At 37.5% G+C, this 258,275-nt stretch overlaps 2 protein-coding genes across 12 annotated transcripts in view; one reads left to right on the top strand and one right to left on the bottom strand.

Annotated features, from left to right (window-relative positions):
- Positions 1-16,218, top strand: part of ALCAM (activated leukocyte cell adhesion molecule) — a 122,712-nt gene extending 106,494 nt beyond the window's left edge. For all 4 annotated transcript variants that reach the window (XM_026063840.1, XM_026063837.1, XM_026063839.1 and 1 more), the window contains exons 9-16: positions 1,182-1,294; positions 2,213-2,348; positions 2,435-2,568; positions 4,146-4,278; positions 5,009-5,047; positions 5,340-5,457; positions 12,543-12,659; positions 14,624-16,218. In XM_026063840.1, the coding sequence (XP_025919625.1) occupies positions 1,182-1,294; positions 2,213-2,348; positions 2,435-2,568; positions 4,146-4,278; positions 5,009-5,047; positions 5,340-5,457; positions 12,543-12,630 (761 nt within the window). In that variant the 3' untranslated portion in view covers positions 12,631-12,659; positions 14,624-16,218. The remainder of the gene's footprint in view (positions 1-1,181; positions 1,295-2,212; positions 2,349-2,434; positions 2,569-4,145; positions 4,279-5,008; positions 5,048-5,339; positions 5,458-12,542; positions 12,660-14,623) is intronic.
- A 24,097-nt stretch (positions 16,219-40,315) lies between these two features.
- Positions 40,316-181,989, bottom strand: CBLB (Cbl proto-oncogene B). Of its 8 annotated transcripts, none has more exons than XM_026063831.1 (20): positions 181,926-181,943; positions 180,635-180,793; positions 171,595-171,845; positions 110,547-110,693; positions 100,003-100,159; positions 95,896-96,017; positions 93,387-93,524; positions 91,829-91,916; positions 88,955-89,086; positions 85,938-86,141; positions 77,207-77,392; positions 74,239-74,604; positions 67,924-68,018; positions 60,105-60,248; positions 55,277-55,365; positions 55,032-55,163; positions 53,607-53,747; positions 52,738-52,797; positions 49,690-49,809; positions 40,316-44,194 (listed from the first exon to the last, which is right to left on the bottom strand). In XM_026063831.1, exons 2-20 carry the CDS (start codon positions 180,779-180,781, stop codon positions 43,932-43,934), a joined length of 2,982 nt encoding a protein of 993 aa, XP_025919616.1. In that variant the 5' UTR covers positions 180,782-180,793; positions 181,926-181,943; the 3' UTR covers positions 40,316-43,931. The 8 variants fall into 8 exon arrangements, with proteins under 8 accessions (XP_025919616.1, XP_025919614.1, XP_025919615.1 ...); XM_026063829.1 differs by lacking the exon at positions 181,926-181,943 and adding an exon at positions 181,848-181,925; XM_026063830.1 differs by lacking the exon at positions 181,926-181,943 and adding an exon at positions 181,306-181,354.
- Positions 181,990-258,275: the final 76,286 nt, after the last annotated feature.

Genomic DNA, 258,275 nt, shown 5'->3' with positions numbered 1-258,275 from the left:
TTTAAAGGAAAACTCACTGTTTTCCCTTTCCTCTACCAATTGTGGTTTTGCCTCAGGCTTTTTGTAGCTCTGCTTAAAAGCTAGAAGAATGTTTTGCAGTCCATTTCCAGCAAGTACTATGCTCATGATGAAATTCTGTGTGCTTGTCACTTCAGCTATTATTTCCTTGTGTGTGTGTGTGTATCTGTAAAAGTAAGTTGACCAGGCAACTTGGCTTTCAAGTCAAGGCACTGTGCGAGGGGAAGCAAAATAGACATTTAACTTGGCAAACTCTGCTCTTCTTTCAGTGTAGGATTTTTGTGAAAAAGCAAGCATAAGCCAGCCAAATTCATATACTAGGAAGATCTAAAACAGTGTTTCCTGACCTTTCCATTATTGTGTCTCACCCTGCCTAGTGCTAAACACAGCTATCACTGACTCCTTACAATTTCCCTGGAGCCAAAATAGGTCAGGCAAAGCTTGGACTCTGAGTTGCACAGGGATAATGGAAAAAAAACTGTTTTTTAAGGTTAGGAATGAGAAGAAAGGAAGCCAATGGCCTCATGTGTGGCCTCCCAACCATGTATTTCAGTCTGGCTTGCCCATTCAGTCAGTAGCGTGTCTTATCCACCCTCATCCTCTTCAAAAGCTTCTCCATATGCTCAGCATAAAAATGAACTTGCTTTATCAGATTCCAAAACTTCACCTTTTGTCCTCTCACCCTCTTTTTCACACTTTTATAAGTAACTGTTTGAATTAATCTGGGCCCCACCTGCATGAGTCCTCCCCTGAAACTACATTCCTGCCTGGCTCTTAACAACCTATGCTCAGAGCAATCTGTGCTTCCCCTTTCAAGAAGCACGTACTGCTATTTGAAGAACTCCTGCAGCTTCCTGTATCTCCTGTATCATTCTTTCAGTAGTACAAAGTGGAAAAAATCTATCCATTTGTCTAGTGATTAGTGAGGTTTCTCTTTTACTTTTAGCCTGTAATTGCACCAAAAAGGTTAATGTTCTACAAGGCCTATTTTAGAATAATCTCTGTCTTCTTCCTGACTTCTAAAATTGATTTAGATTGTATTGAAAAAAATGAAATTGTGAATTTAATGAGTGCAATTAGTCACATTTTCTTTCCTTGTTAAGCCTTTGAAATGAGCCAGCATTCTGAGATTAGCCTTTTGATAAATGTTCTTTCTGTCTCAGATTTGGATTTGCAGCTTACTCCTAGTGGAGAAGTCACAAAACAGATCGGAGAGGCCCTGCCTGTGTCATGCACGATTTCTTCTAGTAGAAATGCAACTGTGTTTTGGATAAAGGTCAGTAATTCATATACTTTATCTAAGTATTCATCTCTTCAGATTACTGCTGTTACTTCAGTGTTTTGGAAGAGGAAGCCATTTTCATTGGACTTGATGTAAAGGATATGTTAAAATGAGTGTTATTGCTAAAATAAGAGATACTGACTCAAGTTGATGATTAAAAATTAGTTACTGTAATTTTTGCATCGATTTTTCAAATGCAGAGAAATGATTTTGGATGCCTACTGTAACACTTACAAAGATCTAGGTTTTTTTAAATGGTCTATACAAGGCCCTTGAGAATCAATTTCTGCTTAGAAGGGTAGCCCCATTGGAGGAATTTGGATTTATTAATCACTCTCTCAGATACAGACTTCTGTTTTTGTCTTGCTTCCAGTAAACGTGATAAAAGGAAAGGCAGGCTGAGAGATTGGATGTTGGCAACTGGCTGTTTAGTGGCTGGTGAAAAAGATCACTTACCATAGATCGTGAGTTTAAATCAAACCTGTATTGATAGAAACCAAAAGAAGTGATATCTAATAGTTGTTTAGTAGCATATGTTGATCTCATAAGCCTGGTCCCTAGGGGAGAGTTGTTTTTTTCTATCACAGTTTGTACCACTAGTATTTTTGGCCATTGTACTAGAGAGGCCTGGAATAAACAGTTGATCCCATCTATGCCCCTTTTTTTGAAAGTGAAGTTGTTCCAGAAGAAGGGTCATGGCTTAAATAACCTTCAATGGTTTCTACTTTTCATGCTGTTATGTTGCTGTCAGCTGAAATGTAATTATTAATGGGGCAAGACTTTAGCATTAAGGGTCTAATACAATCTCCAGCAAAGCACATGAAGAATTCTGCTGAAACTCATCATACTTTAAATTTAGAGATAATGTTTTCTGAGTTAGAATTCATGGAGACTAACTCCTCGCTTTATCAGGACAATACCAGAATGCAAACAAGTCCATCATTTTCAAGTCTTCAGTATCAAGATGCTGGAAATTACATCTGTGAAACTACTCTACAGGAGGTCGAAGGGTTAAAGAAAAGCAAGACACTTAAACTTATTGTAGAAGGTAAGGGAGCAACATAGCTACGATTATTAATTGTCTTGTTCAGTGTTACATTAACAAAATGGTTAACTATAACATTGTTCTTTTAGGAAAACCTCAAATCAAAATGACAAAGAAAACCAACACAAATAAAATGTCTAAAACAATTGTCTGCCATGTGGAAGGTTTCCCCAAACCAGCAGTACAATGGACAGTTACTGGTAGTGGAAGCATCATAAATAAAGCAAGTATCTTTCCTATTAACCTATTCACAAAAAGATAGGTGCATAGGAGGTGTGACCTAAAGTCAAAGAAAATTTTCCAGGTAGTGAGATTAACGAAACTTAGTGTATTTCATTTATCTAAGAGAAGGCTGTGATCACTGTACCTACATGGATGATTTCTGATGAAAAAGGGCTTTTGAATGTAGCAGGTGAAGGCACAGAAGATCCACTGGCTACAAGCTGGAGCTGTAGGGGAAAAGAAAAGATTGGAAATTAAATGTACATTTTAAATGAGGGTACTTATCCATTTTATCTGGCTAATGTGGTGATTTTGCCATTGCATAAAGACTTACAAATAATGATGGAACTATACAACTTATTTTAGAAAACAGGTACTTGATATAGGCATTGACTGGGGGAAATGCTATGGACTGTGGTAAGTACAAGTCAGAAAATATGGTCAATATAGTCACTCTAGACCTTGCAATTTTCATCCTGATTTTTGTAATTGTTTTTCTATGGTTATACCCATTGTTTTTCATTGGTAAGAGAACCATAATGCAGTCATCCTTGGGGAGAAAAAAGGAATGCCCAAATGCAGCAGGAAAAATACCTGGAAAATAAGCAGTCTAAAGCATTTTCATATTGATTACCAAATCACATACGAAGCACTGCCACATTTTGCCTTAACAGAAGAAATAAATTAGGCATCTATACAAGCAATCAGAGACTGGAAGTGCAATGCATAGTCCTGTAGATTTCATTAATCCCATTAGGTTTTGCTTTAGCCCTGTGAAAATTATGTGTGGCTGTAGTGAGCAAGTATGCAAGGTCAAAATTTTTCCATTCACTGCAGCTATAGGGCAGGAATTGTCTTGAAGCTATATAAATAATTGACAGTATTTTTTCTGGAGATTGTATTAAACTAAGAACGATGTACAGCAAATTTAAGGAACAGCTCCATGTCACTATTACAGCCCATACTGCAGGTACTACTGAATACATACAGCCTGGCAAAACAATACTTAAAGTAGAAACAACTGAGGACTCTGAATGCCAGAAAGTGGAAAATTTACAGTGATTATTCTCATTATAAGGGCATAAATGAAAAATAGTGAGATTGAGAGAAGTGAAAACTTAGAAGCTTACTTCTGAATCTTTCCAGAAGAATTTTATCTCTTAGAATATTTTAAAAATAGTGCAAAGAAACAAAAGCAAATACTGAATGTGCTTAACTTTCTTAAAAAAAAAGCCTCTTTATCAATAGTCTTGCAGTACACAGTATACAAAATGCAGATATAACTGGATATCTTAGCCAAAGTATTTTCTTGTAAATACTCATGTCACCATTTAATAAAATCACACACACTTTCAATTGTATGTGTAGTGCTGCATGCAGTATTTTCCTTTACTTGATATTTTAAAAATGAGTTACTCTCTTTATTTTTTTAAAAAGTAAAATATTAGTTGATAGCAAATTCCTTCCAAACATCTCCAGTGTGTAATACAGGTAGTACATCTGTTGTTCTTTGCATTTTCAAGGATACTAATCCTTTTTCTTTTTTTCTTTTCTTTTTTTTTTTTTTAACCTTTTCAGACAGAGGAGACCAAATATGTTAATGGAAGATTTTCCAGTAAAATTGTAATTGCACCTGAAGAGAATGTGACTTTAACTTGCATTGCAGAAAATCAATTAGAAAGGACTGTAACCTCCCTGAATGTCTCTGCTAGTGAGTGTCTTCTAAAGATCATTTACTTAAAGTTGTAGTTTCAAATAAAGTATCCACCTTCATACCCATGTGAAGAGTAGGTCTGCATAGTACTGATGGTGTTAAGGTGTTCAATCTTTATGCTTGTAAAGTCAAGCGCTTTCTGCTTATAAAGTCAAGCAATTGGAAAACCAGCCTGGATTAGTAGTACATAGACTTTATTGGTCTGGACTGGATGAAGGGATTTAGTCGTCTTCACTGTGGCTAGCTGTCTCACATGCGCAGTACGTTATTTATAAGAATTGTTTTTCATTTCTTACTAAATGATCGTCATCTTGTAGTCTCCCAATTTCCAGTTTATCATCACTGGTATGACTTGATTCAGAACAGAATTCAGCCATGCTGAATTTTAATTAAATGTCTGTTTTCAGTGATGAAAGGTAGTGAGAAGCTACTGTTTGTGAAAGGGTAATATGGAAATGCATAGTCAGAAGTATTTATGAGATTAATATTAAAGTTTTTGAATAAAATTCTTCAATATGATATATTACAGCTATAAAGCAAAGATTCCTGCTTAAAGATGAGATTAATTACCTTGTTTTTTGGCAAACGTTGCATTAAGTTTCAGTATTTCTGTCACTGCTGTAAATAGACAACTATTTTGATAAATACTGCAGCATATGAAAAGAAGGTGACTTTCTGGTATCAACACTTTTTTTTTATTATTTCATTTTAACTTTTTTCATTTCAGTAAGTATTCCAGAATATGATGAGCCAGAGGATAGAAATGGTATGTATGTCTTTCCATCTCCCTAACCCTTTCTTTCGATTGCCTTAGTTCAAGACATATGTAGAGTCACTGAACAATTTACACAGTGCCTCACAGCTGGACTTGATTTAAAATAGCTAATGCAATGATTGGCTAAGAATGTGACAGATTTGAAGCTTTAAATATTTTTAAGAACCATGCTTATACTTTTTTCACTTTCTGACCCCCTTTCCTGTTTTGGAAGATGATTCTGTAGAAATTGTGTAATGCTTTACTTTATGCTCACCTCATTAACTTTTCTTCTTTGCTTCAGATGACAACAGAGAAAAGGTTAATGACCAAGCAAAGCTAATAGTGGGAATTGTAGTCGGTCTTCTGTTGGCTGCTCTGGTTGCAGGTGTTGTCTACTGGCTCTATGTGAAGAAATCAAAGTAAGAATTTATGGAAAATTTGATACTAAATTTTATAAAATAATCATAAAAGGAACATATATTACCTGTTTTACTTCCTGCAGCATTTCAGTAATCTGAGTGGGGAAAAGTTGTTACTGTCAATTAATTGAATATAGGAAGGAAACTTGCTACCTCTATGTGGCATGTCCTAATGTTTAACRTGACACATCTCTTGGAGGTGGGACTCCTAGACTTTTCATATCTCTTTCCCTGTCCAGTCACATATAATGAGGCTTTGTTTCCAGACAACCAAGTGTGTGCCAATTCCTGCATGTAAATATTATATCTGCTACTTAGCTGTGGGATAGCACCTCTGTGTGGTTTCATTGATGCTAGAAACTGTCTTCACTTACAAGTTTGGTAGTTCGTATGCTTTAAAAATGGAATAAATGCCAGAATAAGCCTAAATTGTCTCAGGGAGGAGAGAGATGCTTAATTCAGTTGTTCACATATGCTTTGAGATCTTTGAAGTAAAATTGGTAATGGTAAACCTTGTGTTGCTGAAAAACTAGAAGCCACCATCCAAATCAGTATGTTTTCGCCATCCTCAGCATAATATAGGATTTGYCAGTGAGACCTGCTTGCTTTCAAGTTTACTGTCACACATGCTCACTTCAGAAAATAAACTATATGATCTCAAAGAGAAACCATGTCTCTCCATCCTTTTAAAGGTGGCCATCACTGTATGCCTTTTGGCCTTATCCCCAGTGAGAACTTCAGGCAGGCTTGCTCTCTAAGGGTTCCTTAGAGCTACCTTTTAAAAGGGGGAGTAAGGCAGTTATGCATAATGTATACAAGTTAGTACATGCATACAAGCAATGTTAAACTTCAGTTGCCTTTTCATATGGTTTTTTAATTAAAATTTGTGATGAAWCTATATCTAAAATACACCACTAGAATACTTGTACTAGCAACAAATGTGTTTAATTGATGTGAAAGTACAACAAGGAATTCTCCATCTGCTTGTAGCAGAGAATGCTCATTTTTGGATATTGCATAAGGATTTTACTCCAGCCACAACTTCTTAGCAGATTTTGGAAGTTTTTCAAATAAAGAATTCCTATAAATGACCAAGTACAGAACCACATTCGGATATTATACGGGGAGAAAAAAAAAAAAGTTACTTTATGCAAAGCATATGATTCTTTTGTTAAAAATTGAAAAGTAGTAATAATGTTGAATTCCTCCTCCCACACTTTGTTACTCATAATAATGTCCAGAATCATTTTCTTTTGTCTCTCCTTTTTGAATATGAGAAAGTGGAATCATGAAACTGAGTGTTGTGGTGTTTTTTGGGTTTTTTTTTGTTTTTTTTGTTTTTTTTCCCCCCCAAGAGGTGGTTAGGGTAAAAGGAGGGCAGAGAAGGTAAAGTATCTTTTCATGTAGCGTTGGGAGAGCTGACAAGAAACTTGGAAACTTGTTGAGAGCAGCTTATAATTTAAGATAGCTTTTTCAGATTTAAAGATAGGATACAGCATATTCTAAAATGAACAACACTTCCTTTCCTCATGCTCAACTTCTTTTCTACAAGCTTACAGTAGAAATCAGAGCTAGGATTGATTACACAGTTTCACTGGGAACAAAATAAAAATCCTTTATAGTTAAATAATAGACTTCCTATTTGATACACTGTGGCTGGCCTCTAAAACACTTAATTGATGCATCGTGGCTGACAATCTCCTGTTCTCAGCATATATTTGAGTTGCTCTGCTATCCTCCCTACTTTCTGCATGCCATACTTGCAAGAACAAGCAGTGTGTCAGTACCTATTCTGACAAAGTTTTCAGCACAAATTATAGCCTAGAAATAAGTTGTCCTTGCAAAAAGCACCTTATACCTTCAGGCACAACCTGTGTCTAATCACAGCCCTCCATCTCCACACAGGCCAAGAGTTAGTAGTTATTTTTTAACCTACCCTTGAACAGTAACTCACCTAATCTCTATCCCCAAAGTGACGCCAAAGGAAAGTCTGAGAAGGCAGCAGCACAGAACTTTCCAAGTCTGCCGAGGCAAGAAAAAAGTTTTTTTTTTTCATTATTGGTGTTGTGGTTTGTATAATCTTCTATTGTCTTGTCATCCGCACTAAGTAGGAATTATACTTGTACCCTTGGAATATATTCACAATAACTCACTTGCATAGTTACTCACCGCCTCAGCTCCACTTGATGCAAAAGCTGATTATTGCCACATTCTTTTCACTGTGAGTATTATCCCATAAATCAGGGACTCATCTGTATTCCACATGCTGCAGCCAGCCCCCTCTTGAATAAAGAGTTGAAGCTACCTATGCCAGCATGCTATGTTTCTCCTTCATCTGAGCAGAAGGCCAAAGACGGAGGATTTCTTCTCTGTTTCCAAAAGGATAGTTTAAACTAATTTGCATTAAACAGTATATAATTTAGCATTGCAGGTTCTTACTTAAGTTTCTATGGCATACCTCAGCTGAGTGATTCTGGTACACTCCTCTTCAGTACATCCTTTATTTACAAAGTTTTCACTTCGCCAGAAACAGTTGAGAGTACTGAAAAAATTAAAGGTTTAGAAAGAAAATCATGTATCTCGTGCCCTATAGCCCTGTTCTCTAGATGTGTAAGTAAGTTTTGCATTAGGTGGGACCTTTGTCCCATTTTTGCAGGTTGGGTTTGGAGATGCACAAATCTCAAGCCACATGAGGCTAGATCAAGGTTAAGCTGATTTAAAATGGAGTGAAGGAAAATTCAGCTGGAAAAATTGAAGTTTTAGCAGCAGCAGTCTTAAGATTGTTCATGCTGAAGAGCACATCATACTGTCAAAATTCTTCCTAGGTCCCAGTAACCAAGAATGTTACTTGCTAGTAGTCTCATTGTAGCTGAAACTAGACACTTGAAGCATAGCAATTATGTTTTTCTGATACTTTATAGGAAATTAGCATATGAAACCAAATGTGGCAGGTCAAGTATGTAGGAAACTTGCTGTATGTTCTGTACAAAACCCAGTACTTGCATTGGTTCTCATGCAATTGCCATCTAGAGAGAAGACCAAGTTACAAACATATCTGAAAGTGTCGGTTAATGCCACAAATCTTGTATAAAAATGGCACAGACTTAATTCAAAAACAGTTAGTCCTTGATTACTGGAATATTTTTCTAATCTCTGTGCCCTTTTTCTGCTAATGATTTGAAAATGATTGGAAGAGGTGGAAGTCAAGATGGGGGAAATGGAAAGAGTTTGCAAATAATCCAGGTTTGGATGTATAAGACTCCTATAAAAGCTGACAAAACAGTTTAGCTGAGTGCCTAACATGCCTTTCAAAAGTAATGCAAACATTAATGAAATTCATGGCTCTTGCTTCAGCACCCAGAACTATACATAAGTGTATTTTCTTACCTGTCATTATTACAAGCTCAGGTAACAAGGACAAAGAGCACTACAAATTCTCTTCTGTAAACAGAACTGAGGGTGAGACCTGTGAGATTAAAAGAAATCAGGAATTAAATCACAAAGACAATTTTTAAGTGAACTATATGCAGTCTGTCTTTAATCTAAAGAAGGCAAAACAATAGGGATACAAAATGTTCTTTATTAACAGTAACATTTTGAACAATATCTAAAATGCATGAAAATAACCGCCCCTCAACACACACACATGCGTGCACACACACACACACACACACACACACACACACACACACTTCAAAGGAAATAAATTAAAAACTTCCTTTTAGTACTACTTACAGAGAGATTTTGATTACAATTCCCTGAGGATAGTTTTTTCCTGAAGAGCAAGCATAGGGAAACGTAAAATATCAGCCATAATTATAGCAAGAGCTCAGAATGATCTGTGTTTTACAAATGAATTAAAAAGAACAGTTGAGAGACGTAATAAATAAACCTATATTGATATAACCAAATTCTCACTCTTCACAAAACTATGGCCAAAGCATGCTAAGGGGTGGGCTTTGTTTCTTGAAGTATAGGTAATTTTAATGGGTGTGAGATAACTTGGCCAAACTAGGTTGTTCTGCCCTTTTCAGAAAATCCTCTGGAATATTTAAGTGTATTCACGCTGAATTGCCCAACTGAACAGATACCATCAGGAAGTCTCTCTTGAGTTGCAAATGCAGCAAGTCTACAGTAGTGAGTGCACTAACCAAAAAGTGGGGAAAGACCATTGTCAAAGGTTAAGCTGCTTAAGGACCATTTTCAGTGCCTCAAAGACACCTGAAGTGATAGAAACAATGTTTTGAGCCATTCCTGTGTTACAAACCCAGGCCACATCTACTGAGCTCTGAGGACTGGTGCTATGCCAGGGTTGCCTGTGCCTCTTGCTGGTGCAGCACTGCCTGTGGCTCACACTGCTGCAGCTCTCAGTGGAAAGAACTCGTCTGTCTCTTAATAATGCCRTTTAGCTAGCACAAAAAAGGGCAGGAGTGTTGCTTGGGCTGAGGTGGTGAGTCTGCCTAGGTATCAGTAATGGGGGAACAAAATAAAAAAAGGTCAGCCAGATCACTAAACCAGCAGAATTAAACTGCTGCATCTCAGTCTCAGGCACTGAGGATCTACAGCTGTCTGATTTTTGGACATGCAAAGCTTCTGTGGCACTCATTTCACGCAAGTGGCATATACCAGCCTCCATAAGAGTTCTGAATATCCTATCCTCTCTCCTTCCAAGTCAGAGCACTGCCTTTTAAATCTCCATTTTTATCCATTTTGGTTTAAGGAAAATATAGGTAATACTTAGTGAGGGGAATACCAGTTTCATTGAAGGAAGAACTAAAATAGTTTAAAAATAAAACCTGATATGATTACAAGACCTCCCCTTTTTAATCATTGAACAATTTTAACTTAATCAAAAAACAGTAATGCTAGTTACAATTCCTTCAGTTATTAAATATCAGCTCACRTAAGATTCAGTTTACTTCAGTCACTGTAAAACTCCTGCTATAAGAGGTAAAAAAGTAAAGGGGTCATACTGAGCCATACCAATAGTCTAGCCCACTCCCTTCTCTCCAGGGGCCGACATAAGTGGATACATAAGGCAGTGTAAGAATAGGGCAGGCACATATGACACAGCTTTCTAACCTCCAGCTTATTGCAACTCAGGGAATTTCCCGAGTCCAGATCCTTTGAGAATATCATCTCTTTCCCTGCTGTCTCCAATTTTGTAAGGCTTGTTTATAGAAGAGACTCGTCATTCAAATGGCAGGCCAAATTCTTTGCACTATCTATCTAAAGCAAACACATTTGGTTTTTAATTTTTAATGTTTGTTTTTTTAAAACTAGGAATTAAAGAACTTTGTAAAAGGTTATTTAGGATCACAGAAGAAACTCAGGCTCCACCAAAGCACTGGATTTTCTTCTTTGTTGTATCTTGCATCCTTTTCTTCTGTGCAGATTCAGTCTTTCAGGTTTTGAGATAGCAGAAGAAAGTAGAAAGTTACTGCACAATAGAAATTTACCACTGTAGGACAAGTTACTTTGTGACCTAATTGCAGTATTTTTAAAATTACTTTTGTCAGATAAGCAGAAGCTTGGGTCTTTGTAGTAACTGGGTTTTCAACAGAATTGGTTCTTCACAGAAGCCTTCTTATCAGCTACACAAGTGTAACGGAGGCAGTCTAGAAACAGCAGGGAAAGTCATATGCAACTTTGAAGCATTAAAACATCGAACCACTTAGGAAGTAACCTGCTCTAAAACCAGAATGTTTTTTAACGTGGTCTTGCTCTGTATAGTCCATGGTCTCTCAGTCCCAGAACGCCATGCTCTCCTCGCACGCCCTGTCACACGCTGCTGCCCATGCTGGAGAGCTGGCACTGCAGTAGCACCCCCAGCACTGTTGAGAATGAGGTGCATTTGCATCCACTCAAGCTGCTCCGAGTTGAGGACTGAACTGTACTCTCTTAACAGTACTTTTCAAGGCTACTTGAACTCAGGCCACACATAGTGCTTTTAGCCACTGCTTAGCAGCCTTTGCTCAGATGGAGGACGCACAGAGAAACACTCCACTAGCAGAAATTCAAATCAGTGGTTTTGTACATACCTGCATGGTGTCAGTGTGACATGTCACACGATCTTGCTAACCTGTGTCTTCATTGTATTTTGCAAGTCAGTGTCACTATGGACCTTTACCCTGAAGCAAGGGTGAGCATATGCATTAATCGGTCACAACAGACATTACTGTTTCTGTAGGGGAAGCAAATTATATACAGAGAAAATGCATATAGGATAAGCTGCTTTGACACAAGGGATTTACTTTGTCCCACTCAAACACATTTGTTCATTTACATTTTAAAAATTGTGGCCTTTAAAATGTTATCACCACGCTGCAGGAATCTTTCACCTTGGCAGACAGTGAGTCTTCTCACACATTAAAGGAACAGCTTATTGGTTTTATTGTGCTAAGCTAAACTAAGCGCTTAACTCATTAATTCATCTCCACTATTCGTATTAAAGACAACCTGCTATTTTGAATAAGGCATACTTCTTTTCTCCCCCTCAGACATTTACACAATTTCTTCTTTACCCAAAGATTGTCAGTCATAGTAGCACAGATCTAGAAGACAGTGTTTTTTTCAGTGTTGCCTGAATTTTCATTAATTTCTTCACAGTTAAAAGAGCTTCTCTTTGGCACGGGCTCTGAAAGTCAGTTACTACAAGTACACAAAAGATCGCTGTGTTGATAAAGATCTCTTAGCCACATTTCTACATTTTAGTATGCCTTAAAGCAAACTCTTGTTTATTGAAACAAGCTACACAATTAATTTGTCAAGAAACATGGATCTGCACAACTGGTTTAACCTTACTAAATGTTCGCTACCAGCTAGGTCAGAATAATTTTGAATTCTTCAGTAAGGCAAATGATGCATATACACAGGCCTGCTGCAATACTTCTTGCAGTACTAACTSCAGTGGGGAAATTGGTGCTTTTGGTCTATTTACAGACATATGCAAGCCTATTGCTCTGCTCAGAAGAGAAATGTAACAATTTTCTGTTTTACTGAGAGGGGAAGAGACACTGTCATTAATGTGAATATAGAACAAAATGCTGTAGACATGCAAAAATGACCTTAACTTTTCATTATAGGACAGCATCAAAACATGTAGACAAAGATCTTGGAAATATAGAAGAAAATAAAAAACTAGAAGAAAACAATCATAAATCTGAAGCTTAAGAGAGAAAATGTGTCAGTCATCATTCCAGGTAGGTGTCGCATACTGCAGCATTTAACATCTGTTTGTCAACCATTTCTCTCTGTGGAAGAGAACTGGATCTGGTTTTCTCTGTCCTGTTCTGTCCATGCACTCTGCCCTGCAAAAGGACATTTCAGGGAGTAAAAGAGCCACACTCCTCAAGCAAGATGATGCCAGATTCGCCGCATGCCTTCCCAGCACCGGAGTCCTACCTGGTTGCCACCTAGTCCAGCAATCACAGCAGTAGCTTGGAGTCTGTTACTTCCTCCAGAGTGCTGGGCAATGGGGCGGATTTTGAGTCTTCTAGTATTAGGACAGGCAGACTAAAGTCCCTGGCCAGCTAAGAATTTATATCAGCCTATGGACATATTAAAGAAGCCTGACATTTAGATATAAGTTAGTATTTGGCTTTCTTTTAATTCAAGCACTCATGAAAATGAAAATACCAACTTGTATATTATACCTTTTGTAGTATGCGTGTGTGCATGTGTGTAAAAAGTATGCTTAGGTATTGTTTAGAAGCTCTTAAGGTATGACTTCAAATTGTTCACAAGAGCCTCCCTTATTGAAAACAATAGTTTCTAAGTCTTTGGCCAGCTTTATTCATCATCACTGCAAGAGGCATGAAACTTTTCTTAGAACAAAACTTTTCTTTTATTCAAGATTTCAAATGCTGATAGTATTATCCATTTTATCCTGGAAATAGACATTGTATATTAAGTTAGCAACAATGCAGCAGGTGTGAAAATCTCCCAAACTGGGATCTGTATAAATTAAACTCGACAGGCAGACCCAGAAGTTCCCTATGGGACAGAGGGGCACTACGAAACGCCAACAGCACCACCCAGTGTTTGCAGATCTCTACGCCACTGCTGCATCTCTCCCCTTCGTAACCAAAGGAGGGCCTTACACCCTCCTTCTGAACAGTGGAGCCCATTTGAAACTAGCACTGTGGTAGCACAAGACTGTGGAATCCAGTTAACAACCCACAGTGAGCTTTCTTGAGTTAAACTTTTTTTTTTTTTAATTAAAGGACTGGTTAGTGTTCTGCAGTACTGCGTTGAGAGTTCCTCAACAGGAAAACCATAAATGATCCTGATTTTCAGTGTCCCATTAATAACTAATGATCTTAAGCTAATAGCATTGGATACCTACTTTGGGTCTCAAAGTTTCCAAGTATATAGTGGAATAAACACAGGTTTCATATTTCAATTAAAATGTTTCAAATTTAAATAAAACACCTGACAGCACTGCTTGTTGATAATTTAAACATGTAAATATTGTCTGTAGTTTTAAACTACAAATGGTTATTTTTACACTAATTATTCAGAACTCACTAGGTAGAATGATTACTTACTATGTAAAGAGATGTAACATTGCTGTATGGACTTTGCTAACAAAAGTTTTGCTAGTTGGAGAGAGGAAATTGGGAGACCAAAATTATGCCCTGTGAATAATGTAAAGCRGGACATAGGTGAATTTTGAAAAAGTTGCAATGCACAAATCCAGGGTTTTCACTGCAGTTCTATGGGAAATTTCTGTACTATCTTTGGTAGGGGCTCTTTTGTATCTTTTTTTCCTGGACCTCATACCTTCTACAACATCGCAGTACTGAGGTGAAATTAACTTGAGGGTATTTATTGAACATATTTATTGAACATAGCAGTTCAAATAGCATCCTCGGCCTTCAGCACAGTCCTTTGTTAGAAATTTTTGATTTTTTTCAGCTCAGTAGTTCTACATAAATGAAAGGTTATCCATAAATGCATTACTTACCTGATGAACTTCCTTGATTTACCAGTAACAATGTTGCAGCAGCTATTCTCATCATGTAAGACAGTGTTCTCATCATTAAATGGCAGATGAAAATACTATTAATGTGGCTGTTTATTTAGGGATTAGATAGTTAGCAGTTATGTTAGTTAACATTTAAAACTAAAGATGATTAACTGGCTTTATCTTTCATATTTTCAGAGAATACGTATAGACCAATTGAAGCATGAACGTGGATTGTATTTAAACCTATACAAAGAAGTGACAGCTATTCATGGTTCAAGTATTAAACAGACCATACTATCAAGTTTTCAAAGGATTTTAGACACAATTATCTCAAGTTAAAAAAAATACAACTAATTTTGGCAACAGCCATGATAATAGGTCACCATGTTGTGTTCTGTTTGAAATATTTTTTTGTAAATGTCTGCACTGAAGATTTCTTTTTGTTTGCCTTTATGTAAATTTTTTACGTAGCTATTTTTATACACTGTAAGGCTTTGTTCTGGGAGTTGCTGTTAATCTGATGTATAGTGTAATGTTTTTATTTCAATTGTTTTTATGACACCCTTTGAGCAGGTACATGTCTAATTCTGATTGTTATCAGTGAAGCCTCTGCTTTGTAGCAAGTACCTAAAGTGTAAGATTGTCTTAAAGGAAAATATCAAGCTCTTTTCTTATTCTTTGAAATCTCAGTAAAGAGAAAGGGTGACAGCTGTGACAAAAATAAATTGTTAATGAAAGTGAAAATTAAAAAAAAAAAAAAAAACAAGCAAGGCTTAACAGCCAGAAAGGGAATAAAGAGTTTCCGCAGAGAAGGCTGGGTATTGAACGAGGAATGTAACGAAAAATTCCTAGCCTACATACAGATGGTGGCTAATAATCCTTTTCTTCTAGAGGAAGACACACATTTTATTGATATGTTATCAGTTCTCTTTTGTGTTAGAATTAAGATAAGAAACTGGAATTCTGGATTGGTTTTGATTCCTTTGTTATCTGCTGCCTTAAAGTACTGTACCTTCTCTTCCTTTCAAAAAGATATCAGTCAGAATTGGAGACCTTTTAAAAAAAGTGGTCATATCAAAGCTGCATTTTTTTCCCCAGAAATAGAATATATATATTTTTTGTGTGTTTTTGTTAACTACGCTACAGATACTGAATGCACCTTGAGATAATTTTAGTGTTTTTAACTGGTACCTAATTTATCAAACAGTACATATAATTGTAACTATGAAATGTCTATGTATCTTTAGTTACATTCAAGTTTGTAACTTTATAAACATGTTTTATGCTTGAGGAAATTTTTAGAATGGTACTGATAAGAAAACATTTTAGGGTAAATGGCCGATAGAAAATCGTACTTGGGAGGGAAAAGTTTCATGTTACACAGAAGGTTAGTTTCTGGAAGAAAGTAGCAAGCAGTTTTGATGGAGAGAAACAGTAGAGTAAGCAGAACATCAGGTTTCCATTTACAGATATCCAGGGAAAAAGTAAGTTTTTATAGACTGGTAGACAGAAATAAATAAATAAATAAAAGACAAAGATGATGGACGTTAGGAAATGTATTTTGCCACTTTTGCATTATTTAGGGAGAAGAAAACACTGTTACTTGTAAATTTGTAAAATGTTAAATGTCTGGGCAGTAGTGACTGATGTCTTAATAAAAGCTTCCTGTAGTGCATTGGCATGGATTAAATACATAAGATGTCCTATAAACTCTATGCTGTATAAAATATTAGAGGGGAAATCCTGTTATATTGCCTCTAAACTTTGATTTGTTACTGTTTTATTTGGCATAAAAATTATAATCTTGGCCAATATTTAAACCAAAGTAAAATGGGGGAAAAAACCAAAGTAATTTGTTTTGCATGGCTAAGCCATTATGTTATCTCTGTAAATATTGTGATTTTTTTTAGAATTTTGTTAAAAAAATTCTAAAATTTTTAAACACCTGTTTTTCCAAAATAAAACGTGAACACACAAAAGTTACTTTATATACAAATATATCTTTCTTTTGGTGCGAGAACACTGCCAAGTGATACACATTTTTAAAAAATGCAGTGGGAATTACTCTAAAAAGGAAAAGTTGTGGTAGAATTGGTAGAATGCTGTGATGGAGTATACGAAAATCAACTGTCTTTGTTTATAACACTACAAACAATTCTCAAATACAGAGAAGAAACTTCCAATGATCATAAGGAAAAGCATAGGAAAGGGTTGAAAATTTATGTACCACTGTCTGGGGAATGTGGGGGGAGAGGAGAAGAAGAAAATTCCTTCAACTTCCACAACTATGAAAAAGGAATAAAACCACCTCACCTTAATGGGATTCTACTAGATGTCCCATGCACTTTAAATTGTCAGTCCTAGGAGCCAGGTTTTTCACTGCTCAAAGTTCACTACAGGCACGTTTCAAGAACCAAGAGTGCAAAAGAATTAATGTTTCTATCCATGCCTAAACAACAATAAAACTGAAGTATGTCTTCACTTGCTTGTCTGAAATCTCAGTTTAAAAGAACATGCATGAGCATGAAGGAGGGCACTTACTTAGCGCTCTTGCTGTCGCTGACTCTAATCCGACCAATGTGCGTATGCAGGGTCTGGCTGACATCAGCAGTCCCGTAGGTCTAGGAGGGCTCCATGGGGTTGTCCGGGCCTTCTCTCCAACCGGAGGGGCAGGACCTGGAAAGCATCAGCAGCCAGTCGGAGAAAAGTATGACAACATTGTGCTGCCTGCCTGCTTAGCATGAGAAACCTTCCAAAAGTTCATTTCACACCTGGGGCCTGGTAGGAAACCTGTAGCAATCAATGAATCTTAGGGGTCCTGTTCAACTCTGGTATAGGACACAACTCTAGAGTTCAAGCTCAGTTTATTGCACACGGGAAGGAAAAGTCCCTGCTCACAAACTGATGAAGAACAAGACAACAGGGAGGGTGAGAACACCTGGACTTCTGGCTTAGAGCTGAGGAATTAGGACAGTTGCTGGTGTCTGTTCATAGTTTTACAGGAAACTGGCCACTGAGCTTGGAACAAACCAACAGGTTTGTCTACATGGTGCAAATGCAGCGTTGTGCAAGACTATCTATCTCACAGGCTTGCCAAGCAGACAACTGCATAAGCCCCCAGAAGCAGCAATCTCAAAACCATAGGTACACTATAATGGCTATGAGCCACTACTAAAACACCAGCACAGAAATGTGGTAATGGTGGCAATAGGTGAGGCCTCCTGAAGTGGTTAGGGTCAATGCAAGAAAAGGCAAAGCATCAGGATAATTTTGAGGTCTCCAGGATGGCCTGCATTCTAGGATTTTAACACAACTATGTCTACTACACTTCAATTACTAGCAGATGTTCAGTTCCTTAACTGGTGATTAAGTTCTTAACAGATTGGCTATCAGTAAAGCAACTATCCACCCCTGATCCTCTGTATATTAGCCATGACTTGCCAACAGAAACCCAGCAATACTGATATTCAGGCAATATCTTGCATCTTTTCCTGGACAGAGAATTTTCATTCTGTCATGTTTTGAAATATATATAAAAACAAACAAGTAACTCTAAATTATATTTGGATTATTAGTTGAACATTATGAGATATTAACACAGGTTCTACCCATATTTGTATCAGCCATAGAGACAGACAAAGAATGAATATATGTAAATTTGTTGTTTTCCTTTTTTTTTGGGGGGGGGGGATAAATTTCTTCAGGGAACATTTAATACCTAATATCCTCAGCTGCTGGCTGTTGCAGCTAAATCTGATTTACTTGAACTACCACATGTAGCTGGATACTTTCCTGTTGACTTCACATTTAAAACAGCCATATGTACTTAATTATCTCGGCTAAGATTAGCAGTGGACATATGAAATGAGATCATGACCTCCTGTGTCAGCCACATCTGTGCAAATGTTTTCTGGCTTTTCTTTTGACAAAAATGCGTCTCCATCCAGGTGTCCGTGTTTCCAAGAATTGCCCAATACAGCTTTGCAAACAGACTTCTGCTCCAGGCAGAATAGCCCAACCTGTGAAGGCAGAGGGAACACAGGAGGTGCGTAACTTTTTCTAGTTTATAGAACTAGATCCCCTGAAGGTCTCCCTCTCCCTTCTAGGAAAGGGAAAGATCCTCAAGCTGGCATAAATCAATTTAGTCCAGTGCTGAACAAGGCTGACTTCAGCCTTCCCTCACTCTGGCACTTACTCTGCCAGACAATAAGCGCACTAACTTACTTACTACAGAGGGAGAGTAGGAAAGGAGATTTTTGCCTGGCTAGTATACCTGAGGTGGGTGAGAGCATCGCTTTGCCTGTGTCTTCAGATTTGGCTGGGGAGAGCAGAAGGGAGGATATAGGTAGGGTCTCACTGGCCAAAGCATCACCAAAAACTGGTGTTTAGTAAGCCTGGAGAAATGAGGAGCATACTAAAAAAAATCTGAACAGAAAGAAAGTCCCAAGGTCCTTCTCAGCACACAGCGAGGCAAGTTGCCAAAAAACAAAAAACCAAACCAAACCAAAAACCCTCTAAACCTTAACTGTGTCTATGCAGCGTGCATGCACACACACACATGCACACACACACACTTAGTAAGAGTCATTTCTTTTCAAATAATCAGAGAATCAGAAACTAAGCTTGTTACTCATTATTGAATTATTTCAAAGTCTATTTTTAAATGGTTAGACTAAACGCATCCTCCTAGCCACTCACAACCCTTTCTTTAGATATGCTGAAATTCACACATTTTTCTCATTTACATGTTAAAAGAGACATGTCATGTGTTAGAAGCAAGGCACTCACTTTGATCTAGTGATGAATTTCAGCATGAAAAGGTAGAAGACTGATGAAGTGTTATGAAATTTTGCTCCTTAGTCAAAAAAGTCATATCCCTCTCTCATTGACCCCCAGATATTTTTCCTGTTCTCATGTTTCACCTAGTGATACAGATAGATAAGGCTTGCATAGTTCTATGTCCCCTATATTAGTGCCCACGTTCCCATCTCCTGTTCTCTATAGAGCCCCAGCTGCCCTCACCATCCTTTGTTGTTTTTATAGAACATGTAGTTCAGAAATGCCAAGACACCTTGAGAAAAATACCAAGACACCTTGAGAAAAATACCAGCAATCTTAACACAGATATAAACATAAAAGGGCTGGGAAATGGGAAAAAAAGTAGAAACATACTGAACTTCTCCTGCTTGCTCTTCTACATGTTCATATCCATTGTTCTGGAAACTCATTTTGTAAAAGTTACCCTAAGTCTAATCTACAAAGGCTACAATGGCTCAACTACAACACCATAACATATAAACTATACCTGTACCACCAGTGCCCCTCTAAGCCTTTTACTCTTTTTAGCTAATCCTTCTCCCGTCACCTGTACAACCAAACACAAATAAATAAATAACATGCAAGAATCTTTGTACTGGAATGCCAGCACAAGTATTTCATTTAAGGAGGTGATGTTTTTCACATATTTTAGCCCATATAGATGCGTTGCAGTTTATTGTGTATTACCCATCCATGTCCTTGGAGTGAGCTGAGGGAAGAAAGTAACATCTTATTGCTGCAAGTAACAACAAACAGACTATATTAATTCACAGTCACATTATTTCCACTCATTTCCTAATACATTCAACTTCACCCAGAAAAAAATGTATATACTACAGCTTATGTTAAAAGAGAACAGCTCCAAATCTAGAACAGGAGTAAACTCCCCTCAGCTCAAATTTGCACCATCCTAATACTTCCCCCGCCATGAGATTCTCATTGGATCAATCAAGTAATCAATCATCACCCGCATAGGTAGAACGTTGATGACAATGTCCAGCTCTGAAGGAAGCAAATACAAATACAGATTGCAAGTGGTTCAATGATGTCTACACAACACATCTGAGGTTTCATTTGCATCTGTCACAAGAACAGCAAGTCTAGCATGGACCACAGAATACATTTAAAAGGCCGAACCCAATTCATTTCATTTCCTGAATTTAGATTCAATTAAAGAATCAAATAAAACCTCATATAGATAAAATATTCCACAAATTCAATTCCAGTGATGTTGATATACAAGCTCTCTCTGTTGTTATTCATCCAAATAAAGAAAAATCACACTCATTTCCAAGAATTAAAAAAATAAACAAAATAAACAGAATGGACCAAAGTGATTGCATTTACTAAACAGAAAGAAACAGGATATGGAAATCAGATCAGACAGAAGACTTTCTGATAAAATTAGAGTTAACAATTTAAAAGATTACCAGTGTGTGCTATGAGGTAGTTTCAATTTTCCTATGTGCAGTGCCTTTCTAATCCCCAGTCGCTGTACCTTGAAGTGATCCATTTTACAGCGCAATCACAGCTACAAATGGCTGGGTTTGCTGCACACCTGCCGCACAGTGCTAGGTCCCTAATTCAAAATGCATCAGCAACAGCACCAAGAAAACAATTTTTTTCACTGAAGTTTTATATATATCGTAGGCCAGGAAAAGAAGTTTAGTAACCAAAGCCAGCAGTGGTTAGAAACTCTATAGAAGGCAATATACCTGGACCACATCCTTTCACCCTGCTCTGAGCATTCAATCATTTGGACCTTCCAAAAAGGGGCAAGGGAGTGAAGGGAGGAGTGATATTGCAAGTAAATAAGAGCATAACTCACTAAAAGTACAAAATCTTGGAGCCAGAAGCTGAGATGGGAACATGCTGTGACCACACTCTTCAAAGGAGTCCTTAGACATGTACAAGGCTCCATCCATGTGCTATTCCTGCTGCTATCTCAGGAGTGTTTATTCAAACACTTGCTCTCTCTAGATACTAGCTTAAAAGGTGCTAATGGCTACCACCAAGAATGGATCTGGATCCCAAAGACAGTCAAAGCTATCCTTTACTGGCCTTAGTGGCAGTCTTTAGCTCCAACAGAGGAAGCAATCAAAGCTCATATAGCTTCAGAGAGGGGATACCCCTGTCGGCAGTACTGAGCAGAGCTAAATTCAATAAATTAACACAGATCCATCTAGTTCCTACCTGTGTTGCAGCACAGCAGGTATTTAAACGGTAAAAAGCAGCTTTACCATTACACAAAATGTGCAGAGAACTGGCATTTACACGCACAGTTTAAATCTAAATGTATTAAGCAGGATATGTTTGCTTCCAAAATTATATGGAAAGTCTAATGGCTGAACCAGCAGAAGCACCTGGAGCAGAGCTTGTTGAAGCAGTAACCCAGCCTCAACATAGCAGTAGGTACTGAGAGAACATTTTAAACATTTGCATTTACCCAATGAATACAATTCAACTCAAAGTTCAGAGACCAACTGAGAGAAAAAAGTTTTTTTCTTGAGATTTGTGAATAAAAATCAGGCCAGACAGGACAAGCCTGCTCAACTCTAGGAGGATACGGTGACCAAAACCACACAGTTCAAATTCCTTACTATACACAGCACTACCTTTGTTGTAATAACTTGGCTCTAAGTGCAAAACATATATACATGAACTTACATGAGGAGAAGTATCCAAATGCATTTAAAGGTATTATTAACTAACAAACACTTCTCAAATGATATTTCAGTACACTCACTTCTTACATCCAACTAGATCTTGACAGAAGTAATGAGCAAAATAATAAGTAATCCAGCATAAAAATGCATTATTCACCATTCCCAATAAAGCAGATCCACTTGGAATATGAGGCACGGTTATTTGTTGCTGGCTGTGTATTTGGAAGAGACAAGGCCAAAGAAACAGCAATTGTGGCACCATAAAACAGAAAAGACACCAGTATTTTTAAGTGGGAAAACAGCCTCTCTGTTTCCACCATCTTAAAGTAAAATTTTTGTGTGAAGATGTCATGAAAAGCACACCCAGTTTGTATTACTAATGTTCATCCAAACAGGAAAGAAACTGAATTTTGGCTAATTCATTTGGGCCCAAAAGCCAACACAGCAGGACAGAGATGGTAAGAGAAAGCATCAGCTATATTCTTGTGGAACCAAGATGGAACCAATAAGGAAATTATTCCGAAGTCACTAATGCTGATCCAGCTTAAGAAAGAACCAAAGGAAATTGCATCATAAGTGAAGATTTTCTGAAAAAGAAACTAAAGCAACATCTGGAGATTTCACGGGGGGAGGGGGGAGGGGAACTGTCCAGAAAAGAACTTGCCTACAACGGCAGTTATAAAGTATACAAACAGACTTGGAAAGCTGATTATAAAGTTCCCAGTACAAATTTGCAAGAAAAACATAAGAACAGGTACAGCAATCTGCATCTAACTGGAACAAAACTTGACGCGTTCTTTAGACAATCTGTGGGTTTCCTGCAGAGGCCTTAGCTACGAGCTTGGTATTCCAGCAGGACCTCTTGCTCACCTAGGTTCACTCACAGCAATCTGAGTGAGGACATCATCTGCCAGGGGCACAGTCAAATGAGCTGTTCGTGAAATACACAAAAAGAGGCATCCCAGCTCTCATGCTGGAGCAGAGCTTATCAGAGAAAGTGAATTGAGTTAAACTGAAAAAGCTGAAATTCAAAGATTTTTTTTGTCCATTGTCCCCCCGCCCCATAATGTTGTCAGAGCGTTTTTAACCACTGTGGGTAYGTGTTTGGGGCGAAGCAAAGCACTGTGCAGAAGCAGCATCAGAAGCCAATTGCACCAGTGCCTGAAGTAAACAGAAGACGCAGAGCTAACCACATTGAGCAGAGAGCTATGCTTGCCTTGATGCACTTCTTCCAGGGCCTGAGCTAGTGTGAGTGAGCGTGCTTGATGAGGGAATTGTCCCACATAAACATATCTGGGGGAGGGAAAACTCTAGGTATAAGGTAAAACATTGCAGTTAGCATTAACAGGATTTTGACTGTGGAAAGTTAAATTTATTAGCCACAAAGATCAAGCAATTATCACAAACATACCCTTCTGATCTGTAATCATTCTTGACAGCAGGTGGAATGGTGGTGTTTGAATTAACAGTCCATCTTCCCTCACTTCAGAGATCATTTCCTTCCTGTACAGTCTCAGCATCTGGAGAGCAATGCAGCATTAATAGGTTTCTGTTCCCCCTACTGATGCTGAACAGCCTGTGATTAATCACACTGTCACCGGATCCTATTCTGACGAGAAAAGTAAGCTAAGTATTATTTATATTCCTAAATATGTTAGGCATTTACAACATGGCTTTAACAGCTATCCAGTTGATACACTGAATTTGTGTGACACTGGTCTGTGTTAAGGCAAGGTAAAATGACAATTGTTTAATATGTAGAGACCTGATAGCCATTTCTAAGCCCCTGCTGAAAGTATCCAGCTCAACAAAAAAATTACAAGAATGATTTTTTCCTTTTTCTCTAAAATTTGTTCTCAGTAAAAGCCTGACCTCCATTATCATTCCAAATAAGATTACTTTGGAAGTTGTTTCTTGCATGTAATTACCCTGTTTATAACATGCTGTTGACTTTTTTTTTGTAACATTTTCTAATAAAAAGGTTCAACTTTCAGAAATGTTTGGATTTTTTTCAGCATTGAGCTAGGCTGCAACCCATGCCCATTTGGCCATTTTTTACATTTCTTTGTTCTGCAAAACACAGCCTTGTATGACAGTGAGCTCAGGGCCCATTGACTGGGACATCTGTCTCCTGAGTAATGACCTCAAGCAACAACAACAACAACCTAACAGATTTTTCCAACATAGAAGTTTTACCTCATTCATTTAAGTCAAAGATTCCTCCCCCCTTATCACTATTTTTTGTTGTAATTAAACAATTTGATACTCTTCTGGCTGTTTGTTGACCAAGTTCCAGTGTATTATCCCATGGTATTTAGTAATCATCTAAAAGCACTGTATCATGTTCAGAACCTCACAAGGAATTCAGTGGCTATAATTTTATTACCAATTTTTATTACTGAAAGCAGAACATCAGACTGAAGCTAATGTATTCTGTTGACACAACAAGCTTCAAACTCCTGGCTTGCTCTTTCCTAATCAGAAGCCTAATCAAATTTTACTTGTTAATATGATTTGATTATTAACCTGCCCAGGAAAGAACCATCTTCTCTTGAGTTATTAAAGCCAAGACCCTCCTCAGTCCACCACATAAATCCAGATACTGGCAGATGGTACAGACCTGCCCTCATGTCTTGCTGGGGTGTGCTTTTGTCAGCTCTTAAAAAATGGGCAAAACCAGCCATGAATGAGTGGAAAAAACAAGCAAATGCGATGTTTGTGGAAATGCAAGGGTGCTTTCCTAGATGACACTCCGTGCTCTCAGGCAGGGCTGGGCTGGGCTATACTTAGCATCTCCCACATCAGTCCACTGTCTGATGGAGCTCCGGGTCTGCCTCACACATATCTGCCAGAAAGAGGCATATGTTGGATTAAACCCCTGCTCCTCCAACCTCCCTCCCCCATGAGGCAGGGTTACTGCAGGTTCCTCTGTTGTTGGCAGCTATTACTTTATTGCCAGCTGCACTGATCTTTGCTTTCCTGCCTCTCCCTGCACTAYCACAACGATAAAGCTGAGATGCACTTGAGGGCAAGCAGCCTGTTGCTTTGCACAACAGCACGAGAGTGTCCTGCCCATGGGTACTTCATCTGGCTGAGATGAGGTGGCTGGGGGCCAGGGACTGGGAGGGAACCTTGCAAAGAGACAGCCTCTGCAAGGAAGATGGGAGAAAATGCTACAGACACATCAGAGAGAGAAGGGGTGCAGGTGACAAGAAGAGAGGGTAGGGAAAAATACGTTCCAGAGAGAAAACCAAGAGAAAAGCTGAGGAGGAAGGAAGGGAGAGGGGAGAGCAGAGTTCCAACAAAGCAGATGAATACATGCACATTCATGGGCTGGAATGAAAAATAAGCATGGTGAAAGAGAACAACACAGGACAGGGAAGGAGACTGAGCAAACAGTAGCAACCATGGGAAAGATGGTGAAGTAATATTAAGAAAGGAGATACTGGTCTCCAAGGGAAAGACAAGAAATGACACAGTGAATACAAAAAAATATATATATAGACATAGTTTAGTCCCAATAGGAGACACACATCCTCAATGCTTTCTTGTTTTGTACAACCACTTTCATTAATTTTTTGACACTGAAGAGATGCACTAGATTTGTGTGTGCAGAAAAGCATTAGAATAAAAAGAAAAGGAGAGAGATATATGGAATAGGGAAAAAAATTACTTGGTGAATTTTAACTTGTGCTCCTTATTTCTATTGGCAGGCATTCAGAATGGATGAGGTGACTTTTTAGCACTCATACTGGGACACTGCTACTACTTGGATATTGAGGGGAAAAGGGCTCTGAATACTTGTGAAACGTGCATTTCTTCAGAGCACAATCCCTCAAAAAGAGGGAGCAGAGACTAAAGTGAGATAAATTATAACAGGCTCCCTCCCCCATGTAGCAACAAAGATAAGCTTTCAATACAAATTACTTGTTTTTTGATTTTTTTGAAAAGGGAATGAGTAAACAAATCCATCTGATGATAGATGGATGTCACCATAGATAGTTCAGGAAACAAAGTATTACAAAATCATTCTAATTACTGCAGATCTTAGTGGATTTAAAGGATTTGAGGGTCATCTATCAAAATTAAAGCATGCTGTGATTACAGAACCGCATTAGGACAGGATACATCTTGCATTACAACAGAGGTTTCCAAAATTAAAAACAACATACAGGGAAAATGTCATTCCTTTGGGCTTCTGCTGAAATCTTAGACAACTTGTAATTAATATGCATGCACAATGACTTGCAGCTTAGTGGGTAATATCACTGTCATGTCCCGTTCTTTAAAACTTGGTAATTTTAATGCCATTTTTATTAATATGATTAACGCAAGCCACTTTGTTTAGATGGGAAGGAACAGAAGCAAATCAAAGTTAGCAGTCTGCTTCATTTAAATTCAGATTGGTAGGAAAGTATATTGCTCTCTGGCCTGAGATATCAAATGGAAAAAAAAAACCCTCAGAGAAATTGAACAGTTACTTACTGAAGAGGACTGGATGCTGTCACCCATTTATTGGAGTTTGTTCAACCGTACTTTGGGACATAATTGTACCTTCTGCAAAATGCCAAGATAATGGATAAGGATTTCAAAGGAATATTAATAAAAGACAATATTGTGCAGGCTGTAAATGAGTTTAAGATTGACAAATACCATCCAAGAGTGAGCTGGAAAAGTCAGAGGGGCAGCTTAATCCACATTACCTTGATTTAAGCTTAGCAGACTCACAAAATATCAACTAAACTGTGGGGCCACCATTTATGAAAAACAAACTTTTTTCAATATTTTGAGATCCTGCTTTTGAAAAACACGTGAGGCTGCAATTCAAGCTTAAGAAGAAAAAGAGATGGAAGTTGCTGGCATCTCTGAGAGTCAAGCCCATGGTGTCTCGAATCAAAATCTTGTAGATCTTTTCTGCTTGGCCAGAATATTGAACAGCACTAGAACAAGGGCAATTTGAATATGGGCTGCAAGTCCACATGCAGATTGCTGTGATAATTAAAATTCACCCTGCACTCCTGCTCCAAGTAGCCTCTCTTTCTGTGGACATCTTGGGAATGCAGAGAGGAGTCAGTTGTGTTGTTCTGCCCCAGCAGCCTCTCTCAAGACCCCCCAACTCCTCTCCCTTCCGCTGCCTGCCATGGCACAGGGTTGGTGTAGATGTCTTGTGCATTCAAGCAATCCTGCAGAAAGTCCCATTTGTCTTGCATTTACTGCACATTTGCAGAACYACTGCTATGCATGCAGAGCCACCCATATATTTCCAGAATAGTTTTATTTCAGGGTTTGCTAGATACATGCAGTAAATTCTCCACACTCAAGATATTTCATGTGCACACAGAAAGAACAGGTGGACTGAATGTGCAGAGGAATTTTTCAGAGGGTTTTTCAGAGAAGCACTGGACAGACAGTATACACACAAGTGTCTGGCCTGTGCAGACACGTTCAGCTCAGCATATCAGGAAGCTCCTTCAGTGAAGGACACAGTTGGGCCTGTTATTTTATAGGACACAGGCTTTTAGTAAGACGTCTGGTCAAACAACCCTGAAATCAAGGTGGAAAATCACTATCCACATATTCAAGCAATTCTGAACTCTGATGGAAGGATCTTCACAGACAGAAAGCTGAAAAAACAGGATGATACCACTGCTGAAATGATAGTCCAATCTGGGTGCTGGGGGGCATTAGAGCTCCTGCACCAGTAGAGTCTAATGAACCCAGACGGTCAAGGTCTGGAAAGAGCAGGCCTTTTGATAGGACTAACTGCACTAGACTATTTTGGTGCTAAAACGCCTTCAAAATATCTGTGCTGTTCATCCACCTATGAACCAGTTCTTAGCCTCTTTTTCAGTTGTTGTTTCTTCTTTTATTAATGAAAACAACAACAAGTAGGAAGACCCTTCTGCCTGCCTTCCCCCTTCTTCTTCCTCCTACTTGGTTATCTTTTGTCTGATCGCCATCCTGGAAAGCCTCCTTCTGGCTAGTTTTTCTTTCTTTTCCTGATATAAAGTGAAGCAAAAAGAATCAGTCTTCCAGCAAAAGCAGTTTCTGCCTGTCATTAAATTCCCTTCAAAGCACTTCAATAGCCTATAAATCTCTCCCACCAACTTTATATATTTGCCATAATTTTATCCTTTATCTTCACTGCTGCTGCAATTCTCCCTCCTTTCCATCTTCAATCTTGCTTTAACCGGTTATTGTCTCCCATTTGTTTTTGGCCTCATGGCCACAGATTTGGATAGTAACAAGACTTCCAGTCTTCCTCAAGCATGTGATTGGCACAGTCAACTAGGCAGAAGGGGTAGGAAAGTTTCTGAATTCTTGCATGGTGGGGAGCCACACACTGCTGAAAAAAAGATCCCAATTGCTGAGGGCGCAGATAACACAAATGCTGTCAGGAATGACAGCATTCAGGGTGCATACAGCAACTTCTGCAGCAGAGAGGCAGAAACAAAGGCAGCTATAGAGTCAATCTCCCACCAGAGAATATTTAAAAAAAACTGGACTGTCAACTCTTCGTTCCCAGGGTGAAGTGAAAACACCAAACCCCCTGCAGCCAAGCAATGCACAAGATTATTTTTAAAAATAAGCTTAAATAGTGCAGATGTCTCCGGAAAAAGTTGGCATTCCATTAGACAAACTTTTCACATAGCAGTAAAGCAGTTGCAATTTTATCCTGTTGAATACCAACCAAGACGACATTACCAGGCAGAAACTGGGTCATTTGAAAGCATACAAGCATACCACCTTCCATTATAAGATTTAAGACTTGATAAGAGGTGGATGAAAAAAATATATATAAAAAGAACTCTCTTACTTTCCCAGTCTATAAAATGAGTCTCTCCTCTTTAACATCGCTTCTTTGTATTGTTGCAACCTGCTAGGTCTCACACTGTGGGGCTGTTTTTCATACATCTAGTACGGTGAGCACCCATCTGCAGTGAGACTACATGTCACTAATACAGTCGCAGTGGAGAAAATCACCAAGCCAGTAGATGAGTTTCTGTCATTTGTATCCCCATCTGATCTCAAGAAAACGGTTAGCCCTTTAGCCTTCCTGGTTATCACATTTCATTACAACCCACAGGACACGCTAGTATCTGTATTCTCACTTAAAAAACAGCATTGCCACTTTAATGACAAGGGGCCAAGATCACAAGCTAAAATCTGCTCCTCAATATGGCACACCACAGTGCCCCTCTACCCATTTTGCTGCAACTTTGGTTCACACTAGGGAACAGTGGGGTAAGCACAGGATCTGGAGCAAGGAATAAAATGGGAATCCTTGCATGGCCAGCAATTGTGCTTCCCTCAACTTTGTAGCCTCCCTTCATGTAACAGAGAAACAGAACATCTTAGGCTGATACAAGCAGTCATATTGGTGATGCCTCAAACATCAATCTTCATCTGGAGTCAACACAGGACAGCGATTGCCTCATCCACTGCAGTTGTACAGCCCACACTCTCAGTGGGTATACCACTGCTCAGATCTCACCCCAAACCACAGCATGCCTGCTTCCTTCTTCCTGAGGCTCCCCTAAGAGTCTGTTGAACTCGATTTGGGAGATCCCACACGATCACAACCTGAAATGTCTGCAATCAAGACATTTTGCCAATTGATAAGTACTTGTTCAGCATCAATGAGAACACTGAAAAGGTGACAGTACTATACATGTATACACACACATATTTACAGGTATACATGTCAGTGGCCTCAGTATGAGACAAGTATGATGCTATCTGCCAAACATTAAAAAAGATACAAGCCACTGACACATTTAAAAGCTTAAGGTTCTCTACTTTACATAGATATTTGACAATCCAGACAAGAAATGATTATCAATTCTTCTCCTGAGAAAACTAAGAGCCTGAGAAACAGCAGCACTTAGATAGCTGGGCAGCCAGCTAAAGGAAGACAGGTACTTTAGGGTGGCACAAACATCTGAGGAACAGATAATGAACTGCTTCTAATGAGATGACAGTTACTCATTGTGGAAGGAAGAAGAAGCAATAAGGAAGCAAAGCATTATTGTCACTGAACGTTCCCAAGCAATGGAAATTATGTAAAGGAGGAGGAAGATCATATTGTGACATGACAGGATCTTGAAGAGACAGACACAAGATCTCATCAGCTCTGGTACTTCGGTTACAATAACCAGCAAGGATGGAAACAGAAGATTTCGATATTTACTGAGGAAAGTTGTAACAACAGAGGAACAGTTGCTTAATGAGCAAAGAAAAATCATGAGGGAAACTCAGAGAACATATAAGATGAACCAAGAGGAAAATGTAAAGCACAGCACTGAAGAAGCTGAGGGGAGACAACTAACAGAACACTAGCCTAGGCAGTGAAGAGAGCTGTAAGAGTGTAGTTCAAAAATGTGTACCTGCTATTATGGAGGAGGATGGGACTGGAAGAGACACTAAGAAAGATTCTAAAGGTTTGTAAAGGTAAGAAGAGTTTCTCCACTAATGCATTTCAGGTGCCTGCAAATTAAATTTAGTTGCATTCCACAAACATCTGCAAAAATATCTCAACACTCTACAAATTTTTCCTGTACTGAAATTCCCATGTTACTTTTCACAGTTGCTGATATGCAGGAAACAGCACCCATCAAGCTATCCATTTGCATGTACTCCCCAATCTGTCTGTTTTCTCATCTTTTCCTTTGTCTCATTCTTGTCTTACACTAATAATATATTAAGATAGGTCTCTGCCTTACACTAGAGAGAAAATTACTGGGAGAGGACCCGGCTTTTTATTCTGTATTCTCCATTTGTCCAATGTCTAGTTCAGTGGAATCTTGCCTCGTCGCTGTAATAACAGCCTTTGTCATGGATCAGATAAAAAGCAAGAATGGTACCAATGTATCTTTCATTTCTGTGTTTTCTCTAACCTCTCCAAGATGAGAAAAAACAAGCTAAAAACACTACTTGGAAGTGTCAGCATCCTGATAGCTCCTTCCTCATACAGCTTCATGTTTTCTAGAAAAAAAAGAAAAAATCTCTGCAGTTAGACTCCCAATATTGAGGCAGTAGAAATTTGGTTGAGGAAAGGCCAAAGAGGAATGAGAACCACAAGTTTGTTCCACTGTAGACAGGAGAAAGCTTAACATAAACAAGATATATAGGTTAAATAAATAGAACATAAGGCCCTTCTAAAGGCTTTGGCCCAGATCATTAGCCTTTCATTATTTTTCATTGTAAGTCATGGGGTCTTTGGCATATGCACCTTAATTCTATATGATTTTTAAATCAATAGAAGTGAGGCACATGTATACCTTCATGGACTTTAGTATTTTGATAGAAACCTAAGAAACAGAAATTTACAATGAGAGCTGGAGTCCTAAGTGCCTAACAAGGTGTATTTAGAAAAAACTAAATCTTCTCAACCACAGCACAGATTGGTTTGGATCTGCTTTTATAAGAATTTTTCCTCCAGTTATATGGCCTTTTTTCATTGTGGAGTCTCAAAGTGCTGGTACTTGAAAGTGAATAAACAAACCGTCACCAAAATATATAGATACAGGTATAGAATCAATTTGCACAATCATACATACAGTGATAAAATGACAATGACCATATAAAGCCATGGGCATAAATATTACAATCACAGGAAAGGTGATTTTGGTTTCTAATAAAAAGTATAAATTGATGGTTGGAAGTGCTAAGACAAAGATATTTAGCTGCTTATGACTGCACAGAAAGTCAGGCAGATTCATTTTTCTTCCTTTTAACATAGGTTATTGGGGTAGTGTCTAGGAGGGAACACTTGCCTCTGATCCACGTGCAAAACTGTATGCTTGTACTGAACAGATACTGACAATTATTTCTCTTTTCTTTCAGCTACCATTTAATACCTTATCAAGCAATGTTTTTTTTTTTTTTTACCTCCTCTCCCTCTGAGTAGTCTCTCTTTCTCCTTATATTTTGCCAACATTAATATGCAGAAGTCATGCTTGTCCCATTCAGCTCTAGTCTCCTGTTCCTCCTTACGCCACAACAAATGCTTCACAAGAAACTTTTTATGCACACCACTGACTTTTTTTTTCCAGGACAATGGGAGTGTAGACAAGACTGCAGCTTGCATTACATACAGAAAATCTGGATAAAAGGGAAGAGAATCTCTTAACAACAACAACAAAATCCCTAGAAAACAAAGAAAGAAAAGAGAATAGTTAAGGGAGAAAAGAAACAAACTGTAGACAGCCACATGATAAGAAGCCATGTCCCTCAGCCCACATGAAGTATGGTTTCCCAGTATAAGGAGGAAAATATCATTACTTTCACCTGCCTTTTGAACTCTTCATCACTTCTCCTACTGAACCTGTGGTGATGGTTTGACTCTTCCTTTAAATTTAATTCATCAAATTTTTGTCATGCAAAATGATCCAAAATCGCCAGCAAGAGAGCTTGGACAAACAGTACAGCTGATCCTGTAATGCCTTGTTCCGTCATTTCTAGTCTGGCCTATCTCCCACTGATCACAGCACAACTGCAGAAAGGTCAAATTTCAAATTCTTTAGACAGAACACGGAATAGGCGTTTTGTAGCTTTCAGTAGGCCTTCTGCAGCATCATGTACGAAACAAACCTCCATTTTCAGAAGTGCAAATAAATGAGTTACATTTATGTTGTGTATTTAAATTCCAATCATCATATAATTAAACTACAACTATGTTTCTCAATAAATAATCTGATCTTACAGTATAAACAGAAGATCAGCAAATAGCTTACCATCTTTTTGGAGTTTTTAATGACTGCAACTGTTTCTCACAGTCATAAACCATCTTCACATGCCTCTTATTGCTTGCTGCAGGGACACCACTTTACACCCAAAGGATGCTTCCCTCCACATATGTGACTCCTAATAATACAACTCCCTACAACAGCCTTCAAAGCTTTTTGAAAACTGAACGCCACCACCTCTTGAGGACTCACTGCCCCCAGTCTTCCATGAAAAAACACGTCCTCCTTCCTACTGGGGAAGGGAATAGTCAGACCCCTCAGAAACCATTAATTTTACTCAGCAGAGTTTAAGAATGAAGAAATTCAAGGTAAACAATTGAAAATAATTATCAACAGCCCCCCCCCCAACCTGCATAAACAAATATCCCATCTTTATCTTTATCTGATATTTTTTAGTTTCTGTCTCAAATTCCATTTTCTCTCTAAGCTCAAAGGCAAGTCCTATCAAGATTTCCTCCTGTCAGAAGATGGCTTTGTAAAACTGATCCCTTGCTTTCAATATAGCCCAATTCATTGGTGCAAATACAGAATGCAAAGAAGTGCCAAAGTCTTGAGGACTTTCCCCTTCTTTCTTATTCTCTAATCAAAAAAGCCCACTGTCATTGCAGCTTTAAATTAGCTGATATGCAGCCCAGAGACCAGGCAAGCATTTCTAAGCTTATTATAAGCTGTTTTCTCCTGGAGTCTCTCTCTCTCTCTCTCCATTTTATTCAGTGGACGTGTAAATGAAGCATTGTCCAATTTGTTCCCTACTTTCTTACACAAATACAGAAGGAGTGCTCTCCTTCGCACATTCTTAAATGAGCCTGCTGGCCTAGCTCACAAATTTCTGCAGTCTCTGTGTGTATTTAAACTGACTGAAATATACATAAATCATGTTTATTGAGCGATAATACTCACACAGGCTTTACTAGTACCACAGAAAATTGCTTGTCCTCAACAGTTCAGAGAGATTAAATATTATAGACAGACATAACAAACAACAGAACTAGAAACAGGGCATCTCCCTTCCCTCTCTCTCTCCTTCTGCCTTGCACACACTTGCTCCTCTTCYAAGGGCACCATTACAGTGTTACTCTGGAAATAAATATGTGTAAGTCCTAATAACAAAACAACCAAAAGCAGCTGCTGCACAAATAATTTTTCAAATAATTTTAGGTGCTCAAACTGAGACATCTTAAAACATGCTGGATGATTAGGAAGTCACTTTTGAACTGCATCACCCAAAACTGAGGTGTCACAATTGCCTCCAAGATAACTGCATTGTATTTGTGCAATAATAATTTTCATCATGCAGTTGGCCTTCTGGCTGTATGAATTAACAGCAATGATGGGTACAAAGCATAACCGCAGCACGACTACTCTGTAATTGAAAAATAATTGCCACCACTGCATTGAAAAGTGAAACCCAGATTTCAATTCTGAGAAAAAAAATAACTTCCATTTGAGAGAATAACCTCTTCCAAGTTCGGCATGGAGGAAGAATGAATGTGTAACTGCACTGCAGTGCTGGCACTCAATACAGTATAAAGAATAACCCTTAATATTGTGGGAATTATATGCCTGGATAAGGCTTAAATTGATATTCTTGTAATGCACAATTTCAGCCCCAGATGAAACACATCCGCTGTGACTTGCATATATTATAAGCCTTCCAGAGTCTTAAGAGAAGGTCCTGTGCTGTAGTAAGGGCTCAACATTTTCTAGATTTAATAGGTTCTCCACAGTGGGCTGTGATACAAAATCGCCAAATGACAAATGAGGGCTTTTTTGCTTAATCATTCATTTGCAAGATTTGGTGAACTGCAGTAGGCCTTTCTCACTATCAATTTAGAACCCACTTAATTTTATGAATATTTTCTAATCTTAAAAGATGTTATCTAAACATACTTAGTTATCATATCAAGAACAAATAAAAGGCCTATTCTTTCTGTCTGAGACTTGGTGTTAATTTAAAGCAGCATTAAATAGGATTATTAAGCCAAAACATCTACAACTTGCATTTTTAGCTAATGATGTTATTTACATTTCTCATTTACTTCTGGCAAAAGAATGTTCATAGAACAGACCATTTTCTTTCTTTTTTTTCCTCCTTAAGATTATTTACTTCATCTGTCTTCATTTTCTTCCTTTGCAGGTGCCTGTCACATCCTTCCTTCCCCATTTCCTCTAATAAGCTTTTTTACCCTGTTGTCACTGACTAACCACCAAGAGATAGATAACAATGTCTTGTTCAAACACCATATCTGTCAAACAAGCCCCAGTAAGTTGGCATCATTTCAGCAACCGCATAAAGAGCAGAAGTTTTCTTAGTTGTTGATTAACCAAGAAGGAAAAATAGTTGGATAACATACGGATCCCTCAAAGCCATGGTTCAATATATACTTTGAAAAATAAAAAAATAGAACATCAGCCTCTTCCTTACTTTAAAAGTGTGTGCAATAGCTTCCAAAAACTGAAAACTGATTGATAAAAGCCCTTCCATCCTAAGAACAATTTTCTGAAAGTCAGTGCTTCCCCTGAAATCCCATTTTATCCCACAAAAACATGCTACTACAAATCAGCCAGTCCCCCTTCACATGTCTCATACAGCTATCTTGGTAGACTTCACTACAGTCTAAAAAGGGAGAAGACCAGGCAGTCTCAAGAGGCATAGGTATTACTGTAATGCAGGGAGCTCAGATACAGTGATGATACACAACAACACAAGGTTCCAAAAAGGACAGATCATTGAAAAATAGATTTCAACTCAACCACCTCAGAAAATCAATCCACATTGCTAAGACAGTTTGCACATCAACAGAAACCTCTACATATTAGCTGTTAGTCCACACTGCTGTAATCATCATTTGCAAGAAGAAATTGAACAAAGTCCTTACCAAGAACAAGCTATAGCTCACCAAGGACATACAAACAGCTGTACTGAGTCAGAGCAAAGGTCTGTCTAGCCTAGTATCCCAAATGACAAAAGGTTAGGGAAAAACATATGAAAACATGACACAAAAATAGAGATGCTTCCATAGCACACTGTCTCAGCACTCTGCAGGGTTTCCCTGAATTACCCCATGCACTGTAAACTTTTTTTTTTTTTTTTTACTGTGAAACAATACCTCCCCTTTCCTGAGAAGTCCCTTTTCTGTAGTCCTTGAAGTAGTATTTCCCTGTAGCAGACTGTTGCAGACTCTTTCTCCTTTACAGCTTACTCTCCACAGCTGTGGGGCCCTCCCTATCCGGCAGGCTTGTTTGCTCCAGCAGGTGTGTTTAGATGACCTGAATCAACTACCTCTTTGTTTCTAGAGCAGAAAATGAACCTTTTCATGCCCTATGCACCCCATCACAGGAACCCTGTTTCCTTCACAAAGCAAATTATATCACCACTAAATAAGCATGGGAATGACTTGGGTTTCAGGATATGTTGAATTTCATAGCTTCCAGAGTGCATTATGCCCCAACAGTAGTGCCACAGGTGAATGCAGCAAGTTCCACAACCACAAAAAAGAGAAAAGCATATCCATATAATCTTTGAATGAAGCCACAGACAAATTCAATTTGATCTCAGTCAGGCCCTTAGGAATTGTTATGGGATGTGGTTTAAAAGGAACTAAGAGTCAACTTGATGGCAGATTCACAGCCTGCAGTGGTGCCCTGGTTGGCCAGTACCTCACATCATAGAAGCAAAGCATAGATACAATGAAGATTCTGCCTTTCCTAATAATCTCAGAAACTGTTTGGTTAGCAACACCAACACATCAAATGAAAGGATGCCAATGCCTGAGGACAAATCTGTAACTCCCAAGCCAGCTTTGTTTATTGCTAATAGTCTTCTTGCTATAACTAAACCAGAAAAAACAGAAAAGCCTTGAAGGGCCTGGAAAACACCACATGTTAAATCACTGGCAAAAGCTGTTCTGAAGAGTACCGACCGAGCAGTTTGCCACAGCTGTGCCAGAGACCACAGTGAGGTGGATGTGAAGAAAAGTATTGTGAGAGTAAGCCTTAATATAGTGAGATGATTAACTGTGGTGCGGATCACATAGGAAAGACACATATGAGCAGATAATGCCCTTTCCAGATGACTATGCTGAGCCCCAAGCAGGGCGAGTCAGATTTCCCCCACTTCAGTGCACTGTAGCACACTCCAACTCAGAGATTCCTTCCTCCACTCTCACTCTGAAACCTCTGAAGTGGATTTAATGCAAACATTCCCATTTCTGTTAGATTATGTTAGATTATAGTCAGTAATGTACATGAAAACATGGAATATCTCTCACAACTGCTCAGGTAGCAGGATGCATAAACAGGAACCTTCTATCTACAGTAATGCTTGCAAACATTGGTTCATCCAAGTGATACAAAAGTATAACCATTGCAAAAAAACTATGTGTAAGGTTACCTGACAAATGAAAAATAAAGGTCTCTTGGGTGCCATTGGTAGAATTATCCAGTTTGCACCTTTTCTGCAGGAGAATTTTCAAGCTCATTTCTTTGAAATCAGAGGCACAGAGTCGATCTTTTATCCTGGCAATTTACAGTAAGCACTCATCTTAATCTGCATGTGACTCCCCAACTTCATTGACACGTCTTATAAATGTATTTCAGTGGTCTCCCCTCACCCTGCGCCTCATTCCCAATAACAGTAGTAACCAAATATAATTGTGACTATCCAGGCTACAAACCACATTTGTTGGGAAAACTTCTTAACTCTCTTTTTGAGACACAAGCCACCTCAAACACAAGGACTGTTGTTGGGAGAGGACGTCTTTATTGGTTTCTTTTCACATCTCAGAAACATACTAGGGGTCTGCTGAAATAAGCAGTGGATTTCATATCTTTCCCTGACAAACTTACAACCTAAATTCATCATGAAACACAAGAGCATATTTCCAGGCAGAGAAAGAAACAGAAAAAAATGTCAGTGATAACAATAAAAAAAGGTAATAGGCTTTGTTGCGGAACTCTAAACCCATTTTGGATGACTGTGTTCACAGGAACACTTTAGATATAGCACAGAAAATCCCAAAAGACAAGACTAGCAGAACACTGTAAGCATATGAGGGATTATGAAAGAAAATAGAGGTGTGGTTGCAAGCAGAGATGGAGACTGTAAAGCGTGTCGTTACTAAGATGAAGGATGTGCTTGCTGGTTGATGTCAGTGTTGAAGAGAACTGGGGTAGGGGAAAGGGAAGAAAAACAGTCTTAGAAGGAGAAGATGCAGATGCAAACAAGTGATGTCTGTCATGAGAGGAAGGCAGGGCTGAACCTGGCCCAAGATGGGATGTGGGTGAACAGAATAATTTGAATTTCAGTGGATAATAAAGAACATATTAGTGATAACAGCCACAGTGAAGAACACAGAGAATTAAAAAATTGAAAGAAGGGTTCGAGAATTGTACTTTGACCATATTGAATTGATAATGAAGATGTAAACTTCAAGAGGAAACAGCTGAAAGTCATGATGTTCATGCAAGCTAATAGCTCCAGAGAACTATGCCAGCTGCTAGCTCAAGGTATTCCTGAAGAGCTGATGATGTAGACTTACTTACCTTTGTATGGATTTTGAAATTCAGTGATATTCAATCAGTAAATTATATATTAAAAAAAAAGGAGCTCTCTTTACTGCACCTATTGTATTGTGGCCTTATGGAAACCAACATTATTGGGGAACATTTATTTTTTGCAGTGCCCTTCTCTTCATTATACGGATAAAGAGAAAAAAGTGAGCTATTCTGGGGTAAGCACATCCATCTCCCCAGCTATCTAGGGAGAAAACCTGGCCCTTTGAAATTAATGCAGATGACTATTGTAGCCTGGTTATTCTGCACATTCAGTTCAGCTATTCAAAAGAAACAGGTGTTTTCCAAAGGTAAGTGCATGGCCTAGTTCTAAACTCCACAGGCTGGCATCCGTTGGCACACTCCCTCCTCCATGCTTCACCAGATTAGCATGTGCATATATCCTTCACAAATCAGGAAGATGAGCTTCAAAATGGAGTGTTTCCACATTAATCCTTATGACACATTTGGCTCTTTTGCTAGCAACAAAAAAACATTCTGAGCAGAGGGCTACCTCACACTTCCCTCTGCTGCTAAGGTCCTGGCGTCCTGCTGCATAATAACTTGTATTTAAAAGAAGTTCTTGGAGGAGGACACAATAATCCAAGACTGGTGTAATCCTACCAAATACTGTTTCATTTGAAATACACATCCAGGCAGTTCAGACCAGCTCACAGTCAAGCACTTGAACACATCACAGCACTGAAACAACTAAATCTTGTATGCCCACAGGAGAGAGGGGCTTGGACTGTTAGGAGAGAATTACCTTCTTCTATGTAGTTATCTGCTCCACTCCCATCTTGCTGCCTATCATGACAGTTATTGCATTGCAAAAAAGGAAGCTGTTTTTTTCAAACGAGTATTAATGTAGTTAGATTGGCTGGTTCCTACATGCATCAAGACAGATGTGGGCAGCTTTACAGCCAGAAGATCAATATTCATTGAGCTTGTGCTTTTGTTTCTAGAAAGCCTAAGCAGCAACAGTCTTATCACAGTGCATATCACTCTGAGGCCTTTAAATTCCTTCTGCCATTTGAGAAGGTTATGGAATTAAGTTTTACTAATTTAAGATTTATTTTGAGATTTAAGATTAAGAGATTTGGGATTTAAGATTTATTTTGAACTAGAATTCTCCCTGCTAGGTACCAGGATAACACACAGTGTTTTATTATGTAAATTTATAATTCTCCAGATGGAAACGCATTGCAACTGATAAGTGGAGGCAGGTGCCTTGTTCAGAATTAGGTGACTAGATTTATCAACCTAAACTTCTTGAAACATTCCAAGAGCAGCTGGCTGATAAGACCTGTGACACAATCAAGTGACAGCTGACTTCCACAACAGAGGGGAAAAATGAAAGAAACAGGCAACCAGAGGACAAAGGACAAGTATACCAAACAGTTAACTTCTGTACTTTGTAATATGCTAGTGAACCATATAATGGGCAAAGATTTAAACAAGGACTAAACAAGGTACCGTCAAAATCTCACCCTTCAAGGTCTGAGCCTACCTGCAAGGGAATGATGTTGGGCTTTAAATAGTAATAGCTATATGGTCTCGCAAAGCAGTGGGCTTAGCTTTTCTAAACATTTTCAGAATGTTGGAATACAAAGGAAAGAAAAAATGTTTTACACTCCTAAAATACTTTTTACTTTAAGACTTGCAATGCTTGAGAATGTAAAGGAACAAGATTTAAAGCAACATCACTGCAAGTTTGTCATCATTTTCTTCAGGAAAAATCTGGTTCAATTGGTTGTAAATTAATCTGCATTTGGACATATAGTTCATTCACTTTGGATTCTAAATAGTGATTATTATCTTTCTGCTATGCAACTGTTATCTGTGCCTTCTGAAGTTACTGTCAACTTATAAGTTTTTACTACTGAAATTTAGAAAGTGAAATAATGGGGATGTAAAGAGGATGTCTAAACGCAGTGATTCACCTTATTTTACAGCAAGGTCTCATTTTTCTGGTTTACAAGACAATGCTCAACTTTTGCACAAGGTAGGCTATGATTCTACAGCAGTATATGAAAAGTGATAATATTCAGCATCAGAGAGAGAGAGAGAGGCTTGAAAAATCACAGACCAACCCAACATTCTGTTAACATTAATTTTATAAAATACCTTACAAGAACAGATAAAGAACTTGAGCTTACATAATAACCAGAATTGAAAAAGAATGTGGAATAAAATATAAATTAATTGAACACATCACTAAGTCTGCCACGTTAGACAAGTTTATAAAAGGCATTTTCAGATAAAATAGTTATGTGGAAGAAAATCCTTCAAAATGGAAACTACTGAAGTCCTTTTTCAAGAAGTCATTCCTAAAGCGCTAAATTCCAGGTCAACAGGCAGTACCTGAATCTGCTTAAAATACTCTGTTTATACGCTTCCAAATTTGTCAAGCTTTAAGACACAAATTTAAATGATTTCAGGTCAGTGCAAAGTATTCAAGCTGAAAATTTGAGAAATGTAACTGAAAAAAATGATCCTGGTACAAAACTTCCTAAATTCACATTATGAAAAAAGTCTATGCCAGATGCACTGTTGAGATATGAAATGTTAACAAATTTTACCAGCGGCCATTTTAGGGTTCCAGCCAAGCCATTAACATGGCTAATCATATTCAATTCATTTATTTTAGCACAATTTCATTTTTTTCCTACTTAGAGTCTTTGGAAAGGATCCATGCTACTGATGTTCACTTATTTTGCTCAACTTATTCAGTCAATTTGCTTAAAATGCAGTAATTTAGCCAGGATGAGATAAAAGGTGAGGCCCCCACACATCAGAATGATGGTCTAAAGCCTGTAATGACATTCAACTGGAGGAAATATGCCTGTAGCCTTCATCATCATAGCAAATGTGTTTCTGAGTTTAACCAACTTTGTTCATCCAAGAACTCTCACTGAAGTCATTCTTGCTTTAAGTTGTATATGTGCATGACACATTGACAGGCTCAAACCTTTAATCTTTAGAAAGTTAAAATATTTTTCAGAGAACTAAACTATGGCCAGATTAATTTATTTTAAGCCCATTAATTCCTGCATAGTAAACATCAACACTCTAGCAAAGCAATTTCACTCTGTTTGACTTTAAATCTATTAACCCAAACAGGTTTGAAATAGCCTTTACATTCCACTATTGAAAAGTGTGATGATTACATTCATTTGAAGATTAATGCAACTCTTAAAGTTACCACTTAGGATACTGTTCATCAAGTTTTTTAAGCAGATACGAAAAAAAAAAAAAGTATGTTGCTGGTGGTCACAACCAGAAAGGAGAAGCAAATAATTTAAATTCTTTATCCCCTATCCTTTAAAATCCTCTTTCAGGCAAAAGTTCCAGCTTCTAATTGAAACATAGAGGTGTCATTTATACTAAGCTGCAGCATAAAATTGAGAAAATGAGAGATGATAGGGCAGTGTTATCCATTAAAATACAAAAGTTCAAAACTCAGTCTGCAGATGGTTTGCTTGTCCTTGTATAGAGTTCTTTTTTTACTGTCATCACTGCTATGCTGCCAGTTAGGCTAGAACCACACTTAAGCAATTCCAGTACAACCTCAGCGTTTAACAGCATGCATCATTCTGAATTTATAGTTAGCTAAAATGCTAGAGTGTTATCAATATGATGCAGTAAACAAACCAAATGAACACGAGAGCTCAAGACGGCATAATATTTTCCCTCAAAACAGAAGAGAAAGATTTACTCAAACTAAAAGCACAGAATATGACTTCAATCAAAACTTTTTGTAAACTGAACTCAAGGAATGAACATTTAAAGGAAGTTGCAAATGCCCTTTTCTAGAACAAACTCAGAATCATTTGCTTAAATCAAAACAGAACAGAAACTCCTTCCTATAGCCTGAATTCTCCTAGTCATCTTTTATCACTGGACCAAAGCAGATTAATGATAGACATACTATGCTTTGCATTGCTGTGAAATAATTTATTTAATTATTTTTAAGAATAAGCTCTTTGTTGAAGTGACGGACTTTGACATATAACAGCAATTTCCACTGGGTGTTCTCAGTTCCTTTGAATTCAGTACTTCAAATATTTGCTGTTTTTAAATCTTTAAAACAAATGCATTGGCTACTGAGATCTTACCCTGCAAGTGGTGTAACTTTAACCACTTGCTATGAGTGAAGGAAAAAACTGACAGCTAAAAGGGAACAATAAATATGTATCTCATACCCGGTTTTGCACAATGTAAAGTTCTCAGATACTGGTCACATTTCAAAATGTGGAAACTATTCTAGCTACCACTTGGTTTATCTTTTGAAGAGTAATAAGGGAAAAGATGATTTCAAAGTTTCCTATAAAAACAGGAAAGCAACAATCATAATTATTCTGGAAATATTTGGACTCTTAACTTTTGAGTGTACTAAAAACAGACTTAAAATTAGAAAAATTTTTAATTTGGCTTGCATTAATGTGGGCTTTAAAATAAAACCTCAGAGCCTCACTAGCCATCTACAGCAAAGAAATATATTTCCAATAAGCAGCTGGAAAGTGAATGAGTGAATCTGGGTATTAAACACATACTCAAGTGTAATAATGCGTACAGAGGAGATTACTAAAGAGCTTTGCAAAAAATTATTGCTACAGTAGCATCAGGACTTAACAGTGCATCAAAGATTTAAAGTTTCCATGTTAATACAAACTGATCCAAGCCACGATGAACCACAGGATAATCACTCAAACAAAAAAATAACCAAATTCCTCTTCGCAAAAGCTAGAACTGGAATTTACCTGAATACCATTAAAAAGATTCAAAAAGATTCCTTCTAGTCTGGTGTGCCTCAGAATACATAAGGCATTGAGAACCGGTGCCCTTGGTGTGCAACTGGAACACAGTACTATCACATGCATTTGACATTTTTGAACATTTGCAATCAAATAATCAAAATTTAAAGAGCTTTTACATGTCATGACATTGTATCACAGCTGCATAAACTGTTTTATTGTAGGTTGGGATTTCTCGTTTGTTCTTAATTGTGGAAACTGTGGATGAAAGACCTTGAGGATTATAGGTCACAGAATTCATGTTAAACAGAAAGCTGCCCAACATTACTGTCAAAATACCTTTAAAAAGGCAGTTTGTAGACAGAATAATGCATTTTACATTCAGATTTTTCCTCTCTTAGAAGCAAAGGAATCTCAGAAGAAAAAAAAAAATCAGTAGTGAAGGCCACATACTTTTTGCATTTGTTGATGAGCTGAAATGCAAAAACAATTAAAGCATCTTTTAAGAGACAAAAACAAATACAGAGCTTCTAGAAAGTGATGATTTAGTTGATAGGGTGGTCAGCATGGAAATTGTTGTGAATGCTACAGCAGAAGTGACTACAAGTACAAGGGAGTATGAACAGAAACACAGTACAGGCATCATCTAGAAAACTGTAACTTGCCAACTTGTAAACAAGAAAAAGCATTTCACAGATTAAAAGTTCTAGGGAAGTAAACTTCTTTAAATTATTTTGTCAGTTCAACCCTGATTTAAAAAAGTATGGCTAGCAAAAATACATAAGCCTCAGCATATTTATAAGTCTTGATCAGAGCAGCCATGATCCTTGATAAACTGCTGGAAACAGACACCCTCCTGTTAATGATGAGAGAAAAACATTCCTTCTCTCTTCTTTCTCTCATTCCCCAATCTGCACATGTATATGTAGAATTCACACGCTTCAAGAAAATCTTCATGCTGCTATAGATTGAGACGTGGGGAGACTGGTGGAGGAAAGCAGACAAACTCTCTTAAAATACTACGGGCCACGTCAACATTATTCTGGGCTATTTCAAGTGCCCTCTTGACTTCTTCAAAGGAATAGCCCTCTCCCATAAGTTTTGCAATTTTTGCATCCACATTTTCCGTGGAATTGTCAGAGCTGTACGCTTTCCTGTGGTGTATTTCTGGTGCAGTCCTCCGAGGAAGTGGTTTAGGTGGCCTGGCTGGTGCTTGTGAACCATCTGTTTCAAATAGAGGAGACAGAAATCATTATGAATTGGCTTAAATATTGTATTACAGGTAGGTCCAGCCTCAAGTTAGTTAGCCTCAAGAAGCAGCTTAAAAAGTGACCTTCTAAAGAAACATGAAGACTTATCTTAATTCGCTGATTTATCTCATTTTAAAATTCTGATAGAAGCTGGAATCCTCAAGAAAACCCAAACTGGAAATAATGTAGTGAAATGCTAGGTTAAGTAATATGATAACAACATGCAAGTACAAGTTACAATCTGAAGTATCTGAAGTTGGAAGGAAAAGAAAGTATGATGAAACAGCAAAGGTGGAAGTAATTGGAGAGGATTTCCACTCTCAATCTACAGTTTGAGGACTTCTTGTTCCTAGCCTGTTTTAAAACCCCCAAATTTGGTCACAGTTTTATTCAGAAAATTATATAGGTCTGTAAGTTGCGCAGATGAGGAATCCAACCAAATATGCCTGAAGGAGAAAAATCCTTTGCTTATTCATACATCATGCAGATTCTGTTCAGTCAGTTGTAGCTCATTTCATGCATACCAAGTATGCAGAAGTACAGAAATAACTGGTTTCTCCAGAAAACCTTCTAGTCCAAGTAAATTCCATGGTGAGACCAGAACATGATCCTTTCCCTTTGCCACCTATCTCTGGAAATATCTCTTTTTGCTCTCTTCTAGGAAATATTACCTTCACAGTTAAGGCTGGTGCTGACAATCATGATGTGCTGATGCAGAGACCTAACATTCAGACTCGTTAATCTTCTCAGAGCCAAGAGAGGTTAGTACTCAAGTTAACTTGGTACTTTCCCGAAACCTCTTTATCCTCACTGATTCCACAATAAGAAGCTTAAATACAACCTGTCATACAGCAGAAAACACTTTCAAGAGCAAAGTATTCTTTAAAGAAGTCTTTAATCCTTTTAAAAGGGTCTAAAAAGTTCTATTGACAAACAGTGACATTGATAGATAAATTATGGAATCTCTGGCTGTGATGCTTCCTGTTTACTTATACTGTCAGCAATGGCATTTGGCAGTGTTAAGTACTTCAGAGATAGTTTTTTAGAAATGCAAAAAAATTTTGTATTTCTTGTATTACTGTTAAAATTTGCTACTTATCATAATACTGCATAGAGAGAACATTCAGACTGTAATCCAACAGAGAGCATTAAACACTTAAGATGACTCAAAAGAGACCACAATATTGCACGTCTATTCAATGTTCATTTTTCCCTCAACCTGGTTGCTATGCATTCAGATGAAAATGTTGTTATAAATTTAATTCAATTTCTTAATTCAGAGAAGATGAGCGAACAGCACTTTTAGAAGGATGGTGGTATTCATGTAACAAATGAATAAGAGTAATTTGATTAAGAATTTACATTAAGGGGCTAAGGTTAATTTTGTTTGATTTCATTGCCTATTTTCTCTGCAATATAGTTATGAGACAACCTGCAGATAGTAGGGACTATTTCATATTTGTAAAAGTCTCTGAAGATGAAAAGCATTATATAAATGCTAATCATTCTAGTAAACACAACTCAAGACACATCTGAGCCTATGATGAAGCTACGGAAGATTTGTGGAACACACTGGATTCAGAAATTAACAACAGTTCTGGAAATGTGATTAATAATTAAAAATTAAACCAAACCATAAGCAAGTTCAAATTTCTAATTTCACTTATTTTAGAAAACTCAAATTAGACTATTAGAGAAGAATACTCTTTATATTTCAAATAATGTATCATGTTAAAAATGGTCAGCTCTTTCATGAATATTTAAAACTATTTAATATCCCATTATTATGGACTTATCTATAGAAGATGAACAAAACTAATTTGTAACCTTACATTTTCCCCTGGGCTTGAAGTACAGCAGAAATTTTTTATGTATAGTCCATACCCGTGTGTGTGTGTGTGTGTGTGTGTGTGTGTGTGTGTGTGTTTTACATGAAATAATTCTTGCTCTAGCCAGCCTAATACAGATTTGAAACTCAAATTACTCCTTGAATAACACCTTCACTTTGCTGAAGCTTCCTAAGAAACTTTCTTAAACAATCATGTCATTTAGAGAGGTCATTTTTAATTCTCTAGGAAGATTTGCAATATATGCATTTTCTTCTCATTGTCTCTCTATAGCACAGATATTTAAAGATTTCCAGCCCTCTCTCTCTAACTGAATTTCAATTATTATTTTTAAGTGCTGACATCTCTTCCAATATCTTCACATCCATATAAAACTATAGCTGAAGCTGGGTATCACATTGGATCCTGAGCTTACAGATACTAAGCCTAAGCTGCACATCCATCTGGACACAGAGATAGAGGCATTTGAGCAGGACTTTCCTTCCCAACCCCCGTTCTCTCTGACATGTCAGCCACCATGGACGCCTAAATAAGAATTCAAACAGATTTTCTAATTGCCTAATTCATTTAACAGCTTCCACAGCAAGGAGTCTCCTCTATCACTCACACTTCTGTAATCGAGCACTAGATTTAACCCTTAGGAAACTGATTAGCATAAAGACAGTGACAGGCTTATTTAATAAATGCTTAAAACATGTGGAAAAACTTGTAAGTGAAGTGCAAGAGCTCTGTGGCACAGTGGGAGGAGATTATTTGCAACGATGCCAACCGTCTCTGTTTCTGCTGTGAAACAGATCTCTCTCTCTCTCGTCCCTCGTTTCTGCAGTATGCCCCATGGTCTTCCACTGACATACTAAGAAGCATCAGGGAAACAGGCAAGGAGACGAGCTGCTGGGTGATGTGGGGTTGTTGTGCAACGCTCGCTGCGGAGCAGCAGCAAGCAGCTATGTCTAACTGGAGCAGAGAAACAAAGCATACCTAGGGGACATCTGTACTAAGGCATTGACAGAGCAGGGAGAAAGTGGGAAAAGGAGCTACTGGAGCTATTGATCCCTCAAGCTGCTAGGTATGCTCTTCTATCACGTGCGACATTTCTAAGGCAGATGAGGTAAATTGAAATCCACCCTCAAATAACATGTGAATTGCCACTGCCTGCCTGCCTGTGCCTGGAAAACCCATTTCAGCGTAAGCACTTAAATTTGCATGCCAGTGCATTAATAAGCCAGATGAGTGAGGAGACAGCAGACAAATATACTTAACTAGTCATTTGAATCCATTTCTTTCAGAATAGCTAAATTCAGTAAAACACAGCAGACATCTACATTAGAGGCCTAATTGCCTTCTACCTTTCCCGTATGTCATTGGCTGTGCTTTATAAAAGACACTAACTCTCTCAGTAATCTCCTCCTCTTTCCATTTAATGTAATAATTTAAAAACTATGTATTTAAGTCTGAAAAAACCTGCCTTGGGAAGAGCCAGGTGCATAGCTGAGAACTATTTCTTAACTTTTCAATACTAAATACTTGCTACATTAGAATAAATTTGCCATGACTTGTTAAGAGTCCGGTAAAACATCACAACAGTAAGGCAGGTGTTCCAATCTTATAAACAACCAAAATGAAAAACAGAGGCCAAGGGACTTCCCACACCACTCTAGTGAAACAATGGCTAAATTATAATTAGGTTTTAGAGTGGACTACAGTGCCTTTCCAGCTAGTTCAAAGAAGAACTATATTAAAGGGCTGAAATGAAGATGGATTTCCTAAGTGAACTGATTAATTCCAATTAAATTAAAAAATAAAAGTTCTGAGTAGAGTTACACTCTTTACATTGTCTTTTTAAATCGTAGAGCAAGGTGTATCAATTCATCTTGAAGCTCATCAGTTCCATTCTGTGGAACTACTACCACTGTAAAAAACAACTTCTCAATTAATAGTATGACATGATCTATCACACAGTTTTCATTTAATTGAAATTAAACTGAATGTCTTGCAGTACATCATGCTGATTTAGCACAATATTTATAGCAAAGGTTGACACATATGGCTATTTTAGAAGATGGCTGTGGGAAACAAAGATAAAAGAGGATTTATTAAGTGACATCTAAAAGCTCTTAAATAGCAAACATCTTGCAGTAATTCAGGAAAATTTTAAAAATGCTCTACCACAGAATTGAGGGAAAGCTCCTTAGTTTTAAAAGGTGGTCATACCATTCTTATAATTTGTATTACAAAAGCATTTAAAACTCCCTGAACAGGTCAGGATAACATTGTAGGAAGAATAGATCCCTCCCAGTGTATAAAAAATATGTGTTGTAAAACAAGCTTTTTCAAACAGTGGAAAAAAACGAGCAACAATGTAATATTAACAGAAGTGTGTTCCTGTAAAGCGCTACCTTTTACCAAAGGCATCACACAGACTCTCAGCTGTAGCAACCATTAAAGATTCCATAGCAGTCTTTAGGCTTACTTAATCTCTCCTGCACTTCAAGTTGGAAAAAGATATTCTTTCTTTCCTATACCCCCTGAGTGGAGTTGCAGATTACTGTGGAAGAGATTTATCATTACTCTTAAAAAGGATATCATTTTTCCACTTGTTATTTTTGCAATTAAACACCAGTGACTAACAATATTGAAAAATTAGAGAAATAAATCCTTTCTTTCCTTTATGCGTTAGAAAAGAGTCTGTATACACAGTTCCACTCTTCTCTGGAGAGTACATTACAGAGCAAGTTTTCAAACTGTGAGTGTACAGAGAAGTTCACAGGAGTGGAGGTATACATATGAATAGTTTAATGGTTCAAGTCATCACTTGGCTATTTCTCTTTGTGGTCTCTACATACAGCAAAATAATGCAGGTGGGACAATCCTCTCCCTTCTCCATACACTCATTCATACCATGCACATCTATAAAGAAGAGAAAATTTGTCTACAAATTGGCAGAAGTACTTTGGGATACAGGTAATACTGATATTATTTTAATTATTTAATGTCAGTAGCTTTCCTTTAAATAGTATTTTCATTGCCTGAAATAATGAGTGAAACTTCAATGCCAGAGAAATTGATTCTACTGTACCTGTTCTGTTACAAATGGAAGATRGAGTTTTAATTGGCTTTGGTTCTTGCCTTTTCGTGAAAAAATATTCTTAAAATTTCTTAGAACCTCAGACAGATACATTAGTACAAAGGACAAGCAAATACTACTACTAGGGAGATTCAAGCTACACTTTTTTGAGGAACAATAGAAAAAACCCTGGAATTGAGAGGTAGGCAGTCCCTGCAGGGCTTCTGACCTCTTGTAAACTTCAAAGGTAGCAGAAAAATCCCTGCCTTTCTCAAAAAATAACACTAGAACTCACGCAAGCACTCAGTTTGGCAGTTAGTGAAATTGAAGGCAATAACAATTTTTTGCCAGAACATCTACATGACCCTACGGACAACAGGAAGCCACTTTTACTTCAGTGCAGAATTTTCACGTCTATTGTCCTTTGATGATTTCCTATCATCATACTACCATTGCCGGTTGTTGTCCTGAATGACAAAGACCTCATTGGACTTAATGGATGAAAATGACTTGCTTTGTTAAGCTGCAATCCTCTCCAAGCACAGTTTTCTACCTTACCTGAAGAGGAAGGAAGTTGATCATAGTCTTGAGATGTCCTATTTGTTTTGACATTTTCTCCAGTTACTCTACGAGCAGGTGGCAAAGGGACGGGACCAGTTATTGGATCAAAATGGGGATCTGTAAAAACAAAACAAAAAAGATGTCTTAGAATTTTTATATTTATTATTTGGCTAGGGCTGATGCATAGAACCTAAGCTTAAGATAGCCTCCCTCCCAAAAGAGGGGCCATGAATCCAAACAGAAACATTCCCCCCATAGGACGTCCGCACTCATGCACACACCCAAACTCAACACTTGCATACTAGACATGTAACTATGTCTTGAAGTGACCGAAACAGCATCACAGCTCAAAGCTAGTCTACCCTGTACTGACTGTTGCTCCTCTGTTGACCTCCATGAGGTACCTTTTAATTAGCCCTGACACTGCTAGGAGAGTATCTGACAAAGCATGAAACAGATTGCAAAGCCTGCAGCAGCACAGTTAGAAGTATTCCTGCTAGTCAGTGTGGTCAGAGCTTGGTCACACTCCTATTAGTTGCAGTCCACAAAGACGACAGGGCAGATTTGCTATTCATGCAGTCCCAGCTACCAAGTAAATGTTGAAGGGACTGGTAAAGGCTGTTTAAATAGGCTTTTCAGTTCYCTCTGCTGATTACAGGAACAAAATAAAAAAAGAAAGGGGAAACAGAAAGTTCTGGCATATTCTGTCCTCCTTTACGATTTTTTTTAGGCTATTTTGGATGCAGCTCAGCAAGTGTTTAACATCATTGTGGACCTGGTTTCTGTTCTGGACTTATAATAGTCTAGGGGAACATGTGTATCGCTGTGTATGTGTGTTTGCATTTTTGCTATTGATGATGTGATCATTACTCTAATCTCACAGACTCTGATGGATAGCCGAGAAACCACCTCAGACTTGTACAGAAACCAATCATAATAAACTCATCATAAATTATCTGCTATATAAATGCAGTGGTTTATTTGACAAGATGCAAAGTGAGTAATATGGCTTTAGAAATGCAATTTGAATAAAAAAAAAGACCAATACAAGCATGTATCCCTCAGTAGGTGTGTACACTTATAAGATTAATGAAGAGTGCTGTTGTAAGATTGAATTAATTGTGCAAGTCACCATAAATACACTCTCCAGATTTTTATTTAAAAGCTATGAAATGTTTTGTTAACACTATCAATGATGTTTCTCAGATTATTTGGAAATAATGCTTAATAACTTAAAACTTCACATGTTTCTTGGAATTGCATGCAGATCTACAGATATTGTGGGAGAGGTTTTCATTTTCTCTCTCTGTTCCCGTTAGGACTCAACAGTGCAGTGTGTGCTTCTGCATCAGATGATACAATTGTGGTACCCATTTAGACTGGACTTCTGAATATTACAGTATTTTTATTTTGAAGTGTAGAAGATAAGCTAATTCCTGGCCCTACATTTATGAAGATCAACCTTTACATCCTGTAATGTGCCAAGTCATTACTAGGATTCATGCAGAGGCTTATCTGACAAGATATGCACTGAGCTGAGCTCTGCATTATAAAATACACACAGTTTTGGCAAATTACTCAATGTTCAGGTCTTGACTGATAGCAAAAAATACATAATAAAACATTTCAAAAAAGGTCACTCAGGTTCAACCTAATTATTTATACATACTTGTATTGGGGCAAATTTATTCAGAGCTTTAAAGTCAGTGTTGATTTTTAATGAAGTTTCACTATCAGAACACAAGCTATAAAAAAATTTCCTTTTTTTGTGATTTGTTACAGCGAAGCAAAACTGTCATGTTTCACTATGTCATTGACGCAATTCCTTGTGATAGCCTGATTCAAACTGAAAAATATATACAAGATTTCTAAACTTTGTAGATAATTCTCATGTCCATGACTGAGTGTCTCTGTCACTATAACAGTAAAAACAAAACAAATGTGCATGCACCTAGCAAAGATTACGAAGATAAAAAAATGCAGCTGAACTTACGTAGCACTTGAACATTTTGATACTTAATGCAATACAATAAACTGAAAAAACTGCACTTCTTGACACTGACAAGGTCACTTGCATGCCCGAACTTGTGATTTTGGCCTCTACCTTTGAAAATACTGTTAGTTCAGACTATTTTACTTTCCAGCCAAGAAGAGTGGCAACACTTTATCACATTATTATAACAAGTGCTTCGCATGACAGGACTGCTCCAAAAATCTAGCATCTAATGCCTGGAAAGGAAATGAGTAGGTACAGATACAGGAATCAGTTGTTTATTACGTGAATATCGGAAGGCAATTCACATTTCATCACAACACAGTCATCTGTTTTCTGATATATGGATTCTTTTTTATATATTTTATCTTAAATTTTGGAATGCAATTGTTTCCAAACGTAATTACTTTCTTTTAAGAGCTGTAGTTAAATGAGATGTACATTTATTAAATGTACCAATAGATAGGAAGAACATTTTAGTATTATGTGACTATTGTTCCTAGAGAACAATACAGTACCTGTGACACAGCACAACAGGAAAGAATGCTGGAGTAAAACTTGCACATTTCTGAGGACACATAAGTCAGATTACTCAATATTAATGTGGGTATAGAACACCTGAAAGTTTAATTTTTAGATGAATTTTGTGTGGTCTTTATATTTTGAGATTTGGGGTAAGAAGATCAGAGCTGCTGAATCAGATTTTGGTGGGTGTAAGCATCCAGGCACATGTGAGCAACTTCATTAACTTGTAAGCAGATGGGGTGCAGGAATAGCCCTGTTTCTTAAAGTCTTACAAATAACTTTTGGAATAATCACCTCTACTAATTTTTCCAAAACTTCACTAGCTCACTGTTAACCCATAGCTTTTCATCCACAAAGGACAGGCAAACACTCTACAAATTCTTAGGCTATTATGAAGTTGCACATAATTCCTTGTCATCTATGTTCCTGCATTCCTGTGATACCATCCATCAAAACATTTCAGTACTTTCCATACTGCTTCTCATACTCATATAAAGAGATGGGAGGGGGAAGAGTTCTAATCATACCACAAGGCAGATAATCACTGGGAATAATCTTGGGACAGGTAAACTTGCCATCAACGTCCTCTGGAAGTTTCCAAAGACAGGAGAGGGGGGAAGGAAAAAAAAAAGAAAAAAAGACACACTTCATAGACATGGACTATAACCCATAAAAATCTTGTTGTAATCTGTATCATTATCAGAAAATGTATTTAAATTAATTAGCCCTGCCAATCAAACACTGTTCAACTCAAAGACAAAATACATAAATTGTGAGCATAGCTTTTATGTCTTTTAAAAGCCAAATACTGGACTGAAAAAGTATGACAGTGATTTGGGGGAAAGAGGTGAAAATCTGACTTTTATTATCAAAAAAAATCTTATGAATCAGAGAACCCTGCAATTGTGCTGTTCACAATTAATACAGTTCTGCAGCAAAATTTTACAATAACAGTGCTAACAAAATAGGATGTTACTTTCCCTTCTTTTCTCATCTTTCCCACTTAAAAATAAGACAAAAGGCATGTATTATATTGAACTATAAAAGACAATGGATTTGACAAAATGATACATACTAGTATCACAGAGCACAATAGAAAACCTGGCACTTCAAAAGTAACGATCCTTACTAGAAAAGCACTATTTACCAAAATGTGAGGCCTCGTATAAAAATATTGACTTTATCTCATTACTTCATGATAATGAAAACCTGAGTCTTTTTATATTCTGAATTGTTTCATCTCCACCATTTTAAAAACCTATTTTTCTGGTTTTTATATACTGAGCTACAGGCAAAACAGACTTCTGAGGCTTGATGACAACTTTATCACAGAACAGATAAGCTTCTGGAGTAAATGAAAATTAAATAAAATACACTGTTCCTTTTGCATTCCTACCAGGAGGATGAAGGAACAGTTCATGTCCTGAAGGAGGTCGGCTTCCTGAACCAGCAGGTTTTGTGTGCTCARTGATGCTGTGACGAGCAGGTGGTGGTGGTGGAGGAAGCAAAGGTAGCGAGCTATCAAAGGTATCTTCACCTGCATTTAGGAAAGACTTATTAGATAAGTAAGACTTCAATAAGAATAGTACAGTAAAGAGCGAAGCCTAAAATTTATTTTTCTCTGGCTGCTAACAGAGGCCCTCACTCCTAGGGTTCACCTAGCAGTTCAGTGACTCCAGTAACAAAAGTGTAAACCTGACTCTTACTATGCACAACACACTTCTAAAACATGCTCTGAACCACCTTTGGCAGCACTCAAGTTTCTTTTCTGGGATAGGGGAAGAGATTTTGTTTAGTGGCTCAACTGCAAAGAATGTACTGTAATGAAGACCTTGCTGAATATCACTGTAGAACAACAGCTATGCTTCAGTGGCTAAGAAAATACATGTATTTATAAACATCAACACTGACTACATCAGATCTGCTACTTTTATACTGTGTATCATCTTACTGGAAGATCTGCTGATTTAAAGCTCTGACCCAAGAGATCGACGTGAATTTCTCAAGCCTTGGCAAAAAAGTTTACCCCTATACAAAGATGGTGCAGGTAGGACTAGGTTTACCAAGCAATGTGATTTTTATCTGCTCTTCTCCTTTCAATTCTATGCACTCTTGCAAATCTGAACACTCAGGGACCTCAGAAAGTATAGTGGCAGAAACATGGCAAATGTTCAGAGGTTTTATGGAACCAGAAAATTGGATGGTGACACACACAGCATAGCCTAGCAATCATACAGCTGAGTTTGTCAATCAAGGTATAGGAGATGGCCTCAAAAAGCTCACTGACTTTTGGATACGAGAGCACAAATCAGGGTTGGGAAAGACTGTTTTTGATGACTGTAGGCAGCAGTGAGTTTTGGACTATTTCTTGATAATGGGAAAAGAAACAAAAACATTTTTAAATTTAATTTTCTTTAACGCAGATGCTACCTCTTAGGCCTTGTTCTTTGCATGTGATAAAATAGACATAAACATTCAAGCTACAATATAAAAAACTCTCCACAATTGCGTTAAATCGCAATAGTCAAACTTCACATTAAGTGACAAAAATTCATAATTTATTTTATGGAAAACATTTTTGCCTTTCTTTGTAGTCTGAATACAGATTTAGTCTGCCTTTTTGTCTGTGTCTTCCATAAGGGCTTACAGACAGATGCCAAGCACAGATTTTCATGAAAATATTGAAGCACAGCTGTGCGATTTAGTCCATAGCTTGTTCAGTACTCTTAACATACACATTGGTTGTTTTTTCAATAAGCATGGCATTTGGTTAATCTATGCTATATTAACCATTAAATGTAATCAGCAAAAAGTCTGCAACCTAAAGGGGGCACCAGAAGATCATAATCGGAGGGTGTCCTGTTGAGCAAAGAGCTGTGTTTTGGGTTGTCTCTGGTAGGAGGTCGTGCAGGTGGCAAAGGTACTGGAACAGTAGGTGCATCATAGAGATCTCCTGAATGACACAATCACAAGAAGTGAATGCTTTCTCGCTGTACCCCTAGAATGGCACAGAGTAAATTTTCTTGTTAAAGAATGAAAAATTAAACAAAAAGGAAAAAAATATACCTAACTCTGGATGTTTTGATTTCTTCATCTCAGAAGCAGCACTGTGTGTTCCATTCGTTATTCCAGTGCATTGACCGTTCTCACACACCCTGAAGACAGACATTAAAGAAAAAAGAAATCTACCAGTTATCTGAGTATTAATTCCCAGAATGACAAAGTACCTGAGTTGGCACAATCCATTATATTGAAACAAATGAAAGAATATTAACTGTACCAATTTTAAAATTTGTTTTTCATATTGAGAGCGGGTACTAGCTAACTCCCAACAAAATCCCTGGGCGGAATTATACTGCTTTCTTGGTGAGATACTGACACTGCTTAAAAAAGTTACTCAAGGCTTAAATACCAGATAGAGGAAGAGCTAACATTAAATATAGTCCTCACTTCAGAGCTATGTTTATTCACCCAGTTAAGTCACAGACTCAATCCTATTTCACCTTCCCAACTGTTAAAATTCCCCTTGCAGAAATATAAAGAAGGGAAATGTGGGTTTTGGTAATTACCCACACTGAAGTACCCAGAAAGAAAAGGTACTAAAAAAACCCCCAAAAAACAAAAAACAGAACACACTGCTGGCAGTAATGTATTTCAACTAAATTCTTAGCCAAACATTTAAAATGTAAAATAAACAATCTCTGCCAAAGTAGTTTTACATGCATCTATTAATTTATTTATAGAAAAGCTGAGTCTTGCTGATTCTTCTACTACAATTTTTTAATATTTTAAAATTAGAAGTACATTACTCCCCCAAAATTAAACAACAGTATCAAATTTAATATTAAAACCACCTACAAACTTAAGAGTTTCAGGCAATAAAGTAGAAAGATACCAATAATTATCTACTGGAGATCATTTTTATATGATGACTCAGTTGAAAGATTGAGGGACAATAACAGAGAATGAAAGCCTTTTAATAATATTAAATATTACTCGAATAAATGTCAAAGAACTGGGAAATGACTCCTGTCATTAGAGCTGTGGACCCTGCATGTTCAGAAAGAACCAGAGAGTTTCTCTGGAAAGGGGGCACCATGCTAGACAGTTGGGGGGGGGGGAAGGTGAAAGAAAGGGAGAGAGAAAGAAAGGGAGAGACAGAGAGAGAGAGAAAGGGGGGAGAGAGAAAGGGGGGGAGAGGGAGATATTACACACACCATTATTACTAATTGCTGGCAAACCTGCTAGAGGTTGATACAGCTAGAATTTCAGATTTGGGGTTTCACCAAGAGTGTGAACACTAATTGTATCTACTTGGGCCATATGGAAAGGAGGGATGAATACAGGTCTGGAATCATTTAGAGTATATAAACAGGAAAGAGCAAGTGAAATTGTGTTTGTGGTCCCCAGAGTTATAACTAGAGGTAATGAAATAAACATAAGAAATAATTACAAGACTGAAAAAAAAAAGCAAAACAAACTCTAATGGTAAGAGCTATTTAGTTGTGTATTGGCTTCCCCAGGGGAGTGCCAGGGGAAGCGTTTCTTCCATCTTTGAAATCAGATTGGTTCAATCTCTCAAATGCAGTGGCTACAACACTCTTCTTTTGACTCCTCAGCAGAGGCACTAAATAACTAAGAATCTTTTCAGCTTTAATTTGAATTTATTCTTCATTTTCAATAATTTAACCAGCCACAGGCAACAAGACAACCTATCATGGCAGCACTGAAGAAAYTTCCAGGCCACAGTGAGCCCAGTTAAGTGATCAGTTTAGAAATCATGCTGAAATAGCTGTTTACATTGGCAGTAGACAACACCAGGAAGAATGGCAGCAAATTAGTGCTAACAACCAAACCTTTTGTCCTTTTCTTTTCGGAAACAGCTTTACTAGGAAAAGACAGTGAATGTAATAATATATCATTCCTCTAATAGTAGCTACATTAGACTAAAGCTGAAACTCTTCTCTTCCATTTCTTATTGCTAAACTTGCTCGTATGTGGGAGGAGGAGATCAGCTGTAACAAACCAGAAAACTAACTTATCTGCTAGAAAACAAGATTGTGAATCATTTTATGTGTTATTTTTGTACTATTTTTAGAAGTGTCATATCTACTGGCAAAAAGGCAAAAAATCTTAGAATAAATACAAATTTGGGGGTAGGATGGAGGAATTATGTAGTTCATAAATTACAAATCACCCACAAGAAGTTCACAAGAAGTTCTGTGGGTTCTTTATTTTACTGAACTCTGTAAGTACTATCCAAGAGCTAAGGATGCAAAACCTAGGAAAAAAAGGTAAAAGAAGGTGACACTGCGAGACAGAACTGAGAAGTGCTAAAAGTTTATGACAAAAAAAATTATGAAAATAAAAAATATCAATTGGTGTCAACAGTTTTGCTAAGCAATACTGAAAAATTTAACCATTTAGAGCCCCCCATGAGAGAAAAAGTTTCTTTTCACAAAAATTTCACTTCCTGGGGGATGGGAAGGAGCTTTTTATTTCTCTTTTTTTTTGCCCAGGTCCAACATGTAAGCATAGAGCATCAACTAGAATCAAGATTGTTTTTGAAAGGTTCACTTCAGCTTTTACAAACCAGCACTGATAAAAGGAGACATTTTAAATATATGGAACATTATATATATGCATACACAAATATTCAAAACAAGTTTTGTTTTTTTTCTAATGCTTAGGAGAGTGGTTTGTTTCAAGATAACATTCTTGTATAAAATAATTGCTGTTTTTAATCATCAGAGCGACCTGAATGGCAAGCTGAGGATATTTTCTCTACATCAAGTCATAGATTAACGCCAAAACGACAACATAAGGGCAAGACCCAGCATGCTAAAAAGTAAACTAAAAACTAGAAGAAAGTGGGAAAATCTTCTTTCCATGTATGGCCTCTGAATAATTCTTGTGGTCTGGTGAAACCCTGGCCCAGCCAATTGGCATCACTCAACTCTTTTTCTACAAACCCAGTACACCAGAAATTGAGAAGTTCTTAGTTCTCCAGCTGGGGATTTTCCCAATAATCTTTCAGGGTACACCTAGATTAGCGTTTTAGTTCAGATCAGGAGAATGATTTTCAAACAAATCTCCTGGTCATCCCTACTAAAACACTTTGGTCCACATTTCAGAGAGATATCAGAGCATGCAGACTGGATTGCTTCTGGATGACATCAACCTAAAAGATGCCCTGCAGGAGCTGATCTGGTGTGCTATAATTAGTAAGGTTACTCTACCCACAGGACCATATTAGGGCTAGTCTGAGTTTAAAACTTCCCAAAACATACAGTTTGGATGTCAGGTTCTTGGCATCAATCGTTTCACTCTACAGACCCACTCCTATTACACCTCACTATTTACTAGTGTAGATACAGCCCTCAGGAGCTGCTAAACCAAGGTAATCTGTTCATATACTGCTCTCTTCTTCTATCTAAGAAAGGTAACATCCTGTGTAACTCTAGTCACGTAAGCAACTCAGCCCTCTCTTAGATGCTTGACATGGCAGAGAAAGACATTCCCACACAGAAGTAGTTCAACAAACCCAGATAAAAAATGGCAGATGTAAAAAGGATTAGGACCTTGGATTTTTTTTTTATTTTTTGCTTGGCCAACATATAATTCGGTTCATCATCAATTCTTTTTTTAACACAACAACAAAAAAATTGCTAGTAGGATATAAGAATTTAAGTATGCAAGACCATAAAGTTCAAACAACTTTGTAACGTTCACTTATAAGCAATCAGCATTTCTGGTAATGACAGCCTCTGCTTCTCAGAATTTGTAACCTGCTTGCAAGGAGTGGTCAGAATATGACCTTTTCTTCACTTGTACAAAATCTCTGATTAAAGAGGCTTAAAGAGGCCTAGAATTTGTAACTGGCTAATTTTGGAATGAGAGATAAGTTGAGCTTTATAGATGGCGGTTCCTTTCAATTCTGAAAGAGAAAGCAAAAAAAAAAAAAAAGTGGCAATATGTCACTACAGTTTTTAATAACAGAAGAGTTTGAACTTTGCAGATCAATAACTGATTTTAATATCATACCTTTGACCTACAAGACCAATAGGGGATTGGCCCTTTTTTTTCAGACTTATTCTTTTCATTCCAGACATTTTGATTTTCTTTATGAGTCAAGGACTAAGAAATTCCCCATGAGTGACACAGCCTTCTGTTGCCATGTCCCTTGGCTCCAAATCTCCTTGCCACAATCCATTAGTAATTCAAAAACTGTGACAGTTTGGGGATATGATTTTAGAACATATTTAAAGCAAAAGAGAGAGATTCCATCTGAATAAAAAAAAGGTTTTCTTCCTGAGAAGCACAAAGAAAATCTGCTGTGAAACAGGCTTGAAAAGCAAAAAGGCATTGTACAAGTGGGACAAAAAGAGAATAAAAGTATGTATGTACAGCTGCTAGACACAGCATGCTGATTCACATATTTTTTAGTACTCTGTTGCTTCTTAAAATGCATTAAATAAAATGTGAAAGTTGAAGATTTTCAAAGCTGACTTTGGTGTTCTTAGTCACACAATTCTCCTAAAAATGAAATCTGCAAGAGTTGTGAGGTTGAATCTCCCTGTCAGGTCTGAAAACCTCAACCTAAGGGAGAAAAGCATCAACTGCAGGAATGGTATTGAAAAGCTAAAGCACTGAGTTCTGACACCATAGAGATACAATACAGTGAACTTCACAGGTTTATGACTGTGGTGATGTTCAAATGAAACAGAGGCATAAATAATCCAAGCTTGAAAATATAAGACATTTTAGAAAGCAGGCAGCTTAACCACGAGTATAGATGTTGAACCCAATTAAATTCTGCAGAGGAAGAAAAAAGCTTATTTTTTTCTTTTGTTTTTGTAAATAAGTTGCCTTCCAATCTGATAAATGACCTTACCGAGCAAGAGGTTTTATATTATGACAATGAGGTGGTTGTGAGCTCAGTGTTACAGGATGGGAAGAAGGAACTTTGTATTCATCATCATCATCTGTATGGTCTCTCGATTTATCAGAGAGCGAATTTGCTAGAGGAACAGGGCACCTATGGAGATGTGAAAAAGATCAGCTTTAGTTTAATTATTACAAAATCTCCTTTAGCCTAAATGTCCTAATACACATCTCTACATACAAGAAAAACAAAAAATGCCATGTCAAACTAAAAATTGTATGGTTACTGGCTTTTCTGTCATTTTAAGAAAGCACAACATAGCAGAGAATTGCAAAGAATTAGACTACAAAACAAGCACTTAAATAGCTTTAACCTGTTTGCGCTTATCAAAAGAACAAAATAAAAATTAATTCAGAGCAACGAATATTTAGCAAGGCTCAGGGAGGGAGCGGACACTCATCCTTTCAGTGAAGCCTTGTTCCAGCCATACCATTATCGAACTTCAAGAATTTGCCTATAATTTAAAAGTATTTGTACTTTGAACTGGAATTGTCATCTTAAACAGTGCCTCATAATACTTCCTGGAAGCAGTGGAAGCCCAGGAAAGAGAGAGACTATACAATTTCCATTTACAGGTAACAAGTTCGAACACTGCTGGATGTGAGATTTTTTTTTTTAAACTAAAAACCCTACTGTCTGATTTTCTGCTCCAGGAGCTTAAACAAAATGATAGGCAGAAAATTCATTTTAGGTAGCACCGTCCGGTGAAAGTGATTCTGTTAGATATTAACAAGTCCAGCATCTTATCTTTTGCCCTTTGTAAGACATAACTAGCTAGATTATAGGTCTAGCAATCAACATGTGCTCTTTTATACATATAGCTCCTCTGTCTATAATGATTGCAATGATACATTCAAATAAATAAGCTCACAAAAAATTCAAAATAGAAAAGGTTACATTAAGGGCTTAATTCACTTCACTTCAATCATACATGAAAACCACAGACGTCTGAATCTTAAATGAGCTGTACACCAACAGCAGTGAGTGTATGACTTCAGAAATTACGTGGATAAAGTATGCAGTAAATAGTACATTTATTCTTTGACACAAAAAGAGCCAACAGCTTAAGGACCTATAAAGAAAGATATGCAATGCATTCATGACCGTTTTGATGTATGGCTTGATGGTATGGCAAATGGCCCCTGCACTGAACTACATACCACATTACAAGACACATCTACTTAATATGTCATTTAGGGAAGTTGTTAAGGACGATAGGGAAACCTGAGAAGGGAGTGGACATAACTTCTCTTCTGGTGATCTGATTAGTTTGATTTTATCATAAGGCAAGAGCTGAACTGACAGGCTAGGCCTATCTCCTCTTTTTTTCCAACATAAACAGCACCTGACATATAGCACGTTTCTTAAAGGAAAAATGTATATTTTTCACCATTTACACTAGATGATGCCACACGACTTCAGAATGTCCAGGTACTGTGTGAACAGAAATGAATAACTGCAGCCACCATGAGTACTAGGGGTCACTAAATTAAAAAAAAAAAAAAAAAAAAGATAAAAAAGATGACAGAGAAAGAAAAAAATATATAGAAGGCAGAGGGGCGGATGCGCTGCTTTTGTTTGAACATGATTGAAATCTAGAGCTCCCTAGGTATTTTTAACTTCTCGGACACTCTTTCCTGCAATCAGTAACATACTTCTGACTTAAAGGAACAAGCTTCTGAAAGGTGGGAATCCAATTTCTTTTGTAAAGACCTACTAACTGAAGACAAGRTTGAAAGACAGAAGATTTACGTCACTGAACTGTAAACTGTATTGCAGTTTTGAGCCACCTTCTGTAGAGGGAGCAAAAGGCCTTTTGTAAATGCAGCAAATCAGCTTGAAATTCCTTTTTCCATCTTTGATTTCCATTCCTATTTTAACAGACAAGAGGTTTGTGTCACTGCTGTATGGCCATTTAAAGAAAGGAAGGTAAAAATGCAGCAGGACAATAAGAATTCTGTAGAACGTGAGATTTCTTTTAAAAACGACAAACCCTACTGTGCCATAGAATTCTCAGGTAAAAAGTTCAAAGGCCTGCATAGAATAACTGTTCCCATTTTTATGGATGTGTAGGCATCTGTACATGGCAATCTAGGACGTTTTGAACATGTTATATATAAAATATATAAATCTGTTCTTTTTTTGAACATGAATTTAATTACTGGCTTTTGCAAATAGCAATGTTTGAGATATAAATCTTTAGATCAGAAATGCCCAATATTGACCAATATGGAGGCCAATCTTGTAATCTCATTTGAAGCCCTCTCCAGAGGCCACAACTGGGAAAAAAAAAAAATCCCCCTACGATACACATTCACAGAAATTGTACCTAACAGAATGTAGAGTCTGTGCCCAAGTTGTGCAGTAGGCCCTCTCTGAAGTTGGTTATAGCAGGGATTTTGATTCTTGAAATGCTGGGAATTAAGGTACTTAAGGAAATTTGCAGGATAAAACTGAGTTCAGGTGACGATCAGCCTTGAAGTACAACATTATAACAGATAGTCTTATCAGTAGTCCCAATAAAACCAGTTCTCAGATGGGCAAACAGGGAGATTCATTTACCGATAATTGTTTATTTTCACCTACAAACGAAATAAATTTATGAGACTTAACTAGTTCATGCCCCTGCTTTTTTCTTATTTACTCGGTAACCACAAGAACCTAGAGCACTCTGTACCAGCATGTGTATGCCAACATCTATTTCCCAATGTTACTGCACTGCTAAGGAATCATTACTGTTTTGGAGTTAGCAGAGGCACAGGTTTCAAGCCTGACTCTGCTTCTGACTGCTATGTAGCTTAGACAAATCCTTCAGACTAGCAGAGTCTCTCCTTCTCCATCTTTAAAGTAAGGATAACATTTGTCAGATTGTATATATTGCAGGATTAGTATTTGAAAAGAGCTTTCTATTTGTAAAGCATTAGATATTTTTACAATACTACCATATAGATAATACCCTCCATAAGAGTCATAACTTTGTCCTACACGTGCATCATATATTTTATTAACATTTTGTAGTTCAGTTTAAAAAAATCATATTAGTCTTCCAATTTACATTCCACTTGTAATATTTGACTCCAAAATCCCTGTTTATTGTTCTTTTAAGTCTATCCCATTTTCCACGACTATTGACATTTTTTGAAGATCAAATTGTGTTTGATTAAACCTCTATTGTTCTACTGTAACAATGTCACTCTATTGTTCTACACAAAACCAACCTAATAAAGAGATAAACATTTCAAAATTATTTGCARTTAAAAAGATGAATATGTCATTATAACCTAAGGTATGAAATACTTAGGCATCTGTTTAACAAGTCAGGAAAATTTTCAGTAATTAAGCTCTTAAAAACTTTATTACTCTACATTTTTAGAAAATTTGTGTACAGAGGAATACAGAACTGAATGGCACACTGTTTTATAATATTCTGTAGTTCCCCTTCCTTACTCCTTAGCTGGCAGTGTTTTAAAACTGAAAGTCAGAATTACATACTGCTAAGAGATGCATTTTATGTTTTTTTAGAGCAGAAGCTAGATGTCAGTCTCCTTTGTGATTCATTCTGAGTATCAAGGGCCAAAGGCAAAACAGGAAAAGCTGTAAAACTGAGAAGTATTTTTTGTCAAGTCACTTCAAGTCCAGCTCAGCTGTAATCTAACAGAACTTCTGGGAAACCAATAACTCACAATTATTTAGAAGTATTTCAGGGAAAAGTCCCCCTGGTAACCCGATTCACAGAACTTGGACAATACGAACTTGCAGTCCACGTACACCAGTGTTTTGGTCTGGATTACGACTGTACTTTTGAAATGAATCCCTTCAATGTCCCCTCTTACTGGCCTTTGGTTTACACCGAGGAGTGCACAGCTTGGATTCTTTTCAGATTAAGCTAAAGCACAAGATACACTCCAAGCATGCACCTATTACGTTCCAGTTGCTAAAGACAGTTCAAATTCATGGGACAAGACTATAGCTAGTTCAGCCCCTGCGCCCATAACATGTTCAGAGCAGACATCAGGTCCTTACTACCAACTCTTCTGTCTTACAGATCCTCTCCTATTGCATGATACTATTTCCTAAGGGAGAAAAAAGCCTGAATCTTGCAAGGCCTGAACGTAGCTCCGTTTTAGCAAAATAAGCGTAAAATTAGATGGATCACATGATCAAGACAACACCTATCAGCTGCTCCATGGCTGGCAATTGCCCTTGTGTGTGCTCTACTCTTAATACTAGTGTATTTGAAGTAGTTTGCCCTCATCCACAGAGGAGTCCTCAATTTTCTGTTTATCACAGGGCAAGCTTGCACACAAGGAGAGTCACCGCAGGATGGCTGATGCATCCCAACTCGCCCGCCTGTCAGGCCATGAGCTAAGTGCAGGTTATGTGCTTCTGAGCCGCCATCTCCCAGAGGTTAGCAATCCTTACGGAAGCAGCGCTCCTTCTAAGACCACTGGAGAAAAGCCATGGCAAAAGTTGATTTCAAGGGGGCCAGGATTTCAAAGACACAATTCCCTTTAACAGAACTTTGATTTCACCTTCAAAGTTTGTTTCTGTATTCATAATAAAAGGAAAAAGGTTATTAAATAAATGTAGCCAAGATGGGATAGCAAGATGAGAAACACCCTTCTGTGCTACTTTTCCTCAACAGCCTCAAAGCAATGAGATATTCTTAATATATTTATAAAATAGAAAAGGTACTTGGAACTGAATGTCTCATTACCTACTTAAAAATAAAGATGCTCTCACAGAAAATGTTGCTGTGGTGTAAAGCATTTTTGAAACTAAGGAGGCCAGTTTTCTATTGATACAGCAAAATGGGACCTACTTGCACAAATAAAATGGACACTACTTAGCTTTAAGTTTGGGGAAGAACTGTTCTGTATCTTTGACATGAAAATTTTATTTTTTTCAAGCATAAAATTGCAATTTGATCAAAATGTCTAAAAATAATCTGACAAAATTATACCAATGCTTAAACAGTCCAATAAAAGAATAGCCATTTTCATATCTAAGGTCAGCAATATAGTTGGTGAGTGGAAATTATGGATCATATGCTTGGTTAACATGAGTCCAACATTTCATTATTAAGATACAGTTAATAACAATTAATTTACTAAAATGAAAATAAATTGGCATTGTTTCCAGAAAAAAAAGACAACAGTGATTTTATGTTAATGACATTTAGTAAAAAATGTCATATTCATAATGTCACATTCAGTAAAAAATGATAGGGATATTTCAGAGTTGTGGCATTTCAACCAAAGATGATTTTGACTGATTTTTACTTAGGGTAAGGCATTTCATACATGATTAATATATCCCTGGATCAAACTTCTGAAAACAGACTTACGAAAATAATTAGAAAAAATAAAATTACTTGGATCTCTATGAAACACACTAGTTGTCAGCCACAGCCCTGCAGAGATCAGAGAGTAGGAAAAAATGAGAAACTTGCATCATATTGCAGTAGAACAGTTTAGAAAAGCAAGAGTATTTTGGAGCAAGCACAGAAAATACTCCAACGTATGAGTGGACTACAGTGTCAACTTAAGAGAAGGAAAAATAGTCTGTAAAAATATTCTCTCAGGCATTTCAAATTACATCATGCAGAACATTATTTGGGTTGTCTTTTTGAAAGCAGTTTTTGTGGTTGGTGCAAATATAGTTGAAGCTCATTAAACTTGCTATTTTTGAAGGAAAAAAAATAATTTTTCCACCTACATTTTGCCACACTTCATTATAGATTATAAGGGACATTACCTAGTGGCAACAAAAAAATTAAACTGAAAAGTATTTAAACCTGACATATTAGTGTTTCAAAAAATAACATACTATGACTACTTTATTTTAACAGCCATTCCTTATGACAGTTTAGTAGTTGCTTTTGTATAATAGATATTATCTATATAGTAGATACTTTGAACTTCCTACCCCTACATTTTATTGATATTTTTTACATTTTATAATCAAAATTTAAATGTGTTGTACACTTTTTGAAAGGTACGATCATAAAACTAAATCAGAAATCAAAGTGAATTTCTTCCTGAAACGGAATGGAATCTTTGGTTTTAACCAAATGCAGACATTCTTGCTGCTGGAATATGTCAGTTTTGTACTCAGAAGACTGAAATTAACAAAGATATTTCTTTTGGTGAAGCTAAATTTACACATTTTAGTTTTGGATTGGCTTGATATCCATGTTGTCCCTGGCTACACTGCCACAGTATCTTGTGGAATTTCCAGTGAACATCGTATGGTATATATTGTACTTTAATTCTTGATTACATTTGTAAAAATCTGAATAAAATATAAGACTTTCATGAAGCAGAATGTTTTGGCATTTCAACAACATGAAAAATAAAAACAAGAATCTTCCCCTCTTCACAATTCAATAATTTGATTTGGAACATCAAAATGTTTAGTCTCTCCAGAGTTACTGTTGTCTCTTTCTGCCTGACCCTGGTGGCCCATTCATGAGTTGAATGTATCATGGGAGGAATAAGCAAGCCAAGGAGTCCAATCTATAGAAGGAAATGAATACATGAGATATCCAAACTACRACTTCTCTGAGACCCTGCAGAAATCAGGTTACGTCTTAACATTCAACTACATTCAACAAAATGTCTGGCTAATGTCCTAATTAACTTCTGAACTGAAAGTAAACATGGAGAATTTCAACTCAGCTCTGAGTCCACCTGAATATGCTTCTGAATGAAAGAGCCACTGCTCCACTGCACCTTTACTCTAGCACTTCGGGAGAGGAAAAAACAACCTATTAATGAAATGCTGAGATATACTTGCCTTTAATGTTACCTCTACCTCAACAACAACGGAATGGATGCTAAAGATACTGCAAAATTACATCCTAATGCGAATATTCTCAATATTAGTATGCACACAGTGTACCATTATTTTATTTAACAGCAAGAATCACAGAGTACATTGGAAAGAAACTGTAGGATAATAGCAAACATTGTGATAGCCTCTGATTTCCTAACAAAAACACAACAATTGACAAAGGATTTTATAGCACTTCCAATTTTTCTTTTTAAAAAAATCTCTTCTTCTGTAAAAAGAAAAAAACACAAAAAACAAACAAAAAAACCCCCMAAAAAACCTGTGGGATTCAGAATCCAAACAATACTTGCTATCCAGAGCAACATCTCGGTAACAAATAAACTGTCACATTACTGGAAGACTAGGAGCAGTGAGCAGCTTGAAACATCAACATTTCCTAAAACATGTTCGGGAATTTAGGGAAGTTGACTCCATTTAAAATGGGTAATCTTTTTTTTTTAAAGCCATGACAAACGAAAAAAATACTGGCCTGACCCCTGAATAAAGCTCCATGTGCAGAAAGTCCAGAAAGCATTTCTAGATTAGTGACAGAATGCACAAATATACAAATCATGCTCTTTACCCCTAGCACTTTCCCTAGAATCTCTCATCTCCTGTAATAAATAGCTCTGACTCCGCTTCTTCAGCAGTAGTAGAAGCAGAAATGGAGAGCATCTGCTCCCACTGCCAAATGCCTATGAACAATATCTGCCACAACTCATTCTCTTTTGCTATAAAATGTAATATGTTAAATTAACATTAAAACTGCTCCCACTTAATACAATTTACATTCTCTTTGTAAAAACACATTAAAGTTCATGGAAAATCAATTACCAACTGATATTAGTTAATTTTCTTTCTTTTTCCTTTTTTTTCTTTTAGCAGTAGAGAATTTCTTTTACAGATATTTATTTTACAGATAAAGTTAACTTACTTTATACTAGGGATGATGGAGGCAGCTGGAAGAGGGGGTGAAAGCCGTGGAGGAACATCATATTCTTCATTTACCAGATGACCATTTGAAAATACCTAAAAATCACAGAAATGTTACTGGGGTCTCGCCTCTTTATCATCACAGACGTTCATCAAACAGATATTACAAAGTAGACTTTGAGGAGGCTATAGGTAAAGGCTTTCCTAAGAGTTCACACAATAGAGCCATACTCCAAAATGGCTCTTTTCACACATGTTTCAGCTCACCCTAATTGGGATTTGTACACCACATTAGCTTAAACCTTCACCAAAAGAGGTAATTTTACATCACAGATAGAGGGACTGCTCAGTTAAAACTGAAGATTTAACTTAAGATTTCAAGACTGCAAACTGATAAAAGTGAGAGAGATGAAGTACAGCATGCAAAAAACAGGTACAGCACATTAAACATACTGTATTAATGCTTTTAAAAACTGCAGTGCAGTACGTGCCACAGAATCCACCCCCTACCTGCAGGACTGTCTTCCTGATTGGCTTTTACCAATGGCAAAAGATTACATTATGATTGAAATATGAGCCAGGGATGAAAATTCATGTAATGTTACTCTTGTGAATGTGCATACAGCTTGAAACAATAATTTAGAGCTGTCAGCTGCTCCATTTAACTAAATGGCTTAGATCTATAAACTGAAGACGACAGTTCAAACAGCAATTGGTTAAAGAAATGACTAAGAAACTTCTCCAGAGTACAATGGCATGTTACTCCTGAGTGGTTTGAGAAGTGCTCATTCCACCAACTTCGATACCGTGCCAGACCACAACTGGAATGATACGTGAAGGTACAATTGAAGACATAAACCTAGTATTCCTTTTAAAATCAAATAAAAAAAAACTATAGCATTTTAAACAAGAGTCTAGCTGAAAACAAAATTTTGGAGCTTTGCTTTGATTCTGATAAAAGGACATTCTAATTACATACAATGTCTTGAACTTCTTAAACACCTTTCTATAGATATGTCAGTGCTTAAGAGTAAAGACACAGGTTTTAAGGCGTTACACAAAGCCCATGGGCACTAAAAGGTTTAGACCAGACCTGTAAACAAAAAAATCTCAAAGCTGAATGTTTCAGTTATTTCAAATATTTCTCATGTGTCACGGTATTTTGCCAGATGTATCAGGCAATGGAATGTGAAACCAGTTACACTGTTTCCAACCTATACACCTTTCTGCAAATAAAATATACAGGAAATGCCCTTTTTTCCCACATAATGCTATACACCATATGCAATCTCCTTGAGGGAAGTAGCTGCTTTGAAAAGATAGTCTCATCACATTCTGAGAACAGGCATATTCATCATTTTGATGCCAAACTTCTGATCCCATAATTTAGGGTACATAGAAGCAATGGAAAAAACCTGTAGAGAAACACCTTTTCCCGACTCAAAACGCAATATTTTTCACCTATTTGAAAACCAAAGAGTTATTAAAATAGCAGCTGGAAAGTTTCAATTCAGTCATTTTAAGTACTTGATTTTAAGTATTCGCAGAATTCTGTTTTATGCTATTAAAGTCATCTCTGGTGGAGAGTATCCACATTCCCTTTAATCTTTGAACACTATCTGCCTTTTCAAAGTCATTCTTTAATCATTCTGGTTAAATGTGCAAATACAAAACACACTACAGGGTTTTTGCTTTTTTTTTTCCTTTTAAAATTACCAAAGAATCAGTAGACATACTCTTTTTTTAATAAAAATATCCTCTCGAAGGTTTTAGAAAGAAAAACAAGACATAAAATAAAGATATTTTTAATGAAAAAATTGTAATTGAAAACTGAGAAGAAAAAAAAGGCAGTTTAATTTAAATGGACTGCATGATTCACAATTTTCCAGTGATATATATAWAATAATAAAGGTCAAAGACCAAGTGGCTTTAACCTACAAAGCTTTATATTTAAGGAAAAATGGGATACACACTTTGTCCAATTCTGAAATTACATTTAGATTAATAATAAGAGGAAATGGCAGAGCTGTGCCTTACTAATTGTGGATATAAGATTGGTTGCTCACGAAAGAATTTTCAGTGTTTAAATTTCTAACATCATTTCACAAATAAACTGCAGTAGTCTTACAGAGCTACAGCATTAAGAAATCTCTTATTATACAGATTCTTTTCATACTGGTATTCACTCTTAGCAAATGAGAGTCTCCATGAACTACAACTTAAAGACTCCTATATCAGAAAGCTCTTAGCCAGTGCTGGAATACAACAAGAGCATTACAGCACACAAAGATACATTTGAAATAGGCTCTGCTCTGGGGCAAGTATTCACCCAGTTCTCTACCTTTGCTTGTCTGCCAAAAGCCACAAAATGTGAAATAGATAGTGCTTGATGTGAAATCTGTTCACATGCACAAATGGGTAGAAAGGCAGGACACGCTTCACAAGCACATACATAAGTGAAAACAGCTCCCCTGTGCCTGTATAGTTCCACAACACAGTACGTCAAGGCAAACCGTCAGAACTGGCATCATCTGTGGCTCCCAAAGCTTCTCCTCTCAGTGCTTTGTATGGATAAGTCAGTGCTCTTCCCTGCCTGTCTCACCAGGCATTCTCCTTAGTTTCTCTACCTGTCAGCACTACTTCTGGCACCCTTAAATGGCCATAAGCAAAGTCCACTGTGGTTGTCCTTGGTGTGACCCTACCTCTGACTTCAGCTCTGTGGGTTACAGGAGTCGGTGCAGTCCTAGCTCTCCATCTTCTCCAACCCTTTGAGTTATTCTCTTAAGCCAGAAGGCATTAGTTGTTTTCCTGCCCCATGGTCACCCCCAGAATTTCAGCACTGACTGTTAGCATGAACTCAGAAAACCAATCTTTTGCTGTCTCCTAGCTTCAGCTCAAACTTTTTGGCTCAAATAAAAACCTTTTTCTATTGCTCCTCCATCTTTCCTTTTTTTTTTTTTTTTTTTTTTTTAAAGCAAAAGCTGCTGTATTTTTGTCTGGAGATTTCTCACCATGCCCCAGATAGCAGCCTCCTCCCTCAAGGTTCCTTTCATAACTCCCATAGCGGTCTTACTGTCTGTTCTTTCAGTAAGACTCACATCCATTTAATCTGTTCCATTCCTCTCTGCTCATTAAGCTCACAGTTCTTTCACTTTTCTAATCAGGTCCAGATAAGATGCACAAACTGAATTATGGAAGAGCTATAATGTAACCCTACAAACTCACAACTCATAGAATTCATTTAAAAAAAAGAAAAAGAAAAATGAAAACACACACAAGGAGCAGCAAAACACGTAAGCAGTGCTTCAAACACAAACTGGCAAATCAAGGCCTAGAAGGTGGAAATCTGACAGAGATCATCCAGGAAACAACTCCTCCCTCTAGTCTTACACCACTTTCCRTGAAAGCTATCACTGTAACATCAACAATAATTTAAAGACATTTCTCTAATATGACAATTTGGGCTTCCTGGAAATCCTGTCATTTTCTCCATTAATTTTCCTCATGTTAAGATGGAAGTGTCTGTGTTTCAGTTTGCGCCCATTGCCTCGCGTCCTGTCGCTCGGCACCACTGAAAAGAGTCTGGTCCCATCCTCTCGACACCCTCCCTTCAGATACTTGTACACTTGGCAATAGAGATGCTTTATGCTTGCCAGGATAGGTACCAGCAGTCAAGAGGTTAAACTTTTAGGCTTTATTTGAAATTCTACATTCAGTGAAAGCATATATTACATAAAAGAATTTTTGTTGCCAAAAGGCCAAATTCTGCCTTCAGAGATGCATGCAACTCAATAGGGGTCATGGGTGTATTTGAAGACAAGGGTTGGCCCTTAGGGAATAGAAATTCTGGTATTTTGAAATGTCTGTAAATAACCCCATATCAAACTGCAAAGGACAAGATTTACAATTTTATTAGAGCAAGAAAATTAAAACCCCAGTGAAAACAGAAAAGGACAGCAAGAATCTCTCTACTGACAGCTTGTATCTAACTGTCTACTTCCCTGGTCTATAGGTAGTCCTGTTTCTTACTGTTCTCAGAAACGACGGCTATCAATACAGTAAGCGTGTGTGATTTCTTTTATGAACTTTTAAGAAAGTGACAGGTTGCTAAAGCTGAAGCACAATCTGTAGCTTAAAAATTATGCTGGATTTAATTTCCTGTTAAATTTTCAGTCAGAACTCAGTAGGGATAGCTAGTATATTTTCATTACTTTGTGTTCCTCCTGTCTGGTGATCTTTTGATAGTAAAAATAGCAAATCAGAGCATAGCTCTCAGTGGTCAGAAAAAAAAAGTAGTAGATAGATGTTTTAATTTCCAGCATGGACTATTCAAATAAATTGTATGTCAGCAGTTGCCAGTATTTCATGTACATCTCATGGCTGAGCTTTTTACCTTCCCTGTTTCCCATTCCTTTTCTTCCCCCCTCCCCACACCTTCTGGACTCCTGCCTCCTTATTCACCATTTTCTACTCCCTTCTCTCTTCCATATACTCAAAGCACTACGGGTACAATGTACTGGCATGGAAGAATGACTGTCTATCTTGCACTACTATTTCTCCCTCTCCCTACCTTGTGGTCCTGTAACACCACTTTTCATTGAAGGTGAAGCATGCCTCAGCCTCTCTATACATCAGCAATGTAGTCTGACTTACAGGACATATTTTGACAAGTACAAGGAAAATGTATAATACTAGTATAAAATTTCCTTTCAAGAAGGTTAGGATCAGCAAACCCATAATTGAGCTTTTGCTTACTTGCAAATTTGGAGGCAGGACTGAGACGTTAATCACTGATTCTATTGCTCTTATTAAACAACCAGACTGTTGTTCATCCTTCACAGCTGGGTTACATTTAATGTAGAATTTCTACATTTCTAAATCACACTTATAAAGCCAAAGGAAAACCTAAAAGATATCTTCCTAGTAGAATTTGGACTGTTTGTGATGGCTTCCAGCAAACTGCACAGCTCAACCACTTGATCCCTTTTTTCAACCCTAAGCCATTCCAACAGTACACAGTCCTGTAAGCTGTCTAAAGCTGCCTAAAGCCAAAACTACCCGCTCTACACACTCCTTCTCCAGATATCTTTAATTAATGAATGGAAACAACCCTTCGAATTTTTGGACAGAAGAAACACCACAGCTACATTCACACTATTCATTGCAGCCAGAGACAGACAGACATACTTCTCCTTTGGGTGACAAGCAAACGCGCCCTAGCCAAACCAAGCTAGATGATCTAGTGGAAAGGTAGCAAGTGACAGCTCCAAACACCCTCAGCACTGAAAACAGATTAGACATTTGTCCAAGAGAAATCAAAAACTGCTACGGACAAGTTACAGCCTTTGCTCTGATAGCAGCTGTTCATTATTACAACTCTAGCAGCTAGAGTTCTGATTTGAGTCCACCAAAGGAGGAAAAAATCAGCTAAACAAATGTGTATTACTGTAAACAACTGAAAAACAAAAGTGTAGATACAAGAGGACTGCAATGCTAATTATCCCCAATAAGGTTTATAGTACTGATGATAATACCAAAAAAAGCAATGCAACACTGGGGTTGTGCCATTGAGCTCTTTGAGGATGCCGCCCATGTAGTCAGTAATAAATGCATACAGTAAACTATTCTACAATTAACTTGGCTTTGGATGTATTGGTTTGCTCTCTTTCTTTCAAGGCAGGCTAGATATTTTCCATTAGATTCTACTAAATATGATAACTAATTTAATGCTCTATAAAAAATATTGTTTTACCAATGAACAAGACTACCTAATCATTACAACATTTAGCTATTTTTTGCACTAATGCACACAATATAGCTGACAATTTAAGTATATTTGTATATATCACCTGTACCCATTACATAATTCACAGATTGAAGGGGTTACCAAGCCATTACCTCACCTGTGACAGAGGCAACTGGAACATCTATCATCCCATCAATAAATGTATAAACAATTTTGGCATGAGGCACTTCCAAAGTGGATTTGAGATGCTACATAACTGAAGTTATCATCATGCATCAACCCAATGCGTTTGCTAGAAGAATATAGCAAATCTAGAATTTTCTCTCCAAGTCATTTTTTCTGAAGGCTTCATGTTAAAATTAAATTGTAACTTAGCTCCCAATGTACCACTGCTTTACAAATTGCAGTATTTAATTATCTTTCTTTTATTTATAACCAGCATATTCTTAAGTATTAACAGGAAAGTTTCAGAAAAAGCTGATCAACACTGACCAACACAAAAGAGTACTTTAGCCAATGCATGACAATGCTGGATTTGAACATCACCTTAGGCTTCAGCACATCTCTTACCTTGGCACTTTCTGCAGGCAATTCGTGACGTCTGTGTTTTCTCATAAATCCTGTCTCAGAACTTATGCGGTTGTGCCTTCCGTTTATGTTTGAAATTGCCGTGAGTCCTGGTTTGGGGGAAGCATCACTCCCTATTCGACATCCTACTAACTGACTTGTCCCAAACACATCTCTGGGGCACCAGCCTTCAAGGGGCATTGGCTGGTCTCTGGAAGGCACACTTTCTGGATGATGCAGATGTCTGCTTAGTCTGTTGTCTGGTGGAATTGGAGGGGGTCTTTCCGGGGGAGGCGGTGGAGGATCTCTCAAGGGAGGCGGAGGTGCTGGCAAAGGTTTGTCTTGTTTCCTCACCATACAAGGAGAAGACTAAACAAAACAGTAAGTTTTAAAAAATTATTACATATAGGCATGCATCTCTCTCTCATGACCAAGTATGGCTTTACATTTTCTGACCAAGATATTTTCAAGGCATCAGAAAAGAACTTGCATCAAGTCAAGCGTTAGGCTCGTCTCTGCATTGCGAAGAGCTCGTGAGTACACACGCTCTCTTCAGAACGTGCGCTCCATTTCTGCTGCGGCACGAGGAACCCAAAGAAGAAAGCGGGGGGGAGGGAGAAGAGAGAACAGGCTGAGGCTGCTTTATCTGACTGTTTCCATAAGGCTTCCTTGGATTCACTTATTCAGCTGCTGAAATGAATTGAGGCATGCTTAGAAAAGTAGAATGCCTGACACAAGAGGAAAAAAAAACCACAAAAAAACCAAAATAAAACCTAGTTCCAAAGGGGGATGACTTGGTGACAGGGAACAAGCACAAAAAGGCCAAGATTAGGGAGCAAGCGGAGGGAGAAGACAATTATTTTGTTTTCACTGATATAACTAGGGATAACTCCATTCTTTACATGCCACAAGTTGTTAGAGTGCCAAATTTGTTTGAACTGCAGTTCAATTTTTCAGGTAACATGCTTGGTATTCATTTATGTTTACAAGAAGCTCATCTGGAAACAACCTTCACCAGAGTACTTCCTTTTTCAGAATTGAACTGTGTCATAAATGGTGAAATGTTCTTGAAAATTATGTGTACTATTACTAAAAAGCTGAAAAACAAGTTATCAGAAAAAAAATACATAGGTAGTTATAAAGCTTCTAAGAGCACACATCTGAGAGAAAAACAAAGTATTCTCATTGTGAGGGAATTACTAACAGCAGTTTACAAAACTATGCTCAAGTCACCCTAGGTTTTCAGGAAATGTTTTTCTCCTCCATCAGTTATCATAATAAATATTGGGAAGATTCTCTTCCTCGGAAAGCGTAATTTTCATGGCTCTGGCTTCATAATATTACCACTTCAAGACAGTGAATCCACAAAATTTTTGAAGAAAGAATGGTATTTGGTCTCACTTTACAGGTCAACCCTCTATGCATTTTTAGTGCAGCATCTTTACACATTACTTACATTGAAAAGTGAGTTATTCTATCTTCAGGCCTATTAACATAAATAGGACAGTATATTAAACTAAAAAAAAAGTTTAATTCACCTTCTAGTTAAGAAAAATAGCTATTCTCACTGTCAAGGCTGCAACAAAAACAGCTGGGTCCAAAATTTTTTGTTATAACTGTCCTCCATTGCAGAAAGAGAGAACAGATTTTTGACTAAACAAAAAGTCTTAGCAGGGATCATCTTTTTTTTAAATAGGAAATTACAAATCCTTGTCACTCCTCATCTTATTTCCCTTGCACCCCAGAAATATTTTACTTTTTCCTTCAGGAAAAATTTAATGGAAAAAGAAGAGCATTGTCCAAATAACTTCAGTTAAAAAAATTAAGCAACACCAGTGGTATTTCTGATTTTCTATTTTTTAAAAGCCATGAACTTTGTATAATATTGTAAAATATACCTATTTTACATTATACCTACTTGTAAAATATACAAATTTAATAGATGTGCCAAATGCTTAGCATATATTCTCAATGTTATAATTTTCCTTGTATAATATTAAAAAGTGATAGAAGATTGATAAAGAAACAAATACCCATTAAACATCCATTTTTTCCTCTAAATTGTATACAACTAGAATTTTAAAAAGAAGTGGATTTTCAAGCTTAAAGGTAAAAAACTGACAAAATAAATAGGGTACTTAATACTGGATTATTATCAACACACAGTTTTCAATTTATGTTGTCAAAATCCAATTTGAATTCATAATTGAAAATAGAAATTTAAATCTAATTCATTCTCCCTATGTAGCAATTACAACAAAACGATCGACTTATATCAGAGAATAACACAGTATTTGTTTTCCCTCATCCTTATCCACTCAAAAAAGTAGTTAACTCTTTAGTATCATTTGTTTCACAAAACATAGCATACAATTTATTAGCTATAGTCATTATTTTCCCTGAAGCCTGAGTCCTAATATATGCCACTTTAAGTTTTGAAAGCAGGGTGTCTGCACATATTTTTCTTGTGAGGGTACTGTTGGAAATGAGCATAAATTGTCATCAGTGCACAGCATGTAATTTTAATGAGATAATGACCTTTAAATCTACTTTCAGGAAACTTTCATTTCTATTTATTTTTGTGAATCAGGTTTTATTAGAGAAGTGATCCATTACAGCAATGTCAAACTGATATCTTTGAAATTCTGAGCATAACCAAGTGCAATATAACCAGACTAACAGAGGTCACATTTGACTGACACATTTAACTGTAATCATCTGACTAGGTAAGGTATAATGCAAGGGGACAGGCACTGGCCAAAGTCAACTGAAGGAGATGAGAGTCTTCAGATGACTTAATCAATACTGATCTAATCTAAAGTTCTTCTAAGCTATGAGACATTTTGATCTTTTGGCCAGAACCCCTGAAAAAGAAAAGAAATACGCAAAATTTCTCACTAGTCAATTTTCCAAAATAAATAAGCAAGTACAATTTCTCAGATAAAAAGAAACACGGTTCAGCACGATTTACCTTTGGTGATCCAGTTGGGCTGGCACATGGTGATCGTGCTACTCCCTTCTGAATGAGATCCAGACGAGGAGGTACAGGTGGAAGACTAAGATGTGGGATTTGCAGGGGGTCTGGAAGTGGTTTTCTTCTTTGTGCAAGCGGGGAAGATCCTGGAGATGTCACTGGTGAATTCTGTCTCTCATTGCACTTCAAGATGGAAAAAAATGTTACTAGAATTTACCTGATCATTAAGTAAATGACTTTCATTCCATAATAATGAAAACATTTGGTACTTGTCAGGTATTTGCTCATAGCCATTTATCATAACGGACACCCTGCTAGTCTTAATTACTAGGTAGTATAAGTATTCAGCTTATAGATACTGAAAAAAAGAAGTCTACAGGTCATTCTACCTGAAAATTAACTAAGATCCATGTTAACTTACGATGAAAATAAACAAACTATTGGAATATATATTCTTCTAAAAAACAAGCCATCTATACTGTTGCACTAAAGGCAATGATCACAAAATGTAAAAAGAGATTCCTGTACCCTTACTCTTAAAAACTTTTCAGTAATAGAGAGTATGCAATCTAAAATTTGGTATTTTTTAAAGCTGGAGCCTTATGATATCCTCTGTTAATCACAGCCCACTTCCAAATCATACTTCCACAGAAAATGGAATGTATGTGGCTCCTGAAAACTTACTAATCAAAATCATCTTCAAGCCAGCAAGCCTCAAAGTAGTTCTTTTTCCCCCTCATTTATTAGATGACTTACAAAAATTATTTCACAACTGCAGTTTACCATTTTAGCAAATATTAATGACACACACATGCATATTTAACATCCTCAAGTGATAAATGATGACTTATTTTCTTGACTTGTCCTTTCAAATCCACAGGCACAATGGAAGTTGACTAGTTCTCATTTAAAAGATCATTTTAACTATTTAAAAATAAGAAGCTAGGCTGTAAAATATTCAAAACCAAAGATTTCAATCATCAGTCTAGGCTGCACCCATTTTTGCAACCAGTTCCTGAAGCTTGTCTGGCTCAGTTTTAACAAACRCAGTTGACTTATTTAAATAAATCAGTTAAAGGTACATCTGTGAACCCACTGCGTTTATATCACTGCATCGCAGGTAAACCTGGGCATTTATGCTATTCTGTGCTTTCCTGGGCAATAGACTGACTAGCTGGAAGACATTCACACCAAGCACCAGCCTCAGGCCACCTGCGCACTGAGGCATTCCAAAATCTCACCATATAACCTGGTTATAGAGGCAAACAATCTGCTATCATTCAAAATCAAGCATATAAAAATGCTGACAAAAATTAATGCTCCCATCTCTAGGATAAATCACATCAATAAAACCTTTCCCCCTTTATAAATAAGTTTTTTTTTTTTTTTTTAAATCACAAATAGTGTATGTCCTGTAATAATGACAGGGACTGGATCAGTATAATAAAGTTACGTATTTTCATCATCAAGTTAGGCTGCTATTCAAGGAAGTTCTTGAGCAAGGTAAACAAATAAACAATGTTACCTTTCTTTACACATGGTGAATATATGAAATAATTTGAACAGATTACTGAAAACTTCATAAACTCAAAGGCAGATCCAAGAAAAGGATCTAGTATCTGAACTCCATATTCAACACTGTACTAAATCTAGTTTAATACTACTCTATACAATTAGAATTGGTACTAGACCTCCCTCAGAAATAGAAGCCACCACAGTATTACTGCAAGAAACAATGAGAAGAAGAAGTAAGGAAGTGCTTAAGACACTCATGTAAGAGCTAGAAGGCTGAGGTTCAATTGCACGGCCAAAGAGATTTTTTTGTGTCACTTAGGGTTTTGCCATTTGGTAAACCTGTAAATTCAGTGTCATGACTACACATTCAATTCAATTTCATGTTCAATTTCCATAGGTCTGTGAGCAATTCAAATGTCATGCTCTTCACAGCTACCAGGTCCTGGATCCCCACCTTTTCTTTGCAATGGAGAAGTGGTCAGAATGCTCATATTAAGTGGTCTGACTATGGCTGTTAATTTTTGTTTCCTTTAACTGGTAAAATGGACACACACATCCCTAATCTTGCCTGGCAGACTGTGAGGATAACGACACTAATGACTGTGAGGTGCTCAGTTTCTCTGGACATTACAGAAAGGGAACTAATTGAATAAGTTAGATATGTACCTTACAAGCACGCCTGAGCAACCATAATTATAAAGTGATTATATACTGATATCAATTCCTTTTACTCAACAGAAAGTATCTACCAGTTGAGTAGCATAATAAACATTGTATCATTTAATAACATTAGTTTTCAAAGTTCAGTTACACCCTCTGCCAAGCATTTCTAAAAGACAAGAGACATGTAATATGATATAGTCAACACCTTGGCTTCAGCATCAGACAGAAAATAAATTTATTACCCAAATTTTTTGAAATAGAACCAAATAAGCAGGTCTGCATCTCCAATAAAATATAATTGTTTAAAATTAAATGACAGCGCTGTAGTAAGTCTTTAAATTATATGGTGTTACAAAACATGCTGTGTCTCAGTCAGCAATGAATTGTTCCAAAAGAACTAAGAAATAATCCTATATGTAACGGAGGTTGGAAACTAAGAGTAATATAAATAGTAAATACTGAAAACAGAGTACTGGGCAGGAAAGATTGTTGGGAATTTTAGATGTTCAAATTGTTGTACCACCACATTAACTAACTTGACTTCCTGAGAGAGCAACCTGAGAGAATCACAAATGTTATACTGCATGCAGTTATGTGAACCCACAGCTAATTTGAACATTTGAACAACATTTCACTGACAGCATTTTCAGAATATCCACCGCTTTTATCTATTTATCTATTACAACCTTCTCTTACACAGTTCTGCCCTAAAGAATCACTATGCAAAACGACACGCTCTTTCGTCAACGAGGTCCTGTTGAAACAGGAGATTAATTTATACAATCAACTCTCAGTTCCAGATATATTTGGTATTTAGCTATTTCTACCAACTATATTCCCTGGATAGTAAATTACAACTGCCAAAATAAAATGGAAGTTTTCCAAAGCATTATGTGTGTGAAAGGATCTCAATCTAAACTTGCATCAACTTCTTGTTTCAGAATAGCAAAATCTTTCAGTCTCCCTGAAACTACCATTGCCTACAGCCACAATGCTATCACTATATGCTGCAGCCCCAAAAGATGTTAAGAAGGGAACTGGTGATGGCCAACAGGCTAAATAACAACTTATAAGTAGGGGAAAAAAAAAAATCCAACAGCTGATCAGAAAAGCAGTTACTCTCCCTTAGAAAGAAACTGAATCCATGTCACTGCTTGCTGCTAGAGAGAGAATGCTTTGCTGGGAGAACCTTAAAATTGTGAATCCTCATTTATACCCACTGATACTAAAAATAAACAAAAAAATCCTCTACAGTAACAAAGAGGCTTTCTTCAGCATTCAGTATCATATTTCTATCATATTCCCATTACAAAAAAAAAGTATTTTACATGTCCTTGTGCCATCCTACCTGTTTAGCTCCATTATTGTTTCATGTTTGTTGATAGCTACACCAAGATGGCTGCACTTCATGTGGATGCAGGGGCATTAACAGATTTGTATATAATAACTACTCCTTTGGCACGGAGCATCATCTCTCAAAAACACACTTCCCCTGAGGTCTAAGTGACTAAAGATTTTTCTGTTTGTCACCTACTGGAGATTTATCTGTATTTTCTATTCAATAGAAATAAAGGAGTGATGAGAGTAACACAGTAAAAAAAGATAAAACAAGCAAGCGATTAAGACACAAACTAATACAAATGAACCAGTAGTGACAGAAGACAGACCTTCAGTAGATAAAGGAGCTCTGCTGCAATAGGACCTGTGCAATAAAGATGTAATTAAGGAGAAGAACAGAGACTCCTTTGTAACAACATGGATATCATCTGGTTGGCATGAATGTTGCCAAGGGAAAAGCAGCTGTGATCTATTTCGCAATTGTACTGCAGAGCGGACCACAGTTGTGTTATTTAATCAGATATATTTATTACTGGCAAATACTGGTATCAGATTGCCCCTAGTGGTTGTGAACTTAAGAATAAGGCTGCTTCTGATAAGAATTACAGCTTCTAGTGAAGCTTTGTATGATGTAAGTGTTAACAGTTGGGTTACCAAATCTACTGTTTCAGTTTCAAATGCCTTTCTGCCAGACAGGCATATATTAAAAACATACTAAACAAAAACCCTAACAAGTGACTGATGCAGGAATATTATCTTGATTGTTAGTGTGCTGCTGGAGCTAACTCAACAATTTACAGATTTCATAATGAGACCTCCAAGAAGGTCCAAGCAGACCTACACCAGAAGTGGACTTTTCATATGATATTCCCAAATAGTCGCCCGAAGTTTGATTAAATAAGCTTTATTTATAATCAGATAAGAGTAACTCGCATTTTATTTATTTCTTGTTAAGGCAAGTGGTGACCTAGGCAGATTAGTACCAGCTGGACTTAATGCAGATGAGGATATAAAGTAACATCACTTAACACTGATGGCTGCAAACGTGTTTTGCATAGATAGGTTTGTTCTTTATCTGATCTTTCATTTGTTGAACCAACAAAATGCATGTGAGGCAGGGGAATGGAGCCAACCTAAGGCTGTGAGAGTCAGCACAAAGCTGATTGCCAATGGGATCAGTAGGACGAATTTTAACTAAGAGAGGCACACTGTCTCCCAGCATTTACACCTCTTTTTCAAGTACTGTGAACTAAGTTAAGGACTCTCCAGTTGTGAGGAATGATTTTAATAAGTTCCTATAAACTAAGTGTACCATTAAGAAAGAATTGACACATATGTGTGAGTGAGCTTAAGAATTTATGGCCGGGGGAAATGCCTGGATACATATTTGAAGCCTTTTTTTCAGGTGCTTCCATATTTTGTACTATAAAAGTTGAAATTCTATTACTATGTAATATATGCCCTTTTCAGAACAATCATTACCACAAAAAAGATTTGAAAACTGGAAAGAGAGGGAAAAGGGTAAAAAACCCATACTCTCCTTTCCTATTTTGAGAACCAAAGTCTTTTGTCATAATTTGTTAAGTCCATACTAACTCATCCTCCAGAAAAAGCCAAGTCATGACAAGTAGTGGCTTTCAGTTTTGCTGACCTCTTCAAAATATTTTAAAGTCAACAGTGTGAATCAAAGTCAGTTTTTGGTGTGCTTGGACAACTATGCAATTAATTTCAGAGAGGTCAGTAACTCCACGGACAAGGTAACTTTTCATATAGTTTCAGAAGGAAGTGTCCTTAGAGAATGTGAACTTAACTTTAAACTATTGAAAACTTCATGGTCTCCTACACTGTTAGGGCTTCCCTCTATGGTTTGATGTAATAATAATGTTTTTTTTGGATTATACAGTTAGCATCTATAAATTCAAAATTCTTTGCTCTTAACGAGAACTCCTGCACTATTTATTTTTCTTGTTTTCTTTCCTTTTTAAGCCAACTGTATCAAGGTAGATCTTGACCAAGACGGAGTGACAGATCACTCTTAATTCATTCGGACAATGTAATATTAAAGACTATGGAGTAATACAAATAGTCTACTGGGGACTCAAATGCCTTCTTTAAAAAAAATGAAAAAATGCTCCTTTTTTTAAAATGTTTACCTGAACCTTTAATCTGCACATTTTTAAGGCATATTTCATGACCTACATGAGGTTAGCAAAGTTTGGTTAGGACAAACAATATAGAGCTGAGAGCAGGGACACTTCAAGCAATAATTGCATTAGCTGATCTGATACCATGGGGTTAGAAATTTCTCAGCAATGAGACAATGAGCTTTTGGCACCACTCCTCATCTTCGTTTCAAAAAGAAATATGTGAAAACAATTTGAAATAATAAAAAAAAGCTGCTTGATAAGGCAGATGTACTAATTGCAGTAGACTTCTCTGAAGCCTCTGTTAGAGCTGATCTGCTGCTGCTGACTCATACACAACACCTAGCAAGAATGATTCATTTTTCTTAAAGTGGATCCATTTACTCATTCCATTAAAGAATGAGTAAGTAGCTTTGTGATTATTCTTTTCTTTAAAGCAATTTCAAGTCTGAGGTCCATCTGGGATTTAATCTAGACACCTCTGCCTGTTCATGAGTAGGCTTCAGAGATGGAGTAGAAAATGGAGAGTGGATTTTTTATATTCAACTCATATCATTCACCTGCCCAAGAAGTTAGACTCTTTGCTCCCCAAATGCCCTCTTGTAATTGGATCTGCGGAAATAAACAGCAGGTTTATCCTTCCAATCTGCATAAAAGATAATTCATACAGATACAGCAGGGGATAACAAAAAGTTATAGCTTCTTTAAACTCTAATGACAACTCAAAAAAGTGTTTTTCAGCTTTTCAGTTTGTCAAAAAGAGCTCACTTAAAAACCCACGCAGGCCCTTTAATCAATGATAAACATGACTATCTGTGCTTCCACAAGGCAGAATAAAATGAGCTTACTGCAACTATTCTTTGCATTATGAATACATTTCAAGTACAAGTCTCAAAGGTAACGAAACTTAGTAGTAACAGCTTAGAAACGTTCCAGTAGTGCTCCTCCAAAAGGCTTTCAGCACAATAGTGATTGACTCAAATGTTCCTGCAACACAGCTTGAAGCCCTACAGGCATTTTCAGTGAGAAGTTCATGTTCCTGGAACTTTCTTCTTCCACTAAGTCTAATGTCCCAACTCACTGCTAGCCAGATAGGCTACAAGAAAAATTTCTCAGTACTATCACATGGTCTAGCCAGATGATTTGAGACAAAATCAGTTCACTCAGTTTTCAAGGATGAAGAGCTTCATGTTGAGGAAATAAATGAAAATCTTTGCAATAAATAAGAACTGACAAATATGTTCTGTGAGATTACAAAATACCAGCAGTTTTGGGTTGGTTGCAAGAACTATCTGTCATCTCATCTCCAGTGTTTCAAAAAATCAAATGACTATACAACACAGCCATCATGCAGTACCATGTTCATATTAACAACATTATCAAGAAACAAACATTGAAAAAGGGAAAAATGTTATGTAATGTCATATGGAAAAAAGTGTTAGCCTTATAGAAGGCTCTAAAGAAATATTGTTTAACAGGAAAAAATAAATAATGATTAAAAGAAACAGGCAAGTCTGAAGAGGACATTTCTAACAAAAGTGTTTGTAAATTGTGACATATTCCACAAGGATGGCATGGTTAAGAGCATCATTCTACAAGCATTGGTAACAGTTGCAAGAAGGCATGGGCAAACTGAAAATCAACAAATGACTCGATAATTCAACATCTGCAAATAAAGAATTAAAAGGGCAAACGAAAAATGAAAAACTGTTCCTAAACTTCAAGGATAAAATCATTAGTAGATGTCTTTCACTGAACTATGAAATTAACGGCATAAAAATAGCAAGAACCAAAGTACTCAAGCAGTTGGTGGATGCTGAAGACACAACTTCTTATATTAAATCCTATTGTTCCTTCTTTTGATAAAAGCATAATGTACTCTGCCTTATCACGGAAGTGATAGTGTTATAAAAGCCCATCAATTCAAGGCTATCTCACAGAGGTCAGGCTGCGGATTGCAATTTAAATCCAGGCAGGAAGGATAAACTGTTCCCAAGAGCAGGCCATGCTGTATTACATACACAATATAATAATGATTCATATGACTTAAGAGGTTAGGAGGGGTATCAGAAGTATGTATATTAACTGACAGATACTCTCAGATATGACACTGAAACACTATTTTTTTTTTTTAAACAAATAACAATGATAAGGAATTGGAAGAGTAAGACGCTAAAAAACTAATTTCAAGGCAACTATTCCATCTAGATGACCTTAGTAAAAGGCAGAATATAGAAAATGCATTTGAAATTCAGTGTTGCATGGCCCATGACAATATCTATTCCGGAAATACTAAAATAGTAATGAAATCTGAAAAGTACCAGTATAAAATAAAACTTTGTTAATGTTTGTGTTTATTTATCAGTAATAACATCTCCTATGACCAACTAAATAAAGATCCCAGAAGTGAACATAGGGCATTTTAAGAACAAAAACATTGCAAAAGACAAAGTTACTACGAATAATTTCAGATCCCCTTTTTTCCCCCCTCTATAGGTGCCTAATACTAAAACACAGCATTTTATTTTACAGAAAAAAAAAAAAATAGGCAACTCATGTAAAGCATGATTAAAAGGTATATGTGTGCAATACGTGGGAATTGCATTCAGGGCAACCCTTTACATAGCAATAATATTTATTGCCTATTTAGAAACTCATGTTTAATCCTAAAGCATCTATGCATGTGTACCCACAGAGGTGAAGAAAGCRAACAATATGTTCTGTATTTACGAAATTTTGTGTTTCTTACAAATGACCATTCAGGGAATTTTCCAGAAAGCATCTAGTATTTTGGATAAGAGTATCATCTGGTGTAAACCAATGCTTCTTCCAATATAGACAGGAGTTAACCCAAATACATCAGCTGAGAATTTGGGACTCTCTTTTTTCCTATTCAACTTCAGCCTTCCTGCAGCAGTATTGATGTATTTTGTTTTTCCAACCTGAGAACTCTTCAGTGAGCTGTTGAAACCTACAGTGTCAGATGTGACCTCTCACTCTTCACAGGTACAGACAGAATCATTTACAAACATACAGCTTTACCTATTGTGCAATATGTGAAAATTTACCTTTCGGACAGAAGCCAAACGATTCATCATTAAAGATTCCTCTCTATCATCATCGTCATCCAAGTCCAACATGGGCATACTAAAGCTATCAATAACACTGCAGCACCTAGAATTTTCATCCCTTGGATCAAAGGGATCCACAATAATTGGTTCAGTTCCTTTGATTTCACAGCGGCAGAAAGGACAGCCTTGGCCATCAGATTCCTGAGCAAAACAAAGAAGTACATACATTCTTAAAAAAAGAAGTACTTAAAAAGTATTAAAATATGAAGTCTTATGCACTTCTACACCAAAATGCCCTCTACATGGTCTCCATCAGCTTGCAAAGGAAACACCAGAGTAAATAGAAAACAGATTTGTAACAGATCRCTGGTATATATGCAATATAAATGCTATCTGAATACCGCTGAGCAGACAAATAACTAACTAATCTACTTTTAGCAGTCTTGCATCTTAATTACAAAAAACTAGTCAACATCACTTGTTGACAGTCTCAGAGGAGTGCTTCCAAATTTTAGGGACCTACTGAAGTAATCGCTGCCAAGTGAACAGAAGTCCTTCCTTACTCATAAAATTCTTTACAAGGTCATTTTATAGAAACAGCCTTATAGAAAAGGAGTTGATGGAAGGGCCTAGCACAGAGTTTTCCATTTCCAAGGCTTTCTTAAACATGTGTTGTCAGATAATTCTGTACTAGCACTAAGTTCACCAAAACATATCTAGTAACTGATCACAACATGAGAGACTTGCATTCAATAGTATGAATACAACTGAGAAAATAAACAGAGACCTGAGATGTCTATATATATACACGCACATGTTTGTCCATGCCCACAGAAAGGTTATTTAAAACACTGAAAAAGGACCTGTCATTCATTGTCATGAACCTGACAATGCAGCATACAGGCCCACAGACTTTTATAATTAAGCCCAGAACTGCAGCTTTTAGAGAAGAAAGGATTTCTGTGGAAGAAAATGAAATTCTCCTCCTATTGCACACTACAAAAGAGAGATAGTTTAACCAAACTTATTTGAGAGACTGACCTCCATAAAGGTGAATCATGCTTAAAATTCTATGCAGATCTGTTGTTGCTTATTCAATTTATTAAATAACTTTTTTTCTGCTTAGTGAAAACATCTGTATTGGACCTCTCGAGGCATGTCTAATGAGCCATTATGAGAGCAATTAAACACTAGCCCATCAGAAGCTTGTAACAGCTGATGCTGTTACAGTGTATTTCTCTATTGCCTCGCTAATTATACAAAAGTTAAATTTGCAGTAAGTCCAAAACGTAGCTGGCTGGATGGAATTTTCTGACAAAGCTTGATGTCACTGGAAAATGCAGTGCTCTGAGCTTAAAATGCTTTGTCCTCTGCTTGAAGACCTAACCACTGGGCCAGAATATTGAAACCTGAGCTTCTTGAGTCTCCAGAAACAGAGCACATCACTGGTTCAACACTGGAATCTGCTGCTACCACGATGAGAGACACAGGGCAACCAGAAGTATAGGGACTTTCAGGACTTTTCTAACACGAAGTGGGCAAATTCAGCACAGCTGAGTTTTGAACTCAAAGACTAATGCAGTCAGGCATCTATGTTCTGTCATTCATAGAGAAACTGCTAAGAATAGAAAAAGGGTATTCTTGAAATGAGAAATATTGCTGCAACTTAGCAGCTGCTTAATAAACCAAATATTCTTATTTGGGTATGCCTAACATGGAATTTTCTCAGAATTTCTGATCTGTGGACAGTTTGAAAGGATTGAGTTTGGAACATCAAACCCAAATTTCAGGAAGAACAGAAAACTGGAAAGTGGGAATCCTCCTTTTCAGTAAGTGGCTAACGAAAGAAAAACCCAAATGACCCTTCTGTTTCATTGCGTTGGCGTGCCAACAAAGATTTCTTAATCAAGAATCTGAAAAAAAACCATTACTACTTTGGGTTGTATCTTCAACCATGAGAATGAAAACTCACTGATACAACTGATTTTAAACCAGCTCAAAAGTGGATCAGAATCAAGGATTCTACTTACTCTTTTCATTATATTTGTATTCGAAGACTGGTAGCTAACTGCGGTACAGAGTCCCCTCTGAGAAACGGATGACCCTTACTTCTCCCCTTACAATGTATAGATATGGAAGAAGAGGGCGGGGGAAGGAGGCAGAATAGCAATGAAAGTACTTGCTAAAAGCAAAAGCGCTGAAAAGACTCAATTTGGGAAGCACCTGTTAGGGGAAAGTCTGAAGCTGTAATGAAGAATAACCTTTGTTTTTGATTTCAGTTTTAAGTCAAATGTTTGTTAACTATGCTTAAATAAAGGCATCGGTTCTCCCTTTTCCCACAGACTGATAAGTCCATGAACAAAATGGACAAAATACCCCAACTGGTGCACCACTGGGAAGCATCTGTGCCTTCCAGAATATTCTGTAAACGACATTAGAGATCACAGTTTTCCTCTCCATTCATCTCTCAGACCCCAACACCTGTCAAAAGCTAGGTGGTGAGGCTTCATGATTTGCACATTAACAACTAAAAGCACACAGAGATTCTGAGCTTGTTTTTCAAAGGGCAATGTGTGATATGCACTATTGACTAAATCCTTCTCCTGTCAAAGACATCCTGTCCCATTCTAAAACCCTGATTAGTCAGTTATCCGATTCCCAGCTGCTACCTGTCCTCTCATTGCTTTTGAACACATCATGGAGCGAGCTGGGTGACTGAATAGGCAGCAAGGGCCCAGCTTCCACCTCCTCTGTAGATCCTGCACTCGGGAAAAGGTTTCCGATAAGCAGCAAATGTCCTTGGCAAGCCTAGCAGTCCAAATTCTAATGATTCCTAGGACTTTGTTCTTCACAGACAGATTTTAGTCCATGAAATTAAACAAGCTTACCATTTTACATAGACATATCCCTGAATATCCTGAGTACCTGAAAAGGTGAATGGAAAACCCACACAGCGAACAGAGATATAACAAAGAAATCCCTCCTCTTCCCCTCTAATTGAACTATGACTGTACCTGCCATGCTGTAAGACAAGAAGTGCACATGAGGTGCCCACAAGGCTCAATCTTCACATCCTTATCATTTTCTGCACAGATTTTACACAGCTGAAAAGTAGAACCCATTTCACAGTACAATTCATACTGTTCCTGTAAAAAAAGAATGTGAAGTTATTATTTCTTTACTGTGATTAGTTGATAAAGGATATACTTAAGTACCACTAGTGACAAATGCAGTTCTCTGAGCCCATTTTCTAACCTGCTTTTCTTAATAGTAGAGGAAACGACTGGTACAGATTTATTTAAAAGCCGTACTCAGGTTTCCGAAAAACCCCACTCTTTTGCTTTTTCAAACTTAAGATAAATGGTATAATAAATGGTATAATAAATGGTACAAATAAAATTTAATAAACTTGTGTCTGTTTGGATTTCTACAGACTTTTCAAAAGAATTAAAATTACTGTGTATTCAATTGACCTGACTCTTCTAAATTCATCTTAAGAATTACAAGGAACAATTATTTGCTTTCATCTTCCCTCTCTCCTCCCAATTTTTAATGGCATTTTTATTTCTTACATTAGTTATTTCAGAAAATCCAGAGCATGTGTGTCTGTGTAAGTGTGGGTGGAATCTAATTATAAGTGTTGTTGATAAGATCACTTGCATTAAGAAGCAATGGACTGCACTATTGTTTTTGCTTCTTAGGCTTTCCTTTTATATTAAGTCTGACTGTTATTTCAGCTCCAAAATGGACAACCTGGATTTCAGAAAAATAAGACCTGACTTTTTCAAATATCCAGTTATTACAGGAAGTCATATCCCATACAGCTACTATTTTGATGCAAGGCACGCATCCTGCTTTCCTCGGCTGCAATTAAGAGGAAAATAACGAAAGCATTGTTGTAAGGGACCAATTACGTGATGGACGGGAACAAAATGGAGATTACATTTTCTAGGTGTAAGCTGAGGACTAATAAAAGTTACTGGATTGAAAAAATGAAAAGCAACAGGGTTTTCTATCTGCAGCATGGACACAGGTCAACTAAAGTAAACAACCCCCGTGAAGGAAGTATGACAGGAATGCAGCCCTGGGTGACATGGCAACAGTCATGCATAGGTCATCCCGTCCTTCATGGCCTTAGGAAACCGACACTAAGGTACAAGAACACCTTCAGGAGGAATAATAGATAAAACCCATGCTGAAAACAGTTTTCTAGAGTTAGGAAAGGTATTGCTAGGGAACTGAAAAACAAATGCATTTGTGCAGGAATAAAGCTTTTTTATTCTCTCCTTTTCACTCGAGGAAAAGCAAATTTTGAAAGCTTGAAGTAAGAACAATCCAGGTCACAGGAAAATAAGCAGCTACTGTTGAGTAAAGAGAGGGTAGAGGAGGCTAAGAAAAGGAAGACAAAAGAACTCATATCTGCAGCTGTGGTCAGTATGCACTAAATATGCTTGTGGTGGAGCTTTGCAAAGAATCCATCTGCAGCAATCTAGTCCTGGAGCCAGTTTTATACCATCTTTTCATAGTTTAAGCAGCTCTAGGGACAGCTTTAAATTACTGCAGGTAGATATTATTTCAGGCAGCATTCATATAGTTCAGGCTCTGATGAACTGACATTAATATTATGAATATTAATATATGTATTAATATATGAGTATTAACTAATATTTCCCTCACAACTACAAGTTCAGAAAAAAAATGGATTTGTTCAGTGACTTTGAAAAAAAACAAGACTACCTTGTGGAGAAACACGGGAACTTTGAGAATGTCTAAGCTTTGTTTTCTTCCTCTGAGGAAAAGTAAGGATATGGGGCTCGACCAGTTTTTCCTGCAACTCAAATATCTGTTATGTCTGTATTACTCCTTCATTATCATAAGGAGGGAAAAGAAGGAAATGAGACCGGTGGAAGTTTTCACACCTTCCACAGGTAATTGTTTTTAGGAATTCACTTAGGAGGCAGACATTTTCATAATGGTACTCCCAATACCACCATGGATACTTTCTAAAGTATCTCTGGAGGTGGAAAACGCATATAGCACTCATGACAGAAGATCCAGCAGGTCACCAGGTCTACCCCGAAGAAATGGAAAACTGAAACAGTATGGCTTTAGAGAGTTCTATCTAGTCTGATGTCTTTCCTTGAACATACCCTCTTCCAGATCCTTTTGTTATGAAAAATACTCTGCATAACATACATAAAGCCTTTTAGTGTTAATTTTAGCAGTGTTTTTAATCAAACCTTTGCCTTGTGGTGGCTACTTCCTATTCCTCTAATATCAAACATTTGCAGATTAGCATATCACATCATCACTTAACAAGACTATACACACATCTAGATATTCTTATCTTCTCTTGAAAGTCAGTCCCTTCAGGCACTTAACTATTTCTGTTGCTTTTCCCTTGAACTCTCTTTTAATTTGCACGTAGACAAGGAAGAAACAAGAGACACCCTGGAAAYGACATCTTTGTGATAAAGAGAACTATATTTTTTTCCTGGACCTGTCAACAAACAGTACCATTCCTTTTCAGACTTAAAAACTATGACCTGATCTTGATTTTACTTCTGTATTCCCAACCGCTATTAGCAAAGAAACACCAAGCTCCATTAACCTATCACAAAAATATCAGAAAAACTTTAATAAACATTAACACATTTCTCACTTGAAAGAGGCTTAGAATAAACAAACTTCCCAAGACATGCCACTTGCATCACCATTAGCTCTAAAGTTGAAAGGATTATTATTCTATTCTTCATCTCTTTGTCAAAAGCATATTTTCACTCCTTTGAATTTAGTTCTCACAATTTAATAAAAGCTTATTGTCACTGCTGGATGGGATGCTAAGGGAAGTGAAGATTACAAAGTAACTGCCAAACTGTGTAACATACCTGCGTGACTTTTATGTGATCATGTGGTGTGGGTTCACATAATCCTGTCAAATCAGGGTTATAACTTCGTCCATCTGGGAACAAATAGCTGCATCACAAAAAGATTGTTATAAATATGCATATTTCTTTAGATTTATTAGCTAAATATTACTTACGAAATTTCAAACAGCCAGAATAAGTCACAGTAGACGTTAACTAAAGTGCATCATCTTTCCTTAGCCAATTTTCTCAACTTTTGGGCGCAACAGAATTGCTACATGTGTATTTTGACACACGATAAAGCATAGCCCATCTATAAAAGCAAAAAGGAGATGCTGGCATCACACACACAGTTATCAGAAGAATACATCTGAGCTTTGGTTAGCAGATAACTTTTTTGGCATAGTTCAATATAATATCATTTTGGATCTTAATTTTATAGTAAGCTCTTATACTTGCATAAATTCCTGATGATCTATGCATGGTACTCAGTGAGTGTATAGAGCTGAATATTTCAAGCAACGGAGCAGAATGGACAGCAACATGCATTTGTATCTTTCTAAAATTATGACAGGAATCTACACTAAGAATCCAAGGTGCAGACTGGACTTTAAGCAAGGACAGATGAGGTCATTTAGATCTGGTGGGAAGTTAGTGACAGGCTAACAACATTAGGGAGACACTAAGTTGTTCTACATTCAGTTTTATGTCACCTCAGACTTAGAAACAGTTTCTTATAAGTGATATTGTTAAGTCACATTGTGAAAAAGTTATCTTTAAATAACAAAAACAAAGTCACCTCACATTAAATGTTCTCAACTGTAGTTTTTGTTTGCTTAGTTTTTGCCAAGGAAATTGTGTAGTAGAAACACTAGAAACAAAACACACATAAGTATACATAGGATCACATAAGTGTGTTTTGCCGTCTTTCAAAACATGAAATTCTCCTATCGGGAATAAAATTACTGGACTATTGAGGACCAAGAAAAATTGTGAGTTTGCAAAGAATTTTTAAGTCCTTTTTTGGGGATCAATTTTTTTCCCCTTCATAATCATGTGATATATCAAAATATCCCAGTGAAAAGATTCTGATACCAAAAATTTGCCTGCTTTTTCCAGTTACTTCAACTGGCCTATTAAAAAAGTACCACTTCTCCCTAAAAAATTAGATTCTCCTATAATTATAATTCTTCAGTAAACTATTAAAACCTGGAAAATGTTTTGGTTGCACAACATATAAAAAAGCAATCACATACACGTAAGGAGCTGGTAGTACTAATTGCTCAAAAAGCTTGAATGCATTTGCGACACTTGTTGGGGGAATCAAACTGACAGCTGCCCAGTCTTATTTTCTCCTGGAATCTACCTGCTATGAGATATGGCTAAGTTTGATTAATGGAATTACCATGTTTTTCAGACAGAAAAAAGGGATGGTCCTTAATCTCTAAAGGAATGCCAAAAGCCATATCCAACTTTTCTAATCGTTTTAAACACCTTTATTAATTGCAGGTTTGAAGCATTAGAACAACAACTGAATTAGAATTTCATACCTATGGGGAATATAAGAATGCGTACTTACAATCCTTCCCGGCTGCCATCAATCAAAGCTTGAAACAGAGGCTTATTGTGAGGTATGGTCTGCAAAATGTTCCCATCACCTGTCACATATCCAATGGCCCACTGTCCTAGGCGAGTGCAACTCAGTCTGAAAATGTAGCTTTATAACAACAGGATGGACAAAAAGTTATTGTTAATCAAAGTTTGGCCAAGCAAGTGCAGAGATGAAGGATGGCCTCTGGTTAAGACATTGAATTGGATCTCTGAAGATCTGGGCCAGATTTCCAATTCTGCCACATGTTGTTTTGGCAACCTTAAATAAACCAGTCTTTTATGCTGTCATTCCTCATGCGCAAAAAGGGCCTAATAGTCACCTATCCCCAACTTCTGATTTGCTTGCTTTTTAGTCCTCAAACTGAAAGTTGCATTTTCAATGTAAATAGTCATATTACATATATTTAGACATGCCCATAAACCTTTTCAAAAACAGAGTATTATATTTTCTCCATAGCTACAACATAAACCCTTTGTGCATACAGAGGCCTTTAACCCAAATAAATGGCATGGGGAACCAGATTGCATCTTCAGACACAACAGAAATGAGACCAATGAATAACAAAAACTGTTCTGCTGGCAATGTTAATTTTGTGTGCACCACAGCTGGCAAACAGGACAGAAGAAATATCACTTCTACCTCAGAAAATACCAGCCTAAACAGACCTTTAATGTAAATAGTTCTGTGTGGTGCAGGCAATAGCCAGAAGTAAAAATAATGCAGAGAGAGCGCACAGAAAGAGGAAAGGAACAGCAAGAGATTATAGACAAGAGTATCAGGCATGTTTATTTCTTCTTACTAAGAACTCTGGAGTCTTCAGTATCAGACACCAACTCAGATGCAAAAATCTCATCCAGGAAAGCATGCCACAGTGAAGTATCGCAGAGCCAATTCTGTATTACAGAACAGCTTTTCTTAACTACACCATAATGTTTTATTTCCTTCCACGCAATAYAGAATGAGAAATTTTAGCCTCTCTAAGGTTTGGCTCTTAGGAACTTAATAGGGCCAGCATTACATGGTAGTAGCAACTAGTTTCTATTCATTTCATGTTTTAGACTGATTAAACAAGCAATTTCACTTCATATCTCCTCTTAAAAATGACAAATTCAGTATTTCACCTAATCAGTTCAGAGTTATCTTCTGATACCCAAATAGAAAGTTAGCTTAAAGCCAACTCTCTATTAAAGGAACATTAAGGCAACTTTGAATAATTTCCCTCATTACTACTTCTCTTTTATACACACAAAATCAAAATTAATAATAGAGAAAATACTAAGTATAGCAACTTTCAAAATCATCCTAGTATCTGAGTTCCATAACATCATCTGTAAGTGCCAATGCAACATCAGCATTAACACAGTGAAACACAATTATTGTACAGACGTGCTTTACCAGTCAGGTAACTTAACAAAATACGGTATATTTGGTTTGCTAAAAAGCAGTGAAAGTGAGTACAGAAAACAGATACAGCTTTGTCATGGTATCGCCACACTTTTCTCTAACAAGTTTCAGAACAATGTGGTTTTAGCTACGTATACATGTGATCAGCAGCAAAGTTAGAAACCTACACATTCGAGAATAAAACTTGAGAACTGGAAGGTAAAACGAGCTAAAAAAACCTAACTAACAAATAATTAAATTCATTAATGAATTTTTATTTCCCCAAGCTGAGTAAAGAAGAAAAAAACAGAACAGCAGAAGCAGCATGTATGGTAAAAGTTCAGTTTGACTAATACAATATGCATAGCATCACACAAATTACTTAAAATCTATATATACCTCATGATATTTAATCTGACAGTTCCATTTTCTAAGCACAGTTTAAAATATAAAACCATTACTGATGAAGAAAAGCATGTATTTGACATAAAAGGGACATATAAGCACTGATTGAAATTATAATTTGCGTTCTATCATCTAAGGGGTTAGGATGAATTTTATTTTACTATTAAACAACAATTAAACAAAAATTTTGAAAAGTAAATTCTATTTTCAAATAAGCTTTCCAGATGACATTGCAGGTTGTACATAATTCAAAAGAAAAGTAATAAAATTTCACTTTTTTTTTTTGTTTTACTTGTACTTGATTTAGATATTTTGGTTTTCATGTCTAACACAATGCTGTTTCATTTCACAGCACTACAGGAAGAACCATGGGAGAAAAAGTAGGTCAGGACTACAAAATTCTTATTCTGAAAATTTCAAAGTTCAGCATTTTTTGGATCTGGAGTTTTGGCCTTTAGTACTAAACTATCTTTTAAAAAGATATTTTGATAGAAATAAAGTCCCAAGTTTAAAAAAATGCCTAATACTTTTCTCTGATTCACTCTGTTAACAACAAAAAGCTAAAAATTCACTCCTTTAATATTGCAGCATAAGTGTCACATGATATGGAAGGACAGAGCTAGAAAAACTACGTAGCTTCCGAGACAGTAAGTTTATTTGGAAGGCAGTAATCAGTAAAACCTCTTACCTCCCAGGCTTAGTGCTGTATTTCTGTAACCTCGCTTTGACTTCATCATACGTCAGGAATGCCATATAACCAGGATGTGTCACGGCTAGAAAGTTCCAGTTCCGTAAGATAGAACCCCAAGGCTAAAAAGAGAGGAGAAACAATTAAACAGGTGCAGCCAGATAAACGTCTAATAAAACACCAATTTGTCAAAAAGACTGAAAATGCTTTAGCTGAAACACATACAGTTTTGGTTAAGGTCTAAATACTACGGAAGGCTGTCTGACATACTCAGCTTTACTGCAAGGATTCCGCCAAAAGAATTATTTCAAGAACGTCAAGGTAAATATTTGGATAAACCTTTTGAAGACCTGGTGTTTAAGGGATCTTCTATTTGCAGCCACGTAGAATATTAAGCATCTGGTTTAGTGAGAGCCTGCAGACTATGGCTCCATGATGGTTAAAAGCCAATAAAAACCCAATTAAGCCTATTCTTGACTGGTCCTGAGGCAATCACAAAATTAATGATAAGTAATACTAACAAATGAAGCCTAATAAAGCCACTAATTTGAGCTATTATTCCTTTACTTATTCTCTACTTCTTAATTCCTTCAGTTACTATAATGGCATCACAGTCAGGGAACAAAACAAATACTGACTGCACTTCATCACATTATTTGCTCACAATTGCTTCAGAAAACTCAGTGAAATATGCCTGACATGCTATTACTTCAAAGAAAATATTCTTTTATTGCAAAGAAGGATGATTTTTAAGCAATGGGAGATTAATACAAATATATTAAGTGTTCATTACCAGCATTTGGAAAGAGAAAAAAAATGCTTTTTAATAGTTTGGAGATTTTTTAATGTATTTGTCAAAAGACCAGGGCAAGGGAAGCTAAGAAATAGAAGAGAAGAGACTTGTGTTCTTGTGTATCCTGCAAAAGTCCTTTGGGGGACTTTTCAAAGGCTAGTAAGGCAGAGATATAACGCCCTTACAAGTGACACACTTGAGCAGAGTATTGTAACAGTTCTTCTACTTGAGATTAAGATATATCCCCTAGACAAATCCTAACCACTACTTAAACATGGGTGAACTCCTTTATTTTAAAATGAATACTTCTTCAGATCATACACATGAAATGGAACAATGAATTTTTAATACAGAGGCTATACAAAAAAATCAAGTGTTCAGATTTGTACAAAACAAAGTCATGAGAAAGATTTGCAATCCTAGATGCAACACTGCATCTTGCCAGCACCTCTCCACATTGTCATTTCAGAGACAATTGAATATCAAAGATAGGTGTCAGGAGGCTTAAGCACATGAGAAACCTTAGTTGCCCTAGTTAGAGAAAAAAGGGTGTTAACTTTCCCCCCCCTCACCACACCAACACTGCCACTTTCTTCACAAAAACACACCATTCTTTTACTTTTCATATTATTCAAGTGCACATATATATATCAAAAAAGGATGATCAAATATTCAGTACTCTTGAAGTTACATTGGACTGTGGTAATATAAAATATAGTTATAGTACATTATATAACAAAACACCCAAGTAGTATGCAAATTCCTTAGTTAATCACAATCTTCAAGTTTCTAAGTAGAACATATCTTTCAGAGTACCAGGCTACTGCTATACCAAGAAAAGGATGTGACATGAGGACTGGAGATCAAAGGGCAAAATTTCTTTAGCTTGCCTTCTGGACACTCATATAGAGTATTACAAATGTGGAAAATTTAAATGAGAACAGGTTTGCACATTTGTTCTGTTAAAATACTTTTACATAAAAGGATAACTTAATCAAACATGTTAACAGTGACAGAAAGAAGTTCCTTTACTTCAAAGCATCTCTATATACTGCTATACAAACTGCATCTCTGGTCAGCGAAAACCTACCGCGCTTAGAGCGGTGCATGCACACAGTGGAGAGGCAGGGGGAGCAGCTTCACTTTTACACGATCTACATAAAAAGTAATCTTGCTTGCTTTCTCCTGTGAATAAGCATAGCTATCAATGTAGCTTTTCTGTAACACGACCCACAGTTGGCAAAACAGTATTTTGATTACTTAAACAATTGGGATTTTCTCTCGTGGGTGTATACACACATAGTATGAGAAGCAGTTTAAAAAGTGGAGTAGTAAAATGTAACCTTTGGGAGAGATTCTCAGACCAAGTTCAGTCTAAGTTCACTGCAACAGATACACAGATATTGCACCAGTTAGTAATCTGTCTGGCAAAAATTCTCTCTCTGCTTCTTTTAAACATTTTCTCCTTAAATTAACAGTTAATCCTAACTAGTCTTCTCTCCTTACACACAGAGTATTGCTGATCCCCCTTCTCTAGCACCAAGCATATTAATGAATCAAAACAGCAATGGCCTGACAATATAGCAAGCAAAGAAGCTAATGCAATCTGGTATATATGTTGGTTTATGAATCAAGGAAAATAAATCTCATCTGAGACTTCTGGCCTGAAGTCTGAAGTTTAATACAATCTGTAAGAGCCCACAGGACCAGAGCAAACTATTTCTCAGATCACTGACTTCTCATTTAATTTTATCGTTAATGTACAGATTAAAAGGGGGAAAAAACATTTTTATTATTATTTGTGAGCAAAATGAGAGAGGAAAAATCAATCCTATAGAAAGAAGCTTTAAATAAATGTATTTCATAACGATGTATGTTGTAATCAATAGGCCTCAGACATTTTGCAGTCAAGTCTGAGATGAAGATTTTGGCTTCATTACCAACCTGAACACCAGATCAGTTTGCCAAATACCGAATAAAAGGGGGAAACTTTGGTGGAGTAGAAACTCATCCCAAGTAGCAAAATTCAGAAAGGAATGTCTGATAATAGCAAGCTCCACAAACAGAAGAAAGCTTAGAGGGATTTTGCTAAAACAGTATAAAGTCCTCAGTGATCTTAATCTCTACTGTATTATTTTGTTCAAGAGAACATTAAAGTTTTGCTCGAAATTCTATAATCTGCGCAAATTTGTTTTAAATGGTGATCAATGTTGGTGGTTAAATTAAACACAGGGTGATTATTTACACTGCAAAATTTTCAACTTTGACACAGTTTTGACTCAGAACAGACAAGGGACGATCAAAATCAAAATCCTGTAAACTAAAACCGTTACTCATCTGCCAATTCTTAATACTGACTTTGTAATGGCCCCCATTCCCATAAGAGCAAAAAACAATAGAGCCAAACAGCGATTATCACAGAATGCCATGGAAGCTTGAAGGAGCTTACAAGCCCAGGCTTTGATGAAAAATTGGTGTTTTGAACAAGTCTTCAAGAGGCTAAAGAAAAATGCGCTGATTTATCACTACACAGGGGAAAAAGTAAATGACCAAATAAATGGTCCTATACCTTAACGGTTTCTATATACCAAGTAAAAATCTGAAGTGATTAATTCACAACCAATACATTGAATATGGATGCAAATCAGCACAGCCTTCTATATTGATTCAGATACTTAAGAATATTTCTCTTAAGGTATGCTCTGTAGAAGGGAGATAAGCTTAAGAGAGGCATGTAACATACATACAAGTTTATTTCAGCTAAGTATTTCCTATCAGCAATTATAAAATTAATGCTATTCCCAAAGATAGTCCCTTACCTTAAATAAATAGCAGAGCAATTAATGGAAAAATCTGTTCCTTAAAGAAGTAGTTACGCCTACATTTAGGCTAAAAAAAAAAAAAAAACATACACAACTTTCCTTATGTGTTCACAGAAACAATTCACAGAAGTATATATAGATACAAAAGTACAATTAAAATACAAATACAATTAGATAAGCACCTGAAGGTCCATGATTTTAGGAATGCACTTAAGAATACTGAAAAATATGTAAATACCAGACACAATACTGTAATAATATTACACCTGTGCAAAAATGAAGCAGGCACTGCTGGATATCTTCAGTTTTTTAGATGCGGGTGTTGGTGCCCCAAACATCTCTGAAGTACTAAAAAAACACACAAAAACTTATTTCTGAATTCTAGTGTCTGAATTATTCCAGTTTTTCCAACAAATCCACTTTCTTGATCACTTGACCCAGAGTGTTTAGGTTCTTAAATTCATGTAACTATTTAAAAGTTTCAAATCTTACCTGAAATAGTCTAGTGAAGATATCAAACTCAAAAACTGAAATGTAGTCATTGCAGGTCAAGTCAATAGTAGACTTAAGGGCCATTGCTTCCAAACCGGAGCTTATTTGATGAACTTCATGAAGGCACTGCCTGAACAGTTTCCATGGTACTATAGTTCTGTGAGGAAGGGAAGTAATAAATTTAATAAAACCATGCATTTAAGGTTTGACATCCTATTTAAACAGCAGAACTGGACTTTGAAAGTAGTGGAGCATTAATTTGGTTTCTCTACAGGTAAAGAAAAAAAACAAGTTTTTTGAAATGAGCTTAAACTAATGAAAGAATAGGTTATCTTCCTTTAAACACGGTGGAACAAAGTGAGATATATTTTATGATTATAAATATTCAAGCTTCCTTAGGAAGACAATAGAAAGAACATTGCGGAGACTGAAATATTCTACCAAGCAGGTACAGCAACTAACCTCACATCTTCCCAAAGCTGACATAAGGGCCACCTCTGTGCTTTCTAAGGAACTCCTTTCTTCACAGTCTCTCTTCTTAGAACGCTAAGCATCTATCTGGTGTCTAGTGTGATGACTTTTTTTTTTTCTTTAATAACTAAGGCTAATATACACTGGCCAAGTAACCTTCCAATAACAATCATCTGGACACCAGGACCACTGGGCCAAAGTCTGTCATAGCCCATGACAGTTACATAAATATTAGAAGACAAATCTTCTCAGATCTTCACCTTGACACATTTTTGCAGGATGGGGAGTATTTTCAGGCAGTAGTGAAGGTGGGAAGAGATGGAAGTCAGGAAAGAAAGAGATCAAAATTATCCTCTCTAATATAAAGTTGCAATCTTTCAAATTCAGTTTCTATTTGCACTGTCCAAGATAAACGGGTTAGTTATTTTGCCAAGCAATTGCTTACATTTGGAATCTGAGATGAAGCTGCTCACCTGAAAGTCATCTATTTTATCAGTCTCAAAACTATGGAAACTAGACTAACAATAGCATCTGTTTCTTTTTCTCGTGTCATTAGGATGGAATTTTGCAAAGCTGTAACACCTTCTCTTATAAAGGTTCTGACTCCCAGTGGGAGCAGATTATGCCATATTTTAAAAGCATTTTAATTAACAAATATATAACTATTTTCAGGACTTAACAAGATCTCACACATTCTTAGTAATATTTTTTCTATGACTGATAAAATGTCAAGAGAAGACAAAAGAAACAGGCCTCAGGTACTCATTAATATTTTCTTCCAGTCTTTTGTACTTCACATTGGGCTTATTTTTATAAAAGCCAAAATATTTTATTCCGCATTCTATTTTTTCTATATATTACTTCATACTACAGTACAATATTGTGTAAAAACCCCTGACTATATTAAGTTGGTTCCTGCACAGTAAGTATTCTGCAGTTAACCTAAATTTAAACAAATATTAACTTGAAGCACAATACTGAAGACTCGCTCCTGCACTTCTACCACAGGAAAACATCAGGCATTCACTGTATTTGTAAGTCTATGGAAGTCTACATTTTATTTTGAGGCTTATATTGAGAAAGTCATAAATGATAAAAGATGAAGTTTAATAGATCTCAGCAGATACTTTCGTCTGTGTACGAAAAACAGGAAACCACAAAGAGCTGAAGAGAGATACCACATCAGATGCCATTTAAGAAAGAATGCACATCAAATTTTGATTATAATAAAGAGAGAATGAAATGTTGCACTAAGTTCAGAGAACAAAGCTGGAAAACTTGAAGTGCCTTTGTGGTGTTAAAACATGTGCCTATCGCATATTTAGTTCCCGTAACTGTGGCTCTGAAATGTCTTCTGATTGTCTTTGTAAACCTTCTGAATGGTTACAGCACTGCGATCACACTGAAATGGGGTTAGAAAAGTTAATTAACCCTAAAATTAAAGTCAAACGCACAGATAATGTAACAGGAAGGAGTACAGCAATATTAGACTGTAGGAACTCCTTTTTGATGACTAACCTGAGATAGTTTCATGAAAACATGTTGATTAGAGGTGATTAATAAGTGGGATCCTTTGTCACCTATTCATTAACACTCTGCACCCCAAAAATCTCACCAACAGAGGGAAAAACAAAGAAAAGTCTTCAGGAGCGTATGTTTTTAGAACTGTGTTGGACAGTACTTTGGTTAAGACAGAAACCAGATGTTTAGAACTGAGTGCTTAGCTAATGAAATAACATATAAAGTTATTTTGTGGGATTCCTCCAAGAAGTGTCCAAAAAAGTGATGGCCCCAATTTAAAACTCACTAAAATCATCAGATTTTTTTCTGTTAAACTTTGTGAAATAGGTCTTTTATCTTTTGTTTTCTTAATAAATATGAGAATCTGTTGTTAAAACGCATTAATTCCTCTTTCTCGGTAGCTACTTTTTTACAGCTGTCATTCCTAAATATTTTGAAATAGCACCAGCCAGGGATCATTTCTCTCCTGACATCTCCCTCCAGTAACTGTTGTGCTCTGTTGAGACCTTGCATTCGACACACACTCACTTAAGTGAGGGAGTTATTGAGTCCTCACAAAAAATTCAAGGATTCTGAAACATTCTTGTCTTCTGCTCCTACAGAACTGAAATTTGGTGACCTTTTAGGCACACTGAAAAACATTTTGACAGAGAACTAAGAGAGGTTCACACAGAACGTTTCCCACAATGCTGAAGGGGTGAAAGAGATTTTCGTAGATGGCTGAGAAGTTGTGTTTCTGTTCTAATTATCATTTCACTGCTGCAAGATATTTGCTGTAAATATTTTCAGTGCTCTTTGTCCTCGTAATGTTTGTTGCATCATGCCCTAATGATGCCCAGCACTAAAGGCTGGCAGGTATTTTGCACATGCCTGATGAGATTAGGTAGACCAGTGGACACTTGTCTAGGAAGAGATGAGTTAGTCAGCTCTGTTATAGCCCATCAGAGAGATGTGATATGACATCCCTGTAACATTAGTTCTCTTTTTTACTGGGTTGAGTAAGTGCATTGTCTCACTATTTCCTACATTTCATTTTAATTACGTAAGCTGTCACTTACAGTAGAATGCCCACCACTACACCTGAGACAATATTCTGGGGAGGATATCATATTAGAGGACGATACTGATGTTTGATGCCACAGCTAAGAGCCCTATTACATATGCACATGCATAAATTACACACACAGCTTTGGTCATAGTTCCTCTTTTTATGATGCAATTCAGGAAAAAACAGTACACCACAGTAGAACAAGAATATCTGATTATATTACATGTGCATACTGCTATCATGCTACATGTGTTATTTTTCTATGACCTTTAATTAACTTAAAAACTTAAGAGAGAAAATTTTTAAAGGAAACAAAAATATGAAGGAAGCTGAAATGTACATCTTATACAGCAGAAAATTACTGTGGAGGACTTTTTACAAGAGAATACTAGTCTATATATGACAATCTTTCAAGAAACAATTAATCCATATGGTATCTTTGTACTCCCTTTCCTCATCATCAGAGTAGGAGAAAGCCCATATCACTTTAAGGAAGAAAACACAAAATAAAACAAATGATCCTGGGAATTTTTTTCTGCAAAGGCTTCCTGCGCACATCTGATCTCTCTTAAACCTACAAAGATATCTGTATCATGGCATGCACCTTGCTGCTGTCTTCCTATCTAAAGAATCCTGTCAAAAAAACTATAACAAAAAACTAAAATAACCCATTTCCCCCAAGCCTCTAAAAATAGCACTACTTCCACACCTTTTTTATGCAAGAGTAAAACTAGTAAGCATATTTGAAGAAAACTGATGGATTCATAAATGTCCTGATCAAAGTACAAGCTTTCTTTTAAATGCTTTTATACAAGATGGTATCTATTTACTATTATTGACACATGTCACAGGATAGGGTCATTCAATATTCTCAAATACACTGTCTTTTAAATACCACCCACACAACTTTCATATGCCTGAAGGAGAAGGATTGGAGTTCACCATGTAATTTTCAAGCAACTTAGGAGAGGAATTTAGCTCCCCCCTTTCTCCTGCCCTGGTCATGTGTAGATGGGATTTTCTTAAATTCCTTGAATGTAGCTGCATTATTAAAAAGCAAGAGCCATTAACATAAACCTGGAGAGAAAGAAAATATTCTCTGTGAGTATTCAGAACACAGCACTTCAGCAGAACTGCAGAGATGCAGCTATCCTTGAAAGCCAAATGGCATTGCTTCCATTTGAGCTAGAACAGACCACAGGTATGTCCAGGAAGATAAACACGTACCTGTGTAATTTACACTTACAGTGAACTTTTTGGTCTGCAAGAGTCTCTCAAATGTTGCCAGAAAATTGAACAGGAAAAGGGTGTATTCAGAGCAAACTCCAAAATATTCAAGCAAACACTGACCCAGATTGAAACAACGTTCTTTGCAAGTCTGCAGTGAGCAACGTGGATTTTAGTTTATCATCACTGAAAAGGACATTTTATTAAGACTTTTGCTCCAGTTTTAAGTGAGAAGCCACATGTTTTCTTTGCTTCTGTACTGCAGAGCAAACAGTCGACACACAGAAGGCTTGAGAAGGTCAGGCCCAAGGGAAAAAAAAGAATTCTGCCAGACTGTGCCAGTATAGTCGCTGGGTAGTGATATTGCGCAGCATAAATACAGATGAATCTAACAGGGGGAACAGAAGGTAAAAGGGAGAAAATGAGCTTTAGAAAAAGGGGAAAATACACCACCACGTATATCCTTTACCAAAGCCATGTAACATTGGAGAGAGAGCAAGTCAATACTTCTGGAAAGGATGCAGGAAGTCCACATTTCCTGAAGAATCCCTGAAGGGATACTTATCTATACACAGCACCAATTATTTCCAACTCTGACCTCTAGCCATAATCCAAATTACACCCATGCCTTGTAAGTTCTTTGACACTTAAAACATTGCCTCTCCTGTCTATCCACAGAGAATCTGTTCTCCCATCTCTGAGAGACTTGTGTGGGAACTATTATAATGTTCTTGTCTCTATCCTTTACACATGCAGTTTTACCTTACTCTTAGTCATCCAGAATAGCTGTGAAGATTAATGCCCTTTCTGTTGCTTTAATCATACTGTGCATCTTTGCATTGACTGGAAATGGAATCTCGCATTTGTATGAAACAGATTTATATCTCCCTTTAGCTCCTTAGGAACATCATCTGCCTCTGGCTCAAGTTTTTAAACAAAGGTACCTACATTTCCCATGCTACTGCAACCTTGGGAAGAACTGGCCTCAAAAAAGCCCCATTGCCTGTTAATTTTCTTCTCTTTGAAATTTTCCATTGCCAATACACCTATTTTGATGGTGAGAACGGCTGTGGCACAAAGACCACTGCCTCTTCCTCTTTCTTCTGTCTGTATCTTTTGGTTTTCCTTCACACTTCAGTTCATGCTCAGATTACAAGCTCTCTGGTCCAGGAGCACCTCTTCAATCCATACTTTTACAGTGTTCACTCAACAGTGGGTATCTTGGGCAGTGTAAACAGGAAATCAAGCAATAAATTAAGGGGATCAACAAGGTGTTAAAACGGAGCTTATCTGAGGTCTAACTTTTTTGACAGCCAAATGTTTTCAAGTTAAGTCTTGCAGTGTGATCTGCAGATGAGCCTGGTTTACTGCCTCCTCTCTGAACTCAGGCCACAGATGCTACGTCTGTTTTAGCCTGAGAGAGAAAGCACCGACCACAACAGAACCGCAATTGCTCAAAATTCTAGAGTATCAATCTGAAATACCCTGTTTAACTGCAACAGAGAGATCAATAGCCACATTTTCCCCTAAATTCTAATAAGATATAAATACATTTGAGGTCTCAGCTAGGGGAGAAAAAAGTAACAGAGCTATAAAGTAGTAATGTGTTTGACCCTATTATTTCCATTTCCTTTGAAACTAAAGGGTGTGTGGGGGGAATCAATTTGTCTGACAGGAATAAAATGCTTTCAATTTTTTAAAGTTTCACAATTAAGAGTAAAAACTTAAGAGATAAAACAAATGGCAGAATTATGGAGAAATGAAAATCTAAGTACATTGACATTTTGTTGCTGATTCATTCTGCAACATGAAGACAGCCACAAATCACAAATTTCAATAGCTATAAAGCACTGCATGACTTCACTGTAGCTTAGAAATTAAGAAGCTGGAAAGATCTGTTAGGTCATCTCGCCCACTCTCCTTCTCAGTTCAGGACTGCTCCCAGCAGTACTTTGCACATTTTTGCTCAGAACAGAAAATAAGTAAAAGCTCTAAGGTGCTATTAAAATGAGCAAGGAACTGGGGGAAATGAACATCAAGCACTAAACAGTGATAAAATACAGATAATGAAGAATCTATCAGATTAAGTTTTATACATATGTTTACAACCCACTGGAGGTTACTAAAGTATCCGTAAACAAATGTAACTGCTGATTACATGTGTTACAATTTCATGGTTCCATTCAGCATTACTGTTTAGCTGTACATTTAACTATCATTTGTTTCAGTGTAATGATAATGGTAAACCAGGCATAACGAACGATTCCACCAAAATCACTTGCACCTATAATTGTATCCCAGTATTCAGTACAAAATCACAAATCAAGCCTTCTCAATTTCACCAGTTTCCTGTTTTTGACACTATCAAATAACTTCTTGGTATAGATTTTGACCTAAGATCTTGACCTTGGTATAAATCTTGTGTCAATTTATTTCTTATTTCTTTTTCAGACAGCTCCTTTATTTTCTTTGAGAGGCCTTCCTCCTCCTCAGATCCTGTGGATACACCAAAGCGCTACATTCTCTGCCTACACCAGCTCTTCAGCCCTGGGAAATTTCTCACTCAATCCCAGTTTCTGTCTTCACAAAGGTTGCTTTAAACACTGAAAGAATAAATGCATCCTATGAAACATATTAATAATTGGATGAATAAACTTCAAAACAGTTACAGTGACCTTAGCAATTACAGCAGCATGATTACATAGCAAGTGTTCAAACAAATGTAACAAAGTAACAAAATTAGAAATTCCCCATTCATTGAGGAAGAGTAGTGGAAGGAATCAAATATAGAAAAAAATTTCTTTTCAGCCACAAACTGGACTCTGGAAAATTTTATCTTTTGGATTTCATTCCTCAGTCAAGTATAATATGCTGCCTTTTGTAAATGGAGGTGTAGGTTACATGTTCAAAAACTGAAACCCAAAGAGTCAACTTAAAAATGTCACTGTTGGCCTCTTTCTTGCCATTTAGAATGTTTCAAATCAGAAAAAAATGACAATATTTCAGCAAAAAATCAAGGTAGAAAATGGATTACAGAGAAGTTTCCAACTAATTTTATTTAGAAATGATGTTTTTCATAATATTCTGAAAAATCATATATTGATCTACTATTTAAAGTATTTCTAATGCTTTCAGATCATATCATACAATGCATTTAGAATTATTTCCTGTGCTACAGTTCATCCAACAGAAGCCAAGATCCAGTACAGCTAACCTTTTTTTTATTTAGTCTATCTTTGAGTAGCATTATCTAATGAGTGCAATTTAAGGGCTGCTTTTTGCAAACAAGTGAGGAGTCTAGGCTTGCGTCCTAAAATAGAGATCCTTCATGGAACATGCAGTGTAGTTCCTCCCAGTGCTACTTCATTTGTGGTGCACACCTAATCAGATTGGGAGGTTTAAAATGGCCCAAAGGGTGGTCAGGTTTTTTCATTTGTTCCCAACACCCTAAATCTTGATGTAGGCTCTGTTTCTAGGGACGCGATACTAGACTATTTGCAAACTAATTTGTCACAACAGGCCCATTCTAAAACATGTGGCCCAAAGGCATATCTGCCATATGTTTCTCAATGGATTAGAAGACAATGTTTAAAAAGCTTCAGGCATTTTGTTTAATGAAGAGGTTAAATATAATGCCAAAAAATCTCTCTCTCATCTGTTTGACATACATGCTGTTACATGCTTTACAGTTACTTAAGCACAATTTACTAAACCTGAGGTAATGGCAAGGTTGCCAAGCACAGATCAACTGTTCACTGCTTAGAAGACAGGTAACTAAAAATAGGCAGTGTCTGTTTATTAGAAAAGAGCTTGAACACTAATAACAGGGGTTATTTACCTAGTCTGCAAGTACAGTACCTAACAACACATAACTCAAGGAACTTCCAGGCTATGCTAGATGACAACAACTGCATATGTAATTAACTGGATGTCCCCAAACTGCCTTGATTTCTGGGTATTTTTGGTATATGGATACTTTAACAGGAAAAACATATTGAAGTACACACATCTGGGGTGGTATGAGAGGGTTAGTACTTTAAATATAACAATTCATATTTAAAGTTGCATTTCATGAAGAAATTTAGATAAGCATGGAAAAGAACTGAAGCCGAAAGGAAGGCACAGAAAGAGCTCTAGGGAACCGAAAAGGATTAGAAAGAAGCACTTTGGCAGAGGAGTCAGGAAAAAGCAGAGTCAAGTGAGAGCAGAGGGACAGGCAAAGATAGAGCTAAGTTGTTAAGATGGATTGACAGACAAAAAAAATTCCTCTTACAACCTTGTTCTGGAAACATTTTAATGTTACAGTATTCTACAGTCTGACATCTCAAGTCTGTCTATCCTGCCGTTTCCAAAAGGAAACTGTCAGGACCATAAACTGGAAGGGAAACAATTGAATCCCGCACAGAAAGTACAAATAAGGTAGTAGAGAAACATGCAGAGGAACATAGCAGTGAATAGGGAAGCTGTTCAGAAGAGATGACAGGTGGCCAGAATGAAACAGCAGCTTACAGAAGATGAGATCTGTAAATCACAAGTACAGAAATGGAGCTTGCAATCAAGACAGCAGGTAAGGTCATTCAAGGACAAAACCCAACTGAAGAAAAGGGGGACCAAGAGGAGGTTTAAATTTTGAGGGTTGCTAAGCAAAGAGGAGAAAGGAAAGAAGAGAAAAAAGAAACACTGAACAAAAAAAGATCATGGTTAAGTCATTTTTTCAAAGTTATTTCTTTTTTATTTGCCTGATGTGCTTTTTAAAAGCCTCATCTGTTAGAGAATCCAACATTTCAGGCAAATTATCCTGCAGACAGTTATCTTTTGTAGGTATTTTGAAGATCTTCTGCACATTGACATGGGCAACACAAAACATGGTCAGATTCCCTTCCTTTAATAATAAGAAGATTGATAAAGTGACTTTAGCACGGTCTAACATTATTTTCATGGGAAAGAAACTCATTAAGAAAAGACTGGTTAAAGTTGTCAGACCACACTATAATGAACCTAAAAGCTGGAAGCTAGCAGTAGGTATGTTTAGACTAGCAAAAAAAGGAAGGGAAACTGGAAAATTTGCACTGAAACAAATCACACAGTAGAAGTGCCAACCTCCTATGCTGGTATTTTATATAAAAAAAATTAAAGACTTCTTTTAAAGAGATACTCTTGCTCAAAATACATTGAGATGGTGGCAGGAATTGTTCTGTGATTCTCTATGGTCTACATCATGCAACGTATCTGACTAGATGACCATAACGGCTGCTCATCTTCGAAACTGCAAGTCTCTTGTCCTCTCCCTCTTACATCAGTTGTGTTCATAAATATTGCATATGAGAAAGTGACCAAGCTATGAATCTTCTATTCAACTGCATCTAAATCACATGCTAAATTATTTAGTAAAAACAAAACCAAAAAAACCCACCCCAAAACAACTGTCTACTTTTGTATTTTCACTTTTGCATTCTATAAGGATTTAGTTACACATCTACAAGTCATGCGTTAGCACCTATTTTATGACCGATGCTTAAACATTAAGTTTCTCCAAAACCTGCTTTTGATTAACTGGAGACGTGAGTGCTGAAAGGTTTGTCTTCCTCTTTCTATAACAGAACCATGACAAAAGAAAACATCGGTTGCCTGTGACTAGGTTACAGATATCACAATTGTAAAARAAATATATATATATGTATAATAAAGGATAAAAATATTAACTTCAATTACTTAAAAGAACACTAAAAATATAAAAAAAGTTTATAAATAACAAGTAAAAGATGGAATAAAGAAATATATTGTCCATGAAACCAGTATCAAGTTCCTAATTCAGACTTTAGGGTTGTCGTCAGTAGTAGTGTGTGTGCACGTGTGCATGTGTATGTGTGTATACATACAAATATACATACACACACAACACACACATATATATATGACCGAATGAAAAAACATGATTTGTCATGTTTCTTTTAAAAACAACATATTATCTTCATCCTAGAATGAAACAGCCAACCAACTTTATGCAATCGAATACAATTTATGATTGATTTTAAATGCCCTTGACAGAACTTTTCATGCATTTTTATTCATCTTTTGAGTGGAAATTACTCACAGCATCACAACAATGTTGCCAGTACTGAATTTAGCAGTCCCGGCTAATTTAAAGACATGAAGACATGGCGATTAAAATCTCCACCCACTTATTTATAACCATTATTTGAATTTTGAAAATACTGTTCCTTTTCATGCTTATCATTAGAAAGAACAAAGAATTTTCTAAATTTTTAGTACTTACTTGTCTCCAAAGAATTTTCTCCAGAAATCTGCAGCATCTGCTTTTGTGATACGGAAGTTATCACCCTGGAATTGGCCGTTTGGAAAAATAGCCTTGATTTCTGCTAGCATGTGGCTGAAGATGAGGGACAGCTTTGTTAGGTTTCTCCTGCAGATGTAACAGAAAAAAAAAAGATCCAACCCTTAAACTTGAAAAGATCTTTCAACATCTCATACATCCTGCATACCTGTGTAATTATCAATTGTCTAACACAGGAAAAACACTGAGCTTTCAGTTGAAAGCCCATCAAACAAATACAAATTTGTACTTCATCTTTGCATGCATTTCTGCGGATTTATTGTAAGTCTCTATGAATATAAAATAATTTGTTCAGCAACAGAATTGATTTTGGGTTCTGGACTGGATATTCCAGACACCTTCTTTATCTTCATAGTTATTAGTTAATGTGTTTTTGAAAAACATCTCAAAATATATTTTCATATGTGACATCAAAGCTATTTCAGTCCAGGTTTCCAGAAATGTAAAGACAGCACAGGACTACACTTACTCTTCCTTCCTATGGCAGTTCCATTCTTTGGATTCTTTCCAGCTTTCCTTTACTGCAGCCACTTCCTACTCTCCTTTAACTTGCGTTCACTTTAGTTAAAACTTGCTTTCAAACTTCAGCAGCATGTTAGAAACAAAATCAAGCTCCTTTGCTATCGGTTCACTTTCATAAGCTTTCTACACTTTATACCAGTTCATCACCAAAATTATTTTGTTTTTGGGACAGAAGTCCTGTTTACTATAGTGAAAAGAACATGCCATCCTTAAATGCAGATAACCCTTTTCTATGGAAAAATCTGTGGGAGATTGTGGGGAGAGGGGGGAGAAGATGGGAAGAATTATAAGGGTTTCCTTCTGGAGATTTCTTAGGTTATCGTGGGGGTGAAAACGGGGAATTTTACCACCTGACATGCAACTGAGACCACCTAGGAAATTTATCAGATTCTGATGAATATTTTTTATTCTGCTTTATTTTAATAAATTAGAAGTGTCCTGTTTGAAACCCACTCACCTCTCATAATCTCTGGTACTACTTCACAGTGTTTCAAACAATTTAATGAAAAACATTAATAAAAATATGCTTAGCAATCATGTAATTTATAACTGCCTGTAGACAGTATTTTAAATAAATTCAAACTTTTTTATAACTTCCTAGCCACATGAAAAGATTAAGATTCAACTAACAGAATTTTACAAATGCAAGCAAAATAGCCTTCAAATATGAATAATAGAATTTTTCACGCTCAAAATCTCAAAAACAGGAGAACAGATTTCCCAGAGTCTTTCTAAAAGAACACTTAGTATTGAAGTAGCAATTATTTCAGCTAAACTCATGCACAACTTATAACAGAAATTCCGGTGAAAGTTTTGTTGCAGGTTTTCTTATAGGATTTTGCTACCATGAAAGCTATGATAAAGATAACATATTGAAAATACAAATAATTTTTAAAAAGTCTGATGAATACACTCACCCTCCTCACAACACTCTGAATGGCTGTAGGGCTAATTCTTTTAGAGTCCTTTAATTCCCCCAGTCTAATCAGATGTCTATAATTACAATGCCCAACTGTTACTTATTTTCTAGATTTGTCCCTTGCCATCCCCCTTCCTATTTCCTTTGTACTTTAATTACACGCACATGTTTTTTATTTTTTTACTCCTCAGAACTCAAGCCTGATGCACAGAATAAGCACTGGCTATTTTAATGTGGCTTCATGAGCCTGCCTTAGACTCAAGATGAAGTAAGAACCCTTCTGTACTCAGGACAGATGAGAACATGATTTGGTGCAAGACTTAGCAGAGCTGTCCCTTGGGTGGAACACAACGTATATGTCAACATTAGTAATTTACAGTGCTGCAGGGTTATTTTTAGGTGTAAAATTACCTAGTAAACTGTTACAAAATTTGTTAGGGTCATGAGACGGTACCCCTGAACCAACCTGTAGTGAATTAAAGAATGAAGTCATGTATGGGTGCCATCTAGGGCACCCTGCCTGTACTTCCGACAGAAGGCACTTCCTTGCCTTGAGGTTTAGAGCGTGTGCGTGTGTGTATGTATGTGTATGCGGGTGTGTCTATGCGTACGCAGGCGTGCATTGCCTATTACGTATAGCTGCACAGTACAGGCCCAGAACCAGCAACTGGGAGGAAATTGCCAGTAAATGTGCAGTGTGGATACAGTAATGAATCACAGACCCCACTCCTTCCCTCTTTGAACTGCACCAGTCACTAAGGCAGATGCACTGGGTCAAGTTTGTTCTTTCGTTATTCAAGTTGATTAGAAAGGAAAAAAAGTTAATAGGAAATTAACTTGGGTTTATATTTATATAGACAAGAATAAATTGTTTTCATATCAGACTGAGACATTTATTTTTATAGCTCACTGCAAAGCTGACTTTCTTAATGTAACAATGAACTGAAACACATAAAACAAACTGAAACCTTAAGTATGCTACAACCTACACCACAGCATGTATATGGAAGCAAAAAATGATGAATTTTTGATCATTTGTATATGGTAGCTGTATCTCCTTCTTAATTCTGTTTCTTACTGTACCAGATGATTACCTCAAGTTCCTTTTTGATAGCAAATAATAATGACAAATTATGTTTTCTTAAGTTTTTACTTACATATTTTTAGAATTGTAAAGCACATACTGCACTGTTTTTGCTTAGATATGCTTACACGATACCAGATCTCAGCTACTTCCTGGGATAGGGATACAGCACTCACTGATTTCAGTAACGCACACTTTGTCAAAAATGTTTTTCAAGAATTACAGAAGGTGCAGAGATGATGCCATCAGGGTGGGCCACTCATTCTCCCTACCTGTGGATTTCTCTCCTCTAGACATTGTCTATCCTTCCTAGCACAGGCACTTAGGCTGTCCTGGAGAGCCTTTCCAGAGCATCTGAAGAAGCACATGCTCTGTAGCCACTTGGCAGACTGTGCAGCTTCATTCTCCAAGTTAGGATGATTCCCTAGTCTCCTCTTCTCCCCCCCATATAAAGACTAAGCAGCACCAAAAATTTTCCATCTTATTTCCCATACACAACCTTAGGACAAAGTATTCAAGTCCTATTTATTTGAAAAACAGCCACTAGAACTATCAGCTTTGGCATCTCAGTGAGTAATCCTCGTGGAAGCCAAGAAACATTCTTGGCCAAAGACSTGGTCCATCTGTGCCACTTACTTTGGGTCTCATTCCCACCACAAGACTGTAAAGAAACCAACCTTGATAAACTTAGTCTGCATCTCTGACCCTAACACTGGCTTTTTTTTCTCCTGGTCACAAGCAAGACTGCCACAGTGGTAGGGTGGCAATATAAGCGTTGTGCATACCGGCAGCCTGATGGCACAAAACAGTCAAGCAGATGATGCTCTGGAGTAACCCTTTGACTCACAAGATTCTTACAGGGGAAAGACACCCTAAGGGATCATATTGAAACTACTCCTCAAAAAGATGCAATCCAATTTATAGAGAAACAATGGTTCTAAAGCCTGAGCAGCCAGCCGGCAGGGTTTAAAATTATAATATAATTTTACTGGCAACTTCAAACAGGTTACAGATGTGATTTTCTTTCCTCAGCTGTGTTATGCCTAGTATAGGGCACAAATATCTCCTGATTTCAGCAGAGAAAATGGATTTCACCCTGATGAGAAAAACTTTTATAAACTTTCAGAAACCAAAATCAAATAACACTGCCTCTTTTATAACAAAATGAACAGAAATGATCATCCTGCACAATAAAATAGCTATAAGCTATTTTACTATAAGCTATTACTAGCTATAGTTATAGCTAGTAAGACTTAAGAATATTTTAACACCAAATGATGGTATATCAACTGCATTATATGTACTACATAGTCTGAGTTTCTACCATATTATCTGCTATGTTCTCAACACCTATTATCTGATGTTTTTCCTTGGTTCATGCTTAGGTTTTGCTAACTTTTGTCCATTCAAGTTGATGCCATATAGTTCAAACCCTGTGTAGAATTTGACCTCCAAAGTACCAGTTCTTCAGTCACACTTGGCTATTTGTTTGCAGATACGCTGGTACATCACAGAGCTACTGCAGAACACAGAAAATGCATATTTCAGACAGTCTGTTCAAAGGCAGTTGCTAGCTTTGAACCAACACCAGGAAACCTAAGATACAGATATGAAAGGCAACGTTTTCAGTTGGTATAAACTTGCAAAGGTCTATTGAATCAGTAAAGGTCTTCTGGTTCATCAGCAGAAAAATGCATTTTCTTATTTTCAGAATTACTTTTCAGAGTAATAACTTATCCAAAAGTTTTCTAAAATACAGACAGTAAAGCCTGAAAACAAGAATAGTGAGCTTGTTCACTTTTCAGTAAATGACTATCTTCTGAATCAAACTTCCCTTTGAATTTGGGAGAGTGGGGAAAAAAAAAAAGCAGCCAGCTAGAGATTTCTGCGAATATTTCATAATTGAAGGAATTTTCAAATACCCAGTTTTACTGAATTTGAAAGTAAGGCTTAATAACAGAGATGTTACAATATCCCAACCATAACTAGAGCAGCACTAGTGGAATGTCTGAAGCAGAGGCCTACCCTCCTGGATCTATTAAACACTGAAGTGAAGCACGACTGGCATGCAACGCACATAAATTTTGGCTATGCCAGTGTTTTAATCACTGTATGAAAGCAAATTTTACTTTTGGGGAGGCAACATGATCCAGCGAACAGAATTGGATGGGGTATTAAGCAGAACGAGTTCCTTTCTGCCACTGGCTTGATTGATGAAGTGGGATGAGCACTTGTGTCCTGCTTTCTCTGCCTGCATAAGAGGAGGAATTGAGTGAAACACCTGGAGGGCTCCAAACAAATAGGCTTGACAGAATCAGCATAGACCTAAACATACAAATCATTCATAATTACTGGATTTCACAGGCTATAATCAAGACAAAGTCATCTCAACAGCTTGTATATAAATCTCACCCAACAATCTGAAAATGCATAAACCTGCTTAAATATTGCATATGACATCTACTATCATGATTATATGTTACTATCTCCCTTGAAAAGCAATTATTTTTGTTTTGCAGTTACATATACACCTAGAAATAATCCATGGTGTACAAAGTCAGGCTATATAACCTTGCAATTATGTTATTCCAAAAATTAGATTACTACTATGTTTCTTTCTTTGTTGCATTTAGTAAGTGTTTAATCTTTCTGCATCCACACAGATATTCTCTGTTAAAAACAACCTACTATAATGAACAACATAACAGCTTTCCAAGTTCATATAATATATAACTCTATCCCCTGTCATAGAAAAAACGGTTTTTATTAGATCTAGAACCAGATCCATTCGGCAGCTAAGAATATTTTTTCAAGTCAGATCTAACACAAAAGTAGACCAGTCTGTTACTAAATAAAAGATATTTCCTCTACAATTCTTATTTAGAATACATACACAAAGAAGCTCTGTTAGCTGGCAAAACTCAAATCATAATTGCTTATGAATGAAGATAAAAGCAAGTTTAAAAAGTCTTCAAAAGGTGAACTGTTGATTTTAACTTTTAAAAATCCACCCCTCCCCAAATATTAAAGCTTCAAAATCCAAAGCACATGTACAGAGCTCATTTCACATAATTAGTCATATTTAAAACAGATTTCTGATCCATATGCTCAAGTTGCAGTAAGACACAGGGATCCTACAAAATTATGCTACTCATTAAAAGTAAGGGACAAAAGATAGCCTTGTGGTTCAGGTACAAAGGGGGAAGTTAAGACCTATGTTCCTGGAATTGCCACTCTGATCCCTGACAGTCTAGCATTTATGTTTTGTGCCACAAGCTTCCATTCTGTAAAAAAGCACTTTGCAAATTATTTCCTATTTGTATTTTGCCACCGTGATGAAAACCACAGCTGCCCATAAAGCCTCCTGACAGATTACACTTCTGCCATTCCCTAATGACAAGAGATACAGCCAGGAATGCACTAAGTTCATGATAAATCACCTCAAAATTTTTCTGAAGAGACCTGTGAATTTCAGAAGGCATAGAACATGACTAAAAATGACATATGCTACTAGCAGTTCCCTCTTGATAATCCAATACAGTCCTGGCTCATTTATTCCCCTTCCTCTCCTAGAACTTCCCCTTTCACAGACAGTAAAAATAGGAAGAGAAGGGAATGAAAAAAAAATCCTGAACTGCTGCAGTTTTAGAAAACTGAACATGTAGAATACAGTCATGTAGTCTTAACAAATGACCTCTCCTTAACGCTTTAAGGAAGTGAAGGAAACCGAAGGTTCCTGTCAATATGCCTGTAGAGAAGAATCCTGTCTAACATCGTATCTGGCAATCAGTTCATCTTTGGATCTGTGCAATAATTATTTTTAAAAGCTATGTAAGGACAGGGTATTGTCCCGGGACTGAAGTATATGCTCAGGACTAAGAATAAATGTGGGCTCTATTTCCTACTTGTGCTGCTGACTCACAGAAGCACCACAGACAAATGACTTAATCTCCCCATGCTTTAGTTTCTTCATCTGTAAGGCTCAGAGAAAAATGACTGCCTTAAACATGGTGAGATTCAGCCAGAGGTTAAATTCATCACATGCTAAACATGAAGAACAAGCGCAAACTTGTAAGATACTAGTTATAGCCAGCTACTATTTTTGTCCTGAATCCCAGAGGAGTTGAACTTATCCTGAGTAGCGAAGAACAACCCCCTTGGAATGTCTCTTTTAGCAGCCCCTTTCTGACAAATACTAGGAGCACTGTGCAAGTCTGCTGCAGCTGTGCTCTTCACGGTGGATACCAAAGGGAAGGGATAAACAGCAGGCTTCAGGTAAGATTTGGGTAAGGATGTTTGGGAAAACAAAGGAAGTTGATCACAGTGTCACCTTAAACTTCCCTCCACCTTTTCCCTTGTTTAAAAATCATTTTACATTGACATACCACTTCCAGCAGCAGCGAGGTTCTTTCCCTTCTTATATTTTTAAGTGCCAGAAGAGTGTCAAAATGGAAGAAGAGAGGTAGCCCTTGAAGGAAAATCAGCTATCATTGCTCCTACAGTAATTCCTGTCCTATTTATGCAAAAATAAAGAATGAACATAGTATACAATAATATATCAAAGAAAGTTGAATATAAAGACAAAAGGAAGGAAGAAGCACAGTTTCTCCAGTTCAGAGACACTCCACAAACTGACAAGCCTATCTGCTCACTACTCTCTCTAATCTTCCATTTACAAGCTGGTGTGGCACTGTGCCTGCCAACATCTCTCAAACAAAGCTCTACCCAAGGATTGTATTTGTGTTTTGCTAAACAAACACTCTCTAAAACTGCAATCACGCTCTACACAACCGCAATCACAAATAGATCTCCTGAGCTGGGCTTTATGGCCCACCTCTAAAAACTTCACTACTGTCCAGAGGACAGTTATCCAGAGTAGATGAATGTGTGAAGGTATTTGTGAGTCCATTTAATCTATTTTCTCACCAATACTCAGGTGTACTAGGTAACAAATACATCCATGAAATGAAAACACACAGAATGTTAGCAAGAATTAGAGTAACAAAGGAAATACAGTCTGCAAGAAGCAGAACAGTTGTCTAAAATGAAAAACAGTGTGTTGACAAGCTAAAGATCTAATCATTTTCCCCATAGTTATTATCTCTATCTACTTATACAAAATGACAATGGAGCTAACAAAAACCTTGTGAATGCTTCTCATGGAAATAAATTTTAATAAAACTGATCTTAAGGGGAAACTGTACAGCATAAATAATGGTTGCAATACATGAAACATTTCAACACTCAGGCTTTACTCAGTTCAAATCCAGTACCTGGTCTGTCTGGTGCCCCCTGTGATATCAGCTGGTGGCCTCAGTCCTTGGGAGTGGTGAGGCAACTGCATCAACAAAATTTCCATTACTCCTAATATCCTTATCAACAGGATAAAAAGTAAGAAAGAGTGATGATTCATGGGAACTATACTATATACTTTCATCCCTAGAAATCTCTCAGATCAGCTAAGAAGCAGAAATAAGGAAAAGCAACAAATAATACAGTAACTGCATTATAAATGGCAAAGAGAATCTAATATTCTCAAATGACCTATTTTCCTTGTTTTAAATGCACAGTTAACACATAGTACCATTTCATGCATAGTATCAAGATACAGATGTTTCTATCTTTTCCACTTGTAATAATTAAAATGAGCAATTAAAGAAATGTCTGCAATCCTCTACCTCCATCTATACAGTTGCACAATATATGGAAAATATAAAGTGCAACCCGAAAACTTGCCTTATTATAGTTGAAATTGTATTACTTTCAATATTTCAGTGCTACATAGCAGTTTATAAAGGATTCATGTAAAAATAAATAAAATGAAGACTTACTTAATATCAGATGAAATTAAATAGAAATCTATTAATTTACATAGACTAAATTGATTTTAATATTTACAAGTATAAATACTTCATGAAGAATAGTCAATCCCATTACATTACAGATATTAACATAAACTAAGAGCTAACAGATTTATTGATTTTACTACTGAAACTTTTAATTGAGCTTACTATTAAATCATGCTCTCAAAAAAAAATGTAATAAAACTAAATCTGACATGCATATAGATAAGAAATCAAGCTGGAAACTGTTTTTACTTTTATTTGCTACTTTTTAAACTGTCAGTTGCTGTTGCACTACTTTTGCACTTACCAATATCAACATGTTATTTAGCATTGTTATGTTTTCTCCATCCTCCTATGTGGACATCTTTGTCTACCAAGATCCGATGGCATTAATTTAACACTGTCTTAAGTATAAAGTCAAAACCTGTATATATAAATGAAACTGAAGTTGTAACTGAAACACCCAGGAACTGGGCTAAGTCCCTTTTTTGTAAAGCTGAATTAAGTAACGGCCTATGTCAATATGTAAAACTTTTTTAAAGTGTGAGTGAATTAGTACAAAACAGGAAAGGAGTGATTAGCATGCTTTTAACCTTGTCCAAAACTTAAGTGGAAGGAATATTCAAAAAATGGCTTTGCCAAAATAAAGTATACTGCRGGCTCTTGAAGGCAGAGGTGTGGCCAGTATGATTCTATAATTATTGACTAGAATAGCAAACATCTTGAATTTCATTGCAATGTGAGGTCGCCATTATGATCCCTACTACTGGTGTACTAGAAGTACAACTGGTAGCATCAGCAGGTGCTAAGATTTCCCCATACAATCATCACCCCAATTATTCTCATGAGGACTACTTGGATTGGAGTTTATCCATGCCGTGGATATCAGTTCAAGCAAAGCTGCATGCAGAAAGGGACACCTGTGTATGTAGTGCACTTGAGGGACTCTGGAAGGGATACAAGGTTGAGTTTGGCACAAATCCTGCTGAAGCCAACAGCAGCAGCCCAAGGGCCAGGGATGGCACAAGAAGCTTCTGACATGGCAATATGGTTTATCAGCTTGAGAGAAATCCAATATGAGCAAAGAAAAGTGGTTTAGTTTGTGTTGTGCTTGATTTACTTAGTTCTCATGCAGCACCAGGAAATTCAGTGGTTCTAAAGGTGATAACGCTAACAAAACAGGTGTGCCTGCATAGCATCCTGAGTATATCTCTTAGGATCCAGGTTTTCCTGTTATTTGGACAGCAAAGAATCAACTATGCTTCCCTTTTTCGATTTCCTGTGTGCTATTTCCCTATATGGAAACAGTCCAGAACGTGTACTGCAGGCTTCTTCTTGTCAAATTTTCCATTGAGATACTATTACTTTGCTTTAAAAAAAGTTATTATCTTTCAGAAGTGAAATAAATTAAAGACACTTCATACAAACACTTTCAGTGATAGGCAATACAGAATTAATTACTTCATTTAAAATTCAAAACCCATTCAACTGTGTACCAGTGTAGTTTCTTGTGTAGACAAGCCTTAACTTTCTGATTGTTAAACATTCCATCTAAAATTTTTCAAGTTTACTGCTTTCATCATTTTCAATGACTGTGGAAAAATTCAGTCAACACAGTCTGGCCATTTCTGAAAGCAAGACTGGCAAAACTGTTTCATAACACTAATTTTTGGCAAACTTATATGCATATATATATATGCATATATATATTTACTATAATATATCATTCTCAAATACCCAAATACAATTTTGATATTTAACATGAAATGGTCTTTGGGTCATATGTGCTTCTCAGTGTAGTTGTGAGAATTTACACAAATTTGGCCAAATGATGAGAATTGACAGAGGTCTTATCCAAGAGCTTCCAAGACAAAGTCTGAAGTTCTCAGCTCCTATGGTTGACTGAACTGTATACGAAACACTTGCATACAACAACTTAGCACGTTCTAGCCCACAGCTGTGAGGCAAAACTGTAATTCTTATGCAGCGGGCTTTCAACTCCAAAGGGGATGAGGTAAGAAAATTCTTATCTATTTCTCTCAGTGAACCTGACAATGAGCTCAAAAAGGAAGACATAACCTGTTGATTCAAGTGTAAAGAAGACGGAAGCCAGAAAAGGGAGAGGGAAAGGAACAGATTGCAACACAGAACTCGAGGAGACTTGAATTAAAAGGTATGATAATGCAGCATAGAAAAGGCCATGAGCAGATTATATCTCTTTTCAGAGAAGATGAACAGCATGCAAGAAATAAGACATAGGTACATTAAACACTGAGGTCAAAGGCATGTATTTTGTAGATGCTTGCTAAGTGAACATCTACCCTGAGCATTCAATCAGGCAGAGGTCCTATGGAATAAGGAAATTTCTTAATATATTCAGACTATCATAATACACAAACACAAAGGGGACAAACCCTGGATGTACAGACAAGCTTAGTTCCGGTAATTCTTTTGAGTTCTTGATGTTCTAATTTTATAATACTCTATTTTCAAATAAATTTTTGTGAGTGGTAAGAACTGTAATAATATTTTAATCAGTCAGACTTTCTGATACAGATAAGGGATATGAATGAAAGTTTTAAAATAACCTGATGTTCACTTTCATACATTAGGAGTGCATAAAAGTATCTGTAATTGCAGTATTTTGTGGAATTTTTTTTTAAATATGGCATAACCTGTAGAGGTGCTTATTACCTCCTCCGTTACACTTATGATTTCCACTGAGTGCAAGTCAACATGACTTAAAGCCATTCCAACATTCCTAARAGCCTGGCTCAAAGGGTATGTTCCTGGATGCGTTGCTTCTGGGACTTGGTCAAGAGATGAAGCTGAGCTGCATATTTTCTCCTAGAGTTAATCTTCTAAAGTTCTTGGATTCTAATTTTTGACCCTCTTAGACATCATTGCTTCTAAATATTTGTTCTTTGGCAGGGCTAGAAGCCTCTCATCAAGAGCACTGTTTTAGAATGATTAAATGTCCTCACACAATGTGTTTTCTTGTTAAAAGTACCTGGTATCATTCAATGAGCAGATGAACCCCCAACTCTACTTCTTCTGAAATGTATTTTCCACAGACCACATGTCAAAATAAGAATTTTTACCATAAGTAGTACAGACCTTCATTAAAGCATTCTAAATACTGCCTGCTGAAGAATACATGAAGCTACAGAAATCAAATGCTATGCTTGTGATGCCAGTCCTTGAAATGCACTCAGGATACAATTCTGAATACTAGCACAGAAGAGAATACTTACAAAATCATATAGAAATTTTCTTCACTACTACTAACAACAGAAAACGAGGCAACAATAAGCCAGTTTCTAGGATTTCAAATAAAACTGGTTTTATTCTATTTTTACTTTTTATTACTACTATTATGACGGGCATGTTTTGTCATTTTGGCACTATCTGAAATTCTCTTTTAAGATATAGGTTTTCTCTCTTAAATGGAGACATGAATGACAATCTATGACACAGATATAGCTTGTCAGGCAAAACAGAATTTGCGGAATATTTTTTTATGATGTGCAAACACAAATAAGATGTTTTAAATGCGTATTCACAAATCTTAGAGTGTGAATTAACTATTTCCAAATAATAAATCTTATTTTGGAGCTGGCATAGGACCACCAATAATTACAGGCTTTCAAAAATCATGCTATTACTCCATTTGTACTTTAAGTTCTTTGGTGCCACTTTTTTACTTGACAGAAAAGATTGGCTAGCAAACTACACATATAAGCTGCTGCAACAGAAGGACTCATGGCGGTTTTTTTTCATGGTCTGAAATTCATGATATTTACCAGAATGAAAGTCCAAGTAAGAGTAAAAATACTGTTAAATAACACATTGAAATGTAATAATCAGTCTTCATACCACGTCTCAAGTAATTCCTAGAGCTAAAAGTTACTGAATTCCTATCAAACATATAACAAAAATTCCCATTTGCTCACATTGCTTTAATCAAATCCAACTGAAACCATTCATCAAAAATGATTTAAACATTACTTTAGGTTGAGATGTAGCTTGTATGCCACATTCAGTTACAACATCTCTTTGTGGTATATCTGAGTAGTGACATGCAAATACATGCATATGTCATGGAAATGCACAAAATAAAACATAAAATGTACTGAAACTGTATGTGGGTCTTAGAACAATCACTGCATTTATTTACTAAAAGAATATGAAGTAACTTTTTTTCAAAGACGAGTAAGTTACCATCTCTGGCCAAAGCAATAAACAATACATATCTATCCTATTCACTTTCATATATACCCTAGATCCATCCTTTTCCTGTCCTTTTGCATATTAGGAGCATCCTTAAACCATTTAAAGCCAAATACATTGCTGCCAGGTTATGTTAAGAACATTATCAGTACAGAAAGGCAAGGAAAGGAAAATCAAATACTTGGTTCCAAAATTGTTACTTAAAATCAATGTGTATAAATGTTTGAAGGGAAGKTGTAAAGAGGATGGGGCCTGACTCTTCAGTGGTGCCCAGTGATACAACAAAAGGCAACGGGCACAACCTGAAACACAGGAAGTTCTGTCTGAACATATGGAAAAACTTCTTTACTGTGAGGGTGACAGAGCACTGGAACAGGTTGTCCAGAGAAGTTGTGGAGTCTCCTCCCTTGGAGGTATTCAAAAGACATCTGGACAGGGTCCTGGGCAACGTGCTCTAGGAGATCCTGTTTGAGCAGGGGAGTTGGACTAGATGATCTCCAGAATTCCCTTCCAACCCCAACTGTTTTGTGATTCTGTGTGATTCTGTGAAATAGTTTCATGATACTATACCTATCTACCAGTGAGGATCAGGTCAGTAGACACAAGACAGGACAATTAGGAACTATCTGGCACTGGCTGGGAATAGAGCACAAATCCTTTGGAAAAGTCTAATAGATTTCCTTTTTGTAATAAGGTATGTGATTTCATAATGACCAGAGAAAATGTATATATTTGACAGAACTGATGAATATTTTCAATGGTAATTTGTAAATTGCTTTGGTTAAAAATAATACAGGGATAGAGCTAGCTAGACATTAGTCTTTTTCATGACAACTGAGGCAGAATGTTTAACTTCAGGGTCATCCTCCTCTGCTTTTAAACAGCATAAATATTTTCATAATATACGTGGCCACTTCAATAAGGGTTAGCGTCAAAGGCTTTTAAGCAAACTACATAGCCATGGCATAAGAGGGAAGGTCCCAACACAAATAAATAATTGGGCTAAAAATACTGGAAGCAGAGGGTAGGTATCAAGGGTCAGTGCTTGAAGTGGAGGGAGGGACTAGGTAAGTTCTACAGGGATCTGCTCTGTTCAACATATTCATGGGAAAGCAGTGAGCAGACAAAGTTTGCTGATTACATAAAGTTACTCAAACACTATAAGGCTGACAGCTAACTGCAAATAGCTGCAGAGTGACTGGACAACAAAAATGTCAGACAACGTTCAATATAGGTAAAGTGAAGTATGCAGGAAAAAATAATCTTGACTTCATATATAAAATGGCAGGCTTTGAGCTGACCACTCAATAGCAAGATCTGGAGATTATGATAGATAATTCTGTGAAAATAGCAGCTCAGTGCTCAGCAGCAATAAAAAAGCAAATCAAACATTATCAGTCATTAGAAAAGGAACAGAACAAAACAGAAAGCGTAATTATGCCACGATATAAAACCACAGCCATCTCATCTCAAACTGGCTATATTGGAACTGGAAGAGATCCACCAAAAGGCACAAGATGATCTAAGGTAAAAATGGGCTCCAAACTCCAGAGGAACTGACTATGCTGGGACTCTTCAGCTTGGAGAAATAACCACAGAAGAAATACAAGAGAGGTCTACAAATTGTGGGTGGCATAAGGATAGGTACTGACAGTAACTAGAACATCAAATGAAGCTGATTGGAAGCAATTCCCCCCTCCCCCCCCCCAAAAAAAAACAATCCACAGAACTGGTTGCTTAAGGATACTGTGGATGCAAGAAGTTTAAATAGGCTCAAGAGGAGACTGGAGAAGAACCAGGAAGAGCAGCTCCACAGCAGGTTACTGAAACAACAAAGCACAACAGGATCAGGAAATCCTCTGAGCTAAAAATGGCCAGAGGCTGGAAGAATACTAGGGGAATGTAGTGTATCATGTGTATTTGCCCCAGTTGTTCTTCCTCAGGCATCTGCTTATGGTCACTGTGGAAAATAAGAATGACCATATTGATTCAGATTAAGGGTCTGTCTAGTATGCTATCTGATGCCCTTAAGGTCACTTTGCTCCTCGTACAAAACTGTTATACCAACAATTAATTAATTAATTTATGATGCTTTGGCCGATGGAAGCATCCTAAAACTTACCAGTCATTCTTTTTCACACCCAAAATTTACAAGGTGCCCAAAAGGCAGATGAGAATGGCAGTGTGCTCCACTAGGAGGGCAGCCTCTCAGACTCCAATGTTTCAAAAGTGCAGGCGATGGTGTAACACAGCATTAATCTGAGCTCCTGTAGGAGCAGAACTACGCTGTGCTTAAAAATGATAGATGCAACGAGTACCTAGAAGGCTATTTGCTGACATTGGAGAAATGAGCACTGTTAAAAGAGCTGATGGYCAAGTCTAATCACAGGTGTCTTCAAAAATAATCAGCTTAAATGGTGAGAGCCAAGATACAGTTCCTAAAATTAGATCAAGAAGATCATAGAGGACAAGAATTCAGACAGTTGCATGACGAAATGCTGTTATACCACAGCTGGAGTGGAGACAGCAAAATTCTGAGTGGCAACTTGAAAACCTGTAAGTTTTACCCATGCTTAAATCTTATCACACGTAATCTATTAAAACAATATGCGCTAGTATGATCACAGCTAGGAAGGCCATGAAATAAAATAGACTAAAATTTCTTCCAGTTAAAATATCGTTAAAGTCATGAAGGTTAGAAGAACCACACCCAATTTTTTCCTCCCACGAGACTGACCACTTCTGCAGTTTTGCCTAGCAATGAAGTTTACTTTGCTACTTGCAAAAGTAAACACTGTCTGTGATTATGAACTTCTGGAAATATCACCTTACTTTGAAAGAGGAGCATAAAACTAAGGACAATAGAAATTTTCCATCAAACACCCAAGCATTCCAGCTCTTGCTACCAAAGCAAAAAAGTACACAGAAAAAAGCAGACACATACTTCACATCTCAAGCTGAAAGGAAAAAAAAAAAAATCTCTAGATACTATGAATTCCAGCTGTAAATTTCTAAACAATCTTTTTTTCATGAATCATCTTAAAATCATTATAGATTTAAAAATTCTAGCAAATTCTTGCAACCTGAAAGTATGGAAAATATTTATATTAAGATTATATGAAGTGGAATATACATTACTTTTAGTTTGGCTTAGTTTATGAACCCAATATTTCAACTTGTCTAGTGTAGCTAAATAAAAAAAAACAAACATATACTTTAAAGAATCAGGGGGCTAAAAGATTTCACAGTTAAAAATGCAGCCCACTTTCGGTCCTCAGTTACTCATGTCAGGACAGGAAAGCAACATTAATTTCCAAAGTGTACCATGTATTTAATTGTCCTTTTATTCTATGAATAATAGGATGACTGTTTACACCTGGAGTGAAGGGAAGAAGAAGAAAAAAATAGAAGTATATTTCTTGCCTCTTTGGAAAACTCAGAGCACTGGCTATCATGGCAGATGGCCTGCTGAGGTTTGGCAAGGTTCTAAATACCCATGACAGAGAGCTCAACTTCATGTGGCATATTTGGTGTTACCACTTTCACTCATGCTAGCAGTTTTCATCCTATAAAAGCGATATCCGACATGAACTGGCTGACATAAATACCATAGCTGTTGTGAAGTCACATCTGAGTTATAATAACTAGTTGTGATCAGTAACTATGTTTGATCTTACAGTCAAAGTACAAAGCCGCTATCTGCTAAAGAGAATGAAAAAAATCATTACCAAAATAAGAAATATTGCAGCTGTCAACAACAGGTATATACTAAGGAAGCTTGTGCAGCCAACTTTAACAACATCTCAGCTCGTACCAGCAACAAGACAGTGTACAGCAGAGAACTTTGTGCCCCAACTCCCAGCACAGCCTGTCCTGCCTCTGGCCAGCTTCCAACAATAAAAACCACTTCCCAGTAAAAGCAAGGCCCTGTACACCAGTTTCCACCAGAAGTCCCACAGTCCTTCTTCACTCCTCCTATTCCCTAATGGCTGAAAGTAAATTCTTCATACGGCTCCCAGAGAGGAGAGCAAAGAAGGTGACAGACAGACAGGAAAGGGGGAAGAGAGAAGGCAAAGGCCAAATAGTTTTCCAGGGGCTTCTTGCTTCCCACCCACCAAGCCACATTCCGCAGCTCCACAAGGGATCACCCCTGCTTGAGTAGAGAAGATAAAATACTCCCTGCCCTTCTTTAGCCTAGAAGATAAAATAGCGTTTGACATGGAGCATTCCCTGACAAAATGCTCATCCACAGAAAAGGCTGAAGCAAAACATGAAACATCCAGTGTGTTGTACTCTCTCTCACCTCAGGGTAAATGCCACCAGACCATAGTGAATACATGGGAAGGGAAAGAACCATACTTCCTATTAATACCCTGACAACACAAAATTCCAAAATACTTCTCAAAAGGGCCAGAGGATTAGGAGGACTGACTGGTAAGTCACAGTGACTCACTGCTGAAGTCAAGAAAACTGAAAGATTGGCTAGCCAGAAGAAACATTTCTTTTGCCATCAGTGATGTTAGTTAAAAGGAAAAGAAAAGAGATTCTAGAGAAGATACTGTGAGAAAAAAGGTAGAAGATCTAGAATAAGAAGGAATTGAGAAGAACATTAAGAATTATAAAAAGCAAAGGATGGGGAGTTAAGGGGGATAGTATAAAACATTTTGAAAGGTGAAAAATGAGAGAAGGAAAAAAAGGAAGAAATGGAAATACGCAACGTTTCTGATTTTTTAAGAACTTTATAGTTCATATTTTCCTCTATGTTTAGTGACCTTAATTGCACATGATTCACAGCAGGCTCACTTGTTATTAACTGGAGACATGTGACTAACAAGGCAGAGTAAGCTTTGATTTCAATAGCTGAATAAGACCTTAGTATATTTGAAAAAAATATTTCAGTCAATACTTAAAAGTATATAAAGAACAGTTCTCAATTTGATTTTTCCTTTTTTTTTTCTTTCTACAGTCAGGCTGCAAGGACTCTAGTAATCTACAGCAACAACACGCTGCTAACATCGAGCAGTTGATCAACAATATCTTATATTAGCTGCACATGAAGAATATGAAAGTTATTTACTTCCAAAAGCAAGCCCTTAGTACATGTTAGGAATAACATACATAATTTTGAATTGAGACTGTGCCAAGTAGCAGTTTCAATTTGCAAAATTTATTCAAAGAATCAAAACTGTGGAAATGAAAAAGTGTTTTCCAAGTATTTAGTTCTCAGCAGTCTACTCTAGTTTCACTTAAATGTTTTTAACAGCAAGTTTAAGCAAAATACCACTGAGACAACATGGCTCCTTTTGAAAGACAGAGCAACGCTAAATAAACAGTAACTAATTTGAACTCTCAGCTCACTTAATGACTATTTTGACTGCAGAGTGACAGTAATGAGTTCAAGAGAGGGATAACTATTGCTTGCTGAAGAAAGTTCAGTCCCCAACTATACGGTTTTACCAGTGAACACTGAGAGAAGGTTAACATTGCCAGGAACTCTCTGAAACAGGTGTGACCCTCTGAGCAGGTGCTGGGAGGTTACAGACATCTTGCTGCACATTAAGTGACTTGAGTATGTAATGTGAGGTTTGGGCTTTCCACTCTTGCACCTGTGCCAAATAAGCACAAGCAAGTGTAAAACACCACCAATTCCAACTTTGTGCAGCTGCAAGAAAGTGCACAGGTGCAGCTTCCCTGCCACTTGGGACCAACATCTTTAATGCCATAACCATATGCCACCATTTCTTCCACATGCAGTCCACAGCTAAGCCTCCACAATGAGTATTTAAATACTTACAAAGGTTATTTCTATCATCACGGCTGTGTGGGGGGGGTGGAGGGGGAGATCCTGGAAGCATTCAGTAAAAACATCCATCCCATTTGTACATAGGAAACTTAAGCCTGCTTTCAAGTTGTGCTGAAGTAATTCCACTGTCAATTCACGGAGCTCAATGGATTCTGTTCAAAACAAGTCTCAGCTGAAAACAAAACTCATCCCACTGTAAATCTGGTGCTATATTCTGATGGCCTAAATTCCACTCAGCTCTCTATGTACTTATTTTTGAAAACTCATGAAGTAAGACTAMAGAACCTGCAACTAACCAAAAATAAGAAAAAGAGGTTTAAAAGCAGCACAGAATCCCTTTTAAAATTCCTTTGATCTAAAATTATACTGTTCTAGTTGGTGCCATGTACTCCAGTCATATTAACTAAAAAGGCTCGTTCAATTGACAAACTCAGAACAACCCTGAAATAATGGAAAAGAGAGGAAGTTTCTTTTTCGAGGGACCACTCAATTAAATTTCACATATTCTGAAGCACTGAATCTAGGATACACAAACCCCGGAGGCCAACATTTTAAAGAGTCTATGAATTCTAGTTACACTAGTTGAAGTGGCTTAAGTCTGCTGTTGGGCACTGATTTACCTCCTTTTCTAAATTCAAATAGTATAACTGAATATACAACAATTTCTTAAAAAAAAAAAAAGAGCAAACTGATTCAAACAAAACCCTGCTTCTGGAAATTTTCATTTTTAATCAATGGGTGCAAACCCACTGTTATCTTATTTTAATAAACATATTGTATTTAAACTGTGAACAGAGTACCAATAAGGAGCAGAATAGATTTCACTCTTCCATTGCCGAATACCCTGATAGGAAATTATTTTGATAAAAATACCTTAAAACTATCACAGCTAAAAAATTTTCAAGGACTATGTTGCAAGGCCCAAGCATTCTCTCTTAGCAGAGAGTGGTTTCATTCAAAATAACGAATACCCATTTGCAGAACTGAGTTAGAGCTTATCTAGTACTAAGGTAGCCACCCATACTCAGAGTTTTAGAGGTTCTGAAATGTAGAACAGCTCCCTCTACTCAGTTCCATTCACCTAACTGTAGATCATTAATTTGGTAAGCTTACAATTTTGTTAAATGTAAGGAATAAGCTGCTGAAGCAGCATTTTGCATGCTTGTTCTCCTTTCCTCCCTCTAACCAAACAAAAAGAGCAATCAACAGTTCCAAGTGGGAGAAAAAAATGTTTACACATTGAGTAATGTATTACAACCATGGAAATATAAAAGTTAGAGATACTTAACTTCAAGAGGGCAAAAACGTAGTCAAGTCTGTAACTTCAAGTAAGCAAGGAACACTTACTTGGGTGCATGAATATCTTGGGAAATGTATTCAAAAGTAACAACCTTAAAGAATGACTGATAAGGCAGATGAAACTGCCTTAGTGCCAGCGAAAGTCATGACACAAATAATTTTATAAGTCTATCAAAATTAACTAATAATGGCTGTAACAGAACCATGACTGACATCTAGCTGCGCTACTATGGTTTCAATCTACGTGTCTTTCCGAGGGCTCACCTAACCAGGGCTCTGGTAAGCACTGCTTGACAAGATCCACAAACTCCAATAAGTAAACCATTTTTGTGTTTATGCACACACCCTTCTCTTCCTGTTCTCACACATTACAAATCAGTTCGGTCACAATATTGTGCAAAACCAGTTTCAAACAAAGCAAGGCACAGAAGGTAAACTGCTGTAAAACTTGCCGTAGTATCAGCTCACTAACACGAATATTTGTCATTACCACATTAGCCAAAATGCAATCAACCAGCGCTTCCCAAACAGACTATAAGGGTTATTCCCAGACCCAAAACTCAGGGGACACTCACCATTTTACTGGGAGCCGCACAAGTTGTGAGCCTGACATGTTAAGGGCTAAGGGACAAATACTTCACCTTCGATCCCTAAAAGGGTGTGCCCTGTAACCAGGAGTTAATCTGCATGAGTTATCCTATTATGAATTCCCAATTGAAACAGACCTCTAATTTTACTGCAGAATGAATGAGTTGTCAACCCCAGGCAAGGGTTATAATGCTCATTTTGCCTACCCAAGAACTTCTTGGCAGGTACCTTGCTCCTACTAGAACTTTCTGTGAAGTGACTATTTCAGCAGTTTGCCAGCACTTCCATTTGACACCCTCTCCCTGCATCTTTTTCAACAGTAAAGCCGTATCTAGGTCCAAACAAAAGAGAAATCCCCTTTTCATGAATGGTTACAGTGCCATGGCACCCAACAACACCTACTGAAATCTTGCTCCAATGCGTAACTCTTACATAGGATGGATTAAAAATGAAGACAGAGGTTGCAAGAAGTAGCGCTCCACAGTTTATTATCCCTCTTCTGAAAACAAATAACAAACATTAATCCTAAATACTAAACTACTGACCTCTAATTATTCCGTTATAATCCATGAAAAAGAATAACAAGGTCCTTTAAAGATAATGACAAGAAAGCCCAAAACACATGTAAAAGAATTTTGATTCTAGGTAGATGGCTCCACACAGATGGCTCGCTCAGTGGCAGTACTGTTAAACAGACCACAAAAACCCCAGTGGCAGAGATTCAGTGGCTTCTTGCAGCTAGAGAACCAGCCGAGGAGCAGGGCAGTCTCCATCTCATCCTTTCTGACCACAAGGAAATACTTCCAACGTCCAACACTTCATTGTTCATACAGTTTCCCTGGAATTAAGTCTCTTCATGCCTGAAAAAGTTTCAATCTCGGGGGGGGGGAGTATGTCTGGGCAAAACTGGAAACCAGTGATCCAACTCAACAAAGTGCTTAGGCATATATCCAGTGAATTCAGCAGAATTTAGAAGTATATATATAAGGCTCCTGGATAGCAGTGATCTTCAGCATATGTTTAAGTGCCTGATTAATTAAAAAGTGAGCTTAAAGATATTCAAGCTAAACCTATACAAAAGTTATGGTGATTCAACCCAAACTTCTGTAACGATTTCTGTTGAAGAAAATGTTTTGGTTGTGAATGCCAGTAACTGAAAGTAAGAAACAGAGTAAGGGAAGAAAAACTTGTGTTTTTAAATAGAGGGCAAGAAACAATTTGGCATATACCTTTTCTAATAAAACTGTATCAGAAATTTTACAATGTGGAGAAACTGAATATTCATTCTCAAAAGCACAAACCCATTTCAGTGTCCATCGAAAACATTGCATTATCTCAAAATGCCACTGCGACACAAATACATAGAACTATAAATACAATTACATATGTAGTTTTTATCTAAAGTAATCAGATGCTATGTGTGAGAATATCAAAACCAGAAGAAAAACATCAGGTTTTGATAAAGGTTGAGACATTACATTCTGTTCTAAATCAAATCAGACCAGTTTCTACGCTAAAAAGGGAGAAATGTTGAACTCCATGAAGTCCCCTTGATTTTCCACTATTCCCATTGTTTTTACAAGAAGGTGGTAATATGTAGCTAAATACAAAACTGTGAGAGATTGCAGGAAAGAAATTTTCTCCTCTGCCTATGCTTACAAAATTGCATATTTTGTTTACAGTCAGACCTAATATATTTAAAAAAGGAATACAACCCAAACATCAAGGGACAAGCCTACCTACTCTAAGATTAACTCTAAGGTGAAAACAATTATAAACAAATGTCAGTTGTTTATTCTTCTATCCAACAGTTGTTGAGACCACTAGAAAAAAACAGAAGATCCTTCTCCATTTTCAATTTGTGGCATTTTGTACCTGCTTTACTTAATGGAACTCTCTGACATCACTAATATCAACTTTTTGCCCAAATGAAAGTGCTAGGGAAATTCTGTCTTCTAGAAGTAACAAAAAACTTTCCAAAAGTGAGAGTGTTGTTTTGAATTTCCTTGCTTCTACTTACTTACTTACTTACATTCTATTCCAAATTCTTGCATGTTCTAGCATTAACAATAATTCTTCCAATAGCAGTAAAACAAAAATCTGATCTCCTATCTCACACTCTTTGCATTTTAAAATCTATAGCAGTTTCCGTACTTAAGAATAGAGGCTCCAGTGAACACACAGCATTGTCTATCCAGGTTCAGAATTTCAGCTGGTAAGAAAGAACACGTTATTATTGAAAAGCATGTGTTCAATAGCTAAACAGCTTTTCATGTGAAGAAACTTCAAGAATTCACCAGAAAATTCCCCTCAAAACTCTACATAATGATCCTTCAAAGCACGATTTATCAGGTGGTATTATTAAGGAGTTTCAAAATAAAATGCTAAAAATCTACCTGGAGCTTTCTTTTTGCATACGATATACTGGAAGTCATTTAACATCATTACAGTTCAAAGCGCAGTTTTGTAACCATCTTCAGCTCCTTTGAATCGAAGCGCGAGCTGATGCCAAACGGGTTCCTTTTCAACCCTGCTCCTCACAGGCACCACTCCCTACTCTTGGCATGTGCCAAGAGCCCCCTTCTGCCAGGGTTGTCCCTCCCATGGCCGTGCTGTTACACAGATGAACGAGATGATTCAGCTAGAACAAGTCAGGGGGACAGCGAGGATTAGTTTCTAGTCAGATCATGATCTTTTTTCTCCTCCCCCTGCCCTGAACTTCCAACAGAAGAATTTCAGTGGACCTTTCAGAATGAGATAATAGGTCAACCACAGCTTTTACCAGGAATAAAGGTTTTTTTTTTTTTTAATAAAAATCTGAGGATAGCAGCTTCATTTTTCCTTTTTACACTTTTCTCAGCTAAAATATAACCAGTTTTCCCCCGCAATTTTACTACCAAGTTGCAAAACCTCTCAAAACAGAGGTATTTAATGGAAATTATGACATATGCTTAGTTACAGCTGCACTAGTCAGTGCTGGTTTTTGCAATTTCTTTATATTTAAAGACATTTTATTTTTTTAGTACATGAGGGATTTTTCCGTAAAATTCTATATTTGGGATGGCTTTTTTCCTCTGTATGTAAAATCACTGATGCCTCAAAGAGCTTGTTAAAATGTAAATTTTTTTTTCCCCTTTCCTTTTAGGGAAAAAGAAACTTGGATGCAACCTTTTGTGACTTATATAGATATATTCAGGAAGAAAGTCAGATGTCTAGCACTCAACAGCTTTGTATCCTGTGCATGAGAAACACTGCCAAATCAAAGAGGCAAATGAAAATAGCAATCAGAAACCACTTCAGGCATATAAGTCATGGAGGAAAAAAAGGCTTTCAACAGCTAATTGGCCAGTCTGAAGCCATGTGATTTAACCTACTCTGTGTAGAAGTTTTTTACATGCCAAAAGCAGCATTCTACTTTAAATGCTTTTGGAGAATTAGTAAGTCATAAAAGGCAAATCTCTTCCTAAATACAGACAGAGGACAAAGATTTTGGTCATTTTCAGGTCATCCCACTGACTTTTCCACTAACTTTATAAACTCTGCCTATAATTCCCATTTGTATAAAATATAGGGGGCAATAACTCCATCATATTTTCTCTCTCTCTGGATTATTAAAATCTAAGCAATGAAAACCCAGCTGTCTTTTCAGTTTTCACAAATCAAGACTGGATTTCCTCTAGCATTTATATATATATTCTTGATCATCTGAAGGCACGTCATTTACACCCTTACTATGGAAGGGGAGTTAGAGGTTGTCTTGTCATATGTCAGTGACTCCTTTGACCAGTTATGGAGCACAGGAAAGTTTCAGAGTTCACCTTTGCTAAGTGGTCAGTATGTTGAGAAAGTTCTTTTTTTTTTTCCTCCTTCATTAATGTTGCTTTTACTTTTTGTAACAGCAGGGAGTGGGGACTAAGGGACTAGGAACAGTATTCAAATTGAAAATCCGATGGTTACAAAATTTTGGACAGGATGCAGATCTTCAACTGGGTATAAAGTTAAAAAACTCACAACGAATGAAAAACTGCTTGGAAGATTTATTTAACCATTAAAACAGAGGCACTAAAAATACACAGTCTCCATTTGAATACCATTTTCCACCATCTTTCTTGCCCTTCTACAAACTAAACCAAACCAGCAGAGCCAAAAGGTTCACCACTCATCTCACCCCACTCCCTTCACTTAGCACCAGCAGAAGTTTCCAAGTGTCCTTCTTACTTCTTCATCCCTGAACAAGGAGGAAAGCAGCAGCAGCTGGAGCAGAATCATTTTGCCAAGGTGGTCGGAGGTTCTCATACCCCATACAATAGAGATGGCAGGGCTCGCTTTTACTTCAATAACCAGAAATTCCACCTCCAGAGCTGATAAATGATTCCCACTRCATTTTGAATTTGCAGTAGAAGATGGAACATTTATAGAAATATATATTTTGTAGGTCCCCATTCCTACGATAATTACAAAGTAGTAAAGTACTATGTGAACTTTACAAGCAAGCACATGAAAGTTTAAGACTCATCATTCCTAAAAAAAGATGCATATCATTTTATCTGTTTCAAAAAGATGAAACATTTTTTACTATTTGTAAATTTGTAAACTATTAAACTATTTGTAAATTAGAGCTTACTTAAGGAAGGGCAGGGAGGAATAGAGAAGAAAAATCACAACCTCTGCCACTAGGGCTATTTTTCCAGTGCAAATCAGCTTCCTGTTGACATCTCATAGCTGACATTTCACACTTAGGAAATTCTTTATCTTACAAGAATTGCTTCATGTGCTCTTTTGTTTTGTGCTTAATATAAGGTTATTACTTAAACAAAATTCTGAATCGCATTTTTAGACATCATTCCCAGTTTGTTAAAATATAACATGAAAAACTGAGCTTTAAAACATACTTATTACTCTTAGTGAGTTAGCAAGATATTAGAAAACTGCACAGAAAGCCAATGAAATAAAGGTAGGTAAATCCCTTTTTCTTTCTAGCTATTGTCATGAGTATACACCACTGAGCTTTGACCAACAGCAGTCTTCTCAGACATTGGCTAAAACTGGAACTTTCTCTGAGATTGGGCTTACAACTGAGTACCATTTCTTTTAACTGAAAAATGTTTAATCCATCACTAATTCTGATGTGAATTCAAGATCCAATCAAGAATCAAAAGAATAAAACAGTTAATGGTTACTATTTTAATCACTATTTAACCTTTCAAGGCTCTTCAAGATACCTTGGGTAATTTAACATATTAACAATACAGACAGTAAAAAGTACTTTTTCTTTTCTTTTCTTTTTAATATTCCATAGATTTCAAAATGCATGCTTCCAAGACTCAGTATATGAGACTGTCCAAAATATTGCCTCAAAAATATTCATTCTCAGAGGTGTCCGACTCTACCAATACCATGGTGATTTTCTTCAGTGTACAGGCAAGGATCAGTGGGGCTTAGGTTGGCATCAGGTAGCAAAAAATTCTACAGTGAACCATGACACTGGCATCTGCATTCCTGCCCTTCATGTCAAGGTATTCACCAGAAAGTGATGGAATAAAGTCAAGCTCATCTTTCAAAGAAGCTCCTGCTTTGAAATATTTTAGGAAATGGATATATGGCAAAACAATCTGAGTAATCAATGAAAAAGAATCTGCCAAGTTGAGACACAGGTAACAATTTCCTTTTTAACCTCCTGACAAAAATTTCTCTTGAGGCTTCAGGCTTACAGGCTAGGCTAGTCCAAGCAAAGTGTTTCATCCTGAAATCTTGAAATACAGAAGAGCAATCCCTTCTTCTTTCAGAGAGGGGTGAAGGAATTCTACTAGTTTTTAATCATCCTGGAATGCAAGACCTAAAAATGTCAAATCTTGAGGAGTCTAAAAAAAAACATTTTAGAAAGATAGCTCTTTCTTTGACCACAAAGAAAACAAATGCCATAGGCTAAAGGAAGTCTCAAAAATTCACAAACTGCTTGCGTTGGATTAGAACAGTGAAATCTGTACTCATTATGTCTCCTGAAAAGAAGGCTGAAAGATGAATACTAAATTTCAGCCAAGCAGCAAGCTACAATATTACCTCCACACTGAAATATCATTCAAAAAAGTAAAGCAAACTCTTGTCTTTTTTTTTTCCATTTGCTAATTTAGACCAACTCTCCCACAAGTTAAAGAAAGGATATAAAGAAAAGCATGGTGTTGTCATGCTAAAGATTGTATACTGCAGCCTACAAAAGAGGGAATTTCTCCCAAAAGCCCAGCTACAGCCAACTTCAGAAAGAGCTTCCAAAGAAGGGAGAGATGGCGAGAAGAGCATGAGCTAATGTGAATTACAATTGTCTCATCAACCTCATCAAGACATTCCTGAAATAAATAAAAAAGAACCTAAGGCTAAAACAGGATGACTTGATGGCTGCTTAGCCTTGATCAAGGTATTACTGTACTCACTGGGACATTTAGATCCTTACTGTTAAGGGCTGAACATTGATCTGCAAAATACATCATTCTTGGTAGAGCTGGTCTTTCATTCTCACTTTCAATGCATGCCTGATGCCCATGAAGACTGAAAAAGGGCCATAAAAATCCAAATGAGGTATCCAATTGGGCAATATGAGAGCCTTTTAATTGAGGAAATAGAAATTAGCCAAGTTTTGGCACTGGTAATACGCATACACGTAGAAAGAATACCATGCACACACCCATCCATGCACTGGGAACATTACATGAGAGTGATCATCATGTGCCTAACACAAAAATTGGTAGCCACCATATTTTCTGCAACAGAAGTTAGTGGGAATTGTGTTTTCAGCCAAAATAAATTAGCATGATGCATGCTGAGTTCCATGGTGTATCTATACCATACTCAGTAAATGAAAAGTGATACTATGAAGAGCTAGTTCCTTCTGTCAGTACCTTCTACAGAATTTACACATATGGCCCTGCCATTACCCTCGTTTTATAAATGGGAAACTGAGCAACAGGAAGAAAAAGCAGTTTGACCCAAAACGTCTCAAAAAGCCGATAAGGAACTGGATGCAAGCTGAAAATCTGTGTTCCAGACCATTTCTCTACCCACTGGGAAGCATCAGGTAGGAAAGAAAAACACAGTTGCCCTGCTGTTTGAGAACCACCACCACAACACTGGTATTTGCATACTAGTATCCACAATGGTGAAGTTCTGATATTTTCTATACAAGGTTTTTCCCCCTCCCAATCCACAATTTCATGTAAACTACCCTTGCCATAGTAAAATTACACACTCACACATTTGCCAAGGACCCTTCATTAAATGTCTTATATTTGTGTATATATTGGTGACAGGTATGCTGCACATGAGCTAATGACTGCTACATATGATAATGCTAATAATGACAATATTGTGCAAACAGTTTCATATATCAAGTCATTAACTAGACATTTCTTTCATCATATCCTTCTGTTGCAGCTATTCTTTTGTTTTGATATGCAGAACAACAAATGTTGCTTCTGTGTAGCTTTTGCTTTTTTTAAGCAACAATAACTACTAGAAATAACTACTGTTGGTCTGACAGTAACACAGCATATTACTCAAATAACTTGGATCCTCCCCCACCTATTTGCTTTAAACATCAACTTCTTTAATGATAACAACTTTTTTGGTCAATAGCTTTTCCTGACAATTTAGACAAAATTTTAACTTCTAATTTCATGTATTTAAAATACGTTTCATATTTTTCTTTGTTTACCATTCCACTCATGTTGTAGGTATTTACAAAGTACAATCTGTTTGGCATCTATAAAATTTTCTTCAAATTTAACATTACTAAGCTAAAACCTGAATTAGGCAGAGTGCCCAAACAGAGTTCTGTGGCTTGGCTTAAGTTCATACAGAAAGCAGTAATGATATCTTAAGACAAGGAAACCCACCTATCAGTCAGGAGTGTCACCTATCAGTCAAGAGCTCTGAAGTTTTTCTGCTCTACACACACACACTTTTCCCATAGATACTGCAAAAGTAACGCCAAGACCCCTTTTCTCCTCCTCAATATGCATTGCCAGGGAATTGAATTATGAGGACAACTGAGACCATGAAATACCCAAGCTACTCCTTTCTATCTTCTGCAGTGGCGTTAGTGAAAAAGAGCTACTAAAACAGCACTACTGAATGAGTACACTGTCTCTCGTAAGCAAGTGAGGCACTGACTGCATTTGCAAATGCAGTGCTATCTCATTTCTCATTCAATGATACTGACCACACACCATAAACCAAAAATAAAAGTTTGATCAAAATGTTACAGAAGTCCTTTTCAGAGGGATAATAATCCTTCCAGTGTGATTTATCATTTATTTGTTAAAGTGCAAACTAGCAAAATCAGGGCCAGATAATTAAGTGTCACATAAGTTGCATAGTTTTGTTCTTTTATGCCACCCAGCTGTGCAGCTTCACAGTCGCCAGATGAGGGGAACAAGAAAACCAGGAGGGAAAGTATTTATAAGTGGCAAATCAAGGACTGTATTTTGCAACCAAGAATTAGTTAATGATTGAATTAGTTTAAAGAACCTATGGGAGTGAAGTCTCACTCCGCAGGGTGAGTAAGGATTACACAATCTGACACAATGGGCTTGGCACACACATAAGGATATAATATACACCAGGAAGTGGACTGAGAAAACTTGCAAATAAAACTGTTGATCAGTTTAGTTATATCTTTTTTGTTCAAATGCATTTATAAAGAGGCATTCTCTACCTCTGTGCCGATATTAACATGGCTTTTCAAACATTTTTTTTTTAACATAATTAATTATTTTACTAGTTGTTAGCAGTACAGCTGTACAACCTGGAGAATAAAAGTTCCCTGAATCTTTTTTTTCTTTCTGTGCCTCTATTGTATTAACTGGTTATTATCTTCTTCAACAGCTCACATAGTTGCCCTAAGTTTTTTTCTTTGTTCCAGTACAATGACCAAGAAGTCAAAGACAACTTCAGTCACATAACAGCAAAACCTCTCTCATACACATGAATGCACATTACTTAGTTTTACTTTTAAAATACTCATTAATTAGCTGCTATTGTGAAGCAATACACAGTGCATAATCAAAACCAGTATACTATCCATTCTGTAAATGGATATAATCATGCACAAAGCACAGCAGTTTTTAAAAATAATAGCCCTTCGCAGCCCTGAGGATGACAGTTCACAAAAAAAAATAATTTTTGAACATTTAGCCATATCCTGAGTTCAAGAGCGCCCATGAAAAGTTTTATAGCAATGAACTTGCACAAAAGTTGCATTATGTTAGAGATGATTAAAACTTTGTTACTATACATTACTGACCTTGTGTTGCCTAAATATTATAATAAATATAGTTTCAAAAGTGACCTTCTGCATAAGATCACAGTTCATGTCCAGATGCAAATATTCTCAGTCAGAATTTTCAAGCTTTATTGATTTGTGCCTAAACAATTCCCAAATGTGTCTTTTTGTTTAATATTCACTAGATATACATATACATTTTAAAATACTGATATTATTTGTCCTAATAAATGTTTAGAAATATAAGCCTTTATGAAATCCTAGCAATGTATTGTTTCTACAATGCACAAAATAGTTTTTCTTGCAAGGGAAGAATAAATGTCTAAGACTACCTAAAATCTGAAGTATTTTTTTTCCTATGCAAAATATTTCAAGTTGAAGATCTCTACTCTCATTTTATCAAAATGAGATATTAACTTTGAAAGACTGTAAAGATTCTGTAAGCCCACCATCTATTCATCTGATTAAATCTGTGAAAGAATTAAGCAGGCTAATTAAGTCACTTCTGTGACTCATGTAAAGCTGCAAAAAGACTAACACTACCACTTAAACTAAGATTAAAGTTGCTGTAGCAATACCAGGCCAAACAGTATGAAATACTGGAACTTTACTCTTTTTGTTCAGGTGTAACATAACATCAACTCACAGCTCCTGTATATTTATAAACACAGCAGGAGGTTGGGGGGGGGGCAAAGAAAGAGGGAAGGAGAGACAGAGAACACTGTAAGAAGTCAAACCAAGCATGACTGGTTTATGTTCACCACACAAAAATATTAATCTTCTTCTAATGCTACCACTGTATAGCAATAGTGTCTTGACATGGCTGAGCTTGTTCTTTGTCCACATCTGTGTATATTTTGTTTTTTGCAAAAAAAATGTTTCATATCCCAAACACACACATTTTTTTTAAGTCATACCACAAGCTGAGTATTTGTTTTTAGCTACAGAAGCACTAAACTCCTTTCATTAATATTAATTAGGTTCCTACATGTATAAGTGCTTACTTCAACTAAATAGAGAGTGAGAAAATTCTCAAAATTTGACAGAGAAAATGAATGACTTCTTACTCTAATTTTTCCTCTGTGTTACAGGAAGCTTTGCAGGAGACTGGATTACTAAAAAAAGGGGGCTCCTAAGAACACTTCTGTAAAATTTGTTCCTCAAATAACCAATTTTTCCTTTCCAAATGATAAATGCAAGCATGAGACAGAAAAAAAACAGATCGCTTGTAAAACAGGACATTCAGTTGCACAACCATGTACATGGTTTCTGAACTGAGATTCTGAATAAGTGTCAGAAAATTCATCATCCATTGTTTGATGCAGATTATTAAATACTGTGACCAGTTTTGAGGCATTCAGGATCAAAAAAAAAGTCACAGTACTATCATCACCAGTTTTAAAATATTTTACACATGCTCTACGTATTAAGTATAGTGATTTAACTTTTTTTTTAAACACGATAGTGCTAAGCATTTCTGCTGTTTTTAAAATAAGTCACAACAGTAAAAATCTCTGGCTACTTGTGAGAATAGAAAAACAAGGAAATCCTGTTAATTTAATACTTAGCAATAAATCAGTGAAAACACTAAACATTCAATGTATAAAACAATTATATATTTTTTACAATAAAAAACAAAACGGTTAAAATTTGATGAATATATAAATATTCAAGAAAACCCTGATAAACCCTGATAAACATTTATTAAGGTAACAAGGAAATACCAGTTAAAGCAAAGATTTCTAGCTAGCCCACCCATTTCCGATAGTAGTTTCTACCAGCCATGTTTTTATTTCCTTTGCAACTATATGTATACACCTCAAGCACAACTTGCTGATGAACACTGGGTTAATTGTTCGTTAGTTAACTTTTTAATTGTTGTTAGTTAACCACTAAAATGAACAGGAATTGGAATCACAAATACGTTCACTGATGACCTTTCCTCATTAGTATTTCCACCTATATAATAGTTCTTTGCCTTACAAAGGGGCACTGGGAGGAAAGGTACTACGAAGGAGCCGACTTTAAGGAACTAGGACAAAACACAAGCTCTCTATCCACAGACAATGATTTTGAAGCTTACAACTGAAATACTTTTAAAAGCAAACCTGAACAACAGAACTAATTGATTTTACATACTCACAGGTCATCACCATGAAAAAAATGTTTCTTTCAGAGACTCCAAACGGTTGTTTTGGTACTATTCATACACTTTTGCAGTGTAAGAAAAGTCACCAAAAATTTGCAACATTTGCTGCAAACTCATGTCATGCATTTAGCCTAGACACGCACGAGAGAACTTTCCACTACCTTGAAGACAGGATGTATGTTTCTTGGATCTGAACTGAGTATGTTACAGGGTAATCAGTACTCTGAGCTGCTCAGAGAAATATTAAAGCAGCAGCTTTTGCCATGACGTGGAAAGTCTGAAAAATGCAAAACTATTTTTGTAACTGTTAGGTTATTTCACAATATGTTAAGATCATTATGACATCTCTTGGGTACTTCACATGCTTATTTTAATAGATATCATTTTCTTTCCCACAAATAACTTGCTTCTCTTTTTTCTTTCCTAATTATGTAGCTTAAAGCTCACAGCCCTGAGGAGCCCCTCAGAAACATCACCCACTGTTTTTTTTTTTTTTTTTAACATTTACTTGTATGATTACGCAGGTTGTCCAAGGTGCATTCATTCCCTAATTTACTTGTTGTGCAAAAAGAAATCTCAGTGCCTTCACTCCAATTACTTTCTCTTCTTAAAATTACCAATTATTTATGGCAACAATAGAAAACGTTTTCTCTCAGGGACACATCCAAGGTCTGGGATTTTTTTTTTTTTTGCCTACTTCTGATAGTATATATGGTATTATCATGCGTTGGGATGGGCCTTAGTCTTCACTCCAAATAACACCTTCAGACAGAAGCATCTCAACCTCACCTCACTTTTCTACTATAACTAATTTTTTAGAAATGATAAATGTTTGTATTTCCCAATTTGAATTCAGATTTTAAAAAATATTTATCAATAATTCAAAACTTCACCCTTAAAATACACTAGTTAAGAATTTTTGCAAGATGGAGAATGGAGAAAGCAAGAGCTATCTTCCTTAATAAATAAGGCTAATCTTTTTGTTGCTTATTATTATGTTTATTATTACATAGCCAGTTTCAGAATTAAACTGGTAGGAAGGTGAAAGAATGTCCAATCTTCACTTTTTTAAAGCTACTCTCTCCAATTTACAACACTTGATTAAATTTTCTGTTAAACCTGACGAGAAATCTTTCTTTTCCCTTTTGTAACCTTTTTCAACAATTATTAATTCTTTTTTGCTTTCCCCTTTATAAGCATAAACTCATACTATTTGGTGACCAGTAAGCAGATACAGAAAAGGAACATTAAAGATTTTGCCTAGCAAAACTCAGATCATACAAAAATAGAACCTCCTACACAAACATACTTTAAATACATTTCTTAGAAGATAGTCAGGAAGCTATTGAAGAAAAGCCATGATACATGTGAGACACTTCACTTCTCTGAAAGACCGAAAGCATTATCTCTGCATGTACTACATTTGTTAGCAATATCAGAAAAAAAGTTAGTCTTCTCCATGTTTAGGCACAGTATTTTATTTTATGTTAATTTACCAGACTGATCCTCCCCTTTGATGATAAAAGGATAGAATACTTTCTGAAAAAGCTCATAAAGCCAGTAGAAATGATTTCCAACAGTTGTCCATGACGATATAAACATAGAGAGTAGTATGAGACAACCATAAAAATTAAGTCCTTAGGCAGCTGAAGTTTCCTTTGCAGAACCAGAGTCAGCAGTGGAAAAAATCTGTTAGGAAAGGGACACAACACTGCCTGAAACAGGAGGGGACTAAAGGAAGACACTCATCAACAGTCAGCAGTTCCAGCTGTACCAATAGTCAGCAATGGTAATGGTACCAACAGCAGCAAAGATATCTGYGGCAATATGGAAAGTACTGTTATCATACAGACTTCGGCAAAGACGGCTATTATAAAATAGATGTTATATCCTCCTGCAGTTAACCAGCATAGGGAAAGATGCAGCCCTGTGCTGTGGGCACTGCAATTCATACAAATTTATCTCAGGCAGAATGACAGCAATTGAATTTCAGAACATACTGTGCAATTCCTTATGTTTCAGATGACTGTAGTAAAGGAATGCATTTACAGCAGCTGGAGCATCTTCTGTTTCTCATATTCCTTTACCTGGTACTCCAGAGGGAACTCCAAAAAAGGCAGACACTGATATTAAGGTTTTCTATCATTTGGCTAAGTCATGCATGGGACAGAACACTATTCTTTGGACCATGCCTCACAGCTCCATAACCACTTCCACTATTTCAAGTACAAGATGAACATTAAGTACGCTCCCAGAAGCACCTGCTCAATTCCTATTAGGCTACAACAGTGTTTCGCTTGTTAGGTTTAACAGGGCTTTGAATAAGGCTCTGTATAAGTTGAGGTCTTTTTCCCATTCTAACACGCCCCCATCAGGAAACAAAAATTTGCTCTAAATTAATAGAGCCAGAGCTCAAACAGATACTACTTCTCATTATATATATATATATATATATATATATATATATACACACACTTCTTATACTTTAACACTGTTAACCTACCATTAGGGTCAACAAAAGTGTAAACTCTACAGAACAGGGAGGCTGTTTTAACTGTGAGCCTGTACAGGGTCTAGCATAGCAGGCCAGCCTGAACGCAGACTCCTGCTCATTCAGTACACAGAACGGACAGCCTCTGAACAGGAATTGGCATTCACAAATATGCTGGCGACTACCAAATTTGACTGAACTGATGCACATGTGGATGTCTCAAATTGGATAAACAAAATTAATGGCCAATTAAATTTAGCCTTACTCTTTCAATTTCCCTATAACAAATATCCTCACATGCATGCTGTGAATATATATTAATAATCAGACACTGTGATGACCTCTTTCACAAATGGCATTGCAGAAATTAATAGTTTAATATTCAGTACTGGATAAGGACACTAGGCAGAAAAGGAGGCCTGAGACTATGTAGCGTATAAGAAAATTCAAAAATACTGAACAATTTTGAATTTATTAGGAAATACAGAAGTTACATCAAATACTATGTAATGATGTATATAATGATGAATATGATGATGTAAATGAAGACTGTATAATAATGCATACACACAAAAAGGGTCCAGAAGGCATCCTATCATGCAGATTCCCAGATTAAAAAAAAAGAAAAACAAAAAACAAGAAACAAAACTGTCCCCTTTGATAAAAAAGGAGCTCATCTTAACAATCTTTGTCATCAAACCCATGAGGCCAACTAAAGAAGCAATCACTTTTCTCAACTTTCAAATACTTGTTATCATAACTTTAACGGTTCTGCAACGCACTTCCTTTGCTCAGTTAGGGTCGTCATTTGTATACTGACATTTCAAAGACAGTAATTTCTTAAGCATGCACTAGATTCAAGTTGCTGAAATCCTTCTCGGTCTCTTCCCCAGCAGTAGGCTGTTAAACATTAGTTCATAGCACTAGGATGCCCACAGACAAATTACCTTTTAAATTATCCATTTCTCCAAGGATTCAAATTTTGATTATTTTTGAACATTAGCTTGTTTATGAATGCTAGCCATGGAAGAAAAAAAGAGACTTACTCCAAACAAAGACAAAGAACATGCACAAGCAAAGTGACAGAAGAAGAAAAACCTAGTTAGGGACATGCTGCTAGCCTGAAAACTAAAAAGGGCAGAATTCTCTACAAAAAAAGCATGAGAACAAAAATATAATCATATATATACCCTTATGATTTATTTTATTCACTCTGTTTTTTGTATTTTATTGTAGCTCTTTGGCCCAGGACCCATTACTTTGAACAAAGGTGCTAGAGCAACTGCTATTGTACTGTAGTTTAGATTGCAACTTACCAGAGGATCAGTAAAGGAGCTTCAAGACATCTTAAGGCAATCGAGGAGATACTTACTCCTTTCCTAATCTGAAGCCCTTCAGGGCACACGTATCTGGAGTACTAACAGGTGCCAAAAGTATGAAGCATTACTGCACTATGTAAAGACATGAAACAAATTTTCCTCCAGCTTCTTTGGCTTATAAATTCTAAAATAGAGAAGTCCTATTTAAATGCAGTTTAGTTTTTCCTTGTTAAAATGTTATTTTATGGGTATTTTCTATGCTAGAGTAGGCAGTTGGTGGAAAGAGCTACGAAGGGTAGAAATGAAGTAGGAAAGGAAAAAACTATAACCCTTTAGCTAACTTCTTAACTTAAGGTGGATAATATGCCAAGTTATTTTTCAGCCTGGATAAAACCAGAGTGTGTTCTGTGTAGTACCAGTCATATCTTTTATCTAGCAACTGTTACACACAATCCAAGGAGGTCGTCTTCACCTCTTTCTCCAGCAGTGCTAAGCTTTTTACAAAAAAGATATAAATACTTTTATTGGACAGCTTCAATTAAATATCCTTATGTCACCAAAAATAATTTTACCAACTTATTATCCCTCTCAAAAGCTAAGCTGTAGCACTGAAAGGGGAGAAGACAATGACCGTGTACCTTGCCCTTCCCATATGCGATCAACACAACCCAAGGGGTATGGGGACCAACACACTTCTTTCGCTAGTGCTTCTGTTATATGGTACACATGTAAATTTTACACACATATAAATCTAGGCTTATTTGTATGTCTGATGCCTAGAACAATATGTTAATCAGGCAAGGACAAAGATCTTGACTGGTTCCTATCCAGACATAGTCAGAGTTCCAATAACACTTCCTTACAGGCACAGAGCAAGATCAGCTGCATAGATACAGACAGCTATGCTAAAACAGTTGGCGGAAGCGAAGGTTAAACTTTCACACGTTATAAAGTTTTAGACTATAGATAGCAAGGGTGAAAATTCACTTAAATTGCAATTCACTTGCAAATTTTGCCAGTCTTACGGAGGTATTTTACTAATGTAAGCTTAAACATCTCTTTGAAAACAGTGAGAAGCCTACAAAATTCTTCCCTGCTCAATGCTTGTATAATGCAATAGGACCCTGAATACCTCACTACATACCATAGACTGTTGACTTTTGTCTTCCAGGTCTGCTGGGGTAGAAGTTTGGAAATGAGGTGGGGCTCCTGTGCAGCACATACCACAATAACAGCTTAGTAAGGGGCTGTCCTGTCAAGGCAAGATTTAATCAACAGTATTAGAACTGTAGTTCCAACTGCTGCGCTAGCAGAATTCATCCAAACATCTCAGGGAGGAAGCAGATCATGACAAATATTTCTTTTTACTGGCACTATACAAAGAGATGAACAGCTGTTGCAATGAAGTACAAACCTGCCTACTATTTTAGGCAGAAGGAGACTCACTCTTTGAGCTGTATGACCTCTCTGAAGGCAGAACTTGTTGAACTGAGTTGCTCTGTGCTGCTGTTTGGCACAGCTTTGGTGTCTGCAAAGCAGACTTTCCAGTTTCACGAAAGCTGGCCTTCTCTCGAGGCTGAAGGGCACAATTGTTATAGCCTGGCTGTAAGCCTTTCATAGGCCAGAATATAAATGACAAACCATTTGCTATCCAGGTGTAAGGTACACCGAAACCATAATAMACATGAATTCAAGACAGCCACGCATGGCGAGGATGCTGCGGAGGATGTTACAATGACATACACCACCACCTCAGGATGGCACGCGTGCAGTCTTCCCATAGCTGCGGGAGCTGAAGTCAAACCAGCCCTTCAGCAGCGGCAGCTGCGCTGGCACTGCTGCTCCCACACCCTCTCACTGCAGAGTGGGGACAGCACTGACTGACGGATAGAGATCACTCTTCACTGCTGCAGTCTACCTTGCATTTTAAGGCCTGGATTCCCTCACAGCCTGCTTATGGGACTGGTCTGCTTACTGTAGCCTCTTTGGAAAGCACTTGCAGGAAGAGTGCTATACAAACAATTCTTACCCTTATTCTTAGCTCAGACAGCAACAAAAAACTACTGATTTAAAAGGCAAAGTTTTCTGGGAGGTGCAGTGGCAATAAAATCCTCAACTTACTGAGCCACATGAAATTTTCAGGAAAGAAATAACTATTAAAGGAAGCACTAAAACTTCCAAAGTCATTCAGATGTGCCAATATACTGAAATGTCCAAGTTTAAAAAGCGTGAAACTGGAACTGCATGCCGGAGGGTTTACATTTAGTCACAGGCATTAAAAATTACTCCACCCTACAAAACAGCTTACTCTGACTAGCATACAAATAATACTTCCAATAGAAGATGCACTTACAATACCATGACAAGAACGTATATAGAGGCGCGCACACACACACACATATATATAGGTAAATATAATTTTTTTAAGAAAAGAATACAGAATGAGTTCCATATCTGCTATAGATTAGAAGTCAATTTTCTTCAACAGACTAGAGCTTTTAACTGGCAAAAAATGCAGAATATGATTCAAAACTTACATTTTATGGAAAGGAAACAAAAGAAAAAGCATTTACCTTTGAGGTCTTAACTACTTCTCTGTAAAAGCTAATCTTTTGCTGAATTCTTTTCCTTTTACACAAAAAAATGAAACTAAGATACTTTACTCTTATATAGACTTATAGAGACTTCACACACATGCTGAGTCCAAGCATCAGCTTGTCTGGAAATATGCTATTCATTTTTAAAACACATCAGAACAGATATCTAAAGGAGGGATTTGAGTTGAAATTATATATCCTCCTTTGGAAAAAGAGTTAGTTCCTCCATTCACACACATGCACTTGTCCAAACAGAAGTTTATTCAGTTGCTTTAAAATTCTAAGTGTGGTAACAGAAATTTGACATATACAACAATACAGCTGCACCCACACACAATAATTCCACATATACACACACACACCGTGAGCAGGCATATGAATCAAATATATGCACAGAGAAACCTTAACTAGGCAAATATCTGACCGTGGCCCAAGTTTAAGCAGCGAAAGTGTGTACTCCTTACTTATACTATGGTGGCAATACCTATAAATGTCGGTCAGAAATTAAGAAAACCTTGCGGCAAATACTGCAGACACACAGTCAGGAGAAGACTCAATGCCAGAGAGTTACAATACTTGCCATGCTATCAAGGATCACAAAATAAGACACATACTAAAATAGACGCATTTCAGAAATTTACATCCAGTGGTATTTGTCCAAATTTAAAGCCAGCTTTTCAGTATTTCATTAACAAGTAACACATTTTATGAAGAAACTTGCAAACGTAAATCACGTCACTCATGATCACATCATTATGATCTCACTATTGATAATATAATAGATATTTTAGAAATATAATAGATTCCAACCATTTCTTTCATCAGCAGCCATAAATAGAGCAGTTCAGGTAACCACTCCTCACTAAACACCTTTCCTTGTGGAGGGTTTATATATCTCCCTTTAGACTCATCTGTGAGCAAACTAAACTGCCCGGGAGCAGAGATAAATGGCAAAACAGAACTAGTCAGGAACATGTGCATCTTCTGAGTTGTTATTTTAAATCAGTAAAAGTACACATAAATTCAAGACTTTTTTGAGTTTGTTTAATGCTTTTTGAGGGGAAAAAAAAGAAAAGCATGTATCACATTCTGGGCTTTAAAATGTCGGTCTTTCTTTATTATATTTATATTCTAGCAAATTTATATTCTGATCTTCCAGGCATAGCTAAATTTTGCATCTTAAAAATCTGTATGGCTAAGGAGTCTTGAAGTTCAGACCTATATGGGCCATGTTTACTTTCAAGCTGGACAGACCAGCTACAACAAGGGACCAAGGCTATCTTATGGACAGAGCTCTTAACTTACTTCTCAACTTCAGGCATGCGCTTCTTTGAAATGCCACAGCAGTTCTTCAGACTTACCACAACTACACCTTTTCTTACATGTGGCTGAACTTTACTAACAATGGTCTCTCTTGAAACATGTCTAGACCATGGATAGTTTGCATGTTTCTTCTCTTTTCAAACTACAGGTGAGAAAACCACGTTGCTCAGTACTTGGTTTTGAAAAATACAAGTTGATTTTGGACTAAGCAGTCCCAACAGCCTTTTCCAAGGCCTGTGCCCACTCCACAACTAAAAATAATGAAACTGTAATTATTGATCTTAGCTATTCATATCATTTTCTGACAAGGCACCAAACTTTGGTCTTTCATCTATAATCAATTTCCCTGCAGTCCAACTACACAGACTTTTCTGTAAAAACACAGGTATAAATTAAGCAGACAAAACCAATTAACCTTACATAACATCATCTGCCTTCCCACCGCCAAACTGTAATTATATTAACTTTACAACATTTACAGCTTAAAGATTGCATAAAAGTGATGCTGCTTGAGCCACTTGCTCATCACCAGGGAACTTTTTTTTAAGTGTATCTTCTCGTACACATAATTTTCCTCTGTTCCCATATCACTCATTTCTCATAAGTCACTTTACTCGGACTAAAGGTTGCTGGGAGGTTTCCTCTCCAGTCATCTGAAACTAAGGCCTGAATTTTCCTATGTGGTTAGGTGTGTTTTAACCATTCAGTGTTTTTAGGAATACCGTCATCTGGCTGGTTTCTATTAACACCTGCAGCAGATCATCAGCCAGTGAAGACAACATCAGATCTTCTCCCACTCCCAACCTCCCCACAGAAAAAAGTTGGGGGTGGGGGGGGAAGGGACAGGAAATCTGTTATCAGTAGACTGCATCCTGTTAACTTCACTCACACGACTCTACATGATACATACTTACTAAGAGTTAAACAGAAACCACGGTCTATAAAAATCTTCTATTCGATGACCAGCTGTTAGAACATTAAAATAGATAATATTTGTGGAAAGTTATTTATACAGAGCTATGACTACTCCCTGTAAGCACCAAAATCACAGGCAGGAGATGGAACTCTGCCACAAACCTGCGAGGAAAACAATTCATTCTCCGTTACATAAGCCCTAACATCAGCATGTCCACTGGAAATGCAAGTCTGACAAGATGCAAAGTTGAAAAACTGACTTTCCAACACTATCTGTAATAACTTTTTCAGAAAGAGACTGAATTTCCACATAAGCAAGATAAATAAATGAATATTAATATCAAAAAAGTAAAAGATAAACTAGATTCACATGAGATTCAATTCAGCAGCTGTAAATTGAAGTGCAAAAACTAATTTCTGTGTATCCCCAACTTGGTCCCAAAGGACTATCTGTTCAGAAGCTACAGTCACTCTGAGAGCACTTCTCCACTGAAAATGTTATGGCTTAGCATGAGACACTGCAGCTTGCAATACTGAGGTGGTACAGCAGTAGCAGCTGATGCAGGGAGAACCACTTCTTTTAGGGCCAGATCATTTTTGAGAACAGTATTTCTTTGCTGAGTTCAGCAGCACTAAATGTGACCTTTGGAAATAAAAATTACACGATAACAAACAAACAAACCCAAGCCCTGTTAAATGCAGTTCTAAAACCTGCCCTCCCCTTCCACAAACATTTGAATACTTTAGTATAAGAGCAGTAGTACGAAGAGTTACAGTTTTAATCATAAATGAGTCATTAACGCCTATTGCTCACCTCAGCACCTATTTCATTACTGTCATAAAACTTTGTTCACATAGATATCTTCCCTCTACTACATATAATTGATTCCAAAATGCTGTATTTGTGGTTACTGTAACAGATAAGTTTCTTCTCACGTCCTCTTGCAGATAAAAAAAAAACATGCTTAAGCCTGATTGTTAAGTCAACGTACTCTTACTCTGTTCAAGAAAAAATCAGAAAAATCTATGCATTTTGTAGAATTTTAGTTATGTACTGTGCTTCTGTTATTATTCATTATATCTACAATGCRTATGTATGATATACTACAAACCCAGACAATATCTAAAGAGTTTTTAGTCTGGGTTGGCAACCACCCACATAAAAAGCAAATCTGTCCTAGTAACTCTATATCCTGTGTGCTAGTTCCTCCTAGAAAGATTTAGAAATTTCACTCTGTCTTGGTCTTACAGCAAGCCCCTAGATCGGTAATGGGTCCAACATAAAGTCATGTATCTTCTTACTCATCCTCCCCTTTCTAATAAAAATATGGAAACAAAAAAAATTTTAGCATGACCCAGTAATACAGAAAGTAAAGCCAGAGTCTGAAACTCTGGACTCTGTTCCTGACTCTTCAATAAAAAGGCCGCATGATCCTAGGAAAATTGCTTTCACTTCTCTGTATCTCAACTTCCACAATTTCTAGAAAAAGTAAATGCAAAATGCTTTTAAATTTAAAAATAAAATACAGTATAAAAGCTAGGAATATGAGCAAAACCCTGCTTTTATTTCACATAATACTAACAGGTGGGCCTTTGCACAATATATATTAAAAACATTGAAAAAAAAAATCAAGCGCTTCAGAATCTTTGGCTACACGTTGACAGCTATTAGATGTGAACAAGTACCAACTTTCAGAAATACAACGCAACACAAATTACTTAAAATATTGTTTAAAAAGCAAGTCTGCATGTGCTTAATACTTCACAGCCTCAATATGACCTCTCATTCAGCATTACAGATACAGCAGAACATTTAAATTCAAATACATTGGGATAATACCACCTTTCTAAGAAGCGAAAGTTTGTGCTGCCAAATTGTGATGTATATATTCTTCAGACACATTACTGAGGACTTCTTTGACCTGAAAAGCAGCATATTTGATCCTGCAAACCAAATGACGCACTGACTTCCAAAAGCGTGCACTAACAACAAACACTCTTTGGCAAAAACAGTGATGAGAGCAGCAGAGGCAGCAGTTCAGACTGGCAGGGTCTCACTGTTCAGAAGATTTCTGGACAACCTTTCTTTATCCAGCACTCCCATTAAAAAAAAGTTGCTGTGTGGGACAGAAGAAAAACAAAGAACTTCAATTACGCCACTTCATTTGAGTTAAAAAAGAACAGATGACAAATTAGAGCCTTACTGTTGGCTAAACTAGCTTTGAAAAGACATTCAGCTGTCTAACGAATCTTATTTAGTTCTTCACTATTAGTAAATCTCAAACTCTGTAGTTAGCCATGGCTCAATAGAGGTGGATAAACTTAGTTAATTCTCTAATTTACCCACAAAGTCCAGATTAAACAGACACCATAGCCAATTGGAAGCACATTAGATTACACGTACGATGTTGAAACACTCCTTTTTGGAGGGAGCTATTGACTACGAACGATGAAATTTCAGTAACAAAACACTGAGGTCACACAGCAAGGGGAAACTAAGACATGTCAAGTCACACAGACCTCATTTTGTGGGTTCTCCTTGTGATTTCTGTTATTAAATTGGATAATGAACTATTCTAAATGACTTTGAGTCTCTATCCATGGAAATGGTTGTGTAACATGAAGAAATTTCACAGAGAAGGAGATCTTGAGAAGTGATTTGCTTTTATACAAAACCAACACACGATCACAAGCTACTAAATGTCTTACTGTATAATTGAAAACAGAAGAATTTTGTTCATTTCATGTTTACTGTTTTTGCTAAAATATTTAGGAACAAGAGAGGCATAAATTCATCAGATTCAAGTTTGGGTCAGTCAGGTCTTCATGTCTTTTCCCCTTCATTCACTTTCCCCTGCAAGTTTTTTGTGCTCTGTTCCCCTCTGTCCATACCTATTCACCTTTGAAAATTTCTGTTTACAAGAGTGGCAGAAAGCCAAATGTAACATATACCAACTCTAACTGCACCAAATACAATCCACTTACTTATAGAGGGGAGGAAGTATACTATTTTTTGTATTGTTTGGGGATTTTTTTGTTGTTGTTTTTGGGGTTATTTTTAGAAGTCATCTCAATAACTTGGTCCTGCACTTTACAAATAGAATTTCAAATAAATTTGAAGCTTTTAATATCTTACTAATATTTTGTTAGGATCAGAATAGTAAGAAAGGTTTCTGCTATCTAATTTGGAAAGCATAAACTCAAGCTGCATCAAGTAGTTAACCTCCTGTGATTCATTTGCAGATTTCTCCAAACAAATTGTACATGACAGGGCACATATTGAACAGCGAAGCAAAGCAAAACTCCCAGCGCAAACAAGCACCTAAGTTAAAATGCCACTGTGTGGTTGTTTAAAAATGAATCTCTCTGATCATAAAACACTAACTACACTTTGTAACACCACCTGAAGAGGTAAAGTACTATACAAATAAAAATGCCATTTGAATATTAACGAGATCAAAAAGAACAAAGTAAGCTTTCTGCGAAGGTCTGGTGAACACTTGGTGTACTGACAAAATAGCAATGTACTGTAATTATTTAAAGACAAAATAGTATCAATTTAAATGAAAGTACTTGTCTGAATAGTCTTTGATGGGGTAGCATTAGTACTACCTATTTTGCTCCATTGTAAGCAAAAGATGATGTGAAAACTCAACTGCAAGTGTAAAAATATGTTTTAACACCACAGTAATAAATAGCTGTGTTTGCTGACTACATTATTCCTCCTCCCCAGGAGGCCATACATTCATTTTAAATTCACAGGGGAATCAGGCCTTGTGGAGGAAGAAACCCTGGGGATATTTTGGCAACACTGTGATGAAGGGGAGGCTGATCATGAAGATGAGGCAGTACTATTACAATGGGTGCTCTAGGGCATTCTAGCACAGAAATGAAAAAAAACATAGTAAAATACCAAATATTTCTAATCCTAGTCCCCTCGAACAACTTTATGTTATCATTTGGGCATGTATTTTACTGTGCAGTCTAGCTACTTACACTTGGAGTATGTTATGAATAAAAATTAATTTTGAAATATTAAATCCAGCAAATTTATGGTCTTTATGAACAAAGTCAAAAGGATATACAAAACCAGTAAGTTGTTAAATGCAGTTTGGTAAGTAGTATCAAATCTATACAGAATTTAAACACCTCTCAGATTCACAGAAGGATTTCACACACTCACAGAGCTCCATATGCATCATTGTTGCAATATTATTAGATGGTATCTTAAAGAATAAAGGTCTAGAATAAATCTGATTTTGTTTGAGGCTACTGCAAACTGCTTCCCTTTTTGTTGCAGGGGGTTCAAAAGAAATACATGTAAATATGGCCACTGGCATCTGACATAAGAAGGTGACATTTAGTCAGGTGCATCTGCAGTCCTGTGTTAAAAAAGACTGAAGCATTTACAGATACAAATAAATTAAGTAAACACTCAAATTTTGCAGACAGAGAAAATGAGGACACAGACTACTGGAGTTTTACAAGATCACATGAAATTTACAATTTTCATCCTGCAGTCAAAGGCATTCGCAGCAGAACACATTGCTTTCCAACAACCCATGCACATTTATGGTCCTCTAAATTAGCATTTTACACAAGATTTAATGCCTTAGTGACCTGCAGAATACATTACAGCCACACAATTTTCCTGGGCTAATGTTAAAAGAAACTGACCTCTGCTGGCTACCTGACTACATCCAGGTCCAGATCACAGCTGAAGTTGCCATTAAGAAACATTTAAGCACTCTTGGACCAAATTACCAAAATTGTTCTACCCTTCCCTCCTTCCCCCCACCCCTCCAAAAGAACAGGCCTTAAGGTTACACTACTGTGTGCTTCAGGATTTACTCTCTCCACCTCATGGACATCATTGAGCTTTTGGAATGTTTAGGTTCATTGTTCACCATAGCCAAAGTTTCAGGTTTTGAGAGATTCCCTGTAGTTTTTTGGTTTTTGGTTGGTTGGCTGGGGGGGTGGTGTGTGGGGGGGAGAGTAGTGTTCTAATATGGAGTTCAGAATAGAAACAGGAAATTTCATTAGGCTTTGATAAATTTCATATTGTTGCAGATTCAATATTCCTTTGCAATGACTATCTATATTAATAGATATTTTCTAAGTGAGGCACAAAAACAAAATAAAAAGTCAACAATTTGCATATCTAGTGTTCATTATGCAAATTTATTGATATCTTGCAAATTTAGATCCTCTCAAGAGGTTCAAGTAAGCCATGAGTAGGATTTATTCCATTCCACAAAATAATAATTAGAAGAACAACCTATTGCTGCAGGAATGTGCGATGACCTATCTGGATGTTCTAACATGACCACTAGAGCTGCACAACAGAACTGTTTTCATACCAGTGTCCTGCTCACCTACCTTTTCTATCAGTGATGTTCAGAGAATCTGTTTCCAGTGGTGTTCAACTCTGAACCAAGATTTCAAAACTTGGAAGAATTTTAATTTGCTTATGTTCATACTGCAGGCTTGTCTACCTAGTCTGCTGTTGCTTAAACACGGGCCTACATATAAAGCCATTTGCYGTCAAGATAGGCAGGACAGGATTTTAGATGGCATTCAAACAAGCAGTGCTAAAATCTTATTCATTCAAAATAAAATCACTGTGCAACAAGTATAATCACCCAAATGGAATTCCTAGACTTACAGGAGAGCATGTTTCCATAATGGTATGTAGTCTTTGAAGCTATAGCACCTAGTTATTGTTTGGGTGCATAAACTAAATGTTGTAAGTCTGGTGATTTCAAAATCCAGTCTGAACTCTGCTCCTACACTGCCACCCACATATTACAGAATCAGCATGTCCTGCCACACTATTTGCCCTGTTGCATGTATTAATCAAGACAGTTCCTAGATTAGGGAAAGGATTCCATCAAGAAAATGTTAAAACTTTGGGGAACATGGTTTAAGACTACAAGAAAACCCTCACAGATTTACCTCATTCTTAAGTATATAAAAAGATTAATTTGAAGTATAAGGGAGACATCAATTAATTCCAGACTATTACAATGATAGAAAGTATCTCATACTCAGTGGACAGAAACTCAGGGAAAGTGGAAGTTCCTCATACTCAAACAAAATTGTTAGAAAAACATCAGTCCTTTGTTAGAATGAAGGGTGACAGTCACAGTGATGACTCAATTCCAATCACTAACACGAGTTTGATACTAACCAAAGAAATACTTGCTTATTAATTCACATGGCTTATTTCAACAAATTCAGAAGCTGAGTACATAACAGAAAATTATGTTTTACAGTGCTTTTTGTTCACATGTATCCTCCCAAAACACTTGGTAAAACAGGTAACACACCAGCAGGAATCTTCTTTGCACAGTGACCCTGTTACAGCCAACTCAACCTATAGGGACATTTAGGAAATCAGAATGCAGATATTCCCACTGGAACTGGGGAAGACAACCAAGCACAAGGCCTTCTTCTTTTACTGAAAATCTCTCACAATTCTTCAAAACGAGTGGCACCTTTCATAGATTTGATTCACATAATGATAATGCACTGATTCAGAGTTAAAAGTCTGACTACCATGATACCACCCCYTAGAGACCTTCCATTCAATTTGTGAATCCATCTTAATTCAATTTGTTTTTTGTATTCACCTGACAAAATTCACAGTTGAAAGCTAGGATGGCTGTGATTGTGTGTAAAGTACCAACGCAGAGCCAACTTTCATAAGCAAGCTAAAACAAGGCTTTTAAAATAGGGAATTCTTCTGGAAATGCTGACACATCTTTAACACTGTGAGTGGGCGCCAATATAATACACACATTGTGTACACATATGTTGCTGTCTTCCTGGGAAGCTTAACTGAAAGCCCACATGGTTGATGTGGGACAGCAGGAATGCCTCTTTGAAAGCACTCATCCTGCTTGTTCATAATATCTCAAATGAATCTCCAAGGCATATGGTAGAATTATGCTGTTTCACAAAACAGTGTGTATGCCAGTTAACAATCCTTCCGAATCAAAACTACCTTTGATACTTCAAAAAGAAAACCCATCTTGCTGACAAAACTAAGACATGCAAATCTTAAACATTTAAATTAAGAGAAATATAAAATGCTAGAATTTTCCAGGTAATCAACACAGTTTAAAAATTGAGTTGCATTCATTAAAAAAAATGAAGGATTTATTTTTAGCTGTCTTTGTTTTTGCTAAAGCACACACCCACTATAGAGGGTCAGATTCCCAGAAGAATAATGAAACAATAGATGGACCATCTGCTGCTACATAAAGCAAGCTGAAAAGTCAGGAATATAGTATATGGGAGTCCTATTGAAAGTAGCATTACTTTTACATTTTCCTTCACACCAGAATCTTATCATAGCTAAGCTTTAAAAACAAGAAAGGTTATAGGAGCTTCCAGGCATAAATGTACAAGATAAAGCAGGACATTACACACCCTTTAGAAAAATTTGATTTTCTTCCCTCATCGACTCTAACTCACACAAAAGTTCCAATGATGAATATTCTCCCTCGTGTTTACACGGTAAATCTTTGGCATTTGTGGAACACCACTGCCAGACTACAAAAGGATATTACAGGTCTCTTAAATACCAGCTCCACAGATACCAACAACTTCAATGTCTTCACAGCTGTTGGCTGATTTCACCCTAGGGCTTCTTTGCTGCCTTCCCCTCTCCAGCTTATTTGTGCATATCAAGCTTAAGGCAGTTAGAATTCCCTAATAGCCTAAAAACAAGTATGAACAAATAATTGCCTAAAGAAAAGACTGCCATGAAAAGATTTTCTGGAGAACAAAGGATTACCTGAAAAAGAAATGCACATAAACAGAGGAACAGTACATTTATGCTGCTTCTGTCAGCTGTCCATAAATTCAGCCTCAGATTGCTGTATCAGATAAGATTCTTCTCTTCCATTACTTTGGCATGATTTAGCCGCTAACTACCTTTCACCATGTTATGACAGATGCAGGAGGTGGGGGTGGGGTGGGGTGTCTCCTTTAGTTGCTTTATGTTGAGTAAACGTTTAAAAATTCCTTCCTTCTTTCCCTAATATTTTAGCAGTTCATTTCTTCCCTAGCTGTCACCTTTCCAGTAGCTAGCTGGGTTAGACTTATAGGTTCCAAGAAATTACTTATATCAAAAATCTTTTCAGTCATCCATTCCAGTAACACTCTGCTTTCCCAGAAATCACAAATTTAAAGGACTGCCTTTTTAAACAAATTATCCAACACACTCTCCTCTGTCCACAATCCTGTAAAAACATACTTTAATATATTAACAAACTATGCTTATCTTGCCCATTACAACTCAGCATTAGTAATGCTAAATTCATACAACACAAACATAAGAAAACTTAAACCACTTAAGCCTTTCAGAAGAGCATTTTGTAGGGATGCTTCCTTGAAGACACTAAAGAACTGTTGCCTGGTGTCCAAATGACCCTCTCTCTGGAGTGGGACTTTACTAAAGATTAATTCAAAGTGCCTGCCTAAGCCTGACTTTTTCTATGATGTCTACCACAGCTCTCACTCTAGATCTTCATCCTCCCAGAAGAGATCCTACCCCCCGCTTTTTTTCCCCCAGTGGAAGTGGAATAATGAGACAAAACAAACAGACCTTTCTCAGTGGGACCTAGGCTATTTAATAAGGCAAGGGTCCTTTTATGCGATCATTACCGGTCTGTCACACAGATATGCGTGTAGTTAATGAAACCACATATGCATTGACTGGAGGACAGCTGCGTACCAACTGGGTCACCAGTGAACCATACTACTGAACACCTCCCAGATGAGCACCATCTTTTTACATTACTGTGCTCTGTAAGTGATTAGAGCCCATTCCTCATAGGGCATTAATTATAGGGATTAACAGTAAAAGGAAACACATGAACAGGATGTTACTTACTTTTTTTTGCCTTGAATCTTTGTGTATTTGCTAACGCCATGAATTATGGAGTAAGAACAAAATAAGATAATTCTAGTCTTCCAATCTGCTGTTTTAAAGAAGCCCATTTAAAAAAGAGTATATGGGGGAGAGAATTTCAGCCTGATGACACATGACTTTCTCGGCAAGACAAAAAAAATTGGGCAATATATATGCCACATTATTTTCTGTATTTTTTCCCAGTTGCAGCACTGGACATGTGTCATTAAGTTGTAGAAACACTGAAGCATTGGCCACTGAGAAGGAGCTGTCAGTAAGACACAGTTATGAAGTSGATTAAAAAAATTCGTATGAAGTTAGAACAGAGAGAGGTTTTATCAGCAGTCCTGTCATCCCACATTACTCTGTTACTACTATAGCCAAATAGCATAGGACTCTAAATACAGCTCTTTATTCTAGGAAAACCTGAAAGGGTTGCACAATGAATTAAATGTCATGATACTTAACAGATACAAAATACCCATGATGAGCAAAGATAACCAGTAAAACAGTAACTTAACTGGAAATAAAACATAGGTGTCCAGAGCCTCTGTTCCAACAATAACACAAATACAGTCTGTTATTTAGGATCCATTCTGTCGTGGCATTATCAGGATAACATAGCAACTGAATATATACTCTTCAGATTTTAGTGCTTAAGAGCTGAAAGTTAGGACTGTATTTCACTACAAAAATACTAGTTTTCTTTAATATTTTAAAAACAAATACTTGGAAATACAAAAAACAATGAAAAGTTGAATTATAATGTAGACATCTCTTGTATTACTAATATATTAGAGTAGCAGATGTTTGTAATAATGATTGCCATCACTATTTTAATGACAAATACAATAGCTGGAACACAAGCTCAAGAGGTTTGTGACATCAATCTCCATTTCAGAATTTTCATAATAGATTGTATATTGTAACTATGGCAAACAGAAGTGCTTTCAAACTCTTTGTTGCTATGAATCTTCATTAAACACATATCTAATGCTGTACAAATTCCATGCCACTTGCACAGTTCTACTCTAATTGTTTTGAAGGAGGGAGTTATATACCATATTTACTGAAACTTACAACTTTGAGTTTTTCAAAAATTGTTGGTTTTTCTTCTGTCAAAACTAAACTTTCTCCAAAAATAAGAAGTGTGCACATGGAGTTTGATATTAAAAAGACTAAATAAACTAATCTAGTTATATTATCATTTAATTTTTAAAAAGTCATGTAATGGGTGTAATCTTCTATAGCCTCATGAATTGTTTAAAATGTTAACATGAAAAATCTGAAGTTGTTTCTCTTCACCTTACATACTCTCCTACACAAACTAGAGAGTACTTAGAATCCAAGCTCTGCTGCTGGATACACACCTGTAAGCACTCGGCAATGACACACTGTTTAAAAAAAAAAAAAAAAATCAGACAAATTCACCTTACAAATATTCTTAGGTAAGAGATGTTTCATTACTGACCCTGCATTTCATACTTCCCATGACAGACATTCATGACTCACAATCAACTCTGAGATGAGTTCACAGAATATTCTTCCGGCTAAGAACCATTTTCCATTGGAATAGTTTGAAAACAGACGCTATTAAGTTTGTCTGTCTTGAATTAATGCCCTTTAACTTTTAACAGAGGCACATTTTTTCTCATGCAGTCATTTTTAAACAATACAGTATGGCCAAAAATGCCCTATTTTAAGAGCAGTAACTGACAAATGAGCATATCACCTTTTCAAATGTCATGAGTATTCCCGATATAGAGATAACAAAGGTCTTCGAGTCTTTTACAGGGCAAATAATGAGGTTAGCAAAAGCCTGAAAGATACCATTGAGGCCTGGTACACAAAAAAGAAACAAATTAAGCTTATTAAAATGTTTCTTGATTCTTAATGTAGACAAATCTAGAATTTCTAACAGAAAAATCCTCTATGCAAGTTGGGGGCTGATCAAAGATTTTCTAGTAGGCATGTGGGTTTGAGTTCTTTATACAAATACAAGTTAGTCAACAGATACGAGAAAGAAGTGATCACTGGGCCCCAGATATAATTAATCAGGCTCTTAAAGATACACTTACTGCACCTGCTTGTAAAGAAGCCCATGGATTCTTTTCTTTTTGCACTGGGTACCCAGGGTCTAATCCAATCCTGCAACATGCCAAATACTTCCTTAAAGATTTTAGACATCCTCTACTTTCAGCCATATCAATATAAACAGTTACTGTGCAATACTCTGGGGTTGAGCTCAAGAGAAGGAGTGATGTCAATTAATGCAGAGGTGATAAGACTGCCATAGCTTATTATTCAGTATTTGTCCCTATCAGGAGGCATATTTACATTATGCGAGGTAGACGCAAAACTAAGGCTAATGTTTAAAATGAGATATGGCTATGAATTTTGTATCTTTATACACATCTGTTTAGTATCACAGACAGAAAATAATTTTTGAGGTTTTAATTATTACTGATAACTTCGTGTAAGAATTGTAGAATAACCTACATGCGCATTTTTGCTACAGAAGATAAGAATCATTTTCCTATATGTTGTTGCTTAAAATCTCAACAGAAATAGTTTCATTTCTTTATCTTAGGGGAAAGGAAGACAATGTTTTGTGAGTTTTGTGGAAAAAAAAAAAAAAAGAAATTAATTTTCCCAGACATTTTTCTCTCTGTGTACATTCACAGAGCTTGGCCAAGATCAACTAATAACAGTAAGAGACTAACTCATCAAGTGGGCTTTGCAAGTTCACAGTGGAATCCTGATATGTACAATGCATCAAGTATTAAGCTGAAATTACATCTGTGCAGCCTGACCATTCAAGAATAAAAATTYGGAGTCCTCTTTTAAGAGATTCCCTTATAAGGATACCATGAATCTTATCCACATAAAAATTACATTTAGCTCAATCAGCACATTACTACCGACTATAATCTTTCATTACATATTCCCAGAATGTTTGTTTCTTACATACCTCCTGCATTTAAGTTTCCCTTGTAGTCTATTATGCTAGATCAAACTAGGAAAAAACACAGTTATATCTACTTTTGCATCAAACATACCAGAAAAATAGTGAAGACATAATTATTATGACCAACTATGACTGAAATGAACAAACGTGATTGAAATATTTGTTCACCAATTTTCTGATCTGCCAAAATTTTTGCTAAGTGTAAAGTCAATACGTTTTTCAATATACGTATTCCACTTCACACAATGTAAGGAATCAGGCAGAAAACAGAGATTAGGGTTCAGATCTTCCATTATAAAACAGGATAGTTCTATGATTCTCTCATGGGAAATATGAGCAAACCATGGTGAAAACGCACCATGTTTTATCATATGCTAGAGACAAATGCAAAACATTTCAATAATAAGTCCTTCAGCTCTGTGCTGGCCCCACTCACAACCAGAAAAATTCAAAAAGGTATGATTCATATACATTACAACTGAGGTACTAATCACAGTTACCAATCTGCTTGCTCGGGAAGTTTTATTCCACATACAAGATGACTTACCAACTTCTTTTTCATTTGTGTTATGTATTTTTCTCTTTTCAAACACTATTTAATGTTGGCTCTTTCTATGTTTTATTTTTCCCCGTTTGTTTTGTTTGAAGACTTGCATTCATTGCACAATCTTTTACTTAAAAATCACATTTTTTCCTTCACAAATCAAGCAAACCATATTCCTAAGCTGACTTACAGAAAATGTGCTGTTAAAACATTTGAAATTGTTCGATATAAATGAATAAAAAAAAGCCATCATATTAATCTTACCAGTAGCAAGATTGTTTTCTGCAGAAGAAAGCATACCCACATTTTGAATTAAAAAACCTTGTTTCTCCAATATCAATTAATATTAAAAAAATCTTACTCTAGCATAGACATAGTATTATTGTAGAATCTGCAAAGAAAATTAACTTGAGAATGTGCAGCCACTGTTAATAAAGCCCAAGCACAGAAGATATTCTGAATGCAACTTACTAAACAGTTGTACCAACTCTTTTATGTCATTTTTAAGATGGCTAATTCACTGAATTAATGTTGAAGCAAAGAATGGAATAGACAGGGAGAAACTTATGTCAAAAGATTACAAAACATTAAAAAAAAGCTTCAGGAAATTATCAGAGTACACTCTAATCTTTGCATTTCAACAAATGGATCTGGACCTCTCCACTCATCATCTTCTCCATCAATATCTCATTCTATTCCTTTTGTTCTGAATAAGTCAAGCTTTAACTGTATGAATCAAAACACATAATTCCACTCCTTTTCAGATAAGAGTTATTTCCTACCCTGCACAGATTTCTGAAACCTTCTTTACTGCAGGTTTAGACACATAAAAAGTATGTCTTCCAGCCTGATTTGTGATCAAGCGTTTTCAGGCAACAGTGTTTTCACTACAGCTTGTCTGTTTTTATAAATAGACTTTAATTTACTTTTGCAAAGACAGCCAAAAGAGCTTTAATTAACTAAATAGCAAGTGTGCCACTTGAAAGTGATTATTCACCAATTTCCTTTTCATTTCTTTATAGAATAAAAGCAGATTCTTGTTCTTTCATGTTTCTAATTTTTAATGAAAAACAATGTCATAGAACATCAGAAGAAAAAACTTTATTTTTATAACTGGAAATTAAAATTAGATATACTTATATACTTAGACAAACTTTTCATAAAAATGGCCATTCTTCTAAAGGCTTTCTCTGTGCTTCCTCTTGAATGGACTAGCTGCCCCATGAAGGCTAGTGTTGAGGACTCCCTAAAGCCCAAAAGCTAATCACTGAATGTAAAACACTGTTGAAATTGGGAGGGCAAAGAGTAGTTTTTCTAAAAATCAACCACACATTCAACAGCACGTGATGAAAGATCCCTTCAGGAGCATTCCCTCCTACATTGTAAATTCAGGGGTCAATGCTGTCTATACTTCAAAATCCTAAAAGTTGCTTGATATCACCAGCTGGGCTCTATCACCCCTAGGAATACAGCTCTATTTAAAGCTGGCAACCATAGCCGGCCTAGACAAGCACAGCCGTTCCCCAAAGAGACCATTCAGAGAAGTATGCCGAAGGGATGAGAGAAACTGGGCTGTTGTGAAACAGGAACACTACTACTACTACTACTGTCTGCGCTGCCAAATCAGATTGAATATTCCCAGACCTCTTTGACCAAGCATATCACATTTTCAGGAAACCACCCATTCTTCCCAGCTCACGTTGTCATCCTGTAACGTCTTCTGAAGCTGAAACTGAACAACACGAACAACCATGTCAGTGCAGACTATTGCATCAGTTGTCTTGTGCAGTCCTAGCAGCAGAACTGTCACTAGTTTAATCACAAAGGAAATTAACATATAACAAATGGAAAGTCTTGAGGCCTCATTCCCCATAGCTTTGTGCTTTTTGAGAGCATTCACACCTGCACAAAGCGGGTGTAAATGTTATAGCATCCTAACTAGCAGCATTGTCACATACGTTTTTCACAGGTATAAACGATTATACAAAGTGCAACAAGGATGAGATCAGATTGTGGATTTCCCCTCCCAGCTAGTCGAGCTCTGATCAAATTACTCATGAGAAGGTGCTGCCTGATTTTATAACAGAGTAACATAAAAGAAAAGTGCACATATTGCCCCTCTTCTACCCAGCTAGATATGAATCAAGGATCTAAACCAATAATAAGAATTTAGAAACCATTATTTTCTTATTTAAGGCCTTTTGTGGTTTTAAAGTCCTTGTCTTTGTCCACAATTTGAATAAATAGCTGCCTTTAGGTTATTTTGGTACTAATACTTCATTTGTTCTCATTTGGTAATACCCTCCCAAGTAGTGAAGATGATCAAAAATACTTAATTGAAAAACTGAAATATTGCCTTACAACAACTGGAGTCACACAGCCTATTTGCTTTTATATTGAAAACAAGCTGTCATAACACTGCCCTACCGCTTGTAACCTCCACGTGTTCTCACCTGCCCTCTGCAACAAGAGTTTCTTTGTCAGAGAGGTCTGTTTGTCTAAATAACATTCCTTGTTTAATTTAGACTAAAACCAAAAACAGCAAATGGCTTATGGTTCACTAAATTTGCACTAAAGCTCAATTACTTATATGGCTTAGGTATGCCAAACAGTTTCTTAAAACTGTTTTGGTTTACATCTGGCTTTACATTAGGCCTAAAAAATAGGGAGGAGAGAAGAGGGAGGAAATTCTCACCATAACATAAAAGCTTCCAAAAAAATCTCATTGCATTTCCTCCTCCCACACAACCCCATCCAATCAGTCACACACACTTTTTTCTCAGAAGAGGCCATACACCTATAGCCAAATTCCATTCCCAATTATGATATTTTAAGGTTGTTAATGTTTACACTGAAAGAGAAAATGTTCTCTCTCTTCTAGGGACAGCACAGGAGTTGAAGTAATGAGTCAACACTCAGAAAGCCTATTAAGCAAAGGAAGGGCTTATTTTCCTAAAAATCTACTGAGGACACCATCTAAAAAAATACACATAAATAAATACATGAGAGTAAAGGGTTCTGCTCGATTCTTTTGCCTTGACTCCTGCAAGTTTAGGATAAAGTTGTCAATATATTTGATCTTTAAAACATGTTGACATAGCTTTAGTATAGGGTTAACAGATCATGACAGAACAGATTGGTAGTACTTTGAACCAAAGTGTTCAAATCACAGTTTACTAAAGAAAAAAATATATATAAAACACTTGGAAAATGGGACAAATCAGAGGATTCTTGATAGGAGCTAATAACTTTCACCACAAGGTGACAAGTTCAAATCCAGCCCATCCTGGCGAAGGTTACCATCCTTACCACTCAACTACAGTTAACTACACGAAGTAAACTTGTAGCCAAAAAATGGCTCTATGAAAAGAGCTGTTAGCATCCTTTTCTGAATCTGTACATTCTGTTTGTCTAATAATAAAACCACCAGCCAAAACAATCTTAACTTGTCCAAATAAAATTGTCCTGAATTAAAAATATACTCCTCCTCGCTGTTCGCTCARTCCACAAAATCTCCCCTGCCTGGAGACACAAACAACCTACCAGGCTAGGCTAAGTTACAAACATCCTAACTTCCTGTAAATACACAGTTGCTTTCTGGTACAACATGAGCTAATTCAAAGAAGGAGAGTAAGCTACCTCACACTTACCACAGGACAAAAGTACACAAATGGCTGTTACTGCGTTGCAGATGACATAATTCAGGTCTACACTGACGCTCACCTTTGTAACTTCTTAATGAGTCTGTACGGAATAAGGAGGGAATGGGCCAGAAAGTTCAGTATTAGAAAGGTCTCTACTGAGAATGATGTGTACTTTGACGGGTCAGTTCAGTGATTTAATTAAAGAACCCTGACTGTTCTCAGCTGTCAATACAGACTGAGGGAAGAGAAATGGAACACTTTATAAATACACTAATGATTCACAGCTTTGTATGGCAAGAACAATACGAACAGCAACAAAGAAGAACCTGACCTATCACACGAAGCACAGGTGTAAGACCTCCCTACAAGAGGCACAAAATATAAGAATTCTACACTAACCAAAATTTTTAAAAGCAAGCTGTAAAATCAAGAAGTACAGAATTTCAGTCAAGATACGAAACACCTAAATGAGCAAGAGTTTAGCAAGACTTTCTCTGCAGAAATAGGAATGGCTCTATGATCTCCTTGAAGGACTTCCTTGACTGTATTTCCCTACATACATTCCTTTTACTTCATCATCCCAAAACCAGCCTCAGCTCTTCTCCTCTTTCCGCCTTCATTTCTGTTGCACACTACCTAAGAAATGCCGACCTTTCACGTGATTTTCCTCTTTGACTTTTGCAATGCCACTTACAACTGAGCAGCCAACTAATTTTGACTGAACCACATATGCACTGCTTATGAAATTTTTATAAATTGGTATACACATTGATTTTATACTTTTCGTCTTCTCATCGTATAGGGCACATACAGCACAAGGCATGCAACATTAAAACAAATAACGAACAAGGCATTCAAACAAATAAAAGTCTCACCTCAGGATGTATCCTTCTAAGGACATAATTTACAGGTAAGCAGAGGAAAGCTCAAACTTGTCTCCCATACTGAGAAACGGTTATGTTAGCCTGGAAGACTACATCCAACATCTTGAAGGAATCCAACTGTAACCTACCTCTTGCCACTTTATTCCTCCTCTATACTTTTTATTGTAACTTATGCGCCTGATTTCTACACCTGGCTAGCATATTTGTCTGAAAAAAAGCCACCCTACACAGTTGTAATGGTTTTTTTGATGCATAATTCTGGAAAGCAGCAAGTCAAATGGAAGTTTGGACTTCACAGAAATGATGCCTTCCAACTTCAGTCTGTTTCCGAATAAACAAAAAAAAGGGGGGGCCCTTAGCCGAAATTCTGCAAAAATAGAGTAAGATTGATGGTACCAAGAACCTAAGAGGAAAAAAAAAAAGGGGGGGGGGGGGGGGGGACCCAAAACCCAGACCCTCAAAGATATAGAAAAGCCTTTTAAAAAGAATAGATGTACCTGACCCAATAACTTGAATAAGTTTGTGTTTATAATTTAAAAAAAATAAAATCTGCAACAAAAACAACTTTATACTACCTTATACATAGAAAAAAATCTCGGTGCATTCAATAGTTAGTATGATTTACAAAATTTATTCAATAAAATCTCTTATTTCATTAAGAAAGAGGACTATGAAAGGACATAATATTCTACTAGAGACACCATACCCAGAAGATGGGTGTTACTCATATACACTAAACAATTAAAACAGCTTTAAGCCATACATTCTCTTTTAAAAACACCACTTAGCAAGATTCATCCCACAGAATATAGAATGACAGCACCAACCACTCTTAAGCATCTATCATTCATGTCTGGCATGGACCACAAGATGGAGAGTCACCACCATTACACTGTGAGCTTTTGTTTTAGCCATTTGTACATTAGCTGACTGGAGCACTATCTTGTTTGATCCATAGGATCTTTGAGAGCTAAAATCCATGACAAATTCTTTACAATAGAGTAATTTAGGTGTCTTCAGTGATAATGCATATAACAATCACCTTTATATCAGCACTGGTTCCTAAATGTACTACTATCATAAAAGTAAAATGATTATTCAATAACCCTAATAGATTAAAAGTATGCCAATCAAATACATATTGAAAACACAGTCAGTTTCTCTTTTTCATGACCTTTTATCCAGCAACCACAGAGACGCTAACAGAAAACAAAACAGGAAAGCAAGATTGAAAACCACAAAAATTGGCCAGGTGTCAACATATGAGAAGCTTTTGGTTTGCCTTTTTCTAAATTGACGACACTTGAATTTGACTTTTTAAAAGACAACTTGAAAAACACTTTCAAATGACTAAGCCTATGTTTATATTACAGCTTTAAAAAATTACCTACTTAGGTTAATGCAAACTTATTTGGAAGCAAAGAAGCTTAAAAAAAAAATTAACAGTTTCTCTTACTAATCCACCAAGAATTAAAATGATTAAGGATGTTAAAGTGTCATAGAGGAAACAGATCTAATCAGAGGGCTGAGCAAATGAATATACTTTCACTCAATTTTAAACTAGGACATGCATATACATAAAACATTGCCAGTAAATGAAACAGTGCACTGAAGTCACGGAAAAGACGTAGACTTTGACTTATAATGGCATGAAGAATTAACTGCTGGAGCAACGCTTTCAAATTTTTTTTGCTTAAGTATTCCAATCTTAGTTTCTGCTGTGCATCAGAATCAAGTTTGTATAGGAAACACATCTAACAGTTTTAACACACAAGACATGATTCTTCAGTATTCATTTCTCCGAGCTTCAAACCCCATCAGGCAACAATAAAGCCAATATAATTGTTACTTTCTGAAACACAAATTCAGAGATCCTGTAGTAGTTATAGGGAATCAGTGCTCTGCACTAGTATGCTTTGTTTCTAACACTTTCCTCTCCAATCATCTCACAAGAATGGCTTCAATGACAGTAAATACGGTAACTGCATCTTTTCCAAAAACTGTCAGCTTCACAAAAGACATCATTACATCATCACCACTACCCTTATGCAGGAACTGAAGTAGGTAATTGGAGAGAAGAAAGTAACTCTAGCAACTAGATACAGTTACTAAGACACTGTTTGAATGACTACATAGTGCCTACAGCAGGGTTTGTTTTTGAAAAAATGACATTGAAACTGGCTTTAATTTATTGCTAACTGTAAGCAAAACCACATGTAAATCTGGGGTTCATACAACATAGGGAAGTCAAAATAAAACCTGTTTACATAATGCAGTCATTTATGTCAAATTTCCCTTACCATAAAAAGTTCTCATTTCCTTTGCAACACAATGACTACTGTACATACTACAAATGGGTTATTAAAAGAAGAACCCATTGGCTCAATGCTGAATAATTCTTCCACAAGTTCTGGTAAGAATGCCTCTGTAGAGAAAACATTCATTTACATACTTACAAAAAAAAAAAAATCAAGATCTTTACTTATCACTAAAATAGTTCAAACTGAACATTGTGTTCCTTTTAGGTAAATTACTCTAAGCATCTTAACAACTGGGCAGTCTTTAAATACTTTTTAGAATGTCCTTATATGTTAAGCAAACTTCAGACAAGCTATCAAGCACAGTAGGACTATCATAGTATACTGATTAGCTATAATCATTGCTAAAAATCTGGAAAAAACATACATATAAATCAAACATCAGCAATGACATTTACAAGAACTCAAGACATTTCACTGTTTCTACCAACAGATTCACCAGCTGCAAAACTATACTGCAACCCTGCCTCTGAGCTCAGGTGCTGACAGAACAGCAGGAATTCAATCCTTCATTCACTTCCTCTCCATCTCCTATTCCCCACTATCTCCTTTGAAAAGGGAAGACTCTGGAAACAGTGTCCCATAACTTTTATTTGAACAGATCTAAAGATACACCACACATGGCAGAGGCTAAGTGTCACATCATAGAACTACTTCTGTACCCCTTTYCAGAGCAAAACCACAGATTTTGTAGAGAACCTCTTGAAATATTATTTTTGAAACATATTATGCAACACTATCAAATATTAAAAACCTTCTTACTCATCACCAAAGGAGTACACATAAAGCAGAGATTAATCCCTGCTATCAGAACTGAATCACTGCAAATCAAGAATCCATTAGATTTCTCAAAAGATTTCTCAGCACCAGGCTAACACTATTATCACCATATGTTAACATCACACAGTTTCTCAAAAAAGTGGATATTCGTTTGTTCCATTTCATCACTTGTGAAAGCACTAAGTCAATATACATCATGGCTCCCTAAGTTTTCAGAAATGGGCTAGAGAGGTCAAGCCCTGGCCAGATAAGAGTCTCTCTATGCTAGATGAACAACTACATATTGTAAGGCGCTCTGAACAAGTAATCACAATGAAATGAATGTTTTATGAAGGAAATGGACTTGGTTTTACAGGTCACATAAAGTGACAGATAAGAGCACACAGTGGAACAAATCCAGCAAATTACTTTTGACCTGCAGGGTCAACAAATCTAAACAATAAATATTTCTGCTCTTTAAATAATTAAAAATGTCAAAACACAATGGCCACAAACACTGTTAAGAATGCAGACAAGCAAGACAATATACTTTATATTTAAATATTTCACTCACCTGTCCTGTGACTGCTCCTCATACATTCTCTCCTTTCCTTCTTTGAAGAGTCTTATAGCCCGTTTTGATTTTTTCATAAGACTGTCAATGTAAATTTTAAAATATTCATTCTCACTGAGTTGTGCAAGTTTCTGGTTGTCATCATATTTGCTCAGTATAAGTCTCAAATGTTGATAAGTGTCTGGTAAAATGTCAAGTATGTAAGGTGGGCTGTTTTTCAGTTGAAGCTTTGGGTTTTGGCACAGTCTTACCTAGAAGCAAAAACAAGAGAATGTTTAAAGAGAAGAAATATGTTGGGGCAAAAGCTGATCTGACATCTTAAAATTCATAGGTGCAAGCATACTTCTCCAACCCCCAGGCACAAAGAATTAAATCCTACTTCAAATATATCCTGAGAAATCCCTTCCGTGTCTCTACTGTCAAAGGTATGTGTATTAAAAGAAAAAAAAAAGGGGGGGGGGGCTCCACCACTTCTAAAGAGGTGAATTCATCTTTCTCCACATTTATGTAGTTCGCAGTTTTGTTTTTTTAACTAAGAGTGTCTTTGCTTGTCCTCTATATGCTACAGAGCATATTATCAAAATACAGTGAACACCTAATGTTAAGAGCACTAATTTTCTACAGTTCTGTTTCTTGGAAGTGAATTTCCCTATGGATTTTTGAATGTCTAGTAAGAACTGATCTTGTAATTTAGCTTTTCATCAATTAGATCTCTCTTTTCTCTATCCAACAATGTATCTCCTTAAAACTCATAGGAATCTGAAGTTTGAGATTTCCACACATATGAAAAGGGCTGAATGTGGTCACTGGCTCAAAAGCTTTTAGCTAGGACAAACAGAAACTAACAGTCGCTCATAAACAGACACTGTAATCTAGAAACCAAAACATTAAACTCAAGTGTTTTTCAGTTCATGGCTGTAATAGAAAATAATCTTTGTGGACTTGGAGTCATTATGTTTCTAAATGGTACATAAATTAATTAATATTTATTAATTTAAAAAATAAGCTTCAGATGAGTTGTTGAACACCTTTACATTACATTTTTTTATTACATAAAATAACAGTTGCTCCGACAGTGCTCATAAAAGATTTTCTCCTAACTTGAGAAACACCCTGGGAGGAACCAAAAAAGGCAAAGCATAAAGATGTTTGGAAATCCTCATGAGGTGAGGAAGTCTGGAACTGCAAACCTATTTGAGGGCAAAAGCCCTTCTCTGAATCCTGACTGATACAAGACGAGACAGACAGTGAGAGAGACTGAGAAATATGTTGTTTATATTTAACGTGATAGAGAACATATCAGAATAAAGAAAGGGACAACATGGTCAAAGTGGCAGGTTAGGAGATGCTTGCAGCAGTATTCTCAAAGAACAAAGGTTGGATATGATAGCATTTTTACAAGGTCAGGGAAAAGAAAGGTGAACTTACCGACACACAAGATAGCAAGGCCTGGATGAGAGTTTTAGTTAASTGGATGGATACAGAAGGTTTTATTTGTCTGTGAACCACATTTCTAAACCTGAAGGATTCAGACACAATTTAAAAAAAGAGGTCCAGGTGCCTAAGTGAGGGCAGTGTGACGGCAGCATCCCAAAAGATCAAGGAAAGAACTAACAGGAGAGACTCAGAAGATTAAAAATTCACTTTCAGTTATTCTGAACTTAACCTGACAGCAAGAATTCTTTAAGGAGATTTTAGGAACAGGAGCAAAGAATTTTACACGTGCAGACAGATCTGAAAATCATCAATGCAGAGACAAAGCTGAATTTCTTTTGGTAGCATAATTAGAAGAGAAGGAAGAACTGGAATCCCACAGTTAGAAGTGAAAATAGAAGGATTACCAAAGAAACCTTTATAAAAATCATAGACATTTTTCAACCGAATTTATGTTCTCTATGATGTCTGATTTAGTAAAAACTTGAATCAATAAAGATTGATTTGTAGCATCTGTAATTTGTTTTGGGAGCATATCCTTATCACTGACCAGGTGTCAAAACCTTCTGGAGCAGCAAGCACAAAGGAAAAAAATTGCTGTAAAGAGAAAAGCATTATTCAGGAAAAAAGTCAAAGAGAGTACAAGTAGAGAAGGCTCCAATCATTTTTAAATTGCTTATTTATCCTAACTTTTTCTACATCATATGATCAAGGAATTAGCTCTCTTTCTGAAGCCTATCTTTTCAATCATAACTGTCAACAAGCAGAGTATGAGGTGTTTCATAAATATCAGAAACAGTTTAAAAACATAAAGACAACAGGAATAAGCAAATTGCTCATCCTGGTTGGTGTTTTTTCAACAGTTTGTCCATTCAACCACACAAAAAGAACACCCAGTTAAAAACAAGATTCAGTTTCTCTTTCAGATGTTCTAGAAAGTCTATTTCAGTCCAGTATCATCGAATACTGTCATATACAGATCAGAACAGGATCCTGTGGTCATCATGGTTTACCAGGCTTCACTGAATATATAGAGATCAATTCATCACATTACTAGAATCTTCAACTCCAGCACAAGCCCTTAAGGAAGTCATGTAAAAATTCTCCTACAGTACAACTCTATTAGTCTTGCTCATTTTCATCAAAAAAATGCTAACATCTAGTTCAAGTCAGTGATCCAGTGAGGTAGTACAAGGCTTTCTTTACTTTTAGACAGTACACAAGGTTTCAGTCCAAAGGAAGTATGTTTGTAGCGAGCTCACTAGCAAACCATATGGTTTCCAGAGTCAGGATCTCCTGACACGTACCACATAAGTTCACAATTAAAAATAAGCAGTAAGAAATGACAACTGCTGACGCAAAAGATTTACCAATCCAACAGAAGTGGCATACATACCTTTCTTTAAAAGAAAACAGAGCTCAAAACAAACAAACAAAATAAAAAATCCAAAGAAAACCAAAATAAAAAATTCCATACTACATTTCACAAAGCACCCCTCCCTAGCACTATAGAAGCGGACATGAATCATATCACTGTGTGATTTGTGTATTGTTATGACTGGAAGTAAGCATGTATATATTTAGCAAGCATTCAGGCTAAAAAAATGAAAAGCAATCAGTCAGCAAGAAAGAAGTGTCTCTCTCACTGAGGTAAGCTGAGAAAGGAAAACCGCTTTTACTATCTCACTCAGGAAAAGTCCAAAGTATGTATTCCAGAATCACAGAAACAATGGCATGCTAGTACATTTGTTAATGACTAAAGGATTATCCTGTCTATCAGAAACAGATTGACACAATTGACTCAGAAACTTCCAGACGAGCTTACTCCAGTTCCTACAGGGGGGTGGGAGCGGAACAAACGAACAACTCACCACCACCACCCCCCAAAGAAACACCACCATTGAAAACTTCGAAAGCTTCATGTATTTGGCAATATAGGTCACTGTGATCATGTTGCTAGGAGGCACCAAGCTCTTCTCTGACTCCCTATTACATAAAAGGACTAGGTTGTCGTGCTACTAGTCTCACACTCTGAAATATAGTCCCACAGTAAGTAAACATGACTGCATTTGGAATGAAATGCTACCCAAGAGTAAAACTGGCTCACCATAGTTAAAGATCTGAATGGGACTGCCAAAAGCTCTCCAAGACACCACCTGTGTTTTTGACCATGACTTCCTCTGCAGATTTTTCACTAACTCTACCCTCAGCAGTACGTGAAGAGTCTGGGAGAGCCTTACAAATACTTGAGAGGAAAAAAAAGCTGGGGGGGGGGAGGAGGGAGAAAATTCATAGAATTTTGCCTTCTCTCTTTTGAGAAAAGATTTATCAGCTTCAAAGGTTGGCCTCCAACTCAAACGTAAATGCTTCCTTTTGGTGTAATTTCCCCTCAACAGTACCTGGAGGGGGGAAGGTGAAAAAATAAATTATGCTACCTTGCCAAGTTTTTGCGCAACATCAAGGAAAGGGAAAGAGAGAGAATCTATGGGTTTTTTAATAACATGAAAGGTGTTCACTATTATTGACAAAAGCTTTATGCAGTAAATACCTAGTTAATCAACACCTTAAAAGTTTAAGTGTAACATTTTTTTTTAATGAAACTTGCCTTAAGTTATAGGACATTATTTCATGACATCTTCAGAGATGAGAGCAATGGATTCCCATTGCATTTAGACAACAGTTTTCTCACAGAAAAATATCTACTGTTCACTTTTTAAAGCAAATAATAAAAGGTTATATTGAAGGCCCTGGACAACAGAACTTTCATTCAAGCAAAGTACAGCCACCCAGACACAACCTGTTTAAACACCTAATGCTAGTCAAAGACAATACAAGGAAAGTTACAGAGCTAAAACTGATTAAGTACCTAATGATTAAGACATCTACTAAATGCCCAGTTTTCAGCTGCCGTGAACGGACCAGAGCATAGTATCAGTGCTTGCATGCTTCCAAAATCTTACTTTGAAAAGCTCTKGCTGAACTAGTATCTTCTGCCATAAAGTGCAAGAAGTCATATTACAAAAATGTTTTGAAATACCACAGACAGGATAAAGGTAGCTCTTCAGTAATACACCATAACAATTCTCCAGAAAACCACAACACACAATGCTACCAGCTATGAATTCTGAAGAACTTGATGAGGGGGTGGCTAATCAGGAAAATGGATGAAATCTGAACATTATGCTCCTTTTTCATATGCCCCCTACCAGAAATTACATTAACTGCAATGTATTGTAACTACCAAGCAAAAATTCCTCTGAAAGAAGCCATCTCATCAAAATATAAGTAGAGGTGACTGATTACACAGTTTTTAGCTGAGAAAACAGTGAGTGCTCATTCAACAGCTACCACACTGCAACTGTGCCATATGTTCCCATACTGGAGGAATGCTGCACAAGCACAGCTGACTTTGGAGGGTCATTTATACTTTCTGCTGATTAGGAAAAGAGAAGCTCCTATTTCTCTATTTATTTTCTGTGTAATATTTAAATTTTCATCCTCTTCCACAAGCAGTATACACAGGCTGCAGACCTTTAAATCAACTTCTGTTTTTAATTGAAGGACCAGATAATACACTGAAGAATACCATGGTTATGATTGATGATACCCTTTTCTGGATCCTTTGTGGAACAATGACATATAAGAGACTTGCAAGGTTGCACATTACAGTAACATAACTACATTATGCATTGCAAAGAACAACTAACAAGCACACAGTTTCAAGCTCATGAACCGTACTCTGTATACACACTTAGATGCTGTTGAAAACTTGGATGTTGACAAACATTAATTTAAACAAAACCATATTACTAAGTGAGTTACAGAGGTAATACAGCTTTTACTCACCAAGTCAATAGTATGAGCTTTGGAACACAATCTAACTTTCTCTTAGAATAATATTAAATAGCAAATTAAATTGCTACCCATATTTTACATAGTCAAACAACTGAGTGGGCCATGACACAGCAACCAAACAGTTTAGAAAATATATTGTTAATCTTCACAGTAGAAGATATAATTATATTGAGGCCCAATGCATAAGAGTATTGAAAAGTGACTGAAAGTTGCTTAAATATTCCTATCAAAAAAACCCTGTTCAAAACAAGTCACAAATTTCCTGGCTTGAAACCCATGTAAGTAGAATGTGCACAACAGTGCTGCCAACTTCAAATAGCCAGAGCAATAGAGTAATTAAACTACTCCCATGTTTACACAATAAGCATCCCCCCCTCAAGTCATTCACAAGACAACTACTATCTCATAATAGTAATACATGGCTAGTTTCTAGATTATAAAATCATTATGTTCAAAATCTTAGAAAAAACCAACCTGCACAATTTAAGTACTATTAATTGGAAGATTTAGAGTTATTTGTAAACAATAACTCTTACAGGTTATGAACTTTTAAAAATATACAGCATTTTTAAAAATAGTCATTTGCTTGCTATCAGTTTAAAGATAAATGATGGACACAATACTAGCACTGGAAAGCAGGCCTAGCCTTCCAAACCATAAAAGGATTATCATTCTTTGCATGGTAAAGGAACTCAACAAAATATTTTTGGCTTTTAATGGTAAAGCTACTGTTTACCCATGAAAAAAATAAAGGGAAACTGCATATTGACGCTAACAATTGATGCCTCACTAATAATGCAGATAGTATTGTAAATTGATATAAAAAGCCTATCAGTAAACCTGAAAAAGTACAGATAAAATAAAATAAAAATAAAATAAAATAAAAAGGAAGATTTTGGTATAAGGTAACATTTCACATTCACTTATAAGAAGAGGAATTATTTGTGTCTTCCCTGAAAGTATGCTGCTTACAGCAACATTTACTAACAGGGCTATATCAGGGGCAGTATCCCAACATTCTGTCCTGTTAAAGAACTCTTTCAAAATCTGTGTGTTTGATTTTTTTCTTTAAACTGATAACAGAAGTTTAAAGAGAAGACGTTAAGTAGAACTGCAGCCTTGTACCTATTTTAATAGCTGAGGCATAAACCCCTGAAAAACTAACATTACCATGTAGTCTTAATTTTAAGGCATGACATATTACCATTTTTGCAGACAGAAGTTTACATGGTATCTCTGTGTAAGCAGAGTTTTTACATATACCATAAAAACAGTCCCACAGTATAGTTCCTACAGAATAGCAGCATTTGTAGTATTGGTTAAGCCCTTATTGTTGAAAACAAATTTTACTTCATGCAGAAAGTCTCACCTGTCAAAGTAGAGAAAAAGAGAAGAAAAGAGAGAGAAAAAGGAAGGAAGAAGAGGTACAGAAAGGGAATTTTAAGAAAGGAATGGAAACCAGGAGTTACTGAACTGTGCTCCTAGTCTTGAACACTGCTCTTTCTTCAGTTCTTTGGTCAAGATAATAGCTTTGCTTTGTTTCCATTCTCCCAAAGCCTTGCATCTTTAAAATGGGAGAAAACTTTAGCTACTTCACCGGAGGAAAAAGATGGTTATCATAGCAATTTAGTTAAAGAACAAACAAGAATGATGACTATTATTACAAGAAGCAAAATAGGCCTCAAAACCACAATCTTACCATTGGTGGCACCCCACCAACTGCAGAGCCTGCTGCCTTCGCTAGGTATTAATTTGGTCAGTGACCCATCACAGAAATCAGTCACAGGACAAACTCCAGAAATGGGATTTGTAGCAACAGTCGACTGGGCAGGTTTCTATTTCTGATTTTAATCCCTGGTTTTGATTTAGGCAGAGGAGAAAATGACCTTCCTGTGCCTACTACCGCATAAGGCTAAGGGACTTAACATTTGTTTGCCAACATATTAAATTTGCTCAAATGCATCCTTTCACTATAAGTACCAAATGCTAGAAACTCAAGCAGCAAGCTACAGCATTCTCACACTATGACATCATCCTGTCTGGTATACTTTAATATGATTTAGAAACAAAATCTGATTAACTGACAGTAGCTTAAAGAGGATACATTAAAGATCCAAATTGAGGACACTTATCCAGTGAAATGAAAAAGAGCACAAGTGCAATGTCCAGCCTTTCCAGTGAATTCTACAGAACAGGCCACACTGGCTGTTTTGATGCTCTGCTGTAATAGTGGCAAATAAAGTTATCCTATAAAAGCTGAGTAAAAGCAACCCACAAGTCTAAGCAACAAGATTAAGATTTTCTGGTATCCACGGATATACAAACCAATCACAGGACAACCTTACTGTATAGATTTGTAAGTGGCTTGACACAGGGAGAAATCAAGGGGTACATCCTCTACATGGTTTCAACAGTAGTGAACCACATTCTGGTTTTCCAAACTGAAAACTTCTTTCTATTGAAGAAGAGTGCCTGTTTCCAAGTGTTTATGTTTGCAGTTCTCATTACAAGATGCTCACTGTTTATGGCATCCTGATCCTTACCAAGGAAACTTCAACAAAGTCTTTGTGATAATAACCATTTGTATCCAGGCTGGTTTTTAAGTTTGTAATTAGCATCAGGAATGGTGGTAGAAATACAGATGCTATTCTTGGAGCATCAAATAGTAAAACATATAAGGACTTACTCAAATACTTCAAAATTACCACTTGTCAAGGCACATTACATTAAATATCTCCACTATGTCAGTATAACTACTTATGAACTTTAGGAAACATTAAACATCTGCATTTTACAAGAACCACAGGGAAAGCCAGGGTTCACAGAGAATCAACAATTTGATTTAAAAAGTCATAACTTTCCTCCTGTAAGAACCCAAACCTAACAAGTAGTAACCCTCTCTCCTCAACAGCTTCAAGAGGAAGCTCTCAAGTATTAATGATATGCAAAATAGAGCCCTCTCCTGTGTCTCCTGAACAGTTATCTGTGTTATAATCAAACTATTCCTCGTATTGCTAAGGAATCCTCCTAGCTAATTTAAAGCAAGCTGTCAATCTTGCATAATGCTAACTAAAATGTATCAGGCTGGTCCAGATAGCTATAAGATCTAGAAACTATGGTCTACCCCCCAACTTCCTGAAAAATAAGTTTCAGTACAGTGTCTATTTACAGTTTAAAAATTAAAAGTACTTAAAAATTCATTAAAATGCAGAACGCACGCTTAAAAATTAAGAGTACCATACAAATCTGTTTACTATACTGACTAGAGTGACATCTCCCAGGCTCCACACACATTCCTACAAGCACAAACGTATCCATCGTGACTGTGTCTCACAGGATGATTAGCTTAACTGAAGTTACATGCTTCAGAGGTCTTGTCTGCAGACTAACAGTATGATCCAACATAAAACATACAGAGTATCTGATTAAAAGAACCAAGTTTAACGGTTTTTTTCTTTTAGAAAAGCTCTTCAAGTTTGAGCCATTTTAAAGGATCTGAAAATAACAATAGCCTAAGGCAAATACACACATTTGTTTTCCCTCCACAAACCAAGATTAAAAAAAACATAGCCAGAGGGCACAGAAAAAAACTGGTGCTTAAATAACCTAAAACACAAGTCCCCTTACTTCTTGCTGCACACACAGCACAGCATTTAAAGCTCAGGAAGACACCGCTTCCCCATGTGTACACATTTAAATGTCCCCATTCTTCACTGTGTCTACACACGCATGCACACACACACAGACTCACCACTTTATCCATAAGCTTCCAGGTCTTCTCCACAGTCCTGCGGTCGGCAGCTGCCTGCTTGGGGGGGCCCACAGCATCCTGGATGGCATCAATGAAACCCAGAATCCGCCCCTTGCGAGGGTTCCGGCCGTTCAGGGAACTGGCCATCGGGGAGCCACGCTGGGCACAACGGCACAGAAACAGAGACTCACAAGGTGCCCCGAAAACACTCTCATAAACCTAGCCGCAGCCAGTGAGGTAACACTTCCTTCTTCGCAGGCAGGAAAGGGTAAGACTAGGGCATGTTTAGGAACAAGCCTAACTTTTCATGACAAACAACGTAAACCCACCTGCGCCGAGTTTACACTGGCAGAAGTGATCCCGGATTTATTGTCAACACCAACATAAACAAGCGGCAGGCGGGGGGGAGAAGACCTACACGCAGACGGAGGGCCCCGGCTGCCCCCCCCCCCACGCCCGGACTCCCGCAGACCCCCCGGACCGGCGGGCACCGGGCACATGCCCGTCACCAGACAACAAAAGCGGGAGACGTACAGGGGCCGCGGGGGGGAGAGGCAGAAAAAGCAGCAAATACAGAAGCAAGGAGCAAATCTGCAAGACATGCGAGTGCACAGACAGCGGCCGCCGGCGGACAGACAGACAGAGCTCGCTGCAGACGCACGCATACATACGGATTAGCAACCGCAAGGTTTTGTACAAAGAGTGAGAGGAACCGCCGGGGCAAGCCCGGGGCAGGCAGAGGAGGGGGCTCCTCGGCGGGTCCGCGCCCCGCGTCCTCAGCCCGCTCGGCGGCTGGCGGCGGCGCGGAGCCCAGGCGAAGCGTCTCGTCGGACGAGGCTCTCCTCCCTCCGGCAGCGGCGGCGGCGGGCTTCACCGCCCCAGGAGGCAGGCGGAGCGCATCCCGCGCCGCCGCCCGCGCGCCGTCCCGGCCGTTGCGCCGGGGGCGACCGTTGCCGATCGCCGCCGCTCCGCGCGCGCGCCGGCCGCGGCCCCGGCCGCCCCGCGGGGCTCTGCCCTGTGGCGCTGCTGCTGCTGCTGGCGGGCGGCCGCTGCCCCGCAGGGAAGCATAGGGAGCTACTGCCCCGCCGGCCGCATCTCCCTGCCCTGCCCGTGCCACAGCCCGGCCCGCCCGGTGTGTGTGTGTGTGTGTGTGGAGAGACAGAGAAAGAGAGCCCTACGGTCACATGCAAGATATAGAGATATGCACACGCACAGATCCGTATGTGGCACCGCTCGCAGCCCCGGGCAGGCTATGGTCTCCCCTCACTGCTAGAAAGTGAGGCTGGCTCACCGGCGGCGGCACGGCTGCTGCTCCCTCCCCCTCCCCGCGGCGCTCTGGCGGCCGCTCCTCTCCCCGTAACATGCCCACCCCGAGGACAACACGCGCCCCCGCGCATGCGCGCGGCGAGGAGGTCGGGGGCGGGAGGGGCGGGAGGGCCGGGGAGCGAGCCCTTCTCCCATGGGCGGGAACCCCCGCCTTCTCACAGCCAATCAGAAGGGGCAGGAGCCTTTGCTTGACGTGCCCGCCAGCAAGTGAGCGAGGAGCTGGGAGCGGGGGGGCGGGTAGAAGGTTTAGGAGACGGGGAGAGGGGTGGGGAAGAGTGGGGCCGGCGGGTCGAGAGTGATGGGGGAAGCGACCAACGGGTGAGCTCAACGGAGGGGGCGGAGCTTCCGGTCCCGCCCCTGAGGCGTTGCCCCTCCTTGGGGGCGGTGCGCGGGTTGCTCCGGGATGAGGTGGGGAAGGGGGGGCAGGGAAGGGCCTTGAGGGGCGCTGAGGCCTTTCTGGACGCGCGGGGGTTTTTGGGGTGCTCCGTGGTGTTGCGGGGCTAACGCCGTGGCTAGGGGCTCTTGGACACTGTGTGTCTCCCCTGCAGGAGTGGTTGCAGCCCCGTCTCGCTGAAGCAAGCCATGTGCTAAAACCCAGTAATTTTTATTGCTGCCTTTTGGGTTTTCTGCCTTAGCACTTCCCTTTCGTGCTTTTGAGAGTTTCTTTGTGGCCACAGAGAACAGGAACTTATTTTCCTTGCGTCTGTCTGGTTTCTTGTCTTGTTTTTTGAGAGGGGGGAGGGTTGCTTTTAAGCAAGTGCTGAGATTTCCCATGTTAAAAACTTGGGCTGGAGAACTGCAAAAAGCAGAGATGGCTCTAAGGCTTGTAGTGCAGTTCTGAGAGGTCACGAGTGAATATGCAAGGACTTTCTAGTTAAAGCTCTGTGCACTGCTGGAGAGGCTAGCTACCTGTATGGTAACAGGTATCAGACATTTGACTTAAGATTTTTCAGAAGACAGCCCAGAGCCCAATTATGTTCTGTGAATGTTAATTTTATAATTAACTACCAAAGAGAAAAACTCAAGTAAAACAGAGCTCTGAGGCTGTTTTCATGAAAATGGAATTATTTTAGAGGAGTGTTAGTTCCAAGTTTTTTCTGAATATCATGAAGTGTATTTTCTGCAGCAGATCCTTTTCTAAAGATTTTTAAAAATAATTTGCCATTTTTGCTGGGATTTTTTTTGGTTTTTAATAAAATAAGTAGTAATATATATAAATACCAAAACCCTTCCATTAACAACTTTCTCTGCTGTTTTTCCAGATCCCTATTTTAAGTACTAGTATCTTTCCATTGATTTAAAATTTGTCAAGTTATCCCTTTGGGCACACATATAACAATAAAATCCTATCAATAATGCCTTCCTCAAAGGTGATTGATCCTCTATAACTTTAAAATATGAATTGGCAGATACTTGCCTTAAATGGGTTGGAAGCTTCTCATTTCACTATGGGTGCTCTAAATTATTCTCTTTCCTGTGCTGGTTTAAATGTTGTTTTAAAACTCTTTTCCTCTGGCAGCCATTTGTATCCTTTTCTCTTTTGGAGCCCTACTTGCATCAAGATTAGGTTGGTAGTGGATACCCTTTCTTGTGCTATCTGCTGTTTAGTTGTGGTTAAAGTAGATGGTCTGACTTTCTTTCAGAGCTTGTTAAATCTTTAGTTCTTTTTCTTGATTTTTTTTTGAATGTTTCATTTGTTGTTATGTCATTCTATTCATGTTCCGCACGCTGCCAAGAGCTCTGATCTATGAGTTGCACTTTTTAGCTGCATGGAGCTGAGTCATATTGTCTTGCAGTTCATCAGAGTGCAAAGCCAGCCAGAGCAAGCAGCTTGGTTCCCTGCATCCCTGTGTGTGTGTGTTGCATTATTAAGAGAATAGGAAGCTCTGTCAGGAAAATGAGTGGTTTTCAAACAGCCATTTTTCATTGTGTAGGCTGTACAGTAAGTACAGGTATTCTGGGAATTATGGTCCTCAGAGGGTTATATGAATGAATTTTGGAAGCAAGTGTGCTGGGACAAAAGGTTGAGAGAGATGCCTGTGCCTTCAGTATCAAGGGTGTTAAAGATGGGTCAGGCTTTTGTGTACTCTGTTATGAAAGGATTAGAAGACACAGCGTTGCCTTTGTGGTTTCAAGCATGCAGAAAGAGAGTGAAAGGACCATTTCGTAGAAGACAGCTGAGAGAGGAACAAGCGGCCGCTATGCGTTTGAAGCTCAAGAAATGCGCTTCCTAGCAGTGGAGAACATAAGAACTTGCATTGCCTGTGTAACCAGCTGGATCTGTGGGGGGCATAAGAGTAAAAGGCCCTCAAAAAGGTGGTGCCTGAAGGCTGTGGCCACCTAGAATATTTTGATGCAGGCCAGTGGTGGTATGTTAACGTGGTAGTATCCTGAAGGACATACAGGAGGGTATTCCCACTGCTGAACTTTGAGCACTTTAATAGCCTAAATTAAGAAGCCGGTTACCTATATGTAGGTCCATTGAGAGTCCACAAAACCACCAGAATGGTTTCAAAGCAGAAGCCTAAGTCAGATACTTTGAATCCCTGCGGGAAGGGGAGAAACCTTCTGTTTGGGCTATATATAACATACATAGGAAAGTTTGACTTCTAATTAAGGCCCCCAAGTTGTGTACCTACAACTAGAATGCTCCCCAGATCTCTCTTCCTCATAAACTCTCTCCCCCAATATCTGTTTTTGTACTCATTATTATATTAAAGATAATGACAGTTTTGGTCTGTTGCTTATAAGTATTTTAATTACTATATAAGAACCCTACAGGAGGGAACCCAGGTAAATCAAAGGTGACACATTCTGTGAATTCTACATTATGTGAGACTGATCCTCACCCTAGCCAAGTCACTAACCAGTCATGTAATGATGTCTGGATGACTGTGCTGTAAGGATTTGGTGAAATCCTGAATCAAAGATTGGAGTGAAGGTGTTTGTGACTTGGAATATGGTAGAGGAAGGAATCAAGACAGAGGAAGAAGCCTTGTTTCGAGCTCTTAAATCCCTTTGCAAGATAAGGATTTCTGCCATGACCGTTTTACTGAAAGATAAAATCATACCACTTCTTGGAAAGTCCAACTGCCTGATGGAAAGGGGGAAAACAGAGGTACAAGAGATTAGAAGTAAATTAACATTGTTGCATCTATCCAATTAACTTTTACTCTCTGTTAACTTTATTTTGCTCTGCTGGTGACTCTCATTCCTTTCGAGTGGCTAGATAGCCTAGTAGATGAAAGTTTATGTTGCTGTTCTTGAATGAATTGCGTAAAAGAGCCATTGAGAATAGCTGGAAGCAAGAGAGATGGTTTGGTGGTTTTTTGTTGGTTTTTCTTTTTTTTTTTTTCTGTTCACCACCCATTTAAAATATTATTGATCTTCTGTAGTCAGTCAATGTATGTGGTCTAGAAGCTGTGTTGATTTGTGTTTTTACTTTAGTCCCATTTAAAGTAACTTTGTGCCAAAATGTGCTGAAACATAAGATCAGGGAAGAGGTCAGATGTAGTATTTATTTATAGCCATGTAGATAAGATAAGGTATTGCCCTTATGTATGCTATAATTTTTAAAGGTTAATACAGTATTCAATATGCTGAGTTAAGTGATACAGTAGCAGTACTTACAAAAGCTTAGGTCAGCTGTTTCAAAATTTGAATTTGAAATGTCGCCTCGCTAGCTGTAACACTTACAATACGCTGAGTATCCCAGCATCCTTAAACTTTTAAAGTCATCTCTTGATATTTTGACATTTTGGATATGTACGCTGTTACAGAAAGGCAGTGCTAGTGCTGCTTTTTGGGGATGTAGCGTTCTGCAGGGCACCGTCAGGCAGTGGCTCAATGGCTGCAGCTCCGAGAAGGTGATGCTCTCCCGGCGGGAAGCCACTGGTCAGTGTTTGCGGGGAAGCCAAGGCTGCAAAGGCGGCTAAAACCCCATATTGTTCTGGTGCCTTAAATCCATCTGTTCTGTAAAAAAACATAACTGTCCTAACAGTTACATTTAAGTTCCAGGACTGTTTGCTTAAGTACATTTTAATTAGTCCATTCTGGAAATGAAGTGTCTTACACATTAGCCCCCCCCGACCCACAATATCCAGTTATTACACCTAGTCACTTGTAATAACTGTAAAGAATATTATAATGTAATAAAAGGCAAATCATTTCATGTTATTATTTTATAGTGCTCTCAGGTATGCTAGGCTCTTCAGAACTACAAAAATAGTGTAGGCTATTTGTTCATGATTTTGGGGTTGTTGAGCTGCAGCACTGTAGATAACTCTTAAACTAGGTTACAACACATTTACATGTTTTAGCACAGCAAGTTTATAGAGACAGCAAGCAAAACTTATCACCTGCAGCACTGAGAATTCTCTTACTGATAATTTAAGTTGGTACAACAATGGACTCGGTTCCTGCCCTAGTAGCTAATTAGAGAAAATTAGTGATAACAATGACAATTTGTTGTCTTTAGGTTATTATCCAATTAATTCAGCAACCTCTAAATGAATCCCTTTACTTTTTTCCTCCAGATACTCAGCTTACTGACTTTTATAGTCATCAAGTCCTCAACCCTACTTTTTTTTTTTTCTTGTTGTTCTTGTTACTGGTTTCTAGAAAGCTGAAAGGTGATTTTCATGTAGGAAATAGGGATAGCCTCGTAGTCTAGCCCACTTTGCTTTGGAACTACTAAAAAAGACCTGCTTTCTAGGTTTCTATGCTAGCTTCCACAGTGAAAACCAGTCTTCACTCTAGCAGGCTGCTGCAGTATAGTTGATTATAACTTTGTGTTGCTGCATTAGTTGTCTCTGCTGAGGGTTTACATACTCTTTTAGCCTTGATTTGGAAAGATAAGTTAAATTTGACTGTGTCTGTGCTTGTAAATAAAATGGGCCAGGCACTRCTCTCTGGCCCTGGGGGCCAGCTAGCATGGCATGACCTGTCTGGCAGCTGCATTTCTTACTAAACCTTTCTACCCCCTGAAACAAAGTAGCTGCATCCAGACAAGAGATCCCTGACCTATGCTAATCCCTGAATCTCCATGGGAGATGTTTGGGAAAACACCATCTGACATGGGGCAAAACTATGAGGAAATATGCTAACAACTTAGCATCACAGATCATCATGTGCCTAGACCACCAGGACTCTAGTTAGTGTACACAGGTATGGACATAGCCTCTGTGTGTGTGTATATATATGTGTGTATGTACATACACACTGTAATATGGGACCTTTCATCTTTAGGTTAACTTTGGTTGAGCTTCGAATAATGAATTTCGCTCTCATCAACTTCTTTCCTGAACATGGAGACTGAACTACTAAAGGCTACAATTCAAGTACATTGGCAAGACTTTTATTAATTAAAGCTCTCGGGCCACATTTCCAAACCTTTCACTAGCACTAGGAGCAAATCAACGAATATATGATACTGTTTCCTTTACAGAATATAGTGGAACAATTTGCTTTACTATGAGCAATTAGAAAATACATTATCCGTTTGCAGGATACTGAGAATGAAAGCTACTTGGGGGGCCAGGCCTGTGTTTGTCTATACACCTCACTAATGAGTTCATTTGTTGTAAACGAGATGGCCTGCTTCAAAACATATCTTTACCTTAATATATTGTATTAAAAAAGTATGTCAGCTTAATTTTAAAACAACATAACCCTCAGGGAGCAATTTTACATGAATTCTTCTGTTTCTTCTCAGTTATTAATTGCATCCATCTGCCAGAGCAGGTGCAAAGGCTTTAACCAAGTTTTATCATTTTAACATTACCTCTTGAATTTGTCCCATCTGTGCTATAGCATAAAAAAAAATCAATTTCAGAAATCTTCCCTCCTCCCCTTTCTTTTCCACAGTTCCTGGCAAGTGCCAGGATCTTAGATATTTATAATCTGGGTCTGATAAAACAATAGCAGCAATATTCAACTCCAGCATCTTATTGAATATTGTGTCCGAATGCAACTGGGATTTCGTTTGACTTAAGAATTAGGAGCTATCCCTCTTCCGTTCAAATATCTCTTTTGCCAAAATTTCTGAGATTTCCAAATCGTGGCAAGTGGTCGTTAAATAAGTGTTTAAGGACTTTCCTTTGCCATCCTTCTCTGGAATAGGAGTTGTACTTTAATAGAATACAAGCATGTGTCTATTGAATGCAGTTTAGTGTAGAAAAGACTTCCTCTGTGCTTCTGAAAATCTAAATAACCTCAATTAGCAGCTTGAGTTGAAATATTGGGATGAGATGCTGTCTGTCATGTAGCCTTTTTTGCAGCAAGCAAAAATATTTTCAGTCTAGTAAAATAATAGAATAAAATGGGGAATATAATGCTGTGTTAATAAATAAACCTGGGCATTATGATTTACTTGCTTACATTTATTTTCTTATGTTGGTCATTACTGTAACTTCTAATGTTCTGTCCTTCTCTACTAGAAAGAAGTCTTTTTGCTTTATCCTGCTTGACTCCTTGACTATGAGTTCGTGGTATCTTGTGTTTCCTGTGCGCTTAAAATTCTATGAATATTTTATTTGTGAGCAAAGATTAGGAACCTTTTGTCTTCATGACTGGTGTAGTAAGTACATAATGTTCTTTGGCCTTTTTTTCTTTTTTACCTTAATTTAAAATAAGGAGGTTTTTTGTGTGTGTTTTTTTTTTTTGTCCTCCCCCCCTCCCTCCCCAAAAAATTAAATGTACAGATTAAATATTTGGAAGGCAAGGAACTGTTTTTAAATAACTTATTTTCTGATTTTGCTCATACATATGTCGTTTGGAAACATAAACTGAATGCATCTGATATTTGTAGTTACTTTCTGAATGCTTCAAAGCATTCAGTGATTCTCAGATTGAGTTTACAAACTTTTTGCATCAGTTGTTCATTCTAGATAATGCAATTGGTGATTTACTTTTTCTACTTGATTACAGGGCTGATTTTTTTTTTTTTTGAGAAAGAGAAATGAAAAATATTGAATGAGACTTCTGGGGGGAGGAAAAAGTGATTTTTTTGCCTTTCTGAAATGTTCATTTTCATGTATTAAGCAGTCATACTTCGAATAACAGTGAATGTTATTTAGACATGTGCTTTTTTGTTATTCTGTTAATTCTGTTGTATGAGAGAGCATATAACAAACAAGATTTGTTTCCGTTAAGTTTCAGATTAAGGCATGTTGTCTCAGATGAAAGGAGGCCAAAGTAAAATTAATAATGAAAATAAAGCTTGAATTAGCTTTTGTTGTTGTTGTTGAATTTCTGTCATTTTCCTGCTTAGTTTTCCATGTGTCAAGTTCTACATAGAAGTCCCCATTGTTTAGGCAAACACAACATTGTCACTCTTATACCAAACAGCACAAAAGTGGCTTTTGTTACTGAAGGTGTGGTTTTATTCTAGTTTCTCTGCAGGTTGTTGACCAAACCATATTTCCTGGTATTTTTGTTTTGTTCTGTTACTCATCACTTGCAGGTAAATGCAAAATCAAGTTTTTCTGGCTTGTAAGGCAGCTGTACCGATATTTTCCTCTCTCCTTTCTGTTATTCCTGACTTCTTCTTTTTTTAATCTGGTATGGTACAACTTCCCTTTCCTTTAAATAGCATAGCACTGCAGGGCCGAACCAATAATTTCTTCTGCTGTAGTTCAGTTCTTCCCTGAAACTCTTACTTCAGCAGAGATGAAAATAAATCTAAGACAATTTCTCTACCTCACCAACAATCATCCATGCTATATGACAGATCCTAACAGGCTTTACCCTGCTCTTGTGCAAATTAGCAAAACTGTCCCAGTGCTTGCTTTTTGAGGAATAAAGTGTTCATGATTAAGCCTTGCATCTCTAACAGCTGTGTAATTGTGGCACCAGGTACAATACATGTTGGTTCTTGGTAAAGTCTGTTGAATTAAGTGAGATTCTCGTCAGTTTTGCTTCATCGATCTGAACAAAAAAAAGATGTTCTGCATAATATTTGTTAGATCATCCTTAATTTTGAAGTTTGACTTATTTATGCACTTACTTTTATCTTGGTGAAAGAAGGATAGTCTAAATGCTACAGATTTTCTTAAGAAAATATTTGTTAATATGCTTATGAATTAGCGGCTTAGAGACTCATCAGTCCTGGTAGAAGTGACTATCAGCAACTGAGCTTTTCAAGTTTGTTGATACCTCTGTCCAGCTCTACAAAGAAAGACTAAAGGGGATAGGAGACTCTTATCTTTTTGCAAACTGTTTTTATATATTTTTTTTCTTATATATAGGCAACACAGCCAGGATTTTGAAATGTAGATAGTGCTCTATTTAGATGCCTGTTTGCGAAGCCTTGAAAAAGCAGACATTTTAAGATTTCTGAAAACTTAATTGCATGTGAAGCTTTCTGTTTTTGAAGGTGTTTTGAGCTGCACTGTTGCTTGATAATTCTGAAAACCTTGGATGCTTTCATCTGCTTGCCCTGTTTTTCCTAAGGTTGTTTTGGAACAAACACTCTGCTTTTGCCGTAGGGGTCTATGGAAAATATGTATTTTCCATGTACAGTATACTTAATTTTTTGTCAGATTAAAGGAAAAGTGGCTCAAGAACTCCTCATTTCTTCTGTACTGTGTGAAATGGGTTTGGACAGCTATTAATGCCCCTTCTGGGTATTCTTTCTAACCTGTAGCTGTAATCTAGATAAATAGCAGCATGCTCTGGRGGCTCAATTGCACCCATGAAGTGTGATGCAATGCTGGGGGATTGGGTATGTGTGCAGAGTCTCTGTAAGTCTCTTCCTCACGCTGTTCATGTGGATATGTTGTACTTATGATTTATTTGGCTGACTTCGCTGTCTGATGCAGGTGAAGAGACTGCGGCTTTCAGGGGACGGTAAACCGTATGCTGGAAGGATTGACTGAAGCTTGGCTCAGGACTTCAGAAAGAGAATTTTTAAATCCTTTTTCTAAAGGAGTTAGTAAATACTTTAAAATAGAAACATGAATATACTCAAAGAGAACTTTCTCCATTCACTGACATACAAAAGTTAAGCATAGTGATCTTGCCCCTTTTTTGTATAAGCTTAACACAACTTCTAACGGTATATGGGAATTCTTACTACCTTTCTTCTCTTACATAGCTCTTTGGTCAGCTAAAGCAATGCAGTGGCAGGAGTAATTCACGTTGTAGACTCTGAATAAAGGCACATTCTGCCATTCTTAAATTCAGTAAGTTCTAATTCCCAAAGCTCTTCAACCCAGTTTCATAATCTTCCACAGCTTCATGATTTAGTGAAGTCCACAGAGCTACCTTGGTGTAGGTCAGCTGAGTGTGTGTTTCTGCAAGGCTGCCACATTCCCTGCCCATGTAGAATACCTATTTTAACTTTCTGTCACTGGAGTTATAGGTGGTTGTGACTTTTACTGAAGTCAGACGGATCGGATGTTTTAGCAGAGTATGGTTGATGCTGGGATGTGAGTGAGAGAGCATATGCCAGTGCAAATACTTAAAAAATGTGAAACACTTTGCAAAGGGGAAAAAATTGTAACATGCATCCCTCTTTCTTTTTTTCCTTTGGCCAAGGCTGAAAATACTCTTTTGTCAACTTGCTTCCCTTGAGTCATTGACTTCCTATGTTTTTCCTTCCACTTGACTAAATTATACCAGTTGGATTTTAAATCTATCAAGCATGATTAGTGAGCAGCGAAGCCTATGAAGAGTGTAGTTGTTCAAGCCAGATAGCAGAAATACAGCACATAAACTAGTCAGAAATCTCCTCAGAATGAGTGGGGAAAATTTGCAGAATTTATAATGGGTGAATGCTAAACAGCTGAAGTTCTGGAAAGGCACTTGGAATAATACAATCTGGACAATAAAGGAAACACTTTTAAAATCTTCAAGTAATGCAGTGGTAACATAAACACCCTCATGGAAGATATGTTTATTTCAAAGTCCTCCTGTACTACTCTATGGAGGCAGAGGTACCACCGGTCCATATATCTTCACACGTGGTTGTACAGATGCCCTTGGAAAGGGGAAGAAAGGAATCAAAGAAGAGGCAAAATAAGCACTGAGAGGAGTTGGAGGGAAGATGCTCTAAGAAATAAGTTCAGATTAAAATCTGTTCAAAAATACAGGCTTGTGGCTCCAGTTAAATGCTGTGTTTCCACTGATATTGTTGTACCAACATCACCTTTGGAATTTACTGAAGCAAAGTGCTCCCATGTTTTCACTGTTTTTTGGGTCAGTAAAGGGGCCTGCTCCTCAGCCGGACTAAATGAGTAGTATTTTTACCAATTGGGAGTGTAATGGAGTAGATCAGCAGTTTAATAGGCTTCAGTGTTGTGCTGGTAACAGGGATGGTGTGGAGGTGAAATGTGATAGGAGACCTCGCATGGCAAAATGAAATGGATATGATGACCAGGCTTTTCCAGAGTTCCTGAACTCTTCCTGGCCAGTAGTGCAGCCAAAATTGTATTAACTAAGTTAATACCTTACTAAGGTATTTATTTTTATCAGAAAGTATGTGGGATCTTCCTCACTGTTTATGTGAATGACACTTGTTCCATCCCCTATTATTTGTATAGCTCAGCTTTCCGTCAGTTTATAGTTCAGCTTCTGGTGCAAATTATTTTACGCTGATGCTCACTCAAACTTTCCAACTGTGTTTTCACTTTGACCACGTTGTCAACTTGGCATTAGAGAAGTTGCAGTTTACTTTGAAAGAATGCTTGTTTGCTGAAATAGTGAAACTTGACTGAATATGGGAGGTAATTCATAGGACGTAAGTTTTGAGCTTGTAAATATTTGGTATTCATCGTGAATATTTGAATGTGACTCTTTCATCCACTGTGTGAAACAGAAAAACTGCCACGTGGCTTGGATTTTTTTAAGAGGGCCTGTCAGCCAGACTTTCAAATATTAGAATACTCTTTATAAGCTGCTTTACAAATAAGGAGTAGRATAGGAATTATTCAGAGCTTTGGCAGTAATTTAGAGTGTAACAAATTTGTGGCAGTCACCACTGTTCTTTGAAGTAATGTACCCACAAACACAGATAGTTGTTTTGTGAAGCTTCATTTGGATCTTGCCTGCACAGGTCAAAATCAGGAGTAGTTTAGTGGAATTTTAATGAAATATTGGAAATAACGATGTCAAATTAGCCTAAACAATTGAAAAATTCAGGACTATTTTTCTCAGCAAAGTTACTCATTCTCCTATATACCTGTAGTAAGATTAGGTAGATTTAGCTTTCGCTGAGCTGATTTTGTCTTCAGAGTAACAATCTCATAGAATCAACAGGAAAAGCATGGGCGCTAATTATAACTAATGTTTAATTGTATTACATGGGGCCTTGAAGCAATATCAATGTTTCAGATTACAATTTTATGTGTTCACAAAGCTTTCTTTTTCTTAAAGTGATGGTTTTACAATGTAATGGTAATATGGTATTTTTAAAATATGTTGAGTCTTTTTCAGGAGACATCTACAATTAGAGTAAATTGACTACAGTGAGGCTGTCTCTATTCATTGGTAAAATGTGCGGCTCTTTAGATCATTTAAATTCTAAAGTTTACTTGCTTCTGTGGATTTATGTCTTCAGTTGTGCTTAATCACTTTTTCCAGCTAGTGCTGTATTAAATCTCTCATTTTACAAATACTTAAATATATGCTTAAGGTTTATCTCTGTCCAAGAGTTTTGCTAAAATGGGGCTGATCATTTTTACTATGACTTTTCAGGAGTGATTAGCAGCATAAACATAAAAATGTGCATTTGCGAAAGAAATGTGCAGGGATTCTACAGGAAGGTCTCCATCATTTGGGGTATTTGTCACAAAATATATGTTGTTGTTTTTTTTAACTGGAAGATTATTTAAAAAAAAAAAAAAAGTGCTTTCAGCTGCCTTGCTTATGCCCCCCATATTTGTTAGCTGTTTTTGTTTGGTTGTTTTAATGGTTCTGAAAATGTCTAAGAGAGAGACATGATCAATCTTTCATAGCTTTGATTATGAAGCATTTCCTACATGTTACTTGAGGTAGATGCTGAAATCATTTAATTTTTCCCTCATTTTTGAGTGTTCTTACATATTTTATTACAGACCCAAAAATGAGAGTAACCACATGTAAGAAAATGCAAGGCAGTGCATTTTAAAGTGACAAAGACTTGGCTTAACAAGGATGTAAGGGTTAGATTCTCTTTCATCCTTAAGTAGTTTACTAGAGCAAGGACTGCAGGACCGGAAAAACAAACTTAGGCAACTTCTAAAATCCTATTCACACAGACAGAACTTTATTCTGAGGGTAGTTGACGTGTTTGCTTCAAGTTGCAGAGTTTTTCATAGCTGAACTCGCTTAAGTGCAACTGCTGATCGTGACGGCTTGCTTGAAATTCTGTAGGCGCTTGTTTTAAAGTGGGCATTAGAGGCTGCCTAAAAATAAAACTGGCTCAATTTCTTTAAATTTTTTTTTTTTGAGTTAATGCTTACCCATACAGCCGAATGAGTCAGTTTCATCTTCTCCACATGCAGATAGCGTGATGGAAAGACATGATCTTTTTTAAATAGCCCTATAATATCATTTTGGGGGCATGACAGTCATAGTTATTGCCAAAGGGTGAACGAGAGAGGAAAAATGAAAGAAATTAAGTGGGAGCAAGTCTAGGGCAAAGATGACTAGAAGTATGATAAAGAAAGGAAAAAAAAAAAGTAAAGAAAAAATAACTAGGACCGTGGCATGAAAGCCTTGTATTTATTAAAAGCTCCTTGTGGCAATACTCTGCTTTCTGTCCTTGCTTTACATTGTACTGACATGGTGGCTGTAAAAACATGAGTCTCTGAATTCACCACTTAAAAAAAAAATGCACTTACTTCATCAGATATAACATCAAATCATTGAAGCCTTCTTGAAATGCTACAAGATGAATAAATCTTGTCTCACAAATATACAAATCAGATAGGAATGGAAATGATTACTGTGCAGAGTTTTATAATATGTTTTTAAAGTAAGGAGGTTTACTTCTTTGCTGACATGCTGTGTTTTTATATTTGACCAATCTTCTCCATATTCACTTCACTGGTAACTGGATCATGCTCACTTTTTATGCAGATCAGAAAACATTGTTCAAAGTGGCATCTAACCTTCCCATATAATTTAAATTGCACAGGCAACTGGTATCTTGATTCTCTGACTTTCTAGCAGTGTTCTTAATTTTTATCTTGTGCTGCATTTTAGTGAAACCTGCTTTTTACATGACTACCCAAAGGACAAGGGGAAAATAACTATCTATCAAAGAGAACTTTTTTTTTAAATAATGGGTGTTCTTACTGTTTATTTCAAGCAGAAATCTGTTAGTTAGATTTAGCAATAAAGGACTTAAACCATATTTTAAAATGATCTTCATTAAAATTCTAAATCTACTTTCCAGTATTATTTAAATCCTAGTTGAATTATCCCTTAATGTAAAAGGGACAAAAGGGAGGTCTGCCCTTTGTTTCTGTCACTATTTGTTCTTTTTGTTCTATGCCCTTTTCTTCTAAGCTCCTGAAAAGCCTTTGCTTACAGTGTGATAGTGACATTGTATGTATCAGGAACAAGCAAATACAATAGCTCAGCTGTAATCTTAGCTTCTACTGCCCACACACACTCATGAACTCTCTTCCCCTAACTTTGCATATTGGTAACTGGAAGATTGGAAGGAAAAATAACATACAGGAGAAAGTTAGGTCCCCTGTTGAGCTCCTACTGTCCTTCATTTTTACGAGCTGGCAAATAGAAATATCACTGCCACAAACAGATCAGGGAGTTGAAATGGTCACTGCCAGGTTCTTCCTGGTGCTTCCTGTAGAAATGGGTAAGATTTTTACCTCTTTTACTCTTTGTCCTTCACCTTCCTGTCTCACCCCTTCATCTCCCTCCCAGGCACAGGTAGAAGTGCTGAGCTGCTCTTCCTTTCACTGAAGTTAAATATGAAGTTATACATATGCTGCATAGGAGGCACTTTTATTTTTTTTATATATATATATATATACATATATATATATAGTTGAACAGGAAGCAAGAGACTCGACTATGACTAAGGGCATGTCTGTGGATGGACTTGGCTCTCTGTCTTCACAGGGCTTTGGATTACATAGCAATATGTCAAATGGGATAGAAGAATAAACAGGGGAAGACTGAGCTCGCTCTTCTACACAGCATTTATCTGGAGCACCTTTCTTTGGTATAGCACTGGGCTGGGTTGTGGCTGCTGAAATGAATGCTAGTAGTGGATTGATGAGCAATGGCAATCAGCCCTGGTGGGAGAACTTGAGGAACTTCACTATGCAAAAGATTGCCATCTGATTATTTTTGATCAGTTTGATATGGGACAACTGGCTATTTGGGAGTACTTGGATGGAAATTTGCAAACCCCTGTGAAAGATGCTTACTGTACAACTCTGGGAACCTTTTCAATGCCCAAGTCATACCGCTTTCCTTTTGTGCATAGTGTTCCCAAAATATATGGGTCTTTTTTAAATGGGCATGTATTTCTGTTCATTATTTCCTATAGCCAGTGCAAATGCTTCAACTTTAGAGGCACTGAGAGGCCTTTTTCATCTTTGTGGAAGATATTTTCATACAATCATATGTGCAGAGCGGAGGTGTTGCTTCATACAGACCCATCTGGAAGCATAGCTGTCTGCTAGAAGGCATAATGGAGTATGACCACTGTGAATTGTAATGAAATWGTTTCCTGTTATTTGTGGAACTGGATGTACTGCTTTCCTGGCTTATGAGTCTGTTCTAGATGCTTAGACATTGGAAAGACATGCTACAGACACGAATGCAAAATGTCTCAGCAAAATGTCCTGTGGAGTCCAAAAAATGAAGTCGGAAACAAATCATCTTCCTGTGCTGATGACAAGGCCAATTGTAATTAATACAGTGTCACCATGTTAATGTGTGTGTGATTATTAATAGAAATTGATAGTACAGTTGTGCTGTTTCTGAATTATTTTCAAACAGGACCATCTCCATTTCCTGACTGTATGACTTTGAAAGAGCCTGTGAATAAGTTGCCTGAGCTGTGGTGCTTGTATGGTGTAGTCTCACTCACTGTCACTGGACCATTGGGTTGCAGCCCTTGGAGCTTTTGAAGAAGAAAAACAAAAATGGACTATGATAATCTGTTGTACCTGTGGTTCTGCACTGTGTCCCCCTCCAGGGCCAGTGCTCTAGTCCTTTGAGTTCCTCCAGGGAACTGCCCCTCCCAAACTCTTTGCAGTCCTCGTCTAGAATGAATTCAGTATTTTCTGGAACAAAGCTTCTTTTTCTTTCTTTCTTCTTTCATTTCAAAATTCATCAGCTTATTTTATGGGTGGTGAACCTTTGAACAAACCATGATGTTAAAGCTGATAAGAARAATGTATAAAGCCCAGCTACTTACTGTCCCATTGCTAGTCTGCCATGYTTGTTTCCCTACACTTTTGAAAAACACTGCCACCTTCTATTCACTTAACTGTGACAAATCTCATTTCCAAAAGAGTCTTTTCTGCCTTCTCTCTGAGCTGGTAAGGTGTTTCCTAAATTAGTTTTCTCAGAACTGCTACCCTGTAACAAAGCAGGTATGTGGGTGGCAGACTTCTGCGTGGAGGGAAGTAGTTCCTGGATTAGTAACTGCATGTGTGCTCCAACAGGAGGGCCTTGGAGGATGTTGCTGGGAGATGTTATCCCTAATGTGGGTCAGCAGTAAATACAGAAAGACAGTGGGAAATGAGGGAGACTTCAGTTTTGCTGTTTAGCAGCATTATCTTTGCCAGTTGGTGCGGGAATAGAATAGACAGTCCTGAGAGAGCTGCTTTGTCATGCAGTATGTGTACCAAACTGCACTGCTATCTCTGCTTTAAGTTCCCTTTTTACGATGCCTATAGATAAGGATAAAGAGTATTGCTAAATTAGAAGAATTCTGCAGTGCTTGCTCCAGAGCTGTAAACGTTTTGAAATGCTTTGGGCTGTTTACCTTATGAAAGCTCAGCATTCACTAAAAGCTGAATGCTGCATCTAGCCAGCATATGTTTTTCAGTTGTTTTTGTTCTCTTTCTATACTTGCTCCTTCAAATACTGCATACTGGATGCAATCCATTTAATTTTTAACCTACGTGGGGCATGCTAGAGCTTGAACTCCCCATCTTGCTTAACAGGAGGGCAAGAGAAGAGAAAAGAGAAAATGAATGCAATCAGAGCAGGCATGAAGACAACAAATTCAGTTGACTCCTGGAATTGCAGCTGGAATGTTGTGGAATTTGATACAGATGGAAAGTAGCAGTTTAAAAGTGTAAAATTTCCAGTGTGGGAGCCGTTTTGAGTAGGCTGTGTGGGTGGAGAATGGTGTTAAATGCCAAGCAGGCAAGCAGAACTGACTCTCTCCAACCGGTAACAGACAGCTAGCAATGGAAAAAAAGGTGGTGTAAATGTCCTTATGCAGCTGTTTAGTAATAAATCACTAATAGTTACTGGTAAAGCTCAGTTCCTCAGTATGTGCTGGTTTCTTGTCCATGGAATTCTTCTCCACAGTAGTTTCAATATGATTCTTTGATATTCTTGTGGTCAGATGGTTCATGYTGCTCCAAAATCTTTTCTTGGTCAGACTGTATGACATATAGCAGGTCAAAAGTGGTTTTAAATACTTTGGATAACTATCATTTTTCAGTTTGCTGGTGCCATTACTTCTAAGAATGGGGTCGTGTTTCTTGTAGCACGAGCAGGTAATACTAATGTAGCTCAACCATCTCATCTGCTTCTTTGTTCCCAGGTCYTCTGGTAAAGTTCTGATGCTTTGGTTTGGCATCAGGCCCAGGAGTGGATCTTTCCTTTTCATTTGCTCCAGATGTATTTTGTGTGTGTTGATATGACTCTCCTTCCAAATAAGAGTGAGCATGCACTTCTCCAAAGAGACTGCTAAACAATTCATAATAAAAAAAAGACATCTTTGAGACTTTTATGGCTTATTGCTTCCCTCAGCCACATTTTACTCCTGTATCACAAAGAGAAACAATGAAGTATCTTCCTTTTGGTCAAAGCAGGAGTACTTCAGAAAATTGTTTGCTGCAAGAAAGTGGGTTACTTTGCCTTTTTCACCCTATTACAATGCCATAGAAGGCATCAGCTGGTAGGAGGATATTCCAGGAAACAGCATCATGTTGTAGCACCATTGCTTTTCATTACTTCCAGATATTGCATTTTCCCCTTTAGTATCATTTATCATTAGTATCATTTCATGAGATCCTTAATTAATATCACTTTGACACACCAGTACTTTCTGTAAAATATATATATATATATATATATATATATGATCCCATCTAGCCTTGATCAACAAATAGAGCATCAGTACTGAATTAACATTGTAACTTTGCTACTAGCAGCATATCTTACACTGAACATTGCCTTATTCTGGAATCAAGGTGTTGACCTGGAATAAGATTGTTCCCAAAGGAAATACTACTCAGTTGGCAGAGTTGTACAGTATATCATTTGCCTAGGACAGCCAGACTTGAAAGCGGAGCTTTCTCTTATTTGCAAGTTGCTATTTCTGTGGGGTTCTTTTCTTTTTCACAGAATCACAGAATTGTTGAGGTTGGAAGGGACCTCTGGAGATCATCTAGTCCAACCCCCCTGCTCAAGCAGGGTCACCTAGAGCACATTGCACAGGATCGTGTCCAGGCGGGTTTTGAATATCTCCAGAGAAGGAGACTCCACAACCTCTCTGGGCAACCTGTTCCAGTGCTCTGTCACCCTCACAGTGAAGAAGTTCAGGAACTTCAGGAGGTTCCTCTCTGCCCACCTCTCCAGCCTRTCCAGGTCTCTCTGAATGGCACCACAGCCCTCTGGGGTATCGGCCACTCCTCCCAGTTTTGTATCATCAGCAGACTTGCTGAGGGTGCAGAGTGTCCCTTCATCCAGGTCATTGATGGAGAAGTTGAGCAAGACTGGACCCAGTACTGACCCCTGGGGGACACCGCTAGCTACAGGCCTCCAACTAGACTCTGTGCCGCTGATCACAACCCTCTGAGCTCTGCCTTTCAGCCAGTTCTCAATCCACCTCACTGTCCACTCATCTARCCCACACTTCCTGAGCTTGTCTATGAGGATGTTATGGGAGAGAGTGTCAAAAGCCTTGCTGAAGTCAAGGTAGACAACATCCACTGCTCTCSCCTCATCTACCCAGCCAGTCATTCCATCATAGAAGGCTATCAGATTGGTTAGGCATGATTTCCCCTTGGTGAAGCCATGCTGACTACTCCTGATCACCTTCTTTTCCTCCACATGCTTGGAGATGGCCTCCAGGATGAGCTGCTCCATCACCTTTCCAGGGATGGAGGTGAGGCTGACTGGCCTGTAGTTCCCTGGGTCCTYCTTCTTGCCCTTTTTGAAGACTGGGGTGACACTGGCTTTCTTCCAGTCCTCAGGCACCTCCCCTGTTCTCCATGACCTTTCAAAGATGAGGGAGAGTGGCTTAGCAATAACGTCCGCCAGCTCCCTCAGCACTCGTGGGTGCATCCCATCGGGGCCCATGGATTTGTGGGTGTCAGGTTTGCCAAAATCATCTCTAACCCGATCCTCCTCCACCAAGGGAAATTCTTCCTTTCTCCAGGCTTTCCCTCTTGCCTCCAGGGTCTGGGATTCCTGAGGGCTGGCCTGACCAGTAAAGACTGAAGCAAAGAAGGCATTCAGTATCTCTGCCTTCTCTGCATCCTTCGTCACCAGGGCACCCACCCCATTCAGCGGGGGGCCCCCATTTTCCCTAGTCTTCCTCTTGCTACTGATGTATTTGAAGAAGCCCTTCTTSTTGTCCTTGACATCCCTTGCCAGATTTAATTCCAAACAGGCCTTAGCCTTCCTCGTCGCATCCCTGCATACTCTGACAACGTTCCTGTATTCCTCCCAAGTGGCCTGTCCCCCTTTCCACTTTCTGTATACTTCCTCCTTCTGGTTGAGTTTTGCCAGGAGCTCCTTGCTCATCCATGCAGGTCTCCTGCCTCCTTTGCTTGACTTCCTACTCATAGGGATGCACCACTCTTGAGCCTGGAGGAGGTGATGTTTGAATATTAACCAGCTCTCTTGAACGCCCCTTCCTTCTAGGGCCCTAACCCATGGSATTCCTCCAAGTAGGTACCTGAAGAGGCCAAAGTTTGCTCTCCTGAAGTCCAGGGTTGCAATCCTACTTATTATATTTATGCTGTTGACCAGGTGCAAACCATAGCTTTTCCATTCTTGCCTCCTACTTCACCCTTTGTAGCAAATACTCTTGTAGACATGGAGAATTATTACTCTAAGGATAAGGTTCAGGGACCTTCATTCTCTCTTGCACTTTCTTCAGGCTTTTCTTTGAGAAACAAACACATAGATCAGTTTTTATTTAAACTGTGAGCAGTTAGTTTTTGAGAGAATAGCAGTAACAACCAAACTTCAAAATAAAGGCATACCTATTCCACTTCAGTCTTTAGATGGGTCATTTTACCACAGAGTGCTTTTCCKTTAGGAAGAGGCTGCAGTAACTTTGAAAAGGCAGTTTCCTACCTTGAGAGTGTATGACAATACTTAGGTTGCCTGGTAGATAAACATACGGAGGAAGAGGGAAAGGTCAAAATTTTTTTGTTTGATAGTCACTAAGTACTGAGGGGGTACCTGGCTGCTTGTCAATCAAATGTAGTTCTCAAATGACCTGAAAATTTATCTGATACTCAAAACAGACCCATGCCCCTTTGGCAGAAATCCTTTGAAATGAATGGCCAAAACTTTTCTTCCTCTATCTGAGACTTTAAGAGAACCTGCAAAAGTATTTGAATATTTGTATATATTACCATTTTGGATCAAATTTGAACTAAGTAGAGGTCATTAGTAGCAAGAAAGTTTTCTTTCATTTTCAGAAGGATTTAACTACCAAAACACAGAGAACCTCAACTGTAATGGGAGCAATTTAACTCAGGGTGGTGGGGAGGTGGGGACAGATATAAGTCATAATCACTCAGCTTTTATTGCTCCAGGAGAACCTTTTTGTTCATCTCCAGCTTCCAGGAGAGAAGTTCTAGCACCCTTGTCCTACACGAAAGGCTACAAGAATCCCTCTCAATAATATTCAGAAATCCACTTCCAGCTACAGCCAGAAAATAAGGTTGTTCTACAGGCAGTACATGCTGGAACTGGACATGACTCAGTTCAACAAGCTTCTCAAATCTAGGGAAATAGGTGGTTCCCTGTAGAGAGAATTGACATGGCAATGCATGTGGTAATTACCTCTGCGAAAGAAGGACACATGCTCTTGCAATGGGAATTCAGAATTTAAGAGCAACACTGGGACTGAGGCGGTAATTGGGAAGCCGTTTGAGATACAAAAGCGGAATGGGTCCATAAACACCAGAAACTTAACCACAGACTGTTGTTCATAAATAATAACACTAGATTTTTCTTCCACAGAGTTCTAAATGGTAAATGTAGGGCTTGGAGGGAGGAGGTGCTTTGTTCTTTATTCCTACATATTTATATAAGATTTGAAAGGCATTCCTGGTACTTCCAAGTGTGTCCACTGCAGCTGGGGAAGAGGGGCTGTAATGCTCGTGTCAGTTCATGATAGGCTATGTTTTGAAGTCACAGCCCAGGCGAAGGGAAATGCGTACCACCTCTCCCAGCTGTCGTCACAAGAAACACTGACTCAGACACACCTGTGAGTCAAAATGCCTCTCATTTCCTTCCTGCCGCCTGGCAGCAGTAATTTACCTCTGGCTTCTTCCAATTGTAACCTTTTACTGCTGTTCCCAACCTCTGCGTTTTCTCACTTGATAATCTGAGCARGCAGCAGCAGTGAAAATTATGCAATTCTACTGTCCTCTTCCAGCCCACCTATTCTGGAGAGAGACCAAACAGTCAGAAAAGTATCTGTTCCTCTGTGCTTAAGTACAGCCTTTGGGTAGGGAGTAACGAATTATAAAAGGAGCTCTTTTTTTCTCTGAACTGATAAGTAGTAAGTCATAAGCCAGATCAACAGGAACTGGACTGAAGAAAATCAAAGGTCACAAGACGTTTCTTAAATGCAGGAGAGATTCTTACACAAGCTGTTTTGCTGAAGGATAGCCATGTGGTTTATTTAAATTAGCTTGCTTTCCTCTCATTTCACAAGCAGTTGTTCTGTCAGCTGAGCCTCTGTTTTCATATAACATTTCTACTTTTCAGAACATAATTCACTCTTGACTCATAACCTCCTGTTATGGGGTGAGCACGCCTGTGTGTGCAGGTACATAGATAAATTTGTACCTAAAGTTTTGGCTTAATTTTTCAAAAGCAGTCAATTTGTTTTGGTGCTTCATTTTTGGTTGCTTGCCTTGCTTCCTCCTTAATGGGTCTGACAGAAGTGCCGACTGCCTTGTGCCAGGGACTTTCAAGTTGGGTACCTGAAACAAGTGATATATTGAGAAGAAAAGGCATGCCTCTGCATTGATAATTTCAATGGTGGAATACCTACTTAGATATGCAGGAAATAGTCTCTAACAAGTAAAAAACCTACAATATATTTAGACATCAGTAAGAAATTAAATGAGTTAGCAGTGGCAGAAACAAATGGTCTGTGGTTAATTCGATCACTTCCTTTGCTACAAAAAAACAATCATCAGGTTTTTGAAGGCTCATTCGAATGTGACGGGGACAGCCCCTAACCAACAGTAGCAGGAACATCCACYGCTAATCATTTTCCTTTGGCAGTTTTTACTTCAATCCTGCAATTGTTCTTCTCACAAAAAGGAAATATGACAAAAGTGGTTTTGTTTGAACAATGATGGTCAGTTTACGTATTCAAAAATACAGCTGCTGAAATGTCTTAGAAATTTAACGTTTTATAAAAAATATATATTTTGTAATAAAGCTTAGCATATGTAACATGTCTAACAAAGCTTGTACAGAGGTTGTCTTTGCTTTGCTTTTAGCTGCTTTGAGCCGGGGAATACTAGTGAGAAGTGAGGGTGTCAAAAGGCTAAGTACCTCTGCCTTATGAGAATAGTTTACTTGCCATAAAGTAAATGGGATGGAGTCAGAGTATCATATAAAGCTTTTTTTGCTTCCTTAAAATTCAGTGAGGTTTGGATTCTAAACTATTCCTACAAATTTCAATTTGAGATAGACCCAGAGCTGAAAGAGGCCTATCTTATGGACCTGATTTGGAGTCAGCTGAAGATAGCAGAAAGCTTGGAAAAGATTTCATGAGTTTCATCATCTAACCCAAAATCTAATAATGACAGTCTAAGAGCTTGGCTGTGACAGATCTAAAACATAAGGTTGGTCCTGTTTCAATCTCAAGTCTGAGTTTGGCTGTTGTTCAGAATACAGATTCAGGGAGTACATCCATGGTTGATTTTTCGTTTTAAACAGTTTATTCGTTATTTGATCAGCAGAGTCATTGTTTCCTCACCACCCCAAATCCCAATTCTTTCATACCATATGGCCATTTCACTGGGCATTAACTTTTTGCATGCAAAACTGTCCTGTTTAGGTTTGTGAATTCAGTATGTGGAATGGCTCTTTCCCTTTAAAAGTGATCAGAATCTCTCTCTGCAAGCATTTAGTAATAAAAGCTGCAACCRTTTTTCTTTGCAAGCACATAATTCCCAGAAGCTTGTTGAAAAGTTTGGCATTGTTCAGCAAACAGTCTCTTGGGGTGTTCTGCTAGGTTCAGGGTCTAAAACGAAGGCAGTCTGCCCGGAGTTGGTATTCATTCAGGACTTCTCCCCTTCAAAGGCTTGTCTTTCTGAGCAGGTGTTAGATTCTTCACTTAGTTGGCACCATTGTCAGGGTGCAAGAAACCTTGCAAAAGATGAATGCAACCCATTCACTGATGACCCACGCTGGAGACACTCAAGAGAAATAGGCGAAAGCTGCCAGGTTTCCAAGGTAGAAAGTCCTGAGAAATTAGCTGTTAGGAATCCCAGAGCAAAGGTGGGTTCTGCAATGTGATGCAGGGCAGTGTCTACACATATGGGGCTCTGTCAGTGGATATGTATCACTGCTGTGTTACATTTATTGAAAGCTTTCAAAGAGGAAGCCTCTTAATCTAATTACTAGAAAAGATCAGCACTTTTGCTAATGGTAACAGGCTTTCAGTGTGTTATCTTTGCACTGCATCAAAAGAAAAAAAACCTGCATTGGTCAGTAGTCTTTGTTATAGATGAATATCATTTGCTATCTTTCCATCTTTGGACAGAACTTGATCCTAAYTTTATGTAAGCTCTTTATCAGATGTTTGTGCATTCCCCTCTTTTAGGATGGGTAAGTCCTAATTTTATCCTTTTTTTTGATTTTTTTTTTTTTTTGGTGAATTTCACTCTGATGGTGGTCATTCTCCAAGCACCTACGTGAGGAAAACAGACATTTGTGACTGAGAAGGTGCCAACATTTGCAGAGATTCTTTTCTTAAGCACTTAGTCCTGTGTGCACTGGGAGGTCTATTTTTTTTGTTTGTTTGTTTGCTGTAAGCTAAAAATCTCCTGGGACAGCTATATGAAAAGTTGTGAACAGAACTAAACTCAAGAGAAGAAACAGAGTAGTCATTATGTTCTTTTTCTTGTTTTTTTTTTTTCCTTTTCTTTTTTGTTGAATTTAATTTAAAGACTAACATATTGAATCTGTGAGAGTAGCTGGAAATATTGAGTGTAACTGACATAAAGTTTCACTACTAACAAATAATTATCATCTCTAAACTCTTCCAAAGAAAATTTTCTGTCAAATGAATAACCTATTTGCAAGAAGAATTTTGGCAAGCGTAGCATAAACCACGGCCATGTGTTCAGTTAAAAGGAGGCACATTGTATTAATGAATACATTTTAGTTGAGTGTTCAAAAATACATTTATTTAACCGATTATATTCCTTTAGCGGACCATTTCTAATAGTTTACTTTATGTGCTATTGCTGTTTTTGTTATTACCAGACTTGCTTTACATGTGAGCTTATACTCTCTGCTAAGCTGAAGAGGAGCCTGCGTCAAGCAGAGGCAGGAGTGGAGCTGGAATTCCATTCTCTCACGTCCTCTTTTGGGGACATTTAACACTATAGCGTTTGTCTAAGGCACTACCCAGAAGTACATGTTTTTGACCACCATCTGGCGAGCGTACTTTCAGGTGGGGTCCAGACCCTGGGATGCTTTCATTACATACTCCCTTAACGAATGGAGGAGTTCTTGKAGAAGCAGCAACTGGTAGCAGCTGAACAGGAACATGTTTTTATTGTACCAGGAGTTCAAAGCATACCCTCAATGTGTAGGCATGCTTTTCTGCTTGAATTTTGATTTTTTATTATTTACATATTTTTGGAATGAGCTTGTGTAGGATTTTCTCCATGAATTGGGCCACCAGATATTTAGGCCAAACTCCTGCTTGCCAGAAAATATATCATTGTGGCTGCATTATTTTCTGGATAGGCATATGCTATTTAGCAGAGAATTACTTAAAGCTCTGAATTTGTTTGTATTTGGAAACCTAAGACTTGGTGGATGACTCATGATCTTGAATGAGAGAAAGTGGAAATAGACTTAAGCAATACACGTAGCACTATAAAGCTAAGTGTAGCTCGTATTTAAAAAATTTTAAGTGATATATATATGTGTGTGTGTGTGTGTAATATTTTGCAGACTGAAAAATGCAGAATCTGTGACAGCTGTGGAAATCTTACGGTTGCTGTAACCGGGTATGTGCCTTCTACCTCTAAAAGAAGACTAGTCCTTGTACTCTCACGTTCTAAAGAATTGCACCAATCTCTGAAAGGTGGCTTGTACTCTGAAGATCTAAGATTTTAAAAGACACCCGTGGTTAGTTTTCAGTAGACTCTTAAAGTTTTGGGACCCCAAGTCCCCTTTAAAAATAGGACTTGGGAACCCCTCTTGAGTCCTTTCGATTAGGTTATTTATAATAAGTTATGAGGGGGTGTTACAAACTAACCTTACAACACAGTTTATATGATAGACTTCAGTTATGTGCACAAGCTCAGGCTGGGCAGGTTATGTGCAGGTATTCATCAATCTGCTTGCAGGATTGACATCTAGAGGAAACAAGAAAACTGGGAACATGTGGTGAACGCAGTTCTAGCTCTTTGGTAGATCTGATAGTTCCTGTTAAAGATTGATACGTCTGTGAGATTTATAGTAAAGTGGGTTTTGCCAATCTTGTCTGGTTGTCCTGTAAAACAAAACACGTCAGTCCCTGTGTGTGGCGGAGGCTGAGTGGAGGAACTTGGGATTGTACCAATAAACCCCATCCATTTGCAACAGTCACTTCGATTCCTAAAGTCCTTGCCTGCAGGGACTTCCTACTGCTCCAGTGTTACCTTAAGCATAATAGGACATGGAAAACATAATTAACCTTTTCCAATAAAAATGGATTTTCTTTGGGAAAGCTATAGGAAAGCAGACTGTGTGTAAAAGGACCTCCTTCTAAACTTAAGCAGGAAGAGAAATATGTGTTTATATATAAGGACAGAATCAGCTGCAAAATTTCTACCCCCCCTGCCGCCCCCCTTTTGAATTCTGTAGCTGGCATCAAAATGACAGCAGAAGAGAACTCATTTTTCCTGCGTACTCGCACAGAGGGSATGGGAACTGTAGCATCGCTGTGTGCCCTTCTTAAGCTAGCGAGAGAAACGTCGGGGTGTTTCATCATCTGAGTTTGGTCTCTAGCATTCAAACTGCTAACAAAGAACTACTTTTTGTTTTATTGGAGCATAACTTTTAACGTTGCTGACACACTTGGAGGCTGAAATTCGACCTCTGTTTATTCACAGAGCAGATATAGCAGCTGCAGTTGCATTTTCCTGATACTGTTCCACAAATAAGACTTCACACCARCCTTTGGGGACCACTCACTTAGGAAAGTGGAGAACTTGGTGTCAGTATTTATTCAATCCTCGATCTCCTTTCTAAGGTTATGCAAAATGTCATGGCAGCATTGTCATAGCAACCACCACTCACTTGAAACTGAAGCCTGACCACTGCTTTTACATACAGCAGCTTTTTTTTTTTCAGACTTGTATGGATTGGAACTGGTGTCATGTGGGTAGAAATACTTTGTATGCAAGTATTGATGTGCTTAGCTGAAAGCTAATTTTCTTATAATATAAGTGGTGATGGCAGTGTAGGGGAGTGTCGGCGTGCATAATTTTGACATTTAAGTTGGGTGCCTGTCTCCCTCAAGTTAGGGGCGAATTAGGCTCAAATTYAGTCCTCTGAATTGTACATAAAGTGCTCTAAGGTAGATGAATTCTTCTGCAAGTGTGCAGCGTATAAGTCTCTAGTKCTTATGCGTGCAAAGACAGCATAAAGGAGTCACTAATTAGCTATCTAACATCGCTTTAACTTCTTAGCAATTGGTAAATGTGCAATCAGTTTGGCTGCAAACGCTTCAGAACTAGGAGCCTTCTAAACGTTTATAAAGATATTAGGGCATTTTCATACACTTCAAGTCCGATTCTTGACTTTTGTTTAAGCTTAGTTTCTTACTCAGTGCATCAGAATTTGGTCCTAAATAGATAGTGAAGTGGTATATATGCTTGGGATACTATGTGAACATTTAATTTACTTAATAAATGAATTTAATTGAACACATTTGACCAATGCTTATAGTTTCAAGAGCTCCCTGGGAATAATGGGTAAAGACAGGAGAAATTAAGGGTTTACAGTAATCCTGTTCCCTCTAGAGTCCTTTTCATAATAATCTATACTAATGTGTTATGAGTATCCCTGTATCTAGTCCAATGATTCATTGTGAAAATATAAAATAAAACTTYCATTTGTGTGGAGAGTTGCATAATTTCTGAAACTTTTACGGGTTTGGAATTGTCCTGCAAAATGGTTAATTCCCATGTGGCACATATTTCTCCTCTTTTTTGTGAATGAGTTTTGGTTCCTCCTTAACATTTACAGGAACAGGAAGCCACAATGCTATTGCTACTCTGGACCTGGATTCCTCCCCCCCCCCGCCACGACAGAACTCCCAGCCACGAGAGCGAGTATGTCACTTGGCAATTTGTTTGCTTTTCAATTTGTAGGGAATTTGCAAAGCTTTACCTTCTTGCAAGAGAACTAACTTCCAGCACCATATTAGGGCATGAGTTCTTCCTTCTTGAGCAACAAGTTTTTGCTAGCAGAGACTGTTATTTCTGTCTCCTGGCACATTGAAATCTAACAGCTTTTTAATCTTTCTGCAGTGGATCTGTGAACAGAGTGAAGTTAGACTGCTCCCAATCTGAAAACTTGAAGCAAACTGCATCCTTAACAAAATAGGAAGCAAGTCAAACAGCAAGAGTATTTTATCACTCCCTCTGTAAAACAAAAAAGTCAAGCTGGGCTGGAGTTTCAAAGGTTGATTTCTAAACTGTGTAAGATTTTAGTTAGTGAAAGAACCTATTAAGTTGCATAGCCACTTGTTTATGAATAGTAATATTTACTGTACTTAAGCAGTGCAGATACATTTTATGTATCTTTGATTCTAACTCAGTGCTTACATTTTTTTTTAGTTTTGCTTCCTTTGGTTTAAAAATATACCTCAACCAGTATCAATAATAAACAAAAATGTTTTGATAATTAAAATCATACATCTGAAGTAATTCCTCCATATTAAAAATTTAGATTTAAGATTTTGATTGCTCCAGTGCCATTCCAGCCTATAATACACCAGTTGTCTAGCAACAGCACAGCAACTGCACTTCATTCTAGGGAGGTTCTTAAGTTCTTTCATTCATTCCCTCTGCCCTTGTAATATTTCTTCCTTGCCCTAAACTCAAAGGTTTAAAAAAAAAATCCGCAGAATTAGCCTTTGTAGGACAGTGACTCTATAGTTCTGTTTTCTCCCCTTTAAAAAGCTGACTAAGAGCAATATCATACTGTCCAGTGCAAAGAACAGTAGAGAATTATCACAAACCTTGACTATTAGTTTGTGTGGAAATAGGAAGGAAATACCAAGCTATAAAGCGTTCTTTCTTACCTAATAGAAGTCTTATTATTACCACACTTTCTCAAGGTGTGGGGTCTTGTGTGATTTTGGAAAAATTAGATTCCTTCCTGCTATACAGGGAACAGCATTGTCAGCTCTCTTAGTTTTATTGCATGTCATACAATGCCTGATGTAGCACTTGTGCTCAAAGGTCCAGCTGTGCTGAATCAGGTTATTACATAAGGAACCTCTGTATTCACTTTAAAAAGAAGCTCTTAACTGGGACAACAGCAAAGAAATACCTTGAAAGTCTGTCCCCTAAGCACCCCAACAAATGAAGCAAAATTATTCTTGCAATTAATTACTAAAAACAGCAGCCTCAACCAAAACTCTGTCATAGTTGAGTGTTTGGGGCTGCCTAGGACYGTCTGTTCTGAAGCCAGGAAATTAAACACACCATAGAGGTTGAGTTAGGAACTTACGAACTTTAAAAGCCAGATGGCTACAAGCTCCACACTTCCTAAACAAAGCATCTTATAGGGAGGAAATTCTGTGGTGCATGGCATGGCCTAAGCCACAGTTTGCATCTCCAACTCTGATCTCAGCATGGCTGGCTTACCAAGTTGGAAATCTGCAGAAACAAGTTAAACAGGGAGTCTTACACTTCTTAGCTCTGCATGTCTAGCTTGTCGTGGTTTGCAAAAGAGTTTGTGCATTGACAGGAATGCCCTAAACAAAGTAATTTTGTATGCATGGAATTTTGGGGAGTTGTCTTACCCTTTTATATACCTGCAATCTCCTCCCTCCCTCCAGCAACAAAAGGCACTATAAAGTTTATATTGTTGTTACAAAGCTCTTGAGCAGCATATGAGCCCCACAAATAATAGAGGTTGTGATTCATCTAGGAAGTGGTACATTTAGATCCAAAAATAATCTTTAGGTTAGAAGCAAGATATTAAACTTACTAATTTAACACCAACAAGGGTTTCTTTTCTTGAAACATAATTCAACAGAGCAGTCAACTTTTTCTTTGGTTTTGAAGTTGTTAAAATKGACTCTGGCTCAAACAGAACTTCTTCCAAGCCCATCTCTAAAAACAGTTGTTTAGGGCTAAGATCCAAGTTTTGTTTCTTGAAGGAGCCTGGGGGAATCCTTGCTGTAGCCAGGTCTGTCAGGTGAAGGTCTAATGAGACTCCCTCTACCTCTTTCTCAGTTGAGTTCAGTGCTGCCTAGTCTTAAGACTTTCACTGCTCAATACTGTACCACAGACTGTCATGTTGAAGACTGACTGCATTCCTCTTAAAAGATACAGAGGTCCCATTTTCTGCCACAATCCTAATCATTGCAGACTGTTGGTGCTGCTGTCAATTRCCCTATTAATGATATAAATGAAACGAAGACCATGCTAGTGCCTTGAACATTTTTGTCTTGCCTTTCATCTGTACTGTAATCTGGTTTCTACTAAGTATTATATATTTATTGAAATGTCCTAGTAAAAAACTTCACTTTTTAATTTAAACAGCCTTTATTTTTTTTCTCAATCTGTTAGTAGTTGTTTTTATTCTGATAGCCACATTGGTTGAAGTGAGTTGCTGCTTGGAGTGGCTGCTAGAGTTTCTATGATAACAGCAAATTACCTACGTGTAACTTTGAGGTTTTCTTGTGCGAGTTCCAGGAGCTGTAGAGCATCTGAAGTGATAAGCGATGGTGACTCATAAAGAATAAAAGGAGCTCAAGTGGGAATTTACAGGAAGAGCATAAGCTATTGTTTTCCTCTCTGATTTCAGGGTTATTTATGTAAGAGGCAAGGGACCTTCTGCATGCCTAGACAGAAGGAAAATGACCAGGGATATAAGTGTTCTTAGAGAACAAGATAGGTACATTGACCAAACACGTACCAGTTGTCCCCAGATTTGGGTGCAGAAGAGCCAGGAGCTAGCCTGCATCTTTTGCTACTGTAATGGCATCTGCTGAGGTTAAGGTGCATATTCATACTGCCTTCAAGGTCTCAATAATTGATGCTGTTGCATAGTTTGCCTGCCTTAGACTCTGCAACAGAATACTTCAGATTAGAGCCACTGAAGCAGCTCACTACTGTCCTCAGTATGGCTGGACTATGAAAGCCACAATCCAGTTGCATATTTTACTGTGAATGGGGTGGAGTATTCAAAACGTTATGAGCAGTGTCCTCCCAAACCCTGTGTTGCTTACAGAGAAAGGCTTGCATAAGCAGAAGCTGTTATAGAAATTAGACTAATAAGATATTACTGCTTTCAACAAACAACAAMAAAAAAAATTAAATTAGATGTAATCTCTCATTAATACAAAATCCCTTCCCTTCCAATGTCTGCCAGGTTTTCTGAAAGCTCTTTTGAGACGAACAGAGCTGCTCTATAGCTGGCTGGATTCAAAATGGATGTTTATGCTGTATGTCTGAGGGCCTTGCAGCCAAGAAAGATTTGATCATTTCAAAGACCAAAGAGAAAAAAGGAGTTTTAAGGAGTCCTATCAGCTAAAATTTTTGTGCTACAGATGCTCTCTTCTTTCTCCCCACTGTGAACACAGCAAGAAAATATCTACCTACATCTGCCTTGCATATAGGCTGTGTTAGCATAACTCATCCATGCCCACAAAGGCATACAGAGCTATTTCCAAGGTTTTTGCCATGTGCTGGCATAGTGCCACCCAGGAGTAACAGCAAAAGGGAAAAATTCCTTTCAGTGACATTCATTGCCCTAAGCTAGAAACAAGGTAGAAAGGTATGTTTCTTCTTTCCATGCTCACAAAGTTAGAAACTGCCAATATAAAACATGACTGAGGCTCTGAAATGATGCAAGTGAATGTCATTACTTCAAATTCAGTGAAGCAAATCAAGTTTGCATTAACTAACATGTTTCTAAGGATTCAACCAATTTAAAATTTTTGGACAATGAAAATAATTTGAAAGCATTCCTAATGGTTTATTTTCCTCATTTACRTGTGTTTGCTGTCTGCATCTCATTCAGAGCGGACTGATCTGTTTTGCTTCTGTTTGTGTTGGAAATCTGCATTAAGAACCATTGTTAGAACTAGCACTCCAAACTCGGAGTTTATATAATGAAATATGTTACGCTCCTGCTTTGTAATTGGAAAAAGAAAATGTTTGCACACATACACACACAGACACAAACACACACAAAATACACTTAAACAGTGGGGTGAAAACTGATAAATCTGAGAAGCAGCAGATACTTTCCATGTCTCCTTTGGGGATAATATCCTGTTCTGTATCTTGCTTGTATACAAACAGCTCCAGCTTTTAAAGTTACATTGTCAGTCATCCAACCAAACAAGTATTCATGGCATTAAATGTTTCACTAAAATAGAGTAAGCACTGAACACCAGATTGTACAGGTAAATAATGGTAATATCAAGTAAACTTGTAAATACATCATTTTTGGGGTGTTTTTCATGCACTTTGTAGTGCATGCATCTCAGCTGTACTTTGGTGAGAGGAGTGTCTTTCAGTTTGGACTGAAATTATACCTCTTCATGCCGCAGTGTCTTTTKTATTACAGTAGCTTATTGACACTAGAAGGAACTGTATATTCATGAAATTTAGGTAATGGAAAAGTTCCTTCCTTTGGTGTTTCTTTTTTTTTTTTTCTTTTTTTTTTTTGCCAAACACCCTTAACATGAAGGTCACACTTTTTTGGCCTTTGTCAGACTGCAAGATATTCTGGACAATCGGATATACAGAGCTGAAACACTTCACATTATGTAGATTATATTTGTTTGAAATGATAACTTCACTCTTATAGGCTTCTGTAGGCTCAAAAATAGCTTATGCTTCAGATACTGTGTTTAATGCCTTTTTCTTTTGTTATTACTTCCCTGTAAGGCTTCAAAAGGGAGATGAAATTATACTATAGAGCAGGATCACCGCTTACCTCTAGTTGTTAGGGCCTGTACTTTCACTGAAAGCAAAGGAGTCTTACTGACTTGAAGAGAGAGGCTTTAATTTACCCTGGTTTGTTTACCAAGGAAGAAAGATGAAAGAAATGCATGTTCTTGCATCTGAAGAGGAGGTGAAAGAACAGATAATTTGAGGAATGCAAAAGTCAGTTGGGCCAGAGTAACTTGAGACTTATCTGAACTTGGAGACCACAGCCATCTCCAGATTTCCGGAGCTAGGTGATCTAAGCACTTTGGTTGCATCCTAAGAGCCAGGTGCACACAAGCTCCCCTAAGCCAGCCAATCTTCTTCCTCTGGCTTGGTTTCCACAAAACAGAAATGTAGGCATGTGAACCAAATAAAAGCCATACCTTCTAGCCAGGTTGTTGTCCAGCATGCTGAGAGGATCAGAACCCTGGAGTGCACCTGTACATTAGTTTACCTGCAGCCTAAATAAATACTGTAGTCAGAGGTCATAGGGTCAGATTTTGAAAGGTCCTTGATAAAAGTTGTCAACTGTGTTCATTCACCTCACTCCCTTGGAAATGTATGCACAAATACCACTGAGAATCAGGAGATAAGTGCTCACCTTCATCTTTAAACACCCAAGAATGGTACGATTCCTGGCACTGAGTTAAGGCTAATGGTAGCATGCAGTAGCTGAGGTTAGTTTGGAACGCTGATTTAATGCAAACAGATGTGAATATGGACCAGGAAAAGTGGCCCTGAGAGCCCTTAACACAAATAGTAGCAAAATGAACAGATTTCAGAAAGGAAAGAGGAAATATCTGAATTCTTAAATTTAGGAATTTAGAAGAAGGAGAAAAAGATCACACTAAAAACTGGTAAGTGCACCAGAACAGTAAGTTCTGTTACTGCAGATATGAAATAGAGAGGGCTGCATTCTCTTTCCAAGGGGAATACCAGGAGATCAAAACTTGACATCCATATCTATTGATCTAAATTTAGTTTTTAGAAGTCATTGTCTCCTATATACTTCTCTGCTTATCTCCGAATTAAATTTACTTTGCCTGCCAACAAAAAATGGAAAGAAATGCTAAGACAGGTGATGATTACAGAACATAAGCTCAGCATGTTTATGCAGCAAGCAGAGCAGTCAAAGAAGGGGTATTCAGACCTCAAATTATTTAGTTCACTGCATGGTTTGATTAGATGCTAAAATATGTGAAACTTTGTAGAAACCAATTAGCATACAGTACGTTAAAAGCAGTATAAAGCATTTTGTACTTTAATGTACCAGACTTCTTAATTCAGCATGGAAACTGTGTTAGATAGCAGAACATCTCTATAAAAAAGATCACCAAGGCACTACAGGGAAAACTTATTTTTTATGCTGTCATTAAAACTAAATGACTTTAATATCTCCCTTCTAAATACACACAAGGTAGACAAGCTAGCCAAAATCACACAGAGGAATAGATTTTCACACCTTTCTAACCTCTGTTTAAGGTTCAGACTACCAAAAGGCAAAGAACAACTATTTCTCTGTTAGGCAGGATTAATGTTAGTTTTGTCACAAATAGTAATGATTATTCATTAAAATCCTTTTACTAATGAATATGTGGAAGAAGCTTCAGTAAACCAGCTGTGCTCTGAAACAGAATATTTCAAGTTTTCTACATGTGGCACAATTTTAAGATGTCTCTGCAGACAGCATTGGCGACACTGGGCCTCTTAGAAAACAGATCAGCTGGTATGTCTGTGATTGATATGTGACTTGCTCAAAAAATTGGTCTTTCTCTTGATGAAGTCAAAGCTATCTTCTTTTTCTTTGCAAAGCTCTTTGCTTTTTGGCTAACTGCATTAAAAACAAAAGCTGTGAAACTAAACGTAAAGTATTGTATTCATTCTGCAAAAGTCATTAAATCACTAAGGAGAATGAAACTGCCACTGCTGTTGCTTAGTATTACATAAACAATCTATAAATTAGAATCCCTTCTAGACTTTCATGCCTTTTCTAACTTCCTTAACACTCTTCTCTTAAAAAAAAAAAGTACAAAAATTCTGATTTTGTTATAGCATTTCTCTTTGACAGAAGGAGGTATAGTATAGGCAATTAAGCCACTAAAATCCCCAAAGCGTGAGGTCCAGATGGCTTCAGTAAGGAACTTTACATGCARTTAGGAAGATTTTTTGTTTACAAACCAGAATAACTTCTAAGCTGTAATGCTCATTTCTTCAGAAGTATAACCCAAAAAGAAGTTCAGCAGAAGCTGAAGTTCAGCTTGTTCACTTTAATCACTGAAGTGACTTGTGGTCAGATCTCTTTTGGTTTGGTTTCTTTGATAATATTGATCCTGAATTTTCTTAAGTCCTACATCTTGTTCATTAATTTTTACAGATGTCCAAAGTTTAACAAAAATGAATGAAGACTTAATAATCAACATGTCAGCTGAGGATCTGGCCCCTACCTTTTCAAACTAGAAAGAGTATCTACCATATCACAGTAGATTTCTGTATGTGCTCTGTCAGCTTTTTACAAGCAACACAATAACCTTGTTCTTTTAATACTAAAGTTGCCTGGAGGCCATGCAAAAAGAGAGACCACCAGGGCATGTAATACTGTGGCCTGAATAATGATTTTCCTTTGTTTGGTGCCCTTGCATAAGACAGAGAAATAGTGGATGCAGTATCATTCCCCCTCTTGTGCTGGTTTGCTGCTCTGGAAGATACATGCTAGGCAAGGTACAAAGGCAAAGTAAGTAGTGTGCAGTTGTTTTAAGTAATGTAACAGATTAGCAGTAAAGCTATCCTACAGGTTTTGGCAAGAAGATGGAGGCTTTCAGAGAAGGCTGAACTAGAGGATTTCCTGAAGTCCCTCCTCCTAGCCATACATTTCCTTGGCCTCTCATAATAGAAATGGAAATGCTAACTRTTTTTTTGGGAGGGAATTCAAACTAAGGTTAATTGGTGCAGAAAATATAAAAAAATTACTTTTTTGGAGGTACTGATCACCCCGTGGTTCCATCTTTCTCTCTGATGTCATTCTGGTGAATGCTCATTCAAACTACAGTCCTTCTTTTTAGGTATTTCAGCATTTCAGTGCAGTTGAATATGTGTGATGATGTACTCTCCACACCAGAAAATGTGCAAAACACTTTAACGGGGTGCTACACTGAGGTAAGAGTCATCATTTTTGTACGGCTGGCCTAAAATGCACTGATTTTGAATTCATTTGCCACTTAATTTGCCTGTTTTCCGAGTTCATGCCTCAGTTAAATTTACCCCGTGATCAAACTTAGTAGTTTATGTAAATAGATTTATATCTTTTTGTTATTAACTCTGCTGTTTCTACTGAATAGCTATTTGATATTTCAGAATATTTTCTCATTACAAAACTAACTAGTACAAATGTGAAATGCTTTTCTTAATAGCCTCGTAATTGTGCTTCACTATGTGTTTAATTTTTCTTTAAATAGATCTCTGTGGTTGTGCAGTATATGAATGCCAAGAATCTTTCAAGCTTTAAAGCAGAGATCTCAAAAAAGCAAATTTAAATAATGTTAATGTCAAGAAAAGTAATTCTTATTTCTACCTTCTTTATCTGTCTTTATCTATCTATCTGTCTGTCTGTCTCTAGACAGAGAAAAATCTGTGATAGCAATTTTGCCTTTAAGGTCACTTTTTCAACATAGACAAGGTTCAGGCTCTAAACAAATTTTCCCCACAGAATGACTAACGGTAGTATGACTGTTGTGTATGCTTTTTGTAGCTAATTAATTAGGTCATCTCTAACCACTAATCTTCTACTCAGTGGCAAAGAGCAATTGACCTTAAATACATAGAAGCCAGGTTGTTGAGTCTATTCCACAAGGTCTCTCAGCTCCACTCTTGTTAGGTGGAACCAGTCTGGCTCGGTTATCTGACCCTTGCAGTGAAGCCATCTGGGAAATGTGAGAATTAGCAGAATYTGAGGATTAAATGACTTGAGTCCTATGTTGCTTTCCTACCACAGTGAAATGGACTCAATGTTTCCTAGTAGTTATGCTCTTCCTACTTTCTATAGTCTCTTTGAAATAGTTTCAGAGAATAAATAAATAAATCATGTTGAGCATGAAATGCTGGTGTCTTCTGAACACAGCAAAACCCTGGTGTTGCTGCTTCACTGAGAGCCCTTTCTAGAAATGACTGATGTTTGGAAACTAGCAAGTAAGTATTACTGTGTTCTGCAGGTTTTTGATGTCAAGCAATACAGACTTTCTTCACCTTACTTGTTTTCAGTGAAATTATTTAGCTTGATTCTGAGCTCACTTTTTTTCTCCCAAAAGCTTGACTACATTCTTAACAGGTATGCTTGATCCAAAAAAAACATTCTTAAGTGTTGGGTTAAAATTCAACAGCAGATTGTGTGAAAACTATGCCTTAACATGAATTCAAGTTTTTCCTTATGGTTAAACTAAGTATTTGGACCTGTCTTTGAGCTTGATAAGCATGTTTCACATAAATAAGAAGCTATTACTCTAAAAATGTGTTCAACTTGTGCARCTAAATTATTGTAGGGAATGAGGAAAGAGGGAGATAAAGAGCATGTTGGGTTGTGGGGAAGGGAGTTAAAGTGACTGGGGAAAAATGTAGAGCAAAATCAACCGGATTGTGGAATGCTGAACTTTCCTRATTTTCCTTGTCATCTGTTGTCTGGACTCGGTTAGTGGTTAAGTGATTTGATTATGTCATTGAGCTAGCCTCACTATCACGTGAAAAACATTGGGTGTATTCTTATTATCCCTGTCTTTCTCTTTCATTTGTATATATCCCCTAATTCAGACCTGTGAAGAACTAAATCTTTTGGAGCTATGCCAAGTATGATTATCACCTTTCTTTTTTGTTTTGGGCAATTATAAATGATTCTTCTTAGAGATGATGAAGGAAAGTTAGAACATATGGCTGCAAGAAAGTGGCCATTTCATGTAATACCTTAAAAAGTGGTAAGAGATCTGCCTTTTTCACATTTTTATCTCAGAAGACTTTCATTCTTCAAATATCTAGGATTTAAATGCTATTTTTATCAGATTTCTTGTATCTTGCCAGTTCTGGAAAATGCTAATTTTATGTGATAATTCCTGATTTTATTTTCAAAAGTTTTATGTTCAAAACTTAAGCAAAAGTTATATAGTACTGAGGAAAAAAAGCCACTGTCACTATTGCTGATATTGAAAAAATAAGTTCTGAGAATAAAACATAGCAGAGATACTGCGGTGGAGTTTATATACTTCCTAGTTTATAAATATCGGACAGTTGTATATTTACCAGTGCAAACTTCTCAGGCCAAGACAGTTAYTTCATTAGTAGGCAAACTGATTTTGTTGTCTTCATAAACTTTCAGAGGACTTTTTGATGCAGGGGAAGGGTGTTCAATGCATTTGAGTATCTTAAATGCAAGCCAGAATCTCACCAACAGCAATTCATGCTGTGGGTGGCAATGAACACCAGGTAACTTTTATCTGGGTGTCTAATTTTAATTAGGATGGAAAATCCAGCCTATGTTTATGTCACTTTCTGTTTGTGTAACACTAATAAAAACTGGTTGTCTGTTTAAAAAAAAAAAAAGAAAAAGGAAAAAAAAGAAAAAAAGTGCAATGATTTTTGTGTGTAGCTTTCCAAGTGGCTTCAAAAGAAAGAAGGTATCTGTCTCTGTCTGAATGAACATAAACTTGGGACAAATGTAGTGTTCTAGCTATTTCTGACTGTGACAGTGCATGCTGGTTAGAGTTCATGCTGTTTAACTTATAATTAAGAGTAATAATCATAGTCCTGCATGTGTTAGCTGTAACAATTGTGTCAGTGTGTACTCAAGACATTAAAGGGCTGCGCTTTTTTTTTTTTTTTTTAATTAATTAACTGCTTTACTCTGCAGAGTCCTCAGCTTCACAGAGTGCTCATGCATAAAGAATGTGTGGTAAATTTTCCCAAGCAGTGCTTAGGAATTGCTGTACGTATGCAAATCCTTGCATGTTGAAATGAAGTTGTTCTTGTATCTCRTTTAATTTTATTTTCATTGAGATACACTTTAGTAACAAGTTTCTGTAAGTCTGTATCTGTGTGGCCTTAGGACAAGGCTTATCCTTAGATGATAAATCTTAGCTAACTGCCTTATCTTGTATCAGACAGAAGGATGAGAAGGAGTCATGGTAGAAAGATGCCATTTAGGGGACTTTTTTTTCCAAAAAAAAGAAAATGAGCTAGCAGAAACAGTAAATAAATGCTTCAGGAACAAATGAAAAAATGGCTTARTATCAATATACTTAACAAATGAAATTGCAATCAGAGCTTGTCTTTGTTGCCCAGGGCTAATGCCACTAGACCAATACAAACTGATGCACTGGCCTAGCTGTACACTTCTGTAGATTCTGGGAGTGCAGGGATTTGTTTCTGTTGCTGCTACTGAGTTGCATAATGTGTTGAGCAAGGGCTTTATCTTCCATATCTGTAATACGGAAATAATCCTTCTCCTCCTTGCTAATGAGCATTGTATGATAAATAGCTTCTTGCTACGTTGAACACCAGCTACAGCCTATTTTCATTTGCTTATAATTTTAGATCTGGGCTGTTTAATGCTTGATAACTTCATGCCAAATACTCTTCTGTACTGTGTGCATACAAAAAATAAATGTCTTTGGTAATGTGAATGATTACAGCAGAAACAAATCTGATGTCATAAGCAGAGAATAAATTGGGACATGCACCCTTTAGAACACTTTTTCTTAACTCTGGGAAAAAAACACAATAGTAAATTCAAGGGGAATTGCAGACCAACAGCATACTCTGTAATATACCATTCTGCTCTTCCAGGACATAGGTGCATTAGTCTCAGAATATCAGATATTTCAAAGCATTCAATAGTAATAATAGAGTGATGTATTCCTATAGCTAAGTGCTAGTGTCAGGAACAGAATTTGGAACTTGTTCCTGGACACTTACAAGGGCTGTGCTGGAGGCAGTTAAATAGAACCAGCTGTTTAAGATCATGATAGGTATATCAATTATCCATTAAAAACATCTCCAGCAACTTCTGCTTCCCACCGTTGACATTCTGTGGAGGCCCAGTACTCTGGCTGTGTAGGCAGTGCTTTACATCTTATCTTGCTCCCAGCTTGTTCAAATTTGGACTCGAAGTCTTTGCCTTTGAAACTGGTGGCGGTGGTAGCGTGTGGTGTTGTACTGTTAGTCTGAAAGCACATTCCCTGGCTTTAAAAACCAGGCAAAAAGCTTCTCTCTTCTGAATAAGCTTTTTAAAAACAAAACCACACTTGAATGTGGAGCTTAGCTGAACAGCCTTCTAATTATTAGAAAATAATGGATGTTGTAAATACTGTTGCGTGCTTCTCTTCTTTCCTGGCACGGCACTTTTCCACCCCTGGAAATTTAAAACTGATCATCACTACTTTGTCTTTGGTGCTGAACATACGCTTCTTCCAGTCTCAGTCATAACCTATATTTGGAGCAATAGATTCAGGGTGTGCAGATCTGATGCTGGTTTCACCAGAAATTCCAGGAGTTATAGACTAATTGGATGGCATTTCTAATGATTCTCTTCACATTTCCCATTCCTACATTGGCTTTAAACCTGGAAGATGACCTGTCTTTTGGAGACAGCAACTAATTTGTGGGGATTTTGTGAATGTCTGTCTGGAGATTATTCTCCTACAGCAAATTCCCCCATAGGCTTTAAAATTGGACAACTACCTAGAATTTGATATTAGTGAGTGGGCTTGGTATAAAACTCAAGGGCACATTATTTTTGCACATATTGGTGGGCATTTGTATTTGTATCTTACAAGTAACTGCTGTGGAAAGTCAGCATACAAATATATGTATATGTATGTGTTTTTGTTGCAGAGGAGTTGAGGGCTATCATTCATACTACTGATGTTCCTGCTGCCTTTCAGGAAGTATCAGCTGGCTTCACTAATGAATGTTTAAGATGCCCATTCTTCTCTCCGATCATGTGTGCTGCAAAGAGAATAGATTCCTAAGGGAACATTTCATGACACACAAGTATTCATGAAATGACAATATAGTTCCCAAGGTGCAGTCTCTGGTTTTTTTCTCTGACAGAACTGATAGGGCTCTTCCTCCGTTTCCTTCTTCTAGAGTCAGGCCCATAAAGATGGGGATGCATAACTACATGGGAATCAAATCACCTTGAACTTTGGACAGATTCACATCTGAATAGAAATAGTGTAGTTTTCTGAATGCAGAGGAGCATTTGCAAAATTATTTGGTATTTTATTAAACTTGCCACTGTGAAAGTTGGTGCTAAATAAAACTCTTTGAGACTTTAAGGAGAACATGGTGATGTCAACATTTAACCTTAGTCATTCAGGTTTGAAATTGCTTGTGTAAACATGTACATGTCCATCCAGAGTGTTGACAATGATAACAGACTGTTTTTCACTTAATGGATGCATGATGTCCAAATTAAAAGCATTTCTAAGAACAGTTGACCAGCTGATGTATTAAAAACTAAAATTGATTTCTTTAAAATTTACTTCTTGAAACTCTAACTTCTAGCAATTGGTAGGCTTTCAATTTATATACTATGAAAATAGCAGGTTTTCTATGAACAGTATGTTCTCACATAATATCATTTAATCTGATGAAAGTAACATGTAAGCCCAATGGAATAAGTATGTAGGGTAAATCACCACTTTAAACTCAAAACAGTAATTATTAATAACTTCACAAGTTCACAAAACATAGGTTAAGAAATAAACAGGCCGACATACTGTGGCTTTTTTTTTTTTTGACCCTTTTTGTTTCTATATTATACTCTTGGTTTCTAGCTTTTCACAAGAAGGTCTAGAATTCCTTCTTCTTTATTTGTAAATATGGTAAAATGATAAGTTTAATTCAACTGCATGATTTGGTGAAGATATGCTGAAAATTATGATACTTTTAAAGGGTAGAAGACCCAATGTAACCCGATACTGAATAAATTTTTAAGGGAAGGAGGAGGTGCAACTTCTGTCCTGCTTGTTTTTATGATGCATGTTATAGTAATACCTATGGATTCAATTGGAAATCAAGTCCTTTTTATATTAGGACTTTGCACTGTAAGAGACACCTTCTCCAAAACTGCCTGCCAGTTCCCATGCAGGTTTATCCAGAGGGTTTTAATTTTGGTTTCTTCTTTCTCTCTTCCTGCTGCCCACCAAGAGGTAAGAATTTATATGTTCACTTATCTCTGGTGAAACCTCTTTTCTGCCTCCCCAGCCAAGTGCCGATTCACTTCTCGGCCTGAGTGTTCAAATCAACAAAGCTCACATCTAAGAGAAAGCCTGAGCTTGGGTTGTACAGGCTATGCTCCTCCTTAGTGAAGTTCTTCTGCTTTAGGTGGAAGACTTCAAAGTTTTTGCCCAGAGCAAATGCTGGGGACGGCAGGGGAAGAAGGTGGTGGGGGTCATACTTAAGTTATAGTGAGGAATAGTATAGGCAACATACCGTATTAGTGAATTGGACATAGATTTACTGGCAAGGAGGCATTAACACCTCCTGCTGTGGCGCATATCTCTCAACATAGCAATGGGTGAGAGCAGTGACTCTCCTTAGCCATACATTTCTTGGGTGTATCTGATGCTGATGTAAACTCTATTGAAGAGAGCCTTACTGGCTGATATGCTCCTTAGAAATGCCCCTGAAGGTAGTACAATTGCGGGTGACACAATTTTTTTTTTGTTTGTATGAATGAATGTCCATGGGGATCTGGGGTAATAATTTGGCTCTAGTTGCTACCACCCCTTCACTGCTTCTCCCACTTTGGACTGCCTTGGGGAAACCGGAAGAGCTAGAGGATCTGATTCAAAAGTCTCTCGTGGAGTCTGTACATAACAGAGATACTAAGAATTGAAGCTTTGCATTATCCATCTCTTAACATTTAGAAGCATTGGCTTTGTGTCTTTTTTCCTTTTTTAAAGGAAAATGAATTATGGTCCTTTAATGAGTTATATCACTGATGGGATATAACAACAATGCCGACTTCTTTACCCCTTTCTCCGTACATGAAATGAAAAAGTAATAAGTGGCCATGTGCATCCATTACCTATAATAAATCTGCAGGATCAGTAGGGRTCTGTTCTGCTTTTATGAACACATGCAATATCATGAATGATTTACTTCTGAAATTAGTTAGTTATATATTAACCCTCTATTGTGCTAAAGCCTCTYCCTGTTATCATTTTCAAAATATTATACAAATACTATGTGTAATTATAACAATCAGTGGGAATTTTACTAGTGCTTCATCTTACAACTTGATCAGGCATTACCTATKTTATGGATCGGTAAACTGAGGCCAAAAGAAGGGGAAAAGACCAAGCCAGCTCTTACTAAAGCCAGTGGTGAATGTCTGCACTGATTTTTGGTACAAATTGGATGAGATTATAAGCACCTTGCCTGAGGCCATTTAATAAATAGTTTATACAGGTGAGAGTGGAACAAAGACACCATAGATTTTCTAATAATTGTGTTCTAGCTGCTCAAAAGCTAAAACATAACATTAAATGCATCTTTTTAAATGTCCTTTTGGCTACACTATTGAACAGCTTATGTAATTTTTTTAACACAGCCAATCTTTTAAATTTTCTCCTTTTGGCTTTCTTACATTAAAGAGATTATTAAAGATATATGGCCAAATTCCATTTTTAGCGCAGCTGTAAATTAAGTATAACTATCAAGATGGAGAAATGCATCATGCATTTTCACTGACGTATCAGAGAATAAAATTTGGTCCTTTAAAGGAAAATAGGAAACAAATGCTCTTACTTAACTGGGTAAAATCTGATGGTTATCTGCTTATTGCCGGTTTTAATTCTGAGCTGTAGGTTTGGAATAAAGAGTAAATTATCCTCGATTCTCATGTGGCCATAAAGCAGATATATTAAGAAAAAATGAAACATGTTTGTTTTTTGTGCCTTTTTTTATCTGCATGTACTTTATAAAGGGCAGAACTTTGTGTTAAAGATGATGTGGTGTTTGCTTTTGACAGACAAAGTGGGTTGAGCTTTTGGTTCCGTCTGTAGATTCCAGTGAGGTGCCTGAGGTAGCATGAGTACAGGATGGAAAAGGAATCTCTTCAAAAAGATTCAGAAATTATTTTGATATATCTGTATTTCCTTGCTTGACTTGACAGTTTTATTCYTTGTAGTGCCACTGGCTCTTGCTGTCTTTGATTCTGTCTTTCCTAACTCAACATACTGCACTAAAGTACTTACAGAATTTGAAATTGTTTTTACTAAGGCAGGAAAAAAATAAAATAAAAATGAAGCAACAAAAGTGGTGCATTTATTAACAGCTGCAGCTTGCTCATTACAGGGCTTTGAATTTTGGTTCCTGTTGGGTACCTGTGGTAATTCAGCTTTATGTAACAGAAGTCTTGAGAGATTGTGACATGAAAGCCTCAAGGAAAAACAGTGAAACAAACTGAAGCAAGTTAGGTAATGAGAAGATATATATGCAGGAGAAAGAAAAAACAGTGCGATAATCCTTGATTGCATCCGTATACTCAGTGACTGATTTTTCAAAGCCACATATAATTATTCCAGATCTGCTATGTGGCTTTGGACACCATGTGTCCACTTGGAGCTCTTCTTGTACTGATCGCATGTTGCTCAATATACGCACAGTAGTAGGAAGTGCTAAGTAAATGGATCAGGCCTGCCAAATTCTGTCCCTCTCTTAAAGTAATCAGGAAGTATGTGTAGCCTCCTGGGTTGTGCAGAGGAGAGAGGATGGAAAACACCACTTCCATTGTTATCTTCAGGATCCGAACCCTTTGGGATTGCTTCTTGTCTCTAAAGGGATTTGTCAGGTCAGATACTTCAGAGTACTTTCTCTGTTGTTTTCTGAACTCTTAACTCGTTTGAGTTTGCACATAGAAAAACTTGATGGAAAGGAAATGTACTCACCAGGCTTGGGAATCTCATGTGAATATTTTGTTTTCCTTTATTTTTTTATCTATATTGAAATAATTAAGGGTGAAATTGTATTTTGTTTTTTACTTGGAGCAGTAGAGCTCACCATTTTCTTGGTAAAATGGAAATGACAAGAKCTTTTTAGGAAATTCGTTCATGGAATATTGACGACCAGTTGTGAACATACAAAATATAATGCAAGTCTAAAGGTAAAAGTGCTCATCCATTCAAATAAGAGATTAACAGTCTAATCCTTAACATTTCCAAATAACTTTTGATCATTAAAGAGTGTTCATAAGTGGCAAACATCATAATTAGGAGAAGACTAACCTCAAACAATACCTCAGACAGTATCTCAGAACTATAGTCCTCATTTTCGTTCCAYAAGATTCTTTCCATTGGCTCCATTTTTCAAGAATGGTAAACAAAAGTTACATACAAGCTGACTTTTCTACATGTTTCATCAAGTTGGGCAAAAATTTAAGTGTAAATACYAGTGTATTCCTCTTATTGGAATAACTGCAAAAAGAAACTCCTCATAATTTAAAAGCTAACTATCATTTATGTGGAACTTAATAAAAGAAGGGTAGCTTGTTGTTGTTGATTGAAGAAAAATTGGTTAGCCTCATGATAAAGCAGTGGTGGAACTGTCTTAGCAGCACATTTTCGGTTCTTGTTAGTTTTCTTCCCAAAGCTGAAATTTCTGATGGGCTGAGAACAACTGTTTTCTCTAGTTACAGCCCTCTGGCCCTTAGTATACACATTTGAAAAACATTCACCTCTAATTCATGCCGAGAAATGCTCACATGAAAAGTTAAAGACAAACTGTTCATTTAAGGGGGATGTTTCAAAGATGATGAAGATTAGGGTGGAGATGATGAAGTTAAGGGTGGAGGATAGGAATGTCATTTTCAAAATGACACCTGCACAAAGCAGCTAAACTTTCAAATCCGTTCCTTTAGGGAAAAGCTGCTCTCATTTAAAAGTTTTCCCACACTGGGGTACCAAGCTGGCTCTGGGCAGAACAGTGACAGCATGGCTGCACGGACATCAGTTGTGTCCTACTTAATTTTGGGCTTCAGCTGTTTTGACACAATAATTGGAACGGGGAAGGTATTAGGAAGTGGGGAGTGCTGTCATTATCTTCATGCAGCAGTAAGCTGGTGGGACGACATCACTGACTGAATCAGCAAAGAGTTGCAGCACCAGACTGGTATCATTTTCTCACTCTGTATGTTAAGGAGAGAAATAGTGGCTCTGTCCAAAACTTTGAGGAGCTACTGCTGTTCTGGCCCCTGCCGTCTCATTTGCATATTGTCTTAAGAGCTCTGACAGAGCTGTTAAGGAGGCTTTGATAGAGCAAGTGAGGAAAGAAAATGAAATTCATGCCACAGCAGGGACAAAAAGGCAGAGAGAGAAGGCCTAGGGGAAGAAGAATATGCCATTTAGGGATTTTGAGACAAATTGCCTTGTCAGGGAGCCCAGGTGTTTTGCTAAGCCTATGCTTTGTCCAGGTTTTCAAAATGAAAGTTAATTTGAAACTACAAACTTAAGTCTTATGACTGCACATATAACATGTCTGTCCTGCAAGGCTTGTGTCTCCTTCAGGACTCTGCCACTTTGATCCCCTCTTAACTAAGCAAAGAATGTGACGATTATGAAACTAACTATCACTGCCAAATAACTTTTAAATTTTGAATTCAACACATGTCTGCTCCATAAGTCATTCTATTTTAATTAAGGCCTAATGCACCACACAAAACATGGAAGCATTTCTCTTGATCTATATGAAACAGTCCATTAAATAGAATCATCTATGAATCTAAATCCAAGCCTACCATATTGTGGTGAAAAACAGCTCTGGATTTCTTTACAACTTGTTAAATCTTTAWTTTATCTACTTTCTCTTCCATGGAGGAGTATGGACTCGTGATTATGCTAGCAATCAAGACTACACAAACTTGCAGCTGGTGCCTGTTGTGTGGCCTCTGGTCAGCTCTCCTGAGATGTTATCCATAGGCTCTTCAGCCAAAATTTTGACTTTTACTGGGTGGAATTTTCAAAGGAGGAATTCCTGTAGTTGGTCCCCAAGTCCTTAGGTACCTTAAAAATAGATGTAATGGCCAAAATTTAGTATGTGGGCATTAAAAATTCAGTCCCTATGAGTTATTTATTACTAACAATGTGTGTGTAACTGGCACAGAATACAAGTGAATAGGGAGCACAAGGAAGACAGGACGTATAAAGAAATGTAAGACTAACTGACTAGGAATAGAATAAAAAAATATTCTAGAATAAAACTAGGGATGCTTGCCTAGTATTGTAAAAGCAATCTTAACTTTTGCCAAGAAAGCAGACTCTTTCTTTAGACTGTATCTCCCTTTGTCTCAGCAGTAAGAAGAGAGAACATATGAAATATTTAAAAGCCAAAGGGCTTAATATTCAGTTTTGCTACAAGGGATTTGCAAAAAACTACTTGGGGAATGTATCTGCTCCCTTTGCTCTTTCAGAGCTATAACTTTGGAAAAAGAAAAACTTTATTCTTTTTGTTTTAATACTGTTGATATAATAGCCAGCACTGCTAGGGGAGATTAACTTTGAATTACTCGTTTCATACACCAATACAATTTTTAACTAATTGCACAAGCACTGCCAWGAATACTTGTGAAAATTTCAATGTGTTGAACAGTGGGACACAAGTGAGATTTTGTGAGATTAAAAAGTGCAAAAAAGGAGAGAACCCAACTAGATGATTCATGAGTCGGAGAGAACCAGTTTGACCTTCAGATCCATCTAGCAGGCAAGAAGCAGGCAGCAGAATTGTGAGAAGTTTCTTTCCTCTCTTGAGGCACAAGTGCATGATAGACCCAAGTTGAGTGTCTTTATTAAAGCAATGGTTTGCACATGGCATTCAGTCTTCTAGGCTGTGCAAGAGTTAGTTCAAGAGCTCTTCAGAATCAGGCACGGGTGGATTTGATACCAAGATTCTTCCCCAATAGGAAACTGCCTGAAAAGGGGATTTCCAAGTTATTCAGAGGTGGTGGGCATCCTGCAGGTCCTCTCTCAAAACAGGATTGACAGGGCCAACATAGAGACAGAAAGTAAATGCTTTGTAGCTTAGAGCAGAAGGGAGGGGAGAAAGAAAGGATGGGAGAAGATTGATACAAAGGTTTTGGAAGGCTTTGATGTAACCTCTGCTAGAGGTACTTGCTTCTAAGGTGAGTGCCTTAAAAAGCTAGTGGGAACTAAGAAGAGGGTAGAAGAAGGAAGGCTTGCTTGTTTGTGAGGACAATGCATAAATCCCTGTTCCTCATGGCCTCCCCTCCCACCTTGTGCTGTCACTTTTATGTAGCCAAAATGACTAAATGGCTAAGTCACCCAGCTGCTTCATAAGTGAAAGCCAAGGGATGAAAGTGTGGTAGTGGCACGCCTCCACATCTATTCATCTTGCAGAAGACTGAAACAGCCAGTCTTTCAGCTGCTTCAAAGCAGCAGGTGTCTTGGGGGCTCATAAAGCCCAATTACTACAAATTTTCCGAAATCAGTGAATGCATTTATACTCATAACATAGACTAAAGATTCGTTATGAAAAATCTCATACTTATTATTCAGTTTTTGTTTTCCCCACCCACAGTGGGACAGCTTCTGATGCTTAAAAATGAAAGTGAGAGTGGCAGATGAGATGGGAGAGATATTTTACATACCTGACACCAAGTTAATTTTTCCTATTTGTCTGTCATGTACACGTTTTGAGTGCTGTATTTGGTGAAGAGTGATTCTTCACCCAGACTAGTGTAATAGCTACTTCCTACTATGTATCCACAAAAAAATCATAATTAGTTTTGTACCCAGTGTACTTGGAGGAAACAAGTTACTCTCTATATGCTATGCCTAAGATGTGAATAATAATACTTGGAGGGAAAAGCTTGTTTTATGTAAGGCATGGAGGGTGTTCCGAGAACCACAGATAGAAGGTGCTACAGATGTTCAATAACTTTATTTTTGTCTTTACCTTTTCAATACTGAATACAGTGATTGCTTATTCAAAAGAATAAAGTTCTTTGGCACCTTCAGACTTCATATATTTGAGAATAAGTAGCATAATAATTAAATATTAGTTATTAAAGGACTGGAGCATCTGTCATGTGAGGAGAGGCTGAGAGAGCTGGGATTGTTCAGCCTGGCTTGAAGGGATCTTATCAATGTGCAAAATACCTGATGGAGGGTGTAAAGAAGACACAGCCAGACTCTTCTCRGTGCCTCTTGTCCTTTCACGGGATACCAATAGGCACAAAYTGAAATGCAAGAAATTCCATGTAACCACAAGAAAAAATCTTTTGCTGGGAGATTGGTTGTATGCTCATTTGGTGTCCCAGAAAGGTTGTGGAGTCTCCATCCTTGAGGCTATTCCATAGCTAGTTGGATTTTGTCCTGAGCAACCTTCTCCAGTTGACCCTTCTTTGAGCTGGGGATTTGGGCTAAGCAATCAGGAGAGATCCCTACCAATCTCAGTAATAATTCTGTGTATGAATCTGTAAAGTTGAAATGTAACTACCATATGAACCAGAACTACATCAAACTATCAGGGAAAATATGATACTAAATTATAGCATCTGAACATAAGATTAAAAATACAACTAAGCAATAGATTCTCTATATTTTTAAGAAATAACAAGAGTCCTGATCTTTTTGTGGACAGCTGGATCTCAATGTCTGCCTGTGAATGGACTGTGAATAGAGTTTGCAGAACTGGCAACACTGGAACCATTTCAAAGAGAAGGGATACAAATCTCCACCCCATCAGAGATGTCTAATCTAGCTGGCAGCTGGAGAACAGAACTTCACTTTATAGGCTATTTGAAGATGAGAGAAAACTTAAGAGAGTCAAAGCCACATGTGTGTAGCACAGTAGGCAATAAAATCACCTTTAAAATGTTAAGCATTTCAACAGATTTTAATAACAGGTATTTTATGTGCTTAGCATAGACAGTTCTTAGCTAATATTATCTGACATGTCATCATTTAAGTCAGCATGATCACACTGGTGATGCTTGGGTTGGATCTAGTCCCTGGGACTCTCTTTCTAGCCCATATGCTTTTCCTTACAGGAAATGTTTACTTGGGCACCTAGCTCATACTGCTAAATGTGCAGGTTTTAAGTGCCTGGCTGTGTATAGACAGGGGCRTCTCTGCATCTGTATGGGAGAAAAGGAGATGGTATTGGAGCTAAACCTCTTCTGTATGTGTTTATGTGCATGAAAACATTGCACACATAGAAAAGTATCAAAATGTGGCTCTGCTCTCCTCTGCTAGCCCCACCACTTTAATTGTAGTAAAGTGGAAATAAAGCAACTCTGAATGCAATTTTTGTCAATTTTGAATACAGCCTTATGTAAAATAAGGTTCTACAGTTTAATAAATGTAGTGGGTAGTCTTTGTCCCTATGTATGTTTAAAGGCTTATCTCTCTGGGCCTTAGACCCAGAAATCAAGCAGGTATCTTTGTCCACTTAGTATCCATGGTACAGACTCCTTACCTGAGGATGATTATCTTTCAAAAGGCTCTTCCTGTGTTTGAGCAGGGCTCTCTCTGTTCTTTTAAAAAATGGAAATGTTAATGGTGATATCCATGTTTTAAAGTAGACTTTAGGGAAGTGAGTAAACTATTCACTAGTAAATTTAGGATATTTGTGTTTGGTTTCCTCTTCTGCTGTAGAATTTCAACAGTGTATCTTCTTCCTGTCACAAATATGATCTTTTCTCACATTCCATTACTATACTTTCACCTAACTTGAACCCTCCTATAGCTCTGTTTCCTCTAAAAGAGGAAACTAAGCAGTACAACTCATGTAATGGGAAGAGTTCTCCATGTTTCTTCTATGCTCTTAACACAATTGCCAATGCTTTGGTTCTAAGCCATTTCATCCTCAACAGCAAATATCTGTGTTAATGCAAGCTTTCTTCTTGCTATTGGTTATTGGTTGATCTGGCTATTGATTTGGTTGATTCTTGCTATTTGTTGTTCTGGCAAATCTAATCAACTGAAGGGTAAGACACGTCCTCAAGTCAGGGAGAGGCATATTTGTAGTACACAGCTATTAACTTCACATTTGGTTTTACAGAACTACTGTGGAATAGAGCAGACTTGCATATTTAGTAACAATGTTTATTTATGGTAAATATATGGTTACACAGAGTGAGTTCTCAGCTATCCAAGCCTCCCTTTATGAACAGTCTCTGTGATTCCCTCTTCTCTTTACTTCTGATCATTTGAACTTCAAATTATCCAAATATATTTGGTTTCTCCAGTGCGGTTTGGCAACTAGGATTCTATTAGGCATAAGCTTGATTCATAATGTGGCAATAGTCTGGTAATGATACGTATCTACTTTTCCATAACGTACTCAGAAACCTGTGGATGAAACATGGCTAGGTAAATGTTAGGACCGTATTGCTTCAAATTACAGTGGTGGGAGAAGAGGATATATTTCTTGGAGCACACAAAAATGTTTCCTGCTTACTCAGATAACAAAGAACTGCGAGGAACAATGTGGATGCCTCCATAGTGCTTTCCATGGTGCTTTTGTTGGCTTCCCTGCGAACAATCTGGGTATGGAACATCCTATTTGGTGCGAACAAAGCCACTGGAATCTGACCCTTTTTGTACATTGCTACAGGCTAATTTTTCAGGAAGCTGGCATACTGCCCAACTCCAGCTTTTCTCTGCTGCCTATGCTCTTGAATAGTGAAACCACCTCCACTTTACTTCCACTGCAGAAATTGTTCTTTCCCAGCTGGTAGTTTAGATACAATTCCAGCCATACCTCCCTTTGTATCTTCTGCTTCAAAGCAGCCAAGAATTTCTTGAGGCTTGTATCATATCTGAGGGACACTTTATTTTTTGTGATTCAAACTGCTTACTTTGCAGGTTTAGTCACCTTCTGCTGAGAGAGGTAGGACAACCTAGTTCCAGTTCAGTAATCCCATACAAAGTAGATGGAGTTCATTCTTCGTAGCTTTTTGCTAGCTCACCTCCCTTCTATGCAAACAGTCTTACTTGCAACAGCTTCAGCTCTCTGATACTACCTTAAGTGCCTGTTGCTGGAGGAATTCCCCTGTGTTTCTCTGGCAAGCAGAAAAGCTCTTGAGCCTGTAGTCAGGAGTATCGTGTAAAACACTGATGTTCATGCTTAACTATCTTGCACTAACCTGACTATGTGATTTCTGTACACCATGTACTGCTATGTGAAGCCTGATTAAAGTCTGTGGCAAATTAAAGGTAAGCCCAGTAGCAATACTGCAGGACTGAAACCTTCATTGATCATTGTGGCAGGCGGTATGTGTTTTGTTTGCCAGTTGTCATATATTACTAAGCTATGTTCCTTAAAAAGAATATGTCTGGGCAACACCATAGGGAGATTATATGTAAGGCCCCTTCTTTGCTTTGCTGTAGCTGTTCCTCTGGGGTCAGGTGGGATGTTCTGTAAAGAAGGAAAACATTTTCTTCCCTCGTGTCAGCCAAGATCCTTTAAGAAAGGAATGTCCTTTTGGGGTGCAAGAGGGAAAGCCAGAGAGATAGAAAGCTGTGTCCATTTCACAAGCAGGCACGTCCAGCTCAGAGTCAGTATCGGGAGCAGAAAAGTGAGACTACTGAAAGAACAGCAAGAGGAGTAAAAAAACAGGCCTCAGAGGTGAAAGAGAGACATTTTTCAAAGAGTCCCCAAGGGGATCCTGCAGAGCTCATTGCAACCCAGTAAAACCAATGAAACTGTTGCTGGAGAGGCAGCACACCTGAAAAAAAGGATTTGTCCTACCAAGATATAGTGGACAGGTGTATTTGGTTACAATATTTCTATACTGAGTTTTATGCATTTTAAAATAACATGCTTTTAATATATTCTTCTTATGAAACCTAGCTTCCAAGCTTCAAAACCTCTTTGGTTTATTTTTAGGAGTTCAGCTTGTGAAAAAGATTCAAGCAGATTCACTTGACAGTTCTTGCTGACTGTAGTCATTTTGAATTGAATGGATTTACAAAAATTCTTTCCTGAGGACAATAAGAACACAAAAGTTGATTTTTCAGAATTGATTTTTCTCTTATCTAAAGCAGGGATGGGAAATTCTGTGAGTATTAGAAATTTGAATACTTTCAAAAAACAGTAACTGGAACTTCATCTGCAGCCTAGATTATATTTCCACAAATATTTGAATAAATGATCGTAAACTCTTCAGAATTATCATTTTCTATGGAATGTCACTATTATCTCCCTTAGTGAGGAGATCATGCTTTTCTAAAAGTTTTATCAGCTTTATTATTTATTTTTGACTGATGAAGAAATTCCTGCTGATACAAATTCTCTTTGTATGAAGTGTGAACCAGAATTCTTCTGACCAGTTATGCTTACTAAAGTTTCCATGGTATTTTTGCAATAACAGTGGAGTGTATTTGTTCACCAGACTATCCAGTTCAAATTTCTACTAATGTAAGTATGCTTTGTCTAATGAACCTTCTCTCCTACTTTCTCCATGTCCTCAATGCGATTTTTAATGGAATCTAATGCCATTCCTTACATCTTGTCTAAAGACTTAACATTTCCATGAGCTCTACACCTGATCTTTTGGGTGGAGCTAATGGAAGGWCTTGGTTATGTCTGGAGTCTATAGTGGCAGATTTTATGTGTGACTGTTTCGGAGGCTTTTCATTACAGTGCTTTGAGATCCTTCGGGATAAAAAGTGCCATATATATATATTTTTTTTAAGTAAAACACACACATGCGCACACAGATTTGGAAAGCTCTGGTTCAAGCTGTAGCTTCATTGCAAGTCTACATAGCTGTGACAGTTTATGCTAGTTAATGGAGCCTTGAGCATTTCCTGATTTCAGGTAACTGAAATAGCTGGACCAGAGTGTCTTTCTAGCCCTGTGTTTGAGAATGAATATTTTTGTTCTGGATTTAGTGTCAACATTTCTGCTGAATTCAGGAAAAACAGGATTAGTACCAGTGAATGACTGTTAGATCTTTGTTCTTTCAAAGATGTTTGCCAGGGGTTAGGGAAGTCTCTTGTCCTGTCACTGAGTTAGTGTGTGACCTTGGTAAAGTCCTTTCACTTCTGCTGTCTCTATTTTCAGTAGGTAAAGGATGATAATGATTACCAAACCTCTTAAGTTTATTGTGAGGATTAATTGACTAATGATTTTAAAGCCCTCCAGCTCATCAAAAGACATTTCAGGGTATTATTTATTTATCATATTAAAGACCTAACACTAGTCTGAACTAGTGAATAAGAGTGAAAATGTTTGTATCCTATTATTGGTTCCAAGAGACATGCACCACTTCTAAATCACTTAAAAAAAGGGGGGGGGCAGTGGGGGGTGAGGGGGCACAAACGGTTTGGCAGTGTTTCTACCACTCTGGCCATGAATTCTCATTCAAATTGTTGAATCATTCTGCACAATGTTTTATGTTCTTTTAAAACCTTCCTATTTGGTAAATCATCCTGCAACTACAGTGTTACTTAAATTAACAAATGAGTTTTATCAGGCCATTAATTCAGACTTTTAAAAAATTTATACAGCTGCTATAATTTGTGTAAAGGACCCAATATGCTTGATCATTCTGCACTGTTTTTAAAATTCAGTAGCATTGGCTTGAGCTTAACAGCACCTTGTTGGTTTAAATCTCCCTTAGCTTAATGGCCTTAATTTTCTCTAACTGATACATGTTCAGTGTGAGAATTTAAGGACTGAAATAAAAACAGTGAAAGGCAACAGAATTGTAAAACAGCTTTAGGAAACAAAGGCTGTGGGATAAAGGAAGATTAAGTGGATTTGGGCATAGTTCAGCTGGAGGAAAAAAAAAATTAAAGAAACATATATATGAGGTTCCCAAAGGTGCAGTTGGCATGGATGTCTTACTGCCAGTCGTTCCTTTGGAAATCTCCTAAGGCACAGAAGACCTTGATTCCACTTCTCTTGAATTTAAAAGCAAATCTCCTGTTAACTTCCCTGGAATAAAATCAGACTTTAAATGTTCAAGGTATCCTACAAAGAGGACAAGGAACAATTGTTTCAAATGGTATAGGAAGAATTCATAAGTAAGTATAAGCTGCATCCTAAGAACAGGTGGGATAATTGACACTTTTACAACATTGATAGGAAAAGCTGGCAGTGGTCACTGCAAAAGGTGTTTGGAATGGTCTTGACACCTGCCTTTGAGATGCGGAGTCGTGAAATCAGTTCTTGTAGATGAACTGCAACTTTCTGCTATGTTTTAAGTGGGAGTCCAGAATGAACTCTTTTTGTATATGATTTCCCTTGTGTTCTGTTACCAACTCAATACTTGTCTGCATGCCAATATTACTCTAAGTGTGGTCATTTACTACATACTTTAAGGTCCCTAATATGCTGTTAGTTTACTTTAGCTGGAAGCCATGCTGTTTTTAGGGATGAATGGACAGATATAAAATGGTTTAATAGTAGAAGAGTTATGATGTAGTTTGGCTGATAATCAAGAAATATGTTCCAAGTTGGCATCTCTTCCCTCTTCATCCTTGGGCAGATCTAAACTTGGAGAAGTATAATCTTTTTAGATTATACTTCACATTGTTGCTGAAGTTCTAGGACCTCTTCCTCCTAGGAATGGATGGGATAAATATAGTAAAAGTCTAGCCAGCACATTTGTATGACTGAATGTGGCCCATTACATCTATTACAGTCCAGCTAGTAAAAACTTTGATGTGCTTGCCACCCGTGAGTGGATCCTATCTCTTGTTCCTGTAATCATCTAAACTAGCTCTCTTGCTTATTCTAGCAGCAGGTCTGCATAGCTCACTGATTCAGGTATCTGACCTGATACCCTGTTTGGGAATAATGGTGCCATTGCTCAGCTATCTCTAAATCCCATCAGGAGTATCTTCCAGTGTTTGCCAAGTTCCCCGGTCACTGTTGTATGCTCCACCTTACTGAGCTGCTGGGGGAAGACAGGAAAGTGACGCTCCATTGTGAAAGCAAAAGAGAGGGATTAGAAAGTAATTGCTTTGAAATAATAAAATATTTGAGAGAAAAATGTAGTATAAACCCACCCCTTCTGTGATTTCAGGATATGTCAATGCTTTTGTTTGGTCAGAAACTGTGGTAATAGACATTTTCTCATCCCAGCAGTTGTACAGATCTTGCTTCTCATGGGTGAATGCTGTCTTGGATGTCTCTAGCTTCCTTCCTCAAACTATTTGCCCTATTCTATATTCTCTTGTGCAGGAAGCCCATTAATCCATGGTGATGGATCAATGCCTGAGAAACCAATGGTATCAGAATTCCTAGGGATAGGTACTTATAGTGTTTCCTATTAGGAAACTGCGTTTTGGAGAATAGTTGGTAAGATGTCTGGCACAAAACACAAGAGGAAAGACTAGTACAAAATAGAATTGCATCTTTTTTTCAGAATGTCTCTCTCTCTCTCTTAAAACATCCCCGCTCAGCAAACCAGYGGCATTTGCTCTTGGAATCCCTCTGGAATTTACACATTCCAAGACTAACCTGTGCTTGCACTAAATATCTACTTTTAAGGAAGGAATAATAGTGGGTATACTGGTAGTAGCCTGGTGTGTCATTGTATTGTGGGAGGATAGCATGCCACAGAAATGGTGCAGAATGGCTGAATCTTTATCCAAAGTCTCTCATTAGACCTTGTTGTCCTCATTAATTGCTAGAATCTTCTGGTAGTTGAAACTATAATGTTATCTCCCTACCTAGCTGCAAACTGTGTTCCGTGTCCAGTGAAATGCTGTATTGGGAGCTCTGGAGGAATTAACTTTCTCACTACTGCCTTCTTTTCTGTGTATGAGACAAGATRATAATGCCAAATTTCTACACAAACGTTTGGATAGAATCTGTTTCTTCTGTTAGTAGTCCTGTTCTGTCCAAGGGAATTACACGCTTGTGGAATTAAGTGCTTTCCACTACCAAGAAAGAGATCAGAATCTGGTCATAAAGTGTCATATACATGATAATGGGTCTCTAGAAGTAGTCTTCTTTTATGTGTAAGGGAAGTACTACGATCATGCTGATTTATACTAATAACTCAGAATTACGGTCTGGGAAATAGGATGCCGTTTCTAATTCTTTTTTCTATTTTGCTTTACAGTGTCACTCCATTGAACAACCTGACAGATACACTGTATTTTATATATATATGTATGTGTGTGTGTATCTCTCTCTCTCTCTCTCTCTTTTTTTTTTTTTTTAACAAAACCTATTCCTAAAAAAGGGCCAAGATAGAAACACAGGACTCAAACAACCTGAAATCCACTCTTGCTTTCTCTGAAATTGGAGACATGAATGCAGGTTGAAATTTTGTAGTCAGATTCTATATCTAATAATGAGCCACATGAAAGCACTTCCTTATTTTGTTAGGGAGTCTAAGTTGAAATGCCAATCTAAATTTTCACACAGTGTAATTTTTGCAGAGTGTATTCTCATTGTTTTGCTTTCTCTCAGTTGTTGCCCAGGTAAATTCCAAGCTTTCAAAGCCTTCACTTTTTTTCTTCCATTTTGGCAGAAACATTCTCTTAGGGTGGTTCTTGCAGTGATTATTGGCACATATAATCAAATTCCAAACTAACAGTGGTAAAATGTCACTTTTGTTCTTTCAATACTTTTCCTTTGTCAGTGTCTGTAGACTTTTCACTTGCCATTAAAGTAAAGGTGAAAATCACTTCTGTATAGACAAAATATGCAGTTTCTGCGCGCACCACTAAGTTCCATTTAACCCTCTGAAAAGAAGGTTTAAGCAATACCTTAGCTTTGTGCTGGCTCTTGGATGAAAGAAGAATTTCCTTTTAAGAGAATGTACCTCTTGATCTTTCAGTACTTACCAAGGATTRTAGTCTCATTTAGAGCTGTAGGTGCTGAGAGTCTCAAAGTGGCAGGATAAAGTTTGGCCTACAGATTTACCATGGACCAGTTTTGACTGGCACTTGCAAGAAACACCATGACAATAGACTGGCAAGTTTCTCACAGCTGAGATCTTTTGAGCTATGGCCTTTGGGTCAAAATCTCTTGCTGCTGGGTTGGAATTGCTGAATTTGTGAACAACATAATGGTGATCTGTGGTAGGGTCCTTTTTCTTGTGTATTGCAGAGTAACAGTGGGAGTTAGGTTTAGATCAGCACAATGAAGATTCAGTAAGTTCAACCTGCTTCATAGGGAAAGTTGGGCAGGCCATGGACTATGTTTCCAGTAGTTTTGTCCCTATTATGATTCAAATGTCTATACAGAAAATTTTATAGATCTTTCTTCCCAAGSTCTCAGAATCCTTTCCCCTCTTATCAGCACAGTACAAACAAGAGCTTTCGAGGGTTCTTATGCTTCAGGAAGAAAGAAGCGGGTTTTGTGCCTGGATAGTAGTAGACTAGCTTAGAAAAGGCAATGGGAAGGTACCTGTTGGGAAAAGGTCAGTTGCTCAAAGGTATTATTTCTGTGATGCGCTTAGGAGAGAACTATTTCTTATATATTGCCCTTTGTACTTAAGGTGCTCCAGAGTGCTTTACAATTATGAATTAGAAGCTACTTGTAATACAACACCTATGTAGGCAAGGGTAGCAGCAATTATATTTTTGGCCAAAACTCACATCCTGCCTAGAGCAATTTGAAGTTGTTTATAATACACAGATGTTTGGTTCAGGACTCAAGTGCGTCATCTTCTAAAATTTTCATGTAGTCTTAAATGTCTGTCTAGAGAGCCAGTAGCAAGCATAGGATTCTTAACATCTTTCCCAAGCATGTGCCTGTAATAGACAAAAATTCTGTCACCCAGTGCAACTTCATTGTACTCGGATGTCCACACTGAATCTGAACCCATAGAAGCCCATACTTGTATGGCTGGCTTGTTATGCATTCTTCCAAAACCAATTAATCATTTAATATATACTTGAAAGCACAGATACAAACAAACTCATGCAGAGTTATACTAAAAGAATGTTACTGATGTAATATGAGTAAATAGGTAATCTGGGAAAGTTTAAAATTTACTGAAAATAATGTTGTTCTAATAAAGTATCCATATTTTAATCTGACAGTTTTGTCAGCCTCAAAATTACTCATGTGCTCATGAAGATTTCGTTCAAGTTAGACTTAAAAATCACTAACATAGAATCACAGAACAGTTGAGCTTGGAAGGGACCTCTCGAGAACATCTAGTCCAACTCCCCTCCTCAAAGGAGGGTCAGCTACAGCAGGTTGCCCAGGACTAGTTGGGTTTTGAATATCTGTAAGGATGGAGATCCCAAAACCTCTCTGGGCAACCTGTTCCAGTGTTTGATCACCTTTACATTAAAAACGCTTTTTCTTATGTTTAAATGGAATTTCTTGTATTTCAATTTGTGCCAGTTGCCTCCTGTCCTGCCATGTTTTATTTTTTGCTGTGCTTCTTCCAACAGCTATTGTAGTTTGTACATGTAAATTTTATCAAAACAGTTCATTTCTCAGTTTTGATTTTGAAAATTTTCACTTACTAAAACCCCAGTTTCCTCACAGAAAACCAATTCCAGTAAAATTTTTTAAAAGGGGGGAAGGGAGAACAGGCTACAAAAAAGGTCTTTCCCCCAAAAGACAACAGTAGCCTCATTCTTTTCTGTTTAATTGGTTGTGCCATGGCTATAATGATGCTCAGAAATACAAAAATCAAACAGCTTGATTCCAGTGATTCTGGGCCTTTACATGTAGACAAAATAGGTACTTATAGGCAGCCATCTGATGGCTCCAGTGAGGTGACAGCTATAAACAAGAGTAGTAGAAGAAGGTATTTATTTCCTCTTCCTGCATGAGGAAAGTACAAAGTTTACCCTTACCCCCGAGGGAGAGATGACTGAATTTTGCAATCATAGCAGAATTGCTCCTCAGGGCACCCTTTGCCTCTATGGCTAATGACACTAAGCTTAAACAAAGTTATCCCTTTAGAAATGCGGGGCAAGAGATGAAAATGATCATTTTTATAGCATCTGTGGCTCTGTTCTTGATGTGCCTCCACTCTGTGCCCTGCTGAAACTGTTTAGTGTTACTGGTCAGGAAAGAAGTCTGAGGGGAAGTGTGGCCAGTTTCTGTCCTCCTCATTCCCCAAGAGGCTGGTTGCGATCCCTTCATGTCCCCTTCTTGGCTGGCAGAGCCACCTGCAGAGCAGGGCCATGGGTTTTCTTATCTTTGAGCAGTAAAAGGCAGCTTTGCCTATAATGTGAACAAAAGCTTGCCCTAGTTCTAATCTTGGTTATTGGCATGGAAAGTACTTCTCGGGTCACTATAATAACAGTTAAAACTATACACAACCTCAACAGTTACTCTTGACCACTTCAGAGAAATGCATTAGTTAATTACTAACTATTATTACTGCCAGCTGGTACCTGGTTTAAGTCTGCTGTTTGTTTTTCTGCAGCCTGCTGTGAAATAGCTCTTCTTTTGTTTCACAGTATGCAGATGTTTTCCTTGACTCTGAGAAACTATGTGGAGATAAACACCCTGATTGTTCTCAATGGCTAGCTCTTTCATGAACCCTTACTTCTCAGATATCTGCTTGCTATATATTCTTTTATTACCTCTCCATTCTCCCACTGTCTATATATGAACTTAACGTTAGATTCTATGGCTGGAATCTGCTACCTGCAGAATAGGCACAACATAGGCAACAGAAGTTGCTTCTTATCCTTTTGCGTAGATGACACCTGTAGGAGTAGCTCCATTTAACATTCCCCAACACATTCATTCATACTTACAGCAGTAAATTCTAAAGATGCAAAATCCACTATCTGAGAGTAGCTCTGGTCAGCAACTATAACAACATGCATGCCTTCCATTTTGAGGGTAACACTATGATAATAAGGCTGTAGGAATAATAAGTTACCCAGTTTAGTGGCCAAATTGGGTGGGAGAAGAATAACTTCAAGTCAATCAAAGCATATTATTTATCTCAAACTGTACTGTTTCTTTTTGTTTCTAAATTATGCAATTTCTATTTTCTTTTTTCTTCTTTATTAAAAATAGTCATTCTGTTTTTAGAACAGAGGACTTAGATTTCCGGAAATCTTTTCTGTTGAAATTATCTTCTAAATTTTGTGAATCTCAGCTTCAAGTTGACAACTTCCAGTGAAGACATTTTTACTTAGTTCTGTAATGTACTACATAAATATATATGATGTATACATATATACACACTATACGTATATATATTTGTAGAGAGTGAGTGAGCACATAAGCATTTACTTGGGTTATTTCTCTGTCTCGTTACAAGTGTTTATACACTACCAGCATAGATGTGTTTATGAACTATTAAGAAATCACTCAGCCGACAGAGGCTGTATTTTAGTAAATGGATGCAGTGTAATGGAGGCTCTTCCTAATTTAACAACTTGTTTTCAGCTGTCTGCTGAGAGAACCTCATAAAGGTACAGTTCATCACACCATACCTTCCCCTTTCCTTACTGAAACTTATTCATCTCTTTTTAATTCTTACTGATACAAATGAGTTTCATAAATGCAGCAGTCACTGAATGACTTCTAGTGACGTAACAGGTTCGTAATGACAATTAAAAAAAAAGTTCAAATATATTTAATAAAACAGCTCAGGGAAGAAAAAAAAAAGGTAAACTATATCCCCAAGAAGCTTAAGAATGAGGTAGTGGAGATTTCTGGGTTGTTTGACTTTTAATTTATACAAAATAGGAACAAGAACTTTTCTAAGCATCTCCCTTCCTTCTTCAGCTCCTCCAGTTCACCAGCCCCCAAAGGATTAAATTGCTTTACAGCTTTCAATAAACAAATTTCTAATATATTACACAGTGGCAAATAGAACAGGGGCTGCAGTGAGGATTTAGTTAAAAAAAAAAACAAAAAACTTACAGCAATAGTTTTACAGTTATGTGTGTTAGGGGATTCTGTACTGGTGTTGGTCAGATAAATTGTTCATAATTGAGCATTTAAGAACATTTAGTATATACTGAATTTCTGATTTATGAAATGTGTCTACTRGTCAAAAGATTTGTGACTCTTGTCAATAATTTGTATATCTGGTGGTGCCTGATTTATTAATCAAGAAAATGATTTCCCAGTCAGGCAACTTCTTTGTGAATAAGACTGATTTATTAGTGTAGGAAATGATGGATAGTTCATGTATTTGATTTATAAGTAGCATTACTGACTTGTAAGTCATACAGATGGTTTGAAAGTCAGTACTTCACACTTTGGATATAAATATCTGTTTTATTAATAAAAATGGGCTGATTTATATGACTGATTTGTAAATCTTGACTCTAAACTTCAGCAACAAGTCACGCTCTGATGCACTTTAGTTCTCAGACAGGTTATTTTCCAAGGTCCAGATTTTGTAATCACAGTTTAGTTCATGGATATTTATTTTACATTCTTCTCACTTCATGTTCTTACCACGATAAATTCCTCTCTTTCTTGTCCTTTTTAGGGCACTGTCTTGCTGAATATTGTATATGGTTGTTTTTCTGTCACTTCACAGCTTCTCTCATAGCGATGCTTTATGCACAGCTGTCATATTTACCAATAATTTTTGACCTTTGCTTTTGTCTGGATGCCACTGCAAGAGCAGCTAGTGCTTTTTCTTAGTAGCTGCATACAAATTACCACAGCAAACAAACTAACGAATGGGTAGAATCATAGCCAAGGTGGAAAATACTTCACAAATCTGTTAGAGGTTTGGGAATTTGGAGCATGCACCAAATATTTTGGGATAGTAAGCTTTCCATTACATAATTAGATCAAATGGATATGTTCCAGCTGAACTTACAAGGAAAAGGAGCTGCATATATTACCAAGGTGGGTCATTCCTCTGTCTTTAGTCAGCACTGAACCATATCTAAAACTTATGTTGCAGTATTTAATCTATTTTTTTTCTCTGTATACTGTTTCTGTGTTGAAGATTGAATTCAGTTTTTACTGAAATCCACACCCTCCAATATCTTCTTCAAAATGGAACTCTTGAATAAAGAGCGATAATCTTTAGCTTTTGATAGAAAAGGTCAAACTCTTAGCTGCAAATGATACAGCAGATTGACTCCACTTCCATTTTTTGTATAACTTTACAAATGAATTAGTAATTCGGATTTGTTCAGCCAATATTTTACACAAACACTTTCTGGTTGAGCTAATCATAGTAGGAATTCAGATCATCATTGAACTGCTGTTGTGACTGTTTATCTGTTTTTGTTCTCTGATTAATCATTTAATCTTTATAATTTATACAATCTCAACAAACTGTGCCATTAAATGAGTTGTGGTTACAGTCTCTACAAACACGTGTAAGAGCTATAACTCAGACTTATCAATTTCTTGGGGAATATTACAGATGTGTCAGAAAGATGGAGGTGAGTGAGAATTTGCAGCACTATTTATATTTACCATTACTACAGCACTTTGAGGCCTTGAGTTTGGTGTCCTTCATTTTGCAAGGCAACTGTCAAGAGGAAGAAAGAATGGTTCAGGGATCACGACTCAGACCATTTTCACATTTAAATAGGGCCAGATCCCAGTGTATTATGAATGGTATGTGGGGAATTGCAATATGCCGGGAAAGAGGAAATGAAAGCTACAACCTGTTTAGTTAACAGATAAATTCCTGACTGTTTCAGCAAACACCCCAGTTAGTATGTAAGTTTACTGAGAATTTATCCTGTAGTGAAGATGAGGGATAATCAAGTGGGATTGCCCTGGAGCAAAGGCAAATGAAAATTGTCAGGAATACAAAAGTTTGCAGAAGCTGCTGAATGTTGTACAATCACATACTGACTACAGATAACATAGATGAGATGCATCAGTGGGGATGGAGAGGAATTATGGAAGTCCAAAGCAATGAAGTGATTGTCCCAAGGCCAGTGACAGAGTCAGAATGAAACCTGAATTTCGCAGTCTTGTGCCCTCTCTGCCAGATATGCTGTCTATGGCATATTTACACTTCTCTGTTCTCTCTTTCTTAGTTTCCAGTCCTCTTACAACAACAGGAATCACAGTACACTGTAAAGGGTTTTGCATGGCAGAAACATGGATCAGATCTTACATGAATTACAGTGAGCTTGAGTAGTTACAGATCTTGAAGAGCATCATTTTTATGATAAAATTCTTGTTGAAGAGCTTCATTGAAAGCCCATTAAGTCACTGTAAAAGATCCAATGGGATTTAAATGGGATACAAAATTAACTATATATATATTTTTTTGCAACAATAATTACTATTTAAACTTTAATATGCTTAAGACTGTTCATTTAAGAATAAAATGACAATTAAAAAAAGAGTTTTTTTATTTGAGTTTGCCCTCTGAGGAGCTTCTTGTCTCCTTCAGAACAAATTTTTACATTAACTGCTTCATTTACCTCATGTATTTTGAAATTATTGTGGGATTAAATACTATAACTTCAATTTGGAGCTGGACAGAAAGTTTTTGACAACTTTTGCAAAATGAAAATTTGCAGCTGGAGCTATTTAGCAATCCTTTTCTCCAATATTGTGCTGTGAAAATTGAAAAGAAATACTTTGTGATCTGACCAAAGTCTGAACACCTGGCTTCACAAACCACAGAAAAGCGCAGTTTTGTACCAAACTGATCCCCAAATTAAGAGACTATTAGAGCAAAAGGACTGTACACATGGCAGGAGTTTGGTTATCTTGTGGGTCCTGGCTTGGGCTTTTCTCTAAACTACAATATCCACTATGCTAGTATCTTGGCTTGGGCCACTTTGTCTCAGCATGTATACACCAAAGCCATATATAGTCTGTCTAGGGACTCTGAGTCAGACAGAAGGAATGGGCAAATAATATCAAACTGCAATTTCCTTATATCCTGCAGTAGGTCAGGTAGAAAGAATTCTATGTTAAGTTAGGTCAATAGAAGTCTTCTCTGATGATTTGACAAAATTGATTGGTTCAGTTCTGAAATCTTAAAATAGTTTATTTAAGCATTTCCAGAAATATTCTGAATTTCTGCTTTTTCTTTTAATAATATTTCAAATTTACATTCCAATTCATGAAAATTCTTAGAACTTCTTGTAGGACAAAAGTAATTTGCAATGAGTTTCACCTCCAGTTCTTTCACTTGTGTTTGAGTAGGCATAAGTCTTTGGATTATGCACTCAATTACAGGATTAAAGCCTATGTGGTAAACCTTGAGAGTCTTAATTGGTACCCATATGAAGTTTCTTTGGTTCCAGAATTTGAAGTGCAATAGATGAGTCTCAGCTGGTGTAAACTGTATTGCTGACTGGAATCTCATGCCGTTTACATCAATTTCAGGTCTGTTATGTTAACTTCAGAGTGGTGTTGACTTCTCATTCACCATTTACATAGAAAAATATTTTAATAGTGTTATATGTAAGTGCCTATGCCATTTTGTTCTTTTCTCATTCTTTATTTTTAAACGTTTCTAGAAATATATATACACAGTGCGTGTGCTTGTCTTGTCTTCTATTCCTTGCCTAAAGAGAAGGGTTGTTTTGTTTCCCATCATTAGGTTATTAATATAGCCTATGACTTTTTCATGAGTTTCAGGACATTCCTCACAGCTGTTAGTTCTTGCATTCCACTCCAGAATTTTTTCTCATGATCCAGTTTTAAAATGAATTTAATGAGAAACATGACTGGGTGAATTGCTCAACTCTGAGTGTGTATGTGTGTGTCTGTGTCTGTGTCTGTGTCTGTACGTGTCTAGGACTTAGAATGGGAGACCTTCTGGTCTATTGTTGGCAAGCCATGAACTCTCTTACTGACATGAGGAATCTCACAAATGTGACTAATGAATGAGTGTAATGTTATGTTTGTATAGTGCGTCATCAAGAGATATATTCTTATTTTATGTGAACTTGTCTCCTCTGTAAAGAATCATAGTGACTGGATTATTAACTCTTTTTCTGATGGATAAATCTTTGTGCAGCTAGGTTCCTGTGTTTAGGCTCTCTTATTTATTGGAAGTACTGCAGCTAATCATTTAGTCATGCTCTCTTGAAGTACTGAAGTAGCTATTGCAGCTTCTGTGATAACAAACATGCCAGCTTGGTTAAAGAGCACAGAGCCACAAGGCAGGCAGAGTGGCAACTGGGACATAATCCTGTATGTGCACTCTCTCTYRTTTGGCGGTTTCATTTCCTCCTTCCGCTTGAACTAGAAGGTATAAAAGTGTGTGAAAGTGAGCCATAATTGCTGAGAAAGAAATGATTAATTGAATGCATTTGAAACTCAAAGGCGTCATTCCCCAGCTAAGGCCAAACACCAGAACTAGAGCTATTTGTGTTTTATCCAAGCTGCTGTGCCCATTTCTGATCTATGCATTCATATATATTTGAATATCATGCTGAGTGTGTAAGCAGCAGGCCATGCTGCATTGTTAAAGTGCATCACAGTTACTTGGTTCCAGCACCAAGCTCTGCAGTAGCTGTCTACGAAGCGCGTGCGGCTGAGTGAGGCATAATGGCTGCTGAAGTTAAAATGACATGGTTATTGGAGTACAGTCTTACTGACTGTGTTGTATACAATTCCAAATAGGTTTCCAACAAAGCTGAATCCTGAATAGTGTTGAAATACTGAATTCCTATAGCTCAGTGTATGTTGAGTCGCAATGGAAAGCATGTATTTAAATATTCAGAAAAGGATTAGCTTTAAGAGCCTTCTTGGGACACTCAGTAACTAGAGCACTTAAACTGCCATTTTTAGCTGTGAGGAATAGAATCTTAAAACAATACTTACGGTTTGAAGGAATTTCATGTGCAATAATTGTGGTAATTTGTTATTCTATGATCAATAATACCCAGTTATTTCTATTGGAAAATGTGCTAATTACTGAGACATAGCTGAAGTTTGGGGTGACAGCAGATCTCTTATTTCATTAGTTAAGTTTGGATGGAAGTTTCTCATAGTGACTTACTCAAGGCAAGCATACAGCATGTCAGCAGCACATACAAGGAAAGGATAGATCAGCAGGGAGACAAAACCGTGTTTCCCCTCTGTGGCTGTGAATCACTTCTGTGGGCATAATACCAGAGGCTAATGGCTTGTTCCTGTTTCCCTTGAAACCAATGAGAGTTTTAATATGAATTTCAGGGCAAACTGGACTGGGCCACTGAGTAGAATTCAAAATCATGAAGTGTTATTGCAGCTGAAGATGCCTTAGAGCTTTGATGTAGGACTCTGGAAAATGTCACTGCAAGGCTTTGGCTTGAAAAGGTTACACTGCCCCTCTGCTAGAAGCTATCACCTCTACAATAGGTTTGGCATGTATATGCTTGTGCACAACTCTGACAACTTACCTTAAAACCCCAACAAGGAGTTCAACCTCAGACACCAAAGCATGAAATGAAACCATTGAGATGCACGCATGTATTCCTTCTTGTTGGCCCTCTAAGGAGGGGTGGACTGCTAGGTAAATTAAGGTGCTAAACTGCAGCAGAATGATTCACTAGAGCTCATCTGTCAAATCCCTTTGTAGTTTCGTTTTAATTAAGAACTCCCTGGCTTTCTTCAGAACACAGTCTGGCCTTAATAATTGACAACGTGTTGGATGTTAAGTGTATGAGCTGATTAAAAAACTGGGGAGGAACTTTAAAAAGATAGTTTGTTTTCTTTAAATATTCTAGTTTATATTTGAAACTGTGCTTYTGTTGTTTCTACAAATAAAGCAGCGTCTTTTTTTGTTTGTTATAAAATAAAAAAGGGACTGTTGGCTTGTTAGCATAACATCTAAAAGGGATGCAGGCCTGTTAATGACCTTACTTGGTGCCTTGCTTGGGTGACTAAGAGTTACATTGCTGTGAATTTACTTTAGATGCAAGTTTCTTAGATAGCATAAGCTGCCAGAATTTATTTGATTAAGGGTAAAATGTATCAGTTTCTAAGAACTGAAGGTCCAACAATGTTTGGATATTTTTGTGTGTGCTAGTCAGTTGAATAATGTCCATTTTCCAACAGATCAGTTTGCCGTCCAGTTTCTTTCAATGTCTTAATGATATTTTAGATGTTCTTATTAGTCTAAATGTTGTGCCTGATGCTTCCTCCGTTAAAATTCATAGGACTGTGCTAGGGACTTGAACGGGGGGAGGGTTGGGACCGTTATTTAAAAAAGAATTGCTAGTGATGGCTATGATGCCATTAAACACCAGTGTTCTGGAGAAATCAGCCTTTTCCCCCTTCTGTATAATATTGAGATCAGTAAAAGTCAAACAGCTGTCTTGCATCATCCTTTTTACCATTTGACTTGACTAATGTCTGTAATAAAATTCTGCTTAAAGCATGAGTGATAGTTTGGAGAAGAATGATGAACTTAATAACCACCATAATGAGCCTCACTCTTTTGCCCAGAAGTATACCCATATAGGCTGCACTTCCTGTGTCTAGATAGTCGGGTATATGAGTCTGGATGAGCATGTGTTTACAGTAGCTCTAGTCCTGAAAAGACTTCAGCATGTGCTCACCTTTAATTATATGAGCTTGCTGAGTTTATTCAGATAGTCATGCTCTTTGCTCAAAGAAAGCTAACAGCAGCTATTGAATGGGATTAGCATTCTGCTCAGCTGAGGTGGTGTACGTCCAGGTCAACATCGCACCGCAGTGGAATGCCTTCAACTGTTGGTTAGCATGACAGATGATTGTGACTGCCCTGTCTGGCTTTCCAAAGCGGGTAACACAGAGTTTTGTGACTCCTGGTGAACTTCCAATGCTGTACATTTGTGCCTGTGCCAAAAACAGAGAACTCCRGATCACCAAAGTGGGTAGAAAATGGTGAGTGGTTGACCAGTGCCAAGACAAACATCTGTAAGGGGAAAAAAGCACTGACTGAAATTTGTGCTTTTGGGGAGTAATTTGTCTGCTTAAACAGATCATATTTATCTCAGCAAAACCCTCAAGAATGTTCATGATTAATTTCAACAACATTAATGTTAACAATCAAGGACTTCAGGAAACATTTACAGAGATCACAGGGTTCTCTAACTAAATTATTAAACATTGTATTGCTTCCACATATGAATCCCAGTGAGCCCCTGTGCTAATATGCTTAGGAATTGCTTGGCACTGATTACAGGAACAGTAATTCTTTGGGAGGAGGTGACAGTGATTTTTAAATTCAGAATTCTGAAAAATTAGTGACTTTGTTTCCTGGCATTTGCTTATGGGGAAATGAAATAACAATACAGTGTTGCTGAAGTTGTTTTACAGTAGTGTGAATTGAAAATAAAGCAAGCTGCATACCATTACAGTAATAAGGGGGAAGAGGAGGATGGGTCAGAACCTGGAATGGGGAGGACATCCCAGCCATTCTCCATTATATGAGCCGGATTGTACGTTGCAGCCAGGGTTTGGCAATGTTATTTAGAGTCTCCTTGTAATTCCATGGTAGCTGTAAATAAGAGGAGAGAAGGAATTTAAATGTCTAGTGATTAATGCTTAATGTTTTACCTGCTCATTTTTCTAAGAGCAAGATTTAGTACAAGCTTATTCTATGAGTTGCTTTTCTGGGAGCAAGCAGGATAAGAGGGAGGGGGTTAAAGCTAAGTTAGCCTTTAGTATATTATGTGTTGAGGTGTGGGAGCAGCTAAGAGAGATGACATCTGGTGCTGATCTCAAAACACCCACACAGTGAGATGAATGGATCATGACTCTATCCTTAATTCCTATTTACTAGGAACCCCAGTTCTTTGCTTGAATTGTGTCACTATGCAGATGAAATCAGCATATAGGTCAAGTTGCTTTTCTTACAATACTTTTCTTTAATCCAGAAAGTGAGAAAGCAAAAGTGCTAGTATTCTTAAACTTATTTTGACACAGATGGAAGAAAAAAAAACAACAAACAAAATGCCCCCTCCTTAAGTAGCACCTCATCTTTTTATCACATGCCTAGCTGTCTTAGTAGACCCAGATCCTGAACAGAGTGCCATAAGAATTAGTGTATGCTGGGCATTATTTCCTTGTTCCTAATAAATAGCTTTGAGTTTTCTCTTTCTTCGTTGCATGTCTGTGGGGATTAAAGATGAGTCACCCTTTGAGCTTTGATCGTTAGAAGGTTTTTGAAAGAGGTGGGCTCTGTGCTGCATTCCTGAAGAGGCCAAACACAACCATATTTTAATCTCTCTGGATGTTTCACAACCAAGGACTCTAACTTAAGGGATTTTACTTGCCTGATCATGTTGACAGCTAATTTCTTAAAGTATAACTGAGCAGGTAGGGATGACTACCAATCTGCCCTGTGCCGCTTGCTTTGCGGTTTAGTTTGTTTCTGCCAATTTATGGGATTATGAGAGGGGGTGTTAAGAATTCTGAGCCATCTTGAGCTTGAGATTCTTTTATTCAGAATTGCAGTCCCCTGTTTACCCAGTTATTCCCACTCTGCATTTGTCTAGCTGATTTTCTTTGCCTCAGCATGCTAACTTGCACTTTCCCAATTGAATTGCATCCTCATTTTTTCAGACCTAACATTTTTTTCAAAATCATTTTGAGTTCTGTTTCTATCCTCCAACATACTGGCAATCACTCCCAGCTTGATGTAAGTGCAAAATTAATAATCTTACTGTCTGTTTCATCATCCGGGTTATCAATGAAAACATCAAACAGTCCTGTTCTTAGGATAGACCCCTGAGGAACTTTGTGGCATTTATTTCAAAAATGGTTTAAAATTCAGTTCCCATAAAGAAGTGTAGATGCTGGTTAATCAAGTTTTTGAAATGACTTTTTATATTGATTTGGAAATTGTAATAATGTGTGGTTTTGTCATAAATTTTGTGGCATAACATACTGACTTAACAATTAATTCTTAAGTTCACATGAGCGAAATAATTAGTTTTGGTTTGTTTCTTCTAAGAACACCAACAGCTGAAGCATTGTTAGGCCTTTTTGACACTGTAAGTGAAAGGCACTGGGAGTGAAGGGAACACTTGCAGAAACATGCTGCTATTTGCAAGAGAGATGAGAAAATCAGAGAGAACTTCCTAATATCTGCAGGTGTATATGCTATATCCCAGATAGTAGGATGGCTGGGCTGATTTATGCTAATCTGGTCCCTTAGGCAGCTAATGATAAAAATGCTCATAGTCTTACTTCTGTGGCACAGACCTGCTGTGAACTTGAAGCTGCTGTTTTGCAAAGGTATCCTCCTCTTCTCTTAGCAGTGATCTATTTTCATCATGTTAATAACTATTCTCTAGTAAGTTCCAGCAATTGTTATGGATAGGAATAGGTGAGCTTTTCCATTTTCTTCCTGCTGTGCTTGGAGGAACTCTGGGATGTATTGTCAGGGGCCTCTCGGAGAGGTAGGTGTGGAAATAATTGCCTGGTAGAACTCATTCAAGAAGCCAAGACATGCTATGTGTAGTTGCCAGAAGTCATGCAGTTGCTGTAAAATGAGGCATAGCATATTTCCTGAGGGGGAAGACGTCTGAGATTTTGGTACAGTAAGAAGTTTAAGGCCCTAGATGTTGGTCTGTATTATTTAAATATAACTCTATGAAGAGATGCTGACAAAATAGTCACTTTATCTTCTAAATATTTTAAAATATGGTGTCAGGGTGCAGAACAAACTCCATGTGCTGATTCAGCCATGTACCAGTCTCAGCCTGGTAACATAAAGAAAACAGATTAAAAAGAGCTCCTTGGGGGGGGGGGGGAAGGCTATTCTGCATTTTATTAAACGACCTGTAGCCCCTCTTGCAGAGAATGGTATCTGCAGGTTGTGGCCTCATAAAGAAGTGAGATTCTGCAGGAAGAGTCTCTGCAGGAAGACTTGTATAGATTTGCAGGGATTGAGAGAAAGTCTCACATGCTTTAAAAACTTACGGACTTTCTGAGCCTGGGAAGTACTGGTGTTGTGCTCAAAAAAGCTGAAATATTTTGTACTTCATGAATCACTGTTCTTAGTAGGCCCAGTCCTGCTGCACAGGCATCAGTTGACTTTGTAGGGCCTCTTCCTATGAGGAAATCTCCTGCTGCCACTCGAATCTAAAGAGGAGGTAGCTGCCAAACAAGTTATAGGATTTCAAGCAGGGAACAGTCTCTAACAATTATATAAATGTCTTTTACAGTAGATCGGTGTCTCTAATCACATTTGTAGCTAATAAATGCCCTAACAAATAAGTGTTTGATAACAAGAACTTTTACAAAAAGCATCTCAAGCACCAACTACAATGAAAAGCATCTGTCCAGGCGTATTGATACCTTACTGCCTTTTAAAAATGTCCCTCCCTGTGCAGTTCAAGCCTGACACGTAGAGTAATTTTCATAGCTGTAGACCATCATGGCTGTGAGGGAAATATAGTATCTCTAATTAGACAAAATATTGCCTTTCTCTGCAAACCTCTCCTTACTTATTGAAGAGTAATGTGTTAAACCATTATAATAATTAAATATATGAAGAAGAGGGTACATATATTTCAGTTTGCCTTTAAAAAATTGACTCACTAATAATTTAAAACTCTTTGCTTCAGGTTTTTTTAAACACCTAACTAAAAATTAGTCTCCTAATTACATGTTAATAGTACAGCCTGGCAAAATGGGAGGGAAGAAAGGAATCGTAATTACTTACTCTTCCTTGGCCTTTTTTTCAGTAAGTCATTTAAATACATGGTTAAAACCTTCAGTATTCAGAGAAGAAAAGGGCTACAGGCACTCAAGTAATATAAAGATGGCAGCCGTAGGAAAGTCTGAGCTGTGGTGTGGAAGTGTTGTTTTATAGTGCTTGCTGTTAAGAATGCGTGAAGCGCAGAGGTTCTGTTTCAAGAAACACTTTGAATTTTGGTTTCATTCCAGATTGGAGGAAGCTATTCTTTACAATGCAAAATAAAGATAAACATATTATTCTATATGAATATGAATACAGAGATTTAATTTCAACAAAATCACAGTAGTCATTTTGAAAGGTGAAAGGAGAAGGTTCTGTGATGCACTGGTTTATTTCCATCATAGATATCCATGTGTGCTTTTCAGGAAAGAAGATGGCTTGGATTCATGAGACTTGGTCCTAGATAACTGTATGTACTGAAGTGCATGGGTTTTGATGGTTGGCAGATATTAAAATAATGGATTTTTGCTTTTTAAGAGGGCTTTTGAATTCACTATTTTTTCTATGAAATAGGGTGTCAGTTTTTGTTCTTGCTTTTCTAAGGAATGATGTGGACACTAAGCACTGATAAAGTAGTTTACTGCTGTGAATCACTCCTGGTAGCAAAATATAGCATTTTAATGGCTTTTGATGAGAAGGATCTCTTACTCTTTACTGATTAGGGTCAGACAAATCTGCTAAATTTCATCCTGCCTTTGCCAATTTTTCTTCTGTCACTATTGCTCAAATTTCTGCCCCCTTTTCTTCGTTATATCCAGAAAAAAGAGGCAAGTAAAGTATGAGATCAGAGGGAAACTTTATGTGTCAATAGTCAAAGATAGAAAATAACAGCACATCCTGTTTCTTTTTCAGTTCCTTCTCTGACATGTTGGTTTTTCATTTGTCTAAGCACCAGACCATCTTAGTGATGTGGCTGCATACAGTGAAGGATAAGACAGACCCATGACATGTCTGCATATTCCTTGTATTTTGATAACTTTATTGGCAACTACAAGATGAGATAGTCATATAATAGATATTGAAAAGGACCCTTTAGGAGGCTTTAGACTCTGCATTGGTGAATCTGTGGTTGAATCAGGGTCTCTACTTTTGTCTTCTTGCCTAGAAAGTAGAAGTCTCAGCCCCCTACTTTAAGGAAGATCACTTTTTGCTGTTGTTGAGCTTGCTGTTTTCACCCTGGGGGTGGTGTGGGTGAGGCTAGTAAGTGGTCCTGGAGGGAGAAGAGCTCTCTTCCCAGCAGTTTCCATTGCCTCGTACACAGGCTGTTCGTACAAGGGTGGCAGCAGCAAGCCTTGGCTCTGGGCAAGCCAAGATCACCAAAGCATGGCCAAGTCTTGGTCTGCAACTGTATATTGACCTGGGCTGCAGCCTGTTCTGCCAATTCTAGGGCCAGCCTTGCTTATAAATTAAACAAATGCCTCTGTCACTAGGAATGCTAAGAATAATACAATAATTAAAAATGAAAGCTGTTTTTCTTTGTGTGCTGAGTTTTTTTTTCTGCTTTCCAAAAGATATGTTATCTTCTAGGCCTAATTCAGCTTTCTTAACAGTGGTACATCCTTATGGGCTTTCGTGAGTTTGGACCTACATCAATTATAAGGTGTTTGTAAGTGGAACTGTGGGCATACATCATGGTTATCAATAATGTATGAAGATCCATCTTTGGCAGCTGCTCCTTTGTGCTGCAGGTCTGAATGAGCATGACTGTGTAATATGGCATGCGTCCCCCTTGAGCAGAAAGCATGCTGATACTACTGTGCCCCTTCTGCTCTCTTTTGATATTCTTGATATTGTAGCAGTAAGGCAGTGATTGAGAAGCAATTGCTAAATAATTCACAGAGCTGCAATAAACTGGACTAGACCATGAGACTTATTTAGTCTTTATTTAGAATACGCAGCACAACAACTCAAAGGATTTGTAAACAGTCCAAGTGATTAATCATGATGTCCTTTTTTCTTTTTTTAAAGTTTTTCCTGTTTAAAGTATTAAAAAAAAAAAAAGCTTTTCCTGAGGGAAACAGTCTTCTTATATCCGCACTGAATTCAGGCAAGTAATTGCAGATCCTGTATTTTAATACCTTGAATGAAGTAGGAATTTCTCTGTGATCGTGCCTCAGTAGAGGACCAATGGAAAGAGTTAAACATTACTGAAGACAAATTATTGCATTCTTTTAGCTTTGTTCCCTTTCCCTTTCAGTTACTCGGACTATGAGCTGAGACATTTTTTATACATTGCACACGCTTTCATAATAAACAAGAAGTTGAGCAGAAAGAGAAATACACAGTGCTGTAACTTGGCTGGGGAAATAGCTGAAATAACCGGGGGGGGGGGGGGCCCTGGCAATGATATCCTCCTAGCACAGAAAACAATAAGCTAATTTTATACATGCATATATCTATACATTTACACAAGCAGGTGCTTACAAACCAGGGGTCTTGTCTGACAAAAAGCTAAGGCACACACTGACTACTCAGCTGTATTGTTACAAAGACTGCAGAAATAAACTTCATTGGAAAGGATAAGATCTTTTATCTTTTGATTCAAGGAGCTTTTGACTTTCACTATTATGGCAGAAAGGCCTGATTTCTGTCCTAAGGCTTATAGAATAATAGTATTTGGTACCTCTACAGCTCTGACAGTACTTTACAATAGTGAGTAAGAATCAATAGAGAAGCCTTAGAAATTGGGGGAGGCAAGAACGCGTAGATATGGAAACACTTGTCTCAGGATCTTAGCAAATCAATAGCAGAGCTGAAAACCAAACCCAGGTGTCTTGATTTCCAATCTGGTGCTTGCTTTTACAGCTTCACACTGTCTCCAGTGAAAATATTCAACTGCTCTGTAGTTTTGCCCACAGAATACATAGCTGCTTCCCCAGTGGCTACCCTTCTATAAAAGACCTAGGTGAGAGGGAATTCTTGCCATGAAGAATGTAAAGATGGACAAAACCATGGGAAGAGAGCCAGGGAATGGATGTAACTTGTTTTAGTATTTGGGGGTTTGGGGAGATTTTATAGGTGTTGGGCCTGTATTATACCTCTGTGTAGTAGGACTTAAGGGCTTCTCAAAGAAGTGACATGGGGAACTGTGAGTTGAAACTGAGAACAAAGAATAGGTATAGATAATCTCTAGAGTTTCTCTAAGGTGAATTGGATTTCCTCTTTTTCATCTCTCTGCATTAGTAGTGGTATTAGAGAACCTGAATGGTTATTTAAGCCTATTTTAAACAAACAATTCAAATTATTTAAATATCTATGATCAGGCTTTACTTTAGTAAGTATTTATGTATTTAGTATTTCATGATCCTATCAAAAAAGCTAATCATTTAACAGCAGCAATTTTTGTTACTGGTCCTATAGATTAGGAAGTCAAACCCAAAGTCATAGCTTTGTGCTGTCTGCTCCATCCTGTGTTGGTTGTGTGAAGTGGTCCTGAGTCTGGTTAATCTCTGAAGAGATCACTCCAGAAAAGAGAGGCTACCCTATGTCATACAGCAGGCTTTCAGCAAACTGTGGCTGAAAAAACAGCATGTCATTGGGACCGTGTAAATGATCAGTATGTGTGTGCTAAAACAGCCAACAGGCTGCTCTTGGGAAAACAAGGCTGGGATGGAATGGCCTTCTGACTGTGTGAAAGTACTTACAGCTGCCGCCATGCAAAGTTCCCCAAGGCCAGCTGAGGCTAACATGTGTGCCATTGATATGCTGAGAGGATATAAATGAAAAAGCAAAAATGTTATCTAATAGATAAAAAGGCAAAAAAATCCACCTATTGCTAACTTCCTGTATGAAATCTCTCTCTGTGGTTCTTTCACAGAAGCTGTTAGAAAGGAGGGAGGTGGAGGGAAGAGCAGGAGTGAATTTGGAAAAACTTCAAGCTCTAGTCTCCCCTCAAACAGAGGGTGAAGTTTTCTGCCGTTCATATATCTTGCAACTTTTCTTTAAACTTAAGCTGGTGCACCGAGGGCTCCTGACCACTTACGATTCCAGAAAAGCAGTTGGATCAGGTGAGTGTACCACAAAGTATGGCTTCCTCAGAGCCTTGTCATCATGTTGGGATTCCCGGGACACCCCCTTCCAAAGCTGTTTCATGGAGTCATTTGCCATTATTGCACACTGTTTTATCACCACATACCATGTGCATCAGGGGAATGTCACACACATGCTACATCAAGGCTAACGGAAACAGACCTCTTTGCTTTTATCTGCCATCTGAGATTCTGAAAGAGCTGCTCAGGAGGCATTACTTTAATTTGCAGTTAAGGATGGGATCAATACCATAGTTTGACATAAAACAACAGTCAAGTTTCTCTGTGTGTGGAATTACTCTTTCACCCAGGAGCTGGCTGCTTTCAGCACGGTCTCAACAGGCATTAACAATGGGACCTAAATAACATTAGAAGTGTCTATGTCACAGAATCACAGAATGGTTGAGGTTGGAAGGGACCTCTGGACATCATCTAGTCCAACCTCCCTGCTCCAGCAGGGTCACCTAGACAATGTTGCACAGGATCACGTCCAGGCGGATTTTGAATATCTCCAGAGAAGGAGACTCCACAACCTCTCTGGGCAACCTGTTCCAGTGCTCTGCCACCCTCACAGTGAAGTTTTTCCTCATATTCAGATGGAACTTCCTGTGTTTCAGTTTGTGCCCATTGCCTCTTGTCCTGTTGCTGGGCACCACTGAAAAGAGTCTGGCCCCATCCTCTTGACATCCTCCCTTCAGATATTTGTACACATTGATAAGATCCCCCCTCAGCCTTCTCTTCTCCAAGCTAAACAGGCCCAGCTCTCTCAGTCTTTCCTCATAGGGGAGATGCTCCAGTCTCCTAATCATCTTTGTAGCCCTTCGCTGGACTTGCTCCAGTAGTGCCACATCCCTCTTGTGCTGGGGAGCCCAGAACGGGACGCAGTACTCCAGATGTGGCCTCAGCAGGGCTGAGTAGAGGGGGAGAATCAC

The sequence above is a fragment of the Apteryx rowi genome, unplaced genomic scaffold, assembly GCF_003343035.1.
Source record: "Apteryx rowi isolate R43461 unplaced genomic scaffold, aptRow1 scaffold_201, whole genome shotgun sequence".
NCBI classification, from domain to species: domain Eukaryota; kingdom Metazoa; phylum Chordata; class Aves; order Apterygiformes; family Apterygidae; genus Apteryx; species Apteryx rowi.
The sequence above is the reverse complement of the archived record's forward strand: the minus strand, read 5'-3'. Positions and strand labels throughout refer to the sequence as shown.